This window comes from Macaca mulatta, chromosome 9 (genome assembly GCF_049350105.2).
Source record: "Macaca mulatta isolate MMU2019108-1 chromosome 9, T2T-MMU8v2.0, whole genome shotgun sequence".
Lineage (NCBI taxonomy): Eukaryota > Metazoa > Chordata > Mammalia > Primates > Cercopithecidae > Macaca > Macaca mulatta.
Genome location: NC_133414.1, coordinates 80,347,526 through 80,618,534, shown reverse-complemented (window position 1 = coordinate 80,618,534; position 271,009 = coordinate 80,347,526). Strand labels below are relative to the sequence as shown.

The window sequence follows — 271,009 nt, the reverse complement described above, 5'->3', positions numbered from 1 at the left end:
AAATAAAATATTACTCACTTAGTAAATATTTATTGAGCTACTACTGTGTCCCAGGAAACCTTACTGACTGATTTCTCGTCAGAAGATCCTGGCATGTTTATAAACTTCTAAGCACTGTTGAGAAAGGATATATTTGTCATAACTAAACCTTGTTAAAGTGTGTTAGTGATTTTAAGAAATGCAGGAATGAAATGGAGTTCCTATCCGGTGTATTGTCAAGATCAGTCGTAACATTCAATATAGAGAATAGCTCTGTGTGTTAGCTTGCCTGTTAAAATTGTTTCTGAAAGCTTAGGTCTGGGTCAACACTAAGATTCTGTAACATTTATGTAAACAGAATGAAAATCTGTTCATTCACACACATGAAAATCACACACACACATGAAAATCACCTTGCTTTCCCTTTGAGATCAATTTTCCAGGAAGAAAATTCTTTGAGTATAATAGTCAGAAATGTATAATTCACTCAATATTTAACTGATATTTATTCAAGTCTTTACTAAGGTCAGGCCCTTCTCTCACTTTTCTAATCATAGAGGATATGATGATTAACAGGATAAACAAGGACCTGTTCTCACAGAGTGAATAAACAACTAAGATAATTTCAGGCCATAAGGGCTGTTAAGAAAGGAAAACTGAAAGTAAACTTTTTTTTTTTTTTTTTTTTGAGATAGAGTCTCGCTCTGTCGCCCAGGCTGGAGTGCAGTGGCGTGATCTCGGCTCACTGTAATTTCTGCCTCCCGGATTCAAGCAATTCTCCTGCCTCAGCCTCCCGAGTAGCTGGTATTACAGGTGGCACAACACCACGCCTGGGTAATTTTTTGTATTTTTAGTAGAGGCAGGGTTTCACCATGCTGGCCAGGCTGGCCTCGAACTTCTGACATCAAGTGATCTGCCTGCCTCGGCTTCCCAAAGTGCTGGGATTACAGGTGTGAGCCACCATGCCCAGCCTGAAATGTTAAACTTAATGGAACGGGTGCTGTCTTAGCTGTGGTGATCTGGAAAGGTCTTTGAGAAGGTGGGAGGTGACACTGAGCCGAGAACTAAATGGGGGAAGAAAGCAGCCAGGTCATCTTTAGGTAGGGTGTTCCAGGGCTGGAACAAGCTCAGGAAGGAGTTTGGCATGAGAATGACCAGAGTGGCTGGAGCAGATAAGGGTGAGCAGTGCGGGGAACAGTGGGGAGTCCAGTTGGAGAGGGCTTTGTAGATCAGGGTAAGGAGTTTGGATTTTATTCAAGGTGCAGTGGGAACCTTCATGAAATTTTAAAAAGGGAAGCAGCATGATCTGATTGGATTTTTTTTTTTTTTTTTTTTTTTGAGACGGAGTCTCGCTCTCTCGCCCAGGCTGGAGTGCAGTGGCGCAATCTTGGCTCACTGCAAGCTCCGCCTCCCGGGTTCACGCCATTCTCCTGCCTCTGCCTCCTGAGTAGCTGGGACTACAGGCGCCCACCACCACGCCTGGCTAATTTTTTTGTATTTTTAGTAGAGACGGAGTTTCACTGTGTTAGCCAGGATGGTCTCAATCTCTTGACCTTGTGATCCACCCACCTCGGCCTCCCAAAGTGCTGGGATTACAGACATGAGCCATCGCACCCGGCCTCTGGTTGGAATTTTTAAGAAACTACTCTGGCTCTTAGGGCAAGGGAAGGGGGAAAGGGCAGCCGAGAACCAGAGGAAGCAGAGAAACAAGTGAGTTTCTGTTAAGATTAATCCAAGTGAGAGATGAAAGTGGTTTGGACTAGGATGAGGGAGTAGAGATGGAGAAAAGTGGATAAATTCTGGATGTGTTTTGAACACGTTAGAGGGTAAAGTGTAGAGCATGAGGGGAAAAGAAGAGCCATGTTAAGCTGAGGAAGTATGGAGGCAAAGCATGTTTTTATGGGGGATATGTGGGTTTAGAATTAAGAGTTTTGGGGGAGGTTCCAAGATGGCCAAATAGGAACAGCTCCAGTCTACAGCTCCCAGCGTGAGCAACGCAGAAGATGGGTGATTTCTGCATTTCCAACTGAGGTACCGGGTTCATCTCACTGGGGCTTATTGGACAGTGAATGCAGCCCACCGAGTGTGAGCCGAAGCAGGGTGAGGCAGGGAAGTACAAGGGGTTGGGGAATTCCCTTTCCTAGCTAAGGGAAGCTGTGACAGATGGCACCTGGAAAATCGGGTCACTCTCACCCTACTACTGTCCTTTTCCAATGATCTTGGCAAATGGCACACCAGAAGATTATATCCTACACCTGGCTTGGAGGGTCCCACGCCCACAGAGCCTTGCTCATTGCTAGCACAGCAGTCTGAGATCGAACTGCAAGGCTGCAGCAAGGCTGGGGGAGGGGCGCCCACCATTGCTGAGGCTTGGATAAGTAAACAAAGCAGCGGAGAAGCTCAAACTGGGTGGAGCCCACCACAGCTCAAGGAGGCCTGCCTGCCTGTGTAGACTCCACCTCTAGGGGCAGGGCATAGCTGAACAAAAGGCAGTGAAACTTTTGCAGACTTAAACGTCCCCATCTGACAGCTTTGAAGAGAGCAGTGGTTCTCCCAGCACAGAGTTTGAGATCTGAGAGTGGACAGACTGTCTCCTCAAGTGGGTCCCTGACCCCCAAGTAGCCTAACTGGGAGGCACCTCCCAGTAGGGGCAGACTGACACCTCACACGGCCGGGTGCCCCTCTGAGCCAAAGCTTCCAGAGGAACAATCAGGCAGCAACATTTGCTGTTCTGCAATATTTGCTGTTCTGCAGCCTCCTCTGGTAATACTCTGGTAAACAGGGTCTGGAGTGGACCTCCAGCAAACTCCAACAGACCTGCAGCTGAGGGTCCTGACTGTTAGAAGGAAAACTAACAAACAGAAAGGACATCCACACCAAAACCCCATCTGTACGTCACCATCATCAAAGACCAAAGGTAGATAAAACCACAAAGATGGGGAGAAACCAGAGCAGAAAAACCGAAAATTCTAAAAATTAGAGCGCCTCTTCTCCTCCAAAGGAACACAGCTCCTCACCAGCAATGGAACAAAGCTGGACGGAGAATGACTTTGACAAGTTGAGAGAAGAAGGCTTCAGATGATTGGTGATAATCAACTTTTCCGAGCTAAAGGAGAATGTTCAAGCCTATCGCAAAAAAAAAGCTAAAAACCTTGATAAACGATTAGACAAATGGCTAACTAGAATAACCAGTGTAGAGAAGTCCTTAAATGACCTGATGGAGCTGAAAACCATGGCACGAGAACTGCGTGATGCATGCACAAACTTCAGTAGTCAATTTGATCAACTGGAAGAAAGGGTATCAGTGATTGAAGATCAAATGAATGAAATGAAATGAGAAGAGAAGTTTAAAGAAAAAAGTAAAAAGAAATGAACAAAGCCTCCAAGAAATAGGGGACTATGTGAAAAGACCAAATGTATGTCTGATTGGTGTACCTGAAAGTGACGAGGAGAATGGAACCAAGTTGGGAAACACTTTTCAGGATATATTATGCGGGAGAACTTCCCCAGCCTAGCAAGGCAGGCCAACATTCAGATTCAGGAAATACAGAGAATGCCACAAAGATACTCCTCGACAAGAGCAACTCCAAGACACGTAATTGTCAGATTCACCAAAGTTGAAGGAAAAAATGTTAAGGGCAGCCAGAGAGAAAGGTCAGTTTACCCACAAAGGGAAGCCCATCAGACTAACAGCAGATGTCCCAGCAGAAACTCTACAAGTCAGAAGAGAGTGGGGGCCAATAGTCAACATTCTTAAGGAAAAGAATTTTCAACCCAGAATTTCATATCCAGCCAAACTAAGCTTCATAAGTGAAGGAGAAATAAAATCCTTTACAGACGAGCAAATGCTGAGAGATTTTGTCACCACCAGGCCTGCCTTACAAGAGTTCCTGAAGGAAGCACTAAACATGGAAAGGAATAACCGGTACCAGCCACTGCAAAAATATGCCTAATTGTAAAGACCATCGATGCTAGGAAGAACTGCATCAAGTAATGAGCAAAATAACCAGCTAACATAATGACAGGATAAAATTCACATATAACAAGATTAACTTAAATGTAAATGGGCTAAATGCTCCAATTAAAAGACACAGACTTGCAAATTGGATAAAGAGTCAAGACCCATCAATGTGAGTATTCAGGAGACCCATCTCACGTGCAGAGACACACATAGGCTCAAAATAAAGGGATGGAGGAAGATCTACCAAGCAAATGGAAAACAAAAAAAAGCAATGGTTGCAATCCTAGTCTCTGATAAAACAGACTTTAAACCAACAAAGATCAGAAGAGACAAGGCCATTACATAATGGTAAAGGGATCAATTCAACAAGAAGAACTATCCTAAATATATATGCACCCAGTACAGGAGCACCCAGATTCATAAAACAAGTCCTTGGAGACCTACAAAGAGACTTAGACTCCTACACAATAATAATGGGAGACTTTAACACCCCACTGTCAACATTAGACAGATCAATGAGACAGAAAGTTAACAAGGCTATCCAGGAATTGAACTCCACTCTGCACCAAGTGGACCTAATAGACATCTACAGAACTCTCCACCCCAAATCAACAGAATATACATTCTTCTCAGCACCACATCGCACTTATTCCAAAATTGACCACATAGTTGGAAGTAAAGCACTCCTCAGCAAATGGAAAAGAACAGAAATTATAACAAACTGTCTCTCAGACCACAATGCAATCAAACTAGAATTCAGGATTAAGAAATTTACTCAAAACTTCTCAACTACATGGAAACTGAACAACCTGCTCCTGAATGACTACTGGGTACATAACGAAATGAAGGCAGAAATAAAGATGTTCTTTGAAACCAATGAGAACAAAGATACAACATACTAGAATCTCTGGGACACATTTAAAGCAGTGTGTAGAGGGAAATTTATAGCACTAAATGCCCACAAGAGAAAGCAGGAAAGATCTTAAAATTGACACCCTAACATCACAATTAAAACAACTAGAGAAGCAAAAGCAAACACATTCAAAAGCTAGCAGAAGGCAAGAAATAACTAAGATCAGAGCAGAACTGAAGGAGATGGCGACACAAAAAACCCTCCAGAAAATCAATGCATCCAGGAGCTGGTTGTTTGAAAAAGTCAACAAAATTGATAGACTGCTAGCAAGACTAATAAAGAAGAAAAGAGAGAAGAATCAAATAGACACAATAAAAAATGATAAAGGGATATCACCACCAATCCCACAGAACTACAAACTACCATCAGAGAATACTATAAACACCTCTATGCAAATAAACTAGAAAATCTAGAAGAAATGGATCAATTCCTGGACACATACACCCTCCCAAGACTAAACCAGGAAGAAGTTGAATCCCGGAATAGACCAATAACAGGCTCTGAAATTGAGGCAACAATTAATAGCCTACCAACCAAAAAAAGTTCAGGACCAGACGGATTCACAGCTGAATTCTACCAGAGGTACAAAGAGGAGCTGGTACCATTTCTTCTGAAACTATTCCAATCAATAGAAAAAGAGAGAATCCTCCCTAACTCATTTTATGAAGCCAGCATCATCCTGATACCAAAGCCTGGCAGAGACACAACAAAAAAAGAATTGTAGACCAATATCCCTGATGAACATTGATGCAAAAATCCTCAATAAAATACTGGCAAACCGAATCCAGCAGCACATCAAAAAGCTTATCCACTATGATCAATTCGGCTTCATCCCTGGGATGCAAGGCTGGTTCAACATATGCAAATCAATAAACATAATCCATCATATAAACAGAACCAAAGACAAAAACCACATGATTATCTCAATAGATGCAGAAAACAAGTTAAGATTGGCATGGCTTTGTTTTTGTGTGAGTGTGTTTGTGTTTGTTTTTGTTTTTGGCTTGACTCAGGATTTAAAAACTGGACTGTGAAGGTGACAGCAGTTGGTTAGAGTGAGCATCCCCCAGAGTTCTACAGTGTGGCCAAGGACTTTGACTGTACCTTGTTCTTTTTTTTCTTTTTTTAATATTTATTTTATTTATTTATTTGTTTTGAGATGGAGTCTTACTCTGTTGCCCAGGCTGGAGGGCTTTGATGTGATCTCAGCTCGCTGCAACCTTCGCCTCCCAGGTTCACGTGATTCTCCTGCCTCAGCCTCTCGAGTAGCTGGGACTACAGGCACGTGCCACCATGCCCGGCTATTTTTTTTTTTTTTTTTTTAGTAGAGACGGGGTTTCACCATGTTGGTCAGGCTGGTCTCAAACTCTTGACCTCAAATGATCTGCTCTCCTCATCCCCCAAAGTGCTGGGATTACAGGCATGGGCTACCATGTCGGGCCACATTGTTCTTTTTTAAAATAGTCATTCTAAATATCGTGAGGTGCATTGTTACAAGAAGTCCCTTGCCCTCCCCAAATCCAGCCCACTTCTGTCTAGGGAGAATGGCCCAGTCCATTCCCAAGTCCACACAGGGGAGGTGATAGCATTGCTTTCGTGTAAATTATGTAATGCGGGACAGGCGCGGTGGCTCACGCCTGTAATCCCAATACTTTGGAGGGCTGGGGGGCGGGGTGGATCACCTGAGGTCAGGAGTTCGAGACCAGACTGGCTAACATGGTAAAACCCTGTTTCTGCTGGAAATACAAAAAATTAGCCGGGCATGGTGGCATGCACCTGTGGTCCCAGCTGCTCGAGAGGTTGAGGCAGGAGAATCACATGAACCCAGGAGGCTGAGGTTGCAGTGAGCTGAGGTCGTGCCATTGCACTCCAGCTTGGGCAACAAGAGCGAAACTCGGTCTCAAAAAAAAAAAAAAAAAAAAAAAAAAAAAGAAATCATGTAATGCAAAATTTAAAAAATCTCTCCCTTATGCTTTTTTATTTTGTTTCATTTTGAATGATCAGCCATCATGGCCCCTCTTTTTTGTCCCCCAGTTTCAGATGTATGAAGGCTTTTGGTCTCCTTGGGAGCGGGTGGAGGTGTGGAGGCAGCCAGGGTTTACCTGTACACTGACTTGAGACCAGTTGAATAAAAGTGCACTCCTTAAAAAAAAAAAAGATAAAATTCAAGTATAACAGTCAGTGGCCTTAAAACCAGTCTTTATCCCAATAGCCATCAACATACTCTGCTATTTGTCATTTGCTCTCTGTAGTGACTTGTTATATTTTAAGACTGTGTTTCTGTTGGCTGCTTTGCAGTCCTGCCCTCTGTTCACATAGCCTATGCCACAAACACTGCTTTCCCTGAGCCTGGCTTCCCAGAGATAGTTGTCTTCCAAGACCTCAATGCCCCTTTGCACTTAAAATTATCAAGGACATCAAGATTTTTTGTTTATGTATGTTATATATTTCTATATTCACCCCATTTGAAATTTAAGTGGATACATTTAAATAATTTATGTTAAAATGAAAATAATAAACCCATTGCATTTAAAGATAACTTTTTGTTTTTGTTTTTTGAGATGTATTTATATATATTTTTTATATTTATATAAATTATAAAATATATAGTATATATAAATATATATTATAAAATATATAGTATATATTTATATAAATATAAATTATATATAAAAATATATACTATATATTTATATATACTTATATATTTATATATACTTATATATTTATATATACTTATATATTTATATAAGTATAAATGAATATATATTTATATATACTAATATATTTTATATATTATATATACTAATATATATTTATATATTATATATATACACTAATACATATTTATATATTATATTTTTCCCCCTTCTTTTTTATAGAGATGGGGGTCTCACCATGTTGCCCAGACTGGTCTCAAACTCTTGGACTCAAGCAATCCTCCTACCTCAGCTTCTCCAAAATGCTGGGATTACAAGCATGAGCCTGTAACTAAACTTGAGGCATGAGTCTGTTTCTAAGCTTGCCATAGACACCTTCAGTGCATGTCTGCTTTTTGATTACCACAGTCACTAATAATGGGTTATAAAAATAAAGAATTCAAATATGTTAGGGCAATAATAAATTATGTATAGATGCATTCATGTTGCAGTACAAAAATGAGCCTTTCAGTCATTTTGCTCTCTAGATAGATATAATCTTTTTTTAAAAAATTAATTGCTTTCCTCTTGAGCCTGGGAGGTCAAGGCTGCAGTGAGCCATGATTGCGTTACTGCACTCCAGCCTGGGTGACAGAGAGAGACCCTGTGTCATAAACATAAATAAATAAATATTTTTAAAAAGATTCTAAGGCTGAACATGGTGGCTCACGCCTGTAATCCCAGCACTTTGGGAGGCCGAGGCAGGAGGATTGCTTGAGACCAGGAGTTCGAGACCAACGTGGGCAACATAGGGAGACTCCTGTCTCTACAAATAAAAATCAAGAAAAATTTATTGGAGGCCACAATGTCTATTACTATTTTAAAATTATTTTTTATTATTAGGCTTTGAAAAAAAGTCTAGGATGGGAAAACAAAATTCAAGAAAGCAACCAGGAACTATGTGTCAAGGAGAAATCCCAAAGAAAGTATAGCTTTCGTTAAGCCTCACCCATATAACTCATAATCCAACCAGGGTCTTTTTTTTTTTTTTTTTTGAGATAGAGTCTCGCCCTGTCACCCAGACTGGAATGCAGTGGCATGATCTTGGCTCACTGCAACCTCTGCCTCCCACGTTCAAACAATTCTCCTGTCTCAGCCTCTGGAGTAGCTGGGACTGCAGGTGCCTGCAATCACGCCTGGCTAATTTTTGTACTTTTAGTACAGACAGGGATTTCACTGTGTTGGCCAGGCTAGTTGAGAACTCCTGACCTCAGGTGATCCTCCAGCCTTGGCCTCCCAAAGTGCTGGGATTACAGGCAAAAGCCATCTCGCCTGGCCCCAACCAGACTCTTTAAGCCAGTAACCTCTTTCTCAGGAAGGTCATGACCCCATATTAATTTTTCATCTACAGGAAGTGACAAGAGGGCTTTATGCATGTGCTGTGTAAAAATGGGGTTCAAAATGTAGTTAATAGAAACAGACCTGAGAATGTGCTAGATGATTATGAGTCGCCAAATCCGACATGACCTGCAGCAGCCACGTACCAACTCTATCAGTACAGAGCTCTGTCTTCACACTTCCTTCTGAGTTATCTCACCCACTTTTTCTCCACTGGTTATCTTAATCATTTTGCCTTTCCTGTTACCACTCTAAGTCAGGTTTTGTTATCAGAAGAACTCATCACCCTTTAGCTATCTATACTTTTGTGTGGATGATTTTTATGCTTTAAATTTACCCAAAATCTATTGCTTGGACACTAAGAAAATGGAACAAACATGCAAGAAATGTTAACAATGAAAACAGAATAATTTCCAATCTGCTCCACTGATTGTGCAAAACTGTAGGATGACTTTATGTCAAAATCATTGCCCTTTTAGACTCAAGAGTTTTGAACTCTGCTTCCAAAGAGTTAATCCTTCATCCGTGTTTTCTGTGCGCGGAGCCCATAAAATCTAATTACATTCCACTTATATATAAGGAGAAATGACTCCCAAATTCGTCTGGAAAAGTAGCTTTTTTTGTTGTTGTTGTTTTGAGACAGAGTCTTGCTCTGCTGCCGAGGCTAGAGTGCAGTGGTGTGATCTTGGCTCACCGCAGCCTCTACCTCCCAGGTTCAAGCGATTCTCCTGCTTTGGCTGAGTAGCTGGGACTACAGGTGTGCACCACTGCATCTATCTAATTTTTAAATTTTTAGTAGAGATGGGATTTCACCATGTTGGCCAGGCTGGTCTCAAACCCCTGACCTCAAGTGATCTAACTGCCTTGGCCTCCCAAAGTGCTGGGATTATAGGCATGAGCCACTGAGCCCGGCCAAGTTTTGTTCACTGAGGATGTGGCAGTGTCCCAAGTTGTAAAAAGTTAATTCCATAGGCTTGCTTCTTGCCTTCCTAGTTCAAAAATCATATATATCTTATCGTAGGAATACACTAAGGTGTGGATACTAAATATAGAAAGTATGTTTGGGATGATCTGACTTGAAATATGGTTGTTATAAATGGAAATCACTTTGTGTTACATTGGGGTGCATAGAGAACTAGGCCGAACTCTCAGAGCAGCTGATAAGGTGCTAGAGAAGCGGGGTGCGGTGGCTCACGCCTGTAGCCCCAGCACACTAGGAGGCCGAGGCAGGTGGATCACTTAAGGTCAGGAGTTCGAGACCAGCCTTGCCAACATGGTGAAACCCCATCTCTATTAAAAACACAAAAATTAGCCAGGCGTGGTTGTGGGCACCTGTAATCCCAGCTACTCGGGAGGCTGAGGCAGGAGAATTGCTTGAACCTGGGAGGCAGAGGTTTCAGTGAGCCAAGATTGTGCCACTGTACTTCAGCCTGGGTGACAGAGCAAGACTCCGTCTCAAAAAAAAAAAAAAAAAAAAAGAAAGTGCAAGAGGCCAAGATGCTACTAAGCTGACACAGACAGAAAACAAATAAGTCTCAGGTATGAGCTCCAAATTTAAGTATTGATTGCTAATTAATCTGCTTCTCACATGGGCAACTCTGTGTTCCCGGGTAAGCAGCAGGGATTTGTTTGTATCATTCAATTATTTAATGATACTTACAAATTTAACTTAATAGGGCAGGGTGCGGTGGCTCATGCCTGTAATCCCAGCACTTTGAGAGGCCAAGGTGAGTGGATCACAAGGTCAGGGGTTCCAGACCAGCCCGACTAACATGGTGAAACCACGTCTCTACTAAAAATACAAAAATTAGCTGGGCGTGGTGGCGGTTGCCTGTAGTCTCAGCTACTCAGGATGCTGAGGCAGGAGAATTGCTTGAACCCGGGAGGCGGAGGTTGCAGTGAGCTGAGATAGCACCACTGACTCCAGCCTGGGTGACAGAGCGAGACTCCATCTTAAAAAAAAAAAAAAAAAAAGGCTGGGCGAGGTGGCTCAAGCCTGTAATCCCAGCACTTTGGGAGGCCGAGACGGGCGGATCACAAGGTCAGGAGATCGAGACCATCCTGGCTAACACGGTGAAACCCTGTCTCTACTAAAAAATACAAAAAACTAGCTGGGTGTGGTGGCGGGCGCCTGTAGTCCCAGCTACTGGGGAGGCTGAGGCAGGAGAATGGCATAAACCCAGGAGGCGGAGCTTGCAGTGAGCTGAGATCCGGCCACTGAACTCCAGCCTGGGTGACAGTGAGACTCCGTCTCAAAAAAAAAAAAAAAAACCCCAAAAAACCAAATTTAACTTCATAATAATATATAATGATACGCTGAACAATGGGGATAAGTTTACTTAACATCATAATTTTAATATAGATTGTATCCACATTCAATGTAAGGCATTATTTCTTAGAGTCAAGTCCCAAGACTATGTGCATCAGAAACATTTAGTGATACCTATTAAAATGCAGATTCCTAGGCTCTGGCCCAGACCTAATCAGAAACTCTGGGGAGTGATGTCCAGGAATCTATGCTTTAGCAGAACCCCATGTGATATTTATGTACATTAAGGTGCTAGAACTGCATGCTTCTGGAGTTAAGGAAACTCAAGCTACAGAGTATTGGAAAAGCTTTTACAGGGAGAAGCATCTGAACCAGAAAGTTATTCCCAAGGGGAACCCAGCCGGGGACAGAGGGACACAATAGATGTCCCCAGCTGCCTTAGGAGCCTAGGAGCTGCAACCCTCTCCTTCCCTGGAGCTCCCTGTACTGGAAGGATAATTCTGTGTGCATCCCAACTGGGGGCTGAGCCTGGTAACCACAGCACTGGGTCTCTCAGGGACCTAAGGGGAGGTCTCTGAGATGAAAGGTAGGCTCTCTCTATGACCTTTAAGAATATTCTAGATTGCTTCAAGGAAGGTGAGAAAAGAAAAAGAGAGATTGTTTGACTAGGATTACAGGCTGGGCAGGAGTCATTCCTGGGGCATTTGAATGGAATTACCCAAATGGTTGTCCCAGGGCTGTGGTAATTAACTATTTCCTCAGCAATCTAGAGCTAGGACCATCTCTCAGGAACTCTGCAAGTCTGGAGTAGAGCAAATACTCCAGGATTCCCCCACTTTTGTTACCGGACCAAACTGAGGGTCGGGCTGCTATTTCTCATGGCCCAGTAATAAGACCCAGATGAACTGGGGAGGAAGAGAGTTTTTATTTCTGCAACCAGTGACAGGGAGAAGGTGGAGAAATTATCGCCAGACCAACTCAAAACTACAAAGTTTTCCAGAGCTTATATACCTTCTAAGCTATCTGTCTACGTGTAAGTGTGCATTCATCTGAAGACTTAAGTGATTAATTTCTTTTAATCTGTAACTAAGGTGAGTCCTGAAGACCTTCCTCTGGAGCCTCAGTAAATTTATTTAGTCTAAATGAGTCCAGGTGCTGGGGTGATTAACTTTATCTTGTCTCCTGCTAAATCACAGAGGTTTAGGGAGTTCCTTCAGACCCCCAGGAGACTTGTTTGTGGACATCTGGGGATTTCCTTCAGATCCAAAATAAAACTTGTTTAATCCTAAATGGGTCCTGTTAAGAATTCCTTCATTATTTTGTCATGCTTTAAGGCCCAGGAAAGGCCTAGGCAAAACTCTTTTTGGGCTTTTGTTACATCCCAGCCTTTGTCTAAGAAAACCGGCTTCTAATATTCACCTTAACCAGTCAGTCAGCACTGAAAAAGTTGTTATGGAGGCCTGCGTGAGTGAGGCCTGGCCTGCCACACTTTAACACCCCAAGAAGGGTTATGTTCCGGTGATGTCCGGTTAAAATAAAAGCTGAGGCCGGGCGCGGTGGCTCAAGCCTGTAATCCCAGCACTTTGGGAGGCCGAGACGGGCGGATCACTAGGTCAGGAGATCGAGACCATCCTGGCGAACACGGTGAAACCCCGTCTCTACTAAAAAATACAAAAAACGAGCTGGGCGAGGTGGTGGGCGCCTGTAGTCCCAGCTACTCGGGAGGCTGAGGCAGGAGAATGGCGTAAACCCGGGAGGCGGAGCTTGCAGTGAGCTGAGATCCGGCCACTGCACTCCAGCCCGGGCGACAGAGCGAGACTCCGTTTCAAAAAAAAAAAAAATAATAAATAAAATAAATAAATAAAAGCTGAATGCCTGCTTATAGAGAAGCAATCTTTTCTCCTATAGCACACAGAGCATGCCTTCCCCGAAGAAATCCGCATCTGCCAGAAGGGGACATATTGTATCTAAAACCGACCGTTAGTGCTATCTTCCTTTGTTTTTTGTTGTTCGTTTGGTTTTCTTTTGAGACAGAGTTTCACTCAACCACCCAGGCTGGAGTGCAATGCCTGGATCTTGCCTCACTGCAACCTGTGCTTCCTGGGTTCAAGTGATTCTCATGCCTCAACTTCCTGAGTAGCTGGAATTGCAAATGCGTGCTATCATGCCTGGCTAAGTTTTGTATTTTTAGTAGAGACAGGGTTTTGCCATATTGGCCAGGCTAGTCTCAAACTCCTAACTTCAAGTAATCTGCCTGCCTTGGCCTCCCAAAGTTCTGGGATTACAGGCGTGAGCCACCAAGCCCAGCCAGTGCTATCTTCCTTTGAAGGGGATGAGAGTCACATGCCAGGTGGATGAGAGCTTGGAACTTGGTGAATGAGAAAAATGCAGTTCCCTCCTCATATCTCTGCAGCCAGGCAGCCCAATTTATTAATATATGCACATACAGTGCATACAACACATAGTGGACTTAGCCATTGACTGGAGGTCCAGGGACCTCCTTGCTGCTGTCCTAATGCTAACTTTCCAGTCCTCACAATTCCCGACCTCTTGGTAGGATGGCATTTAACTGACTGACTGCTTCCTCCTTTTTTTTTTTCTTTCTTTTGAGACAGAGTTTCGCTCTTGTTGCCCAGATCTCCGCTCACTGCAACCTCCACCTCCTGGGTTCAAGCAATTCTTCTGCCTCAGTCTCCCAAGTAGCTAGAATTATAGGCACCTGCCACCATGCTTGGCTAATTTTTTTGCATTTTTAGTAGAGACAGGGTTTCACCATGTTGGCCAGGCTGGTTTTGAACCCCTGACTTCAAGTGATCCACTTGCTTTGGCCTCCCAAAATGCTAGGGTTACAGGCGCGAGCCACTGCACCTGGCTGACTGTTTCCTCCTTGAAGCTCCTTCCTCCTTTTCTGTCTACAACACTGCATTTTTCTATTCTTCTGTCTTACCAGCCTTTCCTTATGTTTCCTGTAACGGCCTTTTCAATCTATCACTTGCCTATAATGATCCTTAGGATTGTGATGTAGGCTTCTAATCTCTCCAGGCACTGTTCATTCTTTTTTTCTTCTTTTTCTTTTGAGACAGGGTATCACTCTGTCATCTAGGCTGGAGTGCAGTGGTGCGAACTTGGCTCACTGTAGCTTTGACCTCCCAGGCTTAAGCGATTTTCCCACCTCAGCTTCCAGAATAGCTGAGACTACAGGTGCATGCCACAATGCTTGGCTAATTTTGTTCACTTTTTTTCTTTTTTTTTTGAGACGGAGTCTCGCTCTATCGCCCAGGCTGGAGTGCAGTGGCACAATCTCGGCTCACAGCAAACTCTGCCTCCCAGGTTCATGCAATTGTCCTGCCTCAGCTTCCCGAGTAGCTGGGACTACAGGTGCCTGCCACCATGCCTGGCTAATTTTTTGTATTTTTAGTAGAGATGGGGTTTCACCGTGTTAGCCAGGATGGTCTCAATCTCTTGACCTTGTGATCCACCCGCCTCGGCCTCCCCAAGTGCTGGGATTACAGACATGAGCTCCCTCGCCTGACCTCATACTTAAGACATATTACTTACCATCTATATCTAATTCTTCATCTTAAAAAAATTGTTTTAGAGATGGGAGTCTCACTATATTACCCTGGATTCCAATCCCAGCTACTTGGGATCCTGGGGAGGGAGGATTGCTGGGCTCAAGCAATCCTCCCTCCCCAGGATCCCAAGTAGCTGGGATTATATTTTCAAGCCACTGTGACTGGCTTTTATTTTTATTTTTTTCATTAGTTCTTCTGTTTAGCTTACTTATCCTTAAATTAGAATTTATTGAATACTACTGTCTCTCTCTCTCTCACACACATGCACACATACATATACTTTAATTCATTTCCTTTTTAAAGTTATTTTATTATAAATAAGTATATATATACTTAATTTTTAAATTTATTGTTATTATTATTCTGAGTTGGAGTCTCACTCTGTCACCCAGACTGGAGTGCAATGGCACGATCTCAGCTCACTGCAACCTCCGCACCACAGGTTCAAGCGATTCTCCTGCCTCAGCCTCCCAAGTAGCTGGGACTACAGGTGCGTGCCACCACACCTGGCTAATTTTTTGTATTTTTAGTAGAGACAGTGTTTCACTGTGTTAGCCAGGATGGTCTTGATCTCCTCACCTCGTGATCCACCCACCTCAGCCTCCCAAAGTGCTGAGATTACAGGTGTGAGCCACTGCACCTGACCAAGATCCATCTCTTAAAAAAAATAATAATAAATTTAAGAAACACCCCAAATTTGGCTGGGTGTGGTGGCTCACACCTGTAATCCCAGCACTTTGGGAGGCCGAGGAGGGTGGATCACCTGAGGTCAGGAGTTCGAGACCAGCCTGGCCAACATGGTGAAACCTCATCTCTACTAAAAATACAAAAATTAGCCAGGCATGGTGGCATGCGCCTATAATCCCAGCTACTTAGGAGGCTGAGGCAGGAGAAACACTTGAACCCAGGACCGGGAGATTGCAGTGAGCAGAGATTGCGCCATCACGCTCCAGCCTGGGGGATAAGATCAAGACTCTGTCTCAAAAAAAAAAAAAAAAAGGAAAAAAAAAAGAAAACACTCCAATTTTAAAATAATAGTTGCAAGGAGTTTAAAATGAAAGTGCCAGTCCCAGTCCCTAGTACTATCATTCCCTACTCATTCCCTAGTACTATCATTCCCAACTCATTCCCCTCCACCCCTCCCATGAGAAAATCTGTTTAACGGTCTTTTGGTGGTTACCTCGACATGTTGTAATAACATTCACATCACTATTTCTTGATTTAGCAATTTAAAACATCTGTTGATTTCTTCAATGATAGCAAATGATTTAATTCACTTACAACACCCCACTTCCCCTCCTCACTTCTTTCAATATATCTCCCAATATAGTTTAACACCTTTTTGTTAAACCATATATGTAATATATATACATATATCTACTTGCATATGTATAATACATATAGTAAATTTGTAGATATAGGTATGTGTTGTTCTATTTCTTGACTACCCACTAAGATAAGGATACTAGTGCCCCTACCCTTCAAACTTCCCTTTCTTCATCAACCTCACCAATCCTCTCTATTCTCATGTATACATTGTCAGGGGTAAGCATACATTCTATTACATAGTCATAATTGTTAGTGTATCTCTTAGCCGGGCATTGTGGTGGGCACCTGTAATCCCAGCTACTCGGGACGCTGAGGCAGGAGAATCGTGTGAACCTGGGAGGTGGATGTTGCAGTGAGCCGAGATCATGCCGCTGCACTCCAGCCTGGGCGACTGAGTGAGACTCCTTCTCAAGAAAAAAAAAAAAAAAAATTATTACAATATCTCTGTCTTTAGGGAGATCCTGAAGGTTAGTAATCAATCAACAAATATTATCTACATTATGACTACATATATATATATATATGTTGCCCACTGCAGAATCAAGTAAAATATATGTCATCATTATTGTTGTTATTGTTGTTGTTTTGAGACAGAGTCTCTCTCTGTTGCCCAGGCTGAAGTGCAAGTGAGGTGGTCATGGCTCACTGTAGCCTCAACCTCCCAGGCTCAAGTGATCTTCCCACCTCAGTCTCAGTCTCCAAGATAGCTGAGACTATAGGCCTGCACCACCACACCCGGCTAATTTATTTTTATTTTCTAGAGATAAAGGTCTCCCTATGTTGCACAGGCTGGACTCCAACTCCGGGGCTCAGGCAATCCTCCCACCTTGGCCTCCCAAAGTGCTGGGATTACAGGCATGAGTCACTGTGCCCAGCCTGAAATATACTTTGATTATATATATTCCGTTCCTGCACAGATTTGTATTCTTCCTGGAGTTCCTAACTTTGCTCTTTTTCCCTTCAGTATTTGCCCTTAATATCTTCAGACTGTCAAACTCACCATCATCATAACCAACTCTACAGAGTTATTTTCTCTCCCAAAGACCTCCCTCCAGGAGCTCCCCTTCCTACTCCAGTCCAGGCTGATTGTTCTCTGACTGCCGCTCAGCTACCACCTTGAGACGTGCAGGTGGAGTTGAGGTACTTCTTTAAGAAGATGAGCTGGGGCTGGGCGAGGTGGCTCATGCCTGTAATCCCAGAACTTCGGGAGGCCGAGGTGGGCATATCACTTGAGGTCAGGAGTTCCAGACCAGCCTGGCCAACATTTGTATCTATAAAAATACAAAAATTAGCGGGGCATGGTGGCAGGTACCTGTAGTCCCTGTTACTTGGGAGGCTGAGGCACAAGAATCGCTTGAACCTGGGAGGTGGAGTTTGCAGTGAGGTGAGATCACACCAGCCTGGGTGACAGAACGAGACTCTGTCTCAAAAAAAAAAAAAAAAATGAGCTGGGAGGTGAGGTGCATAGTTTGGAAAGGAGGCGAGCCCTCTTGGATCTGCGAGCCAGCAGGCTCACCCAAAATGAGTCTTGTGTGTCAACACTGAGGAATGAAGTTCACCTGGCAGAGCTGGGCTGAAGGAAGAGACAGGTGCAGTTACAATACGCAGAGGAAGCATGGCATGTTTTGTGGGGGAAGAGATGGAAAGAAGACTTGGGTTAGTTTTAGCACCAAAGGCTCAGAGAGAAAAAAGAGGAGATCAAACCTGGCTGAAGACACTGAAAGAAGTACTGATCAAGACGCGAGGCCTGGCTTGGTGCGGTGGCTGACACCTGTCATCCCAGCATTTTGAGAGACTGAGGCAGGAGGATCATTTGAGCATAGAAGTTCAAGACCAGCCTGGGCAACATAGGGAGACCCTCATCTCGGCAAAAAAAAAAAAAAAAAAAAATTAATAAATTAGCCAGATATGTTGGCACATGCCTGTGGACCCAGCTACTCAGGAGGTTGAAGTGGGAGGATTGCTTGAGCCTGGGAGATTGCACTATGAGGCTGGAGAGTAGATTGGGGCCAGACAGAGCAGCCCATGAAGGACCTGAATTCCAGGTGAGGCGTGTGGGCTTGTCCTGCAGGCAGGCATGTGGAGTCACTGGCTATGCTTTAACAGGGTGTGTTATGAACCAACTGGTGAAATACTGGATGTTTTAGTTTTCCATTTGCTGTAACAAATTACCACAAACTTGGTGGTTAAAACTACATGAATTTATTATTTTACAGTTCTGTAGGTCTGTCTCCTCTTACCCTCCTCCTTATTCTCAATAGATTTATGGCAAATTTCAGCAAGTTGATGAGAAAAATAGAGGGAAAATAAAGATATAAACATAACATGGAGCCAGTAGAGACTAATACAGAAAGTACGTCCTTACTTTAGTGGGTCACAGGATTGGCTCTGAGCTTCCTAGCACCCAATGAGATAAAAGAAACTGAATTAGTTACATAATGTAACACTGTTGTCCATGAAATAAAACAAGCGAATATCTCAGGAGAAATACACCTGGGCAGCATTCTTTTTTTCCTTCTTACTTCCTTCTTGACCTCGTGATTCATTCTGCTGAAGGGAAGACCATTTGTGGGAAAGTGTTTCTGAATGTGATGGGAGTCCTGGCCCTTGGTAGAGGCCCACCCCTCCCTGTCTTCAGCTGATCTGTTAGTAATAGAGAAGATCTAGTTCCTGGTCCAGAGAACTAATCTTGCAATAGGGCTGTGTTTTTGAAACCAAAAGCGTCATACAGATAACAAAGGAGATGTGTCTCACTGTGGTTAGGCTATTTTGTAGCAACACTTGTTTCCTCTCTTTTGCAATTTCAGGTTCCGTCTGACTTGATCTAAACAAGAATGTTCAAGTCCAGTGCTCAGGCTGATATAACCACTGTCTGGGCCCTGAGTTGATTTGAATTTCCACTTCCAGTCTGTGGTGCAACGTATGTAACATAGCAATCAGTAAGGCTTTATCAAGCACTTTCTTTGTGCAAGGCCCCTGTCCCAGGCCCTCCCTGGGAACCCTGCATCCAGCTGGCAGTAATGGGGGTCAAGAAGGAGGGGCAGGTAACCCTGGTTTTGAGAACTCAGGAGGGAGCTTGCAAACTCAGGAAGCTAGAGAGGCCTGGAAACTTCATGGTGGAGGTAGGACTTGAAGGATGAGTGGGATAGGAAGGAGAAGAGGCTGCACATGATGACAAGGACTCCAGCTGGCACGGTCCAGTGGTGTTCAGACACCAGAAGAGCCTGACTTGCTTGGAGTGGAGGGGAGGAGGGAGGGAGGGTGTGGACGTCAGGATGTCCTGGAGCCCAAGGCTGCTACAGCTGCTCCCTGCTCCCCACATCAGCTACCTGACATGGGAGTCGGGGAAGTCCTTGCTCCTCCTGTTGCCCCCCCTCAGGGGATCCTTGGGAAGAATCCAATATGAGACTCTTTTTTTTTTTTTTTTTTTTTTGTGAGATGGAGTCTCGCCCTGTTACCCAGGCTGGAGTGCAATGGCACGGTCTTGGCTCACTGCAACCTCCGCCTCCTGAGTTCAAGTGATTCTCCTGCCTCAGCCTCCTGAGTAGCTGGGATTACAGGCATGAGCCACCTCGCCCGCCTAATTTTTGTATTTTTAGTAGAGATGGGATTTCATCATGTTGGCCAGGCTGGTCTCGAACTCCTGACCTCAAGTGTTCCACCCACCTTGGCCTCCCAAAGTGCTGGGATTCCAAGTGTGAGCCAATGTGCCCAGCCCAACATGGGACTCTTTGAAACAATTTGCTACTTACGGATTTATGAACTTTTAAATATATATCATCTGGCCAGGTGTGGTGGTTCACATGTGTAATCCCAGCACTTTTGGAGCTAAGACGGGAGGATCACTTGAGCCCAGGAGTTCAGGCTCAGCCTGGGCAATAGCTGCTAAGTATGGTGAAATGACATCTCTGCAAAAAATACAAAAATTAGACAGGTGTGGTAGTGCATGCCTGTAGACCCAGCTTCTCAAGAGGCTAAGATAGGAGGATCGCTTAAGCCTGGGAGGCAGAGGTTGCAGTGAGCCGCAATTGTACCACTGCACTCCATCCTGGGTGACAGCGAGACTCTGCCTCAAAAAAAAAATCATCTCTAAGTGAGTGTGGCTCGTGGTCAACATTCACATTTCTGTCCAATGGAAATTACTAGATCCCAGCTGCTGGCTTTGTAGAAAACCTGCAGGTCAGCATTGCATTCCAGGTTTGCTGGTAGAACTAGACCATGACCTTCACTTGGGATCATGTCAAGATTCTAAAACTGGTTGCAGAAATATTTCTTTTTCCATCCATTGAAGAAAATAACTCTACTGTGGTTATCTTTATTTTGGCATCTTGGGAGAAACTTAAGGAAGAATGTTGACCCAAAATGTGCTGGTATCTGAAACATTTGGTTACTCTTCAAACCACTAGACCACATGTCCGCGATAGATGGTGCGGCCACTGAGGAGGAGGCTGGGGGCAAGGGGAACAGAGGGTGGGCCTGGAGGGCCGCCATCTGTGAGGACAAGAGCAGGACTCTTGCATCTGTGAATTGTTTAATCTCATCTCTCTATTCTGCATATAAGGGGATGGAGACTCAAGAATTTAAAATTTACCCAAGGTCACAGAGCTAGAAAGTGGCAGGAGTCTGGCTTCAAAATTCAGATGACTGCAAAGCCCAGTTCCCCCTCAGCCAGTTCACCTTCCTTAGAGAACAACCAAACCCACACCCAAAGGTGAACACAAGCTGAATCACCAGGACTCAGCAGCAGCAGAGGCTTCCTGGGTCCTTTCCCTAGAGATTCAGGTTAGTGACTCTAGGGCCCAGGCACCTGGAGTTTCCACCCTCTCCCCTCTCCCCAGGTGATTCGCAGGACCAGCCAGATCCTGGGACCACCTTGTAAAGAGCCTTCACTCTAGGTCCCTAGAGACCTAGATGGAGCTTCACTCTTGTTGCCCAAGCTGGAGTGCACTGGTGTGATCTTGGCTCATTGCACCCTCCGTGTCCCAGGTTCAAGTATCTCCGTGTCCCATGCCTCAGCCTCTCAAACAATTGGGATTACAGGTGCCCAGCACTACACCTGGCTACTTTTGTATTTTTAGTAGAGACGAGGTTTCTCCATGTTCATCGGACTGCTCTCAAACTCCTGACCTCAGGTGATCCACCTGCCTCAGCCTTCCAAAATGCTGGGATTACAGGCATGAGCCCTAGCACTCGGCCTGGGATAAAGGATTTCTCCTGGGCGCCTCTCTCTGAGTGGCAGGGTGGAGTCTCGGGCCAATGGTAGAGTCAGATGGGGAAGAGCAAACAAGAGGAAATTGTGTCCTTTCTGTGGAAACTTCTTTGAGAACTGAGTAGACGGCAGCATGTGTCACTCTCGTAGGTGCAAGAAGCTGTGGAAACTGCTGCTTGCTGACTTCAGCTCCCCCACACCCTCCGCCCTCCAGCTGCTGATGTCAACAAAGAACCTTAAGGCCAGGCACGGTGGTTCATGCCTGTAATCCCAGCACTTTGGGAGGCTGAGGCTGGCAGATCACTTGAGGTCAGGAGTTTGAGACCAGCCTGGCCAACATGGCGAAACCCCGTCTCTACTAAAAATACAAAAATCAGCCAGACATGGTGGCACACGCCTATAATTCCAGCTGCTTGGAAGGCTGAGGCAGGAGAATTGCTTGAACCTGGGAGATGGGGGTTGCAGTGAGCCGACATTGTGCCACTGCACTCAGCCTGGCGACACAACAAGACCCTGTCTCAAAAAAGAAAAAAAAAAAAAAGAATTTTAGCTGCCCTCCAGGACTGGGGACAGTGAAGGGACCTGATTGAGTCCTGAGCAGGGGGCTTCAAATACAAGCTGTGCCTCGAAGCAACTGTGATCCCTTGAGTAAGACACCCTGCCCCTCCCCGGTCCACAGGCTCCTGTACTGAAAAAAATGAAGGAGCTGGAAGCAGTCTTCAGCGCATAAATCTGTACCCGCCGCAGGGGTCCTGAACGTTTTGTGGGGGGGGCAGACCCCTTTGAAAATCTAATAAAATGATCAATCCTCTCCTGGAGAGAAAATGCAGACATCCAAATTTTGGCTGACAATTTCAGGGAAATGAATGGATTTCCCCAAGCTCATTCAGGAAGCTCTGGGGGTCACTGGCGTATGTTAAGCACTGCTGGTCTGTCCAGAAGCCTCTATGACTGCACCTTTCCGTGCTGCAGCCTCTCGTCACATGAGGCCCTGAGCATGTGCAGTGTGGCAGGTGTGCACTGAGAGGTGCTATAGACATGAAGTGCACACTGGATTTTGAAGACTTAATAGGAAAGAAGAACATAAAATATCTCATGACTAATTTTTATACTAATTATATATTAAAAGATAAGTTGGGGCTGGGTACAGTGGCTCATGCCTGTAATCTCAGCACTTTGGGAGGCTGAGGTGGGCGGATCGCGAGGTCAAGAGTTCAACACCAGCCTGACCAACATGGTGAAACCCTTTCTCTACTAAAAATACAAAAATTAGCTGGGCATGGTGGCACGCGCCTGTAATCCCAACTACTCAGAAGGCTGAGGCAGGAGAATAGCTTGAACCTGGGAGGCAGAGGTTGCAATGAGCCGAGATCACACCACTGCACTCCAGCCTGGGTGACAGAGAGAGACTTAGTCTCAAAAAAAAAAAAAAAAGAAAAAGAAAAAGATAAGTTGGATATTTGAGGTCAAATAAAATATTACTAAAATTAATTTCACCTGTTTCTCTTTACCTTTTAAAAGTGTGGCTAGAACATTTGAAATGCAGTATGTGACTGGCATTATGTAGGGACTGGACCCTGCTGCTCTGTGGTGACACCCTGGAGGCGTGGCCTCACTGCCGGACCTCTCAAGTCAGTGTAGGCCCTTCATGGAAAGCCCAGCACTTCCTCTTTCTGGAAGATGTAGTTATGAGAATGGGCAGGGAAATCTTCACCAGAACAAGCTGTAAATTGTGTTTTCCCGACAAGATCGCAAGCTCTAGCCAGGCACAGTGGCACGTGCCTAAAGTCTCAGCTGCTGGGAAGGTTGAGGCAGGAGGATTATTTGAGCCCAGCAGTCTGAGTCTGCAGTGAGCCATGACTGTGCCACTACAATCATGCATCTCAATAGAGCAAGACCCTTCATTAAAAAAAAAAAAAAAGCCTGGGTGCGGTGGCTCATGCCTGTAATCCCAGCATTTTGGAAGGCCGAAGTGGGCGGATCACAAGGTCAAGATATCGAGACCATCCTGGCCAACATGGTGAAACCCTGTCTCTACTAAAAATACAAAAATTAGCTGGGCCTGGTGGTGCGTGCCTGTAGTCCCAGCTACTTGGGAGGCTGAGGCCGGAGAATCACTTGAACTCGGGAGGTGGAGGTTGCAGTGAGCCGAGATCGCAACACTGCACTCCAGCGTGGTGACAGAGCAAGACTGTGTTTCAAAAAAAAAAAAAAGAAAAAAGGTTGAAAGCTCCTAGCCAGATATAGTGGTGCACACCTCTAATCCCAGCTACTTGGGAGGCTGAGGCCAGAGGATCGCTTGAGTCTAGGAGTTGGAGTCTAGCCTGGGGAACATAACAAGACCCCCATCTCTTAAAAAAAATTGGGGGTGGGGGCGCCAGGCGCAGTGGCTCATGCCTGTAATCCTAGCACTTTGGGAGGCTGAGGTGGGTGGATCATGAGGTCGAGAGATCGAGACCATATTGGCTAACACAGTGAAACCCCGTATCTACTAAAAATAAAATAAAAAATAAATTAGCTGGGTGTGGTGCCACGTGCCTGTAGTCCCAGCTACTCGGGAGGCTGAGGCAGGGGAATCACTTGACCCTGGGAAGCAGAGGTTGTAGTGAGCTGAGATCACATTACTGCACTCCCACCTGGGCTACAGAGTGAGACGCCGTCTCAAAAAAAAAGGCACTTTTCGGGCAAAGACATATGTAATGTGTAAGGCTTCTGGGTCCTCTCCAGGGATAGGCACCCAGCAGATGGAGTGAGCCATCTTTGGCCACTTATGGGCCTGGAGCTCCAGGTAACATTGCTGTATTATTTTCCTGGGGCTGAGCCAACAAAGTGCCACAAACTGGGTGGCTTACAGTGACATCCCTCACAGTTCTGGAGGCGAGAAGTCTGAAATCAAATTGCTGGCAGGGCCAAGCTGCTGCTGCAGGCTCTGGGGGAGGCGCGTCCTTCCCTCCTCCTGGCTTCTTGTGTTGCCGGCAATCTTTGGTGCTCCTCGGCTTGCGGAAGCACTGCACTCATCTTGGGCCCTGCGGTCACATGGTGTCCTCCCTCTGTCTCACATCCTCTTCCTTCTGTGTTCAAATTTCCCTCTTGCTAACAGGTCATCAGCTATTGGATTAGGGCCCATCCTCATCCATTATTATCTCATTTTAACTTGATGACATCTGCAAATAGCCTATTTCCGAATAAGGTCACATTCTGAGGTTCCAGTACACATGAATTTTGGGAGGGACAGTGTTCAATCCAGTATGATTGATGAGTATATTTTGTGAGAAAGATATTTCCAAAGAGTCTGGGTAGAGCTTAGGTAATTTCTCCAGAATCTTCTAACCCCAAATAGGGACAGAACAGAGTGCTTATGTGTGCCAGGCAATGGTCTCGATGCCAGGGACACGATGATGGGCATGAACAGTCTTTGCCCCCATGGAGCTCACATCCTAGTGATGGAGGCGGACAATCAATACATGGACATCTGTCAGTACGTAATATGATGTTGGCTTGCGTCAGCAGAGTAGGGGCATGGAGAGGAACACGCCGGTAGAGGTGGTGGGTTATTTTCGATAGGAAAGAACGGCAGGGAAGACCACTGTCACCTGTGAGGTGACATTGAATCGCAGAAGTATCTGGGTTAGTGATTCAGTGACAAGAAAAAGCGCCAAGCCCCTGAGGCAGGAATATGATTGGTAAGTTCAAAGCACAAGGAAAGGGACAGACGATGTATCTCACCCACCACGGCCTGGGCTGGGAGCTGGGTATCGGGCCCCTAGGCCCAGAGCTGCTGGTCTGGAGTGGGGAAGTTGGTGGTGAGGAGCTTTCTCCGGCTTCTGGTCAAGGGTTTCACTTCCATCAGCTGCGCTTCCTCCATTGTTCAGCTGGGGTGGAGGCCGGTTACCCCTGGCTCTGGCTAGAGCAGTCCAATGCCATTGTCATTGTCTTTTCCAGACAATAAGAACAGAATTTGGTCTTTTCTTTGCTGCTGGCTTTAAACCTCAAGGTCCTAAAGCCCCTTCTCTCACTTCTTTGTTTACCTCAGGATGTGCCTGAGGCTTTTCACTCTGCCTCCGCTTTCACCACTGCCTGGTGGCTGGTGCGTGGGCTTCTTACCTGGCTCCCTCCTTCACCTCCTGCAAATCTTCCTTCTTGGATGAGCACCTCGACCACCTTACTGAAGGAGCATACACTCCTCTCCCAGTTGCCTCTGTACCTTGCTCCTATCCCCCATGGCATGCTGTAGAATTTCCTTAGGCATTATGTGTTGTTCGGGGTCTCTGTCACCCTCACTGCCATCTACTAGATTGTAAGTTCCATGAGGGCAAAGATGGGTACCTTTTGTTCATGGATATAGCCCAAGCACCTAGAGCAATGCCTGCCACAAAGTAGGTACTGAGAAAGTATCTGTGGACTGAAATGAATAAACAAGTGAATGGGTTGTGCGGTAGAATCCTCAGTGGCTGAACTGGAAGAGCTCGGCACAGGAATTCCCCTGAGCTGCCCCTACGAAAGAGCTGAGATGCAGAGAACAGAAAGGAATTCTTTAGCGAGTCGAGTGGGAGGTGAACTGGACACAGAGCTTGCCCTCAGGAAATGCGCATGAATTGGGGGTGGAGTGGGCAGTGCCACCTCCTTGCACAACTCCAGGCGGTGTCATTTTCATTGAACACAGTATCGGTGGTGTTCCTGGAGTGCTGCCTGGCCTGGGGTTGAGGGAGTTGACGAGAGACTGTGGCTGGACCACGGCATGGGGCTCAGAAGACAGAGTGCAGGTGTGACAGCTCGAAGAGCCCAACCCAAGAAAGAACATCACCAGCCCCAGGCCAGGAGGGGTGTGGGTGGAGGAGGGGCGCCATGGTCAACACAGAGATCCAAAACACACACTCCCAGCACCATCTCTGGTGCTCTCTGTGCCCAGCACAAGGCCTGGCCAAGCCAGTAGGTGAAGTCACCCAAGGTGCCCGGTAGATGAAGTCTTTTGTTGTTGTTTTGTTTTGAGACAGGGTCTTGCTCTGCCCCCCAGGGTGGAGTGCAGCGATGCAAACAGGGCTCACTGAAGCCTCGATCTCCCAGGCTTGAGTGATCCTCCCACCTCAGCCTCCCGAGTCTCTGGAACAACAGCCATGGGCCACTACGCCCAGCTAACTTTTAAATATTTTTTTATAGAGACAGGATTTCACCATCTTGCCCACGCTGGTCTTGAACTCCTGGGCTCAAGCAATTCTCCCACCTCAGCCTCCCAAATCTCTGGGATTACAGGCATGTGCCACTGTGCTGGGCCTAGGAGGTGAAGTCTTGATAAGGGGCTATGATGCTCTGGCTTGGGAGCAGAGCTGAGGTTTGCTCTAGCACCCGGCCCTGTTGTCCAGTGGGGCTCGCTCCTCTTGACTCTGTTCCGCTTGCCACTGGCTCTTCACTTTGCTGCCTGGTAGAATCTAAAATCCCCTGGGGAATTTTAGAAAACATGGGATGTGGGTGGGGGCACATCCTCGGGGATTTCCATTCAGGTGGTGAGGAGCGAGACTGGGCATCCCTCACCATGTGATACTTGTGTTAGCCAGGCTTGAGAATCCCTGCTCTAGAAGCTGTCCTGGTGATGTGGAAGGACCCAGGTAAAAGATTCATAACCCTGTAGTGTTATCCACACAACTGGTGGATTTGGTCGCTTGGTGGGTATCAGTTCAATGACCTCCACCATGGAGGATGTAGCAAGGGGATTTTATGACTTGTAACAAGTCCCAAAGCTGCACCTCCCTGAGCTGGGGACTGGGTCAGGTTTTACAAGCATAGGGTAATGATCCAACTGGATCCTGCCATGGGTTGATGCCAAAGATCGAGCCGATTAGATCCTGGATCCCGCCATGCAGTGCCTGCTCCTTTTTTTTTTTCTTTTTGAGAGGGAGTCTCACTCTGTCACCCAGGTTGGAACGCAGTGGCATGATCTCAGCTCACTGCAACTTCCACCCACCAAGCTCAAGCAATTTTTTTTTCCTTTTTGAGACGGAGCCTCACTTTGTCACCCAGGCTGGAGTGCAGTGGAGTGATCTTAGCTCCCTGCAAGCTCCTCCTCCTGGGTTCACGCCATTCTCCTGCCTCAGCCTCCCGAGTAGCTGGGGCTACAGGCGCCCGCCACCATGCCTGGCTAATTTTTTGTATTTTTAGTAGAGACGGGGTTTCACTGTGTTAGCCAGGATGGTCTTGATCCCCGACCTCGTGATCTGCCCACCTCGGCCTCCCAAAGTGCTGGGATTACAGGCATGAGCCACCACACCCAGCCTCAAGTGATTCTTGTGCTTCAGGTAGCTGGGATTACAGACATGCACCACCACGCCTGGCTACTTTTTGTATTTTCAGTAGAGACAGGGTTTCGTCATGTGAGACAAGCTGGTCTCGAACTCCTGTCCTCATGTGATCCGCCCACATCAGCCTCCCGAAGTCCTGGGATTACAGGCGTGAGCCACCGTGCCCGGCCCCATGTCTGATTCTTCATTCAGCCCCACTTGGGTTCCCCTGTGGCTGCTTGGTTCCTCTGGGTATACTCAGGTTATGTGACCCGAGGGTCCAAGGCAACTGGGAAACAACTCACATCTTTGTTACATAACAGCTGAACCAGACTGATCTGATGCAGTTACAGTGGCTCCACAGAGAGCATTCAGAGGAATTGATGAACTCAAATGGGAATAAATGACACCTTAATTTTCATGAACCTCCAGCTGAAATTGAGTGTTTTCTTCCGTTATGAATGTAAATGTCAAACCACAGCAGTATCAACAGTACCTGTGAGTTTGTCACCCATAGAAATCAGATCTTTTCATGTCATTTTACGGTTGTTGTGGGTATCTTGAAATATCATTTAAGCTCATCTGCACTTAAAAAGTAAGGTGATTATTAGATTTCTCCTAGATTTTGTTATTCAATGCATTAATGAAGATGAACATATATCACAATTTTTACAATATTTTGGCTACTGGCATTCAACATAATTGTTTCAATAGAAATCGTATGTGCCTTAGATTTTTTTGTTTGTTTGTTTTGCTTTGTTTTTTGAGATGGAGTCTCGCTGTCGCCCAGGCTGGAGAGCAGTGCCGCTATCTCTGCTCACTGCAAACTCCCAGGTTCATGCCATTCTCCTGCCTCAGCCTCCCGATAGCTGGGACTACAGGTGCCCACCACCATGCCGGCTAATTGTTTGTATTTTTAGTAGAGACAGGGTTTCACCGTGTTAGCCAGGATGGTCTCAATCTCCTGATCTCATGATCCGCCTGCCTCGGCCTCCCAAAGTGCTGGGATTACAGGCGTGAGCCACCACGCCCGGCCGTCTTAGATGTATTTTAAGACAGCATTCTGAGAAGGGGGTCTGTAGGCTTCCCAGATGGCCAAAGGGAACCCTGAGCAAAGCAAAGATCTTCAGAAGGTAAAGAACATTCAGTGGAGGCTCCTTGTGGTCCTCAGAGGAGGTAGATTGGTGTGTAGTGGACACAGTAACTCCCTCTCTCTTCCTGTGTGGCCTGCAGGCAAAGGTCATGCTGCTCATGGTGGGGCTGACTCACCTCCCTTTGGGGTGAGAGCACCCCTCACTCACTCGTTTCTCATTTTTTGGCAGAAGTGCCCCTTGGCCTCCCATGGCAGCCCTGGGGGAGGGCAATGGGGCTTTTTTCCACCCTTGTTAACCCAGTGGGGAGGGGGCAACCCAAACAGTGAGGGAATGAGAAGAGCTTGGACTGGAGGAGAGCAGTCGTTCCCTGAGCCTTGACAGGTAGATGCTGACTGCCAGCTCCTTGCTGCCCCTCACAATCCCTTCCTGCCCTGATTGTTAGTATTCCTGCCAGAGGAAGGACCTGGGAGACCCACTGATGCCTGCTGGTGCTCCTTTAAAGCCCTTCTGCAGCTCAGCAAACACTTGGCCCCTGCAGACACCCCTGTGATCCAAGCCTGACCCAGGCACAGTCTCCACCCTCAGGGAGCTCACAGTCTGGCCAACGGATCTGAGCCAAGAACTCAGAGTAGGAAGAGGTTTGCAGCTGGGGCCTGGTACAGGTGTGTAGAGCAAACCAGAAACAAATGGGTTAATTTCCGATGATACTTCTACTCTCACAGGAACCCTGGGTTGTCTGGTGCATGGCTGAGCTGAGTCTTAAAGGCTAGTCTTAGTTGCCCAGCCCACAGCAGTGCCCTTTGGATCCACCTGCCCCTGTGGGTGGGCACACATGCTGTGTGGGGCATGCACTACAGGGACCAGTTGGCGAGAGGTGGTGGTGTCACCACAGGGGAACTTGACCTCCTGGCCCAGCAGCCTAAAACAGAGGTTGATTAGAGCAAAAAGAATAATAGTTGGCCAGGCGCGGTGGCTCAAGCTTGTAATCCCAGCACTTTGGGAGGCCGAGACGGGCGGATCACGAGGTCAGGAGATTGAGACCATCCTGGCTAACACGGTGAAACCCCGTCTCTACTAAAAAATACAAAAAACTAGCCGGGTGAGGTGGTGGGCGCCCGTAGTCCCAGCTACTCGGGAGGCTGAGGCAGGAGAATGGCGTAAACCTGGGAGGCGGAGCTTGCAGTGAGCTGAGATCCGGCCAGTGCACTCCAGCCTGGGTGACAGAGACAGACTCCGTCTCAAAAAAAAAAAAAAAAAAAAAAGGAATAATAGTTGTGGGTGGCTGGAGCCCTGGGCGTCTGAGGAGATGTCTGAGCTACCAGTGAGGGATGCCTGCAGTAAACGACAGACCCAGGAAGTGGGCTGCCGTGCTGCTCGGAGCCACAGAACAGGGCCCTTAGACTGGATCTTTTTCCCTTGGAGTCCGGGAACTCTTTTAGCCCTCTGGTGAAAGCTGCAGAGCCATCTCCCCAGGAAAATGCACATGTGTCATCCAAATTCTGTACCCCTTTGTAGAGGTTCTCTTCCCCATGTTTGGAGGAGGAAGAGGCAAAGTTAGAGAGGTGGACGAATTTCCCACGATTGATGGTTTAGCAGCAGGGGGCAGCAGAGCCAGGACCTCAGGTCCCTGGCAGGTTTAGTGTGCCACGCTTTCCCTTCCCCTCATTGTCTCCCTGGAGAGGAGGAAGTGGGATGGGGCCGGGGGGAGCCTGCATGCACTTCAACAGTTCCACACCATGCCGGGGAAAACTAACTGGTAGATAAATAAACACGGGACAGCGCAAGTACAAAAGGCGGCAGAGGCCTTGGGTCCATCCCAGATCTCATCCTCTCCCTGACTTATTGATTCCAGTGCAAAAGACCAGCAGCTCTTCTCCCTGAGGCCTAACCTGTGACCTCCTCCTCCTGGGGAAGGTAGAAAGACTTGTCTTCTGGCCTCTACTCTAAGACTTCGCTTTTCAAGCAATGGAAGCATTCAGAATTTCAACAAGAACCAACCAGTGACCCTACAGTGCCTGTCCTCGCTGAAATCTGAAAGAAAAGTGGTCAGAGTCATCTGTGCCCAGGCTTCCTGGAAATGATGTCTTCTCAGCGCGAGTCGAGCAGCCAGGACAGACTCTTCTCCCCAACTCCTCTTGGCTTTAGAGGAGAGACTGCTGGTGACAAAAGGAACCTACTGGAAATAAGTGGAGGATCACCCACAATCTCCCAGCTGCCTCCACCTACAGATAAGGAGGAAAGGGTGGGGAACGTGCTTCTAGTGAGCTGTATCCGAGCCCGGACTCAGGGCTGATCCCCATCCCCAAAGGGCTCAGAAGTGATTCAGGCTGGAGGCATCCTAGGTTGAGGTTCAAGAGAGATATGCCCAGGAGCCCTGAATTTTCTGAGTTGGTATTCATTTCATATGTGTGATTACCCTTTTGTTGTTGGGTCTTGGTTACTGATTTGAAAAAATTTGTCATTATTAAGGGTCTAGGGCACAGTCCTGGGGTGCCTGGTGTGGGCAGGAGTTAGTGGCTTCCTTGCGAGTATATAGCTTTGAGAGTTCTGTCCCCAGCCTTCCCTCTTGGGACTACACTGGTTTCTGTTGATATCACTTCACTATGGACTTCACTATCAGTCTTCTCTTTTCTGTTTTCCTTCTTACTCAACTTTAGCAACCACCAAAGGGATGCCAGCTCCTCATACCTGCCTCCAACCAGTTTTTATTTCATGGCCAAATTTTACTAATTTGGAGCAAACACACAGACTGAGTATTGAAGAGTTTGTTCTTTTAAGTTTTCTTAAGTCATTAAGAAATACTCCCCAGCCAGGCATGGTGGCTAATACTTGTAATCCTAGCACTTTGGGAGGCTGAGGCAGGAGGATCGCTTGAGCCCAGGAGTTTGAGACCAGCCCAGGCAACCTGTCAAAAACTCATCTCTACCAAAAAAAAAAAAAAAAAGAAAAAAAAAAATTAGCTGGGCGTGGTGGTGCATACCTGCAGTCTCAGCTATTTAGGGAGGCTGAGGTGGGAGGATCACTTGAGTCCTGGGACCGTGATTGTGCCCCTGCACTCACTCCAGCGTGGGGAACAGAATGAGACCCTGTCTCAAAAAAATAAAAAAATAAAGAAACCCCACCTTGGCCGGGCGCAGTGGCTCACGCTTGTAATCCCAGCACTTTGGGAGGCTGAGGCAGGCGGATCACAAGTTCAAGAGTTTGAGACCAGCCTGGCCAACATAGTGAAACCCCACTCTACTAAAAAAAATAAATAAATAATAGCCGGGCATGGTGGTTCACACCTGTAAACATAGCACTTTGGGAGGCCAGGGTAGGTGGATCACCTGGGGTCAGGAGTTCAAGACCAGCCTGGTCAACATGGCGAAACCCCATCTCTACTAAAACATACAAAAATTAGCTGGGCATGGTGGCAGGCACCTGTAATCCCGGCTACTCAGAAGGCTGAGGCAGGAGAATCACTTGAACCTGGGAGGCAGAGGTTATAGTGAGCCAAGATTGTGCTACTGCACTCCAGCCTGGATGACAGAGCAAGACATCTCAAAAAAAAAAAAAAAAAAAAAAGCCCCATTTTGATCTTCTTTGCACAATTCATTTGCCTTATCTGAGGAGTATGCTAAATAAAGGTAAATTTCAGCTGCATCCCTGCCAAGAGGAGCAAGAATTTCCTGAGTCTTGGGTTATATTTGGGGACTCCTTTTGTACATAATTCTCCTGGTTTATAAGTGCCTCTGAAATAAAAAATAAAGATGAAGTGTGAGCTGCCACCACCATTTTCTTTTTATTATTACTATTATCATTATTATTATGTTTGAGACAGGGTCTCACTCTGTCACCCATGTTGGAGTACAGTGGCATGACCATAGCTCACTGCAGCCTGGAATTCCTAGGCTCAAGTGATCTTCCCGCGTTGGCCTTCCAAAGTGTTGGCATTACAAGTGTGAGCCACTGGGCCCAGCCTCATGGCCTCTTTTTTTTTTTTTTTTTTTTTTTGTGAGACAGAGTCTCTTGTTGCCCAGGCTGGAGTGCAATGGTGCGATCTCGGCTCACTGCAACCTCCGCCTCCTGGTTTCAAGCGATTCTCCCGCCTCAACCTCCCAAGTAGCAGAGATTACAGGCACCTGCCACTACGTCCAGCTAACTTTTTTGTATTTTAGTAGAGACAGGGCTTCACCATGTTGGTCAAACTGGTCTCGAACTCCTGACCTCAGGTGATCCGCCCACCTCAGTCTCCCAAAGTGCTGGGATTACAGGCGTGAGCGACCGTGCCCAGCCCCATGGCCTTTTTTGAATACCCAAGAAAGCTCAGGGATAATAATCCACTATGCCTCTTGAAATTGCCACAGAAAGAAAATGGAAAGCTACTTTTAAAAATAAAAAGGCTCGGGCCGGGCTCGGTGTCTCATGCCTGTAATCTTAGCATTTTTGGAGTCCGAGGCGGGCGGATCACAAGATCAGGAGATTGAGACCATTTTGGCTAACACGGTGAAACCCCATCTCTACTAAAAATACAAAAAATTAGCCAGGTGTGGTGGCAGGTGCCTGTAGTCCCAGCTGCTCGGGAGGCTGAGGCAGGAGAATCACTTGAACCCAAGAGGTGGAGGTTGTGGTGAGCCGAGGTTGCACCATTGCACTCCAGCCTGGGCGACAAAGAACGAGACTCCATCTCAAAATAAATATATAAATAAATAAAAATAAAAAGTCTCAAGCCTGTAATTGCAACATTTTGGGAGGCTGAGGTGGGCAGACTGCTTGAGCCAGGAGTTTGAGACCAGTTTGGGCAACATCGTGAGACCCTGTCTCTAGAAAAAATTAAATTAAAATATTAGCCACTTGTCTTGGTGGCATGTGTCTGCAGTCCCAGCTTCTTGGGAGGCTGAGGTGGGAGGATCTCTTGAGCTCAGGAGGTCCAGGGTGCAGTGAAGTGCGATCGCACCACTGCACTCCAGCCTGGGCAACATAGCAAGATCCTGCCTCAAAAAAAAAAAAAAGAGGAAAAAAGAAAAAGAAAAGGCTGTGTGGGTTGGCATGCACTTGAAATCCCAGCTAATTGGGAGGATGTAGAAAAGAGCCTGGGCAACATCATGAGACCCTGTCTCAAAAAAAAAAAAAAAAAAGACATATTTTAAAACTTCAATAATCTTTAAAAATATGACTTTTATTTTAAGATTCTTGGATAATACAATGGAAAAGTTCAGTTATCCCCATCTTTTGTTTTGTTTTGTTTTTTTTGGAGAATGGGGTCTCAATATGTTGTTTTGAACTCCTGGGCTCAAGCTATCCTCCAGCCCTCTCTTTAATACAAATAAGCAACTCATCCTTAATGAAGTTCACTTGAAGACAAGACATCTTCCCTTCTCTCCCCTCCCCTCCCCTCCCCTCCCTTCTGCTCCCCTCCCTTCCCTTCCTTTTTTGAGATGGAGTCTCGCTCTGTTGCCCAGGCTAGAGTGCAGTGGCATGATCTCGGCTCACTGCAACCTCCGCCTCCCAGGTTCAAGCAATTCTTCTACCTCAGCCTCTTGAGTAGCTGGGATTACAGGCGCCCGCCACAACGCCTGACTAATTTTTATATTTTTAGTAGAGACCGGGTTTCACCATGTTGACCAGGCTGGTTTCAAACTCCTGACCTCAGGTGATCCGCTCGCCTCGGCCTCCCAAAGTGCTGGGATTACAGGCATGAGCCACCACGCCCGGCCTACAAGGCATCTTTCAAAAGCAAACATGTTATTCCTAACATACCTTCTGAAGATTAAACATGGGAAGGACACTACTGATGTGTGGTTGGCTTTGCATGACTCACTGAGTAGGAGGAATTTTTAAAATATCTTCTGTCATAACTCTCAAGAATGTGTTAAAGCCAACCCAGGAAATTTCTTAGGAATAGAGATCAACTTGACCGTTACAGTATTTCTCGGACTTGCGGCTGATGACAAGGCACAGCAGCTTGGGAATTACACAATCTCCGCTCTTATGCATTTCTTAATCGTTCACTGGATACAGTTGCATGAATACTTTCTGTTCCTCTTCGTGTTCAGTAAAAATAGCAAAATAGAAGCGTCTATGGGGTTAGGAGAGGAAAAACACTCTAGCAGCAAATTCTGTTCCATTCGACCCAGTGTACACGATAGTGATCAGAGGACGTCTCTGGAGAGCGCGTTTTCCTTTTGACCTTGTGTACTTCCTGTACTTCTCTGCCTCTGCTGGGCATGCTGCCCAGACAGGGCTCTGGGTCCTCAGCAGCACCGAGGCAGCAGAAGCACCAGGTATCTGGTGCCTACTACACACCAGCAACTTCTGCAGGTCACTGCTGATCCCTACCAGGTCTGAGGGGCAACTGCTCCTGCATTTCACAGATGATTGAAGGCGGTTCCCCAAGGAAGCTGCCCTGGGCAGGTGGTTACATGTGGCAGAGCAGGTGTGATGGCCCCAGGACTGTCTGGCTCCAGAACCTGTCCTTTCTCAACCCTACCACCCCACTTTACGACTTTACCTCCACTTGTTTTTCTTGGCCAAAAACTTTTAGCACTACAGGATAAAGAAGGCCTAGCTTTAAGGTGCTCACAGTCTAGTGAAGGAGAAAAGATGAGTATTTAAAAAGCATTTTCTTCTCTGTGCAATGAGGAGCCTGGCATTCAGGGATTCTAACTGGAGCATCAAACCAGATTAGCTCAATGCAGGATGTTGGAACAGAGCACTGTGGTCATTCTGCTTACTGTCAGAGTTTGTATATGGGTAGCGGGGCATGGGGAGGAGGAGGGAAACAGTGAAAGTTGGAGGGACCAGGATTCATACCCCAGAGTGACGGGTAAGGTGTAGACAGCATAACAGCAACCTCAATAGCTTGTATTGATTTTGGAACTGCCAGAGCCAGGTTTGAAGTGCTTTCTAGGTTTTGATGCTTTGAATCCACCCTGTAAACCTTAAAGTAGGTACTGTTACTCTGTCCATTTCCACGTGAATAATAGAGACAGAGGGAGGTTAGGGAAATTGCCCAGGCCCCCTAGCTAGTAAGTGGAGAGTACTTGAACCTGGGCAGGCTCCAAGCCCAAGTTCTTGATCACAATACAAAGCAGAGGATAAGTTGGCAAATACTCTCATAGATTTCGCTGTCATGCTTGTCAAATTTGTAATTATTTGCTTACTGCCTGTTTTCCTCTCTAACCTATGTCTCCAAGAGGGCAGGAACTATGTCTGTCTGGCTCTCAGAGGTAATTTCAGCACCTAGACTAGTAACTGGCACATAGAAGGGTCTCAAAAGTTTTGAAGAATGGATGAAATGCATTGAGGGAAACAGAGGATTCCTTTCCATGAGCAGCCCCCACCCTCTGAGTCCACCATTCAATAGCTGATGAGTATGAGCAAACACTTCTCTCCCTCCCTCGCCATCAGCAAAGTGGGATTGATAACAGAAGTGAAGCTCTAGAACATGGTCTGGAAGTTCCTAAAAAGTTAAAAAATAGAGTTGCCATAGGACTCAGCAACTCCACTCCTGGATGTTTACCCAGGAGAATTGAGAATACAGTTATGTCCACACAAAAACTTGTGCAAGGACGTTCATAGTAGCATTATCCATGATAGCCAAGAAATGGAAACAACGCAAACGCCCATCCACAGGTGAGTGCGTAAACAAAACCAAGGAGATCCATACAAGCACATATTTGGTCATAAAAAGGAGCGAAGTGCTGATACATGCAACAACATGGGTAAACCTCAAAAACGTTATGCTAAGTAAAGAAGCTGGTCACAAAAAGCCACAAAGTGTGTGGTTCCATTTACATGAAATGCTCAGAACAGACACGTCCACAGAGGCAGAAAGTTGATTAGTGGTTGACAGGAGCTGGGTGGAGGGAGAAATGGGGAGTGAAAGGGTACAGTGTATCTTTTTGGAATGATGAGAATGTTCTGGAATTAGATAGTGATGATGGTTATGAATATACTAAAAACCACTTAGTTGGATACAGAACTAGGTTGAATCCTGGCTGCCCCCTGCCTTGGTGTATGAGCTGGGGCAAGTTGCTCCATTTTGGGATCCTCAGTTTCTTCATCTGTAGGAAGGAGACCCTGATCCATTTTGATACCCGTCACCCTATTCACTCCTTCTCCTAGGTCCTTGGTAACAAGCCTGGGAGGAAAGAATGTCCCCTGTTGCACTGGATTGCACTGAGGGCAGTGGCTGCCCCTGACTGCTCTGGATTAGACAGGACACTTTTCCTTTATGTTGCAGCCTCCTGCCTTGCAGTCTTAATTCAAAGGGTAGGAGGTTTATCCTGGAATATTGTTTATTTTGTCCCCCAAATTCCTCAAGTGATTCCAGCATGCACCCAAGTTTGTGAACCACTAACTTAGCTAACATGCACCTGAATCACAGGAAGGCATTTGTTTGTTAAAACATCAATTGTTTGTTCCACCTCCAGAGTTTCTGGCTCTGCACACCTGGGCAGGGTGGAGCCTGGACATCTGCATTTCTAACAAGTTCCCAGGTGATACTCATGATGCTGTTCTGGCCCACAATGAGCCCAGACTAGAGCCATGGAGATCAGCCTCAGCTGGACCGTAGACTCACCTGGACGGTAGCCTCACCTGGACGGTAGACTCATCTGGACGGTAGACTCACCTGGACAGTAGCCTCACCTGGACAGTAGACTCACCTGAGAGCTCTTGCAAATACACAGGTTGCACCAATTAAATCAGAATCTTTGAGGCAAGACCAGGCCTCAGGACTTCCCCCTCAACATTGCATTATGAAAATATTCAGCTGGGCATGGTGACTCACGCCTGTCATCTCAGCACTTTGGGAGGCTGAGGCAGGCGGATCATCTGAGGTCAGGAGTTCAAGATCAGCCTGGCCAAAAAGGGGAAACCCCATCTGTACTAAAAATACAAAAATTAGCCAGGTGTGGTGGCGTGTGCCTGTAATCCCAGCTACTCGGGAGGCTGAGGCAGGAGAATCGCTTGAACCTGGGAGGTAGAGGTTGCAGTGAGCCGACATTGCGCCACTGCACTCCAGCCTGGGTGACAGAGTGAGATCCTGTCTCAGAAAAAAAAAAAATAAATAAATAAATAAAATAAAATAAAATAAAATAAAATGTTTAAACACACAGCAAAATGGAAATAATTCTACAGTGAGCAGCTGTATATCTACCACCTAGATTCGATCTTGGACATGTGACTATGCTTTGTCACACATCAGTCCAAACACCCATTCCCCTAACATCAGGATTTCTTAAAGCCTGAATTCTCCAATATTCAGCCGAGTTTGAGAACCAAGAGCTAGAGTTTCTGGGCTCCTCCTCTGTAAAGCTCTTTCTGGCTACAATCTGGGGTTCTCTGCAGATGCCCTCACCATCCCTAAGGGTTTGTTGAGCAAGAATACATGCATTTATTGAGCACCTACTGAGTACCATGAGGCTCTGCTTTCTTTGAGCTGAGTCCAGTGGTAGATTTCCTCTTCTGAAACGTTTTAAAGCCAGGAAAATTCAGACTAAGGACCCCGTGTATTCAGTATGAGGCCCTCTGCTGGTGGGGAGGATCTCGCTGTGCCACCACCACCAAGACCTGACGATCTGGAGGTGACCATCCGGAGGTGACTTGTCCTGGACCTCCTATCTAACAAAAGACTGGGAAGAAATGAAGCTTCTGGAGAGGGCTCCATATTCCCTGATTCCAGGGTACCCCCCAAGCTGTCATTGTGGGTTCTGTATCCTGCCCTAAGAGCTCAAGGCTTTATAGGGTCAAGCAAACTGCTCTTCAGAGTACACTGTGACTGTATGTGATAAATGCTCTGCCAAATCAACCATGGTTTGCAAAGCACTGGACATACACTTTGGAGGGGAAAATAATACAGGGCTCTGCTGTGTGGAAGCTTCCAGAAGAGAGAACCTGACCAAGAACCATCCCTTCCTCCCCACACCATGAGTGTACAGCTGGCCCTGTGGGACCTTGGAGTATAGAGGAAGAGGGAGCACCCACAGACGTGCATAAGTTTGCTCTAGGCTGCCCGAGTTTCCAGCTGGGCACCTTTGTTTTTTCTTCCACTTCAGCTTCTGGCAGCTGGGGTTGGGGTATGGGGACCAGAGAGCTGCATTTTATGTAGGAGACGGTCTTGGTGGGGTGGAGTAAATGAATGTGTGTTCTTGTTTTTATTTCTAGGGAAACAGTGGAAAAGTTGCTAAATGTGGAAACCCAAGCTGTGGTTCTCTTTCTGGGGTTTCTTTTTCATGCTCTGTTTGGAGTGGCAAGTGGAGAGGAGAAAGTTTCAGAGAGAAGCCAACCCATGCAGTAATTCCCCCATGGACACAGGCTGAACTTGCAATCCCAGCGGGCAGGAGGCAGGTTTGGGATTTCCCGGCTGGTCAGTAGGGTTAGAGGGTTCATTCCGAAATAAAGGGGGGTTTTCCCTCCATCGCCAATGAGATCAGAAGAGCTACCGTTTGGAAATACAACCCTGTGTGGAGGTAGTTTCAGCTCTGCTGTGACTAAAGTTTGGGAGTGGGGACTTTCTCAAACACTTTTCTTCAGTCATTTTGAAAACGTCTAAATCTTCTGGGTCCCTCAGACTGGAATTTGCTTTGCTGGGGCTTTTGGTGTGACTCATTTCATATGTCTTCCAAGGTGTCTTCACTTCTTAACAAAAATGATTTGCTGGTTTCTGGCCTTAAGCTCTGTGAGGACCATGGCTGCCTGGTGACCGACTAGGCCTCCAGTGACCTCAGCACAGGACCTGGACAGACTGTGTTCTCCATAGACATGGCTCGGTCCACAAACACTGCAGTTTCCCACAACACCGACCAACCAAACAAAAAACCCAAATCGTGCCAGTCCAGTAATGGGGAATGGTTTTGTCATTTTAGCACATGAACCAGAATGACAGGAGCCAGGATAGAACAGCATGTAGCTTTTCCAAAAAAAGCTAATAAGGAAGATTAGGCAGGAAGATATAAAAATATAAATGGTAGAAAAATACAATCTCTAAGCATGTTGTGATTGCTACTACTCTAAAACATGATGTAGTTAAAAATGGGCCAGGCACGGTGGCTCACGCCTATAATCTTAGTGCTTTGGGAGGCTGAGACAGGAAGATTGCTTGAGCTTAGGAGTTGGAGGTTACAGTGAGCTATGATTGAGCCACTGCACTCCAGCCTGGGTGACAGAGTGAGACCCTATATCTAAAAAGCCAAAACAAACAAACAAACAAACAAAACTGGCCAGGTGCAGTGGCTCATGTCTGTAATCCCAGCACTTTGGGAGGCCGAGGCAGGCAGATCACCTGAGGTCAAGAGTTCAAGACCAGCCTGACCAACATGGTGAAACCCTGCCTCTACTAAAAAAGTGTAAAAATTATCTGGGCATGGTGGCACGCACCTGTAATCCCAGCTACCCAGGAGGCTGAGGCAGGAGAATCGATTGAGGGAGCTATCCGGGAGGCAGAGGTTGCAGTAAGCTGAGACACACGCCATTGCACTCCAGCCTGAGTGACAAGATCAAAACTCTGTCTCAAAAAAAAAAAAAAAAAAAAAAAACAACAACAACAACAAAAAAACTGGAAGGCAAAGGCAAATGGAAATGATTGTGTTAGTGAGATTACGGGCAGTGACCGTTAAAGGTTTTTCTTAAATTCTGTTACGCCATTATTGCAATATAAAAACCAAACCTTTGTGGCTATGCTTCATGGTGGACACAGCCAGGGCTTGAGTAGCAGAAGTCCTGTGGTGTCCTGGCTAGATGACACTACTTGAGGAGTGGGTTCATTTTTTTCATGAATCTCCCCTGCCGGCCTCACACCTAGTAGGGCCACACCTAGCACATAGTAGGTGCTTAGTAAATACTCATTGAATTAGTGGTTCAGTGGGCAGATTATGCCAAATGGTTACCTCTTTTTGGAGGTACCCAGAGGCATTCTTTTTGGTGAGGGGGCACAAACGATTATTACTGTACTTGAGAGGTGCTTAGGGGGACAAGGTTTCTGTCATTGCTCAGGCTGTAGTGCAGTGGCGTGAACATGACTCACTGCAGCCTCAACCTCCTGGGCTCAAGCAATCCTTCCACCTCATCCTCCCAAGAAGCTGGGACTATGGGTGTGCACCACCATACCCAGCTAATTTTTAAAGATTTTTGTAGTGACGGAGTCTCTCCATGTTGCCCAGGCTGATCTTGAACTCCTGGGCTTAAGCAATCCTTCCACCTTGGTATCCCAAAGTACAGGGATTATAGGCATGAGCCACCTTGCCAGGCCTCCAGAGGCATTTTGATTGGCAGAGAAGACTTCTTGGGAAAAGAAGTCATATCTGACCTGAAAACCACCATCCAAAGGAAAATAAGTTTTGTCAACTCTCATCTTGATTGCATGTAAGTTTGTTCTCTTCAATTAAAGTGATTTAGTAAATGTATAATCAAATTACTTATTTATCTGTTTATTTAAACTCCTAAGCTTTTCCACATGTAAATAAAGTCACAAAAGAGGAGGAAATACCCCTTGTTAGATGTGGGACCTCATTCTCAGTCCAGAGTCCAAAGGAGGTGATGAAGCCTTGCTCTCAGGGAGGAGCGGCTGCCTAACTCATGTCTCCTTGTGACCCAGGACCCAGAATCCGTCACCACAGGTTGGCCTCCCTCTTGCTCCCAATGCAGGCATCTGTGCAGGTGAACAGCAAGGTATTTGCTGCCATCTCTCCCTTCCTGGGTCCACAACTAGGCCAGCCTCACCAGCGCCTTTGTCAGGACGTGGGTGGACTTGGCTTGGCAGGGAGGAGCAGGTGGGATGTTTTTTGGCTTGGTTTGATATTTGCTAACTGGTAAAGGTCTTGCTCCAAATATTCCATCACCAACCACCTCTGTGTCTGAATTCCCTGTTAGTCACTCTTTGAGAGCAGAGTTTTGAAGATCCCTGCTCAGGTACAGATCTAGAAAGGGGGCCATTCTGAGCCATTTCTTTAAGGGAAAAAGAGCTGCAAGGTGACTCCACTCTGGCGAAAATGAACCACCATGTCGGGCTGGAAGAAATTGTGTCTGGGAGCTATTCATGATGTGCCCCTAGCCAGGAAGGCTCAGACCAAATTCTGTCTTTTATACACTGCTAGCTGGTTGCTCAACTTGCAAGACCCTGAGAGAATGGAATGCAATACAGAGAATGGTTGGCTCCTTACCCATCATTTCCCGCGCAGGGCACCAATCCCTCTATGCGTAATACTCTCTTTCTTTTTTTCTCCTTATTTTTTGGGACGGAGTCTCACTGTCGCCCAGGTTGGAGTGCAGTGGCACAATCTTGGCTCACTGCAACCTCCGCTACCCAGGTTCAAGCGATTCTCCAGTCTCAGCCTCCCATGTAGCTGGGACTATAGGCGTGTGCCACGAGGCCCGGCTAATTTTTATATTTTTAGTAGAGACGGGATTTCACCACGTTGACTAGGCTGGCCTCGATCTCTTGACCTCAGGTGATCCGCCCACCTCGGCCTTTCAAAGTGTTGGGATGAGCCACCATGCACGACCCACATGATATTCTTTTTCAATTTTCCCAACAACTATGTGAGGTAGAAATATCCCTACTTCATAGGACCAAAAATGGAGGCTCAGAGATAAGCGACTTGCCTAGTGTCATGCAGCTAAATATAGTTATGCTGATTAACAGCTAGTACCATTGAGTGCTGCAGGCCAAGGCACTACAAACGATTCATGTTTCAACTCACTTGATCCTCATTACATGCTTGTGGAATCCCCGTTTTAACAGATGTGGAAACTGGAGTACAGGGAGGTTGAACAGGCTCTCCGAGGCATTCAGCTGGCAGATGTCAGATGTCAGCCTGCTCTTCGCCGCCCTGCTGCATGCAGTCAGTCAGGAGCCATCTGCGTCTGAGCCACAAAAAGAGCCTGCTGTGTGCCAGGCACATGCAGTTACCCTGGAGATCTTACAGCCCTGGCCTGCTGGAGGTTACATGCTGGCGTCCTCGCACAGGACCGGTCAGAGATGGCCAAGGGTAGCAAAAGGGTTGGGACATCTAGGGGACATTGGGTCCAGGCAGTGAGGGGCCTTGCTTCCTGTCTCCCCTGCCTGGGAAGGGCAATCAGTGGTGACCCTGACCTCTTCCTGTGTGGCTAACCTGAGGCAATGATTATCCTCTCTAGGGGACTGAAGCAAGCGGTCAGGTGTCTTGAGGACCCACTTATCTCTGGACTTGGACATCTATGGGGTCTTGTCTAACACACCCACTGTGGGGCCTTCCCTGTCTCTGCTTTACACGCACATTGCAGAAGAAGAGATGCTGTTGAAGGACTCTATCCGAGAAGCCCCTCCCAATGAGATTTGTGGCCAGGATTAAGAGGCCTTAAATGGACATTTCCACGAGGAAGAAATTGTGCATGCTTAGATGTCTGTCTCTGGAGGGTTTCGGGGGGTCAAGACACCATCAAATTTGTGTTTCACAAATTGGTGGTGACAGGGTTGATGGGATCTGGACTCTGTCTGCTATGGGGTCAGCCCTCCTGGAGTCCACCTCAGCCTGAGTGCTGGAAGCCTGCCCTGGATTGGACAGGACCCCTGCGTTTCTCCCCCGGCACTCACCTTCCACCGATCAAATTATATCCTCAGCTTCCTCAGGAATACAATCTTCAGAGGACTGTGGAGAGGATTAAACAGTTATTACTGTACATGTGAAGTGCTTACATCAGTGCCTGCTCATATTTTACATATGATTATTATTATAATCCCACCTGGCCTGGTCAACATAAAGAAACCTGGTGTCTGTTCTGCCTCCCTACCCCACTTTAATTTTTTTTGTTTTTTGTTTTTTTTTTTGTTTTTTTTTTTTTTTGAGACGGAGTCTCACTCTGTTGTCCAGGCTGAGTGCAGTGGCCGGATCTCAGCTCACTGCAAGCTCCGCCTCCCGGGTTCATGCCATTCTCCTGCCTCAGCCTCCTGAGTAGCTGAGATTACAGGTGCCCGCCACCGCGCCCGGTTAATTTTTTGTATTTTTAGTAGAGACGGGGTTTCACCATGTTAGCCAGGATGGTCTCGATCTCCTGACCTTGTGATCCACCCACCTCGACCTCCTAAAGTGCTGGGATTACAGGCATGAGCCACCACACCCGGCCCCTACCCCACCTTATTTTTAAAATAGAGACAGGGTCTCCCTCCCTATGTTACCCAGGCTGGTCTTGAACGCCTGGCCTCAAGCAATCTTCCAGTCTCGGCTTCCCAAAGTTCTGGGATAACAGGCATGAGCCACTGTGCCCGGCCAGCTCCTTCCCTTTTTTTGCCAGGTTTGAGCCCTTCTCCCTGGTGGGACCCAGAAGGCCAGTCTGGCAGAGCTGTGTGAGAACCAGGTAAGCTCTCACATCCACCCTTCCTGGCATGTAGTAAGCCCCTCCTCGCCTCTTTAAAGAAGACCAAAGAAAGTGGGTTTACGATTTCTCAGGAAGGTTTTACTTCTGTTGTAAATAAGTAAATAAGAATCCATAGGAATTGCGAAAAGAAGCATGATCTTTGTTCTACGAAAGTTGTTTGTTCTTTTTTTTTTTCAGTCGAAAGATACTTTACTGCAAAATTGGGGATTTCAAATTCCTCCTGGTTATATTCTGCTGGTGTTTAACCTCCTTCTAAATAAGGCATCCTTTCTGAGTCTCACTGAACTGTCTTGTACTAAAAAATAGAACTATTGTTTCTTGCTTCATCGCCTGTGGAGCTGGAAAAGTGCCGACCAGCACGTTCTCTCGCACGACTGAAAACGCTCTCCCGGTGTCTCACATCTCTCAGCCCATTCTTCTCCAAAGCCAGAGGACCTGGCTCCTTTCCACTGGGCGGCTTTCCTGTTCGCAGCCCTGACAAAAGTGCCCAGAGTTCTCCAGCCTCTCTCCTTCCACTGGGTATGCACTGGGCCGTGAGGGTGGCACTGAGGGTGCACACAGGGTCCAAAGCAAGCCATGTGGCTCGGGGTCCTCCATCTCTGCTCAGAATTTTGTTTTAGCTTACTTTGTTATTTTTATATTCCAGAACACTTAAAAAAGAAATGAAGGTGTAAAGAAGTTGGTGGGAGGGGTGCAGGTGGAAAATGTTAGCCTTAATCTTTCCTCCCCTGACGTTTTCATACAGGTTGGAGTTGACTTGGAACCTGAGGGCCTAAGTGCCCGGCACTGCGAGGGTATGGCAGGGACTCCATTCTTGATCTTGGCCTTGAGGTTCTCACAGTCTGAGCTTGTGAGTATCAAGAACAGCTCTGGGCTGGGCACAGTGGCTCACACCTGTAATTCCAGCACTTTGGGAGGCTGAGGTGGGAGAATCACCTGAGGTCAGGAGTTTGAGACTAGCCTGGCCGATATGGTGAAACCCCATCTCTATTAAAAAATACAAAATATAGCCAGGTGTGGTAGCAGGCACCTGTAGTCTCAGCTACTCGGGAGGCTGAGGCAGAAGAATCACTTGAACCCGGGAGGCGGAGATTGCAGTGAGCCGAGATTGCGCCACTGCAATTCGGTCTAGGCAACAAAGCGAGACTCCGTCTCAGGAAAAAAAGAAAAAAAAAAAAAAAGAAAGAAAGGAAGCCAGGCATGGTGGCTCACATCTGTAATCCCAACATTTTGGGAGGCTGAGGCAGGAGGATCAATTGAGGCTAGGAGTTTGAGACCATCCTGGGCAACATAGTGAGACCCCATCTCTACAAAAGATTTAAAAAAATTAGCTGGGTGTGGTGGCACATGCCTCTAGTCACAGCTACTCGGGAGGCTGAGATGGGAGAATCGCTTGAGTCTGGGAGGTCAAGGCTGCAGTGAGCTGAGATCACGCCACTGCACTCCAGCCTGGATTACAGAGTAAGACCCTGTCTCTAATAAATAAATAAATAAATAAATAAATAAATAAATAAATAAAAGAGAGGAAGGGGGTTATGGCATACTGTAGGGTGTAGGGGGAGGTTGCAGAATTAGGTGGGTCGCCAGGGTTGGCCTCTTTAAGAAGGTGAGATTTCAGCTTCTCGAAGCTGAGGGATTTAACCATGTAAGTATCTGGGAGTGGAGCATTTCAGTTGGAGGGAATAGCTAGAGCCTAAAAGAAACAAAATCCAACACAAACATCAGGAAGCGGTCACCCAAGAGATAAGGAGTCTGAGAACGGGCCAAGGGAAGGGAAGAAGGAGGGTTTCATGCCTATGCTAATTGCATTGTGGCTGCTCTGAGGGTGAGGTCATTTACCCAACCCCGGGACCACCCTCTGCCCAAACTCTTAGGCTAATGGAAATCAGACCAATGTGGTGGTGGAAAGGCTCTTTCATAACTAGTACACGGCCTTCAGTAAGCCACATGCTCCTTGGGCCTCTGGCCTCATCTATAAAAGGAAACAACTGAAAACTGGGTGCTTGCAGGCCCCTGAGTGCGCCTTGTAATAATAGCACTGTTATAAATAAGATGGAAACTGCATCATCTTGCCAGGGTGAATAAGTTAATTATTCTTATGATTGAGACTTTTAAAAATCAAAAGCAAAACCATCTGATTTGTGTGGTTTCCGAGGAAAAGAAAGGCAGGAAAGAAAGATGAAGTGAGGCTGGGCGGGGTGCTGACACCTGTAATCCCAGCACTTTGGGAGGCGGAGGGCGGCGGATCACTTGAACTCAGGTGTTCAAGATCAGCCTGGGCAGCATAGTGGGACCCTGTCTCTAAAATAAATAAATAAATGAATAAGCTGGGTGTGATGATGCGCGCCTGTAGTCCCAGTTACTTGGGAGGCTGAGGTGGAGGATCACTTGGGCCTGGGAGATTGAGGCTGCAGTGAGCTGTGATCATTCCACTGCATTCCAGCCTAGGCAATAGAGTGAGACCCTGTCTCAAAAAAAAAAAAAAAAAAAAGAGGCACAAGTTTTCCTTTTGCCACCATTTAACCATCTTCACTTTGTGGGAACTAGAACTGTGCTGGGGTGGTGGGGGGGTGGGGGGTTGGGGGACCCTCTCAACTGCTGTGCTGGGTGGGAGGTGGGGGTGGGGTGGTAGGTGGAGGGTTGGGGGGACCCTCTCAGCTGCTGTGCTGGGGTGGTGGGTGGGTAGGGGGACCCTCTCAGCTGCTGTGCTGGGGTGGTGGGTGGGGATGGGGGGACCCTCTCAGCTGCTGTGCTGGGGTGGTGGGTGGGGTTAGAGTGGTGGGTGGGGGGACCCTCTCAGTTACTGTGCTGGGGTGGTGGGTGGGGGTGGGGTGGGGGGTGGGGGGTGGGAGGACCCTCAGTTGCTGTGCTGGGATGGCGGGTGGGGATGGGGTGGTGGGTGAGGGTTGGGGTGGTGGGTGGGGGTGGGGGGCCCTCTCAGCTGCTCCCTGGCAGTAGTTCCTTAGCTGAGGTTCAGAACATTTGCAAGCAACCAACCGTCTGTCTGTTGGGAAGGTTTGGAAAGTATTATGCAAATTGTGAAAAAAACGGTCTTTGACAACTTAGGAAAGAATAAAACCCGGCAGACTGTCCTAGCCTTCAGGCTGCTGGGGTCAGAAGTACAAAGTCATGTTCTCGTAATCTACTAAGTTGCTAAAAGGAGGGATTTGAGAGCATCACGTTGGCAGATACGGGGTTCGGCCCAAACTCTGGGATTTAGGGCCCTGTGATTTCAGGAAGGGCTTTCCCTGCTCACGACAGACAGGAGTGTTTGTTTTTTAAGTGCCAGGGCAGAGGTGGGACGGGCTTGCTGGGGAAACTGGACTGATAAAGAAAATCCTCCTAGAAAGCTACGTTCAACAAACGAGAGCTCACAGGAATGTCGGAACAAGTAAGAGTCAGGATCTCAAGTCAGATTGCCAGAAGTCAAATCCCTGTATTCGAACCTTTCTGTGTCTCAATTTTCTCATTTGTATTGTAGGTATAAAAAAGATGCCTATTGCCCAGGGCAGTTATGGTGATCACATGAATTAATACACATGAAGTCCTCAGCGTGGTACCTGGAAAATTGTAGTGAAACCCACGAGTGGTGCTTTGTCTTTGGGTTACATGGGTTCTTCCAAATGATGTCTGAATGCTTTTCATTGAGGACTGTCTATTTATGGGATACTTTTTGGTGCAGATACACTTTCAGGTCATGAATCTCTCTTCTTTTCTAACCAAGGTTTTCTTTTATTTTGGCTGGGTGTGGTGGCTCACACCTGTAATCCCAGCACTTTGGGAGGCTGAGGCAGGAGGATCGCTTGAGCTCAGGAGTTCAAGACCAGCCTGGGCAACATGGCGAGACCTTGTCTTTGCAAAAAAAGAAAAATTAGCTGGGTGTAGTGATGTGTGCCTGTAGTCCCAACTATTCAGGAGGCTGAGGTAGGAGGATTGCTTGAGGCCAAGACTGAGGCTGGAGACTGAGGCTGGAGGATCACTTGAGTCCAGGAATTCAAGGCTGCATGAGCTATGATTGGCGTCACTACATTCCAGTCTGGGTGACGAAGCAAGATCCTATCTCAAAAAAAAAAAAAAAGAAATTTCCTTAATTTTAAAAAAAGTTACCATTTTCTTTTTGGAATACATATATAATATATAATATTATATATATATATATATATAGAGAGAGAGAGAGAGAGACAGAACCTCACTCTGTTGTCTAGGCTGGAGTGCTATGGCATGATCTCGGCTCACTGCAACTTCTGCCTCCCAGGTTCAAGCAATTCTCCTGCCTCAGCCTCCTTGAGTAGGTGGGATTACAGGTGTGTGCCATCATGCCTGGCTAATTTTTGTATTTTTAGTACAGATGGGGTTTCACCATGTTGGCGAGGCTGGTCTTGAACTCCTGACCTCAAGTGATCCACCCACCTCGGCTTCCCAAAGTGCTGGGATTACAGGCATGAGCCATGATGCCCAGTCAAAAAATACATATTTAAAAAGAACCAGATAGAACATTTATAATTCAAAATACAATATTTGAAATGAAAGATTCACTGATTGGGCTTACTATCAGCTTGGTGGCAGAAGAAGAAAGAGTGAATGACAAAAGTTACCATTTTCTAAGCCAACACTGTCCAACAGAATATAATGCAAACCACAAACATAATTTCAAGTTTTTAGTAGCTATATTTTAAAAAGTAAAAGAAGACAGGTGAAATTAATTTTAATAATATGTCTTAATCCAGTATATCCAAAATATTATTTTTTCAATGTGTAATCAATGTAAAAATTATTAATGAGACTTTACATGCTTGTTTCCTTACTATGTCAAATCCAATGTATATTTCACAAATACAGCATATCTCAGTTTGGGCCAGCGGCATGTCAAGTTTTTAACAGCCACATGGGGCTACCATGTAGGACAGTGCAGTTCTAAGGAACAAGAGGATGGGTCTTGGCAGTGAGCTTGGGTGGGCGAATCAGGCTGGGCACAGACTCCCCCTAATCACGCTATGATGACGGGCCTCTGAGATGGGGGGTCTTCTAGTCACACAGAACAAGGAGGATCCCTGGCCATGTGCCATGGCTCACACCTATAATCTCAGCACTTTGGGAGGCCGAGGCAGGCAAGTCACTTGAGGTCAGGAGTTCAAGACCAGCCTGGGCAACATGGAGAAACCCTGTCTCTACCAAAAATACAAAAAATCAGCTGGGTGTTGTGGCACTCACCTGTGGTCTCAGTTACTCAAGAGACTGAGATGGGAGGATTGCTTGAGCCCAGGCGGCAGAGGCTGCCGTGAGCTGAGATCATGCCACTGCACTATAGTGTGGGTGACAGAGTGAGACTCCATCTCAAAAAAAAAAAAAAGAACAAGGAGGATCCCAATGCAAGCCCCACATTCCAAGATTGTGGTTTTGAACTGAGATATATTGAGCAAGCTCTTGCTTGCCCCAACGGTCTTTTCCTCCCTCTCTACTAACCGCACCCCTTATCTCAACCTGACTTGAGGATGAAATACTAAGAAGATCATCAGTCTTTCAATGATTATTATCCTCTATTAAGATGCAAATGCAAATGTTGGACAAAATTTCAGTTAAGAGGAATAAGTTCAAAAGATCTATTGTACAACATGGTGGCTATAGTTAATTTTTTTTTTTTTTTTTAGACAGTGGCTAGAGTGCAATGGCACGATCACAGCTCACTGCAGTCTCAAACTCCTGGGCTCAATCGATCCTCTAGCCTCAGCCTCCCCAGTAGCTGAGACTACAGACATGTACCACCATGCCCAGCCTTGACTATACTTAATAACACTGTATTGTATTCTTTTTGGTGGTTGTTGTTGAGATGGAATCTCACTCTGTCTCCCAGACTGGAGCGCAGTGACGCAATCTCAGCTCACTGCAGCCTCTATCTCCGGGGTTCAAGTGATTCTCCTGCCTCAACCTCCTGAGTAGCTGGGATTACAGGAGCACACCACCACACCCAGCTAATTTTTGTATTTTTAGTAGAGCCGGGGTTTCACCATGTTGGCCAGGCTGGTCTCGAACTTCTTTTTTTTTTTTTTTTTTTTTTTTTTGAGACGGAGTCTCGCTCTGTCACCCAGGCTGGAGTGCGGTGGCCGGATCTCAGCTCACTGCAAGCTCCGCCTCCCGGGTTCACGCCATTCTCCTGCCTCAGCCTCCCGAGTAGCTGGGACTATAGGCGCCCGCCACCTCGCCCGGCTAGTTTTTTGTATTTTTTAGTAGAGACGGGGTTTCACCGTGTTAGCCAGGATGGTTTCGATCTCCTGACCTCGTGATCCGCCCGTCTCGGCCTCCCAAAGTGCTGGGATTACAGGCGTGAGCCACCGCGCCCGGCCTGGTCTCGAACTTCTGACCTCAAGTGATCAACCTGCCTTGGCCTCCCAAAGTGCTGGGATTACAGGCGTGAGCCACTGCCCCCGGCCCAATGTATTGTATTCTTGAGAATCACTGAGAGTAGATTTTAAGTGTTCTCACCACAGAAAACACTAAGTATGTGAAGTAATGCATGCTAATTAGTTCAATTTAGGGATTCACAATGTATTCCAGAACATTATGTTGTACACAATAAATATATACAATTTTTATTTGTCAATTAACATAACAAATAAAAAAGATGCAAATATTGGGGAGAATATCTTCATTGAGTATCAGCTGAGACTAAGGTAGTTGAGGTAGAGATTAGGACAGGAAACAGAACATGTTTTTGGGTTCTGTCTGGAAACTCTGAGGAGTGACCTTGCTTAAAAGCCAGCATTGGTAGGATGGCCCTCAATGGAGTCTTTAGGGTCCCGGCCTTTATCCTAACACTTTATCCTAATGGGAACCTTATTAACCATAGCAGTAGCTATGTGAGCAAGAGCAGACTTCAAAATGCTGGGCACCTTGGGGCCATATATATATATATATATATTTTTTTTTTTTTTTTTTTTTTCCTGAGACAGAGTCTCACTCTGATGCCCAGGCTGGAGTGCCATGGCCAGTCTCGGCTCACTGCAACCTCTGCCTTCCCAGTTCAAGCAATTCTCCTGTCTCAGCCTCCTGAGCAGCTGGGATTACAGGCATCTGCCACCACGCCCAGCTAATTTTTGTATTTTCAGTAGAGACAGGGTTTCACCATATTTTATCAGGCTGGTCTTGAACTCCTGACCTCAAGCAATCCACCTGCCTTGGCATCCCAAAGTGCTGGGATTACAGGTGTGCGCCACCGTGCCTGGTCGGGTCCATATTTTTCTAGATGAATTAGTCTGTATCTGAAAACTACGTTAGGAGTCCTGTGAAGGAAAATTTGCAAATTTGTCCTGCCCATCCATTCCCACCCATCCAGAAGGAGAGACTACTCCCTTCTCCCTAGGGAAGTGCCCTTTGACCCTATTCAGAGAGACAGCTGGTCTTTGAGGTAGGATGTACCTTGGGGAAGGCTGACTTAACTTTGAGAACGAAGTCTCTTCTCTTCATCCTTCCCTCCCTCCATTCAGTCACGTTCCAGTGAATCTGCACATCTTCCCTGCACAGCTTTCTTGAAGGAGGTCTCATATCCCTATTTCCAAGTTCTTGGGAAAAGTGAAAGGAACCTCACTTTCACCTCCATAAGCTAAGACTATTATTACCACCATAGATGCTCTAAAATCTGAAAAGAAACACTACTCTTTTTTTTTTTTTTTTTTTTTTTTTTGAGACAGTCTCTGTCGCCTAGCCTGGAGTGCAGTGGCGCAATCACAGCTGACTGCAGCCTCGACCTCCCAGGCTCAAGTGATCTTCCCACCTCAGCCTCCCAAGTAACTGGGACTATAAGCACACACCACCATATATGGCTAATTTATTTCTATTTTCATTATTTATTTATTTTTATTTATTTATTTTTTTTGAGATGAAGTCTTGCTCTATAGCCCCGGATAGAGTGTAGTGGCGCTACCTTGGCTCACTGCAACCTCTGCCTCCTAGGTTCAAGCGATTCTCCCACCTCAGCCTCCTGAGTAGCTGGAATTACAGGTGCGCGCCACTGCACCTGGCTAATTTTTTGTATATTTTAATAGAGATGGGGTTTCACCATGTCGGCCAGGCTGGTCTTGAACTCCTGACCTCAGGTGATCCAGCCGCCTCGGCCTCCCAAAGTGCTAGGATTACAGGCGTGAGCCACCATGCCCGGCCTATTTTTATTATTTATTTATGATTAGAGACAGGGTCTTGCCATGATGCCTAGGCCGGTCTTGAATTCCTGAGCTCAAGCGATCCGCCCCCCTTGGCCTCCTAAAGTGCTGGGATTACAGGCGTGAGCCACCATGCCCGGCCAGAAATACTGTTTTTTGAGACAAGGTCTCACTCTGTCACCCAGGCTGGAGTGCAGTGGCGTGATCATGGCTCACTGCAGCCTAGACTTCCCTGGCTCAGGTGGTCCTCTCACCTCAGCCTCCTGTGTAGCTGGGACTACAGGAACATATCACCATGCCTGGCTAATTTTTGTATTTTTTTGTAAAGGTGGTATGTTTCACCATGTTGTTCAGGCTGGTCTCAAACTCCTGGACTCAAGCAATCTTCCCACCTCGACCTCCCAAACTGCTGGGTTACAGACATAAGCCACCGCACCTGGTGTGGAAATAATCGTTTGTGGTGACACTTGGATTATCTACTTAACCCACAAATGTTCTTGCCATTCAACCTTCATGATTACTGTATTACTCTCATTCAACCTGTAATATTCCTAACTATATTGTCTTGAGTTTTCAGGCAGTCCTGAGTGCTAATCTTCGACCTAATTTCTTTAGACTCGTTGTACTCCAAAGGAGATTATCTAAAGTATATCCTCCATTAACAGATTTTTAAAGTTAAACTCTTGTTTTGTTTTTTGAGAAGGAGTCTTCCTCTGTTGCCCAGGCTGGAGTGCGGTGGCACAATCTAGGCTCACTGCAACCTCTGCCTCCCGGGTTCAAACGATTCTCCTGCCTCAGCCTCCCAAGTAGCTGGGATTACAGGCTTGCACCACCATGCCTGGATAATTTTGTGTGTGTGTGTGTGTGTGTGTTTTCAGTAGAGACAGGGTTTCACCATGTTGGTCAGGCTGATCTTGAACTCCTGACCTCAGGTGATCCACCCACCTTGGCCTCTCAAAGTGCTGGGATTATAGGTGTAAGCCACCGCACCCAGCCTAAAGTAAAACTTTTGTAAACAACCAAAATATTTTTATTGAGCCTTTTTTCTTGATTATTAATATGATACATAATTTTTTCTAGAAAATTTAGAGTTGTCTGGAAAAGATGAAGAGGAAACATTTGTGATCCTACTGTCCAGAAAACACCACTGTTAATTTTTTGGTCAATGGGTATTTGAACCGATTACATTCTAGAGCAGCGGCTGGGCGCAGCAGCTCACGCCTGTAATCCCAGCACTTTGGGAGGCCGAGGCGGATGGATCACGTGGTCAGGAGATCGAGACCATCCTGATTAACACAGTGAAACCCGGTCTGTACTAAAAATACAAAAAGTAGCCAGGTGTGGTGACAGGCACCTGTAGTCCCAGCCCTTTGGGAGGCCAAGGCAGGTGGATACTTGAGGTCAGGAGTTTGAGACCAGCCTGGACAACACAGCGAAACCCTGTCTCTACAAAAAATACAAAAATTAGCTCAGTGTGGTGGCGAGTGCCTGTAATCCCAGCTACTTGGTAGGCTGAGACAGGAGAATGGCTTGAGCTCAGGAGGTTGAGGCTGCAGTGAGCCATGATCCAATCACTGCACTCCAACCTGGGTGACAGAGCCAGACCCTGTCTTAAAAAAAAAAAAAAAAAAAAGTTAAAATTCATCATGGGAAAAATTTTTTACCATCTCAATGAAGCTTCTAAATAGCATTTCACTAAGTGATGCTGTTTATATTTTAAATTTCTAACCAAAGCCAAAAAAAAAAAAAAAGCCTAGAGTCTGGCAAAAGATAAGAACCAACTAAAGTGTAGTAACTTAATTGGTAAATGTGGTCAGCCTCTGGGAACTGAAACGAAGAGGCCGTTGAGGATCCAGTTGATGTTCTGTGATTACAAATTAAGGGGCAAGAACTTCCTTCTTCCTTAGTGACCCAAAACCTTAAGTATAATGCAGGTATGGAGTATAATGGTGTGTTTTTGGAAGAGAAGGAAGTAGGGGTGATGTTGGAAATACTGTCACTGAATTTGGGAACTTGGATAGGTTGCTTATTTTTGGAGGGAGCTCAGCATCTTACGGTGGTGGAATGGATGGATGGGTTATAGGATTGGCAGGAATGAACAGCCAGGTGAGTTCTGGGGACATTGGTGGGGCTATGTAGTGCTGCAGGATAGGGTATAAAATAAGAGCAATGAAGGAAGCTGAGGGGGATCCAGTGTGCCAGGGAGTGGTGTGTGCTACTTCGAGTTGCACGCTCAAAGTCATCATGATGGAAGACATGATAGTCATCATCTCTGCATGGTAGGTGACAAAGGATTTGTCCTTTCTTTTTTTTTAATTTTTTTTGAGACAGAGTCTTGCTGTGTTGCCCAGGCTGGAGTGCAATGGCACAATCTCAGCTCACTGCAACCTCTGCCTCCTAGGTTTAAGTGATTCTCCTGCCTCAGCCTCCTAAGTAGCTGGAATTACAGGCGCACGTCAGCACACTCAGCTAATTTTTGTATTTTTAGTAGAGACAGGGTTTCACCATGTTGGCCAGGCTGGTCACGAACTCCTGATCTCATGATCTGCCCACCTCTGCCTTCCAAAGTGTCAGGATCACAGGCGTGAGCCACTGAACCCGGACTTGTCCTTTCTTTTAAGTCACCCCATGCAATTCTTCACCTGCTGACTTTTCCATAGTAAGCATTAATTAATTAGTTAATTATTTTTGAGACAGGGTCTCACTGTGTGGTCCAGCCTGGAGTGCAGTGTCACAGTCGTGGCTCACTGCAGACTTGAACTCCTGCCCTAAAGTGGTCCTCCTGCCTTGGCATCAGGTGCTGTGCCTGGCCTATTAATATATATATATATTTTTTTTTTTTTTTCTGAGACGGAGTCTCATTCTGTCACCCAGGCTGGGGTGCAGTGGTGCCATCTTGGCTCACTGCAACCTCCACCTCCCAGGTTCAAGCGATTCTCCTGCCTCAGTAGCTGGGACTTCAGGTGCCTGCCACCAAAACCCGGCTATTTTTTTGTATTTTTAGTAGAGATGGGGTTTCACCATGTTGCTCAGCCTGGTTTCGAACTCCTGACCTCGTGATCTGTACACCTCGGCCTCCCAAAGTGCTGGGATTACAAGTGTGACCCACTGCGCCCAACCCTAATTTTTTAATTAGAAAAGATAATTAACTAAAGATAGACAAAAATAATTTTAGAATAGCATCGATAGATGGTGTGTCTTGGGAGAAAGGTAAGATTTAAGAAGTCAAACAGGCTGGGTGCAGTGGCTCAGACCTGTAATCCCAGGACTTTGGGAGGCCAAGGTGGGCGGATCACGAGGTCAGGAGATCTAGACCATCCTGGCTAACACGGTGAAACCCTGTCTCTACTAAAAATACAAAAAATTATCTGGGCATGGTGGTGGGCACCTGTAGTCCCAGCTACTCAGGAGGCTGAGGCAGGAGAATGGCATGAACTCGGGAGGTGGAGCTTGCAGTGAGCTGAGATCGCACCACTGCCCTCCAACCTGGGCGACAGAGCGAGATTCTGACTCAAAAAAAAAAAAAAAAAGAAGAAGTCAAATAAAGACCTCTTTTCTTGATTCCTATTCAAAGCATCCTGCTCCCTTTAACCCACATGCCTACTCCTGTGCCCTTTCTGAAATATCCTGAGAGATTTGTTTCCACTATTTGTAATATCCTATAGTTTTTTGTAAGCCCTATAGTTTTAGAATTGAAATTCTGTGTCCTATTAGACTCAGAGTAGCATTTTGAGAAGTCCTTTAATGCCTTTCTTTTCTAAAAATAGGATATTTTGGCTGGACAAAGTGGTTTATACCTGTAATCCTAGCACTTTGAGAGGCCAAGGCCCAAGTTCAAGACCAGCCCGGGCAACATAGTGAGACCCCATCTCTACAAAACATTAAAAAACTAGCTGGGTGTGGTGGTGCATGCCTGTAGTCTCGGCTACTCAGGAGGCTGAGGAGGGAGGATTACTTGAGCCCAGGAGGTCAAGGCTGCAGTAAGCCATGATTGCATTGCTGCATTCTAGCCTGATAACAAAGTTGAGACTCTGTCTCAAAAAAAAAAGAAAAAAAAATTTAAAGTACAGTTTTAGAATGGGCACAGTGGCTCATGCCTGTAATCCCAGCACTTTGGGAGGCTGAGGTAGGCAGATCACTTGAGGCCAAGAATTCAAGACCAGCCTGGCCAATGTGGCAAAACCCTGTCTCTACTTAAAATAGAAAAATTAGCTGGGTGTGGTGGCACATGACCATAATCCCAGCTACTCAGGAGGCTGAGGCAGGAGGATCACTTGAACCCAGAAGGTGGAGGTTGCAGGGAGCCATGATAGGGCCACTGTGCTCCAACCTGGGTGACAGAGCAAGACTCTGTCTCCAAAACAAAACAGACACAAAAACAATACAATAACCCCAAATTCCTCAACTTTTAGGTATCTAGGGAGGTTTCTGGACTAGGACTCTGAAGACTTTTAAGAAGGGGGACAATCTTGCTCTTGGGAAACTTTTTTTTTTTTTTTTTTTTTTTAGACAGAGTCTGCCTCTGTCGCCCATGCTGGAGTACAGTGGCACAAGCTCAGCTCACTGCAACTTCTGCCTGGCAGGTTCAAGGGATTCTCCTGCCTCAGCCTCCTGAGTAGCTGGGGTTACAGGTGCATGCTGCCACACCTGGCTAATTTTTTATATTTTTGGTAGAGAAGGGGTTTCACCATGTTGGCCAGGCTGGTCTCGAACTCTTGACCTCAAGTCATCTGTCTGCCTCAGCCTCCCAAAATGCTGGGATTACAGACGTGAGCCACCACACCAGGCCATGGGAAACTAACATTAATAGATGTGTAGCTAAGTGATGAGAAGGGAGGAGTTGGAGAAGGAGTTACATGGTCCTGCCAGGGATGCCTTTGAGCCTATGCCCTCTCCCAGGGCACCCCTCCATTGTTACTCAGTAAGGAGACCAAGGACACAATGAGAGCTGCTCCCTTGGGACGAGAAGCATCAAGATAATTTCCTGCGTGGCATGTGCCTGTAGTCCCAGCTACCTGGGTGGCCGAGGCAGGAGAATTGCTTGAGCCTTGGCATTTGATTGCGGCCTGAGCAACATAGCAAGACTTTGTCTTAAGAAAAAAGAACGACGATTTTTTTTTTGTCTTGGCCATGGTCTCCCTGTCGCCTAAATGATTGAGGGTGGGAATGGAAGTAGAATCAAAATAATAGGAAACTCAAAGTTGCCTGAGATCCATGAAAAAATGAGTCACTTTTAAAAAAATATGCCTTTTTTTCTGTAACATCTTTTAAAAAATCAGATGTTTTCTCATTTATATGGACTCTAAATAAAATGAAGATATCTTTTTTAAATGATAATTTTTTAGAAGTTTTATGGAAAACAAATTTTTTTGAGAGAGGTCTGGCTTTGTCACTCAGGCTACAGTACAGTGGCATGATCTGACTCACTGCGACCTCCACCTCTCTGGCTCAAGCGAGCCTCCCAACTCAGCCTCCCAAGTAACTGGGACTACAAGCATAAGCCACCATGCCCAGATGATTTGGGTGTTTTTCATAGAGTTGGGGTCTTGCCATGTTGCCCAGGCTGATTTCAAACTCCTGAGCTCAAGTGATCTGCAAACCTTGGCCTCCCAAAATGCTGGGATTACGAATGTGGGCAACTGTGCTGGCTTATTATGAAAATTCTCAAAAATATATTAAAGTAGGGAGGATAGTAGAATGAACCTTCATTTACTCATTGCTCAACTTCAGCAGTTATCAAACCACCACTATACCCTTCCCATCCCCCTCAAACTGGATTATTTAGAAGCAAATCCTAGTCATTTTATCATGCTAAACAGCAATGTTTAGCATGTACCTCTACAAGAAAATAACAAAAAGGACTTTTGATTATTTACAAATCTTAATCTTGTTTCCCTTTCATTCCTCATCTATCCGGGGGCACGGATTAGGAAGCTTGAGTTCTAACCCTGGTTTGCCACTTGCTTACAGTGTGAGCAGGGGCAAATCATTTAACCTTTCCGGACTTGGCATTTTTCTCACCTGAGTGAGGGAACTAGATGATTTGCAAGGTCCCTTCTAGTTCTAGAAATCAAAAATTCATGCAAGGGCCATCCTTGCATGAAACATACAGATTTGGTGCAGTATCTATTTACTGGTTTTTGGTGTGTTTTTTTTTTTTTTTTTTTTTGGTGCAGTGCCCAGTTCAGAGTCAAGACCCTCTCAATGAAGAGGCAAGCAAAAGGCCTAGAGGCTGCTAGTGGCGGAATCTTTAACCTGGAGCTTTAAAAAAGAAATAAGCCTTGGAGCTGCCCTTCTGTGCAGTTTCATGCTGCCTTCAGTATCTCTTCTCATAACCTCAATTTATCTTTTTTTTTTTCTTTTTTTGAGATGGAGTCTTGCTCTGTTGCCCAGGCTGGAGTGCAGTGGCACGATCTCTGCTTACTGCAAACTCTGCCGCCCAGTTTCAAGCGATTCTCCTGCCTCAGCCTCCTGAATAGCTGGTATTAGAGGTGCCTGCCACCATGTCCAGATAATGTTTTTGTATTTTTAGTAGAGACAGGGTTTCACCATGTTGTCCAGGCTAGTCTCAAACTCCTGACCTTAGGTGATCCACCTGCCTTGGCCTCCCAAAGTGCTCGTGTGAGCCACCCTGCCCTGCCGGTGACCTGTTACTTTATTAAATAACAGGAATTGATTTCTGTCATGTTCCAGGTGACTGTGAAGGAATAAGAATACTCATTTTATGGCCAAATCAACTGTGTGTGAAGTAAAGTAGGTGCATTTCAGGTTGCCTGGTAAAAGAAGGATTAAGTCTGATATAGGGTTTGTCTTTTAAAATTGTGGAAAACATGCATATCGTAGATTGAATTTTAGGGAAAGATATGGGTCCTATTGGGTTAATAGTGGAATCTTTGGGTAAGATCGTGCCCAGCCCTGAGGACTGTTGCCAACGCTTCCCTCACTGCGTATGCCATGTGCTCCTGAGGACATCCTCTTGTTGGCTTCCCACATCATCATTACAACTGGAACAAGAGACGCATAAAGAGTGAGTGGCCCAGCGTGGCTCAGCTGGTAAGTGACGGACATGGGCTTGGACCCAGGACTTCCAGCTGCTGCAGCATGTGTCCTGCTCCCCTACAGCTTGAAGTAGGGCTAGGGAAATGAAACTGGAGGACTTCTTGGAAAAAGAAACTTGATTATCAGCGTAGTGGTACGCTACGCTGAATGCTTATGAAGAGCAAATGCTTATGAATACTGCACCTGTGCTTTAAAAGTCACCATGAGCTGGGCATTGTGGCTCACGTCTGTAATCCCAGCACTTTGGAAGGCTGAGACAGGTGGATCACTTGAGGTCAGTAGTTCGAGGTCAGCTTGGCCAACCTGAAAAAAAACCCATCTCTACAACAACAAAAAAAAAAGAAAGAAAGAAAGAAAGAAAGAAAGAAAGAAAAGAAAGAAAGAAAGAAAGAAAGAAAGAAAGAAAGAAAGAAAGAAAGAAAGAAAGAAGGAAAGAAAGAAAATTAGCCAAACCTGCTTGCTTGAACCCAGGAGGTGGAGGTCCAGCCTAAGCGACAGAGAGAGAGAGAGAGAGAGGGAAAAAAATAAAAAACAAACACCACCACCACCATGACCCAGAGAAAGAAAGAAAGAAAGAAAGAAAGAAAGAAAGAAAGAAAGAAAGAAAGAAAGAAAGAAAGAAAACAACAAAAAAAAAAACAATGAAGTTCCCAAATGGAAAAAGCCCCTAAAATTACCATTTTAAAGCACAAGCCCTAATCAGCTCTGGGGATTTGTAGGAAACTCATCAAAGTTATTGATGGGAACTATTGTTTTGGTGCCAGGGTTTTCAATTGGGAGTTAGATTAAAAAGGACCAAAGATGACAGCTGATATTTCAAACTGAAACCAACGTTCCTCAGTGGAAAGCTTTCCCGGACAGTGCATTTTGGGGTTGGTTGCTGTACTTGGAGATACCCCTGGGTTGGAGGACACACTTCTGGCTGATTTGAGGGGCTTCTGAAGAGAACCAAAATGTGCACTCTTTGTGTTCTTGCACCGTGACTATTAGTCTGTGAGACTCTGTCCTTAGCAGGAAATGGTAAAGGAATCAGCAGGAAGCCTAAAACAAGGGAAGGGAAACTCCTCCCTCCTATCAAAGGCCAGGCAAGGGCGAGGATGAGAATAGAGAGTGGGGCATGTGCATTAAGCCGTCTGGGGTAGTGGTAGGGATAGACATGTTGAAATGGAGAGTGTTCGAATCTTGAAAGGAAGTAAGGAAAATGTATACGCCACAAGGGCAAGGATGTATGATAGGCTTGTATTTATTGTATAACTTTATTTTATTATATTATTTTTATTTTTTTGAAATGGAATCTCTTTCTGTCACCCAGGCTGGAGTGCAATGGCACGATCTCAACTCACTGCAACCTCTGCCTCCCAGGTTCAAGTAATTCTCCTACCCCTGCCTCCCGAGTAGCTGGGACTACAGGCGCCCGCCACCACGCCTGGCTAATTTTTTGTATTTTTAGTAGAGACAGGGTTTCACCGTGTTAGCCAGGATGGTCTTGATCTCCTGACCTCGTGATCCACCTGCCTCGGCCTCCCAAAGTGCTGGGATTACAGGCGTGGACCACAGCACCTGACCTTTATTGTATAACTTTAATATAGAGCCTTAGTCCTCCAGAAATCTGCATGATGCCCAGGGAAAATGCTGTTCCTTTATCTACATGAGGCAGAGGTTTGTGTTGTTTGCTGAGGTCCAGCAGCTCGCTGTGAGTACAATCTCTCCCTCGTTCCTGATTTCTGGCTTATTCAAGCCCAGAGGACCCAAAACTCAAGTTGAAAGTTTTGACTAGGAGAACAGATAAAAGTAGAAATGGAATCCAATCATAAGAAATGCTCAGTGTGAAGGAGAGAGGAATGCAAAAGAATTTTTCTGTTTTACCATGGTCTTTGTAACTGAAAATCGTACGTTCTTGAGATAGAGAGCCGATGATCCAATGCAAGAAACTGAGTTTAAGAAGAAACTTCATCTGAAATCCGACAACTCATTCTTGAAGGTTAGAGCTCAGCTTTGAAGTTTCACTTCATGAGCTTGGCTCAGTGAGATATGCTACTCCCCGGTGAAAAATAAAATGAAGATAATGTTTTATGTTGAAAGTGCTCGGTGATGAAAAGGCAGCACCTAGCTCCCTTATCTCATCAAAAATGCAGCAGATTCTCAATATTAGCAATCTCGTGTTTAGATTGTTACCTGAGGTGAAACCCTGTCTCTACTAAAAATACCTAAGGAAAGGAAAAACAAACTGTCCCAAATGCTGATTCTACTGTTTCAGTAGGGAAAAAAAATTTCTGGCAGGCAAGTGGCAAACAACAAAACTTTTGAAAAAGCAGGCCTGGGGGGAGTCCAGTACAGTTTCATAATGGGTATGAATAGTTATTTTACTGTGTTTCCCCCCCCCGCCCAACTTTCTTTCTGGGTTTTGATGTGGATCTCTTTCTATTTGTTCAGGAAATTGTGACGTGTGTTCTGGGCAGGGTTTGAGGTTTTGGAACCTTTTCTAAAAGGGACAGAGAGCACCCTGCTACATTTCCTAATCAAGAAGTTGGCGTGCAGCCGGGAGAGCTGGAGTGAGTTGGTCATGATGCAGAAGCTACTCAAATGCAGTCGGCTCGTCCTGGCTCTTGCCCTCATCCTGGTTCTGGAATCCTCAGTTCAAGGTAAGACTCAGGAGTCTTGTTCCCCAGCCATCTTCTCTGTAAGCCCCATAGTCCATACAAGTCATTAGATTCATTTTAAGGCATAGAATGTATAATAAATATTATGGGAAAGGAGGCAAAGAAGAAGGATTTGGGGTCGCCGAACCCTTTAATATAAGTTCAGTTAAGTTTGGTACCAAGAAAAATTAAACTCGGCGGCCTGTGCATTCTTGTAAACTCTTACAATGATTGAAATGTGCTATTTTGGGATGAAAATGTGAGGTTTATACATTTTAAAAAGCTCAAGGAATCCAGAAAATGACTCCTGTGTGTGTTGCATGGAGGAGATGGCACCTTTGAGTGTTTGGGGGTTTCTGCCTACCCCTCAGTGTCTACATCAGCCCCAAGTTCTAGTGCGCTGTGACGGTGTCATCGTTATTTTAATACTGGGAGATGTTATATTCCAATTGGGGTGAATCTGACTGTGTGTATTTTTTCTTCTTCTTTTTTTTTTTTTAAGATAAATTTGGTTCTTACTGAAAACTCAATTATGGTTAGACATAGTTAATGTAAACCCTCTCAGATTTTAGAGAGAAGGCCAAATAATTTGGTATTTATACTGTTGCTCAGAGAAACATCATATTCAGAAATATCTTCCTACGTTTATCTATCATTTAGTGTTGTTTAGTCAGACTCTGAAACAACTTAAAACCTCTAATGACTGAGACAATGAAAATGATAGGCTTGTAAGAAAAATACCATTTGTTCTTCTTTGGTAAATAAGGAATCATGTCTAAATAAGACAGAGATCATGGCTCGATAGAGAGATGGCTGAGCTTATAGTCGAAAAACATTAGGTTAGGCCAAATGGTAAGGGAAATGTTGAGTCACAATGACACACATTTTCTAGATTTGTTTCGTCAAAGCGACTTTTGGTTGTCATGATCTTGCTTCCGGTGGAGATGAAATCTTACAGATGATCGCAGAGACATTCATTTTATGTTAGAAATTTATAAAATAATTTTCTTCTAGTTATGCTAATACTGAAAAAAGAGGAAGTAATGTTTCTGGAACTTTATTAATCTATGTATTTTAAAAATATAAAACGTTGTCAGTTTTAGGGAACAGGCTTCCCTGGGATATTTTGGGGAATATCTTCAGCTTGATGAAGTAATTCCCAAATAACCATGTGGTCTGACAAGATCGAGAGTAATGAGTTCCATACTTTAGTACAGTCTTGAGTGGCTAGATGGTGCTGAGCATACCCTAACCAGAGATACGTAAGTCTTTATGTTTTCAAAATTTCCCAGAAACGTGAATTTCCCACTAAGATTCATTAAGGAAAACTAGAATGAAAACAAAAACTTTCCTTGCACAGTATTTATTAGAAAGAAATGAAGAAGACCGGGCGTGATGGCTCACACCTGTAATCCCAGCACTTTGGGAGGCCAAGGCAGGCGGATCATGAGGTCAGGAGTTCGAAACCACCCTGGCCAACATAGTGAAACCCCATCTCTACTAAAATTACAAAAAAAATTAGCCTGGTGTGGTGGCACGCACCTGTCATCCCAGCTACTTAGGAGGCTGAGGCTCAATTGCTTGAACCTGGGAGGCAGAGGTTGCAGTGAGCTGAGATCACACCACTGTACTCCAGCCCGGGTGACAGTGCAAGACTCTGTCAGAAAGAAAGAAAGAGAGGAAGAGAGAAAGAGAGAGAAAGGAAAGAAAGAAAGGGAAAGAAAGGAAGAAAATAATTCATTATGAAATTGTATAGAATACTAGCATTTATACCATGACCTCATAGGTTTAGCTCTTTGTTAGAAAAGGAAACCATAGAAAGAGACAAGGGAGAAACTGACAAACTAGGGTGTTTCCGAAAAAAGGCTCTTGGTATCGGGCTCAAGGGCCTGTGCCCACATGTGAGCGTGCAGGGAAATAGATGTCCCTGACTGGCTGCACGTGTGAGTGACTGCAGCACGAGGCTGTGATGTGAAGAGTCGTGACACCATTTCCTCATACCTCCACGCAATGCCAGATATTATTCGACAACATTCTTCCTGTCTTGTAAAAAGTGTTTATCTAGCCCCTTGGTTTAGCTGATCAAATCAGCTAGGCTTTTGGCTTGCTTTTACTGAGCATATTCAAAACCATTTCAGGTTACTCTAATGGTTTGCTCAGGTTGCCATAACAAAGTACCACGGACTGAGTAGCTTAAACAACAGAAGTTTATTTCCTCACAGTTCTGAAAATGGGAGTCCAAGATCAAGGTGCTGGCAGGGTCGGTCGCATTCTGAGGACTCTCTCCTTGGCTTATAGATGGCACCTTCTCCCTTGTCTGCACATGGTCTTTCCTCCATGCATCCATGTCTTAATACCATCTTCTTAGAAGGTTACCAGACATTGGATCAAGGCCACCCTAATGGCCTCATCTTAACTAACTGTATCTGCAGTGACCCTATTTCTGAACAATTTCACATTGTGGGATTCTGTGGGTTAGAACTTCAACATATGAATTTGATGGTGGTATATTTTTACTATTAGTCAAACCCAAGTAAAGATGTGGCGTAAGATTGTGTCTACCGAGCACAAAGAAATGGAAATTTGGGGATGTGTGGGTAACGCTGGAGAGCACAGATGACTAATCTATCTCCAGGGGATTTGATGAGGCCTGTGAATCCTACACTCTTATTGCCTCTCTTTTCCAATATACCCTTAAAGAAAAAAAAATGGAATATCCATGAACAGGTGCAGCCAAGGGGGCCAGGCCCCCATGTGTCCACTGTATACTGTCTCCTAGCTCACAGGAACGATATTGATCCACTCATTGTGCTGCTGTTTGTAAAGTGATTTCACATCCATTCTCTGGTAATTATCAACACATTCCCTGTGAGGAGGAATTAGCATTAGTTATAGAGGAGAAAACTGGATCTGACATTTCTCATCTCATTTGCTCTATACAGCAACCTCTTGCAAAAAATTTGTGAGTCATGCCCAAGACCCATTACAACTAATTAACAACTGAACTGGTCGTCTAATTTCAAGGTCAGAATTAACTTTCTACTGCAGCTCATGGATTAGAGGTTCTCTTTATTTAAACAAACAAACAAACAAACAAAAAATCCTTTGACTGTAGCCCTTGCTATAATATTTCCCACTGAACTGAGGGAGAAATTGAAAGTAAACTTAGGAGCTTTTTATAGCTTGTCAAACCGTGCAAGAGTTGGGGAAGCTTATCCGTCCTGTGGAATTGATAGACCAGGAGGAAGTCACTCCGGCTTAGATAATGCTACCATTCTGAATGAATCAAATGGTCTTCGTTTCCCCTTCATGGTAGTTGCTGCTTAAGTTTCTCTAACATGCCTGCAGTAAGTTTCTATTAAGAATAGGAAATTAGGCCCGGTGCAATGGCTCACGTCTATAGTTTTAGCACTTCGGGAGAACGAGGAAGGTGGATTACTTGAGGTCAGGAGTTAAAGACCAGCCTGGCCAACATGGTGAAACCCCCGTCTCTACTAAAAATACAAAAATTAGCTGGACATGGTGGTATGCACCTGTAATCCCAGCTACTCAAGAGGCTGAGGCAGGAGAACCACTTGAACCTGGGAGGTGGAGGTTGCAGTGAGCCAAGATCATGTCACTGCACTCCAGCCTGGGCGATAGACTGAGACTCCGTCTCAAAAAACAAAAAAAAAAATTAGTACATTGTGATTGTGTTGGGGGAAAAGTTAGTGCCATAATATAAAAAGGTATGGACTATTGGAGAAAGTTGTTTGCTTTGGTAACATCTACTCATAGAAAGTATGAGGATTCAGGGTGGTGGGGGAGGTGGGCAGTGAGGGATAGGATTCAAATAAAAACCATTCTTTCCCTTGGAATCCACCTCACAATTAACCAACAAATCCCATCAGTGGGCCTTTTAGGAAGATAACATTTCTGTCCATGAGCATACCCACTGTAATCACAAGACATTTATCTCAAGCAAGATAGAGTCAAGATACTCTCACAACCACAGGGGCTGGAACTGCAAATTTTCACATCCTGCCAACGCCCTTGAATAGCTATGTCAAGAATTTAGTGTGTGTAACTTGTTCTTTATTTTAAAGTACATTTAACATCATCGGCCCCGAATTAGATAGACTTTTGGAGTGGGAATCCTTCTACTTTTGATTTATTTATAAAATTTTAAAATAGCTTTGTTGAGATGGTGTTCACATACCATACAATTCACCCATTAAAAATGTTTGATTCAATGATTAGGCCAGGTGTGGTGGCTGATGCTTGTATTTCCAGCACTTTGGGAGGCCAAGGCAGGTGGATCACTTGAGGTCAGGAGTTTGAGACCAGTCTGGCCAACATGGTGAGAACTTGTCTCTACTAAAAATACAAAAATTAACTGGGCGTGGTGGCGTGCACCTGTAATTCCAGCTACTTGCGAGACTGAGGCAGGAGAATCACTTGAACCTGGGAGGCGGAGGTTGCAGTTAGCTGAGATTGCATCACTGCGCTCCAGCCTGGATGATGGAGTAAGACTGTCTCAAAAAAAAAAAAAAAAAGTGTTCAATTCAGTGTTGTTTAGTATGTTCAGAGTCATGCAGCCATCACTATAATTGCTTTTAGAACATTTTCATCACCCCCAAGAAGAAAGACTTCATTACGATTTTTAATTAGCTGAGATTCTGAACTCTGGGGGAATTTTGTATTCTAGAAATATTTTTTACTAATTTGCTACAGTTGCATTTGTCATGCTGGTGAAAAGATTGGTCTTTCACCTGGATGCTTTCTCATTAAGCATTATTTTTCTGTTTAGCTTCCTATGTAAGCAATTTTCTCAGCTTGATATTCAGTGTGTCAGTGGCTTGCAGAAGGACTGCCTAGGCCTGCTCTGTCCAGTATGGTAGCCACAAGTCACTTGTGGCTACTGAACACTTGAAATGTGGTGAGGCCAAATTGGGACATGCTGTGAATGCAAAATATACACGATTTGGAAGCCTTAGTAAGAAGAAAATAATGCAAAATATCCCATTAATAACTTTTATATTGATGATATGTTAAAGGACAATATTTGAATATATTTTTAGGTTAAACAAAATGTATTACAAGTAATTTCACCTGTTACTTTTTACTTTTAAAAATATGGCCGCTAGAACATTGAAAACTCTATGTGGTTTGCTTTATGTTTCTATTGGACAGAGCTGGTCTAGACAGCATAAGGTGTGAAGACACCGCCCTCTGCTGGAGAGGATGCTGGATTTTTATTTCACCTACAGGAAGAGACGTATAAGTAGCAATTAGATGCCAAACTAATGCTACCTCAGGAAAGAATCAAAAGGAAAGAAAGAGGGGAACTAGGCCAGGCGTGGAGGCTCACGCCTGTAATCCCAGCACTTTGGGAGGCTGAGGCAAGCGGATCACGAAGTCAGGAGATCGAGACCATCCTGGCTAACTCCGTCTCTACTAAAAATGCAAAAAATTAGCTGGGCATGGTGACACGCGCCTGTAATCCCAGCTACTCGGGAGCCTGAGGCAGAAGAATAGCTTGAACTCAGGTGGCGGAAGTTGCAGTGAGCTGAAATGTGCCACGGCACTCCAGCCTGGGCAACAGAGCCAGACTCTATCTCAAAATAAAAAGAAATTAAAAAAAAAAAAAAAGAAAAAAAAAAGAAAGAAAGAAAGTCCATAAATTGAGAATCCTAGAGATACTAAATGGTAGAATAGGAATTTGAATTTAAATTTATAAGATGTTCACTATCAGAGATTATAGGCCATTGTGGTCCTCCTTCTCATGAGAGAAACTAGCAGTGAAGAGCTCTGACTACGTGCTAGGTACTACTCTAAGAACCTAACATTTGTATCTCATTATTAGCTCTATTACTGCTCCATCCTACAGATGAGAAAATTGAGGCACAGGGAGTTTAAGTTGGCCAAGATCACACAGCCAGTAAGGGGCAGACATTGAAAAGTAATTTTGCCTGCCTTATTCCCAGCCTCCAGGCAGTGGCAGAGCTAACTCATTTTGGACAAACAGCTCTCCCAGACCAGACATTGTAAGCTATACTCAGGAATCACAGGAAATATTATGATAGAATAATATATAGTTACAAAGAAAAGAAAGAAAATCCAATGGGAGAATATTTACTGTTTTCTATATTAAAGTGTTTAATGTTTATGTTTTTAGAGGAATATAGTTTATTATAGCAATTTAGAAAACAAAATGAGAAAAAAAAAAAAAACAAAGATTCTGCCACCAGTTATTTTTGTGTATTTCCTTCCATTTCCCCCCCATGTCTGTTTATATAATTGAAACTTTTATTCACACAAAGTGGTATTCTGATTTTCTCAGTTATTTTTATTTATTTTTAATTTTGTAAATTTTTTCTTGTGAGACAGTCTGCTCTGTCACCCAGGCTTGGGTGCAGTCGTGCAATCTTGGCTCACTGTGACCTCCCAGGCTTAAGCAATCCTCTTAAGCAGCTGGGACTATAGGTGCATGCTACCACATCCAGCTAATTTTTAAAATCTTTTTTTTTTTTTTTTGGCAGAGATGGGAGTCTACCTATGTTGCCCAGCCTGGTATTGAACTCCTCGGCTCAAGTGATCCTCCCACCTCAGTCTCCCAAAGTGCTGGGACTTCAGGCGTGAGCTATCATACCCAGCCTAATTTTTACTTTTATTTGATTTAAAAAAAAAAAAAAAAAAAAAAAAGGTATTGCCCTACCCGCCTCTCACCCTCTCACTCATTTTTAAGTATAGATTTTTCTACAATGCCACATCATCTTTTCCATAAAAAGTACTTTTGACTGGGCGTGGTGGCTCATGCCTGTAATCCCAGCACTTTGGGAGACCGAGGTGGGTGGATCACCTGAGGTCAGAAGTTCGAGACCAGCCTGGCCAACATGATGAAACCGTGTCCCTACTAAAACTACAAAAGTTAGCCGGGTGTGATTGTGGGCACCTGTCATCCCAGCTACTCAGGAGGCTAAGGCAGGAGAATCGCTTGAACCTGGGAGGCAGAGGTTGCAGTGAGCCGAGATTGCACCACTGCACTCGAGCCTGGGTAACAGAGCGAGACTCCATTAAAAAAAAAAAAAAAAAGGACTTTTCTTCATTTGGTTAGTATTCTCTTATGAGTTGATGCCTTGTAATTTATCTGAGTGTTTTCCATTATTTTGTGGTGAGCTTTAAAACCACCCTTCCTGCCTTTCAAGAATCCTAGACATGCCCCTTCTTGCTAGGTAATTATTAGTTGCACTTATTAGAATAAAGTGTATGCTTGGAGTGGGGAGGAGATGAACTTTTTGAAGGGCGGTGAAGTATTTCTCGCCACCAGGCCTTTGTCTTTGCTAAATTGAGGAAGGAAGATTTTATTTCATTAGCTAATAAAGAACCTCCTATATAGGCCAGGCACAGCGGCTCACGCCTGTAATCCTTGCACTTTCAGAGGCTGAGGTGGGTGGATTGCCTGAGCTCAGGAGTTCGAGGCCAACTTGGGCAACATGGTGAAACCCCATCTCTACTAAAAATACAAAAAATTAGCTGGGCGTGGTGGTGAGCACCTGTAATCCCAGTTACTTCAGAGGGTGAAGCAGAAAAATTGCTTGAACTCGGGAGGCGGAGGCTGCCATGACCCGAGATTGTGCCACTGCACTCCAGCCTGGGCAACAGAGAAAGACTCTCTCTCAATAAAATAAAACAAAATAAGATAAATAAATAAATAAATAAATAAATAAATAAATAAATAAATCTCCTATATAACCTTATAACATCAGATTTGGAACCTTTTCCGTAGAAATGAAATTCAGAAGAAGCTGAGACTCAGATATTCCAAGCTGCCTGGGCCTCTGTGGGTAGAGGAAACTTGTTCTTGTGAAATCTGAGTGCAAAGACACAGGACAAATTGTTATCTACTTTTCATTCCTAAGGATCCTGTATGGCCCTAAAACACAAGAACTAGAATTCTGTAATACCACGGGTACCACACAGTGTGTTCCTTCCCCTTTCTGAACCTGATTTGACTCATCTCTATGAAAAGATGTGGGCTTTGGGGTCAGATGTGGGTTGGAATCCTGGATTCTTTACTTAGAGCCTGTGTGGCTGCAATTTTCTTTTGTGTAAAATTGAGATAATAGTACAAAAGTAACAACAGTTAATATTATCAAGTGTTTACTGTGTGCCTGGCACTGTGTTAAATTCTTTACGTTTATTTTCTCGTTTAATTTTTGTGATAGATTTATGGCACTATTAGTATCTTCATATTACAGTAAGGGTTCAGAGAAGTTAAGGTTTCATAACGAGTCAGCAGAGCTGGGACTTCCCTCCAGGCAGCTGATTCCAAGGCCTATTCTAACTTTAAACTCTGCTACTTTTTGGAATGTAGTAAGAAGGACGATTTATATAAAACACTGGCACATAGTAGGTGCTGCTGTTATATGAATGGGCGTAAAATCTGTCTACATTTTGCCTTTTACCAAATTTAGAATCTATTTAGTTAAAACCTTCTTAGGGCAGGCTGGGTGCAGTGGCTCATGCCTGTAATCTCAGCACTCTGGGAGGCCAAGGCAGGAGGATTGCTTGAGCCCAGGCATTTGAGACCAACCTGGGCACATAGTGAGACCCCATCTCTCCAAACAAAACAAAACAAAACAAAACAAAAACAAAAAACAAAACAAACCAAAACTAGTTGGGCATGGTGGTGCGCCTGTAGTCGCAGTTACTCAGGAGGCTGGGGTGGGAGAATGGCTTGAGCCCAGGAGTTGAAGGTTGCAGTGAGCTATGATCACCGTACTGCACTCCAGCTTGGGCAGCAGAGTGAGACCCTGTCTTGAAAAAAAGCAAAAATAAAAGCTTCTTAGGACAGAGTGATTAGAAGCTGTGTAGTAGATACTTAGTAACAATGTGGGTTCCTTGTTGGGCAGGTTATCCAGCCAGGTACCAATGGGTGCGCTGCAATCCAGACAGTAATTCTGCAAACTGCATTGAAGAAAAAGGACCAATGTTCGACCTACTTCCAAGTGAATCCAACAAGATCCCCCGGCTGAGGACTGACCTTTTTCCGTAAGTGGACTCTTTCTTTCTTTCTTTCTTTCTTTCTTTCTTTCTTTCTTTCTTTCTTTCTTTCTTTCTTTCTTTCTTTCTTTCTTTCTTTCTTTCTCTCTCTCTCTTTCTCTCTCTCTCTTTCTTTCTTTCTTTCTTTCTTTCTTTCTTTCTTTCTTTCTTTCTTTCTTTCTTTCTTTCTTTCTTTCTTTCTTTTCTTTCTTTTCCTTCTTTCCTTCTTTCTTTCTTTTTTTCAGAGTCTCACTCTTGTTACCCAGGCTGGAATGCAGTGGTGCGATCTTGGCTCACTGCCACCTCTGCCTCCCAGGTTCAAGCTATTCACCTGCCTCAGCCTCCTGAGTAGCTGGGATTACAGGCGTGCCACTATGCCCAGCTAATTTTGTATTTTTGGTAGAGATGGGATTTTGCCATGTTGACCAGGCTGGTCTTGAACTTCTGACGTCAATTGATCTGCCTGCCTCAGTCTCCCCAAGTGTTGGGATTACAGGCATGAGCCACTGCACCCAGCCGAGGGAAATATTTTCTTGCTATTGCTAATCTCTGGGTTACCTCTCTATCCCCCATTTGGCTTTACTTCTCCTCCATCACCTGTATGAGGAATTCCCTCTGTGTTAAATATCTGGAGAAGTTTCCTGATTGGACCCTGGCTGTTGCAGCTTCCAAGGCCACCTCTTTTTATGGCCAGTATCCTTTTCCCATGCATCTTCTCCAGGACTTCCATTCTGCAGTTATCTCTCCGAACCCAGTGTCTTCTTCCCATCAGTATCTTAGTATACTTCTTCCCATCAGTATCTCAGTACTTTAGTATCTCCTATGTTCAGGCAACATCTCTCCTCTGACTCTGTGTCCTCTCCAGCAGTTGCCCTTCTCTGCACCTCTTCACAATAACATCTCCTGAAAGGGCCACCCATGCCTGCTCCCTCCTTTCCTCACCCCCTCTGCAGCTAGACTTCTGTTCCTACACTCCACCCTGGTTGACAAAGTCACTGATTACTTCTCTATTTTCAGCTTACTTGACCCTTAATTGCCTTCAAAAATGGCTGACTGTGCCATGCATGTAATCCCAGCACTTTGGGAGGCCAAGGCAGGAGGATCACTTGAGCTCAGGAGTTCAAGACGAGCCTGCCTGGGCAACACAGTTAGACCCTATCTACAAAAAATAGAAAAATTAGCCGGGCATGGTGACTCACGCCTGTGGTCCCAGCTACAAAGGAAGCTGAGGTGGGAGGACGGCTTGAGTTCGGGAGGGTGAGGCTGCAGTGAGCCATGATCATGCCACTGCACTCCAGCCCACACAACAGAAGAAGGCCCTTTCTTTTACAAGAAAAAAAAAAATTGTTGACCCCTCCCTTGAAATGCTTTTGTCTTGGGGCTTACATGCCCTGCCTTATCCTGTTTCTTCCTACTTCTCTGGTTGTGCTTTTTCCTCTGCTCAATATTTAACATGTTGGTGTGACCCTGGCTGTGGCCTGGTCCCCCTTCTCTATCTACATGTTTTCTGTCGATGACCTCCATTGGTTCCAAGGGTTTAACTACCAAATCTGTGTTTCCAGCTCTGACACCCCAGGCTAAAGTAGCCACCTGGTCACTCCCTATTACATTAGTCAATTTCATTTATCTGTACCACCTACGATTTTCCTGATTCATTTATTCACTGATTGTCTGTCTTCGCCACTAAAATAAAAACTTCTTGAGCAGGCGCTTCATTGGTCTGCCTCTGTTCTATCCCAGGCCCTCAAAACAAGGACCAGATGTTCAACAAATATTTATTGAATGTGTACATGAATTAAAACTCTAATTGGTTATATGCTGGTGGTTTATTATTTTCATGGAGGAAATGACTTGTAAGCTGTGACACTCAGCTTTTGTCTCTGATCCTTCGTTATCCTATTCTGTCACCGAGGGCTGTCGTCATTGCTCGGACCATTTTGTGCTCTTTGAATTTCTAATCATCACAGTCAACCCAGAAGGCAGCCTTACCTTTCAGCACTCTTCAGCTGAATGAATGCAAGTTGGAGACAGGGTCATTTTTTGATAGGAAATTGAATGTTTATATGCTGGTATATATATAAAGCTTAGCTTCTTACAAAGAATTTCTCAAAAGTGAGCTTTGTTGAAGCACTGTAAATTATTAGAACTTTTATGGAAATTTTAATTTAGGAAAAAATGTCATCTGTCTGGGCTGACTTAGTTGTTAGTTGTTTGTCCTTTCTTTTTTTTTTGGTGGAGGGTACGGAGTTTTGCTCTCGTAGCCCAGACTGGAGTGCAGTGGCACGATCTCGGCTCACTGCAACCTCCGCCTCCCAGGTTCAAGCGATTCTCCTGCTTCAGCCTCTTAAGTAGCTGGGATTACAGGCATGCACCACCATGCCCGGCTAATTTTTGTATTGTTAGTAGAAACGGGGTGTCACCATGTTGGCCAAGCTGATCTCAAAACCCTGACCTCAGGTGATCCACCTGCCTCAGTCTCCCAAAGTGCTAGGATTACAGGCGTGAGCCACCGCACCTGGCAGTTTATCCTCCCTTTAGAGAGAAAGAGGTCTTTTTTTGAGACGGTCTTGCTCTGTTGCCCAGGCTGGAGTGCAATGGCGCGATCTTGGCTCACTGCAACCTCTGCCTCCCTGGTTCAAGGGATTCTGTCACCACAGCCTTCTGAGTAGCTGGGATTACAAGCGTGTGCCACCACGCCTGGTTAATTTTTGTATTTTCAGTACAGACGGGGTTTCACCATGTTAGTCAGGCTGGTTTCGAGCTCCTGACCTCAATTGATCACCTACCTTGGCCTCCCAAAGTGCTTGGATTACAAACATGAGCCACCACACCCGGCCAAGAGGCCTTCTTTTAAAAATGATTTATTGGGCCGGGTGCAGTGGCTCACGCCTGTAATCCCAGGACTTTGGGAGGCTGAGGTGGGTGGTTCACAAGGTCAGGAGTTTAAGACCAGCCTGGCCAATATGGTGAAACCCCATCTCTACTAAAAATACAAAAATTAGCCGGGTGTGGTGGCGCACACCTGTAGTCCCAGCTACTTGGGAGGCTGAGGCAGGAGAATCACTTGAACCTGGGAGGCGGAGCTTGCAGTGAGCCGAGATGGCACCACTGCACTCCAGCCTGGGCAACAGAGCAAGACTCTGTCTCCAAAAATAAAAATTAAAAAAATAAAAATAAAAATGATTTCTTAAGTAAATTTCAAATATAGAATGTATATGCTAGTGATAACAAAATTAACACTGTTTATCTGCAATAGGTAGATGTGGAGTTGATCGGTGCAATAAGTATAGGCAAACACATAGGAACATTTGACCTGTTTTTTTGTTGGTTTTAAAACATTGAATAATTTGGAAGCTTTTAAATCTCTTAATTTAAGCAACTAGATCGCTCTATTTATCTCCTTATCTTTAAAAAAAACTGTTAAAATTATCTTTCCCACATATCAAACTCTACTGTTTTTTTTTCCCATTTTTCTTTCATACTTCAGAAAGACAAGAATCCAGGACTTGAATCGTATCTTCCCACTTTCTGAGGACTATTCTGGATCAGGTTCCGGCTCCGGCTCTGGATCAGGATCTGGGAGTGGCTTCGTAACTGAAATGGAACAAGATTACCAACCAGTAGATGAAAGTGATGCTTTCCATGACAACCTTAGGTCTCTTGACAGGAATCTGCCCTCAGACAGCCAGGACTTGGGTCAACATGGATTAGAAGAGGATTTTATGATATAAAAGAGAATTTTCCCACCTTGACACCAGGCAATGTATTTAGCATATTTTGCGTACCATGGTTAGATGATCAACCTTGGGACAAAGGATTTTATAGACATTTTTAAACATCTGAAAAAGAAGCTTAAGTTTTATCATCCTTTTTTTCTCATGAATTCTTAAAGGATTATGCTTTAATGCTGTTATCTATCTTATTGTTCTTGAAAATACCTGCATTTTTTGGTATCATATTCAGCCAACATCATTATGAAATTAATTAGATTCCCATGGCCATAAAATGGCTTTAAAGAATATATTTTTTTTAAAAAATGGTTTGAGAAGCAAATTGGCAGGTAATATTTCGTACCTAAATTAAGAATCTGACTTGGATTGTGAATTACAGATATGCCCCTTTTCTTATAAAAACAAAACAAAAAAATAGTGAAGCACAGTGAATTTGTAGAGTGGGGGTATTTGACATATTTTACAGTGTGGAGTGTACTATATACTATTACCTTTGAATGTGTTTGCAGAGCTAGTGGACATGTTTATCTACAAGTACAATTGCTGTTACATAACACCCCAAATAACTCCCAAATTAAAGCACAGTTGTGCTCTCAATACCTCATACTGCTTTACCTTTTTTTCCTGGATATCTGCGTATTTTCAAATGTTACTATATATTAAAGCAGAAATATAACCAAAGGTTAAGTTGTCTCGGATCTCTTGTTCTAAACCCAGGAAATAGTTATTTTTGGCCAGATGTTTCTCTAGAAGTCTTATCAACAAAACAACTTTAAACGTATTCTACAGTAAACACAAGTTTTGTAACTAGAATTAAATCATACTAACTAGCAGGTGAAGAAAGCAATGATGCCTTAGCAAGAGGGTTATACCTCTCAAAGCACTTCCTCACCTGAAAGATAGTTCCATCTCTGTTCCCCTTAGTTCTGAAAAGCCTCCTTGCATTGCCGTCATGGATTCTGTGCTACACTGTCCAGATCCCAGCTTCAGAACTGAATACTTACTCAAATTAATCTCTGCTGGTGAGAGCCACCTTGCCCAAGGTCATGCTGTTTGCAGGGCAGCCTGCATCCAGTGACTGGCTGATGTGGGTATATCAAGGCCTGAACTCAGAAGGGTCATACAGATTCAAAACTCCCCACAGGGTCAGCTCAGGTTGTGCTGGGACTACTTTGTAGCTCAATTTCTTCTTTACTCAGTTTTACTTCCTTCCATTCCACTCATAGGTGTCTAACCTGAGAGTGCTCCCTTAGAAATTTTCTGCTGGTTTCCATCTCAGAATTTGCTTCTTGGAGAACACAACTTGTGACAGGTTGTGCCAGGAGGGATAGGAAATGGATGCTGAGATGGGATTTTGGAGCTAGATTGCCTGCTGCCTGGCTGGCAATAAGGACTCCATCCTTGGCTGTAGATGAGCACAGGCACAAGATAGCAGTGCAATTGTTAAAATTTTCACTGGTAATGAACCGAGATGGTGTACCAGTGGAAGGGAGTGCACCAGGGTATGATGTACTAGGAGTCTGAGAAATGTTGGCAAGTAGTAATAATAAAGACAATGGTATTGGTTGGCTATTGCTGTACTTAATTAGTGCTTTTGAAAAAGATAATGAAAGGATAAGGATGATTAATTAAAGGCTAAATGTAAAAATCATTGTGCCTCCTTGGCAGCATATTAAGAAACTCTCTTCTGTAATAGAAGGACTCAAAAGGCTGAGGACCAGGCCCAGGACTTATGAGAATAGCAGATGGCTGGGCGCGATGGCTCATGCCTGCAATCCCAACGCTTTGTGGGGACTGAGGCGGGTGGATTACCTGAGGTCAGGAGTTTGAGATCAGCGTGGCCAACATGGCAAAACACTGTCTCTACTAAAAATACAAAAATTAGCTGGGCGTGGTGGCAGGCATCTATAATGCCAGCTACTCAGGAGGCTGAAGCAGGAGAATTGCTTGAACCTGGGCGGTTCAAACCTGGGAGGTTGCAGTGAGCCAAGATCATGTCACTGCAATCCAGCCTGGGCGACAGAGGGAGACTCCATCTCAAAAAAAAAAAAAAAAAAAAAAAAAAAAAAAAAAAAAAAAATTGCAGAATTCCAAGAATATTAAATTGTCAGCTTAGCCCAGTGTGTTATGCAAGCTCAGAGTCCTTACCGGGGAAAAATGGGACCCTGAGAGATGGAGACATCCGGGCTGATACATTCAGGTTTTAAATCCTCAGATTCCTTTGAACCTCTGAATTTAAGAGTCCCGTGCTTTAAGGACTAATGCTGGCCAGGTGTGGTGGCTTATGCTTGTAATCCCAGCACTTTGGGAGGCTGAGGCGGGCAGATCACTTGAGGTCAGGAGTTCAAGATCAGCCTGGCCAACATAGTGAAACCCTGTCTACTAAAAATACAAAAATTAGCTGGTTGTGGTGGCGAGCATCTGTAATCCTACTTGGGAGACTGAGGTATGAGAATCACTTGAACCTGGGAGGTGGAATTTGCAATAAGCCGAGATCACAGCACTGCACTCCAGCCTGGGTGACAGAGTGAGACTCTGTCCCAAAAAAAACTAAAAAAACCAACAATCAAAAAACAAAAAAACTAATGCTTTCCTGTTGAAGACAATCAAGAGGTCTCTACCCTTAAAGATAACACGCACCCTCCTTCAAGATCTGTCCCCACCTCCCTTCCTAGACAGCAGATAAATATCAAAGTGAAGTCAGTATAAACCAACAGGGAAGTGTTGGGCTTGCTCAGGAGGAAAGGTAAAATACTCTGAAAGTTCTATAGAATGTAGCTAATGTGGACCTTAAAAGCTGAGAGGGTGTCTATAAGACTTAACTCTAGAAGTCCTTGATCCAGGGATGGCGATAGAACACAAAGTTGGATAAGGGAGTGTTTGGCAATGTGAGTGTACCCTCCTGGGATACAGGTTTTAATGCCTGGGCAAGAACCCTGGGAGAAGGTGTTGAGACTCTGCTAAAATGGCTCTTAGACACTTGGAGAAAGTGACAGCCCACGCTTAAGTGAAGTGGAAATACTAGAATTGTCATGCCCGGCAGTGGAAAAAGGGGTCAATAGGATTAAGGAAATGCACATGATAGAATCAACTGACTATATAAGCCTTGCAAACCCACCAGATGACTGTTTTGCAGGAAGGCCAAAGCAATAAAGAATAGCCTGGTGAGAGCAATCAGCACCTCTGAGCCATCTGCAGTGGCTTTCCTCTGATGGGCAGGGCTGATGTTGTTACATAACTGGGCTTATTAATAGCAGTGGGAATAATGGGTACCAAAATAATAGAGGCCAGGTGGTAGTACTCAACCATCAGAAGCCAAGAGGTGCAGTTGCTTTTTTTTTTTTTTTTTTTTGGAAATGGAGTCTTACTCTGTTGCCCAGGCTGGAGTGCAGTGGCACGATCTCAGCTCACTGCAACCTCCGCCTCCCGGGTTCAAGCAATTCTCCTGCCTCAATCTCCTGAGTAGCTGGGACTACAGGCGCACGCTGCCACACCTGGCTAATTTTTTTTTTTTTTTTGTATTTTAGTAGAGACAGGGTTTCACCATGTTGCCCAGGCTGGTCTCGAACTCCTGAGCTCAGGCAATTTGCCCGCCTTGGACTCCCAAAGTGCTAGGATTACAGGCGTGAGCACCGCACCCAGCCAAGAAGCCAAGAGGTGCAGTTATCTTAATGAGCAACAAGGTCGGAGATGTATCCAGGGGAGCCTGATGGGCACTGAGATAGGAGATGGCATCTCTAGAGGCAATGTAGTTGCACAGCCAGCAAAAGTATTGCTCAATCTATTGTATTAAGCAGGGTTTGCCAGAGAGACAGAACCACTAGGACATATATGTAGACATATGAGAGAAGATTTATTAGGGCAATTGGTTCATGTGATGGTTGAGGCCATCTGCAAGCTGGAGAACCAAGGAAGCTGGTAGCATAGCTCAGTCCAAGTCCAAAGGCCTTGGACCAGGGATGCAGGGATGTGGCAGATCTTCCCCACTTGGTCTACTAACTCACACGCTAATCTCCTGAGGAAATAACTTCACAAATATACTCAGAAATAATGCTTTACCTGCTATCTAGGTATCCCTTAATCCAGTGAAGTTGACACCTAAAATTAACCACCACATTATTCAACCAGAAAGATCAAGATGGTCAGGAGGAATAGGGCAATTGCCTCAATAAAAAAGCACTATGGTGGCTGGGCACGGTGGCTCATGCCTGTAGTCCCAGCACTTTGGGATGCCGAGGTGGGCGGATCACAAGATTAGGAGTTCAAGACCAGCCTGACCAACATGGAGAAACCCTGTGTCTACTAAAAATACAAAAATTAGCCGGGTGTGATGGTGTGTGCCTGTAATCGCAGCTACTCAGGAGGCTGAGGCAGGAGAACCGCTTGAACCCAGGAGGTGGAGGTGCAGTGAGCCGAGATCACGCCATTGCACTCCAGCCTGGGCAACGGAGTGAGACTCTGTCTCAAAAAAAAAAAAAAAAAAAAAAAAAAACACACAAAAAAACCAAAAAAAAACACGATAGCTTTAACCAGTTTTCTTACCTGAGTCAGATTTCAGACCTGGAGCCCACTGGCTAAGACAGAAACTAGTTCCTCTGGAAAATGAACCCCGTGAGACTGCAGCAAGTGTATGTAGTGATGATTCCCCTAATGCTGAGTCAAAGGGATCTATGGGCATTTTCTCAGGTACCATATATTGGGGAAAAGTGGGATATTCAAACATTTCAGGAACAGTCAGTCACAGGATCTGAGTTGATTTTGAAACACAGACCCAAAGCATCACCCAAGACATCACCAGGCCTCCTTTTTAGTGGGGGCACAAGGTGGAATCGTCACCCAGGTCTGGCTCACAGTGGCCATTTCCCCAGTATCTGAATGTATCATTAGAATGGACTTACTTGGTATTTAGTACAACCTCCACACTGGTTTCTCGATCTGTGTGATAGAAGCTATTGTGATGGAAAAGGCCAAGTGGAAACTTCTGAAGCCACCCCTCCCACCATCTACCAATAAATCAAAAACCGTATTTCATCCTAAGGGGCATGTCAGTGATTAGTAGCACCTTTAAAAACAAAAAACGCGGCCAGGCATGGTGGCTCGCGCCTGTAATCCCAGCACTTTGGGAGGCTGAGGCAGGTGGATTACGAGGTCAGGAGTTCAAGACCAGCCTGGTCAGGATGCTGAAACCCCGTCTCTACTAAAAATACAAAAATTAGCCGGGCGCTGTGGCAGGTTCCTGTAATCCTAGCCAGGATGCTAAGGCAGGAGAATCGCTTGAACCCGAGGGATGGAGGTTGCAGTGACCCGAGATCGAGCCACTGCACTCCAGCCTGGGCAACAGAGTGAGACTCTGTCACAAAAAAACAAAAACAAAACAAAACCAAAAACAAAGAACGCAGAAATGCTGGTCCCCAATGCACCTCCATTTAATTCACCAGTCTGGGCCTCACAAAAAGCAAATGGAGAGTGCCAGTGGACTATCACAAATTCAACTGAGTACAGAGGGCCCCCAACTTACAATGATTTGATTTCATGATTCTTTGACTTTATGATAGTGTGAAAGTGATACACATTCAGTAGAAACTAAATTTCAATTTTTGAATTTTGACATTTTCCAGGTTGGTGATACGTAGTGTGATGCGCTCTGGTGGTGCTGGGCAGCAGTAGCGAATATGGTTTTTTGCTTTCAGCATTAAATACATTACATGAGACATTAAAATAGGACATTTATAATAAATAGAGACATTTATTATAAAATAGGCTTTGTATTAGATTATTTTCAACAAGTGTAAGTTAATGTAAGAGTTCTGAGCATACTTAAAGTAGGCTAGGCTAAACTATGATATTTGATACGTTAGGTGTATTTAATGTGTTTTTCACTTAAGATATTTTCAGCCGGGTGTGGTGGCTCACGCCTGTAATTCCGGCACTTTGGGAGGCCAAGGCGGGTGAATCACCTGAGGTCAGGAGTTCGAGACCAGCCTGGCCAACATGAAACCTTGTCTCTAATAAAAATAGGAAAACTAGCTGGGCGTGGTGGTGCACACCTGTAATCCCAGCTACTCTGGAGGCTGAGACAGGAGAATCACTTGAACCCAGGAGGCGGAGGTTGCAGTGAGCCGAGATTGTGCCACTGCCCTCCAGCCTCGGTGACAGAGACTCAGTCTCAAAAATAAATAAATAAATAAATATGTTCAATTTATGATGGGTTTATTGGGATGTAACCCCACTGTAAGTTGAGGTGCATCTGTAGTAGCTCTATTACAGCAGTGTCTCCAGGTGGAACACTTTTGCTAGAGCAGAGTTACATAGCTTTAGATACCTAATAGTCATTTATTTGACAAACGCTTTCTTTTATATCACTACCAAAAAAATAGGATAAGGCTGGGCACAGTGGCTCATGCCTATACTTCTAGCACTTTAGGAGGCTGAGGTGGGAGAATCACTTGAGCCCAGGAGTTCGAGACCAGCCTGGGAAATATAGTGAGACCTCATCTCTCCATTTTTAAAAAGAGGATCAGAGGCCAGGCACAGTGATTCATGCCTGTAATCCTAGCATTGGGAGGCCGAGGTGGATGGATGGCTTGAGCTCAAGAGTTCAAGACCAACCTAGGTAACATGGTGAAACTCTGTCTCCACAAAAAATACAAAAATTAGCCAGTTGTAGTGGCATGCGCCTGTAGTCCCAGCTACTCAGGCAGCTGAGGTGGGAGGTTGGCTTGAGCCTGGGAGGTAGAGGTTGCAGTGACCTGAGATTGCGCCACTGCACTCCAGCCTGGGCAACAGAGCCAGACCCTGTCAAAAGAAAAAAAAAAAAAAAAAAAAAGAGGATCAGAAAGAGTTTACGTTCTCTTGGAACAGACAACAGTATACATTTACAGCCTATTCCCAGGATTATTTTAACTCTCCCTCTCTGTCATAGTACCATCTAAAGAGACCTGAACTGGCTGGACTTCTCACAGAAAATCACAGTGGTCACTGACCAGACCCCCATGTCATTGCCACTGATGTACCAACATTTATTCCTGGACTCACATCTATGGCTGTATGAGGGCTTCCTAATGACCAACTGCCAGGGTAGGAATAAACTCCAGCTTGGTTCACACATGGATTGGTCTGGTATACGGGAGCAAGCCAAAAGTGGATGTCAGCTACACTATAGTGCCACTCAGGAGTGGACTTGAAAAGCAGCTTTGAGGGGAAGTCCTCCCAGTGGGCAGGAGCGTTGGGTGGTGCTCCTGGCCATCCACTCTGTGTGGAGAGAGAAGTAGCCTGAGGTTGGAAGATACTCATTTTCATGGACTGTGGTGACTGTTTTGCCCAGTTGATCGGGGCCTAAAACAGAAAGATTGGAAGATTGAGCACTAAGAAGCTTAGGGTAAAGGCATGTGGATGGACCAATGAGAGAAGACAAAGTATGAAGATGTACGTATCAAATGTGAATGCCCACCAGAAAACATCCATCATAGAAGAGGCACTAAACAGCCAGGTGGACAAAATGACTTGGACAGATGTCAGAGACGTCAGTCAGCCTCTGTCATGGGCCACCCTAAAACTAGCACAATCAGCTTAGGAAGGAGTGGCCACAGTGGCAGTGATGGAGGCCACACACGGGCTCCCACCGACCAAGACTGATCCAGCTACTGATGTTGCCAAATGTCCAGTATGCTAGCAACAGAGCTCATCGCTGAGCCACTGATATGGCACTATCCCTGAAGGAGACCTTGGTGGCTAGTTGACTACATAAGGTCCCTTCCATCCTGGAAGGGCCAGAGATTTGTTTGAACAGTGATAGACATGTATTTCAGGTATGTGTTTGCCTTTCCTGCTCAGGGGATCTCTAACACGAAAATCTAAGGGCTTACAGAGTATGATTGATTTATCAACAGGGTTTTGCATATAACATCACATGACAGCATAACAGCAGGAGATGCAGCAGTGGGCACGCAACACAGGCTCCACTGGTTTTATCACCCACCACATCACTTCAGTGCCCTCAACATGACAGAATGATGGAAGGGCCTGTTGAGGGCACAGCTGAGGCAACGCTTGGCTATGATACACTGAGGTTGGCATCACAACCTTCAGGATGCAGTTTAAATGCTAGATCAGTAACTTTGATATGGTGCTGCGTCCTTAATAGGTAGAATACATAGGTCCAGGAACCAAGGAGTGGAAGTACAAAAGGACTCAACATCAAAACTATGTGGGGTGTTTAGCTGGACACAATGGCTCATGTCTGCAATCCCAGTTACTTGGGAGGCTGAGGTGGGAGGATTGCTTGAGGCCAGGAGTTCAAGAGCAGCCTGGGCAACATAAAAGACCTGTCCCCTTATCTAACATAACAAAACAAAACACTACTTGTGGAATTTATTCTTCCTATTACCGCAACCCTGAGTTTTGCATATTTAGATGTTGTGGTTCCCTGTAGGAAATGTTTCGACCAGGGGACATGGTAAGAATCATATTGAACTTTAAGCTATGGCATTTTAAGCTCTTTGTAGCAAGGGATGAATGGTCAAGAAGTCACCATCTTGGCAAGGGCTATGAACCTAATTATCAAGAGGCAGGGCCGTTGCTACACAGTGGGAACAGGGAGGACTATGCTCGCTTGACACCCAAGTGATCCACTGAGGCTTCTCTTGGTACTTAGGAGAAGTACTAATGGTTTAGTGGTAAATGGATAAATACAGCAGCCAGGCCTGAGAAGAACCTGCCAACTAGGGGCTCAGATCCTCATGGCTGAAGGTCTGGGTCAATCCTCCAACTATGCCATCTAGACTAGCAGAGGTGTTAGCCAAGGGTGAGAGAAATCTAGAATTGATAGTAGAGGAGGCATTTCATGAGTATCCATTGTAGTCTTGATACCAGCTGCAGTGGCAGTGGCTGTAGTTCATTCCATTGACCTTTCGCCAGGAATGGAGCCCTGCAGTATCCTGAAGGAGCTGTTCCCAGAATTTATATGAAGCAGAAAGATCTAAGTGGCATAAGGGGCAAACTGTTACAAATGCTGTGCTGTGTTACTGAGATTCTCCCTTTGGGACTGGAAGATCTATTCCCTCAGCCACAGGAAAGGTTGGCTGATGGCTGCAAGTTCTTAGATGCAGACAGCCAGCTCATCCAAGGTCATGCTCCCTTCTCATGGACAGCTCACAAAGACTCATCTATGTGTGGGTATAGAGTCTCAGAGCTCATGCTCCACTTGGAACAACTCGGAAGAAACATCCCAACTTCAGAACTCTCTGTGTGGTCAGCTGACGCCTTGTGATTGTACTGCAGCTCAATTTATTCCTCTCTAATTCTGTTTCCTTCTCGTTCTGCACAGGTGTTGATCCTAAGGCAACTCCATCATTAACTTCCTCCACGCTATTCATCATCTCAGAGTTTGCTTCTCGTAGAACACAACTCATAGGAATATGTTCATAGCATTTTACTTTTGGTGACAGTTGTAAATTATACCCTGATCTTTCTGTTAATAAATCTGGGATTATTTAATAGGAACTTAGTTAGTTTTATGCCCAATGGGGTATTACTGTCAAGAGGCCTATTTTTGGCTTCCATATGATATAGCAGAGAAAACAAGGCACGTTTTAGAAAATATACCTGTTGCTTTGTATCACTAGTTAAGTGCTAGGTTTTACACCTTTAAAGGAGAGGTAGGTAGTCTAGGTTTTGTTTAAAACATGACATTTTTGTTAAAAAAGATCTTAAACTTGCCACAAAGGAACTGTAGAGTATTTCTCTTTTGTAGAAAGACTTTGAGTTTTAGCCTTGCAAAGTCCTGACTTAAATACCAGTTTTACTCTTTATTAGCTGTATAACTTTAGAACAACTAGCCTAATTTAGCTAAGTCTGTCTAGGGAGAGCAGTATAGGAAGGGGTTAATTGTGTGGACTCCAGAGCCAGATCATCTGGATTGAAAATTCCGTCGCTTACCAACTAGGTAAGCTTAGATGAGTTATCTAACCTCTCTATACCTCAGTTTCCTCCTCTTTAAGGTGAGGATAATGATAGTACCTACTTTGTAGGTTTGTTAAGAAGATTAAATGAATTAATACACGTAAAGTGCTAGAGACAATACCATTGAGCAAGTGATCAATAAACATGAGCAATTATCACTACCTGTACTATAGGTTAACAATACTTGCCCAAGGGGTTGTGGTGAAGATTAAATGAGGCAATGTATATGATATAGTTAGCTAAGTGTTTGGCACATAGTAAGCCCCTAAAAAATTGTAATCATGAAAATGTATGTTGATTGACAGAGCCCAAAAGGTAAAAGAGTAAGAATTTAAAAACCTACACGACTTAAAAAAATTTAAGAGTAAGAATTTTAAAAACTACACAAAACTAAACAAGCTATTTCATAATATTATTTTAAAGATTACATCTATGTGTTAGGTGATGGGAATACAGAGGGAAACAAGGGCACACCAGATGGTATTTGTCCTTGAGCTTAATCTAACAGGGTTTGAATGAGAGTGAATGTAATATGTTAGCCTTGCCTGGTACTAAGGAAGGTATTACGTGAGTGCAATAGTAATTGTGGTTTTTGCATTGTTGGAATTTGCCGTTTGATACTGGAATGCATTCTTAAATAAATGTGCTTACGTTATATATCATTTTAATGGGCATTTCTCGCTTTATGTTTTTGTGCTGATGACTTATTACTTGCTGTTTATTTTATGTTTATTTTAGACTATGGAAATGATGTTAAGACAAAAAGCAAATTCAAGCTATTTTCTTATTCGAGTTCAAAACAGGTCTTAAAGCAGCGGAGACAACTCGCAATATCAACAACACGTTTGGTGCAGGAACTGCTAACAAATGTGCAGTGCAGCGGTGGTTAAGACGTTTTGCAAAAAGATGAGAGCCTTGAAGATAAGGAGCGTAGTGGCCGGCCATCGGAATTTGACAAAGACCAATTGAGAGCAATCATTGAAGCTGATCCTCTTACAACTACACAAGAAGTTGCCGAAGAACTCCACATTGACCATTCTACAGGTCATTCAGCAGTTGAAGCAAATTGGAAAGGTGAAAAAGCCCGATAAGTGGGTGCCTCATGAGCTGAGCGAGAATAAAAATCATCGTCGTTTTGAAGTGTCATCTTCCCTACTCTACACAACAACCACCAATTATTTCTTGATCTGACTGTGACGTGCGACAAAAAGTGGATTTTATGCGACAACCAGCAATTACCAACTCAGTGGTTGGACCAAGAAGCAGCTCCAAATTACTTCCCAAAGCCAAACTTGCACCAAAAAAAGGTCATGGTCATTGCTGCCAGTCTGATCCACTATAGCTTTCTGAATCCTGGCGAAACCATTACATTTGAGAAGTATGCTCAGCAAATCGATGAGATGCACCGAAAACTGCAACTCCTGCAGCCAGCATTGGTCAACAGAAAGGCCAAATTCTGCTCCATGAGAATGCCTGACTGCAGGTCGTAGAACCAATACTTCAAAAGTTGAATGAATTGGACTACGAAGTTTTGCCTCATCCTCCATATTCACCTGACCTTTTGCCAACTGACTACCACTCCTTCAAGCATCTCGGCAATGTTTTGCAGGGAAAACGCTTCCACAACCAGTAGAATGCAGAAAATGCTTTCCAAGAGGTCGTCGAATCCAAAAGCATGGATTTTTACGCTACAGGAATACAAACTTATTTCCCATTGGCAAAAATGTATTGATTGTAATGGTTCCTATTTTGATTAATAAAGATGATAATAAATTATACTAATTAGATAATTAATAAAGTTATAATGATTTAAAATTCATGGTCCAGGCCCAGTGCAGTGGCTCACGCCTGTAATCCCAGCACTTTGGGAGGCCAAGGGAGGAGGATCACTTGAGGTCAGGAGTTTGAGACCAGTGTAGCCAACATAGTGAAACCCCATCTCTACTGAAAATACAAAAAATAAGCTGGGGTCGGTGGTGGGCACCTGTAATCCCAGCTACTTGGGAGGCAGAGGCAGGAGAATCATTTGAATCCGGGAGGTGGAGGTTGCAGTGAGCCAAGATCATGCCACTGCACTCCAGCCTGGGTAACGGAGGGAGGCTCCACCTAAAAAAAATAAAATAAAATAAAATAAAATTCACAGTCCAAAACTGCAATTACTTTTGCACCAACCTAGATAGATGGATAAATATTATCAGCCACATAGAAGAAACAGTATATAAACTGTATAGTTTTTTTTTTTTTCTTTTGAGATATGGTCTGGCTCTGTTACCCAGGCTGGAGTACAGTGGTATGATCTCAGCTCACAGTAGCTTCCAACTTCTGGGCTCAAGCGATCCTCCCACCTCAGCCTTGCAAGTAGCTGGGACCACAGGTGCATGCCACCAAGCCCAGCTGTTTTTTCTTTTGTATTTTTGGTAAAGACAGGGTCTTGTTGTATTGCCCAGGCTAGGTTTTTTGTTTGTTTGTTTGTGAGGAACAAAGTCTTGCTCTGTCACCCAGTCTGGAGTGCAGTGGTGCAATCAAGGCTCACTGCAACTTCCACCTCCCAGGCTTAAGCAGCCTTGAGCTCCTGGCCTCAAGTGATCCTCCTGCCTCAGCCTCCCAAGTCACTAGGACTACAGGCATGTGCCACCACACCTGGCTAATACATACATACATACACACACACACACACACACACACACACACACACATATATATTTTTTTGAGACAGGCTGTCATCATGTCGCCCAGGCTAGCCTCAAACTCCTGGCCTCAAGCGATCCTCCCACTTTGGCCTCCCAAAGTGCTAGTATTACAGGTGTGGGCCATCATTCCTGGCCTTGTGTAGGTTTTCAAATTCTTACTCTTTTACCTTTTGGTTCTATTTTTCAATCAACTATTTACCATAATTACAGAGTTTTTTGGGGGTTTGTGAGCAAAGGGTTAAAAACTTCTTCCAATTTGTACTTTTGAGCAATAGTCTAATTCGTAGCCAATTTTCCTATCTGATATTATACAATCGACAAAAACCTGCTGAGGACCAAGCCACCAGGGATTAACAGTTAAGACTGCTCACAATTTAGTGGATAAAACACAAATAACTATAATACATTTTACATTATAGATGTTTTTTCAAATCTATAATAATGATAAAATGCTAAGATAGCAAAGAGATGGGAATGGCTGATTTTGCAGAAGCTTTTTGTCTCCATTCCCTCAGCATGTTGTCTGCCTTACCAGTTGGGTCACTGTTGAAAATATTAATACAATTGATCTTTCAGAACCCTATTTGTCTTCCTAGGTTTATATGTACCAAACCAGGGTTTTTCAGCTTTGGTATTATTGACTTTTTTTTTTTTTTTTTTTAGAGCTAGAGACTCACTATGTTGCCCAGGCTGGCCCCAAGCTCCTAGACTGAAGTGGTTCTCCTGCCTCAGCCTGCTGAGTATCTGGGACTGCAAGTGCACACCACTGCACCTGGCTATTGACATTTCTGACAGGGTATGTCTTTGTTCTAGGGAGGCTATTCTGTGGATTATAGGAAGCTTACAGCCTTTCTGATCTCTACTCATTACTTGCCTAGTAGCACTTTCCCCCCTAGAACTCAACAATCAAAAAGGTCTCCAGGCTGGGCACAGTGGCTCTTGCCTGTAATCCCAGCACTCTGGGAGGCTGAGGTGGGCAGATCACTTGAGGTCAGGAGTTCAAGATGGGCCTGGCAACACGGTGAAACCCCATCTCTACTAAAAATGCAAAAATTAGCCGGGCGTGGTGCTGGGTGCTTGTAGTCACAGCTATTCAGGAGGCTGAGGCAGGAGAATCACTTGAACCCAGGAGGCAGATGTTGCAGTGAGCCAAGATTGTGCCATTGCACTTCAGCCTGGGGGACAAGAGTTCGTCTCAAACACACACACACACACACACACACACACACACACACACACCCCTTAGTGGCAATAAATATTAATAAATAATGAACATTTCAAAATTTTATAGTTTCTTTGGATCAGAAATTTGAGAGAGGATTACCTTGGTGGTTCTGTCAAGGAGATTTTCATGAAATTGCAGTCAATTTGTCAGCTGAGGCCGCAGTCATCTGAAGAGTTAACAAGTGCAAGAGGATCAGCTTCCAAGATGGCTCACTCACATGGCTGGCAAGTTAGTTCTGGCTATTTCCAGGCAACCTCAGTTTCTCACTATGTGGACCTCTCCATTGGACTTCTTTCAAAGTGAGTGACCCAAGAGAGAGCAAGTCAGAAGCAGCCATGAAAGTCACGCACATCACTTCCATCTTATTCTGTTGGTCACACAGACCAGCGTTGACAGCATTTGAGAAGGGACTACAAAGGAGTGTAAATACTGGAAGGCAAGGATCATTGGGGAATATCTTAGAAGTTGGCTACTATAATACAGTCATTTAAAAAAAAACATATTGGAGAAATTATTTAGAAAGGAGAACAAAGAGACAACTAGATGGAAAATAGAAAAGAAGAGATAAGAAAATGACATAATCAGTTCAGGAAGTCCAGTATGTGACTAATAGAAGACCCAGGATGAAAGAAGAGAGGAAAAGATGGGAAGAAATTATCAGAGAAATTTAGCAAGGTTTCAAGATATCAAGTTATTGTAGAAAAGTCACACACAAACACATGCACAAGCAATGAACAATTAGAAAATAATTTTTTTAAATAAAATTTTAAATTTGGTATAGAGATGGGGTCTTGCCATGTTGCCCAGGCTGGTCTTGAACTCCTGGGGTCAGGCAATCCTCCTGCCTTGGCCTCCCAAAGTGCTGGGATTACAGGTGTGAGCCACCACACCTGGCCAGAAAATAAAAAAAAGTTTAATACCATTTACAATAGTGTCCAAAAATAGATGCTTAGAAAAAAATTTATCAAAAGATGTAAAAGGCACTGAAAACTACAAAACATTGCCAAAAGAAATTAAAGCTATTTTCTCTACTTATTTAGAAAAATAGAGAAATACACCATATTCATGGATTGCAAGGCCCAATATTGTTAAGATGCCAATTTTCCCCAAATTGAGGTGTAGGTTCAACTCATTTCCAATCAGCAGATTTTGTTTTTGGAGAATTGGATTAACAATTTATAAATGTATGTTGGAATACAAGAATTTAGAATAGCCAATGCATTCTTGAAAAATAACAAGTTGGAATAATTACAGCACTTTACTTCAAGATTTACTATAAAGCTATTGTATTGAAGACAGTGTAGTATTGCATAAAGATAGACAAACAGATCAGTGGAAAAGACTAGAAATTTCACAAATACGCTCACAATTATACAGTCAATAGATTTTTGACAAAAACACCAAAGATATATATATAATATATATATATTATATATATATATATATATATATATATATATATATAAAATTTTTTTTTTTTGAGACAGAGTCTTACTCTGTTGCCCAAGCTGGAGTACAATGGCCCGATCTTGGCTTACTGTAACCCCTGCCTCCTGGGCTCAAATGATTCTTCTGCCTCAGCTTCCCAAGTAGCTGGGATTACAGGCATGCGCCACCACGCCCAGCTAATTTTTGTTTTTAGTAGAGACAGGGTTGCACCATACTGGCCAGGCTGGTCTCAAACTCCTCACCTCAGGTGACCCACCTGCCTCAGCTTCCCAAAGTGCTGGGATTACAGACGTGAGCCACCGCACCAACATCAAAGATAATTTAAGATGGAAAGGAAAGTGTTTGCAACAAATGGTGCTGGAACCATGTAGACACAAATAAGCTCTCAAATCTTACCCCATACTATTTGCAAATTTTAGTTTGAGATGGATCTCATTTTACACCTAAATGTAAAAGTCCAAATTCTCAAGTCATCAACAGACGTTGTTAGGAAAGTAAATAAGCACACAGGGTGGGAGAAAATATTTTCAATTACTATATTTGATACAGGACTTATATTCAAAATATTTAATAAACTATAACTCAATAATGAGAAAATAAACATCTTAACTAAAAATTGGCAGTCTTGACAGGCACTTCCCAAAGGGAGGTATATGTGAATGATCCATATGCACATGAAAAAGTGTTCAGAATCATTAATTATCAGGGAAAAGCAAATTAAAACCACAGTGAGAAAACCACACACTCATAAGAATGACTAATGTTAAAAACACTGACAACCCTAAATGTTAGCAAGGATGTAGAAACAATATTTCACACACTCGTGATGGGAGGATAAAATGGCACAACCAGTTTAAAAAGTGATGTGGCATTTTCTTGTAAAATTAAATATACACCTAGCTAACCCAGCAATTCTACTTTGGTTAGGTTCACAAAAAAAGGTGTGTACATAGCAGCACTTTATTCACAATAGAAAAAAAGGGAAAAAAAGATGTCCACTGACAGGAAAAAAGGTATTTTGTGGTCTCTTCACACAATGGAATACTACAATAAGCAATGAAATGGAACAAACTGCTGATGCATACAACAACATAAACAAGTATCAAAATCATTTTGCTTAGGGAATGAAACAAGACACAAAAGAACAGTTGTGGTATGATTCCGTTATTATTTCGCTACAGAACACCAGCTAACCAATATCAAAAAAATCAGAACAGTGGTTGCATCTAGGAGATGGGATTGATTGAGAGAGGATGTGAGAAAGTTTTCTGGGGTTGATGGCAGTCATCTATATCTTGATGAAGGTGTGGGTTAAACAAACATACGCTCTTTTTTTTTTTTTTAAGAGTCAGGGCCTAACTCTGCAGCCCAAACTGGAGTGCAGTGGCACCATTGTGGCTCAGTATAGCCTGGAACTCCTGGACTCAAGCAATTCTCCTGCTTCCGCCTCATGAGCGGCTGTGACTACAGGCATGACCCACCACCTGGCTAATTCTTAAATTTTTTATAGAGACAAGGGTCTTGCTCCATTATCCAGGCTGGAGTGCAATGACGCGACCATTGCAGCCTCAAACTCCTGGCCTCATGCAATCCTCCTGCATTGGCTTCCCAAAGTGCTGAGATTATAGACATGAGCCACTGTGCCCTGCGACACCATGCACAATCTAAATGTATGCATTTGTCAAAACTGATCAACCTGCACACTTAAGACTAACATATGTCACTGTATGTACATTATATCCATTATATCTCAATTTAAAAAGAAAAGAGGAATAGTGAGATAAAACAGTAAGTGTTGGTACATTTAAGAAAAAAACCTGTATATTGTGAAAAAAAAGTATGGTTTTTATAATTGTAATTTTTTAAAAAAATAATATTTACCATGATTACAGCTGCACTTGCTGAAGTTTTTAAGCAAAATCTATTCTATCTGCTCTGGGACATTAAAGGAAAAAAGTTTTTCTATACTTCACTGGCATGCTTTAAATTGTATTTTCTTTTTAAATTAAATTAATTTGTTATTTATTTTTTGAGACATGGTCTCGCTCTGTTGCTCAGGCTGGAGTGCATGGTGCAATCTCGGCTCACTGCAAACTCTGCCTCCCTGGCTCAAGTTATCCTCCTACCTCAGCCTCCTGAGTAGCTTGTACAATAGGCACATGCCACCACACCCAGCTAATTTTTGTGCTTTTGTAAGAGACCAGGTCTCACCATGTTGCCCAGGCTGGTCTCAAACTCCTGGGCTCAAGTGATCCACCCACCTTGGCCTCTCAATGTGTTGGGATTACAGGTGTGAGCCACTGCGCCCAGCCTAAATTGTATTTTCTTTCTTTATCCCTTTTGTGTATTTGTATTTTATTCTCTTCCCTTAACTTTGCCAGTGAACTCTGCAAACAGTTGCTCCCTGACACTCTCACAGTTATTAATGTGAATTTTTAGTCTTTGTGAATTTGAATAAATGACTTTTTCTCTTAACTGGTTTCTTATAGATAAAAGCTCAGATTATCTTACCATCTAATACTTTCTGACTTAAACTCGGTACTTTTGTTGATGAAAGTCAATCCCTATAAGTTAGTCACATTTTCTTCACACCCTCCCACCTTTTTTTTTTTTTTTCTTTTGGCAGAGGGCAAATATAGAGATGCCACAGTTCTCAGCTGGTGAAACACTGTACTGCTCACAATCTAACTCTAACATTCTGGCTTGCTGAATAGATTGATAGGTAGGCAGACAGGTAAATAACCAGTTCAACAAATCTGTTACTCCTTGTATTTATTATGATAGCACAATTATTTATTGGGTTTTGATCAGTAGAATAAATAATTAGTACAAATTGGTCTCTAGTGTGACTTTCTTTGCCACATCTTATTTATACTTGGCTTCACTAGCATTTATTTGCCTGTGTGACATTTTCATCTATTCTTTTGCTATGTTGATATTTAAGTCCCAGAAAAGAGTAGGTAGGAACCAGAGTAGCTCTCAAGGTGACAGGCAAATCTTCTAAGTGAAAAAAAAACAATTTTTCACTTTTATTAATTAAAGATTTGCATTGTTTTTGCTGTTTTATTTTCACAGTTCAAATAGACAGCGATATCAGTGTTACTATAGTTATTTATTTTTTGAGATGGAGTCTCGCTCTGTCACCAGGCTGGAGTGCAGTAGCAGGATCTCGGCAAACTCCGCCTCCCAGGTTTAAGTGATCCTCCTGCCTCAGCCTACCGAGTAGCTGGGATTACAGACGTGCACCACCATGCCCAGCTGCTTTTTGTATTTTTAGTAGAGACGGGGTTTCGCCATGTTGGCCAGGCTGGTCTCAAACTCCTGACTTCAAGTGATCCGCCCGCCTCGGCCTCCCAAAGTGCTGGAATTACAGGCTTTGAGCCACCACGCCTGGCCCAAATATGTGCATTTAAAGCTACAAATTTTCCTTTTACACAGTGTCAGGGGCATTCCACAAATTTGATGTTGTATTATTTTTATTTCAAATTATTTTTATTTTTATTATTTTTTTATTTTTGAGACAGAGTCTTGCTCTGTCGCTCAGGCTGGAGTGCAGTGGCTCTATCGCGGGTCACTGCAACCTCCGCTTCCCGGGTTCAAGAGATACTCGTGCCTGACCTCAGGTGATCCGCCTGCCTTGGCCTCCCAAAGTGTTGGGATTACAAGTGTGAGCCTCCGTGCTCGGCCTCAACTTATTTTTAAATTTCCATTGATCTCTTCTTTGACCTAGAGATTTGGAATTATGTTGCTTGATTTCCAATATTTCCGGAATTTTCTGGCTTTTTTACGTTGATTTCTAGTTTTAGTTCTATTGCGGTTACAGATGATACTCTGATTTCAATTCTCTCAAATTTGAGACTCACACTGAGGATTAAGTATAAAAAAATTTTTTTTGAGACCTGTTTTATGGCCTTGCCTCACAAACTTGATTTTGTTAAGGTGGGGTAATTATAGTGCGTTCAGTGATGGATTTTTCTTCTGCTTTGGTTATGCATAGAGTGCACTGTGGCCCTTCAAATCCCACACGGTACTTTCCTCATCTGGAGGTCCTACAGGTTTACACCAGGGAGGAGGATCCAGTTCAGGCCAGCGTAGTCTTCAGTTGCACCGTGGGACTTTTGGGGGAACAGCTTTGCCCTCTCAGAACGGCTGGGCGGAACGGTGGGTTTGTGAGCCCTCCAGGCTCAGGGTGGGTCGCTCAGGGGCCATCTGGGGACTTTGGGAAGCAATGAAAGTTGTATCCTAGGATTTTTTCTATTGGTCTTCTCTTCAGAGGCGAGAAAGCCAAGTTAAGAAAACCCAGACTCAGATGGAGGCGGAGCGGGGCTGCGTTCCGGCAAGGGGGCAGAACGCCTCGCCCTGGACGAAGAGAGCACATCTCTTACCAGGCCTAAGGAAGCAGGGGCTCCCATCTGCCTTGGCACCCCAGGGACCCAGCCAAGGAGAGTGCCTCCAGAATAACCCTTCCTCTCCTCCTTCCTTCCCAGCCGCTCAAACTTTCACAGGAACTGGGTGTGGCAAAGAGGCAAGACACGGAACAGCTAGTCCGCTCACCAAAGACAGGGCAAGGAGGAGCCCGCGAACCTGCGTCTGCCCGGGCCCCGCCCACTCGACGTCATTTTTCCCGCCCCTCCCCGCCCCCCGAAGGGTGGAGCCTAAGGCCCCGCCTCCAAGCGGCCTCTCCCCGCAGTCGGGCGGCCAGCAGGGCGGGGCGTGAGGCCGGGAGAGGGACGGGTGCGGGGGGAAGGGGAGAGGAAGGGAGTGGTCACGTGTGGCGGGCGGCCCGAGGTCACGTGACGGGGCGCCGGAGCGGAGGGAGCCGGGGCTGGGAGTTCTCCTGAGGGAAGAGGAGAGGAGTGGAGTGGAGGAGACGCGGCGGCGGCGCTGACAATGGTGAGTGCGCGGCGGCCCGGGCGCTCGCCTCCCGCCCTCGCCCCGGAGCGCGCGGCTGGCTGGCCAACCGCGGGTCGGGCGTCGCCGGAGGAGGGGACTGGCGAGCAGGGCGGGGAGCGGGGTTAGGCCTGTCGGGCCACCCCTGGGTCTGGGAAAAGCGGGCGGCGCCACCTCTTCCCGGTCTCGGCAAGGCCCGAGCACCTACGGGCGGCGGCGGCGTGCTTTCCTGGCCATGTCGGAGCCTCTGCCCGCGTTCTTCGACCGCCTGTGGGTGGCTCTGCCTGGGGACTCGGACCCCGCCTCTGCGGGGGCTCGTCGCCGCCTCCCCTTCTTAGGTAGCCAGTGCCTGTTCTCCTCCCGGGCAGCCTCTCTTCCATCCTGATGGGGTGACCCGGGAGCCCCCCAGCTCCGGACTCTGCGGGGGACTTGGGCACTCAGTGTGTCACGAACTTGATAAACTGATATTTTAAAACCTGACTATGGTGACATTCTTTGATTTCATGACCCCAGTTGAGGCTTTTTGTTGACACTTGGAAAATAGAGAAAAATAAAAGGACGTTGGAATGGGGGACGTCTTTAACTCCAGAGACGCCCGTCTGGTGCCCGCCGTTTTAAGCATTGGCTCTCATTTCCGTCCCCTATCTGTTTCTCTGAACTTAACGCTCTGGGTTGTTGAAACGGCCTGGGAAGCAGAGGAGGGAGAGGAATCAGTGCTCTCACCACAGTCCGTGGAAGCACTATCCTGGGCATAATGGTATTTAGTTGGGTGTCGGCAGTCTCCTCTAGGTTAGATCTCATTTTACCCATTTTCTGGTAGTCAATTCGCTTCATTTAGCGCCTACTGTATGCTGTCCTAATACTACCTGCTTTTCCCAAAGCTCACTGATTCAATAGACTGCTTGAGACTTTTGGCTAAAAGGCCAAGCCAGGAATATATTTTAAAAGCTACTTTGAATAAATAACTTTTAAAATCAGTAATGGTGTTGCTTTCATTAAAAAAAAAGAATCCAGACATTCATGTTCATTCTTAGAGCTTTTTTTCTTTCATTCAACAAATAGCTCAGGTGTGCCCAGGGGACTCGAGTAAAGTGGAAACAGCGCCTGCTCTCGTAACTTACAATGTAGGGAGAGATAAACATTTATTTGTGTAAATTATTTGTTTAACGTGGAAATTAGAATTGTGACAGTTACTAAGAAGGAAGTATTGGGGGACCTTGCCTAGTCAGGGAGTTAGGTCAGGCCTCTTTAAATGAATATCATTTGAAAAGAAAACTTAAAAAGTCCTCCTATTTTTTGCTTACATTTGTAATTATTACTTTTAATACGCTTTTTTGAATTATGTTCATGAGCAGTTTATTTTTATTTTCAAGTTACTCAAACTAAATTGTAAAACTTTAAAACATTGAAATGGGCACAGATGAATATATGTATGAAAATTTGCTGTTTCATTGCTTGTGTATGGGCTAAGTAAATGAATTGAGAGTCAGCCTTCCACTTCAGAAATGCAATGAGTTGCATTTCTTTACATCCAGTGGACTTGATGAAATTCCTTCAGTGAGGACTAAAAAGTTGCCTTTTTATGTATCTACGTGTATTTTTGCTAATTGGTAATGCTCAATATTGGGCTTACAAATTATATGAAAAATCTTAAATTAACCTAAAGTCAGTGATAGGAGGTTTAGACCAAGATTAGAAAACTGTAAAAACAATTGCTAGCATGTTTTTATAGTCACATATATTGCAGTCCAGTTATTTAAAAGCTCCTTAAGAGTTTTAACTTGCATATTCATAGTTAATCCTGAAAATTGCAATATTCCAAACACGCCCTTGAAGATATCTTTACCAAAAGAAGTGAGTAGTAGTTCTGCACTTATCTCACCGGGTGCGGTGGCTCACGCCTGTAATCCCAGCACTTTGGGAGGCCGAGGTGGGCGGATCACTTGAAGTTGGGAGTTTTGAGACCAGCCTAACCAACATGGCAAAACCCTATCTTCGCTAAAAATACAAAAAAAAAAAAAAAAAAAAAAAAAAAAATTGGCTAGGTGTGGTAGCGCATACCTGTAGTCCCAGCTACTCGGGAAGCGGAAGTTGCCTGACCAACATGGTGAAACCCCGTCTCTACTAAAAGTAAAAAAAGTAGGCGTGGTGGTGCGCGCCTGTAATCCCAGCTACTCAGGAGGCTGAGGCAGGAGAATCACTTGAACCCGGGAGGCGGAGGTTGCAGTGATCCGAGATCGCGCCACTGTCCTCTCACTCTGCCTGGCGACAGAGTGAGACTCCGTCTCAAAAAAAAAAAAAAAAAAAAATCAAAATTGAATTGCCATCTACATCATATCCTAACCCTCAACAAATTTCATTCTCTTTCCTTCTAGTCTTTACCAGTTGACAGTTCTGTATTTTACTTCCTCTTTAACATATCAAAAGTATTAGAATTTGATTTACAATAATTAGAAAAATAATTTAATTTCATTACCCTTTATTTCAAATGACAGAAGTTGTCTTGGAAAAAACTTTGAAAGCAATAATTTGGGTAGAGATCTTTCTCTTTCAACTCTTTCTAAAAGACAAGCTTTTTTCCTCAGTTATTTTTTCTTTTTGTTCTCTACCTGTAAAATGTAAGATATCCACAATTTTCTGGAGGTGTTTTTTAGTAAGACTAGTTCTTTTATTATTATTATTTTTGAGATGGAGTCTCCCTCTGTCGCCCAGGCTGGAGTGCAGTGGCGTGATCTTGGCTCACTGCAACTTCCACCTCCGGAGTAGCTGGAACTACAGGAATGGGCCACCACACCCGGCCAATTTTTTTTTTTTTTTTTTGTATTTTTAGTGGAGATGGGTTTTGCCATGTTGGCAAGGCTGGTCTCAAACTCCCGACCTCAAGTGATCTGCCCGCCTTGGCCTCCCAAAGTGTTGGGATTACAGGCGTGAGCCACTGTGCTCGGCCAACTAGTTCATTTTTGATGTGCTGAATGTTAACCCAATGCTGTATTCTCATGGAATAACTTGTTAAAGTGCAGTAATTTATTATTCAACCTATTACTTTTTTGCATATGCTATACTAGGCTTTTTTAAAATGCCTTTTGATTGCTTCCAACTTTAGTGTTTTGATTGTATTGAAAAATATCTTTTTTTTTTTTTTTTTTTTTGAGACAAGCTCTTGCTCTGCTGCCCAGTCAGGAGTGGCTTACTGCAGCCTCCACCTCCTGGGTTCAGCCTCCCAAGTAGCTGGGACTGCAGGAACACACCACTACGCTGGGCTAATTTAAAAAATTTTTGTAGATATGGGGGGTCTAGCTATATTGACCAGGCTGGTCTCGAACTTCTGGGCTTGAGTGATCCTCCTGCTTCAGTCTCCCAAAGTGCTAGGATTACAGGTGTGAGCCACTGTGTCCGGCTACTTTTTTTTTAATTGTGAAATATTTCTTGCATTCAGAAAATAATAGAGGATAACACATAGTTTGTCACATATTTTTAATGGTTAGGAATTTAAAAATTTAAAGAATGGTGTCAAAACATTGTTTATCATTACATTGTTAGTTAATCGTGAAATTTTATAAAATGAACTTGGTTTATACTATTTTAATTAGTGGCAATTTTAGTTCTATTAACATTTTTTTAACTTTAGTGATTTTATTTTATTTTTTCCAGACAGAGTCTCCCTCTGCCGCCCAGGCTGGAGTGCAGTGGCACGATCTCGGCTCACTGCAACTTCTGCCTCCTGGGTTCAAGCGATTCTTCTGCCCCAGCCTTCCGAGTAGCTGGAACTACAAGTGCATGCCAACATGTTCAGCAAATTTTTTCTATTTTTATTAGAGATGGGGTTTCACCATGTTAGTCAGGATGGTCTTGATCTCCTGACCTCGTGATCTGCCTGCCTCGGCCTCCCAAAGTGCTGGGATTATGGGCGTGAGTCACCATGCCTGGCGATTTGATCTTTTAATGTCAGCTTTCAAATCCCAAGTGGAACTCTATGCGTGTTAAGTATATGCATGTGGAAAAATGTTACAATATTTCCTTTTCTCTGTAAAACAATTTTTATAGTTTTCAAATTGTATTTTTCTTTTAAGTAGCTCTGGGAAGTGTCAGAAGGAATGAGAAAATTAATTTTAAGGCCAAGCAAGGTGGCTCATGACTGTAATCCCAGCACTTTGGGAGGCTGAGGTGGGTGGATCACTTGAGCCCAGGAGTTTGTGCCTGGCCTGGGCCATGTGGCAGAAACCCTGTCTCTACAAAAAATATGAAAACGAGCCAGGTTTGGTGGTGAGCACCTGTAGTCCCAGCTACTTGGGAGGCTGAGGTGGGAGGCTTGCTTGAGCCCAGGAGGCGGAGGTTGCAGTCACCTGAGATCATACCACTGCATTCCAGTCTGGGTTACAGAGTGAGACTCTGTCTCAAAAAAAAAAAAATAATAAAGAAAATTAATTTTAATTTCTCCGTCGCTGTTTTATAACTCAAATGAGTTAATGTGGATGTCATATGGAAGGAGAGCTCATTCTTACTGCTCTCTCTGCCAATTAGCATTATCCTTCAATATAACCAATTTTGTTTTCCATCTAAAATAGACTGCTACTTGAAGATGTTGTCTTCTACCCTTTCGTGATTGCTCCTCCCACACAACCCCTCTACCCTGCTAGCTTAGCACATATTTGATTACTACTTGATTTTGAGCTGCTATACATTCTCATTTCTGTAGCCCTTAGGAGAAAATGTACTACAGTATTTCAAAATTTACCATTTTGAGGAAGTTTTTGGAGTATGGAAGCTACCTTGGAATGGACAGTGTGTGTGACCTATCACTGATGCTTTCCATTCTCTTTTTTTCTAAATTAGTTCAGAATAGTTTTCTGATTAAAATTAGTTTTCTGGTTAAAGTTTGAGTTTGTTATTTGTAATTTTGCCAGAAAAGATTAAAACATCTTGCCAAAAAGAAAGTTTTTTTTTTTTGAAACGGAGTCTCACTGTCGCCAGGGCTGGAGTGCAGTGGCGTGATCTCAGCTCACTGCAACCTCCGCCTCCTGGGTGGAAGTGATTCTCCTGCCTCAGGAGCACACCACTATGCCCAGTTAATTTTTTGTATTTTTAGTAGAGACGGGGTTTCACCATGTTGGCCAGGCTGCTCTCGAACTCCTGACCTCGTGATTTGCCCGCCTTGGCCTCCCAAAGTGCTGGGATTACAGGCGTGAGCCACTGTGCCCGGCCTAAAAAGAAAATTTGCTGCATATGTCAAAAGTACTAATCTGGTAATTCTTTTAGTTGGTTTCTTAAAATTATCCCTTTTGTTAATACAGGATTTAGGAAAACATCATCTCATTTGAGTATAGTATTACCTTGTGCCCTACATAGCCACGAAGTAAGCTAACTTAAAGCAAAGTAATGACTCTCCTAAGTGGGGACAGAACTGAGGTTTAATATAAATTCCATCGACATAGTTTGCTACTGTACCAATGCTAATTTTCTCAGAAAGGCTAGTGTTATCAACTGTTCCAGATTTCAGTTAATTTCTCTTGTATATTTATTTTCTGTTATTAGAATGGTATGTGTTTGTTCAAAATTAACATTCAGCAGGTATTTTAATGCCTTCTGCTAAATGCCATACGCTGCCTTACATGAGCCTCATGGAGTTTACAGTTCAGTAGGAGAGTCAGGTACTAAATAAATAAGCCTTGTGAAACCGAAATTTGGAGAATCCAGTTTTGATTAGGAAGTCAAGGAAGGTCTCATGGATAGTGAGTCAAACTGAAACTCAAAGGGTGAATTAGGTTAAGAATACTTTGCTTGGCTCTAAGACAAGAAGAACACTAGCAAATTGGAACTGTTGAAGAAAGAACTCTCAATGTTGGAGGCTGAGTGGCTGGAGAGAAGAATAGTGTCAGATATATGTAGACCACATTAGAGAATACATTGTGTGTGTGTTTGTGTTTAAAATAACAATACGATCTCGGCTCACCGCAACCTCCACCTCTCGAGTTCAGGCGATTCTCCTGCCTCAGCCTCCCCAGTAGCTGGGATTACAGGCATGCGCCACCACACCCGGCTAATTTTGTACTTTTAGTAGAGATGGGGTTTCTCCATGTTGGTCAGGCTGGTCTTGAACCCCTACCTCAGGTGATCCACCTGCCTTGGCCTCCCCAAGTGCTGGGATTACAGGCGTGAGCCACCACCCCCGGCCAATTACAGGAAAATTTTCTTGCTTAAAAATGAATTATGGGACTTTTTCGTGTTTTACATTTAGGGTTTGACGTTTGAAAAATTGGCATACACATAACTTCAGAATTTTATCAATTATAAAAATGAGGCACACCTGTATTAGGTAAGAAACTAATTATAAATCAAAAGGGTTGTTGTAGTTCAGTGTTTTATTATTTTCAGCTGTTGACATCTAAAAAATAACATTAGGAAAATTGCAAAAAAAAATAACAATTGAAGTAAAATAACTATGGAAAAGTACACGAATAGGTGTATAGCTTGATTAATTTTCACCAAGTGAAATGCCTCTGTATCAAATGCTCAGATTAAAAAAACAGCCAGAACATTACTAGCAGCCAGAAGCTCCCTTTGTGCTTTCTTTCAGTCACTGCCTAACTTGTAATACCGTAATATACCTTACATGTTTTTTACTTACTATGTGAGTGGAGTTATACATACATTTTGTGTATTCCTTTTGTGTCTGACCTCTTTCAGTCAACATTATGTGTATGTGATTCATTCTTGTGTGTAGTTGTATCTTTTCTAATTCTATTGCTGTTTGGTGTTCCCATTTATATGAATATATACTAAAATGTGTGTATCCATTCTTCTGTTGATTGATATTTGGATGTTTCTATTTGGGGGTATTATGAATAACACTTATGAATGTTCTTTTTTTTTTTTGAGACAAATTCTTGCTCTGTTGCCCAGGCTAGAGTGCAGTGGTGCCATCTTGGCTCACTGCAACCTCTGCCTCCCGGATCCAAGTGATTCTCCTGCCTCAGCCTCCCGAGTAGCTCGGACTGCAGGCATGCACCACCATGCCCGACTAATTTTTGTATTACAGACGGGGTTTCACCACGTTGGGCAGGCTTGTCCCGAACTCCTGACCTCAAGTGATCTGCCGTAGGTCATAGGTAATTAAATTCAAATTATAAAATGTAGTGTCTGACTAAACATGATAATTATGACCATTTTCATTTTATTTCAGAGTTTTCTTGGAGGCTTTTTTGGTCCAATTTGTGAGATCGATATTGTTCTTAATGATGGGGAAACCAGGAAAATGGCAGAAATGAAAACTGAAGATGGCAAAGTAGAAAAACACTATCTCTTCTATGATGGAGAATCTGTTTCAGGAAAGGTAAATCTTTTGTTTGACAAAACTATCTAATTGTAAGATATCAGAATTAGTTACCAAAGTGGTTTGTGCTGTTTCTTAAATTTGAATAATTTTGTGAGGGAGAGAGATTTTTTTTTTCCCAAAGGTCAGCTAAAATATTTGATTGATTAGAACATAATCTTTCCTGCAAAGGAACGATTCTTACCCTGGAAGGCTTTCAAGGGAAGAGCCTCTAAATTTCATGCAGAATTTTCTGTTTAAGTCTCCTGTGCGGTTCATGAAAAAAGAATTTTTTTTTCTGTTTGTGATTATGTGCTTCTGTCTAGTTTCAGACAGTTTCTCCAGATCAGAGCTGTAATTTGCCCAAAGTTTGTTTTTCCTTTAACATTAAGTTAGAGATTGAGAGTAAGTTAGAGATTGAGAGTAATTCTCTGGTATAAGTTTCTAAAGGTTTTTTCACATTCTTTGTAACTCTCTGTACTGCTACTGTTGTGTCTGTTGATCTTATTTCTAGCTACTCTGTAGAGAACTTCAGTACTTTTGGGATGTGTCTATGCATGGTCAGATATGTTTATGACGCCTTCTATAAGGTTTCACTTTTTTCTCTTTTTCTTTATCCAGTAATGTATACAGTTTTTTGTTTGGGGTTTTTTGTTTGTTTTTTTTTGTTGTTGTTGTTGTTGTTGTTTTTGAAATAGAGTCTCACTCTGTTGCTCAAGCTGGAGTGCAGTGGTGTGATCATGGCTTACTGCAGCCTTGTACTCCTGGACTCAGGTGATTCTCCCACCTCATCCTCTGTGGTAACTGGGAGTATAGGCACACACCACCACCTCAGCTAATTTTTGTATTTTTTTTGTAGAGATGGGGTTTCTCCATGTTGCCCAGGTTGGTCTTGAGCTTCTGGGCTCAAGCAACCCACCCACCTAGGCCTACAAAAGTGCTGGGATTACAGGTTTGAGCCACCACAGCTGGCTGATTATTCTTATATTTTAGGGAATATGATCAATACTTATTAGTGGTCAGTGATAGTGGAGAGTGGTAATATTATAGACAAAAGCAAGCCACAAAACATTTGAAATAATTTTTAAAATAGAAAATACTAGGATTTTTCTCCCCTGCTTGTTCAGTTAATATATTCATGTGGTAGGCAGTTTTGGAAATAAAATATATATAGTCTCTTCATATAGAAATAATTCACTGTTAAAATTTGGGTATGTTTCCTCTAATATTTATGTATATGTAATATATTAAGCATACCTTTTCCTCTATTGTTTGATATTTAAGCAGTTTCTGTTTTTCAGATGGCTTTCTTCATATCTTTGGTAATATGGACATCTGTATATATAAATTTTTCTCTAAATTTCTGTAGGACAAGATTATTTCCTTAGAATAGATTCTTGAAAGTGAGCTGCTAGGCCACAATTCATGAAATATCTGAAGGATCTTAATACACATTAATTTGGAAAATGAATTTGCATTAAATTACATGTCCACCTATGGGTCTTTTTCACCCAAGGCAGCACTGAATATGATCACTTTGTAATCTTTGCTATTTTGATAGGCAGAAACAATCTTATTATTTTAATTTGCATTTCTTTGGTTACTAGAGAAATTGAACTTAGATTTACCAGCCATTTGAGGTTATTTTTTTTTTTTGGACTGCATTGTCTCTTCTGGTCCTTTGCCAGATTACCTATTGGGGTCTTAGTGTTGAATCTGAAGTGAATTTTTTGGTTTTCAACTTTACTTAACTTGTATTCTTCCTTTTAAAAGATGGGAAAAGAAAAAGGCCAAGTGCAGTGGCTCACACCTTTAATCCCAGCACTTTGGGAGGCCAAGGAGGGAGGATTGTTTGAGCCCAGGAATTTGAGACCAGCCTGGGCAACATGGGGAGACCCTGTATCTGTCAAAAAAAAAACAAAAAAACAAAAAACGGAGAAAAAGAGAGGCCTAAAGAAGAGCAGACAATCATCAAAAGGATGGAGCACGTCAAATGAAAGAAGAGTAAAAGTAGTAGTGTTTGGCCTATTGAAATGACTTGTTAATGGGCTGGGGGTATAGTAATACCAATCTAGATTTCTTTCTAGGGAGAGACAACCTAATATCTCAGATATTTCTTTTATAGATATGACATGTAACTATCTCTCCTGCTAATTTGTAAGCTCCTTAAGATCAGGGGATCAGAGTGTGCTTCTGTAGTCTCCATAACATACATGATGGTGTTGATTACATAATAGGCTTTCACTAAACATTTATTTGGTTTATTTACTGTTTTTAAGTCTTGTAGAGAATAGCCTCAGTCTAGTTTAAAGTAATCTTATGTCACCTGGACCAGTTGAAGTTCATGGCTGATGTTTATGGGATAAAGGAAAGGGGGGATGTTTAAGGTAAAAATAAAGCTACTCCAGTGTGTTTTTTAAAAAGAATAGTTGGTGTTCAAATTACATTTTGATCCTGGGTATGGTGGCTAATGCCTGTAATCCCAGCTCTTTGGGAGGCTGAGGAGGGAGGATCGTTTGAGCCCAAGAGTTCAAGACCAGATTGGGCAATGTAGCAAGATCCCGTCTCTAACACTAAGTAAGTAATTTTTTCAAAAATTACATTTTAGAGGCCGGGTAAGGTGGCTCACACCTGTAATCCCAGCACTTTGGGAGGCCAGGGCGGGCAAATCACTTGAGGTCAGGAGTTCAAGACCAGCCTAGCCAACATGATGAAACCCTGTCTCTACTAAAAATACAAAAATTAGTCCAGTGTGGTGGCACACGCCTATAATCCCATCCACTCTGGAGTCTGAGGCAGGAGAATTGCTTGAACTTGGGAGGCAGAGGCTGCAGTGAGCTAAGATCGTGCCACTGCACTCCACCCTGGTTGACAGAGCAAGACCCTGTCTCCAAAAAAAAATAAATAAAAATAAAAATTACATTTTGGAATTGCTAGAAATCATACGTAGACCTGATCAACTATATATAGCATTTTTTAAAATGATAAGATCTCTTATAGGTAAGTATTTTCAGTTCAAAAGTTACTGTATCTTGAATCTGATTGTTCATTGGTCTGAGATTTTTTTCATTTTAAATGTTTTCATTGAAAAACAAAACACATGTAGAAAACCATCACAACAAAAATAAATTATTATAAGGCATATTTTCTTATAATCATCATCCAAGTCAAGAAGTAGTACTTTGCCAGCTACCCCATGTGTCCTGTCTCCATCACACTCCCATCCCCTCAAAAGTAACCACTGTACTGACTTTTATAGTAGCACTTTCTTGTGTTTCTTGTTTAGTCTTGCTCATTTAAGAAAAATTTGATATGGTTTTAAAATCTCTCTTAGTCCCAGGTTCCCTCTTTATACCTTTCTTTAACTTATAATATCTGTTGAAGAACACTTTGATCATTTGAATTGTAGAGTTCTCTATGTTTGTGTATTCCTGGTACAGTTACTACCTTTAAGTTGGCAGGTAGGTCCAGAGGCTTGAATCAGACTCAAGTTTGCTTCTGCTTTGATCAAAATCTTTGAAGATCTTTGATTCTTCGTCTTGCTGTGTCACCTGCTTCAGCCTCCTGAGTAGCTGGGATTACAGGCATGCGCCACCACACCCAGCTAATTTTTGTATTTTTATTTTTAGTAGAGAGGGGATTTTACTATGTTGGGTCAGGCTGGTCTCGAACTCCTGACCTCGTGATCCACCTGCCTCGGCCTCCCAAAGTGCTGGGATTACAGGTGTGAGCCACCGCACCCAGCTTGTCTTTTTTCTTTTTTGCAACTGTTGATACTCAGTACCTAAGTTGATTTAACTCACTGGGAGTTGCAGAATGGTGATACTTTAAATTCTGTCATTTTGTTTTTGCTTATTAGATGCAATACATTTATAAAGAGATGTTATCTATCTCTTGTGACCTAGTGGTACAGCTCATATAGAAAAAAGAATGCTTGACCTTTTTCCTTTTTTGGCTATTTATTTATTTAGAGATGGAGCCTCACTCTGTTGCCCAGGCTGGAGTGCAGTGGTGTGATCTCAGTTCACTGCAACCTCCATCTGCCGGATTCAAGTGATTCTCCTGCCTCAGCCTCCCAAGTAGCTGGGATTACAGGCATATGCCACCATGCCCAGCTAATTTTTGTATTTTTAGTAGAGACAGTGTTTCACCATGTTCGTCAGGCTGGTCTTGAACTCCTGACCTTGGTATCCGCTCGCCTCAGCTCCCCAAAGTGCTGGGATTACAGGTGTGAGCCACCGCACCTGGCCTTTGACCTGTTTTAAAAAATAATAACTTGATTCCTTATCCTGCAAAGGTGTAAACTATTAGTTATATTTCTCAGTAACATTTATAAACTCATGATTTAAACATACTTGATGTTTATAAATATTGCCCTATTGAAGCTCCAGTTGTACAATCCTGTGTAACAAATTACCACAGACTTAGCAGCCTAAAATAACAAATTTATGTCTTAGGATTTTTGTGAGTTAGAAGTCCAGGTATGGGTTAGATGGGTCCTGTGCTCAGGGACTTACCAGGTTAAAATCAATCCAAGGTTGCAGTCTCGTCTGAAGTTCAGGATTCTCTTCCAGGCTTACTGGTTTTTGGCAGAAATTTCCTTGTAGTGCTATTACTGATACCCTTGTTTCTTGTGCAGTTGGCTGTCTGCTCCTAGAGGTTGCCCTCAGATCTTTACTGAGTGGCCCCTTTCTCTCAGTTTGCGTTATCTTCAAGGCCAGGAGGAGAACATCGCTCTGACATTCATCTTCTTTTAAAGAGCTTACCTGGTTTGATCAGTTCCAGCTAGGATAATCTCCCTTTTAATGAACTAAAAAAATCAACTGATTAGTAACCTCATCACAGGAGTGGTATCCTGTCACATTCACTGGACTCACCCACACTCAAGAGGATTATACAGATGTGCACACCATGGGATGGTAATATTGAGGGCTATCTTAGAATTCTGCCTACCACATTTGTATTGACTCTTATGTCTTTTGGACTTGGAGGCCCTAGGATTTTTCTTTTTTTTAAGCCGTATTGGGATATATACACACACACACACACACACACACACACCCCATAAAAATTCACCTATTTTAAGTGTGCTTAAAATTTTTAGTAAATTTAGAGTTGTACAACCATCACCACTAATTCCAGAACATTTTCATTACTCCAGAAATTTTTTAAAATGCTGTACCATTAGCAGTCATTCTCCATTTCCCCTCCTTCCAGTCTCTGACAACCACTGATCTCTGTTTCTATGAATTTGCCTATTCTGGACATTTCATATAAATGGAATTATATAATATGTGGTCTTTTCCTGTTTTGTTTCTTTCACTTAGTATAATGTATTTGAGATTCATCAATACTGTAGCATTTGTTGTTAGTATATCATTGATGAATAGTATTCCATTTTATGGCTATACCACATTCTTGTTTATGCATTCACCAGTTGGTGGGTATTTGGGATGTTTGTATTTTTTTGCTGTTGTGACTAATGCTGATGTGAACATTTGTGTAGCAGTTTTGTGTGGACCTATGTTTTCCTTTCTCTTGAACATGTTCCTACGAGTGGAATTGCTGTCTTATGTTAAATATGTTTAAGTTTTTAATAAACTGCCAAAAACCCTGGGAGTTTTTGGTGGCTTTCTTGCTAACTGGTATGACAAGATGTTTAAGGGTCTTTTACGTTTCTGCTTCATACTTGCACTCAGCCATGTTTCAAGGCCATAGTTGGCATGCAAAGATGGCTCATTGCTACTGTGTTGGACATTATTTCTAGGCTGCTCAGTGGATAGATGGGGAGGGTTTTTAAAATATAGATTTAATAAATACATGTATTTTTATTTGTGTAGATTATTTAAGATAAAATACCTCAGGAATCATATTGTCATTTCTAATTCAATTTGAGAATTAGAAATTTTTACTTAACCTCTTATGTTACATGTGTATCTCCTTTCTTCTGCATCAAAAATACTGATTTTCAGAGTCAAAGGGGAAGATGTAATTAACATATCGCATAATTTACTCATTGTCTTTACACCACATTATATACATAATAGTCTCAGAATAATGATACTAATATTACCACTACCAATATGATTATGAAGTTAGTTAAAAAAAATTAGCATTTGCTATTTCTATTTTACTCACATTTCTTAAATGTACCATAGTAAGTACATTGTCAGAGTGTATAGTAATTATATACTTTATGTGCTTCCTTTCAGCCCTCACTTAGTCTTGGTTTTATAAATAACTCTTCATATAATGTGCACCACCAGTCCTTATATCTTTGTCTCTTTATTTGTTTCACTGTCTGAAGCTTATTGTCTAGTTACTAGAGTGTAATAGATTCCTCAGGAAATGCTCATGTGAACAATAAGGCCTAAGTTTTTGCATATTGGTAATGGCTTTTTTGTGTCCTTTGTACTTGAAAGTTAGTTTTTCTGAATAATCTTGGCTTACATTTTCTTGAGTATTTTATTTATTTTGTATTTATTTATTGTTTTTGAGACAGAGTCTTGCTCTGTCGCCCAGGCTGGAGTGTGGTGGCGTCATCTCAGCTCACTGCAACCTCCGCCTCCTGGGTTCAGGCGATTCTCCTGCTTCAGCCTCCCGAGTGGCTGGGACTACAGGTGCCCACCACCATGCCTGGCTCATTTTTTTATTTTTAGTAGAGATGGGGTTTCACTATATTGACCAGGCTGGTCTCAAACTCCTGACCTTGTGATCCACCTGCCTTGGCCTGCCAAAGTGCTGGGATTACAGATGTGATCCACCGTGCCTGGCCTTCTTGAGTTAAATCTATTGTTACTCCATTGTCTTCTGGCATAGGGTATTGTTGACAGTTTTTTCATTTGAGGAAAGTTTTCTTGAATTACAGCCGTTATTAATTAGTATTTATTCCATTCCTTTGCTTTGGTTTTCTTAATATCAATATTGTTGAGTCTTGTTTGAGTGTGGTTTTTTGCTCTTGTATTCCTTCTGCTTAGCCTTTATTTCTAAAATGATTTTTTCTTCTAATTCTTTTCTGATTTTTCTCACCCTAGCCTAAGATTTTCTTTCATGTATTGTATCATTTTCTTAATATTGTATAGCCTGTTTTGAAATAAATTACAGTTTTGATCTGTCTTGTCTGTAGAAATGCCATTCTGTTCCTTCTCTTTTTTCCTTAAAATAATTTTTTATGGGATTTGACCTTGATATATTTATGTTGCTAATTTTTATGTGAAATTAGTTTTCCCCCCAAAAAATTTTTTTTGAGATAAGATCTTGCTCTGTTGCCCAGGCTGGAATGCAGTGGCATGACCACGCTCACTGCAGTCTTGACCTCCAAGGCCAAGCGATCCTCCCACCTCAGCCTTCCAAGTAAGTAGCTGGGACCACAGGCATGTGCTACCATGCCTAGCTAATTAAAAAATACATATTTTTGTAGAGACAGGGTCTTGCTATGTTGCCCAGGCTGGTCTCAAACTCCTGAGCTCAAGTGATCCTCCCATCCTGGCCACCCAAAGTGCTGAGATGTGAGCAACTGCACCCAACCTTCTGAACTTTTCTTTTCGTGAGGGGTGTCTCTCTCTGTCACCCATGTTGGAGTGCTGTGGCGCGATTTCAGCTCACTGCAACCTCCGTCTCCCAGGCTAAAGTGATCTTCCCACCTCTGCCTCCTGAGCAGCTGGGGCCACAGGGGCACACTACCACACCCAACTATTTATTTATTTATTTATTTTGGTATTTTGGGGTATATATGGGGTTTCACCATGTTGCCCAGCCTAGTTTCGAGCTCCTGAGCTCAGGCGATCCACCTGTCTCAGCCTCCCAAAGTGCTGGCATTACAGGTGTGAACCGCTGTGCCTGGCCCTTCCTGAACTTTTGATGGTTTGGTTTAGGATAGTTTTTCTAACCAGCTATCCTAGACAGGAGGCCTGGCTGGTCAGTTTTGAGTGTTCTTACATTATTGGATTGTGCGAAACCCCTTCCAGCTTTAGCTCTTATTCTCAGATTGACACCATGCTTTCCAGTGAATATATATGAGTGGTTTGGGGGTTCTTAGGTCCATCAGACACTCCGTTGCTTTCTTGGATTCCTCTCACACAACATTAGTATCATGCAGGTTTTGTGGATATTAACCTGGTTTGTCCCTACGCATTATGTTTTGGGATTGTGGGAATACTTTATCTTTTTCTGTGGTAAATTAGATCCTTAGATTTTTTTTGGTTTTGCTGTCTAGTTGGTCCATCTGTTTTTATGTGAGGATCTGGAGAGATTCAAAGACTATGTTGCCATCTTCCCAGAAATTGATCTGAGATTTTAAAAGGCCGTGTGTAACCATTCTGGCAGTTTAGCAGTATGTATCAAAATCTTCAAAAGTGGATATCATTTATAGTAGCCAGAATAGGCTGGATTATTACTATGTAATAGACAACCCCAAAACTCAGTGACTTAAAAACAACAGTGGCAGTGGCTTCTTTCTTGCCCAGGCAACATGTTCCTTGTGAGTTAGCTGAGGGCCTTGTTCTGTGTCGTGCTCAGTGATGGAGCAGCCACTCTGGAACATCACACTCATCATGGCTGAGGGAGAGAAATCTCTGCAGAGTCTCTCACAAGCCATTAAAATGCCCTGTCCTAGAAGTAACAAAGAACATTTTTGATCAAATTTATTGTCTCTAGAAGCAGTCTCATTCGTACATCACCCAACCACAAGAAGGTAGGGTGCATCATACCATGCGCTCAGAATGTATACAGCTGGAAATATTTGAGCAGTGCCTATATTAATATTATTTTGATCCGCAAATTCTTCTGATCAGATTTTATCCTAAAATAATCAACTTTGTTCATTGCACTGTTTATATTATTCACAAATTGAAAGCCACTTAAACGTCCAGACATTAAAAAACCTAATTATGGTAATAACCATTAAGTGCCTAGGTCCATTATTAATGTGATGATATAGACCTGTATTCATTCACATGAAAAGAGGTTTGCTATAATAACAATATTTATTGAGTACTCACCATGACCCAGGTATTCCTTCTTAAATTCTTCACAATGATTCCTTTTTTTTTTTTTTTTTTTTGAGACGGAGTCTTGCTCTGTTGCCAGCCTGGAGTGCAGTGGCGCAATCTCCGCTCACTGCAGCCTCTGCCTCTCGGGTTCAGGTGATTCTCCTGCCTCAGCCTCCTGAGTAGCTGGGACTACAGGCGCATGCCACCACACCCGGCTAATTTTTTGTATTTTTAGTGGAGACCGGGTTTCACTGTGTTGGCCAGGATGGTCTCGATCTCTTGACCTCATGATCTGCCCACCTTGGCCTCCCAAAATGCTAGGATTACAGGCGTGAGCCATCGTGCCAGGCCTTTTTTTTTTTTTTTTTTTTTTTTTTTTTTTTTTTTGAAGTAGGGTCTCACTGTGTTGCCCAGGCTGAGTGCAATGTCATGATTATGGCTCACCGCAGCCTCATCCCCCTGGGGGCCCAAGTAATCCTCCCACCTCAGCCTCCCAAGTAGCTGGGACCACAGACATGTGAACCACCCTGCCTGGCTAATTTTTATTTATTTATTTATTTATTTTAGAGATAGGGTCTTGCTGTGTTGCCCAGTCTGGTCTCGAACTCCTGGACTCAAGTGATTCCCCAACCTTGACCTCCCAAAGTGCTGGGATTATAGGCGTGAGCCACTGTGCCTGGCTGAGGATTATTTTAAAGATTATCTTGTGTTCTGTAAAATTAGGATAACTAAAGAAAATGAGGCCGGGCGCGGTGGCTCACGCCTGTAATCCCAGCACTTTGGGAGGCCGAGGTGGGTGGATCACGAGGTCAGGACATCAAGACCATCCTAGCTAACACGGTGAAACCCCATCTCTACCGAAAATACAAAAAATTAGCCGGGCATGGTGGTGGGCACCTGTAGTCCCAACTACTCGGGAGGCTGAGGCAGGAGAATGGTGTGAACCCGGGAGGCGGAGCTTGCAGTGAGTCGAGATCGCGCCACTGCACTTCAGCCTGGGCGACAGAGCGAGACGCCGTCTCAAAAAAAAGAAAGAAAATGAAAAAAGGGGTATGGATTTGTAGTAATAACCTCAAAAAGACTATCTTGAGAATGAGCTTGAGGCTTTTAAACCTAAGAAAGACATTTTAAACCTCATATTTAGAATAAGATGAATAAGAAAATAATATGCTCATTTGGCACACTTACTTTAATATAACAAGTGCAAAAGAAAGCTTCCCTCCCATCCAAAAAAAAAAAAAAAAGATTTAAATTGGGAAAGGTAGGATCATTAAAAATTAAAACAGAATGAAAGCCTTGTTATGGTTAAGGAGATTAAAAATAAACTAACTAGTTTTCAGACATCCTGGTGACCATACCAGACAAATGCTGTGCGATAATACTGAAAGAATTTTGCAAAACTGGTCACCAAATCTCTGCTAGGAGTCCTTTAGTAATTGTGGAAAATGGGAGAGGTTCTAGAATATAAGAAAAGCCCTTATTTATAAAATGGGGCAGAAAGTTTGTTTCAGGTAAACTTCATATTGATTCCTGACATATCTCTAGATTATTAAATAGATGATCAATGAACATACTGAAAAGAAAGCTTGAAGGAAAGAGAAGAGGAAACAACGGGTTGTATACAACCGAGCATGTGTCACTAAGAACAAATCTTGCCACACCAATCTAGGATTTTTGAAATGTCCTAGTATATAAAAAGATCACTGGGCTGGCATTGGAAGATCTAGCCTTAATTTTACTGCTGTCTTGGTAGGTTGCTCTGGACAGTCATTTAATTTCCTGGATTTCACCTGTAAGTTTAGGAGGTTGGACTGGATCATTGGTTTCCAAACTTGGCTTTGCACTGTAGGATGCTCTGCATGAAAATCCTTCATATATTAGAGATTATGTTGGATCTTGGGGGTCTGACATCTCGCCCACAGCAAGAATAAATTCCTTTTGTAATATTCCTAAGGTGAGCTTCTGTATGCCTACTTTTCGGAGTGTGGGGATTCTGCTGTTCTGTTAACACTATCCACTGTGCTTTTTAGAGATACGTAAAATAAATCTAATCTCTTTCTAAATAAGAGTTCTCTTTAAACATCTTCCACATCACTGTCTTGTTTATCCTAAGTCTTCTCTAAGCTAAATATGCTATTTCCTTTAGTTATTGTTCAAGAAACCTTGGTTTTGAGTCTTTATCACCCAGATTGCTTTCTTTTATTTTTCAAATTAAATTTAATTTTTTTGAGACAGGGTCTTGCTGTGTCACCCAGACTGGAGTGTAGTGACGTGATCATGGCTCGTTGTAGCCTTGACCTCACGAGCTCAGGCAATCCTCTCACCTCAGCCTTCCAAGTAGCTCAGACAACAGGCAAACACCACCATGCTCAGCTAATATTTTATTTTTATAGAGTTGGGGTCTCCCCATGTTTCCCAGGTTAATCTCAAACTTCTGGGCTCAAGTGATCCTCCTGCCTCTGCCTTCCAAAGTGCTGGAATGACAGGTGTGAGTCACTGTGTCCAGCCTCAGATTCTTACATAACCAAATAGAAAACTGGTTTGCATTATCTGTATCTAGCAGTTCCACTCCTAGGTACATATTCAAGAGAAATGCAAACACCTGAGCATCAAAAGACACACATAAGAAGTTTGTAGCAGCACTGCTCATAGTAGCCCAAACTGAAAATAACCTAAACATCCCACAGAAGTGGAATAGATAGATTGTGGTATATTTATACAATGAAATCTATTCACCAGTGAGAAGGAACAAAACTATCATTTCACACAACCTGGATGAATCTTACAATCTGAGTGAAAGGAGCCAGATATTAGAGATGCATGACATACCGAATTACTCCATTTATATGAAGTAAGTTCAAAAACGGACAAAACAAATCAGTCATGATAGCAGCCAGGGTAGAGCTTACCTTTGGGGGAGGGAGGACTAATGCTTTGGAAGGGTCACAAGGAAGGCTTCTGTAGTGCTGGTGCTGTTCTGTTTCTTGATCTGGGTTGTAGGCACATGGGTGACTTCATTTTGTAAAATTCATTGAACTATATACTTAACAACTCATGTACTCTTTTTTTATATTTCAATAAAAGGTTTATTCACATGATAAGAGGATACATCACATAGCACTTTTAAGAATTAGTGGGTTGGCCGGGTACAGTGGCTCACGCCTGTAATCTCAGCACTTTGGAAGGCCAAGGTGGGTGGATCACGAGGTCAGAAGTTCGAGACCAGTCTGGCCAACATGGTGAAACCCCGTCTCTACTAAAAATACAAAAAGTAGTTGGGCACGGTGGCGCAGGCCTGTAGTCCCAGCTACTCGGGAGGCTGAGGCAGGAGAACTGCTTGAACCTGGGAGGCGGAAGTTGCAGTGAGCCGAGATCACACCACCACGCTCCAACCTGGGTGTCAGAGTGAGACTCCATCTCAAACAAACAAATAATTAGTGGGTTGAAGCTGGCATGGTGGCTCTTGTCTGTAATCCCAGCACTTTGGTAGGTGAGGTGGGAGGATTGCTTGAGCCTAGGAAACCAGCCTGGGCAACAAAGTGAGACCCTGTCAGGCCAGATGCAGCGGTTCATGCTTGTAATCCCAGCACTTTGGGAAGCGGAGGTGGGCAGATCACTTGAGGTCAGGAGTTCGAGACCAGCCTGGCCAACATGATGACACCCGTCTCTACTAAAAATACAAAAATTAGCTAGGCGTGGTGGCGTGCGCCTATAGTCCTAGCTATTTGGGAGGCTGAAACAGGAGAATCACTTGAACCCGGGAGGCAGAGGTTGCAGTGAGCCGAGATGGCATGCCATTGTACTCCAGCCTGGGCGTCAGAGTGAGACTCCATCTCAAACAAACAAACAAAGTGAGACCCTGTCTCAAAAAAACCCCAAAAAACCAAAACCAAAAAAAAGCACACACACAAAAAAAAACCAAAAAGAATTAGTGGGTTATAAAATAAAAATATCAGAATACTAGTTCCAAAAAGATGATTAAATCACCACTTAAAGAAGAATAACAGGAGGCCAGGCACGGTGGCTCACCCTGTAATCCCAGCACTTTGGGAGGCCGAGGCAGGCAGATCACGAGGTCAGGAGATCGAGACCATCCTGGCTAACATGGTGAAACCCCATCTCTACTAAAAATACAAAAAATTAGCCAGGCGTGGTGACGGGCGCCTGTAGGCCCTGCTACTCGGGAGGCTGAGGCAGGAGAATGGTGTGAACCTGGGAGGCGGAGCTTGCAGTGAGCCGAGATTGCGCCACTGCACTCCAGCCTGGGCAACAGAGCTAGACTCCATCTCAAAAAAAAAAGGAGACTAATAGGAGATAAAAAGATTGAAAAGCTAATCAGAAACTACAAGATGGATGATCAGGTACAAAAAGCTCTGGCAAACAGGAAGTATATAGGGCAAATGTTTCTCTCAGAGATTTGAATTTGGGGAAACAAAAGCCAGGTGGCAATAGAAAGAAACGTAGGAATGAGTTAAGACAGAGAATATGAAGCCAAAGTAACTTAAGCTTTTAGTAAACAGAAGCTATGAGTTAGGAAAAGATCTGCAAAGTAGAGAGTGAGAAAGTAAAGGGAGGAAGAACAAGAAGAAAAGGAAAGAAAGCCAAGTCATTTAAAAAAAAAATACTTTTAAGAGCAATTCTAGATTTTCAGAAACATTGAGCAGAAAGTAGAGTTCTATGTACTTCCTTCTTCCTCACCCTAGCCCCACGTGGATTCACTGTTACTAATCTTGCATTAGTGTGATACATTTGTTAAAATTGTTGAACCATGATTACCTTATTATTAACTAAAGTCCATAGTTTACATTAGGGTTTACTCTGTTGTACATTCTCTGGGTTTTGATAAATGCATAATGTCATGTATCCATCATTGTGATATCATATAGAATAGTCTAACCACCCTAAAAATTCCCTGTGTTTCATTCACCTAGTCATGCCGCTCTGGCACCTGCACTACCACCGCCATCCACTGTCTCTGGCAACTACTACTGATCTTTTCTTTTTTTTTTTTTTTTTTTTTTTTTTTTTTTTTGAGATGGAGTCTCGCTCTGTCGCCCAGGCTGGAGTGCAGTGGCCAGATCTCAGCTCCCTGCAAGCTCCGCCTCCCGGGTTCCCGCCATTCTCCTGCCTCAGCCTCCCGAGTAGCTGGGACTACAGGCGCCCGCCACCTCGCCCGGCTAGTTTTTTGTATTTTTTTGTAGAGACGGGGTTTCACCGTGTTCGCCAGGATGGTCTCGATCTCCTGACCTCGTGATCCGCCCGTCTCGGCCTCCCAAAGTGCTGGGATTACAGGCTTGAGCCACCGCGCCCGGCCTGATCTTTTCACTGTCTTTATAATTTTGTCTTTTCTAGAATGTCATGTAGTTGGAATCATATAGAATGTAGCCTTTTTGGTTTGGTTTATTTCATTTAGCAATATTCTTTTAAAGTTTCTCCATATATCTTTGTGACTTGATTGCTCATTTAATTTTAGTGCCAAATCATATTCCATTGTATGGATGTACCAAAGTTTGTTTATCCATTTACCTACTATCTTGGTTGGTTCCAAGTTTTGCTCATTTTTCTATCTAGTTGACTCTTTTTCTCTTACTGATGTGTAGGATTTTTTGTATATTCTTGATAAAGGTCTTTTATATATCTAGTATGGAGCCATTTGTCTATATATGTATTGTAAATATCTTTTACTTTCTGGTTTGACTTTGTAGTCTCTTCATGGTATCATGATAAACAGTCCTTAATTTTAATAACAGTAGGTATTTAATGTTTCATTTTTGTTTATGCTTTTCATATCTAGTTTAAAAAATCTTTGCCTACCCCTTGGACACAAAAATATTCTCCTGTTTTTTTTTTTCTCCTATAAATGTTAATTAATTAATTAATTTATTTATTTTTGAGACGGAGTTTTGCTCTTATTGGTCAGGCTGGAGGGCAGTGGCACAGTCTCGGCTCACTGCAACTTCCACCTGCCGGGTTCAAGCTTTTCTCCTGCCTCAGCCTCCTGAGTAGCTGAGATTACAGGCACCCACCACCACACCCGGCTAATTTTTATATTTTTAGTAGAAACAGGGTTTCACCATATTGACCAGGCTGCTCACGAACTCATTACCTCAGCTGATCCACCCATCTCGGCTTCCCAAAGTTCAGGGATTACAGGCATGAGCCACCACACCTGGCCTAAATTTTATTTTTATACTTCACATTTAGATCCTTGTTTTGCTTGGAATTGGTTTTCAGTTTGTCTGTGGTGGTGACATAGGAGTCAAGTTTATTTTTCTTCTTCTGTATGGATACTAATGAACCCAGGATGTATACTAAAAAAGCCATCCTTTTCCACTGCACTGTCATACCACCTTTGTCATAAATCAGTCTGTGGTGTGAGATAGGTCAAATTTATTTTTCTTCTGTATGGATAGCTAATGAACCCAGGACGTATATTGAAGAAGCCATCCTTTCTCCTGCTGCACTGTAATATACCACCTTTGTCATAAATCAGAGATTGTGTGAACCTGTTCAGAACTTTGTTCTGTTCTGTTGGCCTATTTGTGGCGTGTACTTTTTTCTTTTCTTTTTTTTAATAGCCTCATTGAATTATAATTCACATGCCATAAAATTCACCTATTAGAGTGTATAGTTAGTGATTTTTACTATATTTGCAGAGTTGAGCAACCATTATCAAAACGTAATTCCAGAACATTTTCACTACCCCTAAAAGAAATCCCATACTACTAGCAGTCACTACCTGAGAACCACTAATTTACAAATCTCCTTTCTTTCTTTCTGAATTTGTTGATTCTGGACATTTCATATAAATGGTATGTACTGTGTGACCTTTTGTGTCTGGCTCCTTTTACTTACCATAATGTGTTCAAGGTTCATCATGTCGTAGTATGTACACATACTTCATTCTTTTCTATTTTTATTCATTCATTTTCATTCTTTTTTATTTTTATTCATTCATTTTTTCATTCATTCATTTGAGATGGAGTCTCGCTCTGTCTCCCAGGCTGGAGTGCAGTGGTGCAATATGGGCTCACTGCAGCCTCTGCCTCCTGGGTTCAATCAATTCTCTTGCCTCAGCCTTCGGAGTAGCTGGGATTACAGGCATCTGCCACCGTGCCCAGCTAATTTTTGTATTTTTAGTAGAGGCGGGGTTTCACCATGTTGACGAGGCTGGTCTCAAACTCCTGACCTTGTGATGTGCCTGCCTTGGCCTCCCAAAGTGCTGGGATTACATGCGTGAGCCATTGTGCCTGGTCAACACTTCATTCTTTTTTAAAAAAATTGTGGTCAAATATATATTACATAAAATTTTCCTTGTAACAGTTTTAAAGTATATAATTCAGTGGAATTAATTCCATTGATAATGTTTTGCAACGATAGCTACTATATTTCCAAAATTTTTTCATCACCTCAAAATAGAAACTTTGTACCCATTAGCAGTAGCTCCCCATCTTCCAGCCCCTGGTAACCTCTAATCTACTGTCCGTTTCTATGAATTTGCCTATTTTAGGTATTTTGTATAAGTAGTCATATAACATTTGTCCTTTTGTGCCTGACTTATTTCATTTAGCATGTTTTCAGGGTTCATCCATGTTATGGGATGTATGAGAACATCATTTTTGTTTGTTTGTTTTTGGTGCCAGATAATATTCTAATATATACGTGTGGTATAAGGATATACCACATTTTGTTTATCTACTCATCAGTTGAGGACATTTGGGTTGCTACAGTTTGACCATTATGAGTAATACTGCTATGAACATTCGTGTACAGGTTTTTATGTGAACATATGTTTTAACTTCTGTTTGATCTTAGGAGTAGAATTGCTGGGTCATATGTTAACTTGCTGTTTAATTTTTAGAAGAACCGCCAAATTTTTCCAAAGTAGTTGTACCCTTTCACATTGCCTCCAGCAATATGAGGGTTTTGGTTTTTCCATGTTCTTGGCAACACTTAGTAATGTGTCTATTTTTTATTATAGTCATTTTAGTGGATATAAAGTGGTATCTCATTGTGATTTGCAGTTCCCCAAGGAGTAATCATATTGAACATCTTTTCGTGTGCTTATTGCCATATGTCTGTGTTTTTTGGAGAAAAGTCTGTTCAAAGTTTGACTATTTTTTAAATTGGGTTATTTGTCTTTTTATGGTTGAGTTGTAAGAGTTCTTTATATATTCTGGGTACAAGTCCAGATAAGTGTTTTGCAAATATTTTCTGCCATTCTGAGTTGTCTTTTCACTTTCTTGGTGTCTTTTGCAGTACAAAAGTTTTAAATTTTGATGAAGTCCAATTTATCTATTTTTTTTTCCTTTTGTTGCTTGTACTTTTGGCATTATTTCTGAGAAATCATTGTCTAATCCAAAGGTCATGAAGGTTTGCACCCATGTTCCCTTCTAAGAGTTTTTTAATTGTAGCTTTTACATGTAGTTATTTTATCCAAATGAGTTAATATTTGTGTATGGCATGAGGCAGCAGTTCAGCTTATTCTTTTGCATGTCATTATCCAGTTGTTGCAGCAGTATTTGCTGAAAAGAATATTCCTTCCCCATTGAACTGTCTTGGCATCTCTGTGACTCTTTTTGTTTTGTTTTGTTTTAACAGAGTCTTGCTCTGTTGCCAGGCTGGAGTGCAGTGGTACGATCTCTGCTCACTGAAACCTCCACCTCCTGGGTTCAAGTGATTCTTCTACCTCAGCCCTCCCAAGTAGCTGGGACTACAGTGCATGCCACCATGCCCAGCTAATTTTTGTATTTTTAGTAGAGATGAGGTTTCAACATGTTGGCCAGGATGGTCTCGATCTCTTGAAGCATTCCTTAAGACAACTGGAAATATTTAAATTATCACAAAATAAATAGGGAAAAATTTTGTTTTTGTTTTTAAGACAGTGTCTTGCCCTGTCGCCCAGGCTAGAGTACAGTGGCATGATCATGGTATGCTGCAGCCTCAGTCTCTTGGGCTCAAGCAATCCTCCCACCTCAGCCTCCTGAGTAGTTAGGACCACAGGCACATACATGCCACCACACTTAGTTAATTAAAAACACTTTTTTTTTTTTTTTTTTTTTTTCGTAGAGATGAAGTCTCACCATGTTGCCCAGGCTGGTTTCAAATTCTTGGGCTCAAGTAATCCTCCTGCCTTGGCCTCCTAAAGTGTTGGGATTACTGATGTGAGCCACCATACCCAGCTGGGAACTTTTTAAACGTGATTTACTCAAGTCCTTTTTGTCTTTACTTAGAATATTTACTGCTTTGGTTCATGTCAAGTGATAAATCATCCTTAACCTATTTATGCCTAGTGTTCCATTATTGGAATGTTAAGCTTGTGGGAGTTATTTATATCCTACTGCTCAAAGTCATCACCAAGGTCTGATTTTTCACACATAAAAATTTGCAACCTCCAGCATAAATGGGTTAAGTCTAGCGTGGATCACGAGGTCAGGAGATCAAGATCATCCTGGCTAACACGGTAAAACCCCGTCTCTTCTAAAAATACAAAAAACTAGCCGGGCGTGGTGGTGGGTGCCTGTAGTCGCAGCTACTCAGGAGGCTGAGGCAGGAGAAGGGCATGAACCCGGGAGGCAGAGCTTGCGGTGAGCCGAGATGGCACCACTGCGCTCCAGCCTGGGCGATGGAGCGAGACTCTGTTTCAAAAAAAAAATATATACACACACACACACACACACACACACACACACACACATATATATACACATATACACATATACGTATATATAAATATATATACACACATACATATATACATATATATACAAGCTATATATGTATATAGCTTACCTTATCTCTATAGCTTCTGAGTAATTTTGAGAGTCTTTTTGACTATGTTTAAGTATTGAGGTATAGTTGTTTTTTTGGAATTGTGAGCATTTTTACTAGCGATTTATCTGGGGATTTTTTTTGAGAGGGGTTCATAAGTTACAATTCCTTAACCAGGACATTTTTTAAAAGGCAAAAAACCCTCAAAATATTAAAATTCTTGTTTGTTTACAGTTTTGTTTTTAAGTTTTGATCTTGACTTGCAATCCAAATTTATAATGAAGTACAAAAAGTAAAATTCACTTTGAAGAGAGGACTTTTCTCCTTTAATTTATACAGTTTTGGCCGGGCACAGTGGCTCACGCCTGTAATCCCAGCAGTTTGGGAGGCCAAGGCAGGCGGATCACTTGAGGTCAAGACCAGCCTGGCCAACATGGTGAGACCCCTATCTCTACTAAAAATACAAAAATTAGCTAGGTGTGGTGGTGGACACCAGTAGTCCCAGCTACTGGAGAGGTTGAGGCAGGGGAATCGCTTGAACCTGGGAGGCAGAGTTTGTAGTGAGCCGAGATCGCGCCACTGCATGCATTCCAGCCCGGGCAACAGAGTGAGACTTCGTCTCAAAAAACAAAAACAAAAACAATTTATACAGTTTCCAGACGGCAGCTTTAAGAAGGAATGGTTTTGTTCTTTTTTTAACCCTTTTTTGAGAGAGAGTCTTGCTCGGTTACCCAGGCTGTAGTGTACAATCTCGGCTCACTGCAACCTCCACCTTCTGGGCTCAAGTGATCCTCCCACCTCAGCTTCCTGAGTAGCTTGGACCACAGGCACCTGCCACCATGCCCAGCTAATTTTTATATTTTTTTGTAGAGACAGGGTTTTGCCATTGTGCCCTGGCTGGTCTCGAACTGCTGGACTCAAGAGATTCACATGTCTGGGCCTCCCAAAGTGCTGGGATTACAGGCATGAGCCACCGTGCCCAGCCCCTGTATTGTGTTTTCATATGAAAACTTTGTCAAACTGTTTAGGTATTGCTGAGAATATTTTTCTATAAATATGAAATAGGTTCTGTCACAACAGGCAGAGAACCTCTTACCTTATCTATTTAAGGTAAAGAGATATTTAGTAATTAAGATAGTTGTTAATTATCCCAAAGTGAGATATTATTTTAGAAGTCAATTTTTACTGTTCTCTGCTTTCATTTATAAGACCTTTTTATTTGTTTTTTAGAAATTGAATCTGTGGTAAATAAACTGGCTTGAGGTGCTACTACTATTGACAAGCCACTTACAGTGAACTCTGCATCTATTCCCTGTTGCAAAAGTGAACACAGGTGTATGTTTAGTCCAAAATTATAGTAGTTCATAGTTTAGTTCTTTAAGCAAGGAATATTTTTGTAGCATCTTTCATCAGTATGCATATGGACTATGACAGCAGTTGCAAACTAATCTTGGATTTCCACTGGCAGCAGTTGGAAACTAATTTTGGATAATCACAATATCCAGCAACAATAATATACACATAATTTGGTGTCTGATTTAAAATGAATGTATAAATGGTGTGTAGTACATTGATAGTATATGTTTGTTTTAAACAGTGTAGAATAATATAATTCCTTAAATAAATTTTGAAGATAGCATTATTTGAGACATCTCTAGAATATTGTATACTGAGGCATGAGCTTTGAGACTCGTTTGTTGGAGCAGAGAGTATGTTTTGTATGTAGATTTTTTTTTTTACATTCAGTTTAAACATATATATAGTCTCAAGTATCTGCACACAAATTACTCATTAATAGCAAAGGGAAGAATAACAACTTTAAATTAGAGAAACTTGGTAGATTACCTTAACCAAGTGACCAAAATTAACATCATCAGTATTGGGACAAACTGGCATCGTGTGCTTCCTAATATGATGCATTGAAATAGATACAACTACACTTTTGTGGCCTTCTTTCCAAAAGTGTATAAACTGAGTCTAACTGTGATGAACCATCAGACACACCAAATTGAGGTACAGTGTATAAACTGTCCTGTATTTTTAAAGCAGGGTGAAGAAAGGTGATGATTGAGGAATGTTCTAGATTAAAAAGGATACCTTTTAAAGAGATATGTAATCCTGGACAGGAGAGGAAAAGACTATAAAGTACATTATTGGAGCACATTTTTAAAAAATTCTTTTTTGGCTGGGTGCGGTGGCTCACGCCTGTAATCCCAGCACTTTGGGAGGCTGAGGCAGGTGGATCATGAGGTCAGCAGATTGAGACCATCCTGGCTAACACGGTGAAACCCTGTCTCTACTAAAAATACAAAAAATTAGCTGGGCGTGGTGGTGGGCGCCTGTGGTCCCAGCTACTCGGGAGGCTGAGGCAGGAGAATGGCGTGAACCCGGGAGGCGGAGCTTGCAGTGAGCCGAGGTCACGCCACTGCGCTCCAGCCTGGGTGACAGAGCGAGACTCCGTCTCAAAAAAAAAAAAAATAATTCTTTTTTAAGATGGTGTCTCCTGTCGCCCAGCATGGAGCATAGTGGTGTAATAATGGCTCGCTGCAGCTGTGATCTACTGAGCTCAATTGATCCTCACACCTCAGCCTCCCAAAGTGCTAGGATTACAGGCATGAGCCACTGTGCCTGACCCTATTGGAACAATTGATAGAATTTGAATATAGACCATGGAATGTTAACTTTCTTGGTTTTTGTTGTTGTTGTTGTTTTTTGTTTTGAGATGGAGTCTCCCTGTGTCACCCAGGTGGAGTGCAGTGGCATGATCTCAACTGCAACCTCTGCCTCCCGAGTTGAAGCGATTCTCTAGCCTCAGCTTCCTGAGTAGCTGGAACAGGTGCGTGCCACCACGCCCTGCTAATTTTTGTATGTTGGCCAGGCTGGTCTCTAACTCCTGACCTCAAGTGATCCACCCGCCTTGGCCTCCCAAAGTGCTGGGATTACAGGCGTGAGCCACCGCGCCCGGCAGAGACTGTTTTCTTAGCAAATACATGTGAAATGTTTAGGGGTAATGGAGCATCATATCTCCAACTTACTCTTTGTTGTGGAAAAAAGTATATATATGCTTGCCCATGTCTATATAGAGGGAAGATGATAAAGCAGATGGGGCAGAATATAAAACTTGTGTTGAATCTGGGTAAAGGTTATGTGGGATTTCCTTGTGCTATTCTTGCAAGTTTTTTGCAAGTTTTTGAATTATAAGAAGTTAGAAAAGTATAACTGAATTGGTGTTAAGACTCTTGACATAGGCCGGGCGCAGTGGCTCAAACCTGTAATCCCAGCACTTTGGGAGGCCGAGGTGGGCGGATCACGAGGTCAGGAGATTGAGACCATTCTGGCTAACATGGTGAAACCCCGTCTCTGCTAAAAATATGAAAAATTAGCTGGGCATGGGGGCGGGCACCTGTAGTCCCAGCTACTCTGGAGGGCTGAGGCAGGAGAATGGCGTGAACCCGGGAGGCAGAGTTTGCAGTGAGCCAAGATCGCACCACTGCACTCCAGCCTGGGTGACAGAGTGAGACTCTGTCTCAAAAAAACAGAACAAAACAAAACAAAAAAACAAAAAATTAGCTGGGCATGGTGGCTGGTGCCTGTAATCCCAGCTACTCTGGAGGCTGCAGCAGGTCAATCACTTGAACCGAGGAGGCAAAGATTGCAGTGAGCCGAGATCGCACCAGTGCGCTCCAGCCTGGGCGACAGGGCAAGACTCCGTCTCCAAAAAAAAAAAAAAAAAAAAAAAAAAAGATTCTTGACCCAGCTCACCAGCATAGTTGGTTAACTTTTCTGTGCGTCCTTGCACAATAGCTTTTAAACCAAAATGCTTAATAATTCCTTCAAATTCTGGGATTCTTCAGATTGCAGAAGAGCCTACAATAGGCTTGAAAGCACCTGTGTTTTAACATCAATGGGAGATCAAGGAAAATTTCAGAATTTGCAGTTCAGTGGGAAGATTGAACAACTTTGCATTTCTACTTTTTTTTTTTTTGAGACGGAGTCTCGCTCTGCCACCCAGGCTGAAGTGCAATGGCCGGATCTCAGCTCACTGCAAGCTCCGCCTCCCGGGTTCACGCCATTCTCCTGCCTCAGCCTCCCAAGTAGCTGGGACTACAGGCACCCGCCACCACGCCCGGCTAGTTTTTTGTATTTTGTAGTAGAGACGGGTTTTCACCGTGTTAGCCAGGATGGTCTCGATCTCCTGACCTCGTGATCCGCCCGTCTCGGCCTCCCAAAGTGCTGGGATTACAGGCTTGAGCCACCGTGCCCGGCCATTTCTACTTTAATAGTGTGGTTTCATGATGGTTTTTGAAGAACTGTAAATTTAAAAAATATCAGATAAAGCCATGTTCAAATAAAGTCCTTCTTAAAAACTGCTGCCATATAGATTATTTTCAAAAGTACAATTTTTTCCTATATGCTTTATTGGTACAGATTAGAGGATAGTTCAAATTACTGCTTGGCTTTTGAAATAGCTGAGATTATGCTTGTTTTATTATTTGTGGTTCAAATATAAAATTTTTAATGTTAAGCCTGTTTAAGTACTACTTTTCTTTCTTAAATATTTTTCTGACTTTAATAGTATTTTTTGTCTTTTTTTGTTTTAAAGAAGCCTGGGCAACATAGTAAGTATAAAAAAAATTAGCCAGGCATGGTGGCATGTGCCTGTAGTTTCAGCTATTTGGGAGGCTGAGATGGGAGAATGACTTGAGTCTGGGAGATTGAGGCTGCAGTGAGTGATGATGGTGCCACTGCACAAGACCTGCCTACAAAAAATAAAACAAAACAAAAACTTAAAAACCAGAGAAGAAAACAGTTACCCATAATCAATATTCATTCCAGAAGTAACTGCTGTTAAGGGTATTTTCTTGGGCCGGGCGCAGTGGCTCACACCTGTAATCCCAGCACTTTGGGAGGCTGAGGCAGGCGGATCACGAGGTCAGGAGATTGAGACCATCCTGGCTAACATGGTGAAACCCCGTCTCTACTAAAAATACAAAAAATTAGCCGGGCATTGTGGCGGGCGCCTGTAGTCCCAGCTGCTCGGGAGGCTGAGGCAGGAGAACGGCATGAACCCGGGAAGCGGAGAGGCGGAGCTTGCAGTAAGCCGAGATTGCACCACCACACTCCAGCCTGGGCGACGGAGCGAGACTCCGTATCAAAAAAACAAACAAAAAAAAACAACAAAAAAAACTATTTTCTTCTGTAGTTTGAAAAATATGATCGGCATATACTTGTATACAATTTAACCATGCTTTGTTCACATAACACATCATGCACATCTTCCCACGTCATTAAAAATTCTTTATCATTATTGTTTTTAAACTTTTAATAATATTCCATCATATGGTGTATCACAGTTTGCTTTTTTCTGAGTTATTTTGAAGGCAAGTAACTAACTTATATTGGTTATAAGATAGGGAAGATACAGAAGATGAATATTTTAATCTATGCAGTTTACAGACAGAAGTAATTGGACCTCTTTTTCTTGGTCCTTGATTTCTCTTTTGAGAAACATTAAGAAAAGCTTTTAAAAGTTACATTACCAGCATTCGTTACAGTGAAGAATAAACGGCTGGGCACGGTGGCTCATACCTGTAATCCCAGCACTTTGGGAGGCTGAGGCGGGCGGATCACGAGGTCAGGAGTTCGAGACCATCCTGGCTAACACGGTGAAACCCCGTCTCTACTAAAAATACAAAAAATTACCCATGTGTGGTGGCGGGCACCTGTAGTCCCAGCTACTCGGGAGGCTGAGGCAGGAGAATGGTGTGAACCTGGAAGGTGGAGCTTGCAGCGAGCCGAGATTGTGCCACTGCACACCAGCCTGGGCGACAGAGTGATACTCCGTCTCAAAATAATAATAGTAATAATTATAATTCCTAACCTTAAAAGCAGTGCCTTTTGTCCTGAGTCTGCTACCCACCATAAAAACAGAATGCCTAAAGATTTAAATTCAAGTATGATTCATCTTATATACTTTCCCGCCCCCCACCCCAGAAAGGACTCTGTTGCTTAAGCTGGAGTACAGTGGCACAATCTTAGCTTACTGCAGCCTCAACCTCTTGGGCTCAAATAAATAAACCTGGAAGTATGCTTTTTTGTATGAAAAAGGATCCTACCTGATTCTTAAATGTTGTGTTTTTTTTTTTTTTTGGGAGATAGAGTCTTGCTCTGTTGCCCAGGCTGGAGTGCAGTGGCTCACTGCAACCTCCGCCTCCCGGGTTCAAGTGATTCTCCTGCCTCAGCCTCACAAGTAGCTGGGATTACAGGCATGTGCCACCATGCCCAGCTAATTTTTGTATTTTTAGTAGAGATGGGGTTTCACCCCAGGCTGGTCTGGAACTCCTGACCTCAAGTGATCCACTGTCCTTGGCCTCCCAAAGTGCTAAGATTACAGGCATGAGCCACAGTGCCTGGCCTTTTTTTTTCTTTTTTTGTTTGAGACAAGGTCTTGCCCTATTGTCCAGGCTGGAGTGCAGTGGTGCAATCTTAGCTCATTGCACCTTTGACCTCCTAGGGTCAAGCGCTCCTCCTGCCACAACCTCCCTAGTAGCTGGGACTACAGGCACACGTGCCCCAATGCCCAGCTAATTTTTTTTTTTTTTCAATTTTTAGTAGAGATGGAGTCTCGCTATATTGTCCAAGCTCATCTCGAACTCCTGACCTTAGGCAGTCTTCCTGCCTCTGCCTCCCAAAGTGCTGAAATTATAGGCATGAGCCACCACACCTAGCTTGGAATTTTATTTCTAACATATACAGTTTACAGATATCTTTCTCAAATTGAAAAGTTATAAATTTGACTGGGTATGGTCGCTTGAAACAGGATTGCTTGAGGCCAGGTGTTCGAGACCAGCCTGGGCAATATCTTGAGACTCCACCTGATTCTCTACTTTTTCTTTGCTTTTTCTGATTTCTCTCTTCTTTGAGGGTAAGATTATATTATCAGACTACATACACTTTTCAGTAGTAGCCAGCACAGGGCTGGGTACATTCAATGAGCAAGTGAATACATGAATATACAAAATACAACCAGAACCTTAGAGAATGAGAACCAGGTAGGACTGTAAACACATGCAGAGAAGCACCCATCATAGGGGCAGGCTGGCTTCAAGTCTAGACCCTGGTCATCTCACAGTGAACTAATGGTACTTAAATGGAGTCCTGACTCCCACGCCAAGCAATGTGAAGTTGTATCCTTGACTGTCTCAGGTAATATTTATAGAAGAAGAGTGTTATCAAGAAAGACAATTGAGAAACAACCTATATGACCATATAGGGGATTTAGCAGGTAAATGGTGGTATAGCCAATTTACCATTCTCTCCAAGAATGGTGGAGAATTCTTTGTAGATCTGGCCGGGCGTGGTGGTTCATGCCTGTAATCCCAGCACTTTGGGAGGCCGAGGTGGGTGGGTCACCTGAGGTCAGGAGTTTGACACCAGCCTAACCAACATAATGAAACCCTATCTCTACTAAAAATACAAAGTAGCTGGGCGTGGTGGCACATGCCTGTAATCCCAGCTACTTGGGAGGCTGAGGCAGGAGAATCGCTTGAACTTGGGATATGGAGGTTGCGGTGAGCCAAGATGGTGCCACTGCACTCTAGCCTGGGCAACAAGAGCAAAACTGTCTAAAACAAACAAAAAGAATTCTGGGTAGATCTTAAAGATGAGTTTGTGGCCAGCACAGTGGCACATGGCTATAAGCCCAGCACTTTGGGAGTCCAACGTGGCAGAACTGCTTGAGGCCAGGAATTTGAGACCAGCGTGGGCAATATAGTGAGACCTCATCTTTTTTTTTTTTTTTTTTTTTTTTTTTTTTTTGAGACGGAGTCTCGCTCTGCCGCCCAGGCTGGAGTGCAGTGGCATGATCTCAGCTCACTGCAAGCTCCGCCTCCCGGGTTTACGCCATTCTCCTGCCTCAGCCTCCCGAGTAGCTGGGACTACAGGCGCCCGCCACCTTGCCCGGCTAGTTTTTTGTATTTTTTAGTAGAGACGGGGTTTCACCGGGTTAGCCAGGATGGTCTCGATCTCCTGACCTCGTGATCCGCCCGTCTCGGCCTCCGAAAGTGCTGGGATTACAGGCTTGAGCCACCGCGCCCGGCCGAGACCTCATCTTTACAAAAAAAAATTTTTTTTTTATTTTTTTATTTTTTTGAGGTGGAATCTCGCTCTATCGCCCAGGCTGGAGTGCAGTGGCTGGATCTCAGCTCACTGCAAGCTCCGCCTCCCGGGTTTACGCCATTCTCCTGCCTCAGCCTCCCGAGTAGCTGGGACTGCAGGCACCTGCCACCTCGCCCGGCTAGTTTTTTGTATTTTTTAGTAGAGACAGGGTTTCACCGTGTTAGCCAGGATGGTCTGGATCTCCTGACCTCGTGATCCGCCCGTCTTGGCCTCCCAAAGTGCTGGGATTACAGGCTTGAGCCACCGCGCCCGGCCAAAAAATATTTTTTTAATTAGCCTGCATAGTTATGCATCCCTAGAGTCCCAGCTGTTTGGAGGCTGAGGCAGGAGGATCACTTAACCCTAGGGATTCAAAGCTGTAGTGAGCAATAATCATGCCGCTGTCCTCCAGCCTGGGTGACAGAGTGAGACTCTATCTCTTAAAATGTGTGTGTGTGTATATTTAAGATTTCCACTTGGCAGATATATGAGTTTAGGGATTTTGAGATCATATACTCTACTCCAAAAGTATGTAAGATAATGGCCAGGTGCAGTAGCTCATGCCTGTACTTCTAGCACTTTGGGAGGCTGAGGAAGGAGGATCATTTGAGCCCAAGAGGTTGAGGCTGCAGTAAGCTAAGATTGTGCCACTGCACTCCAGCTTAAGCAACAGAGTCCTTTCTGGGGTAGGGGGTGGGAAAGTATATAAGATGAATCATACTTGAATTTAAATCTTTAGGCATTCTGTTTTTATGGTGGGTAGCAGACTCAGGACAAAAGGCACTGCTTTTAAGGTTAGGAATTATAATAATATATTGGTTACAGAAAACTGGAAGTGATACATCAGTTACAATAAGTATGAAGCTATGATTTGACCCACAAATTTCTGAGCATTGTCCATAATATAGTCCTAGTTGTGTGGATGTTAGTCTTGCTTGATTTAAATGTCCTGGAATTGCATCTGTTTTTAGGTCAGTTCTTGAAATTAGTAATTACCTCACATTAATATGCTTTTATTAGTCATAGAATTATTTGTTTGATCAGAAAATAAGTATGAATAGTTGAAGGCTGTTCCTTTCTTTGAGTCTTTTTATAGTTCTCCAGCTATTAAGGATTCCTTCTTAACAAAGCAGACTTTGTGTTGATGTAAGTAAGAGGTTCACCCATGATTGTGTATAAATAAATTACACCTTCTCTGGTGGTATAACATCATCCTGATTTAGGTATGTGGTGGTGTCTCGAACTTCATAAATGAATACCTGAAGTATTTATATATTGCATTCATCTGAAAGGAAGCTACTAGTAGGCCCACTCAAAGGATTGTTAACATCTCTTATAATTTCATGTTTTGGCAGGTAAACCTAGCCTTTAAGCAACCTGGAAAGAGGCTAGAGCACCAAGGAATTAGAATTGAATTTGTAGGTCAAATTGGTGAGTTTTAAAATAGTATTACTTCTTTTTCTGTGATAACTGAATTTGAAGAGGGTTGGATTTTGCACTGAAATAATTGAATTACAGCTTAGCTTTGTAGAAGGAAGGAATTGATTTTGCATAATAAAAGAGAGGACTTACTTTATAACTATATTAAATTGTGTTTCTTTGACTTGTATGAAATAATTTTATCATTTCATGATATATATGAAACTACCGGCCTTGAAAAATAATTCAAGTAAATTAGTTGACCTGCTGAAATTTTCGTCTGCCTACATTTTTCACCATTCTTATAATTAGCAGCCTCACCTTCATTCTTCATCTTCTAATTACCCATGCCATTTGTCTTCCTGATCTAGTGTGTGCCTGTAGCCAGACTCACCTGTGTCAACACAAAATTCCATGTCAGAAGGAAAGGTGTAGTTTCTTCTTGACTTAGATCAACTTATGTACATTTCCATACATTATTTCAGATACATGCTTTATTTAGTAGGGAGTTAAACTGTATATACATCTTTCTATACTGCAGATTCACAAGAGAAAGGAAAATATGTCTTTATAATACTGTCTACATAACTAGGCTTCAAATTTAGCTAAGTTTCACTGTACATTTTTAAAGTTTCAGAATTGGAATGGGTAGATATTTGTTTATATATCTATTCTGACTGAGAGTGTATTTATATGTCTATTCTGACCGAAAGGCAAGTTGTAGTAATTGATAGTTGGTTTTAGTCTTTTTGTGTTTTGTAATTTTATGAAAGCAATATATTTGCCTAACTAAAGCAAAACAGAATTTTTGCCTTGTCTGGGGGAAGTTCAAATAATTGCTGGTAATGTGTCAAATGGCTTCATATTGGGAGAGCCCCAACTACATCAAAGGAATGAACTCATTTTTAATAGAAATTTTCATTGTGCTATGCCACTTGACACAATCTTTTATGCCTACATGAAGTATAATTATAAAAAGGATAGTGGAATTCAGAGCATAGGTCTAGTTTATTGGAGATATACTCAATAATTCTTTTGGTAAAAATTGCGTTTGAAGTAGACATTTGGGTCTTATTGAAATGGATATTAAATAATTGGTCTTTCTGCCTTTTAAAATTTTTAGAGCTTTTCAATGACAAGAGTAATACTCATGAATTTGTAAACCTAGTGAAAGAACTAGCCTTACCTGGAGAACTGACTCAGAGCAGAAGTTATGATTTTGAATTTATGCAAGTTGAAAAGCCATATGAATCTTACATCGGTGCCAATGTCCGCTTGAGGTATGAATGTGTATTATAAACTGTAAACAGAATCAAAACCAGAAAGTAGTAACTACTGTTGATACCTTATTTGAACCTCTAATTATAGTACTAGATTGGAAGATTTAAGATTTTTTAAAATTCCGTCACATACTTTGGCTAATGCTGATTTGAGGTAATAGAGCGTTCTAACATTATAGAATTAGACAACATTGCTATGAGACATTTCAGTTATACACTTCCCTGGTATGCATTGTCCCTTATGTACTTCATTTGTCATGTAAACTGAATTACCTTCTAAAACCACTAGTTTCCCAGAAAATCTCATTTAGTATATGGTTCAGAAGTAATCTGGAGTACCAGAGAGGCTCTGATACATCTAAAATGACACAAGTAGTGGATGGCAGAACAGGAGTAGGAACCTAGTTTTCTAACCTCTCAATTCAGTGTCCTTTCCCTTCACTGAGTCTGTATGCAGGAAGCCAGGGATGCCTCAGAGTCCAGGGCATTTGAGGATATTAATCTGAATGCATCAGGTCCAAGATCCTGCTTTCTCTGTTTAATTCGGCATTATCTATCTGGAACTGGGTTTGACAACCCAAATTTCAAATAGCAGTTCCTTAAAGAAGTGATCTGGAGAGGTTTCCTCAAGTAGGCTTGATTACAGCCCTCCAAACTCATCTGTAAAGTATTTACACTATTCTTAAAATTGAACTTTGTATTTTTTTTTATGTCGGGGGCATTAAAGAAAATTGGAACTCCTTTGTGAAGTAGTGAAGTAAGTTGATCCCAAAGGAGGTCCAGCAAGGAGAAGGCTTAGTTGCGGTTAATGTTTGCTAATTTAAAACATGAAAATTTATTATAGGTGATTTAACTCATCCTCTCTTTTAACTTTGTAGGTATTTTCTTAAAGTGACAATAGTGAGAAGACTGACAGATTTGGTAAAAGAATATGATCTTATTGTTCACCAGCTTGCCACCTATCCTGATGTTAACAACTCTATTAAGATGGAAGTGGGCATTGAAGATTGTCTACATATAGAATTTGAATATAATAAATCAAAGTAAGAACCTTTCACAGATAAGTTGTTCAGGGAAAATTCAAAAATTAACTTTTCAAGTCTTTGTCAATTGGTCAAAGTAAGGATAGAATTGACTGATGTTAACAGATCAACGGGATCTCTGAGCTAAAATAAATTTTAGGAGTTTGGTCTGGCTTCCACCCAGTAAAGGTGTCTTTTATGTTCTATTGCTGATGAATCTCTGCTTGGCCACTTTGTGTAGAGGATGTCACCATCTCAGAAGGCAGCCAATCCTTCTGAGGATACAGTTTATCTTACTGACTTGACATTACCCCATCCTGGCCATCTCTTTTCACATATTTTCACCTTTACCACTTATATCACTGTTAATGTCCCCTTGTATATCATTCCATGGGGGGAGGGGGAAGGTATATATGTTTATATATGTTGTATTTTTGCAAAACTGGCTCATACTTTGTGTTTAATGCCTTTTTAAACTTTATTATGGGAAATTTCAAGCATATACTAAAATATTTGAACAGTATACTGAGTAATATAATGAATCCTCATGTACCCATTGCCCAGCTCCAACAGTTATCAGTACATAATCTAGTTTATCTGTATTCAGCTCTCATACTCCCCATAGGTTATAGTGAAGCAGATTCCAGACATTTAATTCAACCCATAAAATTTTATATCATTTTATCAAATTATATATCTGGAATATGCTTCACTATAACCTATGGGAAGTTGTATTATTTTATACATGGACTAAGATGTTCTCAGAAACATTACTTATATGAACAAAAGATTGCCATTTAAATGCCCACTGGTATTATAACAGTTAAATAAATTATGGTCCAACCATACTGTGGAATGCTAAAGAAGGGTTAAAAAGATTGAGGCCAGGTGCAGTGGCTCGTGCCTGTAATCCCAGCACTTTGGGAGGCCAAGGTGGGCGGATCGTCTGAGGTCAAGAGTTTGAGACCAGCCTGGCCAACATGGAGAAACCCCGTCTCTACTGAAAATACAAAAAGTAGATGGGTGTCGTGGCGCACACCTATAATCCCAGCTACTCGGGAGGCTGAGGGAGGAGAATTGCTTGAACCTGTGAGGCAGAGGTTGCAGTGTGCTGAGATCGCGTGACTACACTCCAGCCTGGGTGACAGAGCAAGACTCCATCTCAAAAAAAAAAAAAAAAAAAAGGTTGAGACATATGTATTTAGTTCTCCAGAAGCATGTCCATGATATTATTAAGTGAAAAAGTTAGCCATAAAAACCGTGTGTGTAGTACTATTTCATTTCTGTAAAATACTCATGTATTTTGATATAAATAGAAAAGAGTCTGCAATGATATTCTGTTGTTAACAGTGGTTATCTGTAAAGGATGAAATTATGTATTGACTTTGCTTATCTCTTATTTAAATGTTATATGACAAGCTTGTTTTCTGTGTCTATTCAGAAAAAAAGTTTAAAAAAGTTATATATCATTCTAAATATAACAATACTCTAATATCTAAAAATATTAGTAATTTCTTAGTATCTTCATACACCCAGGCAGTATTCACATTTCCCTAATTGGCTCACAGATATCTTTTTTTCACATGCTTTGTTCAAATCAATATCAAAACAAGGGCCACACATTGCGTTTGGTTGTTTGAGCCTTAAATTTTTTAATTTATAGGTTTCCCTTCTGTTTTTTCTTTTTTTATTAAAGTTTGTTTAAGAAATGGATGTACCCTGTATTATCCCCCTCCTACCCCAGTCTTTTGTTACATTATTTTTATTGGTTGTCACTCCCAGGTTTATATCACTGAAAATGTAATACATATGGCCTTCAGAATCTTAAAATTATATTGTTGATGAAATTATCAAATAGTTTAGGACCTGAAACTTACCACTGAAGCTTCCCTTCAGACTGACATAATTTTCACACACACACACACACACACACACACACACACACACACACACACACACACACACATTGTTTGTTTGTTTGAGTTTCGCTCTGTCACCCAGGCTGGACTGCAATGGTGTGATCTCAATTCACTGCATCCGCTGCCTCCTGGTTCCAAGGGATTCTCCTGCCTCAGCCTCCTGAGTAGCTGGGATTACAGGTGCCCGCCACCATGCCCGGCTAATTTTTGTATTTTTAGTAGAGACGGGGTTTTACCACGTTCGTCAGGCTAGTCTCAAACTCCTGACCTCGTGATCCACCCGCCTCGGCCTCCCAAAGTGCTGGGATTATAGGCGTGAGCCACTGCGCCCAGCATATTTTTATTTATTTACTTTTTTTAGAGTCGGAATCTCTGTCGTCCAGTTTAGAGTGCAGTGGTACGATCTCAGCTCACTGCAACCTCTACCTCCTGAGTTCAAGCGATTCTCCTGCCTCAGCCTCCCGAGTAGCTGGGATGACAGGCATGTGCCACCACGCCTGGCTAATTTTTGTAGTTTTAGTAGAGATGGGGTTTCACCATGTTGGCCAGGCTGGTTTTGAACTCCTGACCTCAGGTGATCTGCCCACCTTGGCCTCCCAAAGTACTGGGATTACAGGCGTGCCCGGCCTGACATAATTATATTAGTCAACTCTTCAGATATGATTTTGAGAGCCAAACCTGGGAGGAGGCTAAAAAGTCCTCTGGATATTATAGGGATTCCTAAGTTTATTACCACATCGTTACAAGGTATGTGGGAGCGACCTTTGGGTATTAGATATAACAACAGCAGACTCAACCCATGTAGGTAGTCTCTTTTACTTTGTCTTTGTGGGCAGATGATTTATGTTAGCTGCACTCTTGTAGAACTTGAGTAATAATGACACCAAACTGTGTCTTTTAATGTTGAAAATATCTTCATATGCCAAATATTTCAAGCATTTTTGTGTGTGTGTGTGTTTTGAGAAAGAGTCTGGCTCTGTCACCCAGGCTGGAGTTTAGTGGCATAATCATGGGACACTGCAGCCTCAATCTCCCAGGCTCAAATTATCATCTCACCTCAGCTCCTGGGTACCTTGGATCACAGGCATGTGCCACTAATTTTGCACCACCCAGCTAATTTTAGAAGAGATTACATCTCACCATGTTGCCTAGACTGGTCTCAAACTCCTGGGTTCAAGCAATCTTGTTGCTTTGGGCCTCCCAAAGTGCTGGGATTACAGGTATGAGCCACTGAGCCCAGCCGGAACAGTTACCCAGGGTAATTATTCTCTCTGAGGTAGTCAAGTAAAAGTTTGATTCCTTATTTGCATAGTGAAACGATGAGTACTTTTTTGAAAAAAAGAACACTAAACAATATGAATAATCAAAATGGTTTTTTTTTTTTTCTGGTGAGCCAAAGTTTTATTTATTCATTTGAAGTATTCTTTGATGACATACTGGCCTGAGATTCCTTGCCATAGTTCTTAACTACTGCACAATTGCAGCCGACCACTTTATGGGGTTTCCCCCGTCTGTCAGTTTTATAGGGGCTTACACATTCCCCAGTTTCTTGTCATCAACTGGGGTTCAGCACAAAGGGCCTCCACCAACTTAAAATACATGGGCTCATCACAATTAGATGCAAGCACGCAAAGATGAGCTTTGTGCCTGTCTAAGGCTTTGGCAGCTTTGCAAACTCCACATGCTAGGCCATCATGGATGAGGGTGGTCTTCAGCACCTCTTGTAAAGCAGTAGTAACGCCCATTATACATATACTCCAGCAGCAATGCCTTCCTCAGCCATGGCAGTGAGTGAAGCTGAATCTTGAATGCACCCAAGCCGCCACCTCCGTGCAACTCAGCAGCGGCCAGGAAAGAGCTCAAAATAGTACTTTTTTTTTTTTTTTTGAGATGGAGTCTCACTCCGTCACCCAAGCTGGAGTGCAGTGGTGCGATTAGGCTCACTGCAGCCTTCACCTCCTGGGTTCAAGCAGTCCTCCTGCCTCAGTCTCCCAAGTAGCAGGTATCACAAGCATGTGCCACCATGCCCAGCTAATTTTTGTATTTTTAGTAGAGACAGGGTTTCACCATGTTGGCCAGGATGGTCTTGAACTCCTGACCTCAAGCGATCCGCCCACCCCGGCCTTCCAAAGTGCTAGGATTACAAGCATGAGCCACTGTGCCGAGCCTCAAAATGGTATCCTTAAATAATTATACTAAAGATGTCTATCAAAATCTTTTAGGACATAGTTCACTCTTTTTGCTTGTTTTTAAACTGATATTTAGTGAGATACGTTCTTCCCCAATAGGTATCATTTAAAGGATGTGATTGTTGGAAAAATTTACTTCTTATTAGTAAGAATAAAAATACAACATATGGAGTTACAGCTGATCAAAAAAGAGATCACAGGAATTGGTAAGTTGAAAAGAGTATGTAAATTAAAATTATTTTAGTTGACATTTTTAAAATCTTAAAGTATTGTTTAAACATAATTAATTTGATATCCACATTGCGTACTAATTTTGCTAGTTAATATTACTGACAGTAAATTATTTAATGCTTTTTTTAAAATTAATTTTTGATTGTCCGGAATTTATTTTTTATAAAAAGTAAATTTTTTAATAGGTAATAAATTCACATGGTTCAAAAATAAAATGTAAAAGAGTATACAGTAAAAAGTATCTTATTTCTGTACTCTAGCTACTCATAGGTAATATGTTTATTATAAGTTTAAAAATCCTCAGTGGAGCAGGTCAAAACTCCTGTGCTGATCAGTAGTGGGATTGTGCCTGTGAATAACCACTGCACTTCAGCCTGGGCAACAGAGTGAGACCATTCCAAAAAAGAACAAAAACCAAAACTTTCCAATTAGTTACTATGTATACAGGCAAACACCTATGTATAACACAAACCCCTTTTTACTTAAATGGTGGTGTATAATGAATACTTTGCTCTGCCACTTAGTAGTGCATCTTAGAGAACTTTCCATACTAATGTGTAGAATACTTTATCTTTTTAATAGTTTTCCGTTTTATTGATACACTAGAATTGAACCAGTCTGCTGTTTGTGGACATACAGGTTGTTTCCAGTCTTTTGCTATTGCAAATAATGTCATTTTGCACGTGTGCAGACATGTGTGCAAGATAAAATCTTAGAAGTGGAATTCACAGGTTAAACAGTATATTTATTTATAATTCTTCCACCCTTTTGTGGCAAACAGGGTCTCACTATGTTGCCAAGGCTGGTCTTGAACTCCTAGGCTCAAACTGTCCTCCTACCTCTGCCTCCCAAAGTGTTAAATGATTACAGGCATAAGCCATTGCACCTGGCCATTTATAATTTTGATGCATGTTATCAGTAAGTCTTCTTTAGGGATTATACCACTTTGCATTGCTATCAGTAGTGAATGTAGGAGAGTGCCTCTTTTCCCCCATATTCTCCTGAGCACAATGCTGTAAAAACTTTTAGCCAGTTTGATGGGTATGGGGGAGATACTACTCCATTGTAGTTTTGGGATTTTTCTTAAGGTTTCTTTTCCCCCCACTGCTTTATTGAGATATAGTTGGCAAATAAAAATTTTCAGGCCGGGCGCGGTGGCTCAAGCCTGTAATCCCAGCACTTTGGGAGGCCGAGACGGGTGGATCACGAGGTCAGGAGATCGAGACCATCCTGGCGAACACCGTGAAACCCCGTCTCTACTAAAAAATACAAAAAACTAGCCGGGCAAGGTGGCGGGCGCCTGTAGTCCCAGCTACTCGGGAGGCTGAGGCAGGAGAATGGCGTAAACCTGGGAGGCGGAGCTTGCAGTGAGCTGAGATTCGGCCACTGCACTCCAGCCCGGGCTACAGAGCGAGACTCCGCCTCAAAAAAAAAAAAAAAAAAAAAATTTTTTTCAATATTCAAGGTGTATGATGGAATGTTTACATTATGAAATGATTATCACAGTCAAGCTAATTAATATATTCCATTGTAGTTTTAATTTTCAGTTTTCTTATTGAAGATGAACATCTCTTCATATGAATAAAAACAATTTTTATTTTCTGTAAGCCATTCATATTCTTTGCCCCATTATCTATTGGATTATTATATTCTTTTTCTTACTTATTTGTAGAAACTATGTATTAGAGAAATCAATCCCCCTCCACCCTTCTTTTTGAGACAGGGTCTCACACTGTCGCCCAGGCTGGAGTGCAATGGTACAGTTATAGCTCACTGCAGCCTTGAACTCCTGGACTTGAGCAGTCCTCCAACCTCAGCGTTGTGGGTAGCTGGGACTACAGGCGCATGCCACCACACCCAGCTAATTTTTTATTTTTTGTAGAGACAGGGTGTCACTATGTTGCCCAGGCTGGTTTCAGACTCCTGGACTCAGCGATCCTCCTGCCTCAGCATCCCAAATTGCTGGGTTTACAGGTGTGAGCCATTGTGCCCTGAATTCCTTTTTCTAATATTAAGGGTAGCAAAAATTTCCCTTGCTTGTCTTGTTTGTGGTGGTTTATGCCATGTAGAAGTTATTGATGTTTATGTAGTCAGATTTATCAGTTTTTCATTTTATGGCCTCGGGGTTTTATGCCATGGTTAGAAAGGTCTTTTTCACATTGAAGTTCTAAAAATAATTTTCTGTGCTTGATTCTACTGAAGTAATACATTGTGGTTTAGGGATTTTGTTTCATTTTTAAAATTTTAATTCATTTGAAATGTGTTGTGATATAAGAAGTGAGGTATGTATCACCTTTACGTTTTTCCAGATGGCTGACCAGTTGTCCCGATAGCATTTATTGGTTCATCCCTGCTTTTTAATTTTAATATATAAACTTACTTTGTCCTCTAACATTGTTGGTTTTTTTGCTGAAAATAATTTTAGGCAACACTTTATAAGAATTTATAGTCAGTATTCATAATTTAAAACATCTGTGATTTATTAATATTATTTTATTTTAAAATAAAATTCTTACCCAAGGCATGATCTCAAGAGGTCCTGAGAACATGTACCCCCATATGTGATTTCTTAATCTCCATGTTTCTACTTGCTCGTAAATTTAGTGATTTTAAAATCACTTCAAATTCTCCTTTGTTGTTTAAAAAGAAATTGTTGGCCAGGTGCAGTTGCTCACCTGTAATCCCACTACTTTGGGAGGCTGAGGCGGGCAGATCACCTGAACCCAAAGAATTCAAGACCAGCCTGGGCATCATGGTGAAACCCCATCTCTATCCCAAAAAATGCAAAAATTAGCCGGGCATGATAGTGCACGCCTGTAGTCCCAGCTACTCAGGAGGCTTAGGTGGGAGGATTGCTTAAGTTCAGGAGTTTGAGACCAGCCTGGGCAATATATTGAGAACCCATCTCTACAAAAATTGAAAAAAAAAACAGGCATGATGGTACACACCTGTAATCTCAGCTACTTGGGAGGCTGAGGCAGAAGGATTGCTTAAGCCCAGGAAGTTGAGGCTGCGGCGAGCCATGATTGCACCACTGCACTCTAGCTTGGGTGACAGAGCGAGACACCATCTCTAAAAAGAATAATGTAGTGGAAAAATAAGAAGACATAAGGCTAGTAATTATATTCTGGAATATTTAAATTAATATTATTTACATTATTGCACTAGGACCCAGTACCACAACAGAAACAGAAACAATCGCCAAATATGAAATAATGGATGGTGCACCAGTAAAAGGTAACATACTTTTCAGTTACTACTTTTGTGTAGTGCAAACAGCAGTGTTCATGGCAGTTTTGTTTGTGTTTGTTTAGTGTGAAAGTATCTTTGAATTCTTAAAACCATTCTTATAATGATAGCTTTTAAGGTCATCTTTGTATAGCTTCAAAGAAGACTGTAATTATACTTCCTAGTCTGAAATAAGGTTTGATTTTTCAGTTTCAATTTAGGATTTAGTAGAGATAGTTATATGTATCTATTCTCTAGTTTTGAATTTGTAATATTTTCATTGTCTTCTATTATACAATAGTTGATCTTTGTAAATCTTTTTTTCTCCTGCTGACCACAAAATGGAATGTGGCTGACCTTTAATTCCTGTGGGTTTTTGAAGTCATTATAGCCCTCAAGAAAATAAGCAGTTCCATTACTAGATAATCTTCAGTATCTGAGACAATGAAGCCAGTATTTATCATTTTAAATTTATGTCTGGGTTTTCTTCACTGTTTATACTTACATCACAAAGTCAGTACCATTTATTAAGTGCCAAGTGTAGATGAGGCAATGTAGTGTCAGGTGCTCTAAAACTCTTTGAGCTAGGTGGTTGGGTCCCTTATATGTGTACTCTTGTATTATGCAACATTACTTTGTAAAATTCCAGCAGCCACCAGTTTTTATGTAAAATGGTGAGTTTTATATCTTTCAGCAAATTGGTGTGCATGAGAAAATTATTACGTAAAAAATATTCAGGCCAGGTGCGGTGGCTCATGCCTGTAATCCCAACACTTTGGGAGGCTGAGGTGGGCGGATTGCTTGAGGTCAGGAGTTCAAGACCAGCCTGGCCAACGTGGCAAAACCCCGTCTCTACCAAAAATACAAAAATTAGCTGGGTGTGGTGGTACATGCCTGTCATCCCAGCCACTTGGGAGGCTGAGGTAGAAGAATCGCTTGAACCGGGAGGTGGAGGTTGCAGTGAGCTGAGATCATGGGAGACAGAGTGACACACCATCTCAAAAAAAAAAAAAATTCAAGGGCTGGGCACGGTAATCCCACTACTTTGGGAGGCCAAGGTGGGTGTATTGCTTGAGCCCAGGAGTTGGAGACCAGTCTGGGCAACATGGCAAAACCCCATTTCTATAAAAAATACAAAAATTAGCCAGGCATGGTGGCACGCACCTGTGGTCCCAGCTACTTGGGAGGCTGAGGTGGGAAGTTCACTTGAGCCCAGGAGGCAAGGTTGCAGTGAGCCAATATGGCACCACTGCCATCTTGACAGAGGGAGATCCTGCCTCAAAAAAAAAAAAAAAAGAGAAAAAGCTGGGTGTGGTGGCTCACTCCTGTAATCCCAGCACTTTGGGAGGGCAAGGTGGGTGGATCACCTGAGGTCAGGAGTTTGAGACCGGTGAGCCTGGCCAACATGGTGAAACCCCATCTCTACTAAAAATACAAAAAGGCCGGGCACGGTGGCTCACACCTGTAATCCCAGCACTTTGGGAGGCTGAGGCGGGCGGATCACGAGGTCAGGAGATCAAGACCATCCTGGCTAACATGATGAAACCCCGTCTCTACTAAAAAAAAAATACAAAAAATTAGCCGGGCGTGGTGGCGGGCACCTGTGGTCCCAGCTACTTGGGAGGCTGAGGCAGGAGAATGGCGTGAACCCGGGGGGGTGGAGCTTGCAGTGAGCCAAGATGGCGCCACTGCACTCCAGCCTGGGTGACAGAGCGAGACTCCGTCTCAAAAAAAAAAAAAAAAAAAATTAGGCATGGTGGCAGGCGCCTGTAATCCCAGCTACTCGGGAGGCTGAGGCAGGAGAATTGGATGAACCCAGAAGGTGGAGGTTGCACTGAGCCGAGATTGCGCCATTGCACTCCAGCCTGGGCGACAGCAAGACTCCCATCTCAAAAAAAAAAAAAAAAGGAATATGCAAATAATTACCCTTAGGAAAACAGAAGCAATGAGAATCTGAGTAACAGTCTTTTTGGTAATAAAAGGATGTCATCATTCTGTCCGTTTTTAGCTTTGAATGTATGAGTAACAAGCATTCAAGAATTTATACACATGATTAGAAATTATGGTAAACTTCATGAAAGAAGATAACAAAACAACTTATAGAGCACTTATCTGTTGGCACTGTTTGAGTTCTTTAGGTATATTAACCCATATAGTCCTTACACATTCCTTGTGAATACTATTGTTATTCCCCATTTCACAGATGAAGAACTTAAACAATGAGTAAGTGATTTGTCCAAGATCACACAACCAATGAGTGGTTGAGATTTGAAGCCAGGTATTCTGACTCTAGAACAGTAGTTCTTGTCTACGGGAAACTTCACCCCAAAATGAATGTGTGATGTTGTCTGGAGATATTTTTTGGTTGTTACATTTGGAGAGTACTACTGGTATCTAGTGGGTAGAGGCCAGGGTTGCTGCTAAACATCCTACAAAGGATAGGACCCTCCCCACAACAAAGAATTATTCAGCCCAAAATATCAGTACTGCTGAGGATGAGAAACCCTGGTCTTTGTTATTTTTGCATCTTGTGAGGATGTGAAGCATTATTGTCACCTCTATAGTGCTTAGTCCTACCTGTTATGTGACTATATTTAATCATCTTTAGAATTAAGTGGAAATTCCTTCTCTTTCAGGTGAATCCATTCCAATAAGACTATTTTTAGCAGGATATGATCCAACTCCAACAATGAGAGATGTGAACAAAAAATTTTCAGTAAGGTACTTTTTGAATTTAGTGCTTGTTGATGAGGAAGACCGGAGGTACTTCAAACAGCAGGTATGGTGTCACTTAGGCTGGTATTATGTTCTGCGGCAGATCTAAAAATACCTTGAAAGTGCTCTTCTAAGCTTAATTGTACTGAGCGAGTGGGAGTTTCTAAGTAAATGAAAACACTGTGGGTATGACAGATAAAGAAGTAGAGGAGAATAGAATCCTATGATAGATCCCTCCCCAATCATTCTTCAGTACTCCAGAATGAGCTATAATTTTTCAGGGCTTTTAGTTTTCTCTTACAAGTTCTTTTGTTTTTGTTTTTTAATAAAAACAGTATCTGCTGCTTATTTAGAAAAAAAATAAGGCAATAAGGAACAAAGAATGAAGTAAAGGTCAGCAGAATTTCCACCACCATTGAGACTAATGTATGTGCGTTTAGATCATATTATGGATATTGCTTTTTCTTCTTACTGTTTTTAATTTTTTTGTAGAGATGGAGTCTCACTATGTTGCCCAAGCTGGTCTTGAACTCTTGGGCTTAAGCAGTCCTCCTGCCTTGGCCTTCCAAAATGCTGGGATTATAGGCATGAGCCACCGTGCCCAGCTGTATTCTTTAATTTGCATTTTTACTCAGTAGTGTCTTGAATATCTTTCTCTTATCAACAAATATACATCATTATTATTATTACTATTTTTATTTTTTGAGATGGGGATCTTCCAAGCAATCCTCCAATCACAGCCTCCTGAGTAGCTGGGAGGTACAGGCATGTACCACTGTGCCCTGGTGATTTATTCCTTTTTAAATAATTCTATTATAAATGTCCATGAGATGACTGAATTCTAATAATTTTTCTTTTCTTTTTTTTTTTTTTTTTTTTTTTTTTTTTTGCGACAGAGCCTCGCTCTGTTGCCCAGGCTGGAGTGCAGTGGTGTGATCTCAGCTCACTGCAACCTCCACCTTCCAGGTTCAAGCGATTCTCGTACTTCAGCCTCCCAAGTAGCTGGGATTACAGGTGTGTGCCACTACACCAGTCTAATTTTTGTATTTTCCTTTTTGTAGAGACAGGGTTTTGCCATGTTGGCCAGACTGGTCTCAAACTCCTGGCCTAAAGTGATCCACCTGCCTTGGCCTCCCAAAGTGCTGGGACAATAGGCATGAGCCACCATGCCCAGCCTCTAATACTTTTTTTCTTTTTTTTCTTTTTTTTTTTGGAGATGGAGTCTTGCTCTGTTGCCCAGGCTGGAGTGCAGTGGTGTGATCTCGGCTCACTGCAACCTTCACCTCCCAGGTTCAAGCAATTCTCCTGCCTCAGCCTCCTGAGTAGCTGGGATTACAGACATGCACCACCATGCCCGGCTAATTTTTCTATTTTTAGTAGAGACGGGGTATCACCATGTTGACTAGGCTGGTCTTGAATTCCTGACCTCACGTGATCTGCCCACCTCAGCCTCCCATAATGCTGGGATTACAGGCATGAGCCACTGCGCCTGGCCACCTCAGATACTTTTTTTAATATAAAGTGTTCATTACAAACTTGTTCTCATTTGAAAATCAATTAGAAGTTTTTGGTGAATTCTGAATGAAGATAGTAATTAGAATGGTCTTTTGTATTCTGAATCAGATTAATAAATACATAGTTGAATGTCAGTTGAGAGTTCAAAGCTAAGTTAGAAATTATTCTCTGCTAAGTACTGTGAAAAATACAAAAACTACCTTTTATAAACGTGATCTGTCCTCCATGTTCTCACATTGTAGATGTCTGGGGAAAAGAAAAATAATATAAACAGAATACTTAAATAATAGTTTGACAGTAATTTAGAAGAGTGAAAACCTATTCCAGTATTGCCATCCTAATGCTGTATAATTAAACATAGGTAATTTATAACTTCAAAATAAATTACATGATTTTTACAATTTCAAAATCAATTTCATATCATGGCCCTATTGGAGGTAGTGTGTTATTTCCCATGTGCACTCATTTGGATGTTTAAATTCTGATGTTGGGGGGAAAAAACAAACCAACCCAGCCTACAATGACTTAATGAAGCAGATAATTTTAGGAATTTAGAAGAGGGAAGTTCTCAGGATGGATTGGTTAGGGTAAGAGTTAGGTAGAGAAATAGAGATTTGAAGAGTGGGGAAGATGTAGGGCGAGTTTATTTGGATTGCATTGAAGGCTGAGAGTAACTCAGTTTGGCTGATGGGGGAAGACGGTCTAGGGAGGGAAGAGAGCAATGTTGGTAAATTGGATAAAGGTTATAGAGGGGCATGAATACCTGTTTGGAGATTTATCCTGGAGGCACTGAGAACTACTAAAGGGCAATCCAAGCAATGTGCTACAGGATTAACCTGGTAGTGATAATGAAGGATTAGATAGAAAGGGCTCTGCCTCTCTTGCCTCTGAGGAAGCTGTTTTAATATCTAGTGACAAGAACTTGAACTTCGATGAGGGCAGTGGAACAGAAACCAAAGGATGGATTTGGGGAATTCTTTAAAGTAACAATAGGACTTCTTGCCATACTGGATTGGTGGTGGTGGAATGCATGGGTGCTGGTGATAGGAGCACTGGAGTTAGAAGGGGCAGTCAAATTAGAGCTGGAAGAAAGGGGATCAGTTAGAAAAGAGGAGGGCTTTTGTAGGGAAGAATTTAATTTTATTATGGTTAAAATTGAAGTGGCAATTATGATTTCCATGGTGAAAATTTAAGGCATCATAGAGATAAGGCATCATATCACACATTATTTGTTAATATCTTGCATTTGTTTACTAGGAGATAATTTTATGGAGAAAAGCTCCTGAAAAACTGAGGAAACAGAGAACAAACTTTCACCAGCGATTTGAATCTCCAGAATCACAGGCATCTGCTGAACAGCCTGAAATGTGAACTGAACAGGAGAAAAAAAGCAAAAAACTCCTGTAACTCTTGAGGTTAAGTTCAGCAGGTTAAAGATGGTTGCAGCCAGAGGGGGCGGAAAAAGGCCAAAACTTCATATATATTAGTCTTCCTTTATCTTACAGTGCTGCATTTATGATATAATGAAATGTTCTTTTCATGTATATACATTTTTAAAAGTGCTTTCTTTGAAACACTGGAACTTTCTTAAGCTGCCTTTTTTTTTTTTTAAACTTCCTACTTTGATGATAAGCACTCAGATATGCATCAGCGTAAACATGAAAATTTTTCATGTGAGTAGGCTGGTATTTGTAATTTTGCTTTCTTTCTGCATAATGTTGATTTTAAATCCTTCTCTCTTTTCAGGCTAATGATTACCTCTTATTCTCTACATGCAAAGAATTAAATATTTTGTGTTCAAATAAAATCAGAAAACCTGAGTGGCCCCTTGTGTCCTGCAAAGATTTAAAACATGGCATCTCAATATTTTTGAGAACAACATTTGTTTTTACATATGTGTTTGAGAAAAGCATATGGAGTGCTTCACCGCAGGCACTTCTGAGTACCATTCCATGGTTTCCAGAATTTTATCCTCTTTGAGGTCTTCTGTGCTATGAATATTAGATTTCTTTCCCCAAGGGATTATGTGGCAGATCATTATGGCCTTTTTTTTGGCCATATTAAGTAACAGTTTTGCTATTTTCCAGTAGTACTGCTGTGTGTTTTCTGCAATGTGGAGTTGACTTAGGTTGGCATTTTAGATTTGTTAAACTGTTTTTTCCATAAATACTTTGAAACATATTTATATATTTCAATTTAAGGAATCTTTTTGCCATGTGTATGCAAATACCATTTTCTTCATAAATTCATTCTCTCTTCAGGGGAAAATTTTGGGATGGGGGACTGAGGAGGACCTGTGAAGCATGTAGTTATCTAGATCTGGGTAATTTCACTTTGGCTAAACTCACATTCAAACTTCATCCCGTCTCTTAATTTTTTAACACTAAATTCAAGTCATTTGTTTAAAGTCTCTAAAAAAGAAGATTGCAGTCATCCATTCATGTGCATGGGGTCTGATCGCAAATACACTAAATGTGGAGTGTAGGAACCAAAATGAAACATGCTGTATGGAAACTACTTTCACTTACGGTTCATTGGTTTTTGTACCAATATTTTTTAATGCACTTCAGTGCAAGTCTTGTCAGTTAACCTTACTTTATGAGTAAGCTAAATAACCCAAATTACATTTCTTTAAACCTGTTTTACTGCTATGGCACTTTGATAAAATGGTCAGTAACCAGCTTTACTGGCAAAAGGGTCCATGTACCATGTGCTGGAGCATCTGTTCTACATGTGGATATCTATGAATGGTAATGTTTTCCTTCATGTAAGTGCCTATTCAGAGTTTCAAAATTTTAAAATGCCAAATATTTTCATGGTCATTTGCATGTAGTAATGTAGAAAATATTCAAAGAGATTTTGAAAACCAGTTGTATTTAACCAGCCTCAAATTGTGCAACCATGATGTATAATAAAGAATTTGAAACAGAAACTGAGTTTGCTGTTTGAATCATTAAAATAGCTCTATTCTCAAATCTCATTGTTAGATTTATTGTTAAGGATAGGATTGTTCAATAGTTTAGGAAGCTGTAATTGTGATAATGAATTTTTATAAATATTACTGGTTTCAATTTTAAATAGCTATGTAATGATTTTAATAGGCTGGCTTAAAACTGTCATATACAGGATGCCTATCCATTTTGCTCAAGACTTTTTGTAGCATAACCAATTTGAAAAATAAAAATTCAAATTTAGTATTTGGTGATTTCAGTCAAAAGTCAGCCAGTTAATTAGATGTCATAAACTGAAAAAGAAATTTGTGTCTTTAGTGAAGAGTTACAATGTCTAATCCACTGGTTCACATCCCTGGCTGCATATTAGAATCACCTTAGAAACTTTTAAAAATAACCAGGCCCGGGTCCTACTCTGACCAATGAAACAAGAATCTCAGAGACTGGGCCATAAGCATTCAAAACAAAACAACCTCAAAAAACTACCTGTAATCCCAGCCACTTCAGGAGTCTGAGGCGAAAGGATCACCTGAAGCCAGGAATTCGAGACCAGCCTGGCCAAAACAGTGAGACCCTATCTCTACAAAAAAATTAAAAATGAGCTGGGCATGGTGGTATGCATCTGTATTCCCAGCTAGCTACCCAGGAAGCTGAGACAGGAAGATCCCTTTGAGAGGTGAAGCCAGCTGAACTTCTGGGTCGTGTGGGGACTTGGAGAACTTTTCTGTCTTACAAGAGGATTGTAGAATGCACCAATCAACACTCTGTAGCTAGGATTGTAAAACACACAAATCAGTGCTCTGTGGCTAGCTGGAGGTTTGTAAAATGCGCCAATCAGGCTGGGTGCAGTGGCTCACGCCTGTAATCCCAGCACTTTGGGAGGCTGAGGTGGGCGGATCATCTGAGGTCGGGAGTTTGAGACCAGCCTGACCAACATGGAAAAACCCCATCTCTACTAAAAATACAAAATTAGCCAGGCGTGGTGGCACATGCCTGTAATCCCAGCTACTCTGAGGCAGGAGAATCGCTTGAACCCAGGAGGCGGAGGCTGCAGTGAGCCAAGATCGCACCAATGCACTCCAGCCTGAGCAACCAGCGAAACTCCATCTCAAAAAAAAAAAAAAAAAAAAACAGAAACAAAGCGCACCGAACAGCACTCTGGCTAGCTAGAGGTTTGTAAAACGAACCAAGCAGTGCTCTGCAGAATGGACAGCAGAATGTGGGCAGAGACATATAAGGGAATAAAAGCTGGCCAACAGCAGCCGGCTCAGGTCCCCTTCTATACTGTGGAAGCTCTGTTCTTTCGCATTTACGATATATCTTGCTGCTGCTCACTTGGGTCCGTGCCACCTTTAAGAGCTGTAACACTCATGGAAAAGATCCGCGGCTTTGTTCTTTTAAGTCAGTGAGACCGCAAACCCACTGGAAGGAACCAACTCCGGACACACCTTGAGCACAGGAACTTGAAATTACACTGAGGTGATCATGCCACTGCACTCTAGCCTGGGTGACAGACACCATGTCTCAAAAGAGAAATCTACCCAGAGTTGAGAACCACTGATCTAAACCCTTAAAAATTTTATTTCTTTAACGAAGAATTTTCTCATTGTTTTGATATTGCTGAGGAAGAAGAACTTTTACCTTCTTAGGATGAGTTCTTGGGGGCCTGCAAATTAAATAGACAAGAGACATGACCAGAAGCCTAACTCTTTGAGAGGCCAGGGCCAGAAGATTGCTTGAGCCCAGGAGTTTGAGACCAGCCTGGGCAACACAACCAGACCCTGTATCTATGAAAAAAAAAACCCAAAACATAGGGGAAGTGGTGGGGAGTAAGAGTACCTACGGGAAAACAAATGACTTAGAAAAGATAAAATGAGCTCTTATGCAAACAGATGGAAGATAAAATTTTGTTACAATGTTCACTGGTGGTACCCATTTATCGTCTCAGGATATGTCAGTCTTTCCTGGTTGCTCCCAGGAAGGGGATTTTTTTAGCTCTTTTGAGAGCCCAGGCTTTTAGACAGCTAAGGGATTTCAAAACAAGTGATTATAAAATTAAAGATGCTCTCATTTAGAAAAAAAAAGGTCTCAAATATAATACAATTATGGATTAGAACTGTTATGTAGCTCAGTATTAGAATAAAGCAAAGGTTTTCCAGGTCTGTTATTATGCCCCGGAGAGAAAGCAAGACAGAGCAGGTCCATGTGGGTGCTATCTCTACAAGTTCTACAAATGCATCCGACAGTGCCCCATCCCTTCCAGCTCTAACATTTCATGATTCTACGAGTAAATCTTTTTTTTTTTTTTTCTTTTTTTAAATTGAGATGGAGTCTTGCTCTGTCGCCCAGGCTGGAATGCAGTGGTGCAACCTCTACCTCCCGGGTTCAAACGATTCTCCTGCCTCAGCCTCCCAAGTAGCTGGGACTACAGGCACGTCCCACCAGGCCTGGCTAATTTTTTGTATTTTTAGTAGAGATGTGGTTTCACCATGTTAGCCAGGATGGTCTCGATCTCCTGACCGCGTGGAGAGGTGAAGCCAGCTGTACTTCTGGGTCGGGTGGGGACTTGGAGAACTTCTGTCTTACAAGAGGATTGTAAAGTACACCAATCAGCACTCTGTAGACAGGATTGTAAAACACACCAATCAGCACTCTAGCTAGTAGCTAGAGGTTTGTAAAATGCACCAATCAGCACTCTGTAAAAACACACCAATCAGCTCTCTGTGGCTAGCTAGAGATTTGTAAAATGGACCAGTCAGTGCTCTGTAAAATAGACCAATCAGCAGGACATGGGTGGGGACAAATAAGGGAATAAAAGTCGGCCGGCAACCCCCAACCAGCAGCAGTGACCCGCTTGGGTCCCCTTCCATGCTGTGGTAGCTTTGTTCTTTCACTCTTCACAGTAAATCTTGCTGCTGCTCACTCTTTGGGTCCATGCCACCTTTGAGAGCTGCAACACTCACTGCGAAGGTCTGCAGCTTCATTCTTGATGTCAGTGAGACCACGAACCCACCAGAAGGAACAAACTCCAGACACATCGTGATCTGCCTGCCTTGGCCTCCCAAAGTGCTGGGATTACAGGCATGAGCTGCCGTGCCTGGCCAAGAGTAAATCTTAAAAGTTCACTTAGGATAAGCAATTGTTTAGTGTCTAGATCATGATAACCTTAATGTCAGAAAAATACTAGAAACTTCAAACTACAGAATTTTGTAGACAAGATACGAGACAGTAATCTACAGGATGTGTTTTTGTGAAACCTACACCAGGTTTTCTTTCTTTTTTTTTTTTTTTGAGACGGAGTCTCGCTCTGTCGCCCAGGCTGGAGTGCAGTGGCCAGATCTCAGCTCACTGCAAGCTCCGCCTCCCGGGTTCACGCCATTCTCCTGCCTCAGCCTCCCAAGTAGCTGGGACTACAGGCGCCTGCCACCTCGCCCGGCTAGTTTTTTGTACTTTTTAGTAGAGACGGGGTTTCACCGTATTAACCAGGATGGTCTCGATCTCCTGACCTCGTGATCCGCCCGTCTCGGCCTCCCAAAGTGCTGGGATTACAGGCTTGAGCCACCGCGCCCGGCCACCAGGTTTTCTTAATAGCAAAAGCAAAGGTGAAGAAGAAATTAACTTGTTTTATTTCTACCACCTAGGTTATCTTCTCCCACTTCCTTTCCCCTTCTATTTATTTCTATATTTATGCATGGATTTAGCATATTTACAGACTACCAGTTAGTGCTTGCTATGGTTTGAATGTGTCCTCTAAGTTTTTTGTGTTGGGAACTTAATCCTCAAATTCATAGGTTGATTAGAGGTGAGGCCTTTGGGAGGTAATTAGGATTAGATAAAAGTTCTTAGTGTGGGTCCCCCATGAAATGACTGGTGGCTTCGTAAGAAAAGAGAAACCTGAGTTGACACACAATGTCTTGCTCTCTGGCCATGTGATGCCTTCTACCATGTTATGTCAAGAGGGCCATCACCAGATGCCAGCCTCTTGATCCTGGACTTCCCAGCCTCCAGAACTGTAAGAAATAAATTCATTTTATTTATAAATTAGTCAGTCTGCGGTGTTCTGCTATAGCAATGCAAAATGGACTAAGTGTTATCTTGGCCCTATCCTGCAGGAACTTTAATCAGAGCAGTGGTTCTCAAAAGTGTGGTCTCAGACCAGCAGAGTTGCATCATCTGAAATGTTTTAGAAATGTAAACTCTCAGATCCCACTCCAGATCTACTGAATCAGAAACTTCAGGGATAGGGCCCAACAATCTTGTTTTTAATGATTCTTTTCTGATGATTCCGATGCACTCTAATGTTTAAGAACCACTGACCCAGAGACACAATTACGATAGTTTTCATTCTATGATAGAGCCCCTACTGGAACCTATGATGTGTAAGAGAAGCACCCAGTGTGTTCACAGGTACAGAGGTGAGAAACGATGATATAACTGGTGTACAGTTCTACCATGAATAGAATGGTAGGTGTGGGGAGTAGAAATAAAGCTGGAAGAGGCATATAGGGCGAACCAATTTAGGACAGAACCTGGATGCCATACGATGGAATATGGGCTTTATCTGAACATTTATTCAGAATCACTAAAGGACTCTAAGCAGGAGTAACTTATAAGATTTGTGTTTTCAAAAGATCATTATGGTGCTATGGCAAAGTATAGGAGGATATCAGTTACACAGTTGTTGCATTAATCCATTCAACAAGCAAAATAAAATATTTATAGAGGCTCTAATATGTGTTAGGTGCCGATTACACTTACTGCTACAAATATGACATGACCAGTCTAGATATGACATCTCTTTTTTTGTAAAAGCAAAATTTTATATTGAATTTTCCCATTACAATGTTTATAGTAAAACTTAATGAATGCCTGAAAGGGAAAGCCTGTATGTGCTATCATAAAATTCAGATTGCACTTTCTATCTGCAAGGAGGTGCAAAACAAAATTACAGTTAAAATAGTTTTCAGAATTTTTTTTTTTCTGTAAAACTATACTAGGGTTGGGCTAGATCTGTAAGACTAGTAACTGCCAGGTGCTATGGCATGCACCTGTAGTTCAGCTACTCAGGAGGCTGACACAGGATTGCTTGAGCCCAGGAGTTCAGGATCACCCTTTCAAAAAAAAAAAAAGACTAGTACAACTGTTGATTTTGGCCCAATATGCTGCTCCTGTCCAAAAAGCCCACCTATTTGCTTTGACACCAGAAAGACTGGCTGGGCATAGTGGCTCACATCTGTAATCCCAGCACTTTGGGAGGCTAAGGCCGGTGGATCACTTGAGGCCAGAAGTTCTGAGACCAGCCTGGCCAACATGGTGAAACTAAAGAGAATATAAAAATTAGCCAGGTATTGTGGTGCAGGCCTGTAGTCCCAGCTACTCGGGAGGCTGAGGCATGAGAATTGCTTGAGTCTGGGAAGTGGAGGTTGCAGTGAGCTATGATTGCACCACTGCACTTCAGCCTGGGCAACAGAGTGAGACTCTGTCTCAAAAAGAAGAAAAAAAAAAGATTTAGATTAGTATCTGAATCTACCACTTAGTGGGGAAAGTTACTTAACCTGGTGACAATAATACCTCTAAATGGTTGTCAAGCATATGAAAAGATTAAAAGGAATAACATAGTGCTTGCCTCAGTTACCTATTAAATGTTTGGTTTATCCTTCATTCTCCTAGTTTCCAAATCTGACGACACATCATTGTTTATTGACATTTTCTAGCATATTTAGTCACTCACTACATTATCTAAGGAGTCTTGTAAAATCTCTCCATTCCATATACATGGTCTCCATCATACTTCAGATACAGGAATCTATCACCTTCAGCTACAACTGTTGCTAAAGTTGTAATCTTCCTCCCTGCACATTTGTGTTTATCCTAGTCTATCCTAGGTACTTCCTAATGAATGATTTCTCTTCTCAAAAATATAATCACTATTTGTAAGCCATAGAATTAGGCCTGCCTTAACTCTGGTATTTACATTTTTTCAGTATGTCTTTTCCTTAGTTAAGCCTCTGCTTACATCGTTTCCTCTGACTAGAATTTACTTACCACTTCTCTATATGTTTTACTTTTAAGTCTGGCAGAAATCTCCTTACCACTCTAAAATTGCTCCTTTCTTTGAACTGCCATTAGCCTATTAGAGTAATAAGTGCATTATTTAACATGTACTGTTCCTATCACCAAAACCAGGTCAGAAACTTTGAAAGCAAAGGACTGTCTCCTTGTATCCCTGATGTTTAAAAATTATTTTGTGAATCAAAGGCAGGTGACAAATTGTTACTGGAATCCTATTAGACATACAGTATTGTATATTATATAACACGTTCCTTCAAGTTGTAAGATCTTAATGATTTAAGTAGAAAGAGATGTGAAGATGCCAAACTTGGGAATTTTTTTTTTTTTTTTTTTAGACGGAGTCTCACTTTGTTGCCCAGGCTGGAAAGCAGTGGTCCAATCTCGGCTCACTGCAACCTCTAGCACCCAGGTTCAGACGATTCTCCTGCCTCGGCCTCCCTAGTAGCTGGGATTACAGGCGTGCACCACCACGCCCGGCTACTTTTTGTATTTTTAGTAGAGACGGGATTTCATCACATTTGCCAGGCTGGTCTCGAACTCCTGACCTCAGATGATCCACCGGCCTCGCCCTCCCTAAGTGCTGGGATTACAGGCGTGAGCCACCACGCCCAGCTTAATTTAAACTTGTTGAATCTAACATGTTGCAGCCTCACATGAGGACACGGTATTCAACAAATGCAATGGAACTAAACTATGGCTGGGGTACAGAGCACGTATTTTTGCCATGTGGTTGTGACATAGTTGCTAGGATGATGTACACAAACTGCTCACATTAAAGCAAAAGTACTTACGTAATACAAGGGGTTTAATAGTGCAACACTATTTCTTAGCAACGTTTCTGAGGGGCATATCAAGTTATTATCGCTAACGTTACCATATCAGGAAAGGCCGGTTAACAATGCAAGAAACTTTTGGGAAATGCTATTTAGTGTTTGAGTCTGCAAGACACACTCGAACCCTGAGCATTCGCAGTTGCTGCTCCACCATCCATTCTCTCACTGCTCACCCACGTGCTTCTAGACACCGGCTTACCAAAGGACTAGTTTGCATCACGCGACACGACTAGCAGGCCCCCTCCGCTCATCTATGACATCCCAAGATGCCTGATTATTTTCCCTTCTTTAGGGAAAGCTGGTCCCAATCACCAACAAAACAGAGAAACAGAACGAGAATTATGTCTAGCGGTTTTCTCTGCTAAGCTTCTTCTTCCCTGAAAGAACACCGTTACCGCACGGCTTTTTCCTTAACGGTCAGGCATTTTCCCGGGCAGCTTACCTGCTCGGTCCGGGTCTTTCTGGACAGCAGGCGCTGGAGGTGCGCGTCACTTTCTGCCGCCGTATCCGCGGCTGTTGCCGGCGCCTGTAGAACTTGCGGCCTCGATGTCCTTCTCCCGGTGTGCCCTATTGTGGGCTCGGCTCCCAGCAGGGCGCCAGGCTGGCCACCGGGCAGCCATCTGCTCTGCTCTTCGCCCCCACTTTGGGCCCTTTCCCGGCCTTCTGGGGCAAGTTTCTGTCCTTGCTACCGCGTCCTCCTCTGCCTCAGGTGGCTCCAAAATCCCAAACACGTCTTTGTTCGTGCCCCTGACTGTGAAACCTCAGGGCCCCAGCGCCGATGGCGACGTCGGGGCCGAGCTAACCCGGCCTCTGGACAAGAGTGAGTGCGGGAACTACGGAGGGCGGCAGGGAGTGGTGTCTGCCGGGCCGAGACTGGTTGGGAGGAAGCTGCACCCCCTTCCCCTGGGGATCCGAGGTCCCATCGAGTGTTGTCATCGTGCTTCTCAATGTCTGCCTCCTTCGCTGGTGTGTGAGCCCCTTAAACAGCTTGGGACTGTGACTAATTAATTCTTAACGCCTCGTCCCAGAAGCGGCCTTTTCCCTTTTACTGACTTGCTCTCTGAATGGTTTAAACACTCATGTGTTGGGAGGATTTGACTTTTTTTGAGTTGTTAGGTAGACGCCCGCTCTTTCTTGCATTCTTCTTTGTTTCTCTCCCGCCCCCAGAAGGGGAATGGGATGTGGCAATGAAAAGACTTCTTTTAGGATTCTTTGACATTGAGGAGGCGCCGACTCATACAGCGCTGTTAGGCTGTGTGGTGGTTCCCAAGAGGAACCAGACTCAGGTCCCGATCCCCTCTTAAGAAACGTAACGGTTTCGTGGAGAATGACACGTGTATGGAAAGCGAACTGTAATACAAGGTAGAACACGGCAAGGTAGAACAAGGTAGGGTATCCCCGGCTCCAGAGAGAAAAGAAGAGGGTAGCATCAGTGAGTGGCAGCGGGCTTTGCTCAGCAAAACTTAAGTTTGGATGGATTCTTTGACAGAGAGGCATGTGAATGTTTTCAAGGTGAGTTTCGGGATGATTAGGGAGGTAAGGGAGTTTCCTCTGACCAAATGAAACTGGGAGATTGAGGAAATGCTATCCAGTAATTGCCTCCAGGAATAGGAGGAGAAATGTCTCACTTCAACAAGCGACGTTGGTGCCTCCTATTGTAAATCTAAAATATAGACTACAATATGTTTTTCAGAGCAGAAGTACAGTACTTTCACTAAACATGTGATGGAACTCACAGTATATGTTATTCTTTGACCTGTTCTTCCAAGTCAGTGTTAAGCAAGGCCTTTCACTTTTACTTGGAGTTGGGAGACTGTCTTTGTTTCCTGCTGTTAAAACAGAATACCTGAGACTGAGTAACTTATAAGCAATAGAGATGTATTTAACTCATGGTTCTGGAGGCCAGGATCTGATGAGGGCCTTTGGCTGCATCATTGCATGGTGGAAGGTGGAAGGGCAAGTGAGCCTGTGAGACAGAGAAAGCGAGCTGAACTTACCCTTTTTTTCCAGGAGCCCACTCCTGCAATAACTGACTGACTCCTGTGATAATGGCATTAATCCACTCAAAATGGCAGACTCCTCTTGTCTTAATCACGTCTTAAAGGTTCCACCTCTCAACTGTTAAAATAGCAATTAAATTTCAATATGAGTCTTGGAGAAGACATTCAAACCATAGCAGAGAGTGTATTATTTTAATAATGTAATTATACTATTATTTATTTTTAAATTGTAAAAATGCATAAAATTTACTCTTTTAAACTTTTTTTAGTTTTTTTTTCTTTACTTTGTTTTTTTATTTTATTTTACTTTTTTTTTTTTTTTTGAGACGGAGTCTCACTCTGTCGCCCAGGCTGGAGTGCAGTGGCCAGATCTCGGCTCACTGCAAGCTCCGCTTCCCGGGTTTACGCCATTCTACAGACGCCCACCACCACGCCCGGCTAGTTTTTTGTATTTTTTGGTAGAGACGGGGTTTCACCGTGTTAGCCAGGATGGTGTCGATCTCCTGACCTCGTGGTCCGCCCGTCTCGGCCTCCCAAAGTGCTGGGATTGCAGGCTTGAGCCACCGCACCCAGCCATACTTTGTTTTTTTAGAGACAGGGTCTTGCTCTGTACCCAAGCTGGAGTGTAGTGGTATGATCATAGCTCACTGTAACCTCCAACTCCCAGGCTCAAGCAATCCTTCTGGCTCAGCCTTCTAAGTAGCTAGGATTACAGGCATGCACCATCATGCCTGGATAATTTTTAAATTTTTTGTAGAGATGGGGTCTTGCTATGTTGCCCAGGCTGGTCTCAAACTCCTGGGCTCCAGGGATCCTCCTGCCATGGCCTCCCAAAGCACTGAGATTACAGACCTGAGCTACTGCACCCAGCCAGTCTTAAATATTTTTAAGCACACAGTTCACTAGTGTGTTAAGTATATTGACATTGTTGCGAAATAGATGAGAACTTTTTCATCTTGCAGAGTTGAAACTCAAACAATAGTTTACCCATTAAAGAACAATTTTCCATTTGTTTTATATTATTTGAAGGCATAAGGTAATTTGGATGAGATAATTTGCCTTATTGTATTCAAATATTGATAAATTCTTATTTTCTGCAGCTATTCCAATTTACCTGAAAGTGTAAATGTCTTTGCTGCTTCCTGTAAGAAGATGGAATAAAGACATAAGTTTGTCAGCACTAGATTTTCTTCTGGTGGAGAATCCTTAGCTACTTCATTGGGTCTGTGTGCCAGGTGATTTTTCATCTCCTTTGACTGGTATTGGTCCAGATGTTGAATTTACTAGAATGATTTTTCAGCATGGCAGGAGGGGCTACAGAAGATGCTAAATTACTACACTCTGATATAGCCATGTGGTTAAGGTGTCAGATTTCCACTTAGCTTAGCAATCGGGACAAGAAGCTGTCACTTCTCAATCTCTTTTGCCTACTCATAGCCCAAAAAGTTGAAGTACTTAAAGGCTTTGTCCTGCGTCACGTTGCTGCTTTATTCTGTGTTCTCTATGGGGTGTCTCATTCTCGCTCTCTCCCTCACTAATTCAGTATTCCTCTCAGATCTTTGTCTCTACCCCGGACCTCTCTCCTTCGCCCTGGACGAATATCTCGCTGCCTACCAGGTGTCTCCACTTGTCTTTCTTACACACACCTCACCTTAGCATGTCAAGACAACTTACCTTCCTCCTGGTAGACCTGCTCCTCCTTCCAGCCTGCTTCTCTGGGTGCTCAGGTCAAACCTGGTCGTCGTCCATCCCTCACCCCTACATCTAACAATCAGAGAAAGCCCAGTTGATGAATCTTGTTGATTCTACCTCATAAATATTGAATTCATTCATTTCCCTCATTCTCCACTGCAACCAGCTTAGTCTAAATTGCCAGCTTCCATCTTTTGACTGGACTGCACATATAGCCCCTTATGTGTCTCCTCATATGCCTTTGATCCCTCCATTCAATTCTCTACCTGCAGTCAGAATGTTCTTTTAAAAAGACTAGGCTGGGCGCAGCGTCTCATGCCTGCAATCCCAGCACTTTGGGAGGCCCAGGAGGGTGGATCGCTTGAGCCCAGGAGTTAGACGAGCTTGGGCAACATGGCGAAACTCCATCTCTACAAAAAATACAGAAGTTAGCCAGGCATGATGGTGTGCGCCTGTAGTTTCGGCTACTTGGGAGGCTGAGGTGGGAAGGTGGCTTGAGCCTGGGTAGTAGTAGAGGTTGCAGTGAGCTGAGATTGCACCACCACACTCCAGCCTGGGTGACAAGAGTGAGACCCTGTCTCAAATAAAAAAAGAAAGATACAATTTTAATTTACATACCAGAAATTCACCCTTTAAAAGTGTATAATTCATTGGTAGTATATTTGCAGGATTGTACAATCATCACCATAATTTTATTTTAGAACATTTTTATCACCATGAAAAGAAGCCTGATATCTATTAGCAAGTCACTCTAGTCCCCCAGTCCCCAGTATCTTTTTTTTTTTAGCCCCAGATAACCACTAATCCACATTCTGTCTGTTGATTTGCCTGTTGTGTATATTTCGTATTAATAGCGTCATATAGTATGTGGTCTTTTGTAACTGGTTTCTTTTACTTTACATAATGGGAAATTTCATATTTTGGAAGCATTTTAATTTGAGTAAAGCAGCATGAATCTTATATAACATGGTAGTATTAGTCACAGAAAATAGATTAATTCTAAATAAATGTGATCTGTCTTTAGTTTGTATCGAGTTTATAGGTCAGCAGAATTTTCCCAAGCAATTGCACTTGCTTTTTTCCAATCTTTTGTTTGTCATTGATTTTTCTACCCTTGATACCAAGAAACTGTTGGCCAGGCGCAGTAACTCATGCCTGTAATCCCAGCACTTTGGGAGACTGAGGCTGGTAGATCACCTGAGGTCAGGAGTTTGAGACCAGCCTGACCAACATGGAGAAACCCTGTCCCTACTAAAAGTACAAAATTATTCGGGCATGGTGCATGGTGATGCATGCCTGTAATCCCAGCTACTTGGGAGGCTGAGGCAGGAGAATCTCTTGAGCCCAGGAGGTGGAGGTAGCAGTGAGCCGAGATCGCGCCATTGCACTCCAGCCTGGGCAACAAGAGTGAAACTCCATCTCCAAAAAAAAAAAAAAAAAGAAACTGTTGTTCTACTCAGCACAAAGTAACAGAGACCCAGAAATCTGCCTGTGGTCTGAAATATAAATACACACACACACACACACACACACACTCTGTGTGTGTATGTGTATCTCATAGTTAATTGTGGGCAGATCTAGTGGCTAAACCAGTGATTCTGAAATTTCCTCATTCTGTCAGTTTTGTTAGTGGGATGCTCTGTTCAGGCTTGATTTCTTCAATGAATGTTGTGTGTATTGGACTGTGTGAAAATGTGGTTGGCACATTTGTGGAAGGTAAAAATGCAGGCCACTTGGCCTTTCTGAATTTCGTGGGTAAAGGCTGTGTCCTCATTGTGGCTTCTCCTCCTAGAAATACATAGTGTGTGGCTGAGTCAGTAAAATGTTTATTGAATAATGCTGTAGTATTTTAACATATACAACCATAATACAGTCTCAGCTTGATTAGTTTAAAATATTTTTACCTGTAGGATTATTGATTCATAGTGGCATGTTATCTCCCAATAGCATAGACATTTCTCTGCTGTCACCCATGACAGTCATCTAACCCTTGCTTGAGTAATTCAATTGTCAAGAAGCTCTCATTTTTCACTGTTCTAATTGTTAGGAAGTTCTTGTATAAATTCCACTGAAATCTGCTCCCACTGACTTTAGTTTTGCCATGTAGCACAGAACAAGTGTAATCTTTTGTCCCTGAAATCATCATCCTCAAACTTAAGATCAGCCTGGCTTCCTTAAGCATGAGGATCTGGTCCTTGCTATATTGGTTGTCTTTCTGGATGTGTTTTAGCTGCTCACTGTTGGGATGTGCAGAATGGTGATAAGTGAATAACACTGTGGCTTTCTACGTATAAATGGCCTGGTGAAGGCTTGAGGCTGCCTCTGATCCCAGAGTGCATTGCTCATTCCTCTGAGGTATAACAGGGTGTTGCATTGTTTGACTTGATCATTTTTCTTAACACTCCCATCGCATATCAATTCATAAAGAAGGATCAACTGAAACCTTCTAGTTCTTGCAACACTCATTAAATTGCTGCCTTTAGTGTTACTGCTTCAAGCTTCTTTTGCCTTTTTTTCAGCATTTATCTAAGATAAGGAAACATGTTAAATTTTGACATCTCTCTTCTAGATGAAGTAAAGAAGGTCTTAGACAAGTTTTACAAGAGGAAAGAAGTTCAGAAACTGGGTGCTGATTATGGACTTGATGGTAAGGCCCAAAACATCTTCATAGAGATATTTTATTACCTCTTACAGTACAGCTTGGTCAGGATTGTGCGACCCCTTGTGTGACCTGGAAATAAGTACATAGTTGTCGTCTGGAGACACGTCCCTGCCCTTTGCTTCTGGCTGGGTGGGAGACTGGCAAGGCTCACCTGGTGAGCCATACTGCACAGCAGAAGAGCTGCAGGTGCGGCCTTCCTTCATGCTGTGCTAGGACTTCAGTTTTAGCTCAGTTTTAGCCCAGATCGTAATAAACCAGCTGTAATACCAAAAAAAAAAAAAAAGGAAAAAAAAGACTCTCTGGTGAGTTTGGTGTGGTGTTTCTGTGTGCTTTTTAAAATGAGAACTAAGCCTTAGATCTTTTCATTTTGTGTTTCTACAGCTCGTCTCTTCCACCAAGCTTTCATAAGCTTTAGAAATTATATTATGCAGTCTCATTCCCTAGATGTGGACATTCACATTGTTTTGAATGATATTTGCTTCGGTGCAGGCAAGTGTTTAGAGACTTTTTAAAATCCTATTGAACATACCTTCTATTTCTTCTCATACTTCATGTTCATTTCTCTAGAAGGGCTTATTTGGTTTAGAATGGGTCTGGTAACATCCTCTGTAAATAACTCAGTGCTTTGACAGGATGACTTCTAGGTTGTTTGCTTTTATGGTGGGTCCCTGAGCTAGTTATTACATCACCCATATGTCTTAGACCGGAGGAAGACTGGGGCCCAGTGAAATAAAGCTCTTATATAAGTTAGAATTAATGCATAGCAGATTCTGTCTGTTTCTGCCGCTGGCTTCCTTCTTCCTCATATCAGGACAAAGTTCTTGCTATAAAAGAAAAAAAAATCAGAATATCATCATTTTATTCCCACAGGCAATTTGGTTTTGGTTATGTATTTGACTCTTAGACCTGTATCTTGTGCCCAGCACTGAGGATACAACGCAGAATGGGACATGCCCCAGCCTCCTCTCAGAGCCACTAAGATGTGGAGAATTCTTGCTGAGGAACAAACACATGTTTTGCCTGTCTGTGGTTTTCGAAGTTTAAAAAATGTTTGTACCTTCATCTCTGTAATGTACATGTCTAGGTTCTTTATTTTTAATTTAACTTTTGCCAATGCTAATCTTTGCCTGTTTGTACTAAAAGAGTAGAACATGGTGGTTGCTAGCCAATTTCCTGTTTTCCTGAAAATATAAATGAAATTAAAAGGAAAAATTAAGACAAAACAGGATCCCAGAAAAGGATAAAGCCTGTAACTTCAGGACTTTTCTATTTTTGTTTTCTTTTTTTCCTTTTTTTTTTTTTTTTTTTTTGAGACAGGGTCTCGCTCTGTCACCCAGGCTGGAGTGCAGTGGCTCAGTCTCAGCTCAGTGTGTAGCCTCAACCTCCTGGGCTCAAGCCATCCTTCCAGGTCGGCTCTCCAAAGTGCTGGGATTGTTGACGTGAGCTACTGCGCCTGGAGAGGACTTTTCTTTTTATCCTGGCAATGCCCCCGCACCTTAGCTTACTAAGAAAAAAGATTTCACTAAATTTAGTTATGAATTTTATGTAGATTGCACATGTTAATACAGTATTTTATTTTCCAGCTCATGTGGATGATTTATTTCCATTTTTCTTGAGACATGCCAAACAAATATTTCCTGTGTTGGACTGTAAGGATGATCTACGTAAAATCAGTGACTTAAGAATACCACCTAACTGGTTAGTTTCTCCATTTGTGGATTTGAAATTTTCAGTTTCTAATCTTGGATGATTCATGGTCATTATTATTTTTTTATTGTATTCTAGATAATAAATTATAAGGAGTCTGGATTAGGTTGTTTTCCTAAAATAAAAAGAGGCAATTAACTCTGTTAGGCAATTAACTGGTATCTCACCTTGATGCACATTGAGTGTGGGTTTAGGTTTTATTAGGGCAGATCTAGAATAGCCGTGACTTAACGATGTTGTCCTTAAGTCTAAGCTATGGCCTTCCTGGTGTTTTAGCTGAGTGCCTGGGTGTTAATGAGTTCTTTCCACCATGGCTGGAACTGCAACATCCCCTAGCACTTGAGACATCTTTGAGACTTTCCACTCAAACCCTTGGTAGGCTGCTCATTCCTAGACCCTGCCGATTCTTACCTTGTACATGGTTAGCCCAGCCCTTGGCCAGTAACTCACAGGGAACCCACACACAGACTTCTGGGCTGTCCTTCTATGCACCCTTCTCTTCCACACTCTGGTCTTCACATTTTAGCTGCTCCGAACTTGATCTCTGCTGCTCGCTTCAGTGAGACTGTCATATTCTGCTTGGGTTCTACCTCCTTATGCCTTACTGGGTGCAGTATGGCTCATCCCAAGTGTTCTATTCTTTTCAAGAATTGCAGTCCTGCACTGCCTATGGCCCATGTCCCCACACATTTACTGCATGTATTTTGCCCTGCTTTGTACTTTTTTTTTTTTTGAGACCATTGATTTTTAATATTTTCTTTGAAAAAGTACAAAAGAAATTAACTCTATAGGTCAATACAATTCAAGGAAAGAGGGAAAAATGGAATTTCAGAGCAAAGGTTGTTTAGGTTATCACATTCCCACACTCCCAATACCCATAAAACAAGAATTTCACTTCATGACGCAGAGGAACATTGAATGATACCTCAGAAATGTTGATAGCTGAGGTACTGAAATTAACAAAAGGATTTTGGTTGTCCTTGATTATTCTGTCCTGTGATGAATAAAATCTCCACTAAAGGACAGGTAAGGAAAACTTGTAGCAGAAAAAAGACTAAATGTACCAAACACAGCAGTACAAACCACTCCTTGGCAGAAGTGTGCTTCTAAAAGAATGGGGCTGTAATCAGGTAGCTGAACTACTAGGCTACTGTCACTCCCAGCCCATCTCCAAATAAATAGTGTGGAAGTGTAATAGTGTAGTAGTATTTGATTCAACAAAGAAAGGCTTTTACCGCCATTCTAGGCAAACATTGCCATGGCTAGATGAGCCCTGGCAGGTAATAAGACGAGTATAAAATCACAGGTACTTCTAGTTTATCCCCAGTTATACTGAACTCACACATTGATGTCATCTTCTCTCATCCCAACACTTGTTCACTCTTTTATGCTGTCTCCAGTGCGAAAGACCTTGGGGAAATAAAAAGATCCTTCAGATTATATATCCTTCTCAGTCTTCAGGTTGTGTAATGCTTCAGTGCTTCAATGCTGTTCTAGGTTTACTCACATTCCATCAAATTCAGTTTAATTCACTTATTCTAACTTGAATTATGATATACAAACCCTGACCTCTAAAAGAAGTGTCAGATGAGTCTCTCCCTTGACCCCAAAGTTTTGTGGGGCTCTCCCTTTTGTTTCCCTCTAGAATGGAACTGTGTTGCCCCTAGCTACCTATAGATGAGAAAATGTAGTTGTTTCTGGAAAAAAAAAAGACTTGGATTTTACCAAGTTTACCTAAATTGGTATCTTTCCAATCATCTAGGCTGGATATTGCCCACATCTAGTAGGCTATACTCACCTTAGTTCTTTGCAACATATAAGGCACAACATACATATATGTACTTTTTTTTTTGGTTTTTTTTGTTTTTTGTTTTTGAGACAGAGTCTCACTCTGTCACCCAGGCTGGAGTGCAGTGGTGTGTTCTCGGCTCACTGCAATGTCCACCTTCTGGGTTCAAGTAATTCTCCTGCCTCAGCCTCCTGAGTAGCTGGGATTACAGACGTGTGCTACCACACCTGGCTAATTTTTTTATTTTTAGCAGATACGGGGTCTCACCACGTTGGCCATGCTTGTCTTGAACTCCTGACCTCAGGTGATCCTCCCACCTTGGCCTCCCAAAGTGCTGGGATTACAGGCATGAGCCACCATGCTCCACCTGTACTTGTTTTTAGTGGGAGGGCAAGTCTAGTGCCAGTTATTCCACTATGGCCAGAGGTAGAAGACTCCATTATTATATTTGTGTATGTTGGAATTCAGGGGCCTAGGAATGTTTGCTTTTAGAGTCATGTGTTTAGAGCTGTGGGAATGATGTGAACATAGTATGGAACTGATAGCAGTTTAAATTTATTTTTAGTAACCGCCGAGAAAAAGAGACTTGTACAATGGGAAAAATATCAAGACATTAATTTGCATTTGGGTTTTTCTGTCCTCTAGTTAGTAAATACCATTCTTGGAAACCAGTCATTATTTTAATGTGGATATTAAACCCATTGTTCAGTTTTTCAAAGACTTGATCTTGTGAATATTAAGAGGATATTTCATTTGGTATTTGTTTCATTTGATACCTTTGCCAGGATGGATTTTGAGGTTAATGGATTAAGCTGTTTACCTACTCATGTTTTAGGTACCCAGATGCTAGAGCCGTGCAGCGGAAGATAATATTTCATTCAGGCCCCACAAACAGTGGAAAGACTTATCACGCAATCCAGAAATACTTCTCAGCAAAGTCTGGAGTGTATTGTGGCCCTCTAAAATTACTGGCACATGAGATCTTCGAAAAGAGTAATGCTGCTGTCAGTATATTACCAAATATTTGCTCATTTTTTTCTTAATTTTCTTTTGTGGTGGGAGTGAGAAAAGATGTTTGTAGTAATTTACTGTTAACAAGAAATTACCGTATTTCATTGTATCTAAGAGGCTGTCAATTGTAAGATGTGCCATTATTTTATATACAGTTAAGAAAGAAAAAGATGTTACCAACTGACTCTGACATGCTATCAATTCTAAAGATGCACCTTGATTTCAGAGATACAAAAATGTGAAAACATGTGCCCAGTACAATGAATGAAATACAATATTAAAGAACATTTTACGTATGTAGAGAAATGCAGAAAGTAACGTACAAATAAGCTTGAACCTATTACACCACCTCATCATATCTTAACATTTTGTCATACTTGCTTCACTTACTTTTCTAAGGAATAAAATATTGTTGCTATAGTCAAAACTCTGTAGTCCTTTGTCCCCTCAGAGTTAAGCACTACTCTGTGATATTTAATTTACCTTTTATAGATTAGCCCTCTGGTGCTATCAGCTAAAACTAATGATAAAGACTGAAGCCACCTTTTCAAAACTGAAAGGACTGAAGCCCTGTGGTCTGAGGCATCATTTTCACTAAATGGGCTACATTTTGGTTCAGTGTTTTATTATGACTTTATAATGTGAGTTTAACCAGTTTTGGTAGGTAATTTGCATTCTCTCTTTTTTTTTTTCCTGAACAGTTTGGGTAATTTACATACGTAATGCCTCTTTATCTGTAAATACTTGAGTATGTGTTTCCTCAGAACAGACTTTTACACAGGATATTTGTCTGAGGCAGGACATTTAATATTGATAGATTACTCTTACTTAGTACACAGTCCATATTCAGATTTTATCAGTTGACCATTATACCCCATCCTCCACCCTTCCAGGGTTCTTTTCAGGGTCTCACACTGTATTTAGTTGTCACATCTCTAGTTTCCATTAATCTTGGACAGTTCCTCAGTCTTCCTTTGTCTTTCATAACTTGTACATTTTGGAAGACTACAGGTCAGTTGTGTTGTGAACTGTCCCTCAGTTTGGATGTGTCTGATGTTTCCCCATGATTAGATTCAGACCATTATGATGACCAGCCATCCCAGTTTGCCTAGACTTCTCCAGATTTAGCACCAAGAGTCCTCCATTCTAGGGGACCCAATAGTCCTAGACAAAGCAGAATGATTGATCACCCTGATATAGCATTAATATTGCTCCCTCTCAGGGAATTATAATAGGAGGTCTTTACATTCTTTTTTTTTTTTTTAAGACGGAGCCTGGAGTGCAGTGGTGCGATCTCGGCTTGCTGCAAACTCCACCTCCACGGTTTACGCCATTCTCCTGCCTCAGCCTCCTGAGTAGCTGGGACTACAGGTGCCTGCCACCATGCCCAGCTAATTTTTTGTATTTTTAGTGGAGATGAGGTTTCACCTGTTAGCCAGGATGGTCTTGATCTCCCAACCTCGTGATCCGCCTGCCTCGGCCTCCCAAAGTGCTGGGATTACAGGTGTGAGCCACTGCTCCCAGCCTGTCTTTACATTCTTAAAATGTATTTATAATGTTCTTCTCGAATATAGAAACAATTCATTTTAATGAAGTCAGATAGTTCAGAGATGTACAAAGTTAAAATGTGAAACTGCTGCAGTGTCTCATGCTTTTGTTACCTGAGGATTTCCTGATTTGAGATGTTTCCAAGTTTCCCCAGGTTGTGTAAGAGAGTGGCTCTTATTTTACTTTGTTTTTTATAAAAGGGAAAAAAGCATTGGGAATTTTTTTTTTTTTTTTTTTTGAGACAGAGTCTTGCTCTGTCTCCAGGCTGGAGTGCAGTGGCACGATCTCAGCTCACTGCAACCTCCATCTCCCGGTTCAAGTGATTCTCCTGCCTCAGCCTTCTGAGTAGCTCGGACTACAGACGCACACCACCACTCCCAGCTAATTTTTGTATTTTTAGTAGAGACGGGGTTTCATCATGTTGGCCAGGATGGTCTCAATCTCTTGACCTTGTGATCCGCCCACCTCAGCCTCCCAAAGTGCTGGGATTACAGTCATGAGCCACCGTGTCCGGCCATGGGAACATTTTGTTTTAACTGTGAAACAAATTAATTTGGTGGTAGTAGAGAGAACACACTGTTAAATATCCAAAACATATTTTTGCCATTATTTTCAATAATTCTAGTTTTTTTCTGTCTTTCTAGGGTGTGCCATGTGACTTGGTGACAGGTGAAGAGCGTGTGACAGTTCACCCAGATGGGAAACAGGCTTCACATGTTTCTTGTACAGTTGAGATGTGCAGTGTTACAACTCCTTGTATGTATATGCCATTTAAGAAACTGGTTTGGTATTTTTAATTCTTTTTTTTTTTTTTTCCGAGACAGAGTCTTGCTCTGTCACCCAGGCTGGAGTGCAATGGTACTATCTCGGCTCACTGCAACCTCTGCCTCCCCAGTTCAAACAATTCTCCTGCCTCAGCCTCCCAAGTAGCTGGGATTATAGGCGCCTACCACCATGCCTGGCTAATTTTTGTATTTTTGCTAGAGACAGGGTTTCTGCATGTTGGTCAGGCTGGTCTCGAACTCCTGACCTCAGGGATCTGCCCACCTCAGCCTCCCAAAGTACTGGGATTACAGGCGTGAGCCACTGCGCCTGGCTGTGGTATTTTTAATTTTAAAATACACTTGAACATGTGGAATATGATTTTTTGTGTGTGAAGAAAAAATTTTAAAATCTAGAAAAAGAAGAGAATAAGTATGACAAACGTGCGATCCTGCCACCACTGACAAATGCTTGCACCTGAAGTTCTTGCCCTTTTTCTTTGAAAAGAGCTAAAATGTTAATATGTGTAACTGAAATTTCCTTTATACCACTCTCCAGTTTAATTCCTCTCTCCTCTTTTGTTCTAACTGTTAACAGATATTTTCAGGATATATATTATATCACTGATATGTATTATTTGTCAATATTCTAGATTGTTGTGTTTTAAAACATTTATGTGATTATGTTATTATTGTTATCCCACTTGCTTGTTTACTCCACAAATGTGTTTAGATCTATCTAGTCTTGTTGAAGTATCTATAGCTACATATTTGTAGTTACTTCATTTAAACTGTCTTATAGTATTGCATCTTAGGACAAATTATTTGTTACCCGTTTGTTAAAGGATATTTAGGTTGTTTAAAATTTTTTCCTGTTATGTGCACTGCCACAATGAGCTTCTATTTAAAGTTGTTTTGTTTTGTTTTTGAGTCAGGGTCTCACTGTGTCACCCAGGCTGAAGTGCAATGGCGCAGTCATGGCTTACTGCAGCCTCGACCTCCTGGGCTCAAGCAATCCTTTTGCCTTAGCCTCCCGAGTAGCTACAACTACAGGTGTGAGCCACCACACCCAGCTAATTTTTTATTAATAAATTTTTTGTGGAGATGGGTTCTTAATGTGTTGCCCAGACAGGTCTGTAACTCCTGGCCTCATGTGTTCCTCCCACCTAGGCCTCCCAAAGCAGTGGGATTACAGGTATAACCCATCGTGCCTGGCCTTAACATTTAAGTGAAAATTAACTTTTTCCTTATTATGTAAGCAATCATGTCTTCGTTATTGAAAATATAAAAATGTAAGCAAGCAAAGAGAAGAAAACAAACATACATAATTTCCCAATCCCATTTATCTGGAATCAACAAGTGTTAAATAACCCTCTGGTATATATTTTCCAGACTTTGTCAATATCTGTGTTCATGTTGTGTATGCATGTAGTTATGTGTGCATGGTGGGTGTATATATTAAACAAATAGGAAGGTGCTTTACTATTTGGTTGCTTGCTTTTTTTCATTTTAATAATCAACTTCATGAGATGAATAGTTTTTAAAAAATCAATAGATTATAAAGTAATATATTGTACAATAGCACAGAAGTTTATAAATCAGAATTTCTTCTCTGTGTCCTCTCTTCTAGTCTTGTTTGTACATATCCAGATCACTAAGTACTTTTTTTATTTTTTTGAGACAGGGTCTCACTCCTGTCGTCCAGGTGTGAGTGCAGTGGCACGATCACGGCTCATTGCAGTCGCGACCTCCTGGGCTCAAACAATTCTCCCGCCTCATTTAAAAAATTTTTTTTTTGTAGAGAAGAGGTCTTACTTCGTTGCCCAGGTTGGCCTCGAACTCCCGGGCTCAAGCAATCCACCTCGCCTCAGCCTCCCAAAGTGCTGGGATTACAGGCATGAGCCATCATGTCCAGCCTCAATAAGTAATTTTTAATCTGATGATTTTTCAATATAGAGTTAGCTTTCTTTACGTTTCTAAGTATCATTGTAAGTATATTAATTGTATTTTTAAATGTTCTCTTTTCAATTCTGTGGTATTTGGAGAAGAAAGTAAAAATATAATATATTAATTACAGGGATTGGAATAATATATTTGGAAGCATTTTAGCTTTAGAAAATAAAATGAGACACTACTCTTTGCCATAGTGATAGATTTAAAACCCCTAAGAATAAGCATGGCTGAGGCCCAAGGAATTATTCCTTCTACTTTACTTTCTACTCCTGAGAGCTGCCTGGTTTCCTGTTGTAGAGATGCTTCATTAGTAAATGAAGGGCTGTCATCTCCTTGTTCTGCAGCTTGCCTCCTTCTTTTACTTCTGTCTAGATGTGATAGCTCTCATCAGGCAAATTCCTCAGGCTGTCTCTTAGATTGCAAAAAATAGGACAAGTGGAACTGCTCAGTTTGGGAGGCAGTGTGGTAGAGTATGTAAGAGTATAGACTTGGAGCTGGGTGTGGTGACTTGTGCCTGTTAATTCTGGCTACTTAAGAGATTGAGATGGGAGGATCACTTAAGTTCGAGGCCAGCCTGAAACATAGCAAGACCCCCATCTCTAAAGAAAAAAAAAATTTTTTTTTTGAGCCAGAGTCTTGCTCTGTTGCTCAGGCTGGAATGCAGTAGTGCAATCGTGGCTCACTGCAGCCTCTGCCTCCCAGGTTCAAGTGATTCTCCTGCCTCAGCCACCAGAGTAGCTGGGACTACAGGCGCACACTACCACGCCCGGCTAATTTTTGTATCTTTAGTAGAGACAGGGTTTCACCATGTTGGCCAGGATGGTCTCAATCTCCTGACCTTGTGATCTGCCTGCCTCGGCCTCCCAAGAAAATGTTTTTAAAATTAGCTGGTCATGGTGCTGCGTGCCTGTAGTCCCAGCTACTTGGAAGCTGAGGCAGGAGGATTGCTTGAGCTTAGGAGTTCGAAGTTACAGTGAGCTATGATTGTGTCACTGGACTCAGCCTGTGTGACAGAGTGAGGCACTGTTAGGAAGATCACTTTCAACCCAGGAGTTCAAGGCCATCCTGAGCAACAGTGAGACCCTGTATCTAAATTAAAAAGAAAAAAAAAAAGAGTATAGACTTTGGAGCTAGATGGCCTGGGTTTGAATTTCATCTCTACACTTACTTACTGTATAACTTAAGGCAAGTAACTTAATTTCTCTGGGCCTCTGACTTTTCTGTCAAATGGAGATAGTGATAATACTTAACCTCATAGATTTGTTGTGAGGATTAAGGAGGAGGTACTTAGGAGGTAAAACACTAAAACACTTAGAACAAACCTGCCAAAACACTTAGAACAAAGAACCCAGTAAGTGGTGGTGATGGTGGTGGTGGCGATGGTGATGCTTGAATTTTGGTATTGGAATTTGTTTATAATACTATTTAAGTAGATGTTATTGCTCACATTAACTTTTTAATTTTCAGATGAAGTGGCTGTAATTGATGAAATTCAAATGATTAGAGATCCAGCCAGAGGATGGGCCTGGACCAGAGCACTTCTAGGTTGGTGGTGGTAATGCTATAAAACCCGAACTTCATGACATCTGCACTGAGATGCATTTTTATCTGCTTGCCATTGCCAAATAGAGTCACCTAGAACCTTTCATTTGACACAAAAAAGTCAACTAAGTATTAGTTTTTATTTTCTAAATATTATTTTAATAATGGGAAATCCATTTTTTCCTGTGCTAAAACTAGCATAACCATGTAATTAAAGTTAAAATGTTAAAATCTCATATTTACACAACTACAATTTATGTTTTGGTGTGTTTCATGCTAGTCTTTTTTTTTTTTTTGTATGTGCATATGGTGTTTTGAGAACATCTAATTTTGTATCTTGCTTTTGTTCAGTTCTGTTTTTCATGTGATATTTTTCATATTACATATTAATATGATCACATATCTCTGTTGAAGGGCAATACCGTAATTTGCTCCATAGAGTTGGACCTTTTTTTCCCTATTACTAATAAGGCTGCAGTAAAAATCTTTGTGGCCAAAGCTTTTTATTTTTTGAGACAGGGTCTTGCTCTGATGCCCAGGTTGGAGTGTGGTGGCACAGTTGTGGCTTACTGCAACCTTGACCTCCTGGGCTCAAGCAGTCCTCCCATCTCAGTCTCCCGAGTAGCTGGAATGACAGCTGTTTGCCAACGTGCCCCTGGTTAATTTTTAAATTTTTTGTAAAGACAGAGTCTCCCTATGTTTCCCAGGCTGGTCTTGAACTCCTGGGCTCAAACACTCTTCCCACAGCCTCCCCAGATGCTGGGATTATAGGCATGAGCCACTTCACCCAGATTATTTTCTTTTTTTAAAATTATTTCTTTAGAATAGCCTCCTGTAAGTGGAGTTCTTGAGGTCCATAGACATAAATGAAAATTTCTGCTACTCGATGTTGGAGTGAATTTTTGATCATGTTTTAGGGCAGGTGTTTTCAAATTTAAAAAAAAATAGCTGAACGTGGCTGGGTGCGGTGGCTCAGGTCTGTAATCCCAGCACTTTGGGAGGCCGAGGTGGGCAGATTGCTTGAGGCAAGGAATTCAAGACCAGCTTGGCCAACATGGCGAAACCCCATCTCTACTAAAAATATAAAAATTAACCAGGCATGGTGGCGCATGCCTGTAATCCCAGCTGCTTCAGAGGCTGAGGCACAAGAATCACTTGAGCCTGGAAAGGAGATGTTGCAGTGAACCACGGTGAACCAAGATCATACCACTGCACTCCAGCCTAGGCGACAAAGCAAGACTCTGTCTCATGAAAGGAAAAAAAAAAAAGCTGAACTCTTTTTTTAAACAAAGAATATACATTGAAACCTGTTATGTAAAGTAGATGGAAGTGTATCTGCTCAGGGATAAGGAGCTTGGAGTTTCTTCTGCCCTCCAACCCCCAACCTCTGAGGTACCTCAGCGATTCCATGGATCCTAATTTGAAAAACACAAGTATAGGACCTATGTTCAGTACTAAGCATCCAAATGCCAGCTTGTAATCTTGGCTGGTTTCACTCTGCTAGAGTTGAAACCTTGGCCAAAGCAATTTAAAAGGCCTGAGATTAATAAAAATTGGATAATCTTGGCCCACTAGAAGTGGGTGGTTATTTCGAGGTTTGCATCAGAGATAATATTTTTGAAAATACTTGGTAAGGTTGTAAAGCAATATGTAAGCCAACGTAAAGTACTTTAGCTATGTAAAATGTTGCATATTTAATTATAAATCTTTAAAATTAAGAAACCCAGTTTTGCATTGACAGGACTCTGTGCTGAAGAAGTTCATTTGTGTGGAGAACCTGCTGCTATTGACCTGGTGATGGAGCTTATGTACACAACGGGGGAGGAAGTGGAGGTATTCGATTAGATGCTTTGGTCTCCAGGTGGCATATCAAATAGTCCAGAGTACCTAGGTAGTGGCTTCAGAGGCCCTAGATAATGCCAATGTCAGAACTTAACTAAAAAGAAAGCTTCATTTTCTTGTGATCAACTAGATCATATATATTTGATTGAACCTCATGATCTGAAGTTCTGACAGAGTGGTCATCATACCCTAAGTCTTCCAAGAGTACAGGAAATTCTTCACTTCTTGACAAAACCTTCTGGGGCTTGAGTAGATCTCTTCAAATTAAATAAATCAGTATTCTTAGAAGTTTGAGACCCACCAAGTTCGTCATTTTCAAAGTCTTGTATGTCAGATATTGGGGCCTTTGATACACATCTAATTGCCAGACACAGTTTATATTCCTTTTTCAGATTCTTAGAGTTGGAAGTAACTGGTTTCCTTTTAATCTTTCTTCTCTTTTTCTTTACCAGAGTTCTATGATAAAATGAAGTATTATTATTATTATTATTATTTGAAACAAGGTCTCACTCTGTTACCCAGGCTGGAGTGCTGTGGTGCAGTCACAACTCACTGCGGCCTCAGCCTTCTGGACTCAAGTGATCCTCCCACTTCAGCCTCCCAAATAGCTGGGACTACAGGTGTTTGTTTGCCACCACGCCCGTCTAATTTTTTATTTTTTTGTGCAGAGGGCATCTCACTATGTTACCAAGGCTGGTCTCGAACTCCAGTGCTCAAGCAGTTCTCCTACCTTGGCCTCCCAAAGTGCTGGGATTATAAGCATAAACCAAGGAAATAGTTTTGAATTCGCCTGTTATTTTAGTTTTTTGCTCAGTTTTCAAGGAGATATAGTGGAATATAGTAGAAGAAATTTTGGAGTCCATTCTGTGTTTTGCCATTCTTAGCTTTGCATTCTTTCTTTCTTTTTCTTTTTTTTTTTTTTTTCTGAGACGGAGTTTCAGTTTCCCAGGCTGGTGTGCAGTGGCGCGATCTCCGCTCACTGTAAGCTCCGCCTCCCGGGTTCACGCCATCCTCCTCCCTCAGCCTCCTGAGTAGCTGGCACTACAGGCACCTGCCACTATGCCCGGCTAATTTTTCTGTATTTTTAATGGAGACGGGGTTTCACTGTGTTAGCCGGGATGATCTTGATCTCCTGACCTTATGATCTGCCTGTCTCGGCCTCCCAAAGTGAGCTTTGCATTCTTTAGACAAGTCACAGGTGAGACTTGCAAAATGTGCCTCAGATGTTAATTTTTTATTGGGCTCAGTTTTACTGTTTTATAAAATGGAAATAGCAGTTAATAACCTTTCTGAACTTAACACATTGCCATGAAAATGAAATATATGAGAAAAAGCTTTGAAAATGTATGAAACACTGTGTTTCATCTTATTACTTTAGAGATGCCAATGAGAAGTGATGGTAACACTTAAAATAACAAAATAAATGTTTTTCTGTGTTTTCTTTTGAAAAAAATTGGTACTTACCAGTTTTTAACTTAACTGCATTGCAAACTTTTCACTTAATTACTAGTCACAAGAAGTTGAGTTGGGTGTGTCACTTTGCCATTCATGTCTTTATTGTAGGTTCGAGACTATAAGAGGCTTACCCCCATTTCCGTGCTGGACCACGCACTAGAATCTTTAGATAACCTTCGGCCTGGGGACTGCATTGTCTGTTTTAGCAAGAATGATATTTATTCTGTGAGTCGGCAGATTGAAATTCGGGGATTAGAATCAGCTGTTATATATGGCAGTCTCCCACCTGGTAATTATTGACTTTCATCATGACAAGATATGAAATCTCCTATATTTGCAATTTATGTTGAGATATGTATAAAAAACATAGTAAACAATATTGAATTAAGCTGCTTGATTGTATTGGTAATTTGTTAAACATCATATAAAATAAATAATTTTCTGTTTCATTTAGTGGAAATAGAAGTATTTTCATTATAGTTCTTGTTAGTTGCTGCTATTATTAGACCGTATCTTAAATGTTGAGTTTACTAATATTTTCTTACAGAAATGTCATTGAAATCTGGACTTGACCATGTCCTTTTAAGTTGTAGTCCTGAAATCTGTGTCCTCAGGAATAAGTCTAGTGTGGTGGGGGATTGTGTTGCTATATGACGGAGTATTTGAAGGAATGGATGTAAAGGATAAGTAGCTCCTTGAGGATATAAAGAAATAAAGTTTGAAACAGTAAAGGTTTTATCATTAAAAATGGGAAGAACACGAGTGAGGGTTTCCAAGATGTACTTAGCTCGATGTAATAAAACACTGAGAACACTGATTTAACATAAATTGTTCTTGTTTTAGGGACCAAACTTGCTCAAGCAAAAAAGTTTAATGATCCCAATGACCCATGCAAAATCTTGGTTGCTACAGATGCAATTGGCATGGGACTTAATTTGTAAGTAATTTGTTTTTAATAAACATGAATATTCAGTGAGTTGAATGGTGGTTTTTTGTTTTTCAATTTTCTAATTGGCATTAATGACCAAACACTTTGATTTGGGAGAATAAATATTATAGGCTAGATTTGAGATTTATCCATAAAAAGAAAATATTAAATAGTGCCAGGACTTTTTTTAGGGACAGGGTCTTGCTCTGTTACCCACGCTGGAGTGCAGTGATCCAATTGTAGCTCAGTGCAGTTTTGAACTCCTGGGCCCTAGCGATCCTCCTGCCTCAACCTCCAGAGTAGCTGGGACCACAGGCACACACCACAAAGCCTGATTAATTTTTTATTTTTCTGTTGCCCAAGCTAGTCTCTAACTCCTGGCCTCCAGTGATCTTCTCACCTCAGCCTCCCAAAGTGCTAGGATTGCAGGCATGAGCCACTACACTCGGCCCACACTAGGATGTTTGAGTGCTGCCCTCCACTACTGCTAACCTATCATACTATGTCACTTTATTTTCAGTTTTTCAGTCAGGTGTCCAAGTGCCTAGTATGCATGTGGGGCTAGTTATTATCTCTAAATGAAAACAATGTTAAGCCTAAATATTATTTATGTATTTATTTATTTTTGAGACAGTCTCACTCTGTGCCCCATGCTGGAGTACGGTGGTATGATCATGGCTCACTGCAGCTTCAAACTCCTGGGCTCAAGCAGTCCTCCTGCCTCAACCACCCAAGTACTAGAGCTACAGGCACACACCAACGTACCCAGCTGATGTTTTTAATTTTTTGTAGAGACTTGGGTCTTGCTATGTTGCCCAGGCTGGTTTTGAACTCCTCGCCTCAAAACAATCCTCCTGCCCCAGCCTCCCAAAGTGCTGGGATTATGGATGCGAGCCACTGTGCCAGACGTTCCTTAATTTTTTAAGTGGCAGTCAAGGTTGCACGAGGACCTAAGCTAGTATTGGAGTGAGCATTATGCAGTGACCCAAGTATTGGAGAGTTTTTCATACAGTCTGCAGGATCACTTTTATTTCTGTTTCAGGAGCATAAGGAGAATTATTTTTTACTCCCTTATAAAGCCCAGTATCAATGAAAAGGGAGAGAAAGAACTGGAACCAATCACCACCTCTCAAGCCCTGCAGATTGCTGGCAGAGCTGGCAGATTCAGCTCGCAATTTAAAGAAGGAGAGGTTACAACCATGAATCACGAAGATCTCAGTTTATTAAAGGAAATTTTGAAGAGGCCTGTGGATCCTATAACGGTAAGGTGTAACATGTTAATTACTACTTCTCTGTGGAGGACAGTCATTCTTTCCCTCACCCACCATCCAGACTCTCGTCTCAGACACATTTCTGGATACAGACATAAGTGAAAGAAAGTTTTGTGCCATGAAAACTGCATTTAAAAAAGCCCTACTTTATTGCTTTGGAGAGCCATGGAGATCCTTTGATCAGAGAATGGTATGCAAGTGAAGGTCCAGATTGACAAAGTTTAGTGAGCCTGATTTGCCTTTAGTTCCTTCTGGAATCTAGCAGCGGGAAGGAACAGGGAGGAAAGCAGTTGCTTCAGCTGAGCACACAGAGCTACATTAGTGGACTGAAAAATGACCAGAAGCCTGAATACAGACGAAACCCTTGAGTATGGGGCAAAAACAGCCCTAAACAATACAACTTCATCCAGTGAGGAGGTGGTTAAATTTTGGTTAATATTAGTTAATGAGTTACAATTGTACATATTTGAAACAAACTTTCTATTAATAGTTAAAATTTAAAGTTGCCTGGAAAATTCACTTACATGGCTTATCTCATTTGTCCGTGACATTAGATGAAGGGGAATATAGACATGAGATCATGCAGGGAGAAACTTCAGGGGAAGGCTGTGCTAGAATCATTTCTGTAACTTCTTAGCAGTACAGTTAGGTTCGTGGGTGGCTCCCGTGACCTCCCTGCCTCCCTCCTGGGCACCTCATGTCTTGAACTCTTCTTCCCTCATGACTAATCTCTCTTGCCTCTTTTCCTCTTTGTCTTTTTCATTCACTTTCTCTCTCTCTGTTTCATACTCCATTCCTTATACTTACCTGTGGCCGTGTCTAAGCACTGTAATGTGCAGTGAAGAGAACTCACTTCCAGTTCAAAAATGCTCTCATGTCTTTCTAGATGTGTGTATGTATGTTAGTTTTATGGCCTTAGTTAAAGTGACTGGGTTTTTCTTATTCATTTTAATTCAGTGAGGAGAATTGAGACATGGAAAATAGTTTTACCCTGGAAAACAGATTTTTCTTTCCTTTTTTTTTTTGAGATAGTGTTTCACTCTGTTACTCAGGCTTCAGTGCCGTAGCATGATCATAGCCCACTGTAACCTCAATCTCCTGAGCTCAGGAGATCCTCACACCTCAGCCTCTTGAGCAGCTGGGACTTTAGGTGCTCACCACCATGCTTGGCTAATTTTTTTTTTTTTTTTTTTTTTTTTTGAGACGGAGTCTCGCTCTGTCACCCAGGCTGGAGTGCAGTGGCCGGATCTCAGCTCACTGCAAGCTCTGCCTCCCGGGTTTTTACGCCATTCTCCTGCCTCAGCCTCCCGAGTAGCCGGGACTACAGGTGCCCGCCACCTCGCCCGGCTAGTTTTTTGTATTTTTTAGTAGAGACGGGGTTTCACCGTGTTAGCCAGGATGGTCTCGAACTCCTGACCTCGTGATCTGCCCGTCTCGGCCTCCCAAAGTGCTGGGATTACAGGCTTGAGCCACCGCGCCCGGCCAGGCTAATTTTTAAAATAAATTTTGTAGAGATGGGATCTCCTTATGTTGCCCAGGCTGATCTTGAACTACTGTCCTCAAGTGATCCTCCCACCTTGGCCTCCCAAAGTGTTGGGATTAGAGGCATGAGCCACACCACCTGGCCATAAAATTTTTTTTTTTTTTTTTTTTTCGCTTTTTGAGACGGAGTCTTGCTCTGTTGCCAGGCTGGAGTGCAGTGGCGCGATCTCGGCTCACTGCAAGCGCCACCTGCTGGGTTCAAGCGATTCTCGTGCCTCAGCCTCCAGAGTAGCTGGGATTACAGGCGCCCGCCACCACGCCCAGCTAATTTTTGCATTTTTAATAGAGACGGGATTTCACTATGTTGGGCAGGATGGTCTTGATCTCCTGACCTCGTGATCTGCCCACCTCGGCCTCCCAAAGTGCTGGGATTACAGGCGTGAGCCACCGCGCCCGGCCCATAAAATCGTTTTTTATACGCTGTCAGATCATCATAGGTTTTAGAAATATGACTAAAATGTAAGCAAAAGATAATTTCTCAGTAGCCATAATCTTTCATTTTTACTAAATCATCTCATCAGCTTTTCTAATTGGTAATAAATGGTAAAATGATATATTTTCTTTTACTCAAACTCTTGGCATTTACTTCATTTGGTGAGAGTTTAGCTTGAATGTATTTATTTGGTGAGGCTTAGCCTGAATAGGACTTTATCATGCAATAACTTAAGAAAATTTGTCGTTTTTTTTTTTTTTTAAATCAGCTTATGATTGTTTTTTCTTTTACTAAAAGGCAGCTGGTCTTCATCCAACTGCTGAGCAGATTGAAATGTTTGCCTACCATCTCCCTGATGCAACACTTTCCAATCTCATTGTAAGTGGAAACTCCCTTTCGAATCTCTTCTAAAAATGTTGATATGTCAAGTGATTACTGCTTAACCTCATGAGCATGAATGGATAGTCTGCCTTTGAGAAGTTGCTATTTATAAAATTTATTTTACAAGCGAAAACTTTTTCTCAAAATCTTTTGGGACTTTAGTCTTGAGGAATTTCCTCTCAGTATTTCAGGTGGGGAAGGATACGAGGGAGCGATTAAAGCAAGCCTTTATGGAAGTTTGTTCTGGATTAAAGAGATTGCCTTTTATAGGCTTGAGTGTTATTCATTGTTCATTTTAATTGACTTAGGCAGTCCAGTAATTTCATGTCTTTTTTCCCCAGGATATTTTTGTAGACTTTTCACAAGTTGATGGGCAGTATTTTGTCTGCAATATGGATGATTTTAAATTTTCTGCAGAGTTGATCCAGCATATTCCATTAAGTCTGCGAGTGAGGTATATTTTCTGCACGGCCCCTATCAACAAGAAGCAGCCTTTTGTGTGCTCTTCACTGTTACAGGTAAGCCTTTATCTTTAAGATATTTTGAGTTCCTTCAGGTTCATACAGTTTCCCCAAACAGTACTTTGTTATTCAACATAAAACAATTAGAAGAGTACTCTGTAATATGAGAGACTTTGTAAAAACTTAAATAGGGATTAATAGTAGCAATAGTGTTCAGTTTTCTTTTTTTTTTTTTTTTGAGACGGAGTCTCGCTCTGTCGCCCAGGCTGGAGTGCAGTGGCCGGCTCTCAGCTCACTGCAAGCTCCGCCTCCTGGGTTCACGCCATTCTCCTGCCTCAGCCTCCCGAGTAGCTGGGACTACAGGCGTCCGCCACCTCGCCTGGCTAGTTTTTTGTATTTTTTTTAGTAGAGACGGGGTTTCACCGTGTTAGCCAGGATGGTCTTGATCTCCTGACCTCGTGATCCGCCCGTCTCGGCCTCCCAAAGTGCTGGGATTACAGGCTTGAGCCACCGCGCCCAGCCATGTTCAGTTTTCTTAAGTGTAAAGCACTGAGCCAGGAGTTACTGTCTTGTATGAGCACCATGCCAGGGTTCTAGCCCCTTTTTACTCATTTGGGCAGGGATGCAAATCTCTGACTTCTGAGAAGCACAGGATTCCTGGGGGCCAGGAAGGACAGTGGACACTGAACTTCCTGCCCCGACTTGCTGTTCTCTCACCTCTCTGGGACCTTGCCCGCCCTATTTCCTCTGCTTTGCATGCTCTCCCCACCCCACTAAACCCAAAGGCCTCCCCTTCTCTGAATCTTGTCCTGACTCACTGAGGTTCATTGCCATTTCCTCTGTAGGCCTGAGCATTCTGCATACGAACTATATTCTAATCAAATCTATCTCTAAACTTATTTTTTAAATAATGTAAATAGTCCAGTGCTGTGGCTTATGCCTGTAATCCCAGCACTTTGGGAGGCCAAGGCAGGAAGGCCAACTCTGCTTAAGCCTAAGAGTTCGAGAACATCTCCAGCAACATAGCAAGACTCTGTCCTTTAAAAAAAAAAATTACATAAATAATACATACATTCTCTTTATACAAAATGAAAACATTACAGATAGCTTAAATGTGGCTCCCTCCCAATCTTAGTCCTCTGAAATAACTACTTGTGTAAGTTTGTGTGTATCTTTGCAGACTGTTTTTCACTGCGTTTGCCTACATGCATGTTCATATGGAAACACTAGATTTGTGAGGGTCCGTTTCCCTGTAAAAAATTATCTTTTGTGTTTTGAGACAGAGTCTCACTCTGTCGCTCAGGCTGGAGTGCAGTGGTGCCATCTCAGCTCACTGCAACCTCTGCCTCCTGGATTCAAGCGATTCTTGTGCCTCAGACTCCTGAGTATCTGGGCTTACAGGCACGTGCCATGCCTGGCTAATTTTTTTATATTTTGTAGAGGCAGGGTTTTGCCATGTTCCCCAGGCTGGTCACGAACTCCTGAGCTCAAGCAGTCCACCCGCCTCAGCCTCCCAAAGTGCTAGGATTACAGGCATGAGCCATTGTGCCCAGCCCCATCAACGTTATCTTAATGAATTACTCAAAACTTGCCTTTTCTTTTTCTCTTAACAATATGTGTTAGAGACCTTCCATGTCTAGATGTTTACCTAGAAAATATATTTCTTAGAGCTGGCATTTGTGAAAAACTTAGCTAGCATAAGGTTGAAGTTTATGGAACAATCTTAAACTGCTGTAAACTGACCTGAGTGGAACTCAGTCCCCATGGCCTTGGCCCCATTCACACCATCCTTTAAAGAGCTATTCTAGTGAATAGAAGCTCTTTATACTAAAGTGTAGGGAGTCTCTGGAACGTGCAGGTCAACAGTTGCTTGTTTTCTTAAGGTCTCGCTGTGTTGCCCAGGCTGCAGTGCAGTGGCGCAATCATAGCTCACTGTAACCTCAAACTCCTGGGCTCAGGCGATCCTTCCACCTCAGCCTCCTGAGTAGCTAGGACTACAGGTGTGCGCCATGATGCGCTGTGTGTTTTCTTTTTGAGATGAAGTCTCCCTCTGTTGCCCCAGCTGGAGTGCAGTGGCATGAACTTGGCTCACTGCAACCTCCGCCTCCCAGGTTCAAGTGATTCTCCTGTCTCAGCCTCCCAAGTAGCTGGGATTACAGGTGCCCGCCACCACGCCTGGCTAATTTTTTGTATTTTTAGTAGAGATGGGGTTTCACCATGTTGGCCAGGCTGGTCTCAAACTCCTGACCTCAAGTAATCCACCCACCTTGGCCTCCCAAAGTGCTAGGATTATAGGCGTGAGCCACCTTGCCTGGCCGCTCCATGTGTTTTCTGTTTGAAAATTAGAATATGAAATCTAGAGGCTTTTCCTTTTTTCTTGATCTTTGTCATTACTGAACTATGAAAGAGCTCAATCACACTGATGACTTACCATGCCCCTTAGGACTGTGATTTGGAAGCTGTGCTCCATGGAGCTCCTTTAGGGCCAGCTGCTGGATGGATGGATGGATGGACGGACGGATGGATGGACGGATGGATGGATAGATGGATGGATGGGCGGGCGGGCGGGCATCTCTCCCTGCCCTCTCTGCATAACTCCTTACTTAGCTCTTTTATGTATTGGGCTTCCATTAGTTGTCTGTGGCCAAAAAAAAATAGAGCTACTGCCTTTATAAGATAACTTGAGAACTCATGCTTGGCCTGTCCTGCCTGGCAGGCAGTGTGGTCACATTTCTGTCTTTTATGGCTATCCTACTTGGCATTTATTAAACTTAGCAGAGTGGACCAGACTGAATTTAACACAATTGTGGCATTATTTAAACACAGTTGATCTAAAACTACTCTTCCTCTCTGAAGTATTGACCTTGTTTAGGTTAAGCATTTAGAGATAATTTCCCCTAATTAGGAAATGAATCATTTGAAATCAGCTTGAATCTTGAAGCTGAAGATTTTATGTAAACTCTTGCTTGAGGGGTCTTACTGTGTGGTTGTATGTCTATCTTCTGTAGTACAGGTGATGTATAATATTGCCTAATGTCTGGAATGCAACATGGTTTTCAAAGCACATTCCCCAGCAGTGTCTTGTGGTTCAAGACAGGGCTGTGGTGTCTCATGTTACCAGTGAGGAAGCTGAAGCACAGAGTGGTGACTTGGCCAAAGCCACACAGCTCGCAGGAGGCAGAGCCAAGATTGACTTCCGACCAGCCTTGCACCAGGCCACCTCAGAGGGATTCTATATAATAAGGGAGAACATTAACAAGATAAACTTAAGCTCATATTTGAGGTTATAGGACTATTACATAATGAGATAGAAATAGGAGTCTTCAGGTACTGTCTGTCCATAGCTTAGAACATCACATATTCCTAAATAAGAGTTAACAGACAGGCCCTGGAAAGTTAGTCCTTCTACAGCTCTTCTTTTTTTTTTTTTTTTAAACTGCTCCTTGTGAAGCAGGGATACTCTATAGGTTGTGTGCCCAGAGTAGCCCTTGAACTTCTGCTGCACGTATTATTACCCTGGTTTTAGAAAAAGAAGGCAATCATCTTCTTTTTTTTTTTTTTTTTCTTTCTCCAGATGGTCTCACGCTGCTGGAGTGCAGTGGCTAGATCATGGCTCACTGCAGCCTTGACCTCCCCGGGCTCAGTAATCCTCCACCTCAGCTTCCTGAGGAGTAGATGGAATCACAGGCACACACCACCATGCCCAGCTAATTCTTTGTGTTTTTTATAGAGATGGGGTTTCTCCATGTTGCCCCAGCTAGTCTCGAACTCCTGGGCTCAAGTGATCTACCTGCTTCAGCCTCCCAGAGTGCTGGGATTATAGACGTGAGCCACTGTACCTGGCCTTATAAAGTATTAAATGTTCTTAACAAAGGAGAAAAGTACAAAGGAGAAAAGAAACCACCTGTCTATTGAAATACAACCACAATTAATGTTTTTGTTTTGCTTCCTTATTTTTTCTCTTTCTAATTGTAGACTTAAGGGAATTCTGACACTTCTATGAAACTCTTTTCCTCTTTCCCTCTCAGTTTGCCAGGCAGTATAGCAGGAATGAGCCCCTGACCTTTGCATGGTTACGCCGATACATCAAATGGCCTTTACTTCCACCTAGGAATATTAAAGACCTCATGGATCTTGAAGCCGTGCACGATGTCTTGGATCTTTACCTGTGGCTAAGGTACCAACATTTTTCCTTTATGTGCTCTCATTTTTCTAGTAGGACAAATTAAAGGTTTTATGAATTTGTTTTTCTATTTCAAATTATGGACATATTTGCAAGATGCTCTATATTATGTCTGTTGTCCATAAAGGCAGTTCAACTGATGGAATGGTTTATACCCATTCCAAAAATGACTTGAGTTATTACAATTCTAGTTAAGTTGGCTGGGTGAGAAGGAAGGTCCACTGGACTCTTGCTGGTCAAAGGATGGTCCTTGGACCAAAAGCACTGGTATCACCTGGGAGCTTGTTAGAACTAAGGAGTATCAGGCCCATCCCTGACTTGATCAGATTCTGCATTTTAACAAGATCCCTGGGTGATTCACTTGTCCATTATCATTTGAGAAGTCCTGTTCTAGGCCAGTGATTCTTAAAGGAGGTGCATGTCCCTCTCTAGGAGTATATCAAGAGTCTGTTGAGGTATAGTGCTGACCCTCCCTCAGGATGACATATTCCTCGGATGTGTGGGGGCAGAAATAAAGGTTGAGCAAAGGCACTGAAGAGAGTTTGCAAAAAGAACATTTAGAATTAATCAATGTCAAGATGTAGGTGTGCCATTGAGAGTAGTCCAGTGACTGCAGTAAGAGCTGTTGCCATAATGCTAATGTGTCTTTTTCCCAGCTACCGATTTATGGATATGTTTCCAGATGCCAGCCTTATTCGAGATCTCCAGAAGGAACTAGATGGTATTATCCAAGATGGTGTGCACAATATCACTAAATTGATTAAAGTGTCTGAGACGCATAAGCTGTTGAATTTGGAGAGCTTTCCATCAGTGAGCCAGTCACGATTGTCAGGAACCTTAAAGAGCCAAGCTAGAAGGACACGCGGCACCAAAGCTCTAGGGAGTAAAGCTACTGAGCCACCCAGCGCCAATGCAGGAGAGCTGTCCCTTGCTTCCAGATTGGTGCAGCAAGGACTCCTCACTCCAGACATGCTGAAACAGCTAGAAAAAGAGTGGATGACACAACAGACTGAATGCAGCAAAGAAAGAACGGAGTCTGGGACTCATCCAAAAGGGACAAGAAGAAAGAAGAAGGAACCTGATTCGGACTAGTTTTCTGTTCCTGGTTTTTTTTTTTTTTTTTTTTTTCTTTTTTTTAATTTAATTTTGCAAATAAAAATCTATTTTGAATCCTTTTTCCTCATACGCATTTACTCCCTGCTCTCGTATTGTGGCTATCTGGTACTGGGAGTTTTTTGGTGTTGGGGGGGGGGTGTGTGTGTGTGGTTTTTTTTTTTTTTTTGCACAGAAAAATCACTCTTGATGACTAAACTGTTTTGGTTTTTTTTTTCAACATTTAGAAAATACTAGGATATCATAGAGGTTTAATTTAAATCTTTATATAATGGCCATTTGTAGAAGAGTACTGAGACAGTGCACCATAAGGAACTCTGCATGGGAATAAAATCGTTTTGGTGAATCGTTTGACCAGCTTCCTATGCCATGCTGAGGATGTCGTGGATGGAATTCTTTGACAAACATTGCTGTCTATTGTACCCATATACCAGAGGCTATTTAGGTGCTGGAAATATGCAGTAAGCAAGACTGGCAATGTTCTACCCTCATGGATCTCATATTTGGTAGGAGAGACAGGAACAGGTTAACAAATCATGTCAGGCCGATGAGGACAGAGATTGTAGTCTGTTTCACTGCTGAATCCACAGTGTCTGGAATATAGCAGAAATCAGTCTTTGTGAGATGAATGGGTGTAATTTTAGAGAAGACTGCTAGAAAGAAGTAGAATAAGTAAAGAGTGATGCTGGGTGGCAGGGATGGGCTGTTTTAGGTAGGGTGGTCTTCCCTTGTCCAAAGGCCAGTCTGATGCATAGTGGCCTATGCTTGTCCAACAAAGTTTTCAACCCTGTTCAGAAACCTAGCTAAAAGGGGTTTAAAGGTGGAAGCTTTGGAATTAGACAGATGTGGTTCCTTTTCTTATCACTCACAGCTTAGTAGCCTTGCCGTCTCTGGGCTTGATCTCACATTTGAAGAAAATGGTCAGTACGCTCACTTAGAGTTGTTTTGGAGGTTAAATGTGATCATGTGCCATTTAGCACAGGGCCTGGCACACAGGAAGCATTTTATTATATAAATGAACCTGAAGGTTTGGGTCCAGTCTGGGCTGTGAATTGAGCTCTCAGATTATTCTGACAACTGAACTAATTTCTTGAGCAACTATTGAATTGAGGCTGACATCACAGTAGGGATTAAATATGATTTGATTCAAATTGGGTGAGGGAACGTAGCCAGATTAGCAACCTCTCTCTGCTTTTTTCTTCGGTAGTTTAGAGGTGACATTTAACTGAGATGACAATCTTCATTCTGACCTTTGCCTTCATGGAAATAAAGGCTAAGTGGGTGGCACTCAATCTGTATCTGCCTTGCTTATGGATAAACTAGTGAAATGCCTGGAAGGGCTTATCTCTTGATATTCTGCAACGAGGCAACTGCAGCTTCTAAAATTTGCTTACCCCTGTGACTTACACCATAGCAGACATAATCATGCTTGTCCAGATGGTTACAAGAAATATCTATGAACTGAACCAAATAGGGGATTTGGTCCCATTGTATTTAAGTGATGGGGTACATCACTTATAGTGCTGTTAACTCTCCTGTTTTCTCCAGTTTGGGGGCCAGAGTTGGTAAGTCAGAGAAAAGACTTAGGCGAGACACTTAAAAACTAAGGCAAGTGGAAAGTCCTGAATATGTTCAATAAGGAAGTGGCTGGGCACAGTGGCTCATGCCTGTAATCCCAGCACTTTGGGAGACCAAGGCAGGAAGATCGCTTGAGGCCAGGAGTTTGAGACCAGCTTGGGCAACGCAGTGAGACCCCATCTCTACAAAAATTTTTAAAAATTAGCCAGGTGTGGTGGCGTTCACCAGTAGTACAGCTACTTGGGAGGCTGGGGTGGAAGCTGCGGTGAGCAGTGATCATGCCACTGCATTCCAGCCTGGACAACAGAGCGAGACTCTGTCTCTAAATAAATAAGTAAATAAGTTAAATAAAGTTAAAGCCTCCAATAAGAGAGGTGGGGGTGGGAGGTGCTGTAAGGGAAGGGCTGCTTGAACATTTAGCTAATGAGCATTTATAAATAGTGATAGTTTGCCCTTTCAGTCCTCCTTCCCTTGGAGGGAAAAGAGGGCACCGTAGTAAGAAGAGACTAAAGAAAAGATGGCAGCATGTGAAGCGAAACAGGAAGAGTAGAATTGGAGTGGCCCTGGAGAGTTCTCTTCAGTGTACCTAAAATTGTCACCAAGAAAGCAGCCTAGTCTTCCTTCTCTGCAACAAGCTTGACATGTCACTTACCTTTCTTTGTGGGCTTCAGGGCCAGCTGAATTCCAGGTGTTCATTCCCATTTCACTATGGTCATGTTGCTCTTTCTGAAAGCCCTTTCCTATCCTTGCAGTCTTCTCACAGATTTTGAAGTACTTGCCTGAGAGCCCTCCTTGGATTATTATGGATTCCACTGAACTTAAACATGGGATGTGGACTAAGGCTTAGAAACTATCACTATACAGACCTGGTAATCTAATAAAATGTGGTTAGAAAATGACCGAGAGTAATATCCAGTGACTTGTAATGTTTTGTATGTTATATATGTGGAAGAGTATAAATCTGCAAAATGAAACTCTTGAAAAGTGACTGTAAATCACAAATATATAAAACTATTATCACAAATCAGAGTCTCTTATGACTCAAAACTGAGAGTCTGTAATTATGATGCAGTCATTCTGTGTGTGTCTAACTCAAACCTATTAGGATGCAATGAAAAGTAGAGGTTTGCTAAGGGACAGGCAAATGGATAAGGGAATCATGCTGAGATTTCCCTCCCCTGTTTCAAAACTTTAAAATACATAAACCTGGCTGGGTGCAGTGGCTCACGCCTGTAATCCCAACACTTTGGGAGGCCAAGGCAGACAGATCGCTTGAGCTCAAAAGTTCAAGACCAGCCTGGGCAACACGGCAAAACACTGTCTCTACAAAAAAAGCAAAAATTAGCCAGGCATGTTGGTGTGCGCCCGTAGTCCCAGCTACCCGAGAGGCTAAGGTGGGAGGATCACTTGAGCCCAGGAGGCAGAGGTTGCAGTGAGCTGAGAAGGTACCACTACACTCCAACCTGGGCAACAGTACCAGACCCTGTCTCAAAAAAAATAGATAGGCTGAGCGCGGTGGCTCAAGCCTGTAATCCCAGCACTTTGGGAGGCCAAGACGGGCAGATCACAAGGTCAGGAGATCGAGACCATCCTGGCTAACACGGTGAAACCCCGTCTCTACTAAAAAATACAAAAAACTAGCCGGGCGAGGTGGCGGGCGCCTGTAGTCCCAGCTATTCAGGAGGCTGAGGCAGGAGAATGGCGTAAACTTGGGAGGCGGAGCTTGTAGTGAGCTGAGATCCGGCCACTGCACTCCAGCCTGGGCGACAGAGCTAGACTCTGTCTCAAAAAAAAAAAAATAAATAAAATAAACCTCCACCTATAGTATCTCTAGATAAAGTAATTTAAAAATTTTTTTCTGTTTCTTACATTATTCTCATTCTTTTTCTTTTTCCTAGCTTGGTTTTGTTTCTACCTTTATTGTTGGAAACTTGTCTCATGTGTCTAGTGATCCTTGCCTGTGTCTATGTTTAAAAGTGAAGAAATAAGCTAATGCAGAGCTCTGTTTATAGGCCTAATGCTTTTTCAGTTTTTATGCAGGTTGATTGGATGATAAGCTGGCTTTTTAAATGATTCCCCAAATGTCAGTATCTGTAAGGTTTATTTTACTTTATTTTTTTTTAATCAGAGTCTCATTCTGTCGCTCAGGCTGGAGTGCTGTGGCATGAACTCGGGTCACTACAACCTCTGCCTCCCAAGGCTAGGTGTGGTGGCTCACACCTGTAATCCCAGCACTTTGGGAGGCCAAGGCGGGCGGCAGGGAGTGGATCATGAGGTCAGGAGTTAGAGACCAGCCTGGCCAATATGGTGAAACCCAGTCTCTACTAAAAATACAAAAATTAGCTGGGCGTGCTGGTGCATGCCTGTAGTCCCATCTGCTCGGGAGGCTGAGGCAGGAGAATCCCCTGAACCCGGGAGGCGGAGGTTGCAGTGAGCCGAGATCGCGCCACTGCACTCCAGCCTAGGCAACAGAGTGGGACTCTGTCTCAAAAAACAAATATACAAACAAACAAAAAGAAAACAACCTCTGCTTCCCAAGTTCAAGCAATTCTCCTGCCTCTGCCTCCTGAGTAGCTGGGATTACAAGCGTGCACCACCACACCCAGTTAATTTTGTATTTTTAGTAGAGACTGGGTCTCACCATGTTGGCCAGGCTGACCTCAGGTGATCCCAAAGTGCTAGTGTGAGCCACCATGCCTGGCAGTATCTGTAAGGTTTTTTTTGTTTGTTTTTGTTTTTGAGATGGAGTTTTGCTTTTGTTGCCAATGCTAGAGTGCAATGGTGTGATCTCAGCTCACTGCAACCTCTGCCTCCTGGGTTCAAGCAATTCTCCTGCTTCAGCCTCCAGAATAGCTGGGACTACAGGTGCACACCACCACAGCCGGCTGATTTTGTATTTTTAGTAGAGACGGGGTTTTGTCATGTTAGCCATGCTGGTCTTGAACTTCTGACCTCAGGAGGTCCACCCACCTCAGCCTCCCAAAGTGCTGGGATTACAGGCGTGAGCCACCACACCTGGCCTGTAGGGTGTTTTAAACATAAACTTAAAAAAAAAAAGGATAGTTTTAGATTTGCAGAAAAAATGCAAAGATAATACAAAGAATTCCCATATACCCAACACATTTCTCCCATTAATATTTTACATTTCCTCCATTAACATCTTATATTAGTGTGGTACATTTGTTATCATTAATGAACCAAGACTGATACATTATTATTAACTAAAGGCCACAGGTTGTTTAGATCCCCTTAGTTTTTACCCAGTGGCCTTCTGCTCTTTTGGATCCCATCCAAGACACCACATGACATTCAGTTGTCTCCTTAGGCTCCTCCTGGCTGTGACAGTTTCTCAGACTTGCTGTTGATCATCTCAACAGCTTTGAGTACTAGTCATGTATTCTATAGACTATTCCTCAGTTGGGATTTGTCTGATGTTTTTCTTATGATCAGACTAGGGTTTGGGTTTTGGGAGAAAGAACCCAGAGGTAAGGCGCCAGTCTTACCACCTCATACCACGGATCTATACTATCAACATGACTTCACCCTGCTGAGGTTGACCTTCATCACGTGCCTGAAGACATGTGTCAGGTTTCTTCACTGTCATGTTACCCTTTTCTCATTTTCCAAACTGAACTCTCTGGAAAGAGTCCCTGTGTACACTGTGCTCCACCTCTTTGTGGGTGGAGTATCTATGTACATTTTTCTGCATGGGAGATTGGTCCTTTCTCCCTTACTTATATATTTATGCAATTATTTGTTTATATCAGTATAGGCTAATGGAAATGTAGACTTTGGGTTACAATCCAATCAAACTTTATCTTGCTCAATTTTTTCTTGTTTCTTTTTTTTAACACTCCTATCAATGTTTCCTAGCTTTGGTTATTGGAACACTTTCACTTTCAGTTGGCTCCTGGGTTCCTTTGACGCATCCGTACCATTTGGTTTTTGTTTTGTTGATTACTTCTTTCCTTTCTGGCACTACAAGATGCGCCAGGACCATCTTATATAGACCTGGTTCTTTGATCTGGGCACTAGGTGTGCTTGTTGCTACTGGGTGTCGTTGCTTCTAGGGTTTCTCAGCTGACAAAGCAAGGACATATGCATGTGTATACTAAACTATATACACATGTCTTTAAACCTTTATATAAACATATATGTATAGCCATCTATGTCTATATCAAGCTAAACATGAGTTTATACTGATGTCCTCAATTCTAATCCAGTGACATGGATCATTCTAGTCTTCTCCCCTGCTTGAAGCCTCTCACTCCAACAGCAAGAAACCTCCCTCCCGCCATCCACCATCCATGTACTTAATTGTTCCATTTCAGCATTCTGGTGCAGTGGTTTCAGAATTGTTAAGGGTGCTCTTGCAGGAAGCAACTTTATCAACCAGAATACAGTGCTACATACACTTCCTTATAATTGTAGTCTTACTCTATTAATTTCCAAAGTTTCTTAGGTCAGCATATTTTCCCTCCCCTTCCCCTTCAGTGAGGCTATTTCACACATTTGCAACACAGTTAGACTCTCACTTCACAGTCTGTGTTGCATCGCTGACCTCCTAAATGTTTTTTTGAAAGTATGTACATTAAAGTTCATTCTTTGTGCTGTCAAATTCTATGGATTTTGAAAGTGTGTCATGTATTTGCCATTACAGTGTCATACAGAATAGTTTCACTGCCCTAAAAATGCCCTCATGTTTCACTGATTCAGCATCCCCCACCTTTCCGAATCCCTGGCCACTAGCAATTTGTTTACTGTCTCTATAGTTTTCCCTTTCCACACCTGTGGGTTTGGGTTTATTTTTTTCTGGCCCCTGAGATGGAGTCTGGGTCCGTCGCCCAAGCTTGAGTGCAGTGGTGCAGTCTCAGCTCATTGCAAAATCCGCCCCCCAGGTTCAAGCTATTCTTGTGCTTCAGTCTCCTTGGTAGCTGGGATTAGAGGTGTCCACCACCATGCCTGGCTCATTTTTTTTTGTATTTTTAGTAGGGATGGGGGTTTCACCATATTTGCCAGGCTGGTCTCGAACTCCTGACCTCAAATGATCCACCCGCCTTGGCCTCCCAAAATGCTGGGATTACAGGGATGAGCCACCGTGCCTGGTCAAGCTTTTTTATATAGCTTTTTAACCAGTCTCCTGTTTTGGACTCTATGTTTTCCCCCAGGCCTCTGATTCCTGAGCATTTTTAGAGTTTTACAAATGTCACAGCTCCCTTCTCAGCCGAGTCACTCTCTGCGGGCACTCAGGTTTCAGTGTTTCCTCTACTAAGCGATTACTTCCGTGAGCTTCCTGTCTTCCAGAATTATGTTAAGATCTCTTATCGGTCACTGTTTCCTTTCTCTTTGTCCTTGTAGGTTAATGTCATGCTAAACCAGAAGTCTCGTTTGCTTTGAAAAGTTATTTTGTGCAATTGCAGTTGTAAATATGCTGAAAAATGTTAAAAGTCATATGAACTGCATTTTCTTGTTCGGCTTTTCTTTCCTTGATACGTGTTTTGCAAATATGACCCTTAATGTACAGTTATGATGTAGAAATTGTGTCGGAATTTCTTCCTGAGCATTCCCTGTCTTCGGTTCGGAATAAACCTGTAAAATGATTAGTAGCATTCTTTTGAAACTTGCTGAGGTTAGCATTTCTGTTTCATTTGTGGCTGCTCCCATAGAGACACCATTGTAACTGTAACCACTGGCAGTGTTTGGAAGTTTCTACATTGGTTTTCTTATTATGGAAGTTTGTACTCTCTCACATAGTTTCTGATTCTTTTGCAGCAAGTGGAGTACCAGCAGGTCAGACTGATTTATGCTATGACAACTTAACTTTGGCCTTACCATTAAAAAGAATACAGGGCAGAATTAAGAACTGTTTTCTTTAGTAACAGGAATAGAATTTCCATAAAATTCCCAACTGTTCAATTCCAGTATATGGAACAGGTACCTTCTGATGGTTTACGATCATGCCTTACTGAGTGGACTAGAAGGTCTGCACACGAGACCAAGTGGGATGAGCTGAAGAGGGGTCCCTAGCCAGGGAAAGGCTGAGCTTCAGGAGGTGCTTTTAAGGGAGGAGACCATTACTACTCCTACTGCCCTCCTCCCCACACCTTGCCTAGTTCAAAGACAGGAGAAAAGAGAGAGAGAAACAAAAGTAAGATAAATAGCCAGACAACCTTGGCACCACCACCCAGTCCTAGGAGTTAAACAAAGTAATAATAATAACATCAACCCCTGGCCTAAACTACTTGTGTTATCTGTAAATTCCAGACACTGTAGGAAAAAAGCATTGTAAAACTTTATGTTCTGTTAGCTGATGCATGTAGCCCCCAGTCACGTTTCCCATTTATCATGACCCTTTCACGTGGACCCCTTAAAGTTGTAAGCCTTTAAAAAGGCCAATATTTCTTTCTCGGGGAGCTCGGCTCTTAAGACGCCGAGTCTGCTGATGCTCCCGGCCGAATAAAAAACCTCTTCCTTCTTTAATCCGGTGTCTGAGGAGTTTTGTCTGCGGCTCGTCCTGCTACACTTTTAGTGTGCCCACTGAAGACCACATGCCTTTCCTTGTGTGATAATTTGCTTTCTTTCTCATTTTGACCACTGACGTAGCTATGAAGTTTTTACAGATATTAATATAGACTTGGACCTTTACCTGCAGTTTAAAAAAAGCCAAAGTGGGACCCCAGGTCCTGTGCACTTTCCACTATGTTAGCCAGAGCTTGGGGCCAGTTTTCCAGCGTAGACCCCATGTCTCCCCATGCCTTGTTTCCAGCCTAGCCAGTGTAGCACAGCGGGCAAGCAAGAGCTCTGGAGCTAGACTGCCTGCGTTCAAATCTCGAGTTCACCGTGTCCCAGCTGGGCTCTGGGCCTCGGTTTCTCTATCTGTAAAATAGGGAGAATGATAGTTACGTGGAATTAATATCGTAAGACATCTAGTAAACCCCATTGGGAAGTGTTTGCTAAATAAATAGGTAAATTTTACTGGACTTCTAGTCCTCCCACCATCCTCAGTACTTAAAGGAAAACAGATATTATCTTTGGGCCTTGCCAAAATGGACCGTGTAGATTAAAGTGGAGCTCTATGAAATGGAGATGTGTCTAGAGATGGGAGAGTTTCCCTTCTTACATGGAAGATTTGGGCCAGGTGGGTGATGTGCTTCAACTAAAATGTCACTTGTCAGTGTCAGCCCTCAAATGGGTGTTCTTAAGCAAAATCCAACTACTTATAAGATTCAAACCTAGATATCCTTGAATAGCCAATAGAGCTTTAGTAAGGGTGAAAAATCCCAAGACTTGAATTGGAGTAATCAGATGAGGAATGGTAAAATAACCTAATTATTTTGTCTTGATTCTATAAAAATGCAGGGGCTGAGCTAGATGACTCCAAATGCATGTGATCTCTGTAATCATTAAACTTCCTGGTTTAGTCACCTTACTCAGGCCTGGAATGTAGACGCTAATGTGCTCAGATTAAAAATGGAATGATGCAATAGATGAAAATCCTCTGGTGTCATTTGCCCAATTAAAATTCCAAGGGCTGCCTATCTGACTCACACAAGCAACCGTGAGATTGCAGAGATCTTTGGTTATGGTTTGCATTCTTTTGACCACTGGCTACTGTAACCTCTTATTCTTTTTTTTTTTTTTTTTTGAGATGGAGTCTCGCTTTGTCGCCCAGGCTGGAGTGCAGTGGCGTGATCTTGGCTCACTGCAAGCTCTGCCTCCCGGGTTCATGCCATTCTCCTGCCTCAGCCTCCCGAGTAGCTGGGACTACAGGTGCCCGCCACCACGCCTGGCTAGTTTTTTGTATTTTTAGTAGAGACGGGGTTTCACCATGTTAGCCAGGATGGTCTCGATCTCCTGACCTCGTGATCCACCCGCCTCGGCCTCCCAAAGTGCTGGGATTATAGGCGTGAGCCACCGCGCCCGGCTGTAACCTCTTATTCTTGTGGTGAGCAAATCAATGACAGTCGGTGCATACTGCACTGCCAAGGTTACTTTTTTTTATTTTTTATTTTTTTTGAGATGGAGTCTCACTCTGTTGCCCAGGCTGGAGTGCAGTGGTGCGATCTCAGCTCACAGCAACCTCCACCTCCTGGGTTTAAACAATTCTCCTACCTCTGCTTCCCAAGTCACTGGGATTGCAGGCATCCATCATCATTGCCCAGGTAATTTTTGCATTTTTAGTAGAGATGGGGTTTCAGCATGTTGGCCAGGCTTGTCTTGAACTCCTGACCTCAGGCAATCTGCCCACCTCCCACCTTAGCCTCCCAAAGTGCTGAGATTACAGGTGTGAGCCACTGTGCCTGGCCCAGGTTACTTTTTAAATGGGGGAATTAAATGTTGGGTGTGGTGACGCAAGCCTGTAGTCCCAGCTACTTAGGAGGCTGAAGCCAGAGGATCACTTGAGCCCAGGAGTTCGAATCCAGCCTGGGCAATGTAGCGAGAGTCTGTTTCTGAAACACATCAACTAGTGGGGAAATTAAGATAAATAATGTCATCACTTATGGCAGATGGTCTTCCCAGGATGTTATCCTCAGTGAGTGTGGACTAGGGCCTAGCATGCCCATTTCAGAACACCAACAGTTCCACCTGGTTTGGGGAACTGAATGGTTTGGGGAACTAAAGGTCAATCTTCGTTTGCTTGTGTAATAAAGGAGAAAGCTAAAAGTCATAGTCTGAGGGTAAATGGACTGAAAAGGATGGGGATTATCAATCTGGGAGACAGTTTTAATATGCTTATATCAATCGGAAAAAAGCATCTGAAGTAGTTTTAACCGAGCCTCCTCTGCACTGTGGGCTTAAGTGAGACCTGATGGCTCATCCACATGGCGATGTGTAGAGAGCACTGAATTCCAGCTCCTCAGGAGGCTGAGGCAGGAGAATTGCTCGAACCCAGGAGGTGGAGGTTGTAGTGAGCCGAGGTTGAGTCACTATACTCCAGCCTGGGCAACAGAGTGAGACTCTGTCTCAAAAAGAAAAAGAAAAAGATAAAGAAATTCTTAACAATCCAACAGAATGCTGCTGCTACTAATAAATCGATTGTGTATCTATTGAGTATCTACTGCGTGGAGAAAGCAGGGCAGGAGAGCCAATGTCATGTATTATGAGCTGGGCACTGGAATCAAACTCCAAGGATTGACCCCCTGCTGTCCTATTTATGGCTTTGTGATCACGTCACCTTTCTGGGCCTCGATTTTTTCATCTATAAAATAAGAGTGGGCCAGAAGCAGTGGCTCATGCCTGTAATTCCAACATTTTGGGAGGCTGAGGTGGGTAAATCACTTGAGCCCAGGAGTTTAAGACCAGCCTGGGCAACATGGCAAAACCCCATCTCTGCAAAAATTAGCTGGGCATGGTGCCACATGCCTGTAGTCCCAGCTACCCTGGGGACTGAGGTGGGAGGATCACCTGAGCCCCCAGAAGGTTGAGGTTGCAGCGAGTCATGATTCCACCACTGCATTCCAGCCTGGGGGACAAATGAGACCCTGTCTAAAAAGTAATAATAACGATAGTAATAAAAACAAAATGGGATTGGTACATGCTCCATCCATGTTAGCCGCGATTGTTAACATTGCTGCTTTTCGTTTCATGAGCCAGCCGATGACTGTGGGAAGAGTGCAAGGTGTTTTTTTTTTTTTTTTTTTTTTTGAGACGGAGTCTCACTCTGTCGCCCGGGCTGGAGTACAGTGGCCGGATCTCAGCTCACTGCAAGCTCCGCCTCCCGGGTTTACGCCATTCTCCTGCCTCAGCCTCCCGAGTAGCTGGGACTACAGGCGCCCGCCACCTCGCCCGGCTAGTTTTTTGTATTTTTTTTTTTTTTTTTTAGTAGAGACGGGGTTTCACTGTGTTAGCCAGGATGGTCTCAATCTCCTGGCCTCGTGATCCGCCCGTCTCGGCCTCCCAAAGTGCTGGGATTACAGGCTTGAGCCACCGCGCCCGGCCTGAGTGCAAGGTTGATTGTACCCGCGTATCGGGTGCTTTCTGGGTCCTCCTCATGCCAAGTAAGAGGAGTGAGAAGTGAGTGAATAAAACATCTCAGTGGCCTGAGACATTTCTCTCTCTCTTTTTTTTTTTTTTTTTTTGAGATGGAGTTTTGCTTTTGTCACCCAGGCTGGAGTGCAACGGCACGATCTCAGCTCACTGCAACCTGTGCCTCCCAGGTTCAAGTGATTCTCCTGCTTCAGCCTCCCAAGTAGCGGGGATTACAGGCACCTGCCACCACTCCCAGCTAAGGTTTTTGTATTTTTAGTAGAGATGGGGTTTCACCATGTTGGCCAGGCTGGTCTCGAACTCCTGACCTCAGGTGATCCGCCAGCCTCGGCCTCCCCAAGTGCTGAGATTACAGGCGTGAGTCGCTGCACCTGGCTGGACTGAGACACTTCTTAAGTGTGACTTCCTTCTCTCCAGCAGTGATTCCCAGTGAGCACTGGTGACTTCAGTTCACTCTTTCTCAGGAATATTTTTTTCTGGGTCACTACCTGTGAACTAAAGGTTTTCTGGCTTAACATTGCGAACAGGTAAACATTTATTGATCATTTTCTGTTAACCATGGGCTATTAGTTAAGAGATCTGATCTGTCACAAATGGAAGAATCTGCCCCAACGTTCTTGAAATCCCGTTGACCAGGACGATGTTTAGTTTTAGTTAGGACAGCGCTTCTGAGGAGCAGGGGGTCACAGAGTCATGCCACCGGCATAAAAGACTAGAGAAAAGACTGCAAATGTGCAGAGCAGCTCCACGGGCTGAAGGTTGGCTTTGTTTCATGCCCAACTTTTCAGAAGATTTTCCTCGGCTGAGTGGGCTTGGGGGAGCCCCGGTTTGAGAGGGTTGCTCAGCAATGACATTTGGTGGCACCCAATTCTCAAGTAGTCAAGCAACTCATCAATTCCCTGCTTCCCCCTCCACTAACCCTCAGCAACCATCCAGAGCCTCCTATTAGACAATCAAGTGTGTGCCAGAGGGAGGGCCTAAAGGTTGGGGCGAAGTTTAATCATTGAACCAAGCAGGCTGGAGGTATTTAGTCCACAGCACCTCGCTCCCCGGTAGGTCTGCCAGCCTGGACCGGAGGCGTGCAACACTCCAGAGTCGTGGGGGTGAGCACTGCACAGGAATCTCTGTCCATCTCAGGAGAAAGCAGACTTGGGGAAAATGTTTGCGGTCCACTTGATGGCATTTTACTTTAGCAAGCTGAAGGAGGATCAGATCAAGAAGGTAAGGAGGGCCCACGAAGCTGAGAGATGCCCAGCTCCTTCTTCATGGACAAAACTGATTCCCTTAAAAAAAAAAATCAGAAGGGAGTTACGAGAGCTTATTAGAAAAGACACTGGGAGCATATGAGCAGTAAAAGACGCACTGAGGGTGGAGGGAGTAATTCTCCCACACTCCTGGGCATTGCGTTACTGTCCTGAACCTTACATTTCACTCGGAACTTCCTGGCAGGTGCTGGATGCGGAAGGGGGTGAGGAGAGTCTTTGGAAAGCTTGAAGAGGATTGTGTTTGTTGTAAGGGATGTTTGCTCGGAAAGGCCACACAGGCGAGGAGAATCATTTTCAAAGAAGTTTTAAGAAGTGTTGGGGCAGAAGGCTGGGCCAGTGGCTCACGCCTCTCATCCCAGCACTTTGGGAGGCCGAGGTGGGCGGATCACCTGAGGTCAGGAGTTTGAGACCAGCCTGGCCAACATGGTGAAACCCCGTCTCAACTAAAAATACAAAAATTAGCTGGGTGTGGTGGCAGACGCCTGTAATTCCAGCTACTCAGGAGACTGAGGCAGGAGAATCGCTTGAACCTGGGAGGTGGAGGTTGCAGTGAGCCGAGATTGCACCACTGCACTTCAGCCTAGGGGACAAGAGCGAGACTTCATCTCAAAAAAAAAAAAAAAAAAAAAAAAAAAAAAAAAAAAAGCTGTTGGGCAGATCTGTTTATTCATGTATTTGAAAGCATATAAATGTGGGCAGCAAGAGGGTGTGAGTTGTAATAGACAGTCACTGAAATATCTATTATTGGCACCTGCTATTTGCCACACCACTATTCATGGTGTGCATTATTTTGTCACTCTGCTCAGGGAACTTGTCTACTAAATTCATTCCAAAGTGGGCTGGTTAAAGGTTGCCAAGGGTCAACAGGAGGGAACCAGAGTTCTTTCCAGGCAGCTAAAATGAGCCCAGTCTGCTACTCTGGCCACACCAGCTGGCTGTCAGGGCCCTGGGCAAAAAGCATCTCTCAACGTTCAGATGACAGAAGTCCTCCTAGCAGGAGGACTTAGCCAAGGTCACCAAGTATTTAGGATGGAATGAGGATTAAACCCAAGTTGGCTGACTCTTCCTTCAGTGCTCTTTCTGCTGTGCCGTGACACCCTCCTGCTTTCAAAATGAGCAAGGAGGCCGGGCGCTGTGGCTCACGGCTGTAATCTCCGTACTCTGGGAGGCTGAGATGAGCAGATCTCATCTCAAACTTGAGGCCAGGAGTTTGAGACCAGCCTGGGCAACATGGAGAAACCCCATCTCTACAAAACATGTAAAAATTAGCCAGGCGTGGTGGTGCGTGCCTACAGTCCCAACTACTCGGGAGGCTGCGGTGGGAGGATGGCTTGAGTCCGGGAGATTGCGCTACTGCACTCCAGCCTGGGTGACAGAGTGAGACCCTGTCTGAAAAAAAGGAAAGAAAAGAAAAAAGAAAGCCAAGCGTGGTGGCTCATGCCTATAATCCCAGCACTTTGGGAGGCCGAGGTGGATGGATCACCTGAAGTCAGGAGGTCGAGACCAGCCTGGCCAACATGGTAAAACCCCATGTCTACTAAAAAATTCAAAAATTAGCCAGGCATGGTGGAGTGTGCCTGTAATCCCAGCTACTCGGGAGGCTGAGGCAGGAGAATCGCTTGAACCCGGGAGGCAGAGGTTTCAGTGAGCTGAGATCGCGCCATTGCACCCCAGCCTGGGCAACAGAATGAGACTCCCTCTCAAAACAAAACAAGACAGAGAGAGACAGAGAGAGAGGAAGTGAGGCCCCTTATAGCCCTCAGGTACTTGGTGGGATAAACTCCCGCTAAATTCTATTCATTAGAGAGTTGAATTAGAGGTGGTAGCAAATTTAAAATTTAACACGGTAAAGCAATCCAGTGTTGATTAGATTCACAGAGCCCTCTACTGGCTACTTAAGGAGGTGCTGTCTAGGAATCCACTTTCTTTTGTTACCTGCTTAGTAAAGAAAGATAAAACTTGCAGGTGTCTCTCCCACCCCCAAGAGGGAATCTTTGGAACCCTGAAATCTTTGATTCTGCAAACTTATTTCATTTCCTTGGGCCCCTTTGTGTTGGTTAACCTTTTGTACCCTAGATCAGGCGGGCCATGTTTGTCCACAAGCCCAGGTGCAGGCTCAGGAGCAGCCTGTGATGGGAAATGCAGCCTCTGCTGATGGGCTCCAGTTCCTTCTGGAAGGACAGTCAGCCTTTTTCAACGCCTGGAGCTGACCTCCCTCTCCCCGTGGGAGGTGAGAAAGTTGGAAGCACTTTTACAGCCACCTTAAGCAAGTGCCCCAGGAAGTCTCTGGGGTAATGTGGGAGGCTGGTTTATGGCTGCTGGACTGAGTCATGGTTCTGAGAACACTCCTCCCAACACGGGGTGAAAACACACCCGGTCAAAAGGCACAGCTCTTTTCTCTGCCCCTTCTTTGTCTCTGTGCTTCCTGCCTCTAGAATTGTCCAGATCCTGGGCCAGACTTGCCTGCAAGGGTTACTACTGAGACCCTGGAACAATTTCTAAAAATCTCCCATGCCAGCATGGAAACAAAAATTTAACAAAATGAAAAAAGGAACATAGAAACCACTCTGACAGATTCTTTTCCAGTTCAATATATTGACATTATTTGACCTATTGATAGCACCAGGCCAGACCTGGTCGCTGACCTGCAGATTGTTCATCCATAGGAAAACTGGGAGGTTTTCAATGTGTATTTTTTACAGCTCTGTATGTCAACATTACAAAAAGTGGAACTGTTACTTATAATTCCACCTTTAATTTACTTTTAATCTCAAACACCTTCATATTTGCTGGGTGGAAGCCTTCCTAGTTTTTCTTCATCCTGTATGTTTTTAGTTATGTTGATAAGGTACATACAGTTCTGAACTGCTTTCCTCACTTACTGTTGTAGTGTAACCACTTATGTAGATTGCTTCATTATCATCATAATTATCATTACAATGTCTTCCTAATATCCAATCAAGTGGATATGCCATCATGTATTTAACCTTTTCCCTTTCTTTTTTTTTTTTTTTTTTTTTTGAGATGGAGTCTCGCTCTGTCGCCCAGGCTGGAGTGTAGTGGCCGGATCTCAGCTCACTGCAAGCTCCGCCTCCCGGGTTCGGGCCATTCTCCTGTCTCAGCCTCCTGAGTAGCTGGGACTACAGGCGCCCGCCACCTCGCCCGGCTAGTTTTTTGTATTTTTTAGTAGAGACGGGGTTTCACCGTGTTAGCCAGGATGGTCTCGATCTCCTGACCTAGTGATCCACCCGTCTCGGCCTCCCAAAGTGCTGGGATTACAGGCTTGAGCCACCGCGCCCGGCCAATTTTTTGTATTTTTAGTAGAGACGGAGTTTCACCGTGTTAGCCAGGACGGTCTCGATCTCCTGACCTCGTGATCCGCCCGTCTCGGCCTCCCAGAAGTGCTGGAATTACAGGTGTGAGCCACCACACCTGGCCACATTTGGATACTTTCAAAAACATTTTTAATAATTAAAATATTAGGCTGGACGAGGTGGCTCATGCCTGTAATCCCAGCACTTTGGGAGGCTGAGGCAGGATGATCACTTGCCTCCAGGAGCTCGACAGCAGCCTGGGTAACACAGAGAGACCTGTCTCTACAAAAAATACAAAAATTAGCTGGGCATGGTGGCAGTTGCCTGTAGTCCCAGCTACTTGGGAGGCTGAGGTGGCAGGATCACTTGAGCCCGGGAGGTTGAGGTTGCAGTGAGCTGTGATTGCACCATTGCACTCCAGCCTGGGCAACAGAGCAAGACCCTGTCTCAAAAATAAAATAAAAGTATTGTTATGATAAACCTTGGTAGAGTTTTTAAACCTTGGTAGAGTTTATTTTTTTTTTTTTTTGGAGACAGAGTCTCGCTCTGTCACCCAGGCTGGAGTGCAATGGTGCAATCTTGGCTGACTGCAACCTCTGCCTCCTGGGTTCAAGTGATTCTCCTGCCTCAGCCTCCCAAGTAGCTGGGATCACAGGCACCAGCCACCATGCCCGGATAATTTTTGTATTTTTAGTTGAGACAGAGTTTCACCAGCTTGACCAGGCTGGTCTCGACCTCCTGACCTCAGGTGATCCACCCACCTCGGCCTCCCAAAGTGCTAGGATTACAGGTGTGAGCCACATCACCCAGCCTTGGTAGAGATTTATGGTTCTCCATAGTCAGGATTATTTCCTGAGAATAGGTTCCGGAAATGAAAGCCCTGGGTCAAAGAGCAGAATCTTTTTATGACTCTCGATTCATAATGTGAGACTTTTGGACTAGATGACCTCTAAGACCCCTCCAGCTCCCACCTTCTGTAATTCAGCAGCTCTGAGTCTTGAATGTTTGAATTTGCTCTTTCTAAGTGAAACGCACCGCTGGTTAGTTTTCTTGCTTAGAAGGTATCTCTCATGATGGTTTGTGCATCTCTCCAAAAGTGGGCTTGGTTTTCTGCAGCCGCGGTACTCTCCCTTAGTGCCTGGGACGCGTGTCCCTGGTTATACATACCCCACATGACTTGTTTGGATTGAAAATAGGTGCTTTTTGTCCCGACATATGTTTCACTTTTCCCTTCTAACAACTGTTCCTGGTGCTGTGGGAGATACAGAAAATCAACAAGAAACTGTTACTGAGTTGACATTCTTTCGGTCATAACCTTAACATACTGAAAGAGCAGCAGCAAACCAAGTGCTCGATGACCCCGTTAAGCCCCAGTCGCAAATGACCCCAACTGGGCCTCAAAAAACAGGACTTACACAGAAGGGATAATATTGTGTGGATGCCTGGAGTTTTTCATACTCTCAGGCTAAGCAAAAATGATCAGTAGGTTCAGGGGCACTGTGTGAGGGCCCTTCGGGTAGGAAAGAATCAAGTTCGGTTCCCACGGAGAGCGTCCCACCCTTCCCCAACCCCAGTTACTGGGGTCACGTCCTTTGCATCCAGTTTTCTTGGTTTGTGTGTGGCTGTGCCAACCAATTAGTCATAAACAGCCTTAGGGGAGCAGGAAGTCCTTAATGAAGCCTGACCTGGTTCCATCCTGTTTTCTCAAATATGCTGAAAGCTCAATTGTCCTTTTTTGCTAATGGCTGTCTGATGATTTTCTGGTCTTTCTCTGGCCCCCAAGTCCCTGGAGCCGTGGGACCATTTCAGTGTCTTGGGTCTTTTCATTGTCACGGGACTGAGCTGGGTCCTAGCCTCTGAGGCCTAGTGGATGGCCGGGGCCCTGTCCTAGCCTGAAGGTAATGAGAGCCCTGTGCATTTGGTATCATTTGTCTGTCAGGCTTATGCATCCCCCACAGAGCTGTGAGCCAAAGCCAGGCCATGGGGGTAAGGGATCTGGAGACTATGTTACAGTCCCACATAGCCGCAGCTCTGCAGCCCTCTCCCCTCACCTCTCACTTGGGGACAAGAACTTTGGCCTTATGTGGCTGCCTCAAAGGGACGATGTGGCGATGAGAATAGGTGACATACATGGATGCACTTTGTAGACAGTAGCACGTGTTCTTCACCCTGGATAAAATGCCCTTTCACCAGGAATGTACCTGGGATAGAACCTCCTGTCACCTGGAGGGTGGAGAGTGCTCAGTATAGAAACAGGGCTGGCAAGAATGGGGCGCATATGCCCTTGTCTTTCCTCCTGCCCCCATCAATAATCCATCCCAGTGAGCCCGGGGCTCCAGACTGCCAGCACCAATTGATTAGTGTTAATTAGTGTGAGGGAGGAAACTTTGCTGCCATCCCTGATGTGACTTATTACTGTCAAGAGGACTGAGTATAGCCATAGTGATTTGTATAACTTCCCTCCTTTGGGTATGGTCTTCTGTCCCTGTTTCCTGGTTACATGAGTGAGATCCACTCATTATCAATAGCAATTTGAGCTGACTTTAAAAATTCAGCTTTATCTTAACTACAACAACTCAGTTAAACCAAAATGGACATTTATGGCTGGGTGAGGTGGCTCACGCCTGTAATCCCAGCACTTCGGGAGGCCCAGGCGTGTGGATCACTTGAGGTCAGGAGTTCAAGACCAGCCTGGCCAGCATAGTGAAACCCCATCTCTACTAAAAATACAAAAAAACCCACAAAAACCAAAAAAGTAGTCAGACGTGATGGCACCTGCCTGTAATACCAGCTACTCAGAACGCTGAGGCAGGAGGATCGCTTGAACCTGGGAGGTGGAGGTTGCAGTGAGCCGAGATCTTACCACTGCACTCCAGCCTGGGCAACAGAGTGAGACTCCGTCTCAAATAAAGGGGCGGGGCGGGGGTGGGGTGGAATTTAAAGGACTAGATTTTAGACATTGCTTTTGGAAACTGAATTTAGTTCTGAGCTTCCTGGCAGCCAATAAACAAAGAGAAACCTGTTTGGCTATATCTGTGATCATCATTGGATGAAAGAAAGCTTCCACGTTTAGGAATCCACGATTCAAGCTCTAGCTGGCCTTTTTCGGTGGAGAGGAATGGGACACTGATGAGGACCCTGAACTGGGAATCGGAAACCCTGAATCCTTCTTAGTTTCTGCCTCTCCCTTGTCTCATCCGAATAATGGAGGAATCATTTTCTCCTCAGTCTGCCCTTCAGAGGAGTGACTCCACACCTTCTCAGCCTTCCGTTCCATTCTGCTTTCCCAACTCCCTTCCCTGTCCTCTGCCTGATGAGGGGTCAGATAGGGAGCCTTTGGGAATCCACATCTCCATGCTGTCCCCAGAGTCAGGGACGCAGCTTGCTGAGGGATGTCGGGGGTTACGGTCTCGGCTGGAGGGCGAGGGCCCCTAGCAGCGCCCCCTGGTGGCGGTGTCTGTTCCAGGTGGACAGGTTCCTGTATCACATGCGGCTCTCCGATGATACCCTTTTGGACATCATGAGGCGGTTCCGAGCAGAGATGGAGAAGGGCTTGGCGAAGGACACGAACCCCACGGCCGCGGTGAAGATGCTGCCCACCTTCGTCAGGGCCATTCCTGATGGTTCCGGTGAGTGCAGTCGTCCGCTGCCAGGGTCCCCGGCTCCTCTTGGCTGATGGGTATCTAAAGTACCTAAGGTTTGCCCCGTACCTTGGCTTCTCTCTCTAACCCTCTCTCTGCCGTCCAGCCCTCCCCACCCCTCTGTGCTTCAGTCCTGCTGAATCCCTCTTGGTTCTGCAGCCCCAAGGCACCTTGGCTTCTCTGCCCATCGTGGCCTCACACATCTGCTCCCTCTCCTCCCGGAGCATCTCCGTGTTCTTCCCTGGTGAGCATCAACATGGCTTTTCCATCTCAGCGTCGCGGTCCTTGCCTCCATCTACGAAGTATCCCGAGCTGGGCTGGGTGCTTGTCAGGGCACTTGTCACTTTGCAGTGTCCCCACTCTGAGTCTCCACCAAATTAACCACTCAATCCATGGGTCCAAGGTCTCACTCACCACAGTGTTCCCAGCACCTAGTAGAGTGCTGGGTGCATGCCAGGCCCTGATATATTTGTCGAATGAGTAATAAATGGTGCTGGCTCCTAGGTATCTAAATTCTAGGCCATAGAGTATGAGTAATGGAAGCAAGAATGATGTAGTGGAAATCATATTCAATGATAATTCAACAAACCTGGGTCTGAGGTCCAGCTCTGTCACTCTCAGTGAACCTAGGCAAGTGTTTAGCCTCAGTTTGCCCATCTGTAGAATGAGAAATGGCCCATGTATCTGTTTCCTATGACTGCTGTGATGTATTACCACAATCCCAGTGGCTGAAAGCAATCAAATATATTCTCTGACAGTTCTGGTGGACGGAAGTTTGCAATGGGTCTCACTGGGCTAAAATTCAGGTGTTGGCAGGGCTGCATTCCTTCTGGAAGCTTGAGGGGAGAATCCGTTTCCTTGGCTTTTCCAGCTTCGAGAGGCCACCTGCATCCTTGAGGCATGCCTCTTTCTGTTCTCAAAGCCAGCAGTATAGCCTCTTCAGGTCCCTCTCTGACCTGACCTTCTGCCTCCTTTCAACATTTAAAGATCCTGTGATCACATTAGTCATGCTTAGATAATCCCGGATAATCTCCCAACCTCAAGGTCAGCTGATGAGCAGTTTTGATCCCATCTGCAACCTTAATTCCCTTTTGCCTTGCACCCTCAGATATTCACAGGATCTGGGGATTAGGATATGAGCATCTTTGTGGAGGGGTGGGGTGGACATTGTTTTGCCTACAATGGCCTAGAACTCTCTAGAGAGGATCTATGAGGTTCAATCCAACTCTTCCATTCTCAGCCTCTGGATGAAGCCATAAGAGGGAAAAGGGCTGCTACTGGCCAGGTGTGGTGGCTTACGCCTATAATCCCAGCACTTTGGGAGGCTGAGGAGGGCAGATCACTTGAGGTCAGAAGCTTGAGACCAGCCTGGCCAACATGGTGAAACCCCACCTGTACTAAAAATACAACAATTAGCCAGGTGTGATGGCATGCACCTGTAATCCCAGCTACTCGGGAGGCTGAGGCAGGAGAATCACTTGAATCTGGAAGGCGGAGGTTGCAGTGAGCCGAGATTGCACCACTGCACTCCAGCCTGGGTGACAGAGCGAGACTCCATCAAAAAAGAAAGAAAGAAAGAGAGAAAGAGAGGAAAGAAAGAGAGAAAGAGAGGAAAGAAAGAGAGAAAGAAAGGAAAGAAAGAGAGAGAGAAAGAAAGAAAGAAAAAAAGAAAGAAAGAGAAAGAGAGAGAGAGAAAGAAAGAGGGCTGCCATTTACTGAGCAACCACTGCGGTCATAGGGTGCTAGGGACTCGCTGAGCCACGTATTTCCTGTGACAACCCTGTTCAGACAGAACCACCAAGGATCAAGGGGTTTCTCCCATGTCAGGGTCCCAGCGCTCAAACCGAGTTCGTGAAAGAGCCTTGGGGCTCTTGCCACAAGGGGCCAGGGACCTCTGGGCCCAGGGACCTCAGCACAATAGAATCACTGGCAAGATGCTTTGTGTGGCAAGAGCAGGGACTGAGGTTTGGGAGCTCTCAGGCGGCTTTGATGGAATTAGCTGCGTTCCAGACCTCTCTGGAGCAATGCCTGGATCAAGGTAGCTTGGCTCTGCTGGTTGAGAGGCCCTGGGACACTGCACTGGGAAAGGCCCTGTGCCCTCACTTGTGGGGAGGTGCTTCGGGTGGACAGTGGACAGTGCCCTGTCCTGGAGGGACGTGAGCTTCGGAGAGAGACTTTGAAATCTTGGCTCTGTCCTTGCCACAGCTTGACGACAGTGCTGGAACGTGTCCTTGACAGGGCATCTGGGGCCCCTGGGAGGAAGCACCTGAGTCATGTGGGGAGCACCAGGGCTAAGTCCACCTGGCTTCCTGGACTGAGGTCCCTCCTCCAGATACAGACAAGGTGTGTCCCTGGAAGCAAGGGAAGGTAGCCTTTGAGGGTCTAGAGGCTACGGGATAGGCGGTGTCCTCCTGGCCCTAGCTGCGTCTGAAGGTTCAGAAGTGAAAGTAACTAAGTCATAGAAACTCTCTCTTCCTTAGCCAGGAAGATGCCCAGCTCCCCATCCCTGTCTCCGCAGAGCCTCTCACCACACAAAGCATCTTGCCAGTGATTCTGTTGTGCTGAGGTCCCTGGGTCCAGAGTTCCTAATAAGCCAGGTGTTCTTGGTAAATCCCGGCACCGTACATGATTGTCAGGATTTAATGAGATCATGTGAATGGCATGCTTTAAAATCTCTAAAATCTTGTCCCAAGTCCTCCATAGCTCTTGTGAGCTGGTGATATAATTTCATGATTACCAACAAAAAACAAAACTTGCTGAGCGCGGTGGCTCACGCCTGTAATCCCAGCACTCTGGGAGGCCGAGGTGGGCGAATCACAAGTTCAGGAGATCGAGACCATCCTGGCTAACACGGTGAAACCCCGTCTCTACTAAAAATATGAAAAATTAGCTGGGCGTGGTGGCGGGGGCCTGTAGTCCCAGCTACTTGGGAGGCTGAGGCAGGAGAATGGCGTGAACTGGGGAGGCAGAGTTTGCGGTGAGCTGAGATCGTGCCACTGCACTCCAGCCTGGGCGACTGAGTGAGACTCCGTCTCAAAAATAAAACAAAACAAAAAAAGTCTCCTAATTCCTTATGGCATCTGTCTCAGAAATGTATGCAGTTTCCAGAGAAGTCCTGAGTTTGCCTACTCCCATCAGGACCTACCCGTGAGGGAGTTACCTGTTTGAGCCTTAGTTACCACCCAGCCTTTTGGTCAGGGGGCTGCAGTGGTCTGTTCTGACAGGATCAAGTGCCTTGAAAGTGCTGTGTTCATACTGGAGCCTTCTCTGCCAGTCATGGAAGGGGCATGGGAAGAGTGAGGGTGGTTGTGATTCTCTAGCTTGACCCCTGCTGGCTCTGTTCCAGACCTTAGCCTCCAGTCAGCCTCCAAGGCCACACAGGCCTTGGGGATGAGCCCAGGAGCCCTGAGGTCGTCAGCCTGGAACCTGGAGTGTTTCCTAATACACACTTTCCCAGCCCCTCCCCCTGGGGACTCTGAATCTCCAGGAATCTCCACATTCAGCCACCGTGCGTCTTTGGGAGACTCTGTACTGGGGAAGGGGAGGGAGTGAAGGCATGAGCCCCCACAGTGACTTAGGAGAAGGGAACCAACCATTGGTGTCCAAGGCAGGTCATGGAGGGTCCTCTGGAGCAGGCAGATTGGCCAAAGGAATCTACCCCACTTGGGATGCTGTTTTTCTTTTACTTTCTTTTCAGAAACAAGGTCTCCCTCCGTCGCCCAACCTGGAGTGCAGTGGAGCCATCATAGATCATTGCAGCCTTGACCTCGTAGGCTCAAGTGATCCTCCTGCTTCAGCCTCCCAAGTAGCTGGGACTACAGGTGCATGCCACTACACCCAGCCGACTTTTTGTCTTTTGTTTTGTAGAGACAGGGTTTTACCATGTTGACCAGGCTGGTCTTGAACTCTTGGCCTCAAGGGATTAATTCTCCTGCCTGGGCCTCCCAAAGTTCTGGGACTACAGGTGTGAGCCACTGTGCCTGGCTGGGGATGTTTTCTTGATGTCTGTGAAGACCCCGAGGTCCCACAGACCGCTGTTGCCTGGGCAGGTCCTCCCTCTCCCAGGGTCCACTGGTTCCTTTTTTCTGGGGTCAGAGACAGAAGGGATCACACCGTGTGGCTTCCATGAAATGGCACCTCGAGCCACTGTTGGAGTGCGGTGTTTGATAGTGATCGCCGTGCGGGTGATGGGAGTGGGAAGTTTCCGCACCGACGCTGGCCAGGTCTCAGCACATCCCCTCCCATCCGATGGCAGCACAGCAGCCTCTTCTTTTGTTAAACCCTCAGTCTATTCTGGTTGATGTTAGAGGCATTTGTCCCCAAAATCTCAGATCTTGGCATTCCCTAGCTTAAAATCTTTCTGCGGCTCCCTTTCACCTTCCAGATAAAGCCCGAGATCCTTGGGGTGGGATAGCTTTTCCAAATCCCTCCAAATTTAACCTGAGAACCACCTTCCAACCTCATTTCTGCGACAGCTGCCCTCCTTTGGCAAAAGCACACTCACTCCTATTGGATGCTGTCTCATTCCTTTGCCCATGGTTCCTCCCCCTGGGACCCCCGTTCCCCGCAGCCTGGCAGCCGGACTCCTGCTCACCCTTCAACACTCAGCTCTGTGTCCCCTCCCTGGAGAGCCAGCTGCCTTTGACTCCCAGCTTTGATCTGGGTATCTCTCCCCGTGCCTCTCACAATCTGAGCACTGGTCCTACTATATGGAAATGGCTGATTTATGTGCCTGTATTTCGGATCAGTTTCCCAGGGAGCACATCGTCTTTCATCTGTACATCCCTAGCACCTGACTCATGTTACTCAGCACAGAGTAGATGGTCAGTAAATGTGTGGACATAGGTTGTGTGATCTACTCTACTTCCTACACAGCAAGACAGCGTCTGGGAGAACCGTCTTGCTTGGTGCATAATAAATACTAATAAAAGTTGCATAGGAATAACTCCCTGAATTCCCTCACCGAATGATAAACGGCTCCATCAGCTCCTTTGCGGCTGATCTGGGAAGGTAAGAATTTCCAGATGTCTCCACAAAAATGAAAAAATCGAGCTGGCTGCACCTTTGCTACTCTAACTATGGTCTATAGACCAGCAACAGCAGCAGCATCACCATGTTAGTCAGGCTGTTCTTGAACTGCTGACCTCAGGTGATCTCCCCGCCTCAGCCTCCCAAAACGCTGGGATTACAGGCATGAGCCGCTGCACCCAGCCTCCACCTTTCAATTAATGGCATCTGTCTTGGGCTGGGCTGGGTCATGTTCCAATTTCTCATTTTGGAGTGGCTCTGGCCTAAAAAGTTCAGCATCCTTGGCACCTCAAGGGCCATCGTTTGGTCCCTGTCTCCTCTCCCCTCCAGGAGTGTTTTCCCTCTGCCCATAGGATCATGGGCTGCAGGAAGCTGGCTGCTCCTCGCTGCACACCTGTCTTCCCCCTCATACCTTTATCCGAGTTTCCCCAGGCTGGGAGTACCCGCTGTCTTCCCGGTGATGGCATCCCAGGATGGGCTCCACTGTCGAGGCCACCTCTCATACCACCTGCAAGGACTGTGCTCACACTGGCCTTCTCCAGTGGAAACGCGCCTTCCTGCAGCATGAGCCAGTGGGTTGGGCTCAGGCTGCAGAGTCAGGCAGACTTAGTTCACATCTCAGCTCTGCGCCTTACCTCGAGGGCTCTGAGAAATGGCCATAGTCCTCAGCCTTGGCTAATGGGCATAATGATACCGAGTGGTTGTAAGATTTGATGACGTTGATTATATGTCCACCCTGTAATGCAGAGCTTGCCGTATCTGTAGTAGACCCTCAATAAATGGAAACTGAATTTGTTTCTTAATAGAAAATGGGGAGTTCCTTTCCCTGGATCTCGGAGGGTCCAAGTTTCGAGTGCTGAAGGTGCAAGTCGCTGAAGAAGGGAAGCGACATGTGCAGATGGAGAGTCAGTTCTACCCAACACCCAATGAAATCATCCGTGGGAACGGCACAGAGGTACCTGGCAGGTGGCTCCTGTGACAGCAGGGAAGGCGGTGGCATCTGTGTGTGGGGAAACCACACCTTAGCCCACGTCCTTTGCTTTCTCTTCTCTGCAGCTGTTTGAATATGTAGCAGACTGTCTGGCAGATTTCATGAAGACCAAAGATTTAAAGCATAAGAAATTGCCCCTTGGCCTAACTTTTTCTTTCCCCTGCCGACAGACTAAACTGGAAGAGGTAAGGCCAGAGCCCGCGGAGGGAAGCAGCTGTGCAGGAGTTGGGGCTTGCGGAATGCGGGCACGGGCGGGAGTCAGGCTGCTCGCAGGAGAGAACAGCAGGAGCTTTCTTGTTTGTCTTTTTCTTTTCTTTTTGTTCATGATGGGGCGTCAGCGTGAGGCAGAGAACTTGTTAACGCAGTGGCCTTGATTTTATGATTAACGTGGGCACAGCTCGGGAAAGTGAAATGCGTTTCAGTAACTCTGAAACCTTGGTGTGAGGAATTCCTTGGAGGGCTTGTTTTAAGCACAGACTGCTGGGCCTACTGGAATCAGTGTTTCTGCAAGGAGGCCCTAAATTCGCCTCCCGGACAGGTTCCCAGGAGATGTGATGCTGCCTGAGGCCTGCACTTAGGACCACTGACATAGCCAACTAGAAGAAGCGTGGGAAGGCTGGGGACTCTCTCCCTGTCGTGAGCCCTCAGGAGGAGGATTAGAATGGGGACACTAGAGTGAGAATGTTCTGGAGCAGACACAGAGCCTGGGATACACAGTCTCAGCTGTGCCACCTGCCAGGTGGGGGTTCCTGGTAACTCATCTCTGTGTGTCTCAGTTTTCAGTCTGTAAGCAGGAGGACGCTAACCCGATCTTATGTGAATAAAGACAGCAAATAAGGGGACGTTCTGTGAAGAGTCTAGTCTCCCTGGGCCACTCCTGTGTGGGTTGGGGACGCTGATCAATCTCCTCCTGGCCCTTCTGGTTATGATGCCCAGCTGACAGTCACATGGGCCTCCTTGGGATGTGCTTGATATTGCCAGCTTGAGTCGCTTATTGGTGTGGAATAGTGAAAGGGAATGAGCTTCCACGTTCCGCACACATGGCTGCGAATCATGGTTCAGGACAAATTGTGTCCCCTTGGACCAGTTCTTTAATTTCAGGAGCCTCTTGTTTTCTCTTTGAGAAAATTTTATTTATTTTTATTTTTTTCTTTGTTGAGATGAAGTCTCACTATGTTGCCCAGGCTGGTCTCAAACTCCTGGGTTTAAGTGATCTGCCTGCCTCTGCCTCCCAAAGCGTTGGGATTACAGGCATGGGCCATTGTGTCCCGCCTTGTTTTCTCATTTGTAAAGCAGATAATCATATCTGCTTGTTGGGCTGAGGTGAAACTTAGGCAAAGCATTTGTAAAGCATCCAACACTGTGGTTGGGCCTTACACAGTAGCTGCTAGGCTGTGGTGACTGTCCCTGGATTACTTGGCTCTTTGTGCTTTTGTATCTTATCCCTAAATTCAACAGAGGTTTTTGGAGGGCAAGTAGTGCCCGCCAAGGGCACAGACCTTCCCCACCAAGGTCTCTCACAATGTGTTGTGTTTAATAGGTGCTTGATAACTATCTGACAGTTGAAAGGTGTCAATCATTTATTTGATTCTATCGTGGGAATTTGCCATCATCTGTATAGAGGACAGGCTGAGTTTTACTTTTTCATTCTTTTATAAAGAAAGGATTGAGAAAATAATATAAAGAAGATTCCAGAGGCCTGACATGGTGGCTTATGCCTATAATCCCAGCACTCTGGGAGGCTGAGGTGGGAGGATTGCTTGAGCCCGGGAGGTCCAGGCTGCAGTGGGCTGTGATCACTCCACTGCACTCCAGCAGCGTAGGCCACAAAGCGAGACTCCATCTCTAAAACAAGCAGCCAGGTGCGGTGGCTCATGCCTATAATCCCAGCACTTTGGGAGGCCGAGGGGGGTGGATCACCTGACATCAAGAGTTCAAGACCAGCTTGGCCAACATGGTGAAACCTCGTCTCTATTAAAAATACAAAAATTAGCTTGGCCTGGTGGCGGGCTTCTGTAATCCCAGCTATTCAGGTTGCTGAGGCAGGAGAATTGCTTGAACCCAGGAGGTGGAGGTTGTGGTGAGCTGAAATCACGCCACTGCATTCCAGCCTGGGTGACAGCGCGAGACTCTGTCACAAACAAACAAAAAACAACAACAAGAAAACATACAAAAAAGTTTCCAGGGAATGTTTGGGTGAGGCCAAGTGGAGCCGGCTGGCAGAGAGAGGTCCCAGGAGTGAGTAGACGTGTGTCAGGGGTTTGGGAATCAGCGCCTGGCTGGATCCTGTAGTGTGGGTGGTGGAATGAGTGTGCCAGCTGCTCTTATTCGAGAGCTCTGCAACAGAGAATCCAGGAAGAAGGAAGAAAATTCTCAAGCTCTGTGAGAATTCATTCAACTTTGAGAATTAAACGCACATGCTTTCTTGATAGCTTGGCAGCAGAGGATGTGAACGTATGGTTTATCCATCCAGGATTTTGTCATTTATCTATGTTGAATACCCACCAACATCTTTCTCAATAATAACGATAAAAACACGTACCTCGGGTTTTGACACTGTATCTCACACTGTGCCAAATGCTTTATGCACATTATCTTGTTAAATCCCCCAAACAATTCTATGAGGTAGATATGATTATCTTCATTCTATATTTGAGAAACATTGCAGCTCAGGGAGGTTAAGAGACTTGCACAAAGCCACAACCAAGAGTAGCCCACCCCAAGCTCATAAGCTCCCCAACCACAGTGCCTTTCCAGAAAGACACCACTTTAGAACCTCAATGAAAATGGCAGCAGGTGCCTGAAAACATTTTGATTTTTTTTTTTTTTTTTTTTTTTTTTTTTTAGCTCTGTTGCCCAGGCTAGAGTGCAGTGGTGAGGTCTTGGCTCACCACAACCTCCATCTCCCGGGTTCAAGCAATTCTCCTGTCTCAGCCTCCCGAGTGGCTGGGATTATAGGTGCCTGCCACCACACCCAACTAATTTTTGCATTTTTAGTAGAGACAAGGTTTCACTAAGTTGGCCAGGCTTGTCTTGAATGCCTAACTTCAGGTGATCCTCCTGCTTCAGACTCTCAAAGTGCTGAGATTGCAGGTGTGGTGAGCCACTGTGCCCGGCCCATTTTGACCCGTTTAGTGTCATATCACAATAAAGATTTTTCAGGTAAAATTTAAACTAAGGAAGGGCATTTAATTATATCAAGGAGAGGCCGGACACAGTGGCTCATGCCTGTAATCCCAGCACTTTGGGAGGCCGAGGAGAGCGGATCACATGAGGTCGGGAGTTCGAGACCAGCCTGACTTCTTTTTTTAATTCTTATTTTTGAGGGAACAGAAAGTCTTTTTAAAAATTTATTATTATTATTATTATTATTATTATACTTTAAGTTCTAGGGTACATGTGCACAACATGCAGGTTTGTTACATATGTATACATGTGCCATGTTGGTGTGCTGCACCCATTAACTCGTTATTTACGTTAGGTATATCTCCTAATGCTATCCCTCTGCCTTTCCCCCTCCCCACAATAGGCCCCAGTGTGTGATGTTCCCCTTCCTGGGTCCAAATGATCTCATTGTTCAATTCCCACCTATGAGTGAGAACATGCAGTGTTTGGTTTTCTGTTCTTGAGACAGTTTGCTGAGAATGATGGTTTCCAGCTGCATCCATGTCCCTACAAAGGACACAAACTCATCCTTTTTTTATGGCTGCATAGTATTCCATGGTGTATATGTGCCACATTTTCTTAATCCAGTCGGGAACAGAAAGTCTTAACCAAAGAGAAATTTCTCTCTCTGTGTGTGTGTGTGTGTGTGTGTGTGTGTGTGTGTGTGCATGTTTTTCTGATAATAAAATAAATGGTAATACTTTTTCAAGGTTAAAAAAAAGAGAGAAGGAATGGAAACTTTTAAAGAAGAAAATAGAAATCACCACTCATTTCAACATTCAACTATTCCCACCACTAGAATTGTGGGTTTTTCTTTTACTCATAGCTATATTAAGCACAAGTGTTATCCTGTATCTATAGTTTAGGAAATCTATGGTTGATTCCAGTCACCAAATATTTGAGACAAAAAGAAAATGTACAGTTGTATGGAATTGCCTTTTTTATTTAACATTCTATCACAAGCATTTATCCCTCACTTCCCCCATCCACCTTCCCCGCAACAAGGATTTTTGAAGAAAGCCACCCTGTGCATCTCTTCCGGCTCTGTCCGGGGAGGCAGGGATGTTGTCATAGCCTATGAGGGCAGAAGTTAGGGAGAGCTACCACACGGCGGCGCTGTGGTGCAGGGAAAAAGCCTGAGGGCTGGTCCAGAGTCAGAGACCTGCGTTCTGCTAGGGCTCTGTCCTTCACTTGCGGTGAGATTCAGAGCAATTTCCTCCCTCTCTCAATCTCAGGGTTTTAAAATCCATAAATTGAGGGAAATGGAGGAGGTGTGGTCAGGAAGTTTGTGAGCTTGGGTCAGCTGCTCTTGACTGAGAAGACTTGGGCGATTCTCTTAACTTCCAAGTTCTCTTCCGGTCTGAAATGTTATATGATTATTTGCGATTTCAGACACGAAACTCAGGAAACACCATTTGTAAGCAATGATTGATAATGCAAATTGAGTACCATTTTTCTTTCGTTCTCCTTATTAAGAGATGAGGTCTCCTTATGTTGCCCAGGCAGGCCTGGAACCCCTGGCCTCAAGTGATCCACCTGCCTCAGGCTCCCAAGCAGGTGGGACTACAGGTGCGGGCCACTCTGCCTGGTTGGGAATCAGTTTTCTAAGTTGAAATTAAGTTCCTGAGACAGTCCTGCAAGGTTCCACCATGTTAGTTCTGTTCTGTGGACCTGGCAAACCATGCGTTCTGCATGTTTAATACACCGGGTATTTTCATTAGAGCATTCCTTTGAGAGAGGTAGGGAGGTACATTTCCATTTTGCAGAGGTGTAGACTGAGGCTCAGAGAGGTTAAACGGCTTGTCTAATGTCTCATGAATCCAAGAGCTCTAACTTTTCAATAATTACTCCTTCTGCTACCATATATTTCAAACCACTCAGATGAGAGTAATACAGTCATTTAAATTATTAGAAAAGGCTGCAGAAGTGATGTTTTAAAAAATTGGGGGGATTCAGTTTAGAGAAGAGAAGGCCATGGGGGATGCATGTAGGCATGAAGTTTCTGCAGCTCAGTTGCACATTGCGCATCTCAGCACCTCTTTCATTTAAACTGGACCTGAAATCTTCTCCCAGGGTGTCCTGCTTTCATGGACAAAGAAGTTTAAGGCACGAGGAGTTCAGGACACGGATGTGGTGAGCCGTCTGACCAAAGCCATGAGGAGACACAAGGTGAGGAATTCACCTCCGTGTGAGAGGCTCTCCCAGCCCTAGTTCCTTTCTCTTGGGTTGGAGGGGGTGGGGGTGGGGTGAAGGGTCACATATGGTGCCTGCCTGGAGGGAGAATCAGAGAAGGAATTGATCTTAGAAAAAGTCCTACTGTAGTACAGATGTGGCCAACTTGGATGAACCCACAGAGCCTTGGTAGGCGGGGCTTGCACAAATCCCTATTGAAAGGTGGCCAGCTCATCCCTGGGCCTCCCCAGCAGCCACAGCCCTCTTCCGGAGGTCTTGGTTAGATCTAATGCTGTGTGTAGGCCCTGCACGCCCTCCTCTCTGAGGCCAAAAAGATCATATTCTTTCCAGGCTGGTTCTGTATTTCACTGTCCACTCTTTGTCCATTAAATATCCCTATTTGTTGAATGTATTTTACAATAATTTAAACTACTGCAAAAGCAAGACCCACTCCTTGCTGAGCTGAAAAGTACACAAACCCAAATTGCTTGTTACCCTGACAGCAAGAGGCATGTTTTGCTGCATAGCCTTCCAGTCTTTTTTTCTTTAAAGCTGGGATCTTATTCTTTTATAGCCTGCATTTTCCCTTATGGGTTTCATTTTGCTTTTTTTTTTTTTTTTTTTTTTTTTTAGCGATGAGGTCCTGCTGTGTTGCCCAGGCTGGTAGTGCCTGGCACTCCATCCTCAAATTCCTAGGCTCCAGTGATCCTCCCACCTCAGCCTCCTGCATAGCTGGGACTATAGGCAAAAGCCACATGCCTGGCTCTCATTTTATTTTAAAATGTTCTTCCAAACTTTGGGGGATATTGGTGCAATAAGCCAAGCCGACTTGGCAGAACAGGAAATCCAGACAGGAAGTCACCAAGCCACACATAGGGAGGACATGGCCGAGTCTGTGCCTGCTGGCTGAGATGTCCCCGTGGGTGAGGACTTTGGTGTTTTCTCCTGGAAATGCCACTGCTCCCAGGATAAACATGCTTTCCTCGATGTCTTCTCAGGGTCCCACAAACAAAGGCTGAAACCTGGGTGTGATGTGTGCCTGTAGTCTCAGCTACTCGGGAGGCTGAGGCAGGAGGATCACTTGAGCCCAGGAGTTTGAGGCTGTGGTGTGCTGTGTTTGTACCTGTGAACAGCCATCACACTCTATCCTGGGCAACATAATGAGACCCTATCTGTAGATTAAAAACTAAAATTTTTTAAATTAAAAAAAAAAACAACAAAAAGCAAGGGCTGGAGTCTTAGTGGCCTGTCCCTCATATTTCCACTGCAGAGGCCTTCACTCGCAAAGCAGGAGGACGGGCTCCCGCTTCAGCTCCCGTCGGCTCTTTCTCTCTCCTAGACCCTGAACCTTGATGAGGTCTTCCTCCTTCAGACAGGCCTAGCAGGCAGGATCTAGGGATGTCTCAGCAGCCACCTTCCCTGCCCGCTGCCTCTGTGGGGAAGGAGGGAGGGAAACACCTCCTTCCCACCCGCTGATGCCCTCTGGCCTTGTGTTCGGCAGGACATGGACGTGGACATCCTGGCCGTGGTCAATGACACCGTGGGGACCATGATGACCTGTGCCTATGACGACCCCTACTGCGAAGTTGGTGTCATCATCGGTAACTCAGTTGGACTGGTGTTTTGAGGGTGGGGCAGAAGGGACTATTGGGGATGAGTGAATTCGGTGGGAAGGGCACTGACACTATTTAGGAGAAGCAACATAGGGACATGAAAAATTCATTCATTCACTCATCCATTCATCCATCATTCAGCAAGTGTTTACTGAGCACCCGCTGTGTGCCGGGCCCTGGGCTTGGCACTGGGTTCTGAGTGGGGAGTTCCTGTGCTCCGGGAACTTTCAGTGGGGAGGTGGGTGAGAGGCCCAGAGAGCCTAAACTATTAAGATAATTTCAAGTGGTGGTTAGCGTGATAAAAGAAAAAAAGACACCAAAGAGAGTGATGTGACTGTGAGTGAGATGAGGCGTCAGGGAAGCCTCTCTGAGGGATGGCATTTGAGCCGGGACCTCAGTGATGCAAACCAGGGGGCAAGGTAGAGGTCCGGGGATAAGGAGTCCCTGGCAAAGGAAAGAGGACACCCACAGGCTTGGAGACGGGAAGGGGTCCAGGGAGGGGGTCCTGGGGGAACCCAATAGCCAAGTGGTGTCTGGATGAGGTGAGTGAAGGCTGAGAGTCGGAGGCCATTCAAGTGAGAGGGAGTGCACAGACTGGGCAGATTGCACAGGATGTGGACACAGTCACTGTAAGGTCACCGGCTTATCCCCTGAGGGAGACTGGAAGGCACTGGGGAACTCTGCGGGGGGGGGATGGATAAATGGATGCCCATTTTATTTTTTTATTTGAGACGGAGTCTTGCTCTGTCGCCCAGGCTGGAGTGCAGTGGCGCAATCTTGGCTCACTGCAACCTCTGCCTCCCGGGCTCAAGCAATTCTCCTGCCTCAGCCTCTCGAGTAGCTGGGATTACAGGTGCCCACCACCACGTCTGGTTAATTTTTTGTATTTTTAGTAGAGATGGGGTTTCACTGTGTTGGCCAGAATGGTCTCAATCTCCTGACCTCAAGTGATTTCACCCACCTTGGTCTCCCAAAGTGCTGGGATTACAGCCATGAGCCACCACGCCAAGCCGGATGTGCATTTTTTAAAAGCCCATTTTGGCTGCTGTGTGGATAATCAATTACTGGGGACAAGAGTGGAAGCAGGGCGACCATCCAAGAGGCCACTGGACTGTCAGGCAAGGTGCACTGCAGCTCTGGACCGGGAGGTCGTGGTGCAGTGGGGGTGTCCAGTGGGTGGTCTCCACACCAGAGCCAGGGGATCTGCCGGAGGAATGTGTGGGAAGGCATTTGGGGTACAGTAAAGCTGAATGGCTCTGACTTATAGGTTGTTCTTGAATATCCCCCTCTCCTTTTCCCATTCCTTTACCCCTCCTGGGGAAAGTTCTTCTGAATTGCTTTTTCTTAATGTCCCTCAAGACCCTCCTCAGCCTGGCTTTCCCGAAGGGCAGGTCTTTAAAGCTGAGGGACATCTGCCCTTCTGTTTCCAGGAGCCTCGGGATGGATCAGGCCTTTGCCAGTCATGGCACCCGTCTGTCACTGTGGCTGCATCTGGTAACCACAGATTGGGGGGCCACGCCTAAACAGTGTCTGTGCATTTCTGAGAAAAGCTTTTTCCAAACATTACATTCTGTTTTTCTACATTTCTCATTTTCCATGTTGGCATTTAAAATACTCACACCAGAGTATCAGCCAAGGAAAGATACTAAAAAAAAGAAAAAAACCCCGAAAATTCAAATAGCTTTATTGAGGCATAAAAGTCCTCCAATTTTAGGTGTACGATTCAATGATTTGTAGTAAACATACAGTTTTGTAACCATCACCACAATCTGATTTTAGAACATTTTTATCCTCCCAAAAGAGTCCAAAAAGATGGTGCCCACTTGCAGTCATTCCCCAGCGCTCAAGTGTTTGAGGCATTTCCTTGGAGCGATTTTGTGTTTTGCATAACGGAGTGTTGCTTTCTTAGGTGGTAGCTAATCACTGTCTAAGATAAGCATGCAGCTTCTGCTAGAAACAATTTGTGGCACGCCATAAGTAAAGAATATTTTTAGTACCAAATAGAGAGGAAGCTAAGTAGCATAGGGAAAGAATTTTCAAAATTACCCTGGGTTGGTGATTTTCTGAAAAAAATATTTACAAGATTAGCTTCATATATCATCCTCTTGTAAGAGCGCTTCGTCAGCTTTCATCCATATTCATCAGGGGACTTCTTCACAATTGACTCCATTCAGAACCGCAAAGCCTGAGCACCCTGAGAAGTGCAGACTTGACATGTCAGCTGTTTTCCCCATGTGCTTGGGGCTTGCCCAAGCTGCTTCCCCCAGCGAGAGCCGGCCCCCAGGGCATGAAAAGCACTTTGTGGTACATTGAGGAGGACTCCCCAGCCGTCAAGAGTTCTCTGTCTGTGCCCAGCTGGGAGCCTTCTCTCTGCATATTCTCTCTGATCCCTGGTTCAGGAACAGGCACAAATGCGTGTTACATGGAGGACATGAGCAACATTGACCTGGTGGAGGGCGACGAGGGCAGGATGTGCATCAACACAGAGTGGGGGGCCTTCGGGGACGATGGGGCCCTGGAGGACATTCGCACCGAGTTCGACAGGGAGCTGGACCTCGGCTCTCTCAACCCGGGAAAGCAAATGTGAGTTCCATTCTGCTGTTATCTGGGCATCGGCATCAGGCAGGGCCCAATCACTCAGGTCCCCTGGCTGCCTGGGAGGCTCTCCAGCTGTGACTAGCTATCCATCACAACTTTCTTTCTTTTTTTTTTTTTTTTTGAGACGGGGTCTCACTCTCTAGCCCAGGCTAGAGTGCGGTGGCCCGATCTTGGCTCACTGCAACCTCCACCTTCCAGGCTCAAGCAATCCTCCCACCTCAGCGTCCAGAGGAGTTGGGACTACAGGCATGCGCCACCATGCCTGGCTGATTTTTGTATTTTTTGTGGAGTTGGGGTTTTGCCATGTTGGCTAGGCTGGTTTTGCACTCTTGAGCTCAGGCAATCCTCCTGCCTCAGACTCCCAAAGTGCTGGGATTACAGGCGTGAGCCACCATGCCCGGCCCCGTTACAACAAATTTCTAAGGCATTGCTTGTATTTCAGTTTCATTTGACAAATGAGGAAATAGGAGCCAAGGACATTGAAAGATTTCCCTAAGTCATAACCCTAATAACCCTAATTCTAATTCAGTCAGTATTTCTGGGTTACGTATGTGCATAAAAGGCACTGAAGATAAGAGCACTCGGACGTGTGGCCGCAGAACACACCTGGGCAGCGAGGAGAAGGCAGGCGCAGCCGAACTCCTTGTGTTCACATGTCTGCCGGCCGCCTTGCTTTCTCGGAGGCCTCATCACTCAGCAGGTGGGGGCTCTGGCAGGACCTTCCCTCCATGTTTGCTGTCCATTTTTATTTTGATGCTCAAATTGTTTCAGATTTGGGCAAAGGAAGCCCCTGAAGCTGGCTCCTGTGTCCTTTTGACATGTTCCATCACTCTTTAAATAATTCCTTATTTCCTGGCACTGTAAGATGTTCCCGGCTCATGTCACACTTTCCTAGCCCCAGCCCTGGAATCAGTCATTTTGTCAAGACATACGGGTGAATTTCAAGCACCTTCTAGGAGTGATTCAAACGCTAGAACTGCCCACCCAGGAAGCACATTCCTCTTTGGTGGCACCTACTTCAGGCACATGCCCATGCTCTAGTGACCCAGAGCAGTCATGTGCCAAGGATGTGGTGTCCATTTTTTGAATTTTATCATCTTCACCCATTTCCATTTTACTTAAATTCTATTCTTTCCAGGCCTGGTGGCTCATGCCTGTAATCCCAGCACTTTGGGAGGCTGAGGTGGGAGGACTGCTTTAGTCCTGGAGTTTGAGACCAGTTTGGGCAACATAGTGAGACCAGTCTCTACAAAAATAAAAATTAAAAAAAAAATTAGGCCGGGTGCAGTGGCTCAAGCCTGTAATCCCAGCACTTTGGGAGGCCGAGACGGGTGGATCACGAGGTCAGGAGATCGAGACCATCCTGGCTAACACGGTGAAACCCCGTCTCTACTAAAAAACACAAAAAACTAGCCGGGCGAGGTGGCAGCGCCTGTAGTCCCAGCTACTCGGGAGGCTGAGGCAGGAGAATGGCGTGAACCCGGGAGGCGGAGCTTGCAGTGAGCTGAGATCCGGCCACTGCACTCCAGCCTGGGCGACAGAGCGAGACTCCGTCTCAAAAAAAAAAAAAAAAAAAAAAAAAAAAAATCAGGTGTGATGACAGATGCCTGTAGTTCCAACCGCTCAGGAGACTGAGGTGGAAGGATCACTTGAGCCTGGGAAGGTCCAGGGTGCAGTGAGCCGTGATTATACCATTGCACTCCAGCCTGGGCAACAGAGCAAGACCCTGTCTCAAAAAATATGTATATATATTATATTCCTTAACATCCACCCTAAATTTCTTTTGATTGTCTTCTGTTTTTTTAATGTTCAAATACTTTTTTTTTTTTTTTTTGAGATGGAGTCTCACTCTGTCACCCAGGCTAGAGTGCTGTCGTGCAATCTTGGCTCACTGCTACCTCTGCCTTCCGGGTTCAAGCAATTCTCCTGCCTCAACCTCCTGAGTAGCTGGGATTACAGGCATGCGCCACCATGCCTGGCTAATTTTTTTGTATTTTTAGTAGAGACGGGGTTTCACCATATTGGCCAGGCTCGTCTTGAACTCTTGACCTTGTGATCCACCCACCTCAGCCTCCCAAAGGGCTGGAATTACAGGCGTGAGCCACTGCACCTGGCCTGTTCTAAGACTTTTTATAATGAACTATATAAGGTAGATTATGACATAGATTGTTCTTGATTTTGGGTCTTATTGTGTTTGGAAAATAAGCATTATATTTAGGCCTGGTCCGGTGGCTCTCATCTGTAATTCCAGGGATTCGGGAGGCCACAGCAGGAGAAACACTTGAGGCCAAGAGTTTAAGATGAGCCTGGGCAACATAATGAGACCCTGCCTCTACAAAAATAAAAAAATTAGCCAGGTGTGGTGGTGCACACCTGTGGGAGGCTGAGGCAGGAGGATCACTTGAGGCCAGGAGTTGGAGGCTGTTGTGAGCTATGATTGCACCCCTGCACTTTAGCCTGGGTGACAGAACGAGACCCTGTCTCTGATGATGATGATGATAATAATAACAATAATAATATTTAATAGTCTGCCTGGGAAACAATTAGGAATTGTTGGTGTGCAGACTTGGAGTAAAGCTGTAGGTAGCCATGGGGATCTTAAATCCACATTGTTGTAGAGCCTCTCTGGGGCTGTCCAAGCCCGTCTCACAGGCACAGAATCTTTCTCTCTTGGACAGAAGTTTGATGTAGGAGTGGGAAGCATCTGAGTGTGAAATTTGACTTGTCGCATCATGTTTGAGTGATTTTGGGAAAATACCCAAAGTCTATGAAATTGAGAGTCCCTGTGCTCGATGTGAGAATGGTACCCATGGCCAGGGTGATTTGAGACAAAAGTTCTTGCCATCCAGCACTTTGTGAGAGGGAGGAATCTTGGCTTAGCCCTCTCCCATCTGCTCCTGCCTGCGGGCAGTGGCTCCTGGTCTTTGGGAAATGATGCAGCTTAATCAAACGGGCTTCGTCCACTGATCTGTTCACCAACATGCAGGTTTGAGAAGATGATCAGTGGCCTGTACCTGGGGGAGCTTGTCAGGCTTATCTTGCTGAAGATGGCCAAGGCTGGCCTCCTGTTCGGCGGTGAGAAATCTTCTGCTCTCCACACTAAGGGCAAGATTGAAACACGGCACGTGGCTGCCATGGAGAAGTAAGCAAGTCCCTCTGCCTTGGCTCCGTGGAGAGTTGGGATGGGAGGCCCAGGTGTGGGGTGCTCTGTGTGGTAGGACAGCAGGAGGGACTAGATCCTCCTTCACCAGGAGGATTTCAGATCTGGTCGTGGCTTCAGATGGGTTAGCAATTTCTGCCGTGACCCAGATGAGAGCTTCTTGTTGATTTCATCAGTGAGGAACTCTGATGTCGGAGGGCCACCCTCTTCCCATGTTCTGCTGCCTTCTTCTTAAAGTGGTAACTTGTAACATTTTTAGGATCACAGATCCTTTTGAGAGCTAGACCCTTAGCCCCGAAAATGTACATTCACACACAAGTTTGCTTACAATATCAGGGCATCCTTGGACACTAAGCCCATGTGTGGAATCCAAGTCCAGAACTCCTGTGATAGCAGAGCCTTCTTGACCCGCTCCCATCAGGAACTGGCTTTGAATGTGGTGATTTGAGGCCTTACACACAGGTCTCTCGCATGGGGAGCTGGCTGGTGAAGGCTGCAGGTGAAGGCGACTGGCCCCTGTGTGACTGCATTGCCGTCCAGCACATCTGAGGGTCCTGCTTCTCAGGCTTAGTAACCCTGGTATTGCCTTGACTTTGTGATCAGTTTAGATTCTGAGCTCAGCCATGTGGCGCTGACCTACAGCATCTATGTCTATGCAGAACTAGGCAGGGACAGAATTTCTGTGAAAGTCAGCATAGCACAGGGTGATTAAAAGTGTGGGTGCTAGAATCTAACTGCTGAGTTCAAATCTCGGCTCTAGCCCTTACTAGCTGTACAGCCATGGGCAAGTTACTCACCCTTTCTGCACTCACATCTCTCATCTGTACGATAGGGTAATGACGGTGCCTCACGCAGGATTTGTGTAAACGTTGAAGGAGTTAATACGTGTAAAATCCTTAGACAAGTACCTGGCTCATGGTGACTGCTCAGTTAGTGGCAGCTGCTACTATCAATGTTGATATTGTTATTTTTATGTTATTACTATGGCCCTGTCTGTTAATTTTCACAATCCTGAGAGGTGGGGAAGCTTGTTCGCCCGGGAGGATACCAATGGGATGCAGAAGTGTGGTCTGCTCATTCCTGTCCCCTGGCCAGGTATAAAGAAGGCCTTGCCAATACAAGAGAGATCCTGGTGGACCTGGGCCTGGAGCCATCTGAGGCTGACTGCATTGCCGTCCAGCATGTCTGTACCATCGTCTCCTTCCGCTCAGCCAACCTCTGTGCAGCAGCCCTGGCAGCCATCCTGACACGCCTCCGGGAGAACAAGAAGGTGGAACGGCTCCGGACCACGGTGGGCGTGGACGGCACCCTCTACAAGATCCACCCTCAGTGAGTGCCGCCTGCCAGCCACGCCCCCACCAACGAGTCTCCCTGGAGCAGGGCCCCAGTGTCTTCTGGACTGTACTGCTTCTCCGGGGTCTGGAACCATCAGCCCCTCTTGTTGGTTCTGAGATTACAAGGGAAAGGGTGAATCCAGGGCCCACATTCATCGGCTGGCTGGGTTGCTTCTGGGGATTACTCTTAAAGAAATATTCTGCTAAAGCCAGTTGCCTAATTAGGAATGCTGTCCCTCCATGTATCTATGTCCTTCCATCCATCACCCGCCCATTCATCTCTCCATTCATTCTTCCATCTAGCCATTATTTACTGAACACCTACTATGTGGTTAAGCCTGGGAAGTAAGATACACCTAATCATAGACAGGGAAAAATAGAGATGGCACAGGTTGCCAAGTTTATGGGAAGGGTCCTGGTAGGAAAACACAGGGAAATGGGAATTTTCCAAAAGGAAGGAGAATGAAAGCCCCTTTGGCTACCAGGGGTGGACGTGGAAGTCAAGTGGAAAGAGCATGGAAAGAGCTCAAGTCCCTGGAAAGAGCCAAGAAAGAAAATCCTTCCCTTTGGACAGAAATGATTCTGTCCAAAGAATCATTTCTTTGAATGAATCATTTCTTCTGAATCAGAAATGATTCAGCCAATACATTCTGCACAGACTGGTTGAAATGTTTGTTGACAGAATTGGCACTTCCCTGAGCCTCCCAAGTGCCTTCCACTGCCCCAGCTTCTTAGTCCCTCCGTCCTGTCACCCCCTCCCCTCCCTACCATCAGCAAATAAAGGGCTGAGCCCCAGCCCCCCAGGGCCCTCTGGGACCAGTTCACTGCTGCCCCTGGGTCTTGCCTGAGCCTGGCCTTTATGATTGCTCAATGTTTTGCCATCATCTCTGCTTCAGGTACCCAAAACGCCTGCACAAGGTGGTGAGGAAACTGGTCCCGAGCTGTGATGTCCGATTCCTCCTGTCAGAGAGTGGCAGCACCAAGGGGGCCGCCATGGTGACTGCGGTGGCCTCCCGCGTGCAGGCCCAGCGGAAGCAGATCGACAAGGTGCTGGCTTTGTTCCGGCTGACCCGAAAGCAGCTTGTGGACGTGCAGGCCAAGATGCGGGCTGAGCTGGAGTATGGGCTGAAGAAGAAGAGCCACGGGCTGGCCACGGTCAGAATGCTGCCCACTTACGTCTGCGGGCTGCCGGACGGCACAGGTGGGCCAGCACAGCCTCCCTCTCTGAACAACCATCCAGGGCTCCCGTCAAAACTCCTCAAAGCCAGTGAGGTTCTTGGTTTTTAGAGACTTAGGTTCACGTCTCTAATGGAGGGCAGGAGTAGGTAGAAGGCTAGTATTCTTTCTACATCTGTTGGCCTTGGTTAACCCAAGGCATTTGCAGTAAAAAACAAAACAAACAAACAAACAAAAAACACAGAAAACCTACATTAGGTTATGTGTGCGCACTTACGTGTGTGTGGATGAGAACATGAGTGCACCCCCGACCCCCAGATCCTGACCCCATGGACTTTGTTTTTGATGCCTGGGATTGCCTGGGCTTGTCTCCTGCTGCTTCTCTGGCTCTGTTCTCTTCTGTGGCTTGGCTGACTTCCCTTTCCCTCTCATCACTTCTGCCCCCAACTTCTCCAACCCTTGATCCTTCTGGTCCTCGGTGCTCAGCCAAAAGAAGCCACTAAGTAGTGAAGTCAGTTCTTCAGACAAATTATTTTACCTCTTTGAATCTCACGAGACTCTTCCAGAAATAATGACCTTAGTAAAATGCTTTACATCTTATAATTTGCTTTTGAACCTTTTATTTCATTTCATCCCCACAACCACTTGGAATGTTGCCAAAGAGGGAATGGTTCCCATTTTATGGATGCCATAACTGACACGGAGGCTAGATGAGCTACTCAAGGTCTAACAGCTATACTTGGGATCTCTTAACTGAGAACAGTAAAAGACACTATTTTATTTTTATTTTTATTTTTATTTTGAGAAGGAGTCTCACTCTCTCACCTAGGCTGGAGTGCAGTGGCACAATTTTGGCTCACTGCAAGCTTCGCCTCCCGGGTTCACACCATTCTCCTGCCTCAGCCTCCTAAGTAGCTGAGACTACAGGTGCCCGCCGCCACGCCCAGCTGATTTTTTGTATTTTTAGTAGAGATGGGGTTTCACTGTGTTAGCCAGGATAGTCTCGGTCTCCTGACCTCTTGATCCGCCCGCCTCGGACTTCCAAAGTGCTGGGATTATAGGCGTGAGCCACTGTGCCCAGCCAGAGGCCCTTTGGGTATCTGAATCATGCACGTCCTTGACTGGATGCCCCGCACCGTTCCTTGTGGCTCCAGAGAAGGCTGTCAGTCAGTGAAGCTGAAAGAGCCTTCAGAGGTTCAGTCTCATTTTGCAGATGTGGAAGGAAAGGACCTTGCCTCTCTTGCTCAAGAAAAAAAGCCGTTTCTCAGAAGCCCCAGGTCCCTTGACTCCAGGCCAGGCCTCTTTTCACGGCACTTCACTGGTGATAGTGTAGGTGGTGCCTGGGCATTTACCACAGAAGTGGAGGCCAAGGAAAGCAGCCTGGTCTCACGCAGGCTCAAGATGCTGCCCAGGGACCAGTCACTGTGCACGGTGGCCCGCACGACCCTCTGGTCTGTGAGGCCCAGGAGTGCAGGCCTTGGGTCTGCTCTGCTCCAGCATCTCCTCTTCCTCCCAATGCTCCGACACGAGTCCCTGTCATGGAATGCAGCTGCTGCTTTCTCCATCACAGAGAAAGGAAAGTTTCTTGCCCTGGATCTTGGGGGAACCAACTTCCGGGTCCTCCTGGTGAAGATCAGAAGTGGACGGAGGTCAGTGCGAATGTACAACAAGATCTTCGCCATCCCCCTGGGGATCATGCAGGGCACTGGTGAGGAGGTAAGTGCTAGGCAAGGCCTTTGGGCTCCGAGGTGCCAGCCTGCCACCCTGCATCAATGTCCACCCGGTGTGAATGCCGCTGTCTCTCTCTCTGCAGCTCTTTGACCACATTGTGCAGTGCATTGCCGACTTCCTGGACTACATGGGCCTCAAGGGGGCCTCCCTACCTTTGGGCTTCACGTTCTCATTTCCCTGCAGGCAGATGAGCATTGACAAGGTAAGACAGCCCCACCAGACTCATGGCCAGCCCAGTGGGCTTCCTTCCTCTACTGGGGCCATCTCCAGGTAACTCCCAGCCAGCCTTCATTTTTACAGGGATCTTGGGTTCGGGGCAGCTGGGAACACATGATAGAGAATTTCAACAATTTAATTTTTAATCAATTTATCATGATTTTTTAGATTGACCATTCACAAGAGAATTTAGAGTAGTATACAATAAAGGGACACATACATAATATTCCTACTAAAAGAGAGGTCGAATCATACTATGGAGAGAGGGAGGAAGAGGTAATGACCAGTGAAGTCCAGTTGTAACAATTGGGCAATAATACGATCCGTGTCTTTCTGGACAGTCATGTAAACACGGAATTGCAATGGGTTTTTATCATCCGATGAAAGAAAGCTTGCTAGCACATCACAAGAAATGCATTTCTTTCTTTCTTTCTTTCTTTCTTTTTTTTTTTTTTGAGACAGAGTTGCGTTCTTGTCACCCAGGCTGGAGTGCAATGGCGTGATCTCGGCTCACTGCAACCTCTGCCTCCTGGGTTCAAGCGATTCTCCTGCCTCAGCCTCCCAAGGTAGCTGGGATTACAGGCACCTGCCACTACCACCAGCTAACTTTTGTATTTTTAGTAGAGACAGGGTTTCGCCATGTTGGCCAGGCTGGTCTTGAACTCCTGACCTCAGGTAATTCACCCACCTCAGCCTCTCAAAGTGCTGGGATTACAGGCTTGAGTCACCATGTCTGGCAATAAATGCATTTATTTTCTAATATTAGTATCTCAGAAGCAATTGATCACACGGCCACTTTAGCCAACACTGAAGAACATCATAGTTTATCATTTTAATAGATAATTCATAAATATGGAGACATTTATCACAAAGTCTTTCTTGTAATTCTAGGGTAAAAACACCCAGGGTTGTCCGGGTGTGGTGGCTCATCTCTGTAATCCTAGTACTTTGGGAGGTCGACATGGAAGGATTGCTTAAGGCCAGGAGTTCAAGACCAGCCTGGGCAACATAGTGAGACCCCATGTCTTAAAAAACAAACAAACAGACCAGGAGCGGTGGCTCACGCCTGTAATCCCAGCACTTTGGGAGGCCGAGGCAGGTGGATCACGAGGTCAGGAGATGGAGACCATCTTGGATAACACAGTGAAACCCCGTCTCTACTAAAAATACAAAAAAATATTAGCCGGGTGTGGTAGCGGGCGCCTCTAGTCCCGGCTACTTGGGAGGCTGAGGCAGGAGAATGGCGTGAACCAGGGAGGCGGAGATTGCAGTGAGCCGAGATCGCGCCACTGCACTCCATCCAGACTGGGTGACAGAGCGAGACTCCGTCTCAAAAACAAAACAAAGCAAAACAAAACAAACCGTAGCCAGGCATGGTGGCATGTCCCTGTGGTCCCAGCTACTCGAGAGGATGAGGTGGGAGGATCACCTGAGCCCAGGAGATTGAGGTTCCAGTGAGCTATGATCACACCACTGCACTCCAGTTTGGGCAGCAGAGACTCCATCTCTATCAAAAACAAAAACAACATACACAACAAGCAGGCCAAGTACAGTGGCTCATGTCTGTAATCCTAGCACCGTGGGAGGCCAAGGTGGGAGGATCACTTGAGTCCAGGAGTTTGAGACCAGCCTAGGCGATATAGTAAGACCCCACCTCTAAATGTGTGTGTGTGTGTGTGTGTGTGTGTGGTGTGTGTGCGTGTCTGTGTGTAAAAACAAAAAATCACCCAGGCTTAACTTTATGTGTAATGAATAAAGGTTTTTTAACTGGAAAGCTAAGACTCAGGTAGGTCAGCAATATGTGTTTTTTGCACGGTTTTTCTGGTAAACTAGCTTGACCAAGAGGTAGAGCTTAGAAGTGGGGACTAGACACTGGGCTGAGCTCTTAGACTCCGCAGAGCTCCAGTGGGTCGTGGGGCCTCGGCCTGGTGCTGACGGTGGGCGAGTGAGGCTGGGCCTTTGCATGAGGCTGGGGCAGAGCTGTCTGTTCTGCAGACGGAGAGAGACAGTTTGCAGCCTCTGCCAGTGCCCACACAGAAAACCTCCGGGCAAGGACATGTCCTTCTTCAGGGGCTTGGGAGCAGGCCCAGATGTGGCTATACAGAGAGGCGCAATGTCCTTTCTAAGGTTAGGAAACACAGTGGTCAAGAACACAGACTCTGGGGTCGTGGGCTCCTGTTTTGCAGCCCTGTCTCTACTGTTCCCATCTGAATAACCTTGAGCAGATTATTTAACTTCTCTGAGGCATGGTTTCCCCATTGGTGAAAATGGAGGAATACGGTGAGGACTAAATGAGCTCGTGTGTGTAAAATGCATAGCATGGTGTCTGGCACCTAGCAGGCCCTCAAATCCTAGTATCATCCTTCACTCTCGAGGCAGCATAGGATTGAAATTCAGCCTGGAAAAGGCTGAGAGGAACCCGGTGCTGGTAATGGTGGTGAGGGAGGGTGCGCTGTCACCAGGGCCTGACATCGTGGCAGTGAATTCTCTGCAACCCCTGGCCTCCGCTTCACAGACAGACTCACCAGCTTGTGGAGAGGAGCTCTGTCTTTCTGACAGATTGTCATCAGCCCAGCTTCCAAGACTGGCATGAAGCAGCATACAGCTTCCTAAATGTATGGGAGAATTCTGGTCAGCTCAGCAGGTCAACCAGAGAGCTCAGAACAACAATAAGGGTAGCACCAAAGACGCACTAAGATTTTGTCCAGGGCCAGGAGCAGTGGCTCACTTCTGTAATCCCAGCACTTTGGGAGGCTGAGGCGGGCAGATCACTTGAGGTCAAGAGTTCAAGACCAGCGTGGCCAACATGGTGAAACCCCATCTCTACTAAAAATACAAAAATTAGCTGGGCATGGTGGCAGGTGCCTGTAATCTCAGCTATTTGGGTGGCTGAGGCAGGAGAATCGCTAGCACTCAGGAGGTGGAGGTGGCAGTGAGCCGAGATTATACCACTGTACTCCAGCCTGGGCGACAGAGAAGACTCAGTCTCAAAAAAAGAAAAAAAAAAGTTTTTTATTTTTGTACCATTTTCTTATTGTGGTAAAATATACATAACATAAATTTCCCACTGTGACTATTTTTTTAAATACACACTTCTATGGCATGATGTACATTCACATTCTTGTGCAGCCATCACCACCATCCATCTCTTAAACTTTTTCTTTTCCATCTGAATTTCTGTACCCGTTAAGCACTGATTCCCTCGTCCCCCTTCCCCTACCCTTAGCTTCTCTGCTTATTGGCTGTGTGACCTTGGGCAAGTTATTTAATCTCCCTGTTCCTTGGTTTCCTCATTGGAAAATGATCACAAAAATAGAACTCGTTTTATAGGTGTGTTTCGTGGTTTTATTTTCGTGTAATTATATTCAAGGAATATTTTGCTCAGTGAAGGAATGTGGCAGATCCATATAAATGGCCTGGAAGGGTCTGGAAGATACATTATTGAATTAGAAAAAAAAAATTGCAGTAGTTCACACACAGTGTGAATTTATTTACTTAAAAATATGTGTAATTTCACCCCTGAAAGAAGAAATGGGGGAAAAAGAAAACAAATACTAATAAGTGGAAAAGAAAAGTTATGGAAGGATTAATATCCGACTAATGGCAGAGGTTACCTCTCAGATTGGGAGGATGGGAGTTGAAGGGAACTCTATCCTTGTCAGTAACATTTTAATTTTTTACACTACTAATGCATTCCTGCATTGCTGCTGCCATTAAAAATTAATACACCATCTGGGAGGGTGCCGTGTGCAGCTGTCTGCGGTCCTGACTGGGCGCCAGGACACAGCTACTGCTCCTGACTCAGGACACTGGGCCTTTGGGCCTGTCTCCCAGCAGCTCTGAAGGTGTCGTGAAGACACAGTGAAGAGGGAGGGGAGACCCGTGGGCAGCTAGAAGCAAAGACACCCATGGCTGGGGAGAAAAAAAGAGAGACATCAAAAAATACATTAGTTTTGTGTAACTGCAATTAATAAGAGAGGTTTCCCAGTTGGGAGTGTCTCTCTAATGTTGTACACATACCAGTCGGAAAGGAGCCAGCCAGGGGCCCAGTTTCCCAAGAACTATGGAGGAAAGGAGGGAGACTGGGGTTTGTGGGCTAACGGCCTCAGGGTGAGGTGGCATCCAGTCACTGGGCTGACGGTGCTGCCATCAGATTTTCTGACTGCCTTTCCTGTCCCAGGTCTAGACACCCCAGCTCTGCCTGCCTTCAGCCCACCCTGGCTTTCTAGGTGATGGAGTCCGGGGCTAGACTAACTCCTGCCTCAGGCTGACAATGTAACTTTGGGCTTCCTTTTGAGAATTAAAAATACTACTTTCAGGCCAGGCGCATTGGCTCACCCCTGTAATCCTAGCACTTTGGGAGGCTGAGGCGGGTGGATCACTTGAGGTCAGGAGTTCGAGACCAACCTGGCCAACATGGTGAAACCTCATCTTTACTAAAAATACAAAAATTAGCCAGGCGTGGTGGTGCATGCCTGTAGTCCCAGCTACTCGGGAGGCTGAGGCAGGAGAATCACTTGAACCCGGGAGGTGGAGGTTGTGGTGAGCCGCGATTGTGCCATTGCACTCCAGCCTGGGCAACAAGAGTGAAACTCCGTCTCCAAAAAAAAAAAAAAAAGGAAAACAAAAAAAAAGAAGTAGGATCACTGTGATCCTAGGCCTTTATTCTGTGTAATCATGGCCAGGGAACATGATTTGACCCTTGACGAGTATGAATTGCTGCAGTCCTTCCACTCAGTGGTAGGCCTTGCCTGAGTGTGGTGCTCTGTGATGCTGCTGTGCCCAGGGTTAGGGCTGTGGAGAGGGAGGCAGAGTCAAAAGCACATGTACTTGACAAGCAGCCAACTATAGTGCCTTGCATCTGTTGGATGTTGAGGTTGTGCAGTGGTCCTAGCAAACTATTGCTCAAATGAATTTCCCCTCCTTTCTTTCAGGGAACACTCATAGGGTGGACCAAAGGTTTCAAGGCCACTGACTGTGAAGGGGAGGACGTGGTGGACATGCTCAGGGAAGCCATCAAGAGGAGAAACGTAGGATGTGGTGTTGAGGCTCATGCCTGCTCTTGCTGCCTTCCCCAGGCCCCTCTGCTCTGCTATCCTCTGCCCAGTTCCTGTGACTGGTCTCTGCCTGCCTGGGGATGACACGTGCCTCCTAAGCCTGTTTGGCACATTCAACTCATAATAGAGCTGGGTTTTTGTTTGTTTGTTTGTTTTGTTTTTTTAGGAGTTTGACCTGGACATCGTTGCAGTTGTGAATGATACAGTGGGGACCATGATGACCTGTGGCTATGAAGATCCTAACTGTGAGATTGGCTTGATTGCAGGTAAGTGGTAAGGCATGGCCCATTGGCCTAATCCCACTGGACCCGTTGATGGTTCCCTTTTAACAATGTGAGAGGGTGGGCATTGTTCCGTTATACAGAGGCTCTGCCCAAGGCAGAGATGAAGTTACAATTGCGATTCCAGGTCACCAAGTTCTTTCTCCAGTAAGAGTCCTAAGCCAAGGTCATCCTTTCTATTGAGGAAGGATAATGACACAGGAAGAAGAGATTTTTAAATTAGGGCCTTGGGGCTGATTGTGATGGGGCGAAGGAGACTACAGTTGGATCCTCTTGACCTGGGGCTGAGGGAGCTATTGTAGATTTTCACTCTGGCTCCAATGTGCACCTCTTCTGTTATCTGAATTCTTCTGCTTCTCAGGGTGCACAGGAAGGAGAGGAGCTGGAAAGAAACTTAGAAGAGGGGAAAGGAGTGGCCTGATACAGGGATTTTAGGGGTCTTTGGGAGAAGTCTGGCAGTGAGTAAGGCCGAGGGTAGATTCTAGGGGGATGCTGTCTCTACCAGGGGTAGAATGGGTAGGATTGGAACAGGTGGAGATGGGGATGAAAGGCATTCCAGGTGACAGGCACAGGCTAAGTAATGATAGAACCTAGAAAAGTTGTTCCATTTGATCATCTGGGCTTTCTGGATATAAGCAGCAGGTGGAACAAGGAGGTGGGGATGTACTGAGCTATCTCCCATGCCAGGTGAGAGGTTTCCTCTCACTCTAACTCTTACCCGCTTTGTGAGCTTGGGCAGGTGGCTTATTCTGTCTGACTTGAGTTTCTTCACCTGTGGGAGGGATTGGGCTAGATATAGGAGGGCAAAGAGGTGAGGCCTGTTGATTGACTAAAATACTTGCCTGGACTGCTGTGCTGAGAATAGTTCTGAGGCCAAGTCATGGGCAAGGAAGAAGATGGTGGCTAACAGATGCCAAGCATTTGTTTATCCAAGAGTAGATGATTCCTCATGGTCCCTTCCAGCTCTGACTGCTAATTTTACGACTGCTTGGAAGCTTTGTGTGCCTATGGCTTAACAGTAATGATGATAATGATGATGAAGTCGGCAGCTACCATTTATTGAATGCTTACCATGGAAGGAAACTTAAAAATATCACTTCATAAAACCCATAAGGCGGGTATTATTTCCTTCTCAGAAATGAAGAAACTGAGCCTGTGAAAGATGAGATGCTTGCCCAAGGTTAGCCAGCTATGACTGTAAAGCTGGAATCACATCCAGTCATATCTGACTCCAAGCCTAAATTCTTATTTGCTGCACTCTGCTGCCTTTCTAAAACCTGGTGGTGTCTTTGAAGACTAATGTTCTTTCACAATTCCTTCTAGGAACAGGCAGCAACATGTGCTACATGGAGGACATGAGGAACATCGAGATGGTGGAGGGGGACGAAGGGAAGATGTGCATCAACACAGAGTGGGGAGGATTTGGAGACAATGGCTGCATAGATGACATCCGGACCCGATACGACACGGAGGTGGACGAGGGGTCCTTGAATCCTGGCAAGCAGAGGTGAAAAGGGTGGATGTGTGCAGTTATGTGGGTTGTGTAGTGAACAACACTACGAGACCTAAGGGGGTACCATAGACAGCATAGCTTTGTGTGCTTATTACAGCTGTCAAATGTCAGTGAAATACCTATTGGAACAAAAGAAAAATATTATGACAAGTTTGCAACAGGTAAAAGGGAAAAGTCCCTTTTTCTAATTACCATAAGGCCCCATAAGGTCTAGTGGTGGTTCTGGAAGTGAGGCAGAGGCTGCCAGCATGTTCATTCGCCAAGGGCATGGTGACTCAGTGACCCCTCTTGGGATGGGCTTTTAGTAAGTCTCTTTCAGAAGCCAACATCTTCAGGCCTTCAAGAGCTGGCTACTAGGTTGGTGACCTTCTCTGGGAGTGGGGAAGTAGCCACCTGTGATGGATGAGAATGCTGGTTCTTGACCATGATGTCATGTCCTACCATGGGTCACAATCACTTGTGAGGTGTATTCCAATAACTAACCACACGAAAAATACTGAAAATAATGAATGGTTTAAAAAATAAATTAGAGTAGATTTCACTTGCATTCTGTTATTATGAGAGAAAGGGATAGCAGAGATAGAGCTGGCATGTGATATTAGTCCATTCTCCCGTTGCTATAAAGAACTACCTGAGACTGGGTAATTTATGGAGAAAAGAGGTTTAATTGGCTCACAGTTCCACAGGCTGTACAGGAAGCATGGCTGGGGGGCCTCAGGAAACTTACTATAATGGCAGAACATGAAGGGGAAGCAGGCACGTCTTACATGGCTGGAGAAAGAGGAAGAAAAAGTGAAGGGGGAGGTGTTACACACTATTAAAACAACCAGATCTTGTGCAAACCCACTCACTATCACCAGAACAACAGGGGGGCAATCCGCCCCCATGATCCAGTCACCTCCCAGCAGGCCCCTCCTCCAATACTGGGGATTGCAATTCAACTTGAGATTTTGGTGGAGACATAAATCCAAACGATATCACATGCTAAAACTTGATTATTAACCCAGGCCCATCCCCTAGAAGAGGAGTTGGCACACTTATTCTGTAAAAGAACAGATAGTAAATGTTTTAGGTTTTGCAGGCCATATGGTCTTTATCAAAACTAAGCTCAATGTCTTAATATAGAAAATAATGGGAAACAGATTTATTGTTAGGGGTGCTATCCAAGTTGAGAGCTTGAGCAGATGGGAAATGTGAGGGGATGCCTAGGCCATGGACACCTTGGGAACTGTTGAACTGAGAACGTTGTCTAGGAAGAGGCTCAGAAAAGACCGAGACTGGCCCTGGTGGTTTCTCTCCCCTTTGGCATCAGTCTTGTAACTGGAAGGCAGGTGAGTTGTGGTAAGCCCAGCTAAAGCAGGGATTGCTCCAAAAAGAAGGTACCTTCCCTCTGAATCCCAAGTTGGGGCATCTGAGTATCATGGCTCTTCCCAAGGGGCAGTTCATTCTAATTAGTGTTGTGTCTGCAGCCACTGAAGGCTCACATTTTTGGACTGAGGTTTTAAGGGGCAGCACCTTTGAACTTGTCTTGAAACCACCATTGTTTGTTTGTTCTGGTGTTAATCCCTTAGACTGATGAGGTCTTGAGCAGTGAAGAGAACCCAAGCCCAGCACATAAATGCTTTCCATTTGACTCTGCAAGCAGTGGGAGTCTGCCTCTGTGTCACTGTTGTTAATGATGATGTGTGTCACCATTACACATCCTGTGCAGAGTGCCTGGTCAGTACGAGGCCCCTTTTCTCTCTTGCTCTCTTGGCCCTCATGGAGCTCACAGCCCAATAGAAAGGAGGAAGGGAATTAATGCTTTTGAGCACCCCTGGTGCATGCAGATAGTTTCAATGTGTTAACTCACAGAGCAGAATCTCCAGTGGAACAGATTTGTAACACAAAGCCAATGAGCATTGGCTTTGGGGCCAAGACCAGGGACTAACTTTTGCTTAACGCCCATGCGTGGTTCCAAAGCCTGGCCTTCTCACATCATGTGGTCTTCTGCATTGCATGTCTGCCCCAACCTTATCCCTCTTCGCCAAACAGATACGAGAAAATGACCAGTGGGATGTACTTGGGGGAGATTGTGCGGCAGATCCTGATCGACCTGACCAAGCAGGGTCTCCTCTTCCGAGGGCAGATTTCAGAGCGTCTCCGGACCAGGGGCATCTTCGAAACCAAGTTCCTGTCCCAGATTGAAAGGTGACCTGTGATCAAGTTCATCATGAGGCTCTGACTGGTGTATACTGCCACTGCGCTGGGGTTGGGCCAATTTGAGGTTTAAAAAGAAAAACAGAAAGGCCCTGGCTGGACAAGGGATTGCCTCCTGGGGCTGCTCTTCTCTTTCCAACTGATTCAGGATCACAGCCTCGAGGACCATGTGTATAGCACTCTGGGGCCTGCAGCCCGCCTGGGTCTCAGAATGTTTAGCAGAAATGACTAAGTCCTCCACCAAGCTTCCTAAATAGTTACACAAGAGTTAGGTTAAGGCTAAAAAATAATCCTCTTTTGTTCCTGAAAAAATCAACCACATGCTCAACTACAGCTATTTTGATTTTTGCATATTATATTTCCTTTTTAAGGTTTTTTTTTTTTTTTTTTTTTTTTTTTTTTTTGGTGACAGGGCTCACTCTGTCACTTAGACTGGAGTGCGGTGGTGCGATTGCAACTCATTATAGCCTCTATCTTCAGGGCTCAGGTAATCCTCCCACCTCAGCCTCCTGAGTAGCTGGGACCACAGGTGCACACCACAATGCCCAGCTAATATTTGTATTTTTTGTAGAGATGGGGTTTCCCCATGTTGCCCAGGCTGGTCTCGAACTCCTGACCTCAAGCAATCTGCTCACCTCAGCCTCCCAAAGTGCTAGGATTACAGGTGTGAGCCAGTGCGCCCAGCTCCTTTTAAGTTCTTGAATGCATGCAAACATTTTTCATAATCATAATCATTACATTTATCACTCTGTGTATTATGTTTTCAGTGTTTGTTCATGAAAATTTTCATTTAAAATTCTGGGCCGGGCGCGGTGGCTCAAGGGCCGGGCGCGGTGGCTCAAGGGCCGGGCGCGGTGGCTCAAGCCTGTAATCCCAGCACTTTGGGAGGCCGAGACGGGCGGATCACAAGGTCAGGAGATCGAGACCATCCTGGCTAACACGGCGAAACCCCGTCTCTACTAAAAACACAAAAAATTAGCTGGGCGAGGTGGCGGCGCCTGTGGTCCCAGCTACTTGGGAGGCTGAGGCAGGAGAATGGCGGGAACGCAGGAGGCGGAGCTTGCAGTGAGCTGAGATCTGGCCACTGCACTCCAGCCTGGGCGACAGAGCGAGACTCCGTCTCAAAAAAAAAAATAAATAAATAAATAAACAAAATAAAATTCTGGTTTTAGTTTTTTTAATTATTTTGAGACAAAGTTTCACTCTTGTTGCCCAGGCTGGAGTGCAATGGCGTGATCTCAGCTCACTGCAACCTCTGCCTCCTGGGTTCAAGCGATTCTCCTGCCTCAGCCTCAGCTGGGATAACAGGCCTGTGCCACCCGGCCCAGATAATTTTTTGTATTATTTTAGTAGAGATTTGGTTTCACCACGTTGGTCAGGCTCGTCTTGAACTCCTGACCTCAGGTGATCCACCTGCCTCGGCCTCCCAAAGTGTTGGGATTACAGGTGTGAGCCACCATGCACGGCTATTTTGTTTTTTATTATACAAAGTCTTAAGCATATACAAAAGTGGAAAGAGAGGTAAAGTGAGCTCAATATTTCCATCACCACTTTCAACAATAATAAACTCATGGCCAAACTGGGCTCATCTATACAGTCCCACTGTCCTCATCCCTAGGCTGGGTTAATTTGAAACAAACCCCACATCTTACATCAGTTCATCTGTAAATATTTCATAATGTGTTCTGAAATATAAGGGTTCTTAATAAAACATAACTACAGTACCATTATCACACTTAAAAATCTAATGATAAACCTCAGTCTCACAAAATGTCCTGTTAGTGTTCTTATTTCCTGAATTGCCAAAAATTAATGGTTTTTACAGTTCTTTTGTTTGCATCAGTATCCAGACAAAGTTTACACACTGCATTTGGTTAATATGTTTAAATAATCTCTTTTAATCTATGGGTTTCCTCTCCCTGTCTTGCTTTCCCTTGCCATGTATTTGTTGAAAAAAACTGTTGTCTTATCCTATGAGTTTCCTGTATTCTAGATTTTGTGGATTGCAGCATTTAGCATTTTCCTCTGTCTTCTTGTATTTCCCAAAAACACTTAGTTTAGACCCAGGTGCTTAGTTAGATTCAGTAGTTAATTTTGGACAAGAATATTTCTTAGGTGGCATTGAGTTGTCTGTCTGTCTCTCTTTCTTTTAGGATGTTATCAGTCATTGATGCATATTGCCTGGATCTATTATTTCACTAGACATCGTAAATGGTGATGATTCCTGCAGTTATTAGCTGGAATACTTCTAGAAAGAGGAACTTTCCCCTATCAACTCTTTGGTGTAATTATCACTTTGAATGGCTGCATATTATACTATGTTACTGTACTATAATTTACTAAACTTTCCCTTTAGTATAGGATGTCTAGTTTATAATTTATAAATTCCTGTTATTCTGAGTAACCGTAGTTGTTCTTTTAGTACACATAGTCATTTGAATATTGTAAATCATTTCGTCAGTAGTAGAAACATTTGGTTAAAAGAGTATTTCGCCGTGGGTGCAGTATTTTTTTTTAAAAAAAGTAGTTTCAATTTCCATCACCACCAGTTATGTACAAATATGTCAGTTCCACTGCTTTTTGTGCTAGCACTGGATGTTATCTGATGCTTTGTTTTTGGATTTTATCTCCATTTGGGTTCATTCATTTAATTCTCCTGGTCTTTATGGTCAGATGCCCACAAGTGAAAAATCACTTTCCAGTGGGGAAAAAAAGAAAACACATTATACATGAAAGTGGTGTATGTAATGAGGTAAATCAGATGGGCTGTTTAAGGGGAGTTCTTATTGTTTAAGGAGAGGATGGTGGAATCAATAACAGCAGCAGCGATTATATATTTTTGGGGTGTTAACTAGCAAGTGCTCAGCATCCTTCTCCTGTCTAGTCTTCACCCCATCCAATCTGAACAGATGGGTTAAAAATCATTATGTTTGGTGACCAAAGGGATCCTATTTTGCTGTGTAAAACAGCTTCTCTCTCATGAGCAATAGATAAGCAAGTTTACTTATCTTTGCCTTGCTTTTCTTTTTTCCATAATAAAAGGAAAGTTGTTCCTAGACAAGCGCAAGGTGGTAACACTCTTATACCCCCAGAATTATTTGCTTCTGCTGCATAAGAAGTGTCTGTTTTGAATGTTTTGATTTCTACAGGTTGTTGTTTTGTTTTTTTGTTTTCTGAGACAGGGCCTCACTCTGTTGCCTGGGCTGGAGGGCAGTGGCACAATCACAGCTCAGTGCATCCTCAACCTCCAGGGTTCAAGTGATCCTCCCACCTCAGCTGCCACCACTGCTTCTCTCCCCTGCTCCCACCCACTGTCAAGTAGCTGGGACTACAGGCACACACCGCTACACCTAGCTAATTTTTGTATTTTTTGTAGAGATGGGGTTTCACCATGTTGCCCAGATTGGTCTTGAATTCCTGGGCTCAAGCAATCCACCTGCCTAGACCTCCCAAAGTGGTAGGATTACAGGCATGAGCCACCATGCCCGGCCAGGTTTTGTTTTTTAAAACCTTCCTGGAATAAAAAGAAAATTATCCACCTAGTGCCAATGGGAATTGGTAGGTGCCGTGCTAACTGCAGCCCATTTCAAAGCAGTTTGTCAAATGGATGGGACAGTGTTCTCAGGGGGAAGGTCCCTGAATTTACAGTCTTAGAGCTTGAGTTTTAAGATTTATCTCCACTACTTAATCTGTTTATGCTGCATGAGCTGAGGCAGGTTGTTTCACCTCTTTGAATTCCAGTTTCCTGCTTCATAACAGAAATAATTGCCCTGTTGCTTAACTCCCAGATTGCTCTGAGGATCAGGAAGGGAATGTACTTGAACTAAGTAAGCTGTGAAAGGCTGGACCCAGGAAGGAATTGCAGGCTTTCTCTTTAGACACACCAGTTGAAAAACCTTTTTTTCTTACTATACAAATGTTATTCATTCATTTTAGAGAATCTAAAAAATACAGATAAGCAAAAGAAGAAAAATAAGGATTAAGCTAGGTGTGGTGGCTCACGCCTGTAATCCCAGCACTTTGGGAGGCCAAGGCAGGCAGATCACCTGAGGTCAGGAGTTCAAGACCAGGCTGGCCAACATGGTGAAACTCTGTCTGTACTAAAAATACAAATATTAGCTGGGCATGGTGGTGGGGCTATAATCCCAGCTACTTGGGAAGCTGAGGCAGGAGAATCACTTGAACCCAGGAGGCGTAGGTTGCAGTGAGCTGAGATCATTGCACTCCAGCCTGGGCAACAAGAGTGAAATTCAGTCTCAAAAAAAAAAAAAAAAAAAGGAATTACCTGAAATCCTCCCAATGTCTGAATAGATTTCCTTATATGTATGTGTGTGTGTGTGTGTGTGTGTGTGTGTGTGTGTGTGTGTGTATGTCTTTTTTTTATCTTGGCAAGGGCAAACATTAAAATAAAAAACTAACATTATATTGTGCATAGTATTTTATAATCCATTTTTTCACTATGTCATTATGTCATGAAGATTTTCCATGGCATCATCTTTTTTTTTGTTTGTTTTAGAGATGGGGTCGTGGGGTCTTGTTATGTAGCCCAGACTGGTCTCAAATTCCTGGCCTAAAGTGATTCTCTTGCCTCAGCCTCCCAAAGTGCTGGGATTTCAGGTGTAAGCCACTGTGTTGGCTACAAACTCATCTTTAAGATCTACGAAGAATTCTACCGTTTGGCTACACCACTGTTTACCTGCTGAATCCCCTGTGTGGTCATACAGGTTGTTTCTCAATTGTCTTTCTTGATAACACTCCTCTTCTCTAATTATTACCTGAGACAGTCAAGGATACAACTTCACATCGCTTAGCGTGGGAGTCAGGGCTCCGTTTAAGTACCATTAGTTCACTGTGAGATGACCGGGGTCTAGACTTGAAGCCATCCTGCCCCGTGATGGGTGTTTCTCTGCATGTGTTTACAGTCCTACCTGGTTCCGATTCTCTAAGGTTCTGATTGTATTTTGTATATTCATGTATTCACTTGCTCATTGAATGTACCCTGCTAGCTACTACTGAAAATACAGTCTTACTATCAAAGAGCAGAGAAATCAGAAAAAGGGAAGAAAATGAAGAGAATCAGAAAAAGTTAAATAGAAGGAAAGTTGGCCTCCAATTGAAGGGGGCCAGTGTATGAGAGTTGGCATGGTTTGTGGCAAAGTGCGAGAGGTGGTGTGAAAAGGGTTGAATTTGAGCCCCTGCTCTCTAACGAGAGGGCACAGCCCTAGCAGGCTGAGCCACAGCCTCTGCTTCTGAAAAACAGGTACCTGGTGTGTTGGTTGCTGCAGCTCATGTGGCTTCTAGTGAGATCATAGATATGAACATGCTGAACACCAGAGGCATTCACACTTTATTTTTTAAAGTTGATGGAACTTCCACGGGTGGTGGACCTTCTTGAGTCTCTACTCCTAAGCCTTTCTGCTCCAGCCTAGCCATTGCCTGGGTCAATTTCTCCCCACTCCTGCAAGGGCATCTAAGAATGGGAAGGCTGTGGGTTGCATTGAGCACATCCCAGGATGCTGGGAAGGAGGTCCTGACTCCCTGCTCTATTGCCTGCAGCGATCGGCTGGCCCTCCTCCAGGTCAGGACGATTCTGCAGCAGCTGGGCCTGGACAGCACATGTGAGGACAGCATCGTGGTGAAGGAGGTGTGCGGAGCTGTGTCCCGGAGGGCGGCCCAGCTCTGCGGTGCTGGCCTGGCCGCTATAGTGGAAAAAAGGAGAGAAGACCAGGGGCTGGAGCACCTGAGGATCACTGTGGGTGTGGATGGCACCCTGTACAAGCTGCACCCTCAGTGAGTGCCCACGAGAGGCATGGCGGGTGGGGCAGCAGAGGTGCTGGAGACCAAGTGTGGACTTGGCATAGCCTCCTCAGCCGTGGCATGGGAAGATGCATCCCCATCCTTTTATGGGAAAGGAGTGCTGTGTGGTCAAGCCACCTATTCAATCTGACAGACAAGGTGTGAGCCCTGGTGCCTCTGCTACTTGTAATACGGTGTGGGAATGTTAGCTGGTCTCTCTAAACCCCAGGTTCCTGATCCACAAAAGGCCGGCACTAATAATCCCTACCACATAGGGCTAAATGTGTGAGGTTGAAATGAGTGAGTACATGTAAAGTGCTTCACACAGAGCTCAAGAAATGTAAGTTGGCTGAGTGCAGTGGCTCATGCCTGTAATGGCAGAGACAGGAGAATCCCTTGAGCCCTGGAGTTTGAGACCAGCCTGGGCAACACAGGGAGACTCCATCTCCACAAACATAAATAAATAAAATACAGTCTGGGCGCAGTGGCTCAAGCCTGTAATCCCAGCACTTTCAGAGGCTGAGACGGACGTATCACGAGGTCAGGAGATCGAGACCATCCTGGCTAACACGGTGAAACCCCGTCTCTACTAAAAAATACAAAAAACTAGCCGGGCGAGGTGGCGGGCGCCTGCAGTCCCAGCTACTTGGGAGGCTGAGGCAGGAGAATGGCGTGAACCGGGGAGGCGGAGCTTGCAGTGAGCTGAGATCCGGCCACTGCACTCCAGCCTGGGCGACAGAGCGAGACTCTGTCTCAAAAAAAAAAAAAGATAAATAAATAAATAATAAAATAAAATACAAAATGAACAAACATTACAAATATTAGCTGGGCATGATGGTGCATACCTGTAGTCCCAGCTACATGGGAGGCTGAGCTGGGGGGCTTGAGCCTGGGAACTTGAGACTACAGTGGGCTGTGATGGCACAACTGCACTCTACACCCTGGACAACAGAGTGAGACCATGTCTAAAAAAAAAAATTAGAAGAAGAAGCGGTTTAGAGCCTTGAAAAGCAAACCAAAGGGAAGAAGCTAAAGAAATTAGATTATGATCATTTATAAATGTGCTGATTCTACATGGGAGGGCTGATGATGTTTCTTTCTCTTTTTCATAGCTTTTCTAGAATATTGCAGGAAACTGTGAAGGAACTAGCCCCTCGATGTGATGTGACATTCATGCTGTCAGAAGATGGCAGTGGAAAAGGGGCAGCACTGATCACTGCTGTGGCCAAGAGGTTACAGCAGGCACAGAAGGAGAACTAGGAACCCTTGGGATTGGATCTGATGCATCTTGGATACTGACCGACTTTTCCTCTGGCAGATCAGTTGGTCAGAGACCAATGGGCACCCTCCTGGCTGACCTCACCTTCTGGATGGCCGAAAGAGAACCCCAGGTTCTCGGGTACTCTTAGTATCTTGTTACTGGATTTGCAGTGATGTTACGTGACATTTATATTTGGTATATTTGGGCCAAAATGGGCCAACTTGTGAAATCAAAATGTCTATTCTGAGAGATCCCCTTTCAAGACATTTTTCAGTTGAGGATTGAGCTGTCAGTTCTCTGTGGTTTTCAGTCCTGTGGCTGCTGGACTTGGAAATATATAGAATCTGCCCATGTGACTGGCAGGCTGTTTCCCCATTGGGATGCTTAAGTCATCTCTTATAGGGGATTGGGCCCTATACTTGTGGATGAACACTGGAGAGCAAGAGGAACTCATGTTATGAACTAGGGGTATCTCATCTAACTTGTCCTTAACTTGCCATGTTGACTTCAAACCTGATGACAGAACAAAGACTTTGAAGTATCCAGCCCCGGGGTGCAGAGAGGTTGATTGCCAGGGAGCCCTGCAGGAATCTTTGCATGCTTAAAGCAAGTTATGTCAGCATCCTGATTTTGTTCCTTATTAAGTGTGTGCCATGAGGTGGGGTGCTGTCTGGGGCATCTGTTTTTCATTTTGCATGTGGTTTGTGTTGCAGCTGTTGATAGTTGTTCTAAGGATTGTTAGGTATATGAAATCCAGTAAATTAATAAAAAATTTTTGATTTTCCAATAAACTTCGCATGAGGTGCTGACATTTCTTCTGGGAGGCTTACTTGGTAACACCATGCTTTGTTGATGGAATAAGGGATGCAGAGTCAGAAGCAGCTTGAGCATTTTTCTCGAGTCCAAACTTCCTACCAACAGGGGGAAATATATGGAATATCTTCTAAAATATCCTTAACAGATTATCCAGATTTCTTTGGAATACTTCCAGTAACTGAGCATTTCCCACACGATCTACAGCTCTTGCTTTTGAACAGCTGGGGTTGACTGGAAGTCCTTCTGACTTCTGAGCTCGGTTCCTCCCATACACCCCACTGATCTCCATTCTACCCTGCAGAACTATGTGGAATTGGCCTATCCCTGACCATTTCTCCAGTGGACTTCCTCTCTCTGTCCTCTCTTCCCCACTTTACCTGAACTGCCTGTGCCTTTCTGTTTTGCACATAGTTATCTGTATGAGTTTTACATCTGGCCAGATAGATTGTAAACTCTTTGTCAAACACATTCTTGTATTGCTCTAGTGAACCTAGCACTGTGCCATTCCTATCAAATACTTACTTGTGGGAGGCATGATTGAAAAAATAGAACTTTTCAAGAAATTTTCTTCAGAAAAAGTATAGACTGGGTGTGGTGGCTCACACCTGTAATCTCAGCTCTTTGGGAGGCCAAGTCAGGAAGATTGCTTGAGGCCAGGAGTTCAAGATCAGCTTGGGCAACATATCAAGACCCCCATCTGTTCAAAAAAAAAATTTGTTTTAATTAGTTGAATGTGGTGGTGCACACCTGCAGTCCCAGTCACTCAGGAGGCTGAGGTGGGGTGTATCTCTCAAGTCTAGGTTCCAGGTTACAATGAGCTATGACTGTACCACTGCACTCCAGCCTGGGCAACAGAATGAGACCCTGCTTCTTAAAAAAAAAAAAAAAAAAAAAGAGAGAGAAAGAGAAAGAAAGGAAAGAAAGAAAGGAAGGAAAGAAAGAAAGAAAGGAAAGAAAGAAAGAGAAACAAAAGAGAAAGAGAGAAAGAAAAGAAAGGAAGAAAGGAAGGAAGGAAGGAAAGAAATTGTCAACTCTTGTTATTGTCATGGGAAACAAACTGAAAAGAATAATCGAGTGATTTTATTTTTATTTATTTGCTTAGTTACATACTTAATTACGACAACTCCACAGAGTGTTCTTGCTGTCTCTTCAAAAGATTACGGCTTTGGCCAGGCATGGTGGCTCATGCCTGTAATTCCAGCATTTTGGGTGGCCAAGGCAGGCAGATGACCTGAGTTCAGGAGTTCGAGACCAGCCTGGCCAGCATGATGAAATGCGTCTCTACTAAAAATACAAAATATTGTAAAAATACAAAAAAAAAAAAAAAAAAAAAAGCCAGGCATGGTGGTGCATGCCTGTGATCCCAGCTACTTGGGAGGCTGAGTCAGGAGAATCACTTGCACCTGGGAGGTGGAGGTTGCAGTGAGCTGAGATCAAGCTACTGCACTCCAGTCTGGGTGACAGAATGAGACTCCATCTCAAAAAAAAAAAAAACAAAAAAAAGGGTTTTGGATTCCAGCTCTAAGTGTCACCATTTGCTGAAGCAGGATGTCCAGATGGAGTGAAGGGGGATGAGTCTAAAGACCGAGAGAGAGAGGCCAGCTAGGGCTGGGGGTAATGAGGGAGCTGAGGGTTCCTTGGGACATATTTTTTATACTTTCTTTTTTGTTGTGTTTTGAGACAAGGTCTCACTCTGTCACCCAGGTTGGAGCATGGTGGCACAATCATGAATCACTGCAACCTTGACCTCCTGGGCTGAAGGCATTCTCGCATCTCAGCTTCCCAAGCAGCTGGGACCGCAGGCACATGCCACCATGCCAGCTAATTTTTAAATTTTTTGTAGGGACAGGAGTCTCACTATGTTGCCCTGACTTGTCTCAAACTCCTGGCCTCAAGTGATCCTCCCGCTTTGGCCTTCCAAAGTGCTGATATATAGTCATGAGTCACCGTGTCTGGTCCATACTTTCAACACAAATGTATGGTGGTACTGCTGTGAACAGGTCCTAGATTTATCAAAATTATCTCTTTTTTATTTTAAGGTTATATCTCTTTAGATAAATGGCGTATGAATGTTTTAAATGTATCTTTTTTATATTTTGAAGTTACGCCTCTTTGGAGAAATGTTTCACCTTATCAGGTTTCATCTTAATCAACGGAAAACCTTGCTGTCCTTATTCTCTTTCCCTAGTTCTCCCATTTTATGGTAAGACATCCTCAGCTTCCAGTCCCTCTTTCCCCTGGTTCTGCCAGGGATCTTTCTCTTTGCTGTCTTTCCCGGACAAGTGATCTGACCCGTAGATTCAGGTTGTTGTGCCACTAAGTTCTTCCATGACCTGGTCTCTCAGCACATGTTTGGCAGGTTAGGGGAGGTCACCCAGTCCCTTCTCACCCAGCCCTGGTCTCTTACAAGAAAAAGGAGCCCCAAGGTATCTAGGCAACCTTGCACATTCTGACTAATTGATCGCATCATAGAATCCTTGAACAAGCACCAGAACTCCAGAGGGGGCAGACATCTATCTTGCTGTGTTTGGACAGGCCAGCCCCTGAAACATCTTGGGCAATGGAGGGTTAACTTCTCAAAGTTTAATAGGCAAGACCAGCAACCATGCAACAAGGTAAACTGTCCTCGTGAGAGCTCCAAAGACTTTATTTTTCTCTCTCTTTTTTCAAGGCAGGGTCTCGCTATGTTATCCAGGCTGCTCTCAAACTCTTGGGCTCAAGCAATCCCCCCATCTTAACCTCCCCAGCAGCTGGGACTACAGGCACACTCCACTGCACCTAGCCGACTTTTCCTTCTAAGCATCTTCGGCTGGGCATGGTGGCTCATGCCTGTAAACCCTGCACTTTGGGAGGCCGAGGTGGGTAGATCACTGGAGGTCAGGAGTTCGAGACCAGCCTGGCCAACATGGTGAAACCTCATCTCTACTAAAAATACAAAAACTTAGCCAGGCATGGTGGCAGGTGCCTGTAATCCCAGCTACTTGGGAGGCTGAAGCAGGAGAATCACTTGAACCCAGGAGGTGGAGGTTGCAGTGAGCCAAGATTGTGACACTGCACTCCAGCCTGGGTGCACAGCGAGTCTGTCTAAAAAAAAAAAAAAAAAAAAAAAGGAAGAGAGAGCATCTTTATCTTCATTTTCTAGCCTTAAGTGTTACGTTCTCCCAGTAACATTTTGCCCAAAAAGAGTTGATGAATATAGATTTAAGAAGAAGATTTTCCCCATGATGCTGCCTTTCCCGAACAAGTGAGTTCATTCTCATTTGTCTTTCTTCAGAAATCTTTTATCTATCTTTCTCCCATTAGCTGGAATGGGTGCTCCATGAGAATAAAGACTTAGGTTTCATTTTTCCTGTTGTCCCCAGAGCCTACCATACTGGCTGGCATTGAGTAACAATTGGACAGTTTTCTGAATGAAAGACTGAATGCTCAAATAAGCACATGAATTAATTATCACTTTCCTTTGAATCTCTCCATTCTCTTTCCTCACCCAATGGGGCTCAATCCTTATACACCGAAGATATTCTATAAATGATGACTCAATGAATGCCAAGCCCTGTTCTATGCACTGAAGACCCAAAGAAATAAAAGACGTCATCCCTGCTCTGTAAGAATTCATAGGCTAGTAAGGAAAGAAAGATATATAAATATCTGTAATACAACATGGTAAACAGGAACAAGGTGATGACAGTTCTGACCATTTCCTATATCCTTTAGATCAGGAATGCTCAACCTTTGTGCACGTGTATGTGTGTGTGCACGTACTATGTACCCCTTGGACAATCATGTGAAACCTTGTATTCTTGCTCAGAATAACGTTTTTAAATGCATAAAATACATAGGATTACAAGGGAAATTAATAGTGTGAATTACATTTATTAAAATGTTAGAGTGGCACTATGGTAATAATACATGCATGTGTTTATTAATGCATTATGTAGCAAGATCCAGCAGGAACCTAATAACAACGACAATTTTGAAGTTCTTATTTTTTTCTTTTTTTTTTTGAGATGGAGTCTCTCTCTCTCACCTAGGCAGGAGTGCAGTGTCGCGATCTCGGCTCACTGCAAGCTCCGCCTCTCGGGTTCATGCCATTCTCCTGCCTCAGCCTCCCAAGTAGCTGGGACTACAGGCGCCCGGCACCACGCCTGGCTAATTTTTTTGTATTTTTAGTAGAGACGGGGTTTCACCGTGTCAGCCAGGATGGTCTCGATCTCCTGACCTCATGATCCACCCGCCTCGGCCTCCCAAAGTGCTGGGATTACAGGCGTGAGCCACCGCGCCCGGCCCCATATTCTTTTTTAAAGATTTAATTTCTCTATTGACATTCTTTATCTTTTCATCCATTTTGTCTAACTTTTATTTTTCTTTAACATAATTACGAAAAAGCATCTTAAAGTCCTTGTCTGCTAATTCCAACATCTGAGTTACCTGTAGGACTGTTTTTGTTGTCTATTTTTTCTCTTGCTTACAGGTCACATTTTTCTACTTGTTTGCATATATTTTATATATATATATATATATATATATATATTTTTTTTTTTTTTTTTTGAGACGGAGTCTCGCTCTGTCGCCCAGGCTGGAGTGCAGTGGCGCGATCTCGGCTCACTGCAAGCTCTGCCTCCCGGGTTCACGCCATTCTCCTGCCTCAGCCTCCCGAGTAGCTGGGACTACAGGTGCCCACAACCGCGCCCGGCTAATTTTTTGTATTTTTAGTAGAGACGGGGTTTCACCGTGGTCTCGATCTCCTGACCTTGTGATCCGCCCGCCTCGGCCTCCCAAAGTGCTGGGATTACAGGCGTGAGCCACCGCGCCCGGCCTATATTATATATTTTTAATATTATGCATAAATAGCCACAAAGTCTGATGTAGATATTATTTTTCACCAGAGAGAGAACACTCTTCTGGCAGCTAAGGTGATGAACTGATCACTTTGATCCAGTCTGATATTGAGCTGGATCAGTTTACTTTTTGTTTCAAATATCAGCTGAGCATGGTGGCTCATACCTGTCATCCTAGCACTTTGGTAGGCTGAGGCAGGATGATCACTTGAGCTCAGGAGTTCAAGACCAACCTGGGCAACATAGTGAGACCTCATCTGTATTTTTTTAGTTTTTCAAATTTAATTTAAAAAATGGTTTCAGCCAGGTGCAGTGGCTCACGTTTGTAATCCCAGCACTTTGGGAGGTCAAAGCAGGCAGATCACCTGAGGTCAGGAGTTTGAGACCAGCCTGGCCAACATGGTGAAACCCTATCTCTACTAAAAATACAAAAAGTACCTGGACATGGTGGCACACACCTGTAATTCCAGCTACTTGGGAGGCTGAGGCAGGAGAATTGCTTGAACTCAGGAGGCAGAGGTTGCTGTGAGCTGAGATGGCACCACTGCACTCCAGCCTGGGTGACAGCAAAACTCTGTCTCAAAAAAAAAAATAGTTTCAAATATCTTAGAGTCGTGCCTGTCTTGTGTTTATTACAGGCCCTTTTTTCAAGCAGCCTTCTCTTTCTCAAATACAACAATATTATAGGATATCTTTCTCTGAATTTCAATCTAGCCTTCTCTATTGCCCAGAACTTAGCAAACATCCTGTGGGGTGAACTGGCAGGTGAGGAAAACCAGCTATGCATTTGAAGCTTCTCCAGATTCTACTCTGTCTAGCCAGCTCACATGACCAGAAAAGCTGGCTGGTTTCTCATTCTCTCTGAGTAGGCTTGTCTCTATTCTGGCAAGTCTAATCTCCCCAACCCATGCCAAGACTCAACAAATGCCCTCATAGAGGAAAGCAGTCACGAATCTCCACTCACTTTGCAAGGGTCCCTTCTGCTCTGGAATTTAGTTCCATTAGATTTCCAGCCTTCCAGTGTCTCTAAAAAGAAATATATATGTTTTTTAGTTTATCCATATATATTTTTTCTAATTGCCATAGTGGACACAATGGTCTACTGTTCCCCTCTTACATCCTACATCCTAACCACCAATTCTAAATATTTTAAATTCCCATTACAATGTCTTATTTTACTCACGAGTTATTTAAAAACAACAACAACAACAACTTTCAAGGCCGGATGCGGTGGCTTACATCTGTAATCCCAGCACGTTGGGAGGCCAAGGCGGGAGGATAGCTTGAGGCCAGGAATTTGAGACCAGCCTGGGCAACATGGAGAGACCCCGTCTCTACTAGATTTAAAATAAATAAATAAATAAAAATTTTAAAAGGAAAAAAAAGCTTAAGTTTGTACATTTATAATTTCCAAGTATATTGTTTTAAATTTGATCATTTTGTTAATTTTTAACTTAATTGTGTGTTGATCTATGGCCTATATCAGGGATTGACTACTTATTTCTGTAAAGGGCCAGGCAGTCACAATTGTAGGCTCTGTGGGCCATATGATCTGTGCTGTTATAACAAAAAAGGAGCCATAGACAACATGTAAATGAACGGGTATGGCTTGGTTCTAATAAAACTTTATTTTCAAAAATAAGTGGCAGGCTGGATTTGTCCTGCAATTCAGTTTGTCAATCCCTGGTCTAAATTATCTTAATTATTTACAAATTTATTATGACTTGCTTTATAAATATGTTTGCTTTGAAATTTGAATGCTTTTCATGTGCACTTAAAATATATTCTGTATTATCTGGGCACAGTGGCTCATGCCTGTAATCCCAGCACTTTGGGAGGCTGAGGCAGGTGGATCTCCTGAGGTCAGGAGTTGAGACCAGCCTGGCCAACATAGTGAAATCCTGTCTCTACTAAAAATACAAAAAAATTAGCTGAGCGTGGTGCTGGGCACCTGTCACCCCAGCTACTCGGGAGGCTGAGGCAGGAGAATTGCTTGAACCCAGGAGGCAGAGGTTGCAGTGAGCCAAGATCACATCATTGCACTCCAGCCTGGTCAACAAGAGTAAAACTCCTCAAAAAAAAAAAAAAAAAGAAAAAGAAAAAGAAAAAAGAAAAAAATATATAAGTATATATATACTGTATTAAATAAATAATTCTATATATTTATTAGATTAAACTTGTTCAAAGCTTTTATAACTTTGTTGATTTCATTTGTTTGCTTGCTTGACCTAATGGCAGAGAAAAATACATTTAAATTTATTCTTATAATGTGGATTTGTCAGAGTATTTCCGTAGGTCTAACAATTCTTGCTTTAATATTTAGTGGTTAATTTATTAGAATTTTAACATCTGGCCAGGCACAGTGGTTCATGCCTGTAATCCCAGCACTTTGGGAGGCGAAGGTGGTTGGATCACCTGAGGTTGTGAGTTTGAGACCAGCCTGGTTAACATGGTGAAATCCTGTCTCTACTAAAAATACAAAAATTAGCCAGGTGTGAGAGTGCACGCCTGTAATCCCAGCTACTCAGGAGGCTAAGCCATGAGAATTGCTCCAACCCAGGAGGCGGAGGCTGCAGTGAACTGAGGTCACGCCACTGCCCTCCAACCTGGGCGACATGGTAAGACTCTGTCTTTAAAAAAAATTAGTATCGGCCGGACGCGGTGGCTCACCCCTGGAATCCCAGCACTTTGGGAGGCCGAGATGGGCAGATCACGAGGTCAGGAGATCAAGACCATCGTGGCTAACACGGTGAAACCCCGTCTCTACTAAAAAATACAAAAAACTAGCCAGGAGTGGTGGCGGGCGCCCGTAGTCCCGGCTACTCGGGAGGCTGAGGCAGGAGAATGGCGTGAACCCGGGAGGCAGAGCTCACAGTGAGCCGAGATTCAGCCACTGCACTTCAGCCTGGGCGACACAGTGACACTCCGCCTCAAAAAAAAAAATTAATATCTTAATATTAAGATATTATTTTAAATGATTAAAATTATTTATTAATTAGCATAATTAAACATCAAATCATTCAATCATTAATTAATAATTATTTGTAATTATAGCTATTATGTTTATCTATAATTACATATAATGGGATATTTTATATATCTATATATATCCTACGTATATATAGGATGGAAGCGAAGGATTGATAGATATATCTTCTCCCAAAGAAGACAAGTATTTCAGCATGCTTTTACGTATTTTGATTTCTCCTACCCCTATAGCCCATCATACTGAAATGGGCTAGAATTTTAGTTCTGTGTTATTATTCATAAACCTTCACTTATTTGGCTTCCTCTAAGTGTTTTGACGGAGAGATACTATGTGGCAAGCTGAGGGTTTAAATGACTGAAAATATTTTTATTATGCCATCGTATTTGAATGTTAATTTGGCTGGATATAAAATTCTAAATTCAAAGATCCCTTTCTTCTGTTCTTTAAATCTATTACCTTATTCTTTTCTTGCATCATTGTTGCAAGTCTAATGGCAATTTGGTTCTTGTTCCTTTTTGAGTAATCTGTTTTGTGTCTCTGAAAGCATTTAAAATTTTCTTTTTGGCTGGGTGCAGTGGCTCATGCCTATAATCTTGGCACTTTGGGAGGCTGAGGCAGGAGTATTGCTTGAGGCCAGGTGCTGAAGACCAGCCTGGGTAACATGTTGAAACCCCGCCTCTACTAAAAATACAAAAATTAGCCAGGCATGGTGGTGCTCACCTGTTGTCCCAGCTACTCAGGAGGCTGAGGAGGAGGATCACCTGAGCCTTGGGAGGTCAAGGCTACAGTGAGCCATGATCATGCCACTGCACTCCAGCCTGGGTAACAGAGTAAGACCCTGTGTCTAAATAAATAAATAAATAGGATTATACTTTAGAAAGTTTATCTAGCTTTTATTTCATTTATTATTATATATTGCAAAAAGGCTTTCCCACTCCCCATCTTTTGTATTTTTATAGCTCCTTATAAGCCTGAATAAAATACTATTTACCACACAACTGAGTGCTGATAAAAGTGGTTTGTTTTAGGCCAGGCACAGGGCTCACGCCTGTAATCCCAGCACTTTGGGAGGCTGACACGGGCAGATTACCTGAGGTCAGGAGTTCGAGACCAGCCTGGCCAACATGACGAAACCCATCTCTACTAAAAATACAAAAATCAGCTGGGCATGGTGGTGGGCACCACCAGCCCAGCTACTTAGTAATCCCAGCTACTTAGGAGGCTGAGGCAAGCGAATTGCTTGAACCCGGGAGGCACAGGTTGCAGTGCCACTGCACTCCAGCCTGGGCAACAACAGTGAGACTCCATCTCAAAAAAAAAAAAAAAAAAGGTTTGTTTTATAGTGAACTGTGGAGGGATAAGGGGCACACTGGGCACAAAAATAAATCTGATGGTAGAGTTAGGACTGAGAGGGCAGAGGAAATGAGACTGACATTTCCTAGGGAAACTGATGGGTTAGCCAATGTTCCTATTCCAATCCATCTTCTTGGAACCTCCCTGCCATTTCCTCTGACATCTGAAGCACTTGCTGTAAAGCACTCACTGCTCACACTATGGCTGCCTGGCTGGCTTTCCTTGAGAATATGTATGTTTAATCTGTATTTTGTCTATGAAGCTTTTCGAGGGCTTTGTAGTTCTACTCCACACACTGTACACTCACCCATCCCCTTTTCCTCCGGTGGCTGGTACATGGAAAGTACTATAGATCAGATTGGAAATCCATCTCTCCTCTCAAAGGCAGCTAAAGCTACGTGGTCAGGCTCTGGGCCCCAGATTCTAGTCCTGATTTCTGAGTCTGCTTTCCAGGTCAGGGAATGCACTGGGGCTGATGACAAGGCTGGAACGTCCCGGGATTGAAGCTTGGATGCGAACTGTTGGACAGCGTCTGGAGTTTTGCACAAAAGAGAATTGAATTGTAGATCAGCTGGGAAGTTACTGCGATAGTCCTGGTGCCCTGCAGCCTCCAGCAACTGGAACCCTGTGGGAGCACATAGCTGGCATTTTTTGCTAGAGATTAGGAAGTCTTTTGCTTCCTCTGTGAAAAGGCTTGAATTCAATGGACTGTTGTGGTAAGATGAAGTGTTTTTTTTCCCCTTATTGGTAAAAATAAAACAGAGATTTGGCTTGGGTTATCACGCAGCGGTGGGCCCATGAGCTCGCTCTCGGTGTTTGGCGGGAAGCCAGTTGAAGAACATGTGGTCACATTTTTGTCCGGCGTCATCAAGAGTGTAGAGAAGCTGTGTTCCTAGCCTCAGAGGAGTGAGCTTTTATTGCGGTGTGACTTTTCAAAGACCATCTTTATGCAAGAAATGTCAGAGGCCCATTTCATAGTAAGTTCTTTTGAAGTTTTGTTTTGGTTGAAGTTATATTGTCACTCATGGGCTGATGTCATCTCCTTATGATGGTGTCCCCAAGAGCCTTCACAGGCCTAGGAGGCACTGGTTGGTGGTGGGAGGCCTAGGCTGAGAGGCAGGTCTCTTTGTTGTATTTCTTCCTGGGCTTTAGTCTGGCTCTTTCTAAAATGGGCTAATCCTTTCTGTACCCTCCTTCTCATGTGGTGAAGGGTGTTGGGACAACATGCAAATATGGTTCAAAAGAGAACTGAAGCTGCTCTTTTCTACTCTGTCACATTTGCTTGCTTTGAATTGAGTCTTTTGTTAGCGTATTCTTTGAAGTAGAACTTGTCCATGGTTAACTTTGGTGTCTTGATTTGGAGAAGAAATTGAGTAGTGCCCAATTGCAGGTAGACCAAGGAGGCTGAACTGGATTTTCATGGGGTTTGTAGGATGTGCAGAATGGTTAAATGAATGTATGAATGAACATACGTAGGTCGAATGTGTGATGGGGAACCTCAGAATGACCCAAGAAACATATTTCTCCAGAAACTAAGTAGATCTTGGGCTGTGAAGTATTTAGTACCCATAACACACAATGATAGTTTAAATATGTGGTCCAAAAATTTGTTCCTCATCAGCCAAGTCATAAATGCAGGACTTAAGGGAAACTACATGTGAGAGGTGTCTGTGACCTAGGACATTGGAGGCCTGGGTCAGAGTTAGGAATCAGGACCTTGCAAAATTTACTTAACATTCTCCAGAATATAGCCCAATCTACAAAGCCACCCTCATGTCAGCTGCTCAGCTGGAAAGCACATGTGCTTGAAGTTTCTTTCACCTTCACTCTTACTTTAATAAAAGCATTTATAAGTCCAGGAGCTTATTTTATACTTTGATTGATCAGCGATTGTGTCTTCACTAAGAACCACCCATATTGTCATCCTTGGGCAGACACAAGGAAGGATGAAAGGATTTACCTGCAAGAATCTAGAGAACTAAGGCCAAGGGAAGCAGGTCAGACGGAGGTAGATTTCATCTCAGATTTAACTGGCCAATGACAGAAAAGGTTTTTTTTGAGACAGAGTCTTACACTGTTGCCCAGGCTGGAGAGATCTCGGCTCACCGCAAGCTCTGCCTCCCAGTTCACGCCATTCTCCTGCCTTAGCCTCCCGAGTAGCTGGGACTATAGGCGCCTGCCACCATGCCCAGCTAATTTATTTTTTTGTATTTTTAGTAGAGATGGGGTTTCACCGTGTTAGCCAGGATGGTCTCCATCTCCTGACCTCGTACTCTGCCCACCTCGGCCTCCCAAAGTGCTGGGATTACAAGTGTGAGCCACCGCGCCCGGCCTGGAAAAGGTTTTTTAAAGAGTGAGGTAGCACCTATCTGGATCTTGTCTTGGGTGTGTGCTATGGTCTGGATGTCTATGGCCCCCCAAATTCATAATTGAAACCTAATCTCCGATGTGATAATATTAGAAGGTGGGGTCTTTGGAGGTTATTAGGTCATGAGGGTGGAGCCCTCACGAATGTGATTCATCCCCTTATAAAGGAGACCCTAGAGAGCTTGTCAGTCCCTTCTACCAGTGAGGACTGAGTAGGAAGCCTGTCTTTGAGAAATGAGCCCTCACCAGGTAGGCACCAAATCTGCTGGTGACTTAATCTTGGGTTTCACAGCCTCCAGACCTGTGAAATATACATTTCCATTATTTGTAAGTTACCTAGCCTATGGTAATTTGTTGTAGCAGCCTGAACGGACTAAGACAGTGAGGATGGGAGTGGAATATGATGTGCTAGGTTCTTTCCAGTTTTCAAATAATATGCTTTTACCTCCTGGAGTTTTATCCCCTGTGCCACTAATCTCTGATTTGCTAAAATATTTGCATTTTTGTCTCCTACTCTCTACTTTATCAAACAACCTGTCATATTTCTCTCTATAGCTGCAGACCCCTATCAGACCTCTCAAAATATCATTTATGACTTCCTCTTCCATGCGGAGAACATGAGAGAGTGAGAGAGAACTGGGATCTTCTATACTTTTAATGAGTGAATCCACATGACTGTAGGCATCTAGAACAGGGCTCTCAAACTTCAGCAGGTCACAGAATCACCAGGAGGGCTTGTTAAAACACAGATTCTTGGTTCCACCCCAAAGTTTTCCATTCAGTAGATCTGGGGAAGGGCCCAAGAATGTACATTTCTAACAAGTTCCCACCTAATGCTGTTGTTACTGGTGCAGGGACCACACTTTGAGAACCACCACCCTAGAGGACGGGGATCAAGCAAGCCCACTCTCAGTAAAATCCCAAATGCAGAGGGGTCAGATTAATAAGTACCAGGGTGTGCTGTCCTCTTCCTCCTCTTTCTCTTCCTCATCCTCCTCTTTTTCATGGCTTACCTGATCCCTGCCTCAGGGGCCTCCAAAGAAAACTCTGACTTAGACCAATGTGTCCCAGATTCAATATCACTTTCTATAGGAAGCTGTCCATGAACTCCAGGATTAGATGTTGTGGCTTCCTATACTTCTCCTTCTTGATAGCTATCATGATTCACAATTTGCAACTGAGATTTGTGTGATTTCTTAATCTCTGTTTCCTCCAGAGACTGTAAGCTCCATGAAGACAGGATATAAGAATAGTAGGAAAAACAGGAAGGGTTTGGGTGGAGAATGGTGGTGAGTCACCCTTAGGATTGTACACAATAAAAGAGAATGAAACAACAGAAGATTTTGTCCCCAAAGAATAAAGGAAGGGAAGGGAGGAGGAAGGAAAAAGGTGGCCTGGAACATCCATTAGAACTTTGGCTGCCAAGTCTAGCCCAGCTCTCTCTGGTGCGAACCAGAGGTTTGCCTGCTCTATTTTGGCCACAGAGTGGGCATTTCATCTCTCCACGCATTTTAAAACCTGAGTTTTTTTTTTTTTTTTTTTTTCCAGTTCTGAGCTACTTACTCGCTCTAAGCCTCAGCTAGAGCACCCAAAAAACAAAGAATTAAGGCTCCAGGGCTGAAGAGACCTAAGTACAACACCCAGCTGTGCCATTGTTGCATTTCCATGAGTGCCTGAATTAACTCCTCTAAGCTTCGGCTTCCCTCCTGAAAAGGGTTTCTACTCCTAATGTTGGGACGCTTCCAGGAATCAGCACATGAAGTCCTTAGCACAATCACCGGCTCAGTGCACATGAGTGGCCATTGTCATCACCATCTTCAATGTCATCGTCCTCTTCACCATTGTCACCATTCCTGTCCCCACACCCAAGGTTTCTGAGGTCTCAATGGGATAAAGAACTTCATAACCATGAAGCACTGTCTGAATGTCAAGGGCATCCAAGTGCCCCATCCCCTGCCCACAAGTCCTGCAGTAACATCCAAGGATGCCTTCCTTCCCCAGGGCGCTGGCGCAGGCTCTACCCCTTGCAAGCCTTTGGTGACTCTTGATTTTACGACAAATGCATCTTTTGTCTCTTCTGTTTTCAGGACTTCAACTAACCAACTAAAGAACTGTTCCCCAGAGCATTGTTCCTGAGGAGGAAAAGAGCCCAAACACCCACCCACACCTGCTTTGTGCCAAGAATCCACAGTTGGGTTGCAAGGACAGTGTATGATGTCCTTTTGGAAAAATGAGAGTGAGCACAAATGAAGAGCAAGCAAAGGTGTCTCCAGTCATCCCAAGGCAAGTGGGGAGTAGCTGGGCTGTAACGGCCTCACTCCTGCATGAGACTCTCTCTCTGGCTTTTCGCATTAAGTAGTTTCCTGTCCTTCTGCGTAAAACAAAATGAATGGGCTGGGTGCGGTGGCTCACGCCTGTAATCCCAGCACTTTGGGAGGTCGAGGCGGGTGGATCACCTGAGGTCAGGAGTTCGAGACTAGCCTGGCCAACATGATGAAACCCCGTGTCTACTAAAAATACAAAAATTAGCCACGTGTAGTTGTGGGCACCTGTCGTCCCAGCTACTCATGATGAGAATCACTTGAACACAGGAGGCGGAGGTTGCAACAAGAGGTTGCAATGAGCCAAGTTTGCACCCCTGTGCTGCACTACAGCCTGGGTGACAGAGTGAGATTCTGTCGAAAGAAAGAAAGAAAGAAAGAAAGAAAGAAAGAAAGAAAGAAAGAAAGAAAGAAAGAAAGAAAGAAAGGAAGGAAGGAAGGAGAAAGAAAAGAAAAGAAAAGAAGGAAGGAAGGAAGGAAAGAGAAAGAAAAGAAAAGGAAAGAAAAGAAAAGAAACAGAAAGAAAAGAAAGAGAAAATAAAAACTTATCCAAGTCTTAGGATCTTAAAAGGTAGATCCTGGGGTTTTACAGATGAGGCCCAGAGAGAGACAAACACTTTCCCAGGAATACACAGTAATTTGTAACTGGGCCAAAGCTCACTATAGTTAAGTCTTTTTGTTTGAGGTGACTGAGATAATGCCATCTATTTTTTTTTTTAAGGGAAATGCTGTGCTGATATTTCTCACAGTTTGAAACTTGTAAAATGCCTCTCTTCCCTGAGTACCCATCTGTCCTCTACTACCCTCAGGGTTTGGGACTGATGCTCTGCGGTTGAGGGAGAGTGGTTAAGAATGGAGGAGCTTGATTTCAAATCTCAGTTTGGTTAACTTACAGCTATATGACCTTGGGAAGCTACTTTACTGTGGTGAGCCTCAGTTTCCTCATGTGTAAAACTGGGAAAATAGAACTCATGAGGAGTTCTTGTGACCTAATGCCTGTGAGGTATTATATTTATAGCAGTGCCTCGCTAACAGGAAGTATTCAATAAATGCAAATTTATTGAATTTAATGACCTCCAAGAGAGTTGCTTAAGGGCAAAGTGGAAGTCAATTGAACAGTGGGTACATCCTCTCTGAAAGCAAGGCTAAAACTATCTTTAAAGAAAAAAAAAAGCATTACTGGAAAGGAACAAGGAATTCAGCTGCTAAACCAAGTAGAGTGACTCACTCTGTAATCCCAGCACTTAGGGAAGCTGAGGGAGGGGGATCACTGGAGCCCAGCAGTTCGAGCCTGGGCAACATAGTGAGATCCTATTTCCCCTTTTCTGAGAGGGAATCTTGCTCTGTCGCCCAGGCTGGAGTGCAGTGGCACAACCTCAGCTTACTGCAACCTCCGTCCCCAGGGTTCAAGTGATTCTCCTGTCTCAGCCTCCAGAGTAGCTGGGATTACAGGCACTCACCGACACGCTCAGTAATTTTTTTAGTTTTTCTTTCTTTCTTTCTTTCTTTTTTTTTTGTAAGGGAGTCTCGCTCTGTCGCCCAGGCTGGTGTGCAGTGGTACGATCTTGGCTCACTGCAAGCTCCGCCTCCCGGGCTCACGCCATTCTCCTGCCTCAGCCTCCAGAGTAGCTGAGACTACAGGCGCCGGCCACCACGCCCAGTTAATTTTTTTGTATTTTTAGTAGAGACAGGGTTTCACCATGTTGGCCATGCTGGTCTCAAACTCCTGACCTCAGGCGATCCGCCCACCTTGGCCTCCCCAAATGCTGGGATTACAGGGATGAGCCACCACACCCAGCCGTGAGATTCTATTCCTTAAAAAACAAACAAACAAGCAGGGCACGGTGGCTCACGCCTGTAATCCCAGCACTTTGGGAGGCTGAGGCGGGTGGACCACAAGTTCAGGAGATTGAGACCATCCTGGCTAACACGGTGAAACCCCGCCTCTACTAAAAAAATACAAAAAATTAGCCTGGCGAGGTGGCGGGCGCCTGTAGTCCCAGCTACTCCGGAGGTTGAGGCAGGAGAATGGCGTGAACTGGGGAGGCGGAGCTTGCAGTGAGTCGAGATTGCGCCACTGCACTCCAGCCTGGGCGACAGAGCGAGACTCCGTCTCAAAACAACAGCAGCAACAAAACAAACAAAAAACAGGAAGGAATCCAGCTATTAGCAAAATTCAAATGAATTGTGGATTTTTCTGTTATTAAAATGTAGAGATATCAGGATCCTTAAACTCAAGTAAATGACACAACAAACGAAGCATATCGAATTTGAAGCTGTGTTATGATGGTGCCTGTGCCAGTTTGGGGGAAGGGCAATACTTGGCTTACACAGATGCTCTAGATCTTGAAGAGGGAGAGAGGGGCACAGTTCTACAGAGACCTGTGCCAGTACAAGAGAGAGGGGAGTTGCTTCCGGGGTGGAGAGTACATGGAGAATGGAACCACTGGCTATAAACCAGACTGCATGGTGGGCTGGTGGAAACACCAGTTTCTACATGACCTCTAGACCAAACACTCTAGACAAAAAGCAACTCTGCTTTGAATGACCTTCAAAGCGAATGCCCTGGGCCAGTCCCAAGGGTTCCTTCCCCACCTCCTACTCCGTCTCCTGGGTAACAACATTGTAAGCCTGGGAAGAAAGGGGGTGATAGCATAATATTCTCTGTCATGTTACAGACCCAGGGAGCTTTTAAGAAATAAATACCAATGGGAAAGAGGTAACATGCATTCTTTGTAAGTGCTTTGGTAATTCAAAGCAGTGTTTTAACTAGACTCGGGAAGTTGCCTGGGGATCAGAAAGGAAAGCAAAAATGTGTGTGGAATTTGTCAAAATTTGTTAAGCTCATCTAGCATAATAAGGAGAACATCTTTTTATAAAAACAAAGTTAAATCATAAATTATGGCCGAGTGCGGCGGCTGACTCCCGTAATCCCAGTACTTCGGGAGGCTGAGGTACGAGAATCGCTTGAGCCCAGGGGTTCAAGACCAGCCTGGGCAACATAGTGAAACCCTGTCTCTACAAAAAATTAAAAAGTTAGCCAGCTGTGGTAGTTGGAGCCTGTAGTCCCAGCTGCAGAGGCTGAGGTGGGAGGATCACTTGAGCTCTGAAGGTGGAGGCTGCAGTTAGTGTGATGGCACTACTGCACTCCAGCCCGGGTGACAGAGTAGGACTCTGTCTCAAAAACAAGCAAACAAATAATTGCAAGGCATATATTTTATTTTTAGATCATGCTTTACTTTTTTTTTTTTTTTTGAGATGGAGTTTCGCCCTTGTCCTGGCTGGAGTGCAAGGGCACAATCTCAGCTCACTGCAACCTCCGCCTCCCAGGTTCAAGGGATTCTCGTGGCTCAGCCTCCCAAGTAGCTGGGATTACAGGCATGTGCTAGCATGCTTGGCTAATTTTTTGTATTTGGTAGAGAAGGGGTTTCACCTTGTTGGTCAGGCTGGTTTCGAACTCCTGACCTCAGGTGATCCACCCGCCTGGGCCTCCCAAAGTGCTGGAATTACAGGCATGGGCCACCTCCTGAGGCACCTAGCCTCATGCTTTGCTTTGAACTAGGGGAACCATCAGTGCCTCTGTAGAGGAAGCTCATAGAGAAGCCAGGGACAAATCCTAGAAGGCTTTACACTTTCAGCCAGGGCTCTCCAGACCATTTTGGTTATGCACTCCATCAGTAAAGTATTTTTGTAGACACATTGTATTAGTCTGTTTTCGCACTGCTATAAAGAAATGCCCCTCAATTATGTCATAATAATATCATATAAGTATTTGAGTTGAAAAAAAAAAAAAGAAAAAAAGGAAAAGAAATGCCCGAGACTGGGTAATTTAAAAAGGAAAGAGGTTTAATTGACTTACAGTTCAGCATAGCTAGAGAGGCCTCAGGAAACTTATAATCATGGCAGGAAGGCAAAGGAGAAGCAAGGGACCTTCTTCATGAGCCTGCAGGAAGGAGAAGTGCAGGGTGAAGGGGGGGAGAGCCCCTTATAAAACCATCAGATCTCGTGAGAACCTGCTCACTATCACAAGAACAGCATGGGGGAAACCACCCCCATGATCCAATTACTTCCACCTGGTCTCTCCCTTGACATGTGGGGATTAGGGGGATTATGGGGATTATAATTCAAAATGAGATTTGGGTGGGGACACAAAGCCTAACCATATCACACATTCCTCAGTACATGTATTTTAATTATTTTGAGATTATATATCTTTATGAGTCCACTTATGTAAAATGGCCAGAAGGCAAATTCACAGACACAGAAAGTAGATTAGTGGTTGCCAGGGGCTGGGGGAAGGATCGAATGAGAATGGCTGGTGATGGGTATGGGTTTCCTTATAGGGTGATGAAAATTTTCTGGAATTAGTGATGATGGTTGCACAAACTTGTGAATATACAGAAAACCACTGAATTATACACTTTAAAGGGTGAACCTTTTGGTATGTGAGTTATAGCTCATTAAAAAAAATCACATGTAAATAATGTGTACATTATAAAGAATAGCCTTAAAAAGTTATAGGGTGAGATTTTAAAAGTCAAGTAGACTGAATGCAGTGGCTTACACCTGTAATCCCAGCACTTTGGGAGGCTGAGGCAGGGGAATCACTTGAGACCAGGGGTTCAAGACCAGCTTGGGCAACATAGCAAGACCCTGTCGCTACAAAAAAAAATTAAAACTTAGGCTGGCATGGAGGCGCATGCCTGTGGTTGCAGCTACTCAGCAGGCTGAGACAGGAGGATTGCTCGTGTCCAGGAGTTCGAGTTTGAGGCTGCAGTGTGCTACGATGGTACCACTGCACTCCAACCTGGTCAACAGAGTGAGACTCTGACTTGGCCTTTTGGAGATGTCTTTGCTAATTTCCACTTCTATTGGATTTCCTCTCCAAAGCATGAGTCTTTCTTTGGAGGTAGTCATAAGCAGAGAAGGTTGTAGTCAGTGATGAGGTACCACTTCCAGACCAGGCTCCAGGGAATTTCTTCTAGAATGACAGGCTGCCAGAAACCTTGACTGGGTGCAGTAGCTCAGGCCTGTAACCCAGCACTTTAGGAGGCTGAAGTGGGAGGTTCGCTTGAGCCCAGGAGTTCGAAACCAGCTTGAGCAACAGAGGCTGCAGTGAGCTATGATGGCGCCACTGCACTCTAGTCTGGGCAACAGAGCAATACTCTGCCTCAAACAAACAAAAGGAGAAACTTTATGACATTTTACCTGGGTTTACGAATCATCTAGAAACGTGTCTGCACTATGTTTTGGTTCTCAGTATTAGGGTGTTTAGCTTCCTGATTGGTGAGGACAAAAATGAGACTGACAATCCCCTGACCCTGCCTTCTTTGAACTTGGCCTTTCTCCAGGCGTTCGAGACCCAGCTATTGAGAGTAGAAAAGCAGAAGAAAGGACCTGAGGTCAGCAAGTGCCCTCCCCACAATGGGGCAGATCTGCCAGCGAGAATCGGTAAGCTCTGGTCTTTCTTTCTTCCTTCCTTCCTTTCTTTTTTTCTTTTTTTTGAGACATTTTTGTTCCGTCGCCCAGGCTGGAGTGCAGTGGCGTGATCTCAGCTCACCGCAGTCTCTGCCTCCCGGGTTCAAGCGATTCTCCTGCTTCAGCCTCCCAAGTAGCTGGGATTACAGGCATGGGCCACCATGCCTGGCTAATTTTGTATGTTTAGTAGAGATGGGATTTCTCCATGTTGGTTAGGCTGGTCTCGAACTCATGACCTCAGGTGATCCGCCTGCCTTGGCCTCCCAAAGTGCTGGGATTACAGGCCGCTCTGGTGTTTCTTTAGCTTCTCAAAGGGGTCACATGTACCATAGCCTGCTCAACCTGCTGTCCCCAGGAGAGGGGTGTGTTGGGGTCCATCTTAGAGGAGGGAAAACTCTGACCAAGAGTACAGCAGGAAAGCATCATGAGGCAAGGCAGGAGCCCCCCAAACCCAGCCTCTAAGTCTTGCTGCAGGTTCATGTGCAGCAGGGGCCACTTGTGTTCTGACCAAGGGAAGCCCAGAGGATCGCTCTGTATCCCCCTGGTTAATAGCTTTTTAGACAGTTATGCTGTGAAGTCATCAATGTGTGCTGGAAATAGGAGTTTGGCTTTTTCGCCTTCTCTGGCTGAATTTTATGCTTCCATGTAAAAATGGGCTTCTGCCTAGCAGTTTTTTTTTTTTTTTTTTTTTGAGACAGATACTCACTCTGTTGCCCAGGCTGGAGTGCAATAGTATGATCTCAGCTCACTGTAACCTCTGCCTCCCGGATTCTTGTGCCTCAGCCTCCCTAGTAGCTGAAATTACAGGCATGCACCACCATGCCCAGCTAATTTTGTAATTTTTTATAGAGATGGGGTTTCGTCATGTTGCCCAGGCTGGTCTTGAACCCCTGGCTTCATAATATCCGCCCATCTCAGCCTCCCAAAGTGCTGGGATTATAGGCGTGAGCTACTGTACCCGGCCAATTTTTTTTTTTTTTCATTTTAACAGAGACAAGGTCTTACTATGCTTTCCAGGCTGGTGTTGAACTGGCTTCAAGTGATCCTCCCACGTCATCCTCCCAAAGTGCTGGGATTACAGTGTGAGCCACCGTGCCCAGCCCAGAAGCCCATTCTTACATCTTAAAGAGCTTTGATTCTTCCCCTGGATATTGAAATAAACCCTGGAAAATGTTTATAGGACAAATTATGTTCTTCTGAGTAGCTGGCTCATTTTAAATTAATCTATGCTGCAGATGGGTCCCTCTGGAGCAAGGACTACAGCTGTTCCACCCCGCCCCCCACCAACAGAACAATTTGGGAAATGGAGACACAGTGGGGTTGATCGCAATGACAAACACAGTGCTCATACTAACCGAGTGCCCTGAGCCCAGAACACTCTCAGAGCCCCATTTAAATCACTGCAGTGGCCTGGCCTGTTTGCTTTATGAAGACTTCCCCTGGTCAGCCCTTGGGTGGCAAATTAATTCCTGACTAGTGTCTGAAAGTGGACAATACAAGCTCAAGGAGTTGCTTCCACCTCGAGCAAGAGGTGAGGGGCTTGGGCATGCCTGGGGTGGTCATCTTTCCCTCAGTCCTACAAGAGTAGCTTACAATGCCCTCTTCAGCATCTTTGAGAAGGGGTTTGCAAAGTCCAGCTCAGGTGCATCCTTCCTGCCTCCCAGGGTTGTTTGCTTGTTTGTTTGTTGTTGTTGTTGTATGTTGTTGTTGTTGAAACAGAGTTTCACTCTTGTTGCCCAGGCTGGACTGCAGTGGCGCAATCTTGGCTCACTGCAACCTCTGCCTCCCAGGTTCAAGCAATTTTCCTGCCTCAGCCTCCCCAGTAGCTGGGATTACAAGCCAGGACGCTTGGCTAATTTTTTTGTATTTTTAGTAGAGATGGGGTTTCACCAAGTTGGCCAGGCTGGTCTCGAACTCCTGACCTCAGGTGATCCACCCGCCTCAGCCTCCCAAAGTGCTGTGATTACAGGCGTGAACCTCCGGGCCCGCCCAGTCCCTCTCAGGCTTTTGAGAGGGTTGAATTCTGTCCTGTTCCTAATGCCCAACTGGAAGCTCCCGGCCTCATTCTCCTTCGTGGAATCCAAGGCTCCTGCGTGGTTGTCAGTGGGGAGTGGAGGCCACTAAATATAGAAATCCAAAATTCCTCTTAGCCGTTGGGCCTCTTAGGCCTCTTCCTTTTCTCTTCCTTCACCCCCAACCAGAGTGAGAAAAGTTTTGCCTGCTTTGGGAAAGAAGGAACCCTTCTAAACCTGGAAGTGTGTTTGGGATGCCATTGCCACCTCTCATGGCCCCCTTCCTGTGCCCTTGCCTGGCTTTGCCAGTCCCAGGCAGAATGCCACCAGGAATTTAGAGCAGGCCAGGCCAGCCTTGGAGAGGTGGCACAAAGCAGCCAGTGTCACAGGCGCCATGTGGCAGTCAGCAGGTTTGGACTCCAGCACCCAGAGTTCAGTGTCAATCTGATGACAGACCCTCAGGTCCTCTGTGGTGCGTGGAGGTTCAGGGACAGGAGCACAGGCTCTGGGATCTCAGACACAGAAGGAAATCCAACAGCTGGACATTGATTTGGTCCCATCAATTAGCCCAGCAAGTTGTAGTTCTTATTGCCTGGAGCCTCTGTCAATCCATGATCTTTATTGTAGCTGCTTTATTTACCAAGCAAGTCCTCTGTGCCCACTACTCCCAAAGGCCCAGTGAAGAAGGTGTCATTCCCATTTCACAGATGGGGAAACAGGCTTAGAGAGGTTAAATTCCTTTCCCAAGCTTGTACAGTGGGTCCTGGCAGATCCAGGACATAAACTCAGGTCTCTCTCACTCCAGGACTGTGCTCTTTCTACCCACCATCAAGCTCAAGGCTGAAGGTGAGGTGTGTGACTCCAACCCTAATTTCCTAAGGATAGATACATTTGGAGTTGTTCCAAGCTTAGAAACTTGTGCTTGGGATATTGAAATTTCCAGTTAATCTAAGGAAGGGCCAAACATTGCATGGTCCATTTGGTTTCTTTCTCATAGGTTTCCTGACAATTCCAAGCCCCAGATAGTATTTTTCACTGTTGCCTTACTACTAATTCTCACGTAGGCTTGGAAGTATCTGCAAGGCTTCATCAGAGCCATTTCAGCAGGGAGTTGGCTATCATGGGGCTGCCAGTATAAGGCCTAGACAGTTTTGGCTTTGGGCATGTGGAAAACTTGCCTGGATTGTTCTGTAAGCTCAGATTGTCTATGGGATGCTATTTTTTGCTTCCCTAGTTTTCCTAGGACCATACTTTTTTAAAATTTTATTTTGTATAGATGGGATCTTGCCCTGTCACTCAGGTTGGAGTTCAGTGGCACAGTCATGGCTCACTGCAGCCTTGAACTCTTGAGCTCAACTGATCCTCTTGTCTCAGCCTCCCAAGTAGCTGGGACTAGAGGCGTGTGCCCCCACACTCAGCTAATTTTTAATTTTTTTTGTAGAGACAGGGTCTTGCTATGTTGCCCAGGCTGTTCTTAAACCCCTGGCCTCAAGTGATCCTCCTGCCTCAGCCTCCCAAAGTGCTGGGATTACAGGTATGAGCCACTGCACCCAGCCTAGGACCTTGATTATGTGAGGTAGGACAAGAAGTGCTGAAAAGATCATCCCTGCCCTCCAGGGAAGACACATTCATGGGTTACCCCTCATTCTTTCAGGGACTACCTGCCTGTCCGTGGGCTGCTATACAAGCTTCCAGGAACTTCAGTCTCCTTCCTTAGAGAGTGGGGTTGCCCCTTGTGCTCTGTCACTCTGGGTTCCATCCCTTCTCACCCACTAATAGTGGGGAGGAAGAAGAAGAACTAATATTTATACTGTGCTTTCTGGTTCTGGGCACTAAGATAGGAGGCACTTTACAGGTTGTTATTACAGATAAAGGGCTGAGGAGGGCCTCAGTTTTTGTATTCATATTTTTCCTCCAGTTTTCCCCCAACCCCCGATGCTGCAGAGATACCTGCAGGGGTGAGTGGAGACTGACAATCAGAATCCTCTGAGATCTCCAAGTTAAGAGCAGAGTTCTTTGAAGTCCCTAGTCATCACTAATACACTTGAGTTTGGGCTACATCTGTTCTGACTTGAGGCTCCCCAGAAAGTTTGTCTCTAGCAGCCCCGGGATTGACTGGGACCAGGACCCACCCCATCCCCTGCTAGTGGTAGGTGGAAAGGTGGGGCCAGGCTCTAATTCGTCTGATTCATCTCCCCTTTCACTGGACAAGACTGATTTGACCTCCACTGGCTCCAGAGCAGGCATGCTGGCTATACTCCAAATACTCATTTCTGGAGGTGTGACTTGAGCCCATTACCAAGCATTTTTATTCATCCCCCTGCTGCCTATCTGGCATCTTCTGTATGTGGGGACGTTTATCAACTCTGTGCTCCTTGGGTAGCCTTCTTCTGTGCCCAGGGACACAGGACAGCTCAGTCCCCAGCCTCAGTCAGCTGCCCTGGGCATGTTAGGCAGCTGGGCTGGTACTCATCTGTGCCTGAGGTTCCAGCCTCAGTTCACCTCCAATAGGTCTAAGTTTCCTTTTCCATGAAGTATTCCAGCAACCAGAAAGTCAAGCATCTAAACAGGCCAGCTTGCACATGATTTTTGGAGATACTGGAGGAGGAAGGACGGTATCTCCAAGATATGTATGCATTGTCATTTCTGCCTCCAACCTTGAAATCTTTTTCTGTATCAGTTGGCTTTTGCTGTGTGTGTGGTGTAATAAATCACCTTAATACTTAGTGGCTTAAAACAATAATCTCTTATTTACCCCCAATCCTGTGAGTTGGTAATTTGGACTGAGCTCAGCTGGAACGGCTCTTCTCTGTCCCATTTACTGTCAGCCTGGCTCCCTCAGAGGTCCGCAGGCAGCTTGAGATCTGCGGCTTCTCTTCCACATCTGAAAGTTGACTGGCTATAGGCAAGGGTGGTAACTGGGCCATGTGCCAACATGTTCAGCAGACTAACTGGGGCTCATTCACATAGTGGTGGTTGCAAGGGTTCCAAGAGCAGCATGAGAGGTCAAACCCCAAAGCACAAGCATATTTTGAGTGTCTGTTTGCATGGCATTGCTATTGTCCTACGAGCCCAAGCAAGTCACATGGCCAATCCCAGAGTCACTGTGGGTGGAGACTATGTAAAAGCATGGGTACAGGGAGGAGAATTAGTGTGGCTGGTTTTTTGCAAACAATTTACTATACCCTCCCTATCCATTCAGCTATCATCATGAAAAAATTCATATGAGCTTTTCTCTTGAGTGGCAGCAGCTTCCAAAATTTGTGAGGCAAGGGAAGTTATAAAAAAGCAGAATCTGCCAGGTGCAGTGGCTCACGCCTGTGATCCCAGCACTTTGGGAAGCTGAGGCGGTGGATTACTTGAGCTCAGGAGTTTGAGACCAGCCTGGTCAATATAGAGAGACTCCATCTGTACAAAAAATAAAAAAATTTGGCCAGGCACGGTGCCTCACGCTTGTAATCTCAGCACTTGGGAAGCTGAGGCAGGCAGATCACTCAAGGTCAGGAGTTCAAGACCATCTGGGCCAACATAGAGAAATCCCGTCTCTACTAAAACTAAATTTAAAAATAAACATTAGCTGGGTGTGGTGGCAGGTGCCTGTAATCCCAACTACTCGGAAGGCTGAGGCAGGAGAATTGCTTGAACCCAGGAGGCGGAGGTTGCAGTGAGCAGAGATCGCGCCACTGCACTCCAGCCTGGGTGACACAGCGAGACTCCATCTCAATAAATAAATAAATAGATAGATAAGCCAGGTGTGGTGTTGCACACCTGTAGTCCCAGCTACTTGGAAGGGTGAGGTGGGAGGATCGCTTGAGCCCAGGAGGTCGAGGCTACAGTGAGCCATAATCACGCCACTGCATTCCAAGCCTGGGTAACAGAGAGAGAGAGAGGGAGCGGGACAGAGAGAGAGAGAGAGAGAGAGAGAGAGAGACCTTGTCTCAAAAAAAAAAAAAAAAATAGTGAGGGGAGGGCAGAATGCTAACTCATCTCTCGCAGACCCTGCCAAGAGCTGGTCACTGCTTGATGGCCATGTCACCTCCTTGCTCATCAGGGAAGCATTGCATCCTGCAGTGAAGGAGACACAGCGGGGCCAGTGGTTCAACAGGGATTAGATGCCTGTGCTCCCACAGCTCCTCTCCAGACCTCTGCGGCAGCTCTGGTGCTGCTGCGCTTCCATTACTGACTGGCACATCTATCTTTCTTAGTGGATTGTGGGCTCCTTGAGGGCTGAACCACGGTTGTTTTTCATCTTGGAATCTCCAGCTCCCAACACAGTGCCTGGTACATTTGTAAGAACCTAGTGTTTGTGTGAATAAATTCGTGAATTGCCCATGACTGAGCTCTGCTGCATTTCATCCAGAGACTTGGTAATCATGATAGAATTTGCTTAGACATTCCAAGGTTACTTGTAATTACTTTTGCTTTCTGAGTGTGATTGATTAGTTATAAGCATCAATATGTTGTGAATGCAAGTTGCTAAAATGCATTTGTAACACTTTACTTGTCCTGTCTTTCTCTAAGGCTACAGCAGCTAAAAAACTAAAATCTCATCCACTTGATGAAAGTGAGGTAAGAAAGCTATTTTTTTTTCATTTCCTTCTGTAACATTTTCTGTAAAAAATAGTGCATGACAATCCCCTTTGGGAATTCTGATAATGATTTTAAGCCAGCCATGCAGCAGTGCAGTGGCTTCTCCAGGGTGTGGAGCAGTATTGACCTCCAACTTGCTCCCTGCTGGACTCAGCCCACCTGAACAGGGAAGGTGCTTTCCAAGGGGGCCTACTAACTTCTTAGCCCCCTTCTTAGCCCTTTCTTGGAAGCAGAATGCTAATTGTCAGAGCCAAACACAAGGCCCTCCTGCCTTGGGGATGCGAGGCGTCCTGACTGTGAGAGACCCTGGGAAGGGAAATGGAACGGTCTCTCCCCTCCTGTCTTTTCCATTTTACAGTCAGGCATGCCAGAAACTTGGCACCCATCTGCTCTGCACTTCAATATGGACAAGTTTCAGATCTTTCCTATCAACATATTCCATTTAGCCCCAAATCAGAGAGTTTCCTGTGCTGTTTGTGATGACCTACCCTCTTCCCTCC

The 271,009-nt window shown here is 44.1% G+C and overlaps 4 protein-coding genes across 12 annotated transcripts; all 4 read left to right on the top strand.

The window, feature by feature from the left end:
* Positions 1-61,694: 61,694 nt before the first annotated feature.
* On the top strand, positions 61,695-75,261 carry SRGN (serglycin). Of its 2 annotated transcripts, NM_001261094.2 has the most exon segments (3): positions 61,715-61,828; positions 70,720-70,858; positions 74,337-74,798. In NM_001261094.2, coding segments are annotated over 3 exon segments (462 nt in total). In that variant the 5' UTR covers positions 61,715-61,749; the 3' UTR covers positions 74,581-74,798.
* A 19,428-nt stretch (positions 75,262-94,689) lies between these two features.
* Positions 94,690-147,471, top strand: VPS26A (VPS26, retromer complex component A). 3 transcript variants are annotated; one of them, NM_001257941.1, is given in 9 exon segments: positions 94,714-94,797; positions 101,975-102,124; positions 130,377-130,452; positions 131,564-131,720; positions 132,599-132,763; positions 136,950-137,056; positions 140,250-140,318; positions 142,946-143,088; positions 145,797-147,471. In NM_001257941.1, coding segments are annotated over 9 exon segments (984 nt in total). In that variant the 5' UTR covers positions 94,714-94,794; the 3' UTR covers positions 145,911-147,471.
* Positions 147,472-154,882: 7,411 nt separating this feature from the next.
* SUPV3L1 (Suv3 like RNA helicase) lies at positions 154,883-184,739 on the top strand. Of its 2 annotated transcripts, XM_015147491.3 has the most exons (16): positions 154,883-155,215; positions 157,496-157,630; positions 160,657-160,734; positions 161,131-161,238; positions 162,333-162,447; positions 165,081-165,249; positions 167,449-167,560; positions 170,986-171,063; positions 172,802-172,893; positions 174,466-174,646; positions 175,201-175,294; positions 176,328-176,547; positions 178,829-178,909; positions 179,254-179,430; positions 183,402-183,550; positions 184,213-184,739. In XM_015147491.3, exons 4-16 carry the CDS (start codon positions 161,175-161,177, stop codon positions 184,646-184,648), a joined length of 1,968 nt encoding a protein of 655 aa, XP_015002977.1. In that variant the 5' UTR covers positions 154,883-155,215; positions 157,496-157,630; positions 160,657-160,734; positions 161,131-161,174; the 3' UTR covers positions 184,649-184,739. The 2 variants fall into 2 exon arrangements, with proteins under 2 accessions (XP_015002977.1, XP_001110593.2); XM_001110593.5 differs by lacking the exon at positions 157,496-157,630.
* Positions 184,740-197,256: 12,517 nt separating this feature from the next.
* Positions 197,257-244,536, top strand: HKDC1 (hexokinase domain containing 1). Of its 5 annotated transcripts, none has more exons than XR_003719367.2 (18): positions 197,257-197,455; positions 204,280-204,442; positions 210,289-210,437; positions 210,539-210,658; positions 215,712-215,807; positions 217,312-217,411; positions 219,823-220,006; positions 223,008-223,163; positions 224,277-224,510; positions 225,412-225,716; positions 227,262-227,407; positions 227,505-227,624; positions 232,573-232,668; positions 232,862-232,961; positions 234,300-234,483; positions 236,524-236,679; positions 238,842-238,972; positions 242,245-242,385. XR_003719367.2 is itself a non-coding variant. In XM_001110556.4 (18 exons), exons 1-18 carry the CDS (start codon positions 197,393-197,395, stop codon positions 243,742-243,744), a joined length of 2,754 nt encoding a protein of 917 aa, XP_001110556.2. In that variant the 5' UTR covers positions 197,257-197,392; the 3' UTR covers positions 243,745-244,536. The 5 variants fall into 5 exon arrangements, 4 of the variants coding, with proteins under 4 accessions (XP_001110556.2, XP_028682402.2, XP_077802803.1 ...); XM_001110556.4 differs by lacking the exon at positions 238,842-238,972 and adding an exon at positions 243,597-244,536 and having other exon boundaries at positions 242,245-242,478; XM_028826569.2 differs by lacking the exons at positions 238,842-238,972; positions 242,245-242,385 and adding an exon at positions 243,597-244,536.
* Positions 244,537-271,009: the final 26,473 nt, after the last annotated feature.

Coding starts and splice junctions, on each gene's coding strand:
- SRGN (XM_028853485.2), top strand. CDS start 61,770: ATGCAGTCGGCTCGTCCTGGCTCTTGCCCTCATCCTGGTTCTGGAATC. Junction 61,829..74,336: donor TCTGGAATCCTCAGTTCAAG/GTAAGACTCAGG, acceptor TTCATACTTCAG/AAAGACAAGAATCCAGGACT.
- HKDC1 (XM_001110556.4), top strand. CDS start 197,393: ATGTTTGCGGTCCACTTGATGGCATTTTACTTTAGCAAGCTGAAGGAG. Junction 210,438..210,538: donor TCCGTGGGAACGGCACAGAG/GTACCTGGCAGG, acceptor TCTTCTCTGCAG/CTGTTTGAATATGTAGCAGA. Junction 217,412..219,822: donor CGAAGTTGGTGTCATCATCG/GTAACTCAGTTG, acceptor TCCCTGGTTCAG/GAACAGGCACAAATGCGTGT.
- VPS26A (XM_028853535.2), top strand. CDS start 102,047: ATGGCAGAAATGAAAACTGAAGATGGCAAAGTAGAAAAACACTATCTC. Junction 132,764..136,949: donor TTTGAATATAATAAATCAAA/GTAAGAACCTTT, acceptor CTTCCCCAATAG/GTATCATTTAAAGGATGTGA. Junction 137,057..140,249: donor AAAAGAGATCACAGGAATTG/GTAAGTTGAAAA, acceptor TTATTGCACTAG/GACCCAGTACCACAACAGAA.
- SUPV3L1 (XM_001110593.5), top strand. CDS start 154,942: ATGTCCTTCTCCCGGTGTGCCCTATTGTGGGCTCGGCTCCCAGCAGGG. Junction 155,216..160,656: donor AACCCGGCCTCTGGACAAGA/GTGAGTGCGGGA, acceptor TCTCTCTTCTAG/ATGAAGTAAAGAAGGTCTTA. Junction 178,910..179,253: donor CAACACTTTCCAATCTCATT/GTAAGTGGAAAC, acceptor TTTTTTCCCCAG/GATATTTTTGTAGACTTTTC.